The following is a 258,282-nucleotide window of genomic DNA, read 5'->3' on the forward strand; positions in this document are numbered from 1 at the left end:
ATTATTAGTTTGGAGTATGTTATTTCTTTATTAGCTAATTAACAGACATTATCCTGTATGGTATCAGCTTGCAGAATGTTATTTTTATAAATTATAATTCTCACAGTGAACTGGTGTTAAATAAGTTATTGGCAAAGAAAATCTCAGTCCCTGAGCATAATTTGCCTGGACAAAACAGCACTCTAAAGCAGGTGGTGGCAATCTACAGTCTACTGGCCAAATCCAACCAACATTCTGTTTTTGTAAATCAAGTTTTATTGGAACACAAACAGGCTACCATTTACATATTGTCTATAGGTGCTCTTAAGCTATAAGGAAGAGTTGGATAATTGTGACCACACAGTCCACATTTATTCACTACCTGGCTCTACAGAGAAAAAGTTTGCTGACCACTGTGCTAAAGCACTGCTACTCAAAGGTTTGGTTTGCATACCTGAATTGTTTGTTCCTGATCAGAAATGAGATAAGGAGATTATGTGAAAACAGAAACCCACTATGTTACCAAGTACAATGTTTACTTCAACTATTTTTTTTTTCATTGCTAGACTTTCTCAATGAAGGATTTATAGTCTGGTACAGGTTCCTTTTCTCACAGTGGATAGGTATAAACTATTCATTGATCAGGTACTTTAAATACCACTACTGTAAGTATACAGGGGCAGGAGAAGGAACTACTCAAAGCTCACAAGGGACTACAGTGTCACTTAGAGACTTATTTTGGTACAGTGCTCTAGGTTTTTGAAGCATTAGGTGACAGCCTTGGCAACTAATTGAATGAGATTCAGAAAATGGTCCTTACACAGACTTTTTCTTCCCCTTACTCCAAAAGTCTTCTCTGCTATAGATTCATGTTTCAACAAGGTGAAGGATGACAGTTAATAAGTCCCTCTATCCCATCTTTTCTTGGGAGCAGGAAAGATAAAAATATTTGCCCCCACCCTCAAAAATATTCAAGAAAATAAGTCAATAAAATATTTTGCCTATTTAGCCTCTTTAATTTACTGAGCAGATAGAAAACTATAATATTAAATTATAATTCTCTTGAAGTAGAAGAATTTGTAAAGCAAATCAATTCTCTGTAAATATTAGCACTTCTTCCCCCTGTACTTTAAGTCTCAATTTAAAATAAATCATGCATCAATTAAAGAATACGGAATAAAATCTACCACTAACTTTAACATGAAATTTCCTTGAGCAATATACAATTTCTAGAGGCGCCAAAGGTAATCCGACTCAAGCAGCTTTCTGAAAAATAAAATTATTCAGGGACAGATTTTTATTGCAAATATTTACTCAAAAACTACTATATACAGCAGAATTTTAATAGCCATTTTAAACATTTAACATTCAGTGAAACAAAATTTTAAGAATTCAAAGCACATTTTAAGAAATAAAAATGTAGCATTTTAAATAAAAGTTTGTTAGTACGTCAAAGCAAACTACTGTTACTCATATTATTCATTTCTATATCTATTATTTTCTATATGATAAAAAACTGAAAAAATCAATTTAGCAGCCATCTTATGGATAAATTAGGCTAAATATCCCAAACCAATTTTTTACATCCTGCTTTAGGTCCCATTTGAATTTTCTATTTTACAATTACAGAAAAAGTCACTGAAATATGGCTGAATTCATGCCAGGACATGTTTTCAGTTTACTGCTTTACAATATCTACATTAATCCATACTTTGGTTTGGTTTCCAGACCATTTTTATGGGTCTATTTCTAAAGAAGATCATTAAAACAATATTAAGAGCATAACAGCTACAGGAGTTTCAACAGTGGGTTTCTACTTTATACAACTAGTACATCAAGGGATTTCTGCACAGCTTACACACTGACAAAAAGCACAAATATAAATTTTTATTTTAATAATTTCACTTTCACTGAAAGTTTAATTAAGGTAAGCTTACAGCCTGGCAGGCTAACACTTGTATGGAGGTACACAGATTCAAATATTCTGTTTACATGCTTCTGGCAGTCTGGAATGTAATATTATATCCAAAATTAAGTTTATGTTCATCCAAATTCTCATTAGATCAACTAATTTAGCATTCTAAACATGCTCCATTTACCAGTATCATACTCAAAATGAAGCCTTCATTAACAAAGCCAATTGGCCATTATTTTAAATCAATTATTTCCAAAAGGTATGTGGTTTCCAAATCTCTTCCTTTAAGTTAATTGAAAAGGATGTACAGGTAATAAGGACTTTTAGTTTAGAACGGATGGAAATTTCAAAAGCTTTATTAATATAACTAATATTCAATTCATATTGACCACCAGGTTCCATAACCTTGAAAACTGCTAAATGAGACTTTTTCATTGCAAACTTAACTTTCATTAAAATCTTACTCATGTCTTAAAAACTTTTTGGAAATTCATACTAATCATGCTATTAATGATGAATTGATTTAATAACCAAGGTTGAATATACAGGTAAAGTGTATGAATGACCTCCCTCACATTTTTCTATCTCTGCACTCTGCAACAGCACCACTGAGCTCACCTGATAGCACTGTTCCAAATGCTCTTATCGTTGGTACACTAAAACTTAGAATGCCTAATTAATTTCAACTTCTTTCTTTTTCATCTGCCAGGTCTCCTGTTGTCTCTGTTGTGCTAAGGCTATTTTCTCCAGGAACGTCATCTGTTTGATCAGACACTACTTCATCAGTCTTGGCTGAAGGATCACCACTACCTTTCTGAAGAATCTCTGTGGCTTCAAACTCAAGCACTTCTGATGGAGTCAAAGGTTCCAAATGAATACTGCCTTGCTCACTAACATCAGAACTAACAGATTCAGGTTCATCTCTTTTTCTCAAAAACTGATCAATGCTAACATCACCAGATGTTAACTGCAAATCCTTAATATTCTTTGAAGAAAATCTAGCTTCACTGGCATTGCGATCTTCAATCTGATCACGTGCAATGAGGTTTTCTGAACTTTGGCACCTCTTCAACTCTGTTTCCTGACAAATGTGCTCTATTTGTTTTTCCTTCTCCACCTTATCTGCATCAATAATTGAATCATAACTGAAGATATTCTTTGAGCCAGTTTCCTGGTCTTCAAGACAGGTATCATTTTCTTTATCTGAACCTGATACACCTTCTTCACTTTTTGTTGTTGATGAGCCTTCGAATAAATGCACACCACATCCATTTTTTATTTCCTCTGAAGAAGCTTCATCTTGTTTACTGGAAAAATAAAGCTATTATCTATTTCTTCATAATACAATGTATTTGAACACTATCAAAATAAAGACATTCTCTAAAAAAAAAAAAAAGGCACACTTGCCCACCAAAAAAAAAAAAAATTGAGGTCCCCGGTCTTTGCTATGATGTTACAATTTAGGAGGTGGCCATGTTCTTGGGCAACAGAGTGAGAAACTCCGTAGTCGCAAATTAAAAGGAGTCCTGAGGAGGCTATTCACTGGTTTTAGTTCTGGTTATCATTATTTTTATCTGTTCATACCCTTGCTTATTTTTAGTTAAAATGTGAGTGTGCTTATTAATTCGTAAGAGTAATTTAGATAAGGAATGAATATATGTGGAAAAAACCCTATTTCTCTTTTATGATTTATATGTCCTCTTGGGCTTAGAGTGTTTTCCCTATGCAAAATCAACTAAGCATTCACAAACATTTCACTGATTTTTTAACAGCCTAATTTATAAAAACATAAACACATGCCTAAAAAATATGTAAATATAACACATGCATACATATATGCTTATGTGTATACCTGTCTCTGTGTTTACTCTTACCCCGGTGTGTTAACAGAAACTATTTAGTGAATATAGTTCCCTATGCTATATATTAGGACCTTGTTGTTTATCTATTTTATATATAGTAGTGTGTATATGTTAATCCCAAACTCCTAATTTATCCCTCCTCCACCTCCTTTCCCCTTTGGTAACCATAAGGTTTGTCTTCTATGTCTGTGAGTCTTAGAAACAGGAGGTTTCTAAGAGGCTCTCCAGTCCCTTATGTAGATGTAACAATGCTTATTTTAACAAAAAGAAATTTAATGATTACATTTATATTAGTTCTTACATTAATCCACCTGGAATTTAGACTTTTTCCTAATGAACTGCCCAAATATCAAAGCAATGTTATCAGATAGTCATTTATTATTTACTAAATTATACTTAAAAGGCTGTTTCTCTGCTATTTATTCTGTTCTGATGTGTCTTTTGACTATTACAGGCCAATACCACCCAGTTTTAACAATTAGAAATTAACATTGTACTTTATTATCTAATAGGTCAAATCACCTACATTCTACTACTCTTCTCCCTAAATTAAGTTTGAAAAAGTAAAAGATAATTGTACAAGGGTGCTCATTAAAACAATGTTTAAAATAGTGAATACAGAAACAACCTAATATCTAACACAGCTGTGATTTTTAAAATTATGGTATTAATAAGTAGAAAAATATGAATCTTACTTTAAACACCACTAGTTTCCAAATCAAATCCAATTTGGATTTTCAACTAAATGTTCATTAACCACAAACTAATTTGGGAAATGACCTATCATGTAAGTTCCTAATATATTATTTTCTATCTCAGTAAGTTTTTTCTTTGAAATCTTCTAAATAGATGCTGCACTTTACTCATCTTGTTATTACTGTGAATTTTATCCATTATATTTTGTAATCAAATGTTATTGGTATACCGGAAAGATTCTGAATTTTACACCAAGCTGCCTTAATTAATACCCTGATTAATTTCAATCATTCTTAGCTCATTTTCTTGGATCTTACAGGTCAATTACATCACCTGCAAAAAATTATATTTCCCTCACTTAAATTTTTAAAATTCTTATTTTTGTTCAGATCTTATTGAACTAACTATAATTTACAGAAAATGTTAAAAAATATGGATGTAACTAGTCTGCTTTTTCTAAATCCTTGTTTGAATTTTTGTTAACTTTTCCCAACCAGAATTCTAGGAAAAATGCTATGTGAAGAAAGGGCTAGATAATTTTTCTTTCCTTTTCTTTTTTTATGTGGACTATTTTTAAAGTCTTTATTGAGTTTGTTACAACACTGCTTCTGTTCTATGTTTTGTTTTTTTGGCAGTGAGGCATGTAGGACTCTAGCTCCCCAACCAGGGATCGAACCCACACACCCCCACCCTGTGTTGGAAGGCGAAGTCTCAACCACTGGGCCATCAAGGAAGTCCCAGGGCTAGAAAGTTTTTCTAGTGAAGTCTAAGAAACATCTTCAAAAGGTCTTATTCCATAATTTTCTTTTTAGAGGCAATATATTAATTAATCTCATCAGGTTAACAAGCAGCCTACTATAAAACACACAGCATAAAGATAGAAATGGGGAAAGTACTTAATCTAAAAGACAAAATCACCTTTAGCTGGAATAAAGTTCTAATTAGAATGTTGGATTTTCTTTTGCTAAAAAAAAATTGTGAAATCTCATGTTCTGCAATGTTCTACTCAAGCATTAAATTTTTAAAAACCAATAAGTGAATTTTGAACCTTTTATGTTGAGATCCCACCAAAGAAGTAGCTTTACAGCTTTTTGAAAATACTTTAAAAATAAGATATTAAAATTACCTGTTTGCAAGAATTGTCACCATCTTATAACCTGTAGCATCTTGTAACTATTTTCATTTAATAGAGACAATTAAAATCTGTTAACATTTTATTTACTTGTACGTACTTTTAAAAAATTTAACCACTTATAAAACGTATTCTACATGTTTAAGATTTCAAAACTAAGGATCTGCAGTATATTTTTGTTATATTAATATTTCAAAATTTTATTTTAATTAAAAGCCATTACTAAGGGCTTCCCTGGTGGTGCAGTGGTTGAGAGTCTGCCTGCCAATGCAGGGGATGTGGGTTCGTGTCCCGGTCTGGGAGGATCCCACATGCTGCAGAGCGGCTGGGCCCGTGAGCCATGGCTGCTGGGCCTGCACGTCCGGAGCCTGTGCTCCGCGACAGGAGAGGCCACAACAGTGAGAGGCCCGCGTACCGCAAAAAAAAAAAAAAAAAAAAAGCCATTACTAAAAGGAACACCATATACAAAATTTAAATAGCCTTTTGCCAATTAACTGAAATATAACACAGCTCAAGTACCATTTTATATACATGAATTTCATGAGATTCAGTTTTTCCTTATATTTACCTTTCAGAATTTGATGTTTCTGTTTTTCCTTCAGCCATATTAGGTCTTGCAATTTCCTGAAATGATTAATAATAATTTTCTTTTATATTCAAAACTAAGCTTAAAGTAAACTACTTTTATTATACTAAACTTTCTAGATAAAAAGAACTTAAGTGTGATACCTAGTATACTAAAGAAAGAGAAAATTAATTTCTTAATTTAAAGTATGTATTAAAATAATTCTCATAACTAAAAGCATGATTTCAAAAATTGCTTTTTAAAAAACTTGTAAGAATTTCAGTGTACCAAAAGCTTCTGAATCAAGGATATGAAACAGTTATACAGTTATAACAATACCTGCTTTCCTTAGATTCTTTCAAATATGGGCCATAATTACAATTACTTGAATAGAAAACTAGTAAAACACAGCTTGAATTTGAATGTGTCATCCACAGTATTTTATACACACATATTAAATACAGGTACTTAGATAAAACATTTATGAAATTATGATTTTATATTTGGAGCCATGGTAACCCTTCCATTGTCAACCCAAGTAATATTAAACAATAGACAAATGAAATATTTTTGCTTATTTCAAATGTTTTTTGGTGAGGAAAGAATACACTAAAACCTCAGTAAGCCAGAGGTCAGCCTAAAAGTTTATAACAAATTATTGAGCATATATGATGCATGAGGTAGTATGTTAAGAACTTTACATTCACTATCTCATTACTTAATCCTCATATTATATATCATAAACTCCATTTCTACAAATGAGAATAAAGACTGCGGGGGTTAGGTAGAAAACCGAAGGCAATACTACAGTAAGTGATGAAGTTTCAAATCTAGGTCCAGCTCAGCCACAATAGTGATTGATTCAAATCTGTGAAAGTGATATGGTGTATTAATCACATACATGTAATATTTCCTCACACTCCAAAAGCCCTGCTAAAATGAGGGCAAAGAAATAAAATATTTTCACTCATAAAGACCAAGAAAACATCAAAGCATACTAACTGTCAAAGAGATTTCAACAAATTTTTACATGGATAGTGGCTGGAGGAATGGAAATTGACTTCACAGTGTGGAGGAAGTTACAACTACATGTCTGAGCAGAGAGTGCAAGGAAAAGAGAATCAGTTTTCCCAGAGAACATAAGAGATCTGGTATTTGGAGAAATTCAGTACACTATCCAGTACACAAAAGGTAAAAATGAAGCATGAATACTGCTGAGAAATCTAAATGCTCTTTCCCCAACTCACACAACAGGTACCTATCCTTTCCTCTACCACTTAGGCCAAAGGTTAACTCTGTGAACTGGAGACAGTCTAGACTTGTGAACACCAGGAATGGCAAAGGACAGGCATGAGGTACTGAAAGAAAACAGAAAAATTTAGTAGAGGTCCATAAACTGAAAAATGGGACCCACATTTATCTCTCTGCCTGGCTCCCAGAATGCTAGCAACCAGAGGAACCACTCTTCACCCCACCACCTGCAGCTGGAATCTAGAAGATTCCTCTTTGGAGAAAATTATCAGCCTCAAAGACTTTGAGAGCATCCTCCCTACCGAAGAATCAATCAGTCAGCTCAGCAACTGATTTTCCTATGTTGAAGTCTAAACAATTGCCATGCAGACTGTGCAGGCTGTACAGCACACTAATCCATGAGGCAACCTTCACAATATAATCCATGTCAGCAGTTCTCCAAGTGTGGTTCACAGACACATGGGGCCTCCAAGACACTTTCAGGAGGCATGTGAGGTTAAAATTCTTGGTACTAAAGCAGTGGTGAGTAAAAATGCTGGCATCTTAACTCAAATCAAGGCACTGACATAGAACCAAAACTGTACTAGTAGTCACTGTATTCTCCACTGGCATACACCAGCAGTAAAATTAATTTTATTAAATATCAATCACTGAGTGCATGTCTTTTTAATATTCTGTGTAATGAAAGACCAAATATGCATAAAGCACTGCTATTGCACACTAAAAACACTTGGGTCTGTGGCTGAGTTGCAAGCTGAACTTGGCCACATTTTTTTCATGGAACATGATTTTTATTTTAAAGAATGACTGTCAAACTATGAATATTTAGACTTGAGTATTTAGAAGACATTTTCTTCAAAACTGACAAAGTGAGCATGTCACATCAAAGAAAACAACCGACAGTATTTATTGCCAGTAATAAAATTCAAGGAAAAATTAAATTTTAGGATAACTTTTATCCACTATTCATGAGATTAATGCTAATATTAATGTGATTACCTGATATTATATAATGAAACGTGTCAACACTTAGATCTATGTAACTTGTGAACCAATATATTCCAAATGACTAAATGCACATTGTTATAAAATCATGCATGGATAAAAGAACCAATCAAAGTGTAAGCCAGACCAATAGATTTTAATGTAATAGAGTACAAAAAGTTCAGTGATATGGAGTCAGATTCCACATTGCAACAAACCTTTTAAGAAAAAGTTCACTTGTCTACTTTTGCTGTCATAAAAAAGAATAATCAAGGGCTTCCCTGGTGGCGCAGTGGTTGGGAGTCCGCCTGCCGATGCAGGGGACATGGGTTCATCCCCCGGTCTGGGAGGATCCCACGTGCTGCGGAGCGGCTGGGCCCGTGAGCCATGGCCGCTGAGCCTGCGCGTCCGGAGCCTGGGCTCCACAACGGGAGAGGCCACAAAAGTGAGAAGCCCGCGTATCGCAAAAAAAAAAAAAAGAAAAAAGAAAAGAATAATCACAATTATCTGAAAAGATTAAAGTACTAGATGAGGCTGGGTATTTTTCTTATATTTCAACCAAAATAACATATCACAGCAGATTGAATGCAGAAACATGAGGATCCAGTTTCCTTCTATTTAACTAGACATTAAAGAGATATGCAAAAGCATAAAACAATTTCATTCTTGTACCTAATTTCTTTTGTTTTGACAAATAGTTATTTTTCAGAAAAATATTTGTCATTTTAAGTAACAGTATTTTTTAAATTTCATACATTTAATTTCTAGTACTGTAAACATCAATACATTTTGAGAGTACTAAGGGGTATATATAAATATAACAGGGTTGTACCCTGTGGAGTGCTGCAGTGCACAACCTGTATAGCTATGCAAGGCAGCCCTGTCCCTGTCCAAACACAGGGTTTTCGATAAACTTTTTAGCGCTTCACTTTTATGGACAGCCAAGGATCACCACACAACTGAAGACATCCTTTACATCAGACAGATCAAAATAAACAAGAGAGTAAAGAAAGAGGCTGGGAGACATCAGAGACTTTGCTGGGAACAAAATAAATATGTATAATATATATTTAATATCCCTGGAGAGGTACGAAATGTTATGTCCGTTAAACAAGAACAAAAAACTATGAAGACAAAACAACTGAAGAACAAATAAAAAGAACAATTCAAAACTAAATATATGGCAACTAAAATAAGCAATTAAATTTAGAAAATCTTTTTTGAAAGGTTGAATGAAAGGACAAAAAGATAGAAGGCAAGAAAGAAAATGCCATACAATCAAAAGAGTTGATGCAGGAAGTAGTGTCAGATCAATAGGAGTTTCAAAAAAAAAGAGAGAACAGAGAAAATAAAAGGGAAAATTTACCAAAGAAATAAAACAAGAAAATTTCCCCCAAACAGAAATACCCAAAATTACAAAGGCTTATCAAATTCCTACCATAATGAATGAAAAAAGGATGGGTGAACATATGAAATTTCAAAACACCTGAGATAGAGATAATCATTAACGTTGCCAGAAAGAATAAAACAACATAAACACAAAGAAAGTGGACCAAAAATGGCATCAGACTTAACAAAAACAATACTTTCAAATATGCATAGGAAAAATGCTTTCTATGTAACTCAGCCAAACTATCATTAGAGTAAATACAGTTTTAAATTTACACTAAGTGAAAAAAGAATCAACCTTTCTGTGGAAGTTGTTCGGGGACATGTTTCATCAAAATAAGGAGTAAAACAAGAAAAGAAGAACTCACAGTTCAGGAAACAGGACATCCAACACAAGAAAGTGGCAAAGTAAAATCCTGATACAACAAATTATGCATTAGGCTTAGACAGCAACTAGTTTAAACTAAAGCAGATCGGAGAGAAGATCTCCAAGCCCTCCAACAATTTTTTTTTTTGATGTGTGTGAACATTTGGAAAAAATACTTCCAAACATTAGACAACACATCACAACATTTTAAGAAACAGCATTAGGTACACAGAAGACTAAACAAATCAGTAAAAATATATTTTTACCCAGAAAAGTAAAATGAAGTATAGGAAAGAAAATCATAGTACACTTCCTGGCTCAGTATATATAATGGTCTCAAAAACTGTGATGTTAACTATGCTGACATCAGTGCTATGCCAAGCCATATAGAAACAAGAGATAAAATACACATAACATAAAATTTACCATCTTAACCGTTTTTAAATGTGTAGTTCACTGGTATTAAATACATTCACATTGTTATGCAATCATTACCACCATCCATCCCCATAACTTTTTCATCTTGTAAAACTGAAACTCTACACCCATTAAACAATAGCTCCTTATTCTCCCCTCCCCACAGCCTCTGGCAACCAACACTATACTCTCTCTTTTATTTTGTTTAAGTACCTCATACAAATGAAATCACATAATATGTCTTCTTGTGACTGGCTTATTTCACTAGCAAAATGTCCTCAAAGTTGATCCATATTACAGAACCCCCTTCCTTCTTATGGCTGAATATTCCATGGTATGCGTATACCACATTTTGCTTATTCTTTCATCTATTGATGGACACTTGGTTTAACTTCCATGTTTTAGCTATTGTGAATAATGCTGCTATGAAAATAGGAGTACAAATATCTCTTCAACTCTTTGCTTTCGAGTCTTTTGGGTACAGTATACCCAAAAGAGGAATTGCTGGATCATATAATTTTTTTGAGGAACTGCCATACTGCTTTCCACAATGGCTGTACCATTTTACATTACCAGCAACAGTGTACAAAGCTTCAATTTCTCCACGTCAGCATCAACACCTGTCTTCTGGTTTTGGAGTTTTTTGTGGTTTTGTGTGTGTGTGTGTGTGTGTGTGTGTGTTTATGTGTCTGTGGGTTTTTTGGGTTTTGTTTAACAGTAGCCATCCTAATGGGTGTGAGGTGGTATCTCACTGATTTGCATTTCTCTAATGATTAGTGACGTTGCACATCTATGTGTTTATTGGCCATTTGTATATCTTCTTTGGAGAAATGCCTGTTCAAGTCCTTTATGCATCTTTGAATTGGGTTGTTTATGTTGTTATTGAGTTTTATGAGTTCTCTATATATTCTGGATATTAATTCCTTATCAGATATATGATTTGCAAATATTTCCTCCCATTCTATGGGTTGCCTTTTTATTCACTGGATAGTATATTTGATGCACAAAATTATTAATTTGTACAATTTTTTCTTTCATTACCTGTGTCTTTGGTGTAATAACCAAAAAATCACTACCAATTTCAATGTCATGAAGTTTTTGTCCTTTGTTTTATTCTAAGAACTTTATTATTTTAGGTCTTACATTTAAGTCCCTTATCAATTTTGAGTCAATGTTTGTATATAGTGCTGGGTAAGAGTACAACTTAATTCTTTTGCATATGGATATCCAGTTTTCCCAGCATCATTTATTAAAAAGACTGTCCTTTCCCCATTGGTCTTGGCACCCCCATAAAAATCATTTGACCATATATACAAAGGTTTATTTCTGGGCTCTCTATTCATTCCTTTGGTCTATAGGTCTGTCTTTATCCCAATACCACACTGTTTTGTTTACTGCAGCTTTGTCATAAATTTTAAAAACAGGACATTTGAGTGCTGCACTTTTTTTCTTCTTTTTCAAAGTTGTTTTGGCTATTTGAAGTCCCTTGAACTTCCATATAAATTTTAGGATGAGTTTTTCTATTCCTGCAAAAAATATCTTTGGGATTTTTTCAGGGATTGCAATAAATCTGTAGACTGTTTTGGGTACTATTGGCATTTTAACAATATTAAGTCTTCCAATCCATGAACATGGGTTGTCTTTCCATTTTTTTTTTGTCTTCTCAAATCTCTTTCAGTAAAGTTTTATAGTTTCTTTGTAGAAGTCTTTTACCTCTTTGATTAAATTCCTAAGTATTTTATTCTTTTTTATGCTATTAAAGTTGTATTGTTTTGTAATTTCCTTTTCAGATTGTTCATTACTTGTGTATAGAAATACAACTGATTTTTGTGTGCTGACTTTGTGTCCTGCTATTTACTTTGCTGAGTTAATTTAAGTTCTAATAGGGTTTTGTATGAAATCTTTAGGGTTTTCTACATATAAAATGGTATCATCTGCTAACAGAGATAATTTTACTGCTTTTCCAATTTGGATGCCTTTTATTTCTTTTTCTTGACTAATTGCTCTGGCTAAAACTTCCAGTACTATGTTGAAAAGAAGTGGTGAAAGTGGACATCTTGCTTTGTTCTTAATCTTAGAGGAAAATCTTTTAGTCTTTTACCATTGAGTATGATATTTGCTGTGGGTTTTTCTTATATGGCTTTATTATGTTGAAGCAGTTTCCTTCTGTTTCTAGGTTGTTGAGCATTTTTAACATGCAAGGGTGCTGAATTTTGTCAAACACCATTTCTGCATCAATTGACGTGATATGTAGTTTTTCTTGCTTCCTTTCATTGAGGTGGCTTATTACATTGATCAATTTTCATATACTGAACCGTCCTTGCATTCCAGGAGTGAATCCAATTTGTTCATGGTATATAATCCTTTTAATATATTGCTTAATTCTGTTTGCTAGTATTTTGTTGAGGAAATTTGCATCAATGTTCATAAGGGATATTTATCTGTAGTTTTCTTTTCTTGTATTGTCTTTGTCTGGCTTTGGTATCAGGGTAATGCTGGCCTCACAGAATGAGTTTAGAAATATTTCTTCCTCTTCAACTTTGGAAAAGTTTGAAAGAAGTGGTATTAGTTATTATTTAAATGTTTGTTAGAATTCACTAGAGAAGTTGTCATGTCAAGGGGTTTTCTTTGTTAAGAGATTTTTGATTACTCATTCAATCTCCTTACTAGTTATGGATCGACTCAGATTTTCTATTTCTTCATGATTTAGTCTTGCTAGGTTTTGAGTTTCTAGCAATTTGTCCATTTCATGTAGATTATCCAATTTGTTGACACAGAGCTCATAGTACTCTCAAGATCATTTTTATTTCTATAGAAATGGTAGTAATGTACCCACTTTCATTTCTGATTTTAGTAATTTAAGTCTTCTCTCTTTTTAAGTATTTCTGGCTAAAGGTTTGTCAATTTTGTTGACCTTAGCAATGAACCAACTTTTCTCTATTGCTTTCTATTCTCTGTTTCATTTATTCCTGTGCTAATTTTACTTCTTTCCTTCTGCCAGCTTTGGATTTAGTTTCTCCTTCTTTTTCTAGTTCCTTAAGTTGTACAGTTAGGTTGTTGCTTTGAGATCTCTCATTTTTTAATATAAGGGTTTACAGCCATATATTTCCCTTTTAGCATCACTTTCACTGCATTTTAGAAGTTTTGGCATGTTGTATTTTTCTTTTCATTCTTATCTAAGTATTTTCTAATTTCCCTTGTGATTTCTTCTTTGATCCATTGGTTGTTTTAAAGTGTATTGTTTAATTTCTAAAATCTGGAGAATTTTTCATTTTTCCTTTTATTATTGATTTCTAATTTCATCCTGTGATCAGAGAAGATACTTTGTATGACATCTATCTTTTAAAATCCACTGAGATTTAATTTGTGGCTTACTATATTGTCTATCCTGGAAAATGTCCCATGTGTACTTGAGAAGAATGTGTATTCTGTTGTTGCTGGGTAGAGTGTTCTGTGTATGTCTGCAAATCTAGTAGGTTTATTAAGTCTTCTACTTCCTTACTTATGTCTAATTATTCTATCAATTATTGTGAGTAGAGTACTGAAGTCTCCAACTATTACTGTAGAATTGTCTATTTTTCCCTTCAACTCCGTGAGTTTTTGCTTCATATAAATTGGCAGTCTGTCAGTAGGTGTGTAAATATTCATAATTGTTATATCTTCTTGCTGTAGTAAACTTATTAATATATAATGTCCTTCTTTTTCTCTTGTAAGCTTTTTTGATTGAAAATCTATTTTGTCTGATATTAGTAAAGCCATCCATACTCTCTTTTGGTTACTATTTGCATGGACTATCTTTTTCATCCTTTCACCTTCAGCTGTGTCTTTGAATTTCAAGTGAGTCTCTTGTATACAGCATGTAGTTGGATCATGTATTTTTTATCCATTCTGCCAACCTCTGTCCTTTGATTGGAAAGTTTAATACATTAACATTTAGACTAATTACTGATAAGGAGGGACTTATTTTGTCATTGGGCTCTTTGTTTTCTATGTATCTTATTACTTTTTTGGCTCTCATTTTCTTCATTACTAACTTGTTTTCTGTTTAGTTGATTTTTTTGTAGTGAAATGTTTAAAATATTTTCTCATTTCCCCTTGTGTATATTCTATAGCTATTTTCTTTATGGTTACTTTGAGGATTACATGTAATATCCTAAAGTTATAAGCCTCTAATCTGAATTTATATCAGCTAATTTCAATAACATACCAAAACTCTGTTCCTTTATAGTTCCATCCCCATTCCTTTTGGTTGCTGATGTCAGAAAATTACATCTTTATTCATTGTATACCTAGATATAAACTAAATGCTTTAGTCACCTAAATTATGTAGGGAACAAAATTAGAAGTTACAAACCAAAGTTAGAGAAATACTAAATTTTACACTAAAAAATTGTTTTTTCTTTAAATGCATTCATCTCTTACCTCATGTAGAAAACAAAAAGTACAGCTACAAATCACTGTTACAAAATACTAGCTTTTGTAATTTCCCATGCACTTACCTTTATTGAGATCTTTATTTTGCCACAGAGCTTTGAGTTGTCATGTACTGTCCTTTCATTTCACCATGCAGGACTCCCTTGAGCACTTCTGGCAGGGCAGATCTAGTGGTCAAGAACTCTCTCAGTTTTGTTTACGTGAGAACGTCTTAATTTCTCTCTAACTTTTGAGTGACAGAATTGCTGGATAGAGGATTCTTGAGGTTTTCTTTTTAGCAATTTGAATATATCAACCCACTGCCTGTTGGCTTCCAAAGTTCCTGATGAGAAGTCTGTGGATAATTTTATTGAGAATCCCTTGTATGTGATGATTCAATTCTCTTTGCTGCTTTCAAGAGTCTCTTTATCTTTTGGAAGTTTAATTATAACGTGTCTTAGTGTGGGTCTCTTTGAGTTCATCTTACCTGGAATCCGTTGTGCTTTCTGAATGTTTACATTCATGTATTTCATCAAATTTTGGAAGTCTGCAGCCATTATTTCTTCAAATATTCTCTCTTTTCCCTCTGGGACTCTCATGATGCGAATGTTGGACTACTTAACGGTGTCCTAAAGCTCCCTTAGGTTCTGTTCACTTTTCTTCAATCTGTTTTCTTTCTGTTCCTCAAACTCAATAATTTCTATTGTCTTATCTTCAAGTTGGCCGATTCTTTCTTCTGTCTGCTCAAATCTGCCTTTGAATCCCTCTAGTGAATTTTTCATCTTCAGTTATTGCACTTTTTTTTTTTTTTTTTTTGCAGTACGCAGGCCTCTCACCATTGTGGCCTCTCCCGTTGCAGAGCACAGGCTCTGGACGTGCAGGCTCAGCGGCCATGGCTCACGGGCCTAGCCTCTCCGTGGCATGTGGGATCTTCCCGGACCGGGGCACGAACCCGTGTCCCCTGCATCGGCAGGCGGACTCTCAACCACTGTGCCACCAGGGAAGCCCCAGTTATTGCACTTTTCATCTCCAAAATTTCTTTTTGGTTTCTTTTAGGTTTTCTATCCCTTTATTTATATTTCCACTTTGTTCACATACTGTTTTCTTGACTTTCTCCACACATTCCTTTTGTTCTCTGGGCATCTTTAAGACAGTTGTTTTAAATTCTCTGTCTAGTATATCTGCCATTATGTCTTTTTCAGGAAAATTTCTGTTGATTTTTTTTTTGTTTTGAATGGGCCATACTTGCCTGTTTCTTTGTATGCCTTGTGATTTTTTGTTGAACACTGGACAGTTGAGTCTAATAATGTAGTAACTCTGGGAATCAGATTCTTCCCCTTGCCCAGCATTTGCCTGTTCTATTTTTATTATTATTTTTAATTTTTATTGTTGTAGGCTGTCTCTGTTCCCAAATCACCCTGAGGTGTAAACTTAAGGTCTTCTTATGTCTTTTCTGAGCCTTTCCCTGGGCATATGCAATCTCTTTCTAATTTTACCCACATACAGAGTTGTTTTTGAATGTCCTAGTCTTTAATGTCTGACTCCTGAAAGGGGGAGAAGTGAAAAATGAAGGGAGAAAAAGGGCTGTCCACTTAAATTCCTTGGAAGTCACTTCAGCTGGAGGGAAAGGGGCTTGCAACAATGGGGGGTGAGGTGCAACAATAATGTGCCCACTTCTTTGTCTGCAACTCTGATAAGAAGCAGCAACCAGATTCCCAATATCTGGAGGACAAGGTCTTTTTTGCCCACTCTGGCTCCCATAAGTTGTGTGCAAGCTGCTCCAGGAACATGTACACAGCTGCCTGCCATATGGCTGCTACAGTGCTAAGGGCTTAAACTGATGGAAATTAACTGCAATTCACTCTCTAAGTCTTCGCCTGGAGGTTGCAAGCCTTCAACAGACTTTAGAGCTTCAAAATAGTTATATCAGATAGATTCAATCTGTGCAATTGCTGTCTAGGTGGGGAGCCAGATTCCTGGTGCTTCCTACTGTGCCATCTTCCCACAATTCTCCTCTCTGTATACTTTTAAAAGTTTTTTCCCCCAGAACATTAAAGTAGTTGAAAAATACTGAAAAGTTGGTATATTAAACTCACAATGGTAGTTGAAGTTTAAACATTTTATGCCTACCAAAAGCAGAATTTATTATCATTTTACTTTTCTGGCTTTAGTGGAAGCAAGCACATCAATAACGTTTTCAAAGTCTAATTCTTTTCTTATCTTGTTTCAAATAAGTAAATTGCCATGCTTGGCAATTTCTCTTGACCAAGTGACAATTCTACATAATTTAAAATTAACTTCAGCTTACTGAAACTTCTTTTGCAGAATGCTACTGTGGCTGGTATTGTTTTAAAATTTTGAACACCACTTTGTTAATCAGTTTTAGAAGACCCAAATATAAGGCTTAGATTATATCACAATTTATTAATATTGTATGTTGCTTTAAACAATTCCACATGAAATTTCTATAGAATTTAAATTGTCAAAATATTTAAGAACTGGGTCAGTAGCTGCTTTTTGTAAATCAGATGTAATCTATAGAAAATAACTTTTCTCCAGTTTAAAAGTTCAAAATCTGAAGACATTTCATTTAATTTTTCATATACCTATTTCAAATATGAAGTTAGGTCATTTATAACCTAATGTCTACTTGATCAGCACTTTTCCCATAATTATCAATACTCTCATTTAGTGATTCATGCATTTCCAATTTCTTTTTCACTTATTTTCAAACTCAGGAAGAATATTCACATCTCTTACTCAAGTTTTACATTCCTTGAACACACTTTCAAAATTACTTTCATTTGTGGTAAGGAAAGGAATAGGATTTTTATTAAGCACAGAGCTTCATATATGGTCATGCTTTCTAACTGTAAAGCTTTATTAAACTTTTGCCACTTTGTTCAAAATACCATCCCATATGGATAATGTGTAAAAATCTGTAATATTTTTGTACCAAGATGGTTTTGATCTCAACATAATGTATTCTGACATTTGATATTATATCTTTTCATATCTGATACACATCTCTAATTTGTGTGCAAAGTATCAAGTATCTTGATTGTATTTAATCTTGATGCTCATCAGGTATCTGTGATTTTAATGTTGTTTTCAGAATGACAAGAATATTCTATCTGCTCACTCCTAAAATATGTATCCTTTGTACAATACTAAAAAAATATGATCACATTTGAATTCACAAATGCAGAATTTTTTGTATTAAATTATGATTATGAGCCGGGCAAGGCACAAATTTGGCATAATTATTTTGGGGGAGAAATACTGGCTTATACACACTTGTATACATGTGCCATATCTATTCCATTATCATATCCTGGCCAGGACAACTTTTTTACATAAGTATCAACTCTTCCTAACTTACTGACAATGTGATAAGCTAGACCATATCTAGATTTTTTTTAAATAACAGCTTTATTGAGATATAATTAATCCAGTTTTTAATTTTGTTGCAATTAAGTCAAAACTTTCTTCTCGGGCTTCCCTGGTGGCGCAGTGGTTGAGAGTCCGCCTGCTGATGCAGGGGACAAGGGTTCGAGCCCTGGTCTGGGAGGATTCCCACATGCCGCGGAGCGGCTGGCCCCGTGAGCCACAATTACTGAGCCTGCGCATCTGGAGCCTGTGCTCCGCAGCAGGAGAGGCCACGATAGTGAGAGGCCGGCGCACCGCGATGAGGAGTGGCCCCCGCTTGCCGCAACTGGAGAAAGCCCTCGCACAGGAACGAAGAGCCAACACAGCCATAAATAAATAAATAAATAAATAAATAATTTAAAACAAACAAACAAAAAAAAAACTTTCTTCTCTTGCAATGACATCATTCTTAATGTACATATACCTAGTAATCATAAACATTAATTCATGATGTACTATATCTGGTTTATAATCAAAAGGTAAGAAAAATTATTTTGCTTCTTTTATTCTTCCTAGTATTTCAGATTTAACATGATTTCCTAATAACATTATAAATTTGCTTTGAATTTTACTATACAAATGAAACACATAATATTTATAATGATTAGCTGTATGATTTTAATGTCTTAGTTCAACTGAATTTAGAACATTCCAGCATCTGAGCTTCCAATAATTTCTTGTGATACTTTGATTAATTATTTTTGCACAAAACATACAATATGTAAAAATCACTCACACATATTTTATCACATTCTGTAAAGCATCATTTTTAAACTATCAGTCTGAATATACATTAAAAAACACTTCCATTTAAAAAAAGCATCATGATGAAATATGATTTTTTCATTATCACAAATTCTGTTTAAATTTTTCCAATCTTTGAAACCACTTTTTGAGTTGCAAATATTTGATTCTGTTGTAATTTTTGCTAAAAACAATGCACAGGAAACAAACTAAAGACAAAGATTCTTTGGAATAAATGAGCCAGTCACAATGAATTAACTCACCACTAGACAATTTTTTAAAAGACCCATCTTCTGAAAATCTTTGCCCACCATGTGAAACACATACTGTACAATCTGCATCTTGTCCTTGGATGGTCCCATGCTCTATTAAAATCACTTTACTTTATTAGAAACAGGTGACCATGATGAAGAATTAAACATTTAATTCAAATAGCATCTTCTATTTTCTTGCACATGCTTATATTCACTAGCTTCTGAAATTTCTAATGGAGCGGCTGGGCCCGTGAGCCATGGCCGCTAAGCCTGTGCATCCGGAGCATGTGCTCCGCAACGGGAGAGGCCACAACAGTGAAAGGCCTGCGTACCACAAAAAAACAAAACAAAACAAAACAAAACAAAACCCAAGTCAACTCACTACTAGGTAGACCAAATCCCACACTAGTGGCCTAACATGAGAAAAATCATGCCCATTTTCAGATATAAATACTATTTATCTCAGTCCTACACATAATGTCTTGCTTTCAACCAAACATACACAGAAAAAGCAAAGGAAAAAAAAACAAAAGTACACTGTCAGAAGATAAAACAATTAGCAGAACCAGACTTAGATACAACCCAGCTGTTGGAACTATCAGACAGAAAATTTTAAATTACTATGATTAATATGTTAAATGCTTTGGCAGAAAAAGGAGGACAACATGCATGATCAGATAGGAATTTTATCAAAGGATCAGAAACTGTAAGAATCAATGCAAATGCTAGGAGAAAAACCCCAAACAAACCACAATGACAGAAATGGAAAATGTTTTTGATGGGTTCAACAGTAGACCTTACACAGCTGAAAAATGATTCTGTAAATAGGTCAATAGATAAAAATTACCCAAACTGAAACACTAAGAAAAAAAAGTGTGGCGGGAGGTGGGGAGGAGGGGATGGGGAGACTAGAACAGGGCATCTAAGAACTGGGATTAATATCAAATGGTATAACATATGTGAAATTGAAACCCCAGAAGTAGAAGATACAGGACAAGTCAGAGAATACCGATCAGGACGAATGCCAAAAATAAATACATAAATACATAAACATATAAATAAACAACTGAGCAAACCAGACTTAGACACATCATGTTCAAACTGATAAAAACTAAAGATAAAGACAAAACTTGAGGGCAGCCAAAGAAAATTGACACATTACATACATATATAGAAACAAATATAAAAATTACAGTAAGACATCACATCAGAAAATATGCATGCCAAGAGACAATAAAATGACTTCTTTAAGCTGCTGAAAGAAAACAGCTAACCCAGAATTCTATATTCACCAAAAAATTACTTTCAAAAATGAAAAATAAAGATTTTTTTTGAAGGAAAAAAGCATGGAAGAAGTAATCACCAGTAGATCTGCAGTATGAGATATTTCAAAGGAAGTTGTTTAGGCAAAAGGAATGTGATATTAGAAAGAAACCAAGAGCTACATAAAGAAATGAACACTAGAAATGGAAAAATTGAAGGTGAATATAAATTTTTTTAAGTATTTAATTGTTATAAAAGACGATTTAAAGTAAAAATGGTAACACTGTATTCTGTCTTTATAACCTAGTTAAAAGTAAAATATATGACAACTTTAGAAACAAAAAGAACACACAAACTGTCGATATTGGAAATAAAGGATTATCACTGCAGACCCCACAGGCATTAAAAGAATAAGGGAGGGGTGGGATGGGGAGGGTGGGAGGGAGGGAGATGCATGAGGGAAGGGATGTGGGAACAGATGTATATGTATGACTGATTCACTTTGTTATAAAGCAGAAACTAATTAAAAAAAAAAAAGCCACTTCAGGAAGAAAAAAAAAAGAAAAGGGAATACAACAAACAACTGTTTACATATAAATTCAACATTATAGATAAAATGTACCGATTCCTCAAAAACCACAAACACCAAAAGTCACTCAAGAAAAAACAGATAACCAAGAAATCCTATATCTGGTAAAGACATTTATTTGTAGTTAAAAACATTTCAAACAAATGAAAAGTTTCCATGAGATAAAAGAAAGCCACTTGAGAGAAGGCTGATACTGTCTAGGTTTCACTTATTCACTCTACAAAATAGAAATGCTGAACCTGCCTCACTTCATTACACTCAGAGACAAGTAACATTAAGCAATATTTCAAAAACTGACACCAAGAAAACACGTACATAAGCAAAATTATTTCTATACTCATACATTAGACTGCCCAGTAAGTAACATTTATATGACAACCCTGAGTGTTATATTCAGAGTGCCTGCTTAAGATAGCTAAAATATATTTAATATATATTCAAAATATTTCTATTTTAAAAATTATTTAAATCTTTTTGAGTCTTCTAAAAAGATTAATTTTCCAATGTGTCAAATGCTTGATATTTTAATAATTTCAGAATTTTTAAGTCATAAATTTATCTCCATTATTAGTTGAACTAAATAACAGGCAAGTGAAATATAATAATGCCTTTGTCAAAATAAAACACTTTACAATTTTACCGAGGGTTAAATATTTTTATATATAATGAAAACAAAAATCTCATGTTTTTTCTTTCTGATAACATACCAATAATTGTTAGTGACATACACACATTGAAGTGTTTTAAAAATCACACCCACAATACTTTCAAATGTGTAAATCTTTAAGAGATATCAAATGTAACATAATTTACCTCAGACACAGGTTCTTGTTCCTTAGTGGGAGCTTCGTTTTTTAATCTTGAAAACAAAATAAGTATTGAGTATTTAATTTTATGTTTACAATAAAAAATATGAAACAGTTGTTTTTTGCATGCTTAAAATAATTTAAATGTAAATCTAAATTAATGCACATTTATATTATAATAGTAAGTGATCTCTGTAAATATTTTCAGGGAAAAATAAAATGCATGAGAATAAACAGTAGATTCAATATATGCTCTAAATAAATGAATACAGACATGTATTTCCTCTTCTCTAAAAACAAGAGCACTTAACAAATGTTCTCTATGTTAAGTACAATTTTAAAAAAAGACATAACACATTAGTATAACTGTTTCAAAATAGAATTACCCTTTAAAAAATGAAAGCAGGTTATATGCTTAATATATATAATACACACCAGTATTTACTACTATAGGACTCAAAAAGTGTGAGAAAATAAATATTTTTATTGTAAAGTTCAAATGGTAATGTCATTTCAATATATATTACAATTAACTTACTTTAGAGGTGGTAAAATTACAGAAATAATTTAGAATTTTGAAGAATGTATTCTCTTAAAAACCTTCATAAGCATAGCTCAAATATTAACTATAAATTTTTAAACTTTGATTTCTAAAAAATACTAATTATAACTTATGACAACATTAACAAAGGCATATATATGTCATCTATAAAATCTTTTAAAATATAGGGTTGGCCAAAAGGTTCATTCGTTTGTTTCCTTAAGATGGCTCTATTAGCACTTAGTTGTCTTTAACTTCATCCGAAACAATTTTGTTAGATTGTATGTGACAGCTATCATATCAGTGTGCATTTAAAAACGGACTTATCAAAATTGGTGAATTTTTGTGTAGCCATTTTAATACTGAAGATGGAAGAAAAAAAGCAACATTTTCAGCTTATTATGCTTTATTATTTCAAGAAAGGTAAAAACACAACTGAAATGCAAAAAAAGAGATTTGTGCAGTGTATGGAGAAGGTGCTGTGACTGATTAAACATGTCAAAGTGGTTTGCCAAGTTTCATGCTGGAGATTTCTCGCTGGATGATGCTCCACGGTCGGGTAGACCAGTTGAAGTTGATAGCGATCAAATCAAGACATTAATTGAGAACAATCAACGTTTTACCACGTGGGAAATAGCCGATATACTCAAAATACCAAATCAAGCGCTGAAAATCATTTGTACCAGCTTGGTCATGTTCATCACTTTGATGTTTGCGTTCTACATAAGCAAAAAAAAACTTCTTGACCGTATTTCCGCGTGCGGTTCGCTACTTAAATGTAAGGAAAACGTTCCGTTTTTAAAACCAATTGTGATGGGCAATGAAAAGTGGATACTGTACAATAACGTGGAACAGAAGAAATCGTGGGGCAAGCGAAATAAACCACCACCAACCACACTAAAGGCCGGTCTCCATCCAAGGAAGGTGACGTTGATGTGGTGGGATTGGAAGAGAGTCCTCTGTCATGAGCTCCTTCCGGAAAAACAAACGATTAATTCCAACAAGTACTGCTCCCAATTAGACCAACTGAAAGCAGCACTCAATGAAAAGCGTCCAGAATTCGTCAACAGAAAACGCATAATCTTCCATCAGGATAACTCAAGACTGCATGTTTCTTTGATGACCAGGCAAAAACTGTTACAGCTTGGCTGGGAAGTTCTGATTCATCCACCGTATTCACCAGACATTGCACCTTCAGATTTCCATTTATTTAGGTCTTTAACAAAATTCTCCTAATCGAAAAAATTTCCATTCCCTGGAAGACTGTAAAAGGCACCTGGAACGGTTCTTTGCTCAAAAAGAAAGTTTTGGGCAGATGGAATTATGAAGTCGCCTGAAAAATGGCAGAAGGTAGTGGAACAAAAGGGTGAGTACATTGTTCAATAAAGTTCTTGGTGAAAATTAAAAATGTGTCTTTTATTTTTGCTTAAAAACCGAAGGCACTTTTTGGCCAACCCAATATGTCAATTTAACATAAAAACTACCTGTGCCAAAGGATCTTTCTTTTAAACTGCTGACGACTAAATATTTGGTGATATTATACATTAAACAATTTTAATCTGCATAAGTGACTACCTGATCAGAGATGCCATTAATAGTTAAGTGATTCATAACTTAATGAAGGCTTAATATCTATACTTAAGGATTAATATATTTAACATAAGCAACAACTGTACTAACTTAAATTTCATGGACAAAAATGAAGACATCTAGTAGGACAGAAATGTCAACCATCCTAAAAGCTAATCTCATGGTTACTCAATGAAATACTGAGTTGACAAACACCCCTCTTTATCCATTCTCTGAGGGCATATTTAAAAAATTATGTCTATAAATGTTATCTTCCTAGATATTAATAATAACTGTAAAATTATGTATGTCCATTTTAGTTATTACATGAAATTGTAAACAATTTAAAATAGGACATGTCCTTTTTTGTAGAAGTACTATATTGGTAGTGTTTACAATAACTTTCAACTAATTTTGCTAAATAAATCTAAATTAATAAAACTTGCACAAAAAAATTGACAAAATGCACAAATTATCATTTTTTGGGTTAAAGATTTTGTAAATCTCTCAGGTACTTAATTGTGAACAATATTCATAAAGATGAAATAATATCAAGTGTACAGTATAACTTCACTGCTTTAATAATTTATATGGGAAAATAATTGTTTTAAGAATAACATGTATAAAGTTGTAAGAAAACATGAAAAATTTCTGTTTCTCGTTGGAAGAAACAAAAAGTAGATATTAACTGATTTTTATTTCTAAGCATTTAATAATTTTAAACTCAGTCTGAAAAACTGTAAAACATTGGTTACAAACTAGTTTAAAAATATTTTATAAAAGAATTTTCCTTTTCCGCTTACTGTTGAAAATGTTATCAAAGGTCGAGCTTAAATTCTTACAAAAGAAACATTACCATGCTAATCATTTTCACATATAGCTATTCTAATAAACTGATTTTATGCAGCAATTAAAATGAAAGCTATTAAGCATGTGTTACTATTATTGCTGGCATTTCAATTGGGGAAACTGAATTTTCTTAATATCTCTGCAAGGGAGGTTGGTGACAGGTTTTTATTACTCTTCATTTTACTGACTAAGAAACTGGTAGATGAGAACAAAATAAATTATTGAAATAACTACCAATAAGAGGCTTATGTGCCCTATTTTGTTGTGTGGCTTTAACCATACTGGTATTCTGTTTAAGGAACAGAATTGTAATAACCAGTGAAAATATTTAGAAAAATAAATCTAAAAAAAATTAGAAAAGCACACTACATAAAATTTCATTGAGTTATAAATTCATCACTAAAATGTACACTATGTTTTTGCAACTACAAAAGCGTACTTTGACATTAACAAATTTTAATACAACTACTAATATATCATTAACACTTTTGAAAAGAAAAAAATGTTCTTACCTTTAATCTTATTCATTAAAGATGCCTGCTGAAATAGTCATCATTTGAGATACTCAATTGCTTGGTAGAAGACAGTGAAATTTGCTAAGCTCAAAGTTCTGAGCTAATGACCTGCCATTAGATAATTAGACTTTTCACCTGTGAATTCTTGCAATATTTTTTAATAGAAAAATTTTGTATAGTATTTAAAACAAACACTATTTAAGATTTCAATTTAAACAGAAGGATTGACGGTTATGGATTTCAACAACAACCATTAGAGATCAAGATTGCAAATAATTAAATTTTCTTCTGTATGTAAACCTGCTTTCCCTCTAAAGTTCAAAATAAAATAAATGTCCCTACTTGCATTTTTCAGCAAATCACATGACCAATCCAAAGCTACATGTAAAATGAGCATTTTGGTTAAATTACATCATTGCATTCTTTTGAGGTTTCATTCATACTATAAATAAATGGGGTAGAGGGAAAATGCTCATATTCATTTCAATCAGACCACATTCTTTCCTTCTAATAACATTTAAAAGCCAAAAATTTCAATGCTGATTTTCAAAATGTAATCTTTGCGAATACTTATAAGCAAACTAAAAAGCTGAAAAAAGGTTTACAACAAGCCAGTAGTAAAGTCAACCAGTTCTCAAGACCTTCCAGTTACCCATTCCAGATTAAATTTAGGATAGTAATCATTATACTAATAAGAGTATATTGAGTAAATAAAACATCTAGTGCACCATTTCTGACCGTTTGTTCTGAGAGGTGTTAACAGATGTGTGGAAAGGATGATTGATCTAAACATTTACCAGGCTGCACATACATTAGGTACTGTGCTAAAAGTTCCAGTCCAAAGACACAGTCCCTCCTGTGAAGGAGCTTAGTCAAGGAAATGTATTGAAGCAAATGTTTACAGAATTATGAAGTGCTAAAAAAGAGACATGTATATTGTGGCTATACAAAGGACTGAGCCACTATGAGGGGGAAAGGTGCAAGGAGGCAGTGAAGATACTACAGTGAACAAGGTTTTGCAGCAAGAGTAGGAGTTAGCAAAGCAGGGAAAGGAGAGCCAAGGTGGAGGAAAAGCAAAGAAATATAAAACACAGCAATGATATGATACTGAGTGGTCTCATATGACTAGCAGGTAGGGAACGAGGGAGAGTAGTCGAAGATGCAACTGAAGAGATAGCAAGGGCTACTTTAGGAAAGATCTTGATTGTCATGCTAAAGCGTTTGTGCTAAGAACTTTATTCTAAGGTTAATAAGAAAGTATGATAAGATTTGTGCATCAGAAAGAAAAAGGGCAGTATCAGAAAAGGATAAGCTCCAGACAAGGAGTCCAGATAAGAGACAGTTAATGACTGATAAAAGAACAACAAAGTGTTTTTTTTAATCAGAATTATGGATCCTAGTTTTCGACTCAGAAAAAAAAAAAGGTTAGACACATAAAGTGTCAACGAAAAGTCCACAGAAATTGGGAAGTCATATGGCATCTCAACTACAAAGAGTTCAAAGTTACTTGCAGTCCTAATGCTTGCTTACGCAGCTGTGATCCCTAGGCAGTACAGGAAGTTTCTGCTCAAAAATAGCAGGAAAAACTTTTGATCACTATTTTTCTTACTTCTAAGTCCCAGAAATTTCTGTGTCATTGTATTCACATAATTTTTCTATCATGAAATATTGATTGAACATATTAATAATAAATTTTTGTTATTAAAAAAAGAGACAGTTAATGACTGTCCCAGGTAAAGCAGTAGGAGTGTCAAAAAAGAGGAAGGTTTTAGGAGGGTGACAAAGTAAAACCAACAGAATACAGGTACCAATTGGATAAAGGTACATGAGGAGAGCAAACATGACCCCCTACATGTCTGCCATTCATATAAAAATATTTACCGCTTAGACCTACTTAGTCTTATATAGCTCATCCTTTGGCACAATTCCAACAATCACTTCTAAACCAATAACCCGCAAATCATCAACCAGAACATGACCCCTACATTTTACTATTTATTTTTCAATCAATCAATTCAAAAATATCATAGTATATTAGAATTAGATGAGTCCTAAGAGAGTATATTATCAAACTGCCCCTATCTTGTAAATGAGAAAAATCTACAGCCTAAAAAGTAATAAATCCATTAAGCAACAGAACTGGTTCTACTTCAAATTTCCACTGCATTTCTTCACAGCCAAATCCCGTTATAAATCAGGCTTCCTTAAATTCATGCCAGGAAAAGTGAAAAACTTAACTGATCTCTCTGCCTCTTGATGTTTTCCACTCTAAAACATGCTATCATTGCCAAATTAATCTTACTAATAGACCGATTTATGTCATTTTTGCTGAAATGTTCTACTGCTCATATATCATAGAACTACTACTCTAAGATTGGGAGGCTAGATTCTGGTACCCGTGCTACCACTATATCAGTTGTTGCCTGCTCTCCTGGGGAAACAAAGGGTCTTCACATTGAAGCTCAGGCTCATCCAGCTACTCATACTTTATATAGTAAAAGTAGGAAAGTACATTTGGAACCACAAGAACAACCAGGGAAGCAATAGACTATAGTACTTCTTAGTTTAGCCTCTGAAAACAGACTACCATAATTTAAATTGAGGCTCTTAACAGTTATGTGACCTTGGGCAAATGACTTATCTGTACCTCAGTTGTCTCATCCATAAAACTGGGATAAGAACAGTGCATATTGCATTAGTTTGTGAGAATTAAATGCGTGGATAAATGTAAAACATTTAGTGTATGTACTCAATAATTGTTAGCTCTTATTACTGCCATGGGTAGAATCAGGAATCTAATCTTACTGTCTAGAATTTATGTAAGTGTGCCACACAGGCTCTTAAAGCTTTTTACCTAAATATCTTTAATATTTTGAGATTTTTCTGCCATACCTCCCCCATTCTCAAACAAAATACACTAGGTATTAGTTTTGATTGCTGAGCAATTTACCCTAGAAATAATCTATCCACTTCTGAAGATGTGGGTATGATTTGATCATCAGGGAAAATAAGAGTAAAAAATCATTCTAAATGGACAGAGGAAAGAACTAGGTAAAGACAAAGAATCAAGAGAAACAAAATATTTATGTGTAAAAATATGAAGCAAAAAATAAGACCATCAGTAGAGGCAGAAGATTCTAATGCCAGACTCGGGCTATAATTATGGGATTTTTAAAATTTTGTTGGCAATATTGAATTAAGCCCTGAATACTTAATTTATAATGTATTCGCAAACTACCCTCAGAATCAGGAGACTGAAAAAATGGTAGTAACCTCAGAAACACTGGCAGAAGTTGGTAGCATTTGCCTTAAATGAAGGACTACACCAAGTTTCATTTATCTTTCTCTTTCAATGGGTTTCCCATTACTTCCTGCTTACCAGCTATCAAAGGCAGAAGTCCAAAATGCCAGAAACCACTGTATTTTGATGCACAGTTCCTACTTGCTAACTTGCAATTATATACCAGGGGCAAATGTATTGCATCCACTTTGAAAAGGAAAAGCTATCTTACAGTTACTAAAGATTTGGTTTGAGGCAGTAATGAGACAGTAATGTCCGTGGTAGGATAAGAGAATCTAAGGACATGATCCCCCATTACCTCCAATCCCAGTTACATTTCAAAAGGTTAGAGAAAGAAACAAACCCAAAATAAATTCTGTGTATCTCATAGATGAGATCAGTTTTTTTTTTCTGCTAAACCAAGTATATGAAATGAAGACACTCTGACCATTTTGAACATTTAAGACTCTAATAACTTGGATTATGACCAGAGTCAATAATTCCTCCAAATAAGTTCAGAACTTCACAGGAAAATAATGGAGTGATTCTTTACATATTCTTCAATGGAAACAGAGTTAGTAAACATTTTTAACAGAAATATTATTTTCAAATATAAAACATTTTTTAAAGGTTGCCATTCTGCTCTTAAAAGAGCTTACTTTCTGCTTGCATTTATGAAAGCTAATTAATGACTTACTGGTTTAGTTTAGAGTGGTATAATAAAGTGGTATTTCTCTTTGGACCAAGTCCAGATTCTCTTCTGGTGTAGCATTTCACAAAAATCACATAATCTTAATATATACATGGTATTAGGGGTTTAACTAATTATGAAATCAGTTTACTGTGTGGCCCTGTGAAGATATAGATTCAGTGTCTCCATTTCCGACTGCCTATTCTGTAATTACCCTGGTGACATGAACTATGTCTCATTCATGTTTCCATTTCCAGCACTTGACAAAGAGTCTTGCATACAGAAGGCAGGGAATCAATGTTTGTTGTCAATGAATATGTGGAAGGGTTATCTATATTATACTATGAAAGAGCCATGTAGTTAGCACTAGTGCTAAGTATAAAGTTCAGTAGCCAGAAATACAAGAGAGGAATTCACAGCTTCAAGGAGAGTCAGTTTTACATTTTAATTTTTTTCCTAGTACTCTTTAAATTAGGGGAATTTAATAAAATATAAAAGACATTTTTATAAAACACATTTTACATTTCTTTTAAATCTTCAAAACAATCATGTAAAGATTATTTACAGATGAATAAACTGAAGTAACTTGAACATAAAGTGAGAGAGCTGGGTTTTGAACTCTGATATTTTGACTCCAGTCAGTGCCCTTACATTATACTTTGCTTAGAACAAAACTGGAAGTCACTGAGAGAACTAAATCAACTTTTAAAATCACTTCAAACTGTGGTTTTTAGAACATTTGATTCAGTCAATAAATAGACATCTTTCAATAAGTAGCCAGGTTTTCCAAGCTTGAGTTATTATGGATTTACTATGGATTCTTATGCTCTGAAGACTGCTAGAGGGAAATACCTATTCTCAACTTTTTGTCAAGAAAACAAACCTTGCAAAATTTAAAACTTTACTTCCATTCTATGTAATAATTAATCTATCCAGGTAGATATACAGAAGAAAATGGAGAAAGGGGAAAAAAAGGGAGAAACAGATAGAAAAGAGCAATTCCATGATTGAGTTACAATCTAATATCTGAGAAAAGCAGATTTAAAAAAATCATTTCAAAGGTCTACAAAAGAAAGAGCCACTTTACTAGCACAATTACACATTTTCCATAAGTTTAGCAGTATTAGATAAGTAGCCAAGATGACTGGAAATGAATGCCTGGAAATAATTAATAGAAGGTTTTCTTTAAAAAAGAAATTCTGAAAGCTAAAAAAATAAAAGTTTTCCTCCTAAGCAGAGAGGATTATGTACCAGTTTTCAACAAGGATGTTTGTTGTTTCACAGTCTTTAGATAGGAAAAGTCAGAACTACAATCAAATTCTGACATTTGAGAATTATATGAGGTGCAATTGAACACTGTAATAAAATGCCATCTATCCAGCAGTTTGGAGGAATATACTCCAAGAACTATGAGCCAAAATTACAAATAACCGCAGTACAGTTAGTACAGTTAGTGGATTGCCACTAAAACTCTCAATGATGAGAAGATTCCACTGATATGTAGTTCCCAGGGTCTCCTGTAAGTAGCAGCAGTAATAACAGTACTAACAGCAATAACAGCTGGAGCAGCAGCAGGAACAGCAGTAATTAGTAGTAATATTAGCAGCAGCAGCAGCAGATAGAGCAACAATGGCACCAACAACATGCATTTATTGAATGATTATTTTTTGTCAGGCCAGTGGCAAATAATTTTAATTATTTAAATAATTTGAATTATTTAAATTAATAATTTAACATCCACAGATTATCTCTATTTCTTATAGCCACCCTGCAAAAAATTATTACATACCTTTCACTAATGAGGAAGATAAGGTGAAGTAATTTTCACAAGGCTACAGAGCTGGTTAGATATACAACCAGGATTTAAACCTGGACTGCCTTATTTTAAAGCTGTATTCCTTTCCCAACACTACACTTCACAGAAGTAAGGATAAAGATACTTTTCAGTGTGAAGGATTAAAAACAGTAGATTCCTACATTTCAGTAAATGATATAGAAAAAGAGATCACAGTAGCTTCTCCATGTTTGTAGAGGAAGGTACAGTCTTCCAGGTGGGCAAATACCAGTGACTAGAGTGAGGCCGTAGAAGGATCTCAACATCAGAGATGTGGGCTGAAAGACGAGATGAACCACAGTGTGGTCAGTATAAAGCAGTATAATTTAGGGGAAAAAATGATTTACACTATTTTTAAAGACAGAGATTACTAAAATGAACCTAGGATTCATAACTATTCCCTAAAACTACAAGTTTATTGCGCTTCAGACACCAAAAATCTAATTTTATGACTAATACATGCTTCAAACAATTAGCTCTTAAGAAAGATTTACTGGGTTAGGAAAAGAAAGTTAACATAAATGATTTGTGAAAATGATATGAGATGGTTAGAATGAAAAGCAGGCTGAAGATTAGGATAATTCTATCTGAATAAAATGCAGGCAGAAGTAAAATTATGAAAAGTAATAAGAGTAACAATGATAACTTTACATAGTGCTTCCTATGTGACAATCACTTTCTAAGTACTATATACGTATACTAACTCATTTAATTCCCTCTACACTTTATGAACAGGTACTGTTGTTTACATGCATTTTACAAATGAGGAATGAGGCAGAAGTCTGTAACCTACCCAGAGTCACACATGTTCTAGTAAACAGCAGGGAAGGAACTCCAAACTAGGCAATCAACTGCAGAGCCTACGCTCTTTAACCACTACACCACACTGTACCTTTAAGGGTCTGAGAGGGTTTAAAATGAAGCTGGCTATCAAATCACCTAATCTTAGTATCAAAGAAGTTCTCCTGAAGCTGTTTAAGTAGGAAGTAAAACTTTAGTATATAAGAAATTCCTTAACAGATAATAAAAGGCTGAAAATAGTCTCAAGAAAAGTAGGTAAGTGGGTAGATTGATAAGCTAAGCATAAGGAGTTACAGAGAAGCTAGAAACAGATAATGAGAGATTCTTAAGCTTCTTAGTGTGAAATCATGTAAAGTAACCATACTCCCCAACAAAAATATCTCTTGCTGCTATAATCAGAGGTAGAATAAACTAATAACTGGTCTGTCCCTGTTATGCACTTATTAGATTTTACAAACATAATAATGAGGATATCATTTTTCTGATATAATTTCTAAAAATATGAAAATGTACATTGCTAGCCTCTAGTTACAAACACTATCTTACAAATGATTCATAAACATAAATGAAATGTCTAGGAATCCATCTTAGGCAGCACTACACAACTACTTTTTATTTCCCAGTTCATAAAATTTGAAGGATTACTCCAGATCAGTATTCTACACACTATTCCATGGAGATTAAGAAGTGAATAAGTATTCAAAGAAAAAAATTCTAAGGTCAAATAAATATTCTCTTAGACATTCACAAGTCACATACAGCATGAAAAAGCCCATATCAAAGAATCCATTTAACTTTAACTTGCATTGCCTAAATTTATTTGACCATGGAAACTTTTCCCCCCAACTTATAAATTATGGACATTAGTTGTACAGTACAGAACCTGGGAAAAAATGACCTACTTACCTTCTTTAATAGAAGTATAAGAGAACTACTTTTACAAGAGCCTATGAAAGAGTTAAATGTGCTGAGAAATAATGTGAACATTTAATTTTCTCAAGGTCAAAGAGTCCCTGTTTCTGCTACTGGGAATAGGATATGTGGCATTCTAAATCTTGTCATAAGAACAAATTATGACAATGTAAGTATAACCAATATTGAATAATAGAATCTCAGAAGTCTAGAACAAGTCAGCACTCACATTTTACAAATAGGGTAACTGAGGCTCCAAGAACACTGCCACTCCCCTGGTTTTCTTTCTATACCATCGGCCACTCCTTCTCAGTTTCCTTTGCCAATTCCTTCTCATCTCCCTGACCTTTTATTGCCAGATTCCCCAGAGCTCAGCCTGTGGATCCTGCCCTTTCTCTCTCTCTACTGTATCCCTTGGTGATCTCATATAGTCCCATGACTTTTTTTCACTGAATTTTAAATTTTGGTATAATTGTATATTCACATGCAGTTATAAGAAATAACACAGAGAGATTCCATATTCCCTTTGTCCAGTTTCCCCAATGATAACATCTTATAATACAAAATAACAGTAAAAAATTATAGCACAAAAGCATAAGCAGGATGTTGACAGTGATACATATACCAACCTTACTCAGTTTTCCCCAGTTTTACTTGTATTTATTCCCATGACATTAAATGATATTTACAGCTTAGAACAGCCCCCTAAATTCATATAGGTGAATGCTTATGACATCTCAACTTGCATATCTAACAGATATCACAAACTAAAATATGTCCCAAATCACAGTCATCATCTTCCCTCTCAAATCTATTACTTCTAGTCTTCCCTATCTCAGTTAATATCAATGCCATCTTTGCGGTTGCTCACACTAATAACTGGAATCATCCTCAAAACTTTCTTTCTTCTACACTTCACATATAAACCATCAACGAATTCAAAACATGTCCCAAATCAAAACTCTTATCACCTAAACTGCTAGCAGCTTAGCCTAAATCCCCACCATCTCATACCTGGATTATTACAATAACCTCCTAATTAATCTCCCCGATTTTGTCCTTGGTCTTCTACAGTTTATTCCGAAGACAGCAGCTATGGTAATACAGACACTCTTCTGTATTTAAAGGTTTTCACTGATTGTGGTTTTTATTGAGGTATAAAACACTCCTCTATTCAAAATGCTCTAATAGCTACTTATCTCATAGTAAAAGGCAAATTCCTTACAATGGTCCATAACGTCCTATACACATGGCCCACATTACCTTGCAGGCCCCAACTCCTACTATTCTCCCTCTTAATCACTTATTTGCAGCCAGACCAGTTTCCATGCAGTTCTTCTTTCAGGTCTTTACTCAAATGTCATCTCTCTGTGAGATCTTCCCTGACTACCAAATTTTAAATGGCAGCCTCCAAACTCCCACCCAGTACTCCTTATCCCCCTTCCCTATGTTATTTTTCTCCATAGTATCGACCACTATCTAACATACTATGTACTTATTTACTTTATATTGTCTGTCTTTCACCACTAAAATGTTCATTCTGTGAGGGCAGAGATTTCAGTCCATTTTTCTGCCAGGCACAAAGCAGATGTTCAAGAAATATTTGCTGAATAAACAAATGAGGCCCAAAGAGGTGAGGAGTCATGCCAAAATATCATAAAAACAGGGCAAGAATCCAAGTCTCTGTAGTTTAGCAGTCATTTTTTCTCAAAATAGCGATGGACTTAAACTGAACCAATCTCATTTTTTATTCAGTGGTAACCAAAAGCACACATGCATGAAATAGCCATTTCTGATCAGGTGAATAAACTATTTAGAATAACCTGATGGCAAGGAGGGATTAGACTCAAGCTAAAACTCATTAGCACAAAATTAAAATATGACCAACTGCCTATAATCAACAAGTTTTGTACTAGCTGCCTTAGGTGTTTTATTTAAATTATTTTTTTAAAAAGGAAGTTATAGGTGATAGAACTTTAGGAGTTTAAACTTTAAGAAAATGAACTTGATAATACTATAAAACAGAGTCCTATAGAAGAACACAAAGCAGTACTCCTACACTGCTATATCAAGAATACAATTTCTCATATTTTTTAACTACAGCCAAGGTAGAGCAAATATCTATAAATGAAAATGGAACTTATGTTAAAGATGTAAAGAAGTTGTTTCTGGGCAAAATTTTTAGATTTTTTAAAAAAACTGGGTAGAAAGAGGTGAATGACAAAACTTCCTAGAGACAGATAAGGAAATAAAGACTAGCATAACACCAAAGACACCTACTGAGAGACAAGCCACTTCCAGAGCTTTTGAAAAATTATTCATTTACCGTAGAAATTAGTTTGGAAATTTAAAACTAATGGGTTCAAATTTTTTGATTATTAATTGCAAGAAGCACATTACATAATAAGTAGTCATCTATACTGGCTTTAAATCTGTTTCAAAGTAAAACTGAGCAAGTTCTGACTTCAGAGTAAAAAAACATGACTGAGTCATACTTCCAGAGCCTGCCTAACCGTTATGGCAACTAAGATCACAGAAGGTATTTTGCATGTCATTAAAATTCAATAAATTGGTAGAGTATAAACAGTGACCTTTCAATTGTGCCAGAGGAAAAAAAGCAAGATGCACTAAGTAGATACAGCTCTGTGTACAGGCCAAATAATAGGGCCTCCATGAAACAATAAAGGCAATGCTCCTATTTATATGATTAAATCTACAGCTTTCATATGAAATTCTTTATTAGTAAATAATTCCTGAGGCACTTAAACAACAGAATTTTTATTAAAACAAAATAATAGCATCAAAACTGTTTATTAGAGCTATAGTCAATGTAACTAAAATAAACAAATGTCAACTTTTAAAAATATATATATGTAGAAATATGTTTTATATATGATAGAAACAAGTACATTATTGGCCCTTATATTTTTTAATGTTACCACTACCCAAAGGAACTATTAATAGCTAAGTAGGTATTATGTATTAGATGTACAAATATGTAACTTTAAAACTTGTTTTACTGTATAAAAAAATACAACTAAATTTTTAAAAAACCTTGTTTTAAGGTCTCCAAGAATAGGTTTTGTCAATTCTTTACACCTTAGAACTCACAATTATTAAGATAATATTAATAATATTAATCCTGAAATAAGAATGGATATAATAATGTCTAATGGTCTGAACAACAACCAAATTAAAAAGCTATAAATAAGCAGCTATAGGAAATCTGTAGAGAATTCTAGGGAATATCTTGGAGTTCTTAACAAAACAAAGCAAACACTAAACAACAGTTTTAAAGAAAAGAATATAAAAATAGACATCAATACATTTGGAGAACATAAAACCAAGCTATCAAAATTAAACTAAATTTAAAAAAAATAAAAAATCTGACAATTGATGTTGTTAAACAACTATGAAGTTACTCCTGGGTGATACATTTTAAATAACAGTAAAAATAAGTGAAATTTTGGAACATAATTGTAGAGACCTGTTGTTCCAAGGATATGAAAAATAACCATTTCCTAATAACCGGAGCTTTTGTATTCCTTGGATGCATTCATGTTAGAGGAAGATTAAAGGGAAGCAGCCAGAATGATTAAACTTCAACTGGGACGCTGAAGCACAGATTTGATTTTCTTGGCCAGAAGTGACCCACAAGCTTAAGATCAAGAGCCAAAGCCCCAGTGGGAAGCTGTGCTCTATTTGGTGGGCCTTGATACCATCTCTGGCTATATCAACATCAGCCTCATGGAAGGCCAGCCATGAGAAAAGGGAGTCTCCCCAAGATCTGATTTCCTGAGACCACAACCTAGAGCAGGTCCCACAGTCAAATTAGTCACATTCCTTGGAAAGAGAGAACAGGCATCAGTTGTGTCCATCGAAGGGGGACACTGTCCAGGTGTACCCTGAACATTTTTTGAAATCTCTGGGCTGCTTCTCCATCTGAAAAATAAGAAAAATAGCACAATGACAGACAACGAATGAGGAAAAAGACAATCATCTGGCCTAAAAAACTTAAGACTTATAAGAAATTAAGAAAGCAGACAAAACAGACAAAAAGACAAACAGCCATATCATTTGGAACATATTATTCTGAAGTCAAGTACAGCAGAGAAAAACACAAATTATTTTAAGCAAAGTAAGAAATGACCATAGCAACAAAAGTTATTTTTGGAGAGAGCCAACTGGAGAAAAAAAAACGTATGTTAAGATATGTCAACCTGACACAAAGATAAGGTGGAATAAGAATCTAGTCCCATTTGAAGCTGAAAAGAGCTGAATAATGAGAGCTAGTGTCATGAACTTGGCTGCTTAACTGCCTTTGTGTAAGAAAACATCTCAGAACTTTGAACTTAGGAAATTCCAACTTGTCTTGCACCAGGTCACGAGCTCCATAGAGCAGGAACCTATTTCAACAAGCAGCTTTAAAAAAAACAAAAAAAAACAAAAAATATTTTAATATTTTTCATTTCTGTTAATGGTACATTTAAAAATGCAATAGTGCTAAAATCCATCGAAGTAAAATGCACTGAATAAAAATTAAACTTACTCAGAAAGATGTTCAGAAGTTGGGATACAAACAGAAACTGAAATTAGAAGAAAAGTATTATATTTAAAACAGCATATGAAATATGATGAGTGAGAAGAACGATTTCGTAAAGAGCACATACTGTGGCTGACCAATAATACCGGAATAAATATCAAAAATCCAAAGTAAAACAATTTTATATACGTACCTTTCTCTATTACAACTTGACAAGCATGAGTTTCATGTTGACTTAAGTGTGTAGCCATATTATCTAAGCCAGAAACATCAGTTAGGAAATCACAATTAAGGCACACTAGAGTAATGCCCCTATAAAAAACAAAGCAAATAGTATAAAAGAAAATGTTTTTATCTTTTATGAAAATCCACACACCAGTTCAATGAATACTTTTCCGTGATTTGCTTTTTGTGTCATAACTGTCATTCCAATTTTTGTTATATAAACTTGATATAACTGAAATGATTCTCTAGAAAATGTCATAGTCATATTCAAATTATACTACCATTTATTTACAGAAAGTATTTTTGCTTTATAAACTTTTCTCTCTCATATCAGTTACTGAAAGCTAAGAGTCAATAGACCTAGAGTCCAATCTTGGCTCCACTAACAACATGTGTCACTTTGACAAGTCAGAGTCTATCTGTGCCTATGCCCATCTGCAAGCAAGAGTTCAGTATATATAAATGTACAATATAGACATTAGTCAGTGTATATTTACTAAGGCTGTCGTTACACATACTGTACTAGTGTACTGTATTGTGAATACAATGATGACCAAAAAATACAGTCTGTGCTCTAATGGAATATTTATCTAGTGTTTATCTAGGTGAGGAAAAAATTAGAAATGTGAAGGCTTTAAAAATAGATCATTGTCGTAGCTGCTATCATTGTATATTATGTGTTAAAGATTTTCCTATATATTATTTAGTTTATTCTCACCACAAGCATCCAAGGTTGGTATTATTCTCATATAACACTGAATTAACTGAAGTAGCTAATTCACTATTTAAGTCCAAAGTCTGAGTTCCTCAGCATCCCAGTACTCTGAACTGGCCCACTTGCTTGGACCTAAATTACTTGTTCCCTTAACAAAACTTCACTGAGTACTGTAGTTCTTAAAATATGTAATGATTATAAGTTTTCAAAAAGGTTAGAAAGCAATTCCCGTAGTCATCAATACATAGTCATCAATACATTTTTTTGAATTCATGAATAGTTTTTATGCTTATTGGATCAAACTGTGCAGCATTTGCTATTTGAAGTATGTAAACATAATTGGCGTATTATAGTATGTAAAATTGGTCTTAAGACTCTAATTTAAAATGTGTTTAAACTTTTAGCTTTGAGTTTTATTTTAAAATATTAAGCCTGCAAAAATATGCGAATGTTTCAGAGAACTTAGAAAGCCACTATGTTTAATTTATTATGTTTATTAGAGTTAAGCACTTGGGAGCTTGTGGGTCAAGCATCTGAAGAGCTGTTTAAAAGAAAATCAAATATATTAAACGTATAAATGATGTTACATTGTTTAAAGGTAACTGAAGTGTAAATGAGACTTTAAAAAATTCTAGTCTGTTCAGTTTAAATGAACTTTATCAAACATTATTTAAAGGCCCGATTGAAAGTGATTTTTTAAATAAATCTATCTATCTATCTATTTATTTATTTATTTATGGCTGCGTCGGGTCTTCGTTGCTGCACGTGGGCTTTCTCTAGTTGTGGTGAGTGGGGGTTACTCTTCCTTGCAGTGCATGGGCTTCTCACTGAGGTGGCTTCTCCTGTGTGGAGCACTGGCTCTAGGTGTGAGGGCTCAATAGTTGTGGCTTGCAGGCTCTAGAGCTCAGGCTCAGTAGTTGTGGCACACAGGCTTAGTTGCTCTGCGGCATGTGGGATCTTCCTGGACCAGGGCTCAAACCTGTGTCCCCTGCCTTGGCAGTCGGATTCTTAACCATTGCACCGCCAGGGAAATCCCAAAAGTGATTATTAAATGTACTAGATTTCTAAATGGAATATTTTTAATCAAGGAAAGTTAAGATTTAAATACTTAAATTTAATAATTACAATCTTTTTCTATTAACAAACTGCCCTCAACAGACACTAAAAGTAGTCTCAATGGTAAGTAGCTAAATGCCTATTCCACTTGACATAGTTAATTGGACCAGGGATGGAATGTCTAACTCAAGCCTTCTCTGAACAGGAATTTGTAATTGGGATATATAATCACATTTCTTGATATGGGAAAATGTGGGAAGCTAGGAATACTATGTTTGGGTCATCAATAGAGAAAGCTGGTCTACACAGAGAAAGGAGAATAGAACCCAGGTCCAGAGAAAATAACAGAGACAAAATCATCCTGCTTCAGCAGGTCAGACTAGAAAGAAGCCGTGTTAGTAACTGATGGCTTTCTGTTTCCCTCGTATGTTCTGGCTGTATCTCTTCCTTCTAGGGGTCCATGAGGGTCTTTGGAATCCTGCTAATAAATTATTTTTGCTTAGGTGGAAAAAAAATAGATCATGTAATGTGATCATTGGTATTGTCAGTTTATTAACAAAGCATAAATACATTTCTGAAGTTCATCACATACATTAAAATTTTAAATGTTTTACCAATATACAAATACAAACAAATAACATACCTTAGATTGACTTCTCCCCTAAAGCTCTAGTCTAACAGTCTGCTGTATATTTTCCCCTAGATGTCATACTGGCACATAAAAAACTGACCTTCATGTACTTCCTTCCCAAATTAACTTGTCCTGACTGGCCTTTCTTATGATGCCATTTCCTCTGAAAATAAAGCTCAACCTATAGTTATCTCTGTCTCTTCTTCCTTAAACAGTCAGTATGTCAAGCATTTTATATCAACAATTTATTGAGTACTTATTCTGTGCTAGTCTAACAATTTTAGACATACCATCTCATCTAAATCTAAACAACCCATAAAAGGTAGATGCTATAATTTATCACCTTTTTAATAGAGGATGGAGTTAGCTTAGTAATTTACCAAGGACACAGAGCTGATAAAGATCAAGACCAGGTTTGAAATCAAGCACTTTCATTCCAGAGTCCAGTTTCTTAAAGATGATATAATACTATCTCACCGTTCTAACCCAAGTCCTTACTAGATTATTCATAACTACCACAAAAGTCCTAATCAATAGGATTCATGCATCTATAATTCACCCTATTGTTAAAGGTGAGAAGAAATTCAACCTTCCTTCAGTTTCACTCAATTCTATATAAAACATCAAAGGTTGTCCAGTGCCCTCCAAAATAAGTCCAAACTCCTTAGCCTTATTTTCAACACTTTTACAATCTGGCTCTAAGCTCAAAACTATTGCCCCCGATTTCAATATTATTACTATAACTTCAATGGTCCATTCATTTACTACTACCATTCCCCCTCTGTACACCTTCTACTTTTTCATTTCTGCACCTCTATTCATGCTATTCCAACTCAAATGCACCTGTACCTCTTCTATCAGTATAAACAATACTCATCCTTTAAAGCCAAGTAAACTAACACCTATGTAGATCATTCCAAGTAAAGTAATCTCGCTCCCCTTTGAAAAAAAACCAACCATCACTGCACTTATTAAAATCCCTCTTGCTTTATTGTGGTTATTTACATTCACCTCTTATCTCCCACCCAATAAAATGTACATTCTCTGAAGGGTGGTTCCAAGACTTCTTCATTATTACTATTATCTTTACAGGATCTGCTACATTATAGACCTAATAGATACATAGTAAATAGCTAAAGAACAAATATTCCATTCCAATAAAAGAATAATTACAAAAATTATTGTTCTATACAATTATAAGTTTCTATGTTCCATTCATACAAATAGGCAAATTTTCAATGTGAGACTTATTCAAGTTGAGAGAAAAACATCCCAGGGCTTTAAAATCATATGATTCATTTAAAAACCAAACACACAACTGAGCTTAACAACAGTGAGGTGAAAATCAAAAATCTCATCTTTTGAATGCAATAAAACTCTTCATTCTTATAAAAATTTTCTGTATAGGCAACCTCTAATATAGCTTAATCTATTTCCTTGAATTCAGTAAATGTTTTAAAATTAGTACTAATATATTTTTAAAACTGAACCAAATTTTTCTCTCCCTGTGAGCTACTGGTCCAACATCATAGATGGGACCAATTGTCCACATAAGTCATTTTCAATACATACATTAATTTATTCAACAAATATTTACTGGGTGCCTAATAACTATCAATGCCTGGCATAGACAAAAATCCAAACCACACACATTCTAGTGAGAGGACACAGAAAATAAACAAAGTATACAGTGAATGAGATGATAAAAGATGATCCAGAGAAAAATGAAGCATAAAAAGGAGATAAAGAGCACTGGGGTAAAGCACAGGAGAAAGGATAAAATTTTAAATCAACTGGTCAAGGAAAGGCTCACTCATCAGAATAAAGACCCAAAGGAGATAAAGGAGCTAATCATACAAAAATCTGGGAAAGAGCAAACTAGTCACAGAGACTAATAAGTACAAAGGTCCTGAGACATAATATCATCCCCTCTTCCATCTTTTCCACTAACCCAAAATATCAAAACAAGTATTGGTTAACCTTATCTGTATAGATTAGCTTGGTGCAGCAAAGATACTGATATTTCAGGTAGCAAAGGCGACATGAGCAAAAATAAAGAGGAGTGGGGTCTAAAGAATTCAGAAGAATATGAAAAACATGGTGCTCAGTGAACTCTGAGTTAAGTGTGTGGTAAAATCAAATTCTCAATGTCTTCAGAAATATTCATCAACAGTTCTTTCTGCACAGTAAGCAAGTTGTACACCTCTCTTAATTTGAAAAGGAAAAAGAATTATACAGACTACATACTAATTTCAAGAATTCCAGTGGTTTAAGAAATTTACTTCAAAACTGAAAAAGTGTTAGTCACTTTACTACATATTTTAGGTGTCTTTTTTTTAATCAAGTATTGTTGGTCAGCCCTATTTTTGTTCTCATTTTACAGTGTAAATACATGAAGACTTCATCTTGACACCATTGGTCACCCCTGAAACAAATTTAGCGAGAGAATATAGACTAATCAGGTACTTTGTAAAACACTCTGGCAGTTCCTCAAAGGTTTGATATAGGGTTACCATATAACCCAGCAATTCTAATCCTAGATATATACTAAAGAAAAATGAAAAGACATGTCCAAACAAAAATGAGTACACAAATGTTCACAACAGCAATATTCATAACAGATTCAAAGTTAAAATAACCTAAATGGATAAACAAACTATCATATATACATACAGTGGAATATTATTCAGCAATAAGAAAAAGGATTACTGATATATGCTACAATATGGATGAATCTTGAAAACATTATGCTAAATGGAAGACACAAATCACAAAGGATCACATATTTTATCATTCCATTTACATGAAATGTTCAGAATAGGCAAATCTAAATAGATAGAAAGTAGATTAGTGGTTGCTTAGGGATGAAAGGAATTGGAAGGAAATGGAGATAACCACTAACGGGTACAAAATGCCTTTTTAAAGTGATAAAAACGTACTAAAATTAACTGTGGTAACTGCACAATTCTGTGAATATACCAAAAACTATTAATTGTACAATTTAAATGTGTGAATTGCATGGTATATGAATAGTATCTCAATAAAAATGTTATATACAAAAGACTTAAGTCATATAATTTTTCAATAGAAAAAAATTTAAAAGATCAACTAGTTACCTGAGATCTTCTGAATACTTCTTAAAGATACAAAACCTTTTACTTGGATGATTACTATGAAAGCTGGGAGAGACAAAACAGATTTTATTAATTTTACTATACAGTAAGTCATATTAATTTATAGCTATATATCAAGTCTATACTTAAATCTCTAGTTTTGAATAAAACATTATGATATAAATAATAATATAATATTCATCATCCCTATTTCATTCAGCCTTTTAGCTTACATTCCAACTTATCTATTTTCTAGTGAAATGTATTTCACTAAGCATATTCTTATACAATCAGCACCTCACCCTCACATAAAAAAAATACTCAAGAGTTTAAAAAAGTAAATCACATCAAATTATTTTCTTCAACTGTTAAGAGTTGAAAACAATTTAAAAGTTTTGCTAATAACATTTTTGCTATAATATGAATGGTTACCAATAAGAATCATTTAAAAAATCCTTTTCCAACTTAACATGTTTGTGTTGAGGAAGGGGAGTAGATTCCAAATTATCCTGGAAGTAAACAGTAGTTGAGCTAAATGCCACTGTTTACCATTTGTAAAATCAAACATTTAGAATTCTTTGCAATTACTAGGAAGGTTTTTTTTAAAAAAACAAATTAAAACAGAACTCTTGAGCTAAAACAATGCTTCCCCTAAGCACAGAATAGAAAACCCCTAACCAAGCTTTGTAGCCGATGATGATAGCTTTTACACACCCTTTTAAATCTCATAAGGAAAGCTTTCCTATACTAGAAAACCAGGATCCGCTTAGCACAGTACTACTTAGCACAGATAAAAGTGGAGTCATAGACTAGTAACATCAGCATCATCTGGGAGCTTATTTAGAAATGCAAAGTCTTGTGCCCACCCCCCACCCCCCCACACACACACATAGCTACTGAATTAATCTCTGGCAGTGGGGCCCAGGGATCTGTTTTAACAAGCTTTTTCAGTAATTCTTATGCAAGCTAAAGTTTGAGGAGCAGTGGCCTGCAATGAGAGACTTAAAGTAGCCAACACACCAAATCAATTCTAAGTCTCAGATACAAGGCAACCATCACCAGTAGAGCATGTACGTATGGGAAAAGAAATACTCTGACCAGTTATAATCCCCAGAGAACATTCTCAGAAGATTTTTAATAGTTATTTCTTCAATCTGGGGATAACTACTACTAAAGAGTTTATAAATTCAGCATAACATGACAAAAATAATTGAATGTTTTTTTTAGGAAGAAACCATCAAGAGGCTGGGAACCACTGAAATTATATGCAAAAATTTGTGCACATAACTGTATTTCCTCAGAGTGTGTCCCAGATTTTATCTGATTCCCAAATAATGTGAACCAAGTAAATTATTTTTTTAATGAGATTTAAAAGTAACTTTTAAAAGCTCTTTCTTCCTTCTCAACAAACTGTTTCGGTTTCTTTATTTGGTAAGAGGAGAGGAAAAAATTATGTTTTAGGGTCTTTTGATGGCTTCCATTTCTGTCTATAACTTGTACCTTATTAAAATGTTGGTACTTTTAAAATTTTAGTTGTCTGAATCCAGTTTTACTTTAGAGTTCCCTACCTATAAAAAAAGACTTATACTGTCATTTTATTTATATTTATTACACAAATTCCATTCTTCTAGTTTTGTGTATTATAGGAATGGAAAAGTGGATCTGTAGCTCACCAATAAAGAGGGAAAAAAAAACTACCTTTCTTCTTCCTATTAGACCTGTGTAAAGTTAATAACAATAGGGAAATAATCTAAGAAAGGAAAAGAAAGGTTAAGATTTTTATTACGATACAGTAAAACATAACATTCAAATCTAGGTTTTGAAAATTCACCATCTACTTAGACTACATATAATTATCAAAACTCATTAAGCTATTCTCTAGAAATAGATGAATTTTATTGTATATAAATTATACCTCAATAAGTCTAGAGGCAAAAAAAACCTCCCTTTGACCATCTTGCTTTGATACAAGTAAAAAGTTTACCTCTGAAAAAATACAAAAGTATGCAACAATATTGACAGTATGCCTACTATTAAGACACCAGACTAGAGGTTGATGATACAATAAAGCAGGCTGTCTGCCTTAGAGTTCATGGTCCAGGGTTTGGGGGGGAAGGTTGTCAAAAAGCATCTGGCACAGAATAAATGCCTAAAAAACATTTGCTAAACAAGTGAATACATATTCATTATCACAGGATAAACATCAACAGTGACACACACACAGTTTTGTGGTTGCATGAGGGAAAGCTGCAGGTAAATGGAGAAGTCAGCTAACAATTAGTAGTACATTTCAGTTAGGAAGGTCCATATACTGACTTACTCCAGGCAAAGCAAAGAAAATAAGAGTTGAAGGCTCTTGGAAAAGTAGTTAGGAATTAGATATTAAAAGGTCTTACATTCTCCAGAAAATTTGAACTTCATCCTATTAATATTAGGAAGGTAAAGGATTTTAGGCCAAAAAATATCCTGACCAGGTATTAGTAACAAAAGAAAGGAAGAAATGGGAAAGGGCCGAAGGGGTGGGTTGTGGACAGAAGACCATTTATGATGCCATCACAATAATCTTAACTGTTCTTCTAATGACTATTATTTAGTGCCAAAAAATCTATATAAAAAATATAATGAACTAAAGCATATCCTATAAAAATTAATTCAGTAATCTGTCATTATTATACAGGAACAAATTGTTGTACCAGCTTTCTTTTTCCTTGTAAAATTTTTAAATCATCCTTCAAAGCCTAAATGAAATGTCATTTATACAATACCTTCTCATTTCTTGTATAAAGAATTCATCGTTACCTTCTCTGGGCTCTCACAGTCATTTGTTTATCACATTAAGCTAGGTAAATATATCTCTCCTACTAAATTGTGAAAATTAAAGGCAAGGACTTTACGATACCGAATAATGACAATTTAGAAATAATACCTATAATTACTTGAATATCTCCTAAGTGCAAATCATTTTATGAAGCACTTTAAGTACATTTCCTCTAATAATCACAGTAACTTTCTCTTCAAGAAAAGGAAAATGGGTATCAGTTAAGTAATTTGCCCAAAGTTACACATGTAATAAATACATGGTGAAGCTTGGTTTCAAATCCAGATTTGTCAGATTCTTCATCACCAGCTTACCACACTTCTTAGCAAACAGTAAGCTCTGCTAGAAAAAGAGATATTAGGTACTTATGGCTGTTACCTAATTTTATTACACGTAGAGAAAAAAGCCTTCTTTCTTATACATAATGTTGAAGAATAATAGCAATATTACACAGTAATGCATTTTCATTTTTTCAGGTGACTTCTACTGCTACCTAAAAGCTATAAGCAAACAGGGTAAAATAATTTAAACAACCAAACCCAAATAATGCTACTTCTTTAAAAAAATCACTTAAAAATTATATGTTTAATGATGCTCTTCTTTGTAAGAGTCTTATTCCAAAAATGCTCCAACTGCATAAGATTTTTTAATATCCTCTTTTGAGATTTTATTTAGAGGCTTTCTTTTATAATTACAATAATGACTCTCACTTGCTGTTTGTAATGTGCTAGGTGACATGGTAAATACAAAGAGCCCCTTCTTCTCAAGGAGATAATACAGATACAAACAAACATAACAAAAGGCAGAACGGATGAATGGCATACAACTCAAAGCGAGGAATGATCCCTGTGAGTGGTTGTGGTGATCAGACACTTCAAAGAAGGTAAAGTGAAAGGAAGGACAGGGGCATTCCAGGCACTAACACAGAATAAGGAAAAGCCACTGTCAAAAATGAGTATGGGAGAAAGTTTATTCTGGAGAAGAGCAGTCTGAGACTGGAGGGGAAAAGACCAATTGAGAGTACAGAGGTAGTATGGGATAGGGATTGAAGGGACTCATCCTCTGGAGAAAATGAAGTTTCTGTACATATAAAACTCAAGCCTGTAACAAGAATTCACACTGGGAAGAAGTAGTGGTTAGGCCATTCAATGGGAGATATCTAAGGCAGTGAGGGAGGGAGGGGTACATATGAAGTAGAGAAAAAGGAAAAGTGAGCTACCAAACCCTAAGAGTGGCAATGGAAGCTTTCAGTTCCACATGAGGCTAACCATGAGTAAGATTGTGTGTCCTGACAATGAAGTGCAGGGTTGGGGCTCACTGGGAATTGGGATAAAGGTAGAAGGGAGTTGGGCTAATTGGGAATGTTGTAGAATAGAATGGATTTGGAGGTTTTATAGGACAAATGAGAAGCCTATGATAAATGGGAGAGGGAAGAGTAGAATGACCCTTGGCTTAGGAAAACAAAATATTTTCCGATTTGATCCCCTATAAACTAAGGGCAGAATTAAGGCTGCATTTGGGGAGCCATACATTTGTCAAAGAACAAGAGGCATTCCACACAGAAGTACACTTGGGAAAGGATGGCTGGGGCCTGGTTTAGAGGAAATGGATTATAGATGTAGTCCACTGTAGTAGGTGGGAGGCAGAAAGGCAGAATGCAGAAGGTGTTGTCTCAGGAAGCCATGATGCACAGTGGCAGATCAAGAGAACTTCACAAGCTTAAGATACTTGCAACAGTGAATTTTTTTCCAGCTGGTATTCCACATTCACACAAATGATGCCCTGAAAGAGTATTTGGATGGTAGTAAAGTGAATTCTGGAAAGATGATAATGTTTGGTTTATTTAGGTTCTTTTTAGATGCCAATGAGTCAAAGGAAGGTAAAAACAAAACAAAACAAAACACGAAATAAATTAGAAATACAGAGTTAGATCTCAGGAAAACTAAGGAATGAAATTGGAAGATTCAAAGTTGAAAGGTAAAAGTGACAGTGGTTACATTACGAAGAAAGGAAATGTAAGGAGGAGAGAAGAGCTGAAGGAAGAAAAGGCAATGAATAGGAGTAGGCAAAAAGGAAGAAGAAAAATAGTGGTGGCGGTTAAACACAAGCTGAGGAGAACAGTTTCAAAAGTGAGTGACAACAATGACTCTAAAGAAGTCATAGAGTAGTAAGAGTGAAAAAAAAGTGAATAAATAGGGGGATCAGTACTTGACAGATAATCTTTAAAGGGGCAGTGTTAGTTGGTAGGTGAGGATGATACTCAAATTAAAAGGTAAAGAAATGAATCACAAATATGCTAGTTAACAAATACTTTTTACAAATGTTCATGGTAATAAGAAGACAAGAGATAAGGAAAGTAGGCAGTAAGGACAAGTCTCCCTCATCTTAAAAAAAATACCTGAAATCATCTGTAAGCAGAAGGAACCAGGTAGATAGAAGATGAAGTTGCAAATTAACTGAATGAACTTGTGGAAGAACTAGAGGAGATAAGGGGCAGGGTTAACTTTGGAGAAGTAAAACATGTTTGATTTCTGAGATTAATGCCTGGATAAATGTAACAGGAAAAAAATTTGAGGCTGAAAAGATTAATTAAAAGGATGACCTCCAACTATGTGTAGGCCATGTTAATAACTAAGAGAAGCCAAAATAAAATCTTTAGAGTACCAAAAAAATGTTTAATCAGATATTGTAGGTAAGAATAAAGAAGTATTTAAAAATAAAAAGATAGGACCCAATTCAAGTTAAAGACCATGAGTCAGAGTTGATTGAATCAAGCACTATTTGGGGGTCTAGAATTGAGCATAAAGTTCAGAAGAAGAAGATGGTCAAGTCTTTGGCCTTTATGCCAGGTAAGCATGACTAAATGTGTAAAGGATTCTAGAACAAAAACAAAGCAGCAATCAAAACAGATGACCCTGACGGTGAGGATGGCTATAGTTAGATAGGTGTTGCTGGACTGGAAAAAGAACTTAAAGCCCAGAAAGTTATTGGGAAATGGGAATTCAAAAGAAATGAACAGTATATATGACAAGATTAAAATAGTACTGTGGTAAGAAAGGGGGTACAACAAGTTTAAAGGTGATGTAAAGCACTGGCACTAAAGAAGTCAAGTTACCATAATGTCAGGCTAGTCATCAGGGGGTTAAAAAACCGTGAGAGAGGTGCTGGAGCCATCAAGAAATGTGGGAGAGTCCTTGAAAGGAGTATCTGATAATGACCAGAAAGTAACACAGAGGTCATGTTGTGATCTATAAGAAAATCACTTTTATTAATCATATTCTGACTTATGAAAAAATGGAAACTCACTTTGAATAATCAACCTAACTGGCTTATATCTGAACAACTTTTGACTATTTTTAAAATTTCTATTTATTTATTTTTTAAATGTTTTATTCTCATAATCTGTTGTTAGTATTTTCTTCTTCTTTTTTTTTTTTTGCCGTGCCATGTGGCATATGGGATCTTAGTTCCCTGACCAGGGATGGAACCCACACTCCCTGCACTGGAAGCGCAGAGTCTTAACCACTGGACTGCCAGGGAAGTCCCAATTTTTGACTATTTTTTAAAAAATAAAAATCCATCCTGAAGGATGCCCCAACTAATGAGATACAAATGAAGATAACATAGGCTATGAAGGCTCTCTCTGCATAGAATACTCTAATTATCTAAGTTGAAAGAATTAAAGAAAAATAATTCCAACAATGGCATCATGACTGAAATAGTCTCTCATTTCACTGAATGAATGCAAGGAGACATGGTTTGATGGATGGACAGACAGATGGATTACAGAGAAAAAGAGAGAGAGAGAAACAGACTCAATGAAGTTTCTAACATCACTGAAAACCCTGGAATCTCTCAAAGTGACTGCTTTGAAGAGAATAACACTCATGAGATTACATGTATTTGTTTCATAAATATACTTAAAACATTTACTTTTCTGTCTTTGGAATTAACCATGTTTGAAAGTTCTATAGGAAAAAAAATTCCCATAGAAAAACTATTTTCCCTAACAAACCTATCCTAATTTCATTAGTCTAACTGTTCTTAAAATTCGAGTTTCCAGGAACTTCATGAATTACTATGCAGAAAAATAGTACCAGGAATCATCTCAGAAGTTTTCTTAGAAGAGAGAAACTGACTTCTAATAGGATAACTGTTTTCAAAAACAAACTTGCTGAACTGTAATTTTAATTGGTAATTATAGATGTTTAACTCATCTTACCTCATCATATGATTCACATAGGCTTTGCTACAGCTAGTGTTGTATCTGCAAAAACTACAGTGGACATATGTAGGAAAATGGTTTGCAAAATCTTTTATTTCAGAACAACACTCAATGCACTTGTGAACTCCCCGACGACACCTTATAGAGATATAAAGAAAATGATAAAAATATATTTTAAAACAAAAATAATAAGGGACTGCCTTATTAATTTTCTGTTAATTAAAGCTAAGGTGTTTAAATTAACATCTTCAAATAGAGACTTATTATTTGAAAAGTCTGCTATGGAACAGCAGCTAGAATAAGTATAAAAAATCTAATATCAGCTAATGTTTCTTACTGGAAAAAAGGGATTAATCAATTGGTTAAATTAACCAATTCAAACATCACAAGATATAAGCACAACATAAAACACCAGTGTAATAAATGAATATTATAGAAAAACAGTAATTTAAGTACTGTTCAACTGTTGTAAAAAATATTTTTTATTATTTGCTTGGCCTTAAGTGACAGTGTATAAATGTACAAGAGAGTTGTGTAATAGGGTAAATTTATATTAAATAAAGTTTTTATACTTAAGATTAAATTAGTATTGTGTATCAAGAATAAAAGATTACCTTAAATTCCTCAATGCTGTATTGACTTTACTTTTTTTATTGCTACTAGCCAATGTGCTTTGTTTCTTTTGCATATTAGATATTTTTGATTTGTATTTAGATTTACTTCCATTAGGCTTACTTGCATTAGGTTTACTTGCAATGGATTTAGTTATATTAGGTTTACTTGTGTTAGATTTTGTGGGATTTTTAGCAGTTATATTTTTAGTCCTTGGAGGTGAGAGCTGAAGTGTAGAAGTGCTTGCACTAATGGTAGGTGTAGTTGAAGATCCTGATTGAAGAGGGCCAACTGAAGCTCGAATAGTAACCTACAAAAATGAAGATAATATTTGCTTTAGAAAATTAATCACTGCATTACTGTTAAAATATCACTGCATAACAAAAAGTTAAACATCAAGTTTTTGGAAAGGGCAAGTATAAACTGTAACTGGTAAGTCTTCCATTTATTCTAAATGTTCATATCAATTAAATGAAATTAAACTTGATATTTACTCACTTGTAATCTTACATTTTTGTACTGATATCAGTTATATGTTAAGAGTTATTAATGGATAATTAGGAGTTAAAGCAAATTATATGAATATTAAAAGAGCACATTCCATAGCTTTTTCTATGCTCTGATATAACTAAAAATTCACAAACACAGAGGTCAAAATTTAAATCTCAAAGCCTAGAAAGGACTGTGTTACGCTTCGACAACTATAAAACAAACAGATCTACAGTAAATGTGACTTCTTTCCAGGGGCTAATTGGGCAGGATTTATGTTTACAAAGGTTATGTGAGGGGTTATATCAATTCACTATATTGCATGGCAAGTTTAATAATACTTAGAATTTCCTTAAAGGAAACTAATACAAGACTGAACATTTGGTATTAAGAAATTATATTTGCCGGTTGACAATGAAGAACACAACTGCTCCAACTTTCTCATTAATCATTTGACTATACACCCCCCCATGTATTTGAGGAACAGCCTATGAGGAAGTACCATGAAAAACATGTGCTTTAGTATCATACAAAGGCATTGGACTAGGAATCAAAAGACCTGAGGTTAAAGCTAATACCACTCCTTTCTAGCCATGTGACCTTGAATCAGTAACATCCTCTCTAAGCTTCTTTATCTATAATAAGGGACAATACTTCCCTCGTCTACCTCACTGGCTTACTATATGGATTAAATAATAGAATATATGAATAAACATAACAAAAGTCTAATTCTAAGGTGCTATAAAAACATTTAGTATCATTATTATTATTATTATTATTATTATTATTATTATTATTATTATTATTATTATTAAGGGAAAATATGAGAGAGGACTGCACTGCTTACATTAGTGTTCTGCATGTCTAGTCCCAGCATGGAATGAATGGATTGCAGGGAAGGATGCTGGATAGCTTCTCTTGCTCTAGGTCTTCAGAGCATGGCTTTATATTGTTTTAGTTAATTCAAATAACAGACATACCCACATTCAAAGGTAAGAACCCAAAGCCAAATATAAATGTTTTGGGGATTATTTCACTTTGGATTATCCATGCCTCTGTTTCCCTCCACTGGAGCAAATATTCAAGAGCTGACTGTGTATAAAGAAGTCAGAAAAAACAGAGGTATATAAGGCAAAAAGGGAAAAGTAAATTACAATCATCAGTATGCAGTCAGACATGTGTTTGCTCACTTAAAACATAATGCTATCCAGCAGCAGAACTTGCTTCTCTGAGAGTAGACTCAGTAATAACAATTTCAATAAACATCTGAGAACCTACAGCATTCAAGGCACTATACCAGATGCTGAGGACACAAAGATAAATAAAACATGATCCCTGATCTCAAGCATCTTACAGTTTAACAGATAAAAATGACATATACACTGCCAACTGGAATAGCTCCAAAATAGCCTATGTAACATTGACATAACCCATTAACCCTGGAACAGTTAATCTAGCTATACTTTTTACAAAGGAATACCACTCTAGAGTTGCACGCACTACTGACCAAAAAGCAATGGTTAGAAGTTTTATTCCTAAACACAGGAATGGTAAAACCTAAAATTAAAGTCTTAATTAAATCAGAAATCATTTTTAAAGTATTATATTCATAAATAAAACCAGGCAGGAGTTAATGTCTATTATCATACAAAATGTTAGAATACAGCATATTTGAACTCACTTTTGTTCCTGGAGGCAATCCTTCTAGTTGTTTAGGTTTTATAAATGTCCGATGATGCTGAGTCTTGTGATCCATTTTCTCTTTGCATGTTAAAAACTGTAGTCTGCATTTTGTACAACGATGTATTCCTTTTTTCTATTTAGAAAACAGAAAAAGTGAAGAAAAATAATTTCTACAACCACAAATATTGTGTCCTGAAACTGCTCTGATTTAATTTTAATGATACTAATTTTAAAACTAGTATTTTACACCTCTTATCATATATAATAGCAAAATATTATTTTATTTTTTAAAACATTCTTTGCATTAGTATTTAGGTTTCAAAAATGTCTGTTACTATCCAGAAATTGAACATGAAAGTTGCATCAACAGATTCTAATGAAAGTTCTCTCAATAGTGCTATGAAAGCTCTTTTAATTATAATTTTAAAGTACTTAGACACATGATACTGTGAAAATGAGCTATACTACATTTTTATCCTATAAAATTCTTTTTAATTTTTGCTATTTCTAGTTGGTTGACAAGTTGGAAAAATAAATTCAAATAGCCAAACACAGATTTCAAAGAAAGTTGTTATAGCAATGGTTGTATAAAGCAGTGTTGTCTAATAAAACTGTCTTCAATGATGAAAATGTTCTAGAGCTGCACTGCCCAATACAGTATCAACTAGACATATGTGGTTAATGAGCACCTGAAATGTGCCAAGTGCAACTGAGCAAACAAATTTTAAATTTTATTTAATTTTAATTAATTTAAGTTTAAATAGCCACATACGGCTAGTGGCTACAACATTGGACAGTGTGGATACGGAAGCATAAATAAAAACAACTATTCCCAATCTACTTACTGGCTGAGACCCCTTGACTAAGTCTCTCGTCAAACTTAATTCTGTTATTATTCCACAGATGGGAAACAGGACCCAAGAAAAATCCAAATCACTTTCCCATAGCTATTCAGTGACAATTGCCAGACACCTAATCCGGTGTTCTTTCTACTACACAATATCAACTACAGTATTGATATTTATGCTCTCATTAATTTAAAAATTATATATGTATATGCAAACATATATATAAACTGAAACAACATATAAATACAAAAGAATGTTTTCTCTAAAGCTACAATCTGCCAGATACATCACTATTTCCATTTAAATACAATCAATCATTTATAAAATTCGAACAGATAATACACTGGGAAGTACCTAGCACAGTACTGGCACATAGCAGGCATTTCATAAATAAAAGTTCTTTACAAAGTTCAAAGCAATATATAAATATAGTATGTTTGTATTGTATTTTAGGTGCATCTTAAGACTATTTTAGAAGTGTGATGCATTCTTGGAGGTACAGGCAACTTAAATTCACTCATATTTGCTCAAAGAAGAGGAAGAAAAAGAGAAAACGTGGACAAGAAACAGATACCAAGTCAAGAGGACAGAAAAAAAGTTCTCCAGAATCCATTACCCAGAAATATTTTCTCTATCTATAATCCCTCCCGAGGTTACCTTTTCATTTCACGGCTTTAAGTATCATCTATCCAACTACCTACTTGATATCACTACTTGATGTCTAATATGCATCTCAAACCAACATGGACAAAACTGAATTCTGGATTTCTTCCCTACCTCCCTGCCCCCCAAAATATGTTCTTTCCTCAGTCTTCACCATATGACAGTATATGAAAATTCCACTCTTGCAGCTGCTTAGGACAAAAAACTTGGTCACTCTCTCTCACATCCCATATCCAACCCATTAATACAATGTGTCAGCTCTACCTTCAAAAACTGTCATAATATTTCCACTTATTACCTTCAACCACTGCTACAATACTTGTCCAAGACACTCAACTTGACTAATAATAACCTCCTATGTTCTCCCTTTCATGTTCTTTCTTCCCTATGATCTATTCTCCCCACAGCTGCCAATGATCTTAAAACATGGCAGATCTTTCACATGCTTAAAATGCTGATGGTTTTCCGAAGTCCTGATTCTGGTTTACAAGGCTCTATATGAATCGGCCTGCATTCTATTGCTACAACCTTATTTCTTACTACTTTTCCGCTTATTACTTTACTCTGCTCCAGCCACAACTGGCCTCTGTGATGTTCTTTGAGTGCCCCAGGTACACACTCACTTCACTCCCGATATAATGTTACTTCTCCCAGATTTCCTCACAGCTTACTCCTTTATTTCTTTCAGAGAGGCCCGTTTTTGGCCACTATATGTACAAGACAGCAACCACTCCACCCCTCCACTCCCAACATCTCCCCAATCCTAGGTACTCCTTATCCTCCACATTTTCCTTCTATAGTACTTATTTCCACCTAGTACACATATACCTTCAAATATAAGTACACATATATTTATTATTTTTCTCCACTATAATCCAAATTCCAGAGGACACAAACTTTGCTTTGTTCACTGCTATGTAATACCTAAGTCTCTGGCACCAGTAAGGCACTCAATAAATATTTGTTATATAAATGGACAGTAAGGCAGAAAGCAAGAGACTGACAGAAAGTGCATATGAGCAGCAGGTACAATTTAACTAGTTCAAAATGTCTGCCATTCCATTCAATGAAAATACATCCAGAATCCTGAGACAGAATACATTAATCTACTATTCCCTTAGTTGGACATGTCTTGTACATTTCTCTTGTGTATGTATGCATTTAAATGTGCAAAAGGTGATAAAGACACAGTACATTTTTTAATAACATGATGTTCTTCTTTACAATCAAAGAAGTAATGATCTATTCCAAGGGTAGAGAAATAATTGTCTGTGTTGAATTTTGGATAAGCATGCTACACTGTTTAGGGTAATACTGACTATATGTAATTTCTGACCTTAGACCTAATAATACCAAAATAAAATCTGACTCTGTGGTAGAACAATGAAAGGCTGGGCTCAGAAATCAAATTTTAACTCTGGTTTTTATTAGGTAATGTGACATGGAGCAACTTACTTTCTCCAAAACTTTGTTTCCTCATCTCTAAGGGTGATTGTGAGGATTCAACAAGATAATGTGCATGTAAAGCACCTGTTGCTGTCATAAGGTAAATGACTGCATATGTTAACTACTTACTGTTTTTATTAAAGATCTAATGGACATATCTAACACATCTAAAATCACTTTCATTATTTCTTAAAAGTCATAACAACTAGAATGTTAGCTCTAAAATCACCCAAGACCTAACAATACATTGTCTTAAACAAAAGTTACAACCAAAGTCTTCTAAAACAATAAAATGAGTCATAGAGTCAACAATTCTTATTATCTCATATTGCTCTAATAATGTTATCACGATTACAAGTTTTTGCTCAGCTATAATTTTCCAGTCTTTTGTAAATAATCATACAAATTGTAAATTTCTTGAAGGATGCATGATGATCCTTCTTTTGATAGATTTTCCCCTCTTAACTGCTGCCTACCTCCTAGGTGCTCCAAATAAACAAAAAAGAAAACTGGACAGGCATGGCAAGTGAAGACATAAAACTCAGGGTATAAAAACTGATTACAAATCACAAAGCTGGGGAGGAGCTTCAAGATGGCGGACGAGTAAGACGTGGAGATCACCTTCCTCCCCACAAATACATCAGAAATACATCTACATGTGGAACAACTGCAAAAGAACACCTACTGAACGCTGGCAGAAGACCTCAGAGCTCCCCAAAGGCAAGAAAGTCCCCACGTACCTGGGCAGGGCAAGAGAATAAAGAATAAACAGAGACAAAAGGATAGGGACGGGACCTGCACCAGTGGGAGGGAGCTGTGAAGGAGGAAAGGTTTCCACACACTAGGAAGCCCCTTTGCAGGCGGAGACTGCGGGTGGCAGAGGGGGGAAAGCTTCGGAGCCACGGAGGAGAGTGCAGAGACGGGGGTGCGGAGGGCAAAGCGGAGAGATTCCCGCACAGAGGACCGGTGCCGACCAGCACTCACCAGCCCGAGAGGCTTGTCTGCTCACCCGCCGGGACGGGCGGGGGCTGGGAGCTGAGGCTCCGGCTTCAGTTTGATCCCAGGGAGAGGACTGGGGTTGGCGGCGTGAACACAGCCTGAAGGGGCTAGTGTGCCACAGCTAGCCGGGAGGGAGTCCGGGAAAAAGTCTGGGCCTGCCTAAGAGGCAAGAGACTTTTTCTTGCCTCTTTGTTTCCTGGTGCACCAGGAGAGGGGATTAAGAGCGCCGCTTAAAGGAGCTCCAGAGACGGGCGCAAGCCGCGGCTATCAGCGCGGACCCCAGAGACGGGCATGAGACGCTAAGGCTGCTGCTGTCGCCACCAAGAAGCCTGTGTGCAATCACAGGTCACTCTCCACACCTCCCCTCCTGGGAGCCTGTGCAGCCCGCCACTGCCAGGGTCCCATGATCCAGAGACAACTTCCCCGGGAGAACGCACGGCGCGCCTCAGGCTGGTGCAACATCACACTGGCCTCTACAGCCGCAGGCCTGCCCCGAACTCCATACCCCTCCCTCGCCCCGGCCTGAGTGAGCCAGAGCCCCCCAATCAGCTGCTCCTTTAACCCCGTCCTGTCTGAGCGAAGAACACACGCCCACAGGCGACCTACACGCAGAGGTGGGGCCAAATCCAAAGCTGAAGCCCAGCAGCTGTGCAGACAAAGAAGAGAAAGGGAAATCTCTCCCAGCAGCCTCAGGAGCAGCGTATTAAATCTCCACAATCAACTTGATGTACCCTGCATCTGTGGAATACCTGAGTAGACAACCAATCATCCCAAATTGAGGAGGTGGACTTTGGGAGCAACGATATATTTTTTTCCCCTTTTTCTCTTTATGTGAGTGTGTATGCATATGCTTCTGTGTGTGATTTTGTCTATATAGCTTTGCTTTAACCATTTGTCCTAGGGTTCTGTCTGTCTGTTTTGTTTGCTTGTTTTCAGTATAGTTTTCAGTGTTTGTTATTGGTAGATTTGTTTTTTGGTTTGGTTGTTCTCTTCTTTCTTCCTTTATTTTTTAATTACTTGCAAAATTTTATTTAATAATTACCTTTTGCTTTTATTTTAATAACTGTTTTATTTTATCTTTTTCTTTCTTTCTTTCCTTTTTCTTCCCTTTTATTCTGAGTCGTGTGGATGACAAGCTCTTGGTGCTCCAGCCACGTGTCAGGGCTGTGCCTCTGACGGGGGTAGAGCCAAGTTCAGGACATTGGTCCAACAGAGACCTCCCAGCTCCACGTAATATCAAATGGCGAAAATCTCCCAGAGATCTCTATCTCAACGCCAAGACCCAGCTCCACTCAACGACCAGCAACCTACAGTGTTGGACACCATATGCCAAACACTAGCAAGACAGGAACACAACCCCACCCATTAGCAGAGAGGCTGCCTAAAATCATAATGAGGTCACAGACACCCCAAAACACACCACCAGACGTGGACCTGCCCACCAGAAAGAAAGATCCAGCCTCATCCAGCAGAACACAGGCACTAGTTCCCTCCACCAGGAAGCCTACACAACCCACTGAACCAACCTTAGCCACTGGGGACAGACAACAAAAACAACGGAAACTATGAACCTGCAGCCTGTGAAAAGGAAACACCAAACACAGTAAGGTAAGCAAAATGAGAAGACAAAGAAACACACAGCACATGAAAGAGCAAGGTAAAAACCCACCAGACCTAACAAATGAAGAGGAAATAGGCAGTCTACCTGAAAAAGAATTCAGAATAATGATAGTAAAGATGATCCAAAATCTTGGAAATAGAATGCAGAAAATACAAAAAACGTTTAACACAGACCTAGAAGAACTAAAGAGCAAACAAACAACCATGAACAACACAATAAATGAAATTAAGAATTCTCTAGAATGGATCAATAGCAGAATAACTGAGGCATAAGAAAGGATAAATGACCTGGAATATAAAATAGTGGAAAAAACTACTGCAGAGCAGAATAAAGAAAAAAGAATGAAAAGAATTGAGGACAGTTTCAGAGACCTTTGGGACAATATTAAAAGCACCAACATTCGAATTATAGGGGTCCCAGAAGAAGAAGAGAAAAAGAAAGGAACTGAGAAAATATTTGAAGAGATTATAGTTGAAAACTTCCCTAATATGGGTAAAGAAATAGTTAATCAAGTCCAGGAAGCACAGAGAGTCCCATACAGGATAAATCTAAGGAGAAACATGGCAAGACACATATTAATCAAACTATCAAAAATTAAATACAGAGAAAAAATATTAAAAGCAGCGAGGGAAAAACAACAAATAACATACAAGGGAATCCCAATAAGGTTAACAGCTGATCTTGCAGCAGAAACTCTGCAAGCCAGAAGGGAGTGGCAGGACATATTTAAACTGACGAAAGGGAAAAACCTACAACAAAGATTACTCTATCCAGCAAGGATCTCATTCAGATTTGACAGAGAAACTGAAACCTTTACAGACAAGTAAAAGCTAAGAGAATTCAGCACAACCAAACCAGCTTTACAACAAATGCTAAAGGAACTTCTCTAGGGAGGAAACACAAGAGAAGGAAAAGACCTACAATAACAAACCCAAAACAATTAAGAAAGTGGGAATAGGAACATATATATCAATAATTACCTTAAATGTAAATGGATTAAATGCTCCAAGCAAAAGACAGAGATGGGCTGAATGGATACAAAAACAAGACCCGTATATATGCTGTCTACAAGAGACCCACTTGAGACCTAGGAACACATACAGACTGAAAGTGAGAGGATGGAAAAAGATATTCCATGCAAATGGAAATCAAAAGAAAGCTGGAGTAGTAATTCTCATATCAGACAAAATAGACTTTAAAACAAAGACTATTACAAGAGACAAAGAAGGACACTACATAATGATCAAGGGATCAATTCAAGAAGAAGATATAACAATTATAAGTATTTATGCACCCAGCATAGAAGCATCTCAATACATAAGGCAAATGCTAACAGCCATAAGAGGGGAAATCAACAGTAACACAATCATAGTAGGGGACTTTAACACCCCACTTTCACCAATGGACAGATCACCCAAAATGAAAATAAACAAGGAAACACAGCTTTAAATGATACATTAAACAAGATGGACTTCATTGATATTTATAGGATATTCCATCCAAAAACAACAGAATACACTTTCTTCTCAAGTGCTCATGGAACATTCTCCAGGATAGATCATATCTTGGGTCACAAGTCAACCCTTGGTAAATTTAAGAAAATTGAAATCGTATCAAGTATCTTATCTGACCACAACGCTATGAGACTACATATCAATTACAGGAAAAGATCTCTAAAAAATAGAAACACATGGATGCTAAACAATACACTACTTAATAACCAAGAAATCACTGAAGAAACCAAAGAGGAAATCAAAAAATATCTAGAAACAAATGACAATGAAAACACGATGACCCAAAACCTATAGGATGCAGCAAAAGCCGTTCTAAGAGGGAAGTTGATAGCAGTACAATCTTACCTTAAGAAACAAGAAACATCTCAAATAAACAACCCAACCTTACACCTAAAGCAATTAGAGAAAGTAGAACAAAAAAATCCCAAAGTTACCAGAAGGAAAGAAATCATAAAGATCTGATAAGAAATAAATGAAAAAGAAATGAAGGAAACGATAGCAAAGATCAATAAAACTAAAAGCTGGTTCTTTGAAAAGATAAACAAAATTGATTAAGCATTAGCCAGACTCATCAAGAAAAAAAGGGAGAAGACTCCAATCAGTAGAACTAAAAATGATAGAGGGGAAGTAACAACTGACACTGCAGAAATACAAAGGATCATGAGAGATTACTACAAGCAACTCTTTGACAATAAAATGGACAACCTGGAAAAAATGGACAAATTCTTAGAAATGCACAACCTTCTGAGACTGAACCAGGAAGAAATAGAAAATATGAACAGACCAATCACAAGCACTGAAATTGAAACTGTGATTAAAAATCTTCCAACAAACAAAAGCTCAGGACCAGATGGCTTCACAGGCGAATTCTATCAAACATTTAGAGAAGAGCTAAAACCTATTCTTCTAAAACTCTTCCAAAATATAGCAGAGGGAGGAACTCTCTCAAACTCATTCTACGAGGCCACCATCACCCTGATACCAAAACCAGACAAAGATGTCACAAAGAAAGAAAACTACAGGCCAATATCACTGATGAACATAGATGCAAAAATCCTCAACAAAATACTAGCAAACAGAATCTAACAGCACATTAAAAGGATCATACACCATGATCAAGTGGGGTTTATCCCAGGAATGCAAGGATTCTTCAATATACACAAATCAATTAATGTGATATACCATATTAACAAATTAAAGGAGGAAAACCATATGATCATCTCAATAGATGCAGAGAAAGCTTTCAACACCCATTTATGATTAAAAACCCTGCAGAAAGTAGGCATAGAGGGAACTTACCTCAACATAATAAAGGCCATATATGACAAACCCACAGCCAACCTCGTCCTCAATGGTGAAAAACTGAAACCATTTCCACGAAGATCAGGAACAAGACAAGGTTGCCCACTCTCACCACTCTTATTCAATATAGTTTTGGAAGTCTTAGAAACAGCAATCAGAGAAGAAAAAGAAATAAAAGGAATCCAAATCGGAAAAGAAGAAGTAAAGCTGTCACTGTTTGCAGATGACATGATACTATATATAGAGAATCCTAAAGATGCCACCAGAAAACTACTAGAGCTAATCAATGAATTTGGTACAGTAGCAGGATACAAAATTAATGCACAGAAATCTCTTGCATTCCTATACACTAATGATGAAAAATCTGAAACTGAAATTAAGAAAAAACTTCCATTTACCACTGCAACAAAAAGCATAAAATACCTAGGAATAAACCTCCCTAAGGAGACAAAAGACCTGTATGCAGAAAATTATAAGACACTGATGAAAGAAATTAAAGATGATACAAATAGATGGAGCGATATACCATGTTCTTGGATTGGAAGAATCAACATTGTGAAAATGACTATATTACCCAAAGCAATCTACAGATTCAATGCAATCCTTATAAAACTACCACTGGCATTTTTCAAAGAACTAGAACAAAAAATTTCACAATTTGTATAGAAACACAAAAGACCCCGAATAGCCAAAGCAATCTTGAGAAAGAAAAACAGAGCTGGAGGAATCAGGCTCCCAGACTTCAGACTATACTACAAAGCTACAGTAATCAAGACAGTACGGTACTGGCACAAAAACAGAAATACAGATGAATGGAACAGGATAGAAAGCCCAGAGATAAACCCATGCACCTATGGTCACCTTATCTTTGATAAAGGAGGCAAGAATATACAATGGAGAAAAGACAGCCTCTTCAACTAGTGGTGCTGGGAAAACTGGACAGCTACATGTAAAAGAATGAAATTAGAACACTCCCTAACACCATATACAAAATTAAACTGAAAATGGATTAAAGACCTAAATGTAAGGCCAGACACTATCAAACTCTTAGAGGAAAAACATAGGCAGAACACTCCATGACATAAATCACAGCAAGATCCTTTTTGACCCATCTCCTAGAGAAATGGAAATAAAAACAAAAATAAACAAGTGGGACCTAATGAAACTTAAAAGCTTTGGAACTTTTTCCAAAGGCAAAGGAAACCATAAAGAAGACGAAAAGACAACCCTCAGAATGGGAGAAAATATTTGCAAAAGAAGCAACTGACAAAGGATTAATCTCCAAAATTTACAAGCATCTCATGCAGCTCAATATCAAAAAAAGAAACAACCCAATCCAAAAATGAGCAGAAGACCTAAATAGACATTTCTCTAAAGATGATATACAGATTGCCAACAAACACATGAAAGGATGCTCAACATCATTAATGATTAGAGAAATGCAAATCAAAACTACAATGTGATATCATCTCACACCGGTCAGAATGGCCATCATCAAAAAATCTAGAAACAATAAATGCTGGAGAGGGTGTGGAGAAAAGGGAACCCTCTTGCACTGTTGGTGGGAATTTAAATTGATACAGCCACTATGGAGAACAGTATGGAGGTTCCTTTAAAAACTAAACATAGAACTACCATACGACCCAGCAATCCCACTACTGGGCATATACCCTGAGAAAACCATAATTCAACAAGAGTCGTGTACCACAATGTTCACTGCAGCTCTATTTACAATAGCCAGGACATGGAATCAACCTAAGTGTCCATCAACAGATGAATGGATAAAGAAGATGTGGCACATATATACAATGGAATGTTAGTCAGCGATAAAAAGAAACAAAATTGAGTTATTTGTAGGGAGGTGGATGGACCTAGAGTCTGTCATACAGAGTGAAGTAAGTCAGAAAGAGAAAAACAAATACCGTACGGTAACACATATATATGGAATCTAAAAAAAAAAAAAAAAGGTCATGAAGAACCTAGGGGCAAGACGGGAATAACAACACAGACCTACTATAGAATGGATTTGAGGACACAGGGAAGGGGAAGGGTAAGCTGGGACAAAGTGAGAGAGTGGTAGTGTATATATGTCCATATATACACTACCAAATGTAAAATAGATAGCTAGTGGGAAGCAGTCGCATAGCACAGGGAGATCAGCTTGGTGCTTTGTGACCAGCTAGAAGGGTGGGATAGGGAGGGTGGGAGGGAGGGAGATGCAAGAGGGAAGAGATATGGGGATATATGTATATGTATAACTGATTCACTTTGTTATAAAGCAGAAACTGACACACCATTGTAAAGCAATTATACTCCAATAAAAACGTTAAAAAAAAATCACATAGCCCATACAGTTGGCCCACACATCTCTGTCATAATTATCATTCTTCCTACATCTATATCTCACTCTGGAGCTTAATATAGCATATGGGGAAAATGATGTTAAAAGCCCCATAATGAAATAAAACTACTGTTTTATACTTTATTCTCCCTTTGAAAATTAAAAACCAAGGAAGAAATACAGAGTACCAAGATTAGTGTTTCTCAAATTCTGTTCCTCAAGAAATGTTAATAGATACTGAGCAAATAAAGGGTTCAATAGCCAAATGAGTCTGGCGAATACATATAATATCCTTACTTAGAGATTTACAATGTTCATTAGCATATTAAAATTTCTGAGGAATCCTGTTTTAAAAAAGAAACAACGATTTAATTTTGTAAATCTAGGCCTTTAACAAATTCATTTACCAGTAGCAATTGGTGGGGCGGGGGGGACATGTATTAACAACTGATGGAACATTGCCAGGGAAACCCAGAATCGAAGGATCTTGCCAGAACTCCTCAAGGATAGGTAGCAACCCAGTCACAACGTAGGTGATCCCAAATTTATTTTGAAATTCTACTTTTATGATCTTTCCCAATGAAGAACCACAAGCTGATTTCATGATTATCTAATAACTAGAATGGAAAGCAAAGTGAGCACCAATGCTGAATAAACTGACATGCCAGTTTAATCAATAACAAGAAAATGTAGTGAGCTAATTAGTGAGGTGGCAAAACTTGATTACATGATCATATTGAATAAATCCACTGACTTCTGGTTTTGGCAAAGGCGCTGTTACTGTTCTTTCAAGCACTTAAGAACAGGGTCAGTGTTGCCTTAAACTTTTCAGCCCAAACAAAGGATGACTTAACTCCTTCAGGAAAAGAACCAGTAAGTATAACATCAGAGTTCAAGAGATGGGTATAAGCACTAATACTGGGTCCCAAAAATTATGTAGCAGGACTAAATACAGTTCTTTGCCAGAGTTCATATATCAAGCAGTAAGTGTCACTACTGTTTCCTCTATCCCTGGCAGCTATAAAAGACCACTCCTGGTCAATGATGCCAACATGTCTTATAATATGGGAGCTAAAAGTGGGAACAAAGTTTGAAGAGAAAGAGGAAAACACGATTATGAGTCATCAATCTTCTTCATCAGTTCAAACTCATCTTTTCCCCTGCTCCTGATAATTACCTTTCCCAGAAGGTAATTCTTAGCCTCGAAATATCCGATCTTTTGGATATTCTTCCACTCATCTTCTCTTTTTTCCTTCAATCCAAGGTTTCCTATTTCTAGCTATCTTTTAAAATTTTCATGTAGGAACCACATCATCACCAGAAAGGAAGCAAGGAAAAGAAGTGGAAGTTTCACAGGTAATTCAGCATAAATTGCAAATTAATCATGTCATTTGGAACAATGCTGCTTCCCTTGCAGAACAAATCTAACCAATGTTCTAAGTCATAATCTATCTTTTCTCTAAAACAACATTAAAGGAATAAAAACTGGCAAATCTCACCTGATGCTTCATGTAATGATGCATATAGGGTGTTGCAATTTTAATAACTTTGAGGCAAAACGGACATAGCAAGTTCTTAGTGTTTTCATGGGATGTTCTAAAATGAGTTTCTACATCAGAAAATGATGATGATCTATAATTGCAAACCTACAAAAAAAAGAGATTTAGTTTAACTTGAAAACTTATAATGATATTCAATTTCAAAGTAAGAATGATAGGTCACTTGTTCAGAAGAATATTTTGTACTATTAATTCAGCCCTGATGCCTACACAACCAAGAATTCCATTAATGCAAACATCGAAAGATAATCTTTGAGACAGAAGAGTCATTACCTTTCAAAGCTTAAGGATACTTCCCAAAATATAACTAGATTCCCTTATTTTTATCAGATATTTTTATCTGTCACCCCCAATCTTGACTTGAGTTTTCAAACTCTGACACCTCTGGTACTATAAAGTTCTTCTGCTATATAAAATAGCATCTTCCTTTAGATTATAAATGGCCTCCAGGCTATGGAAGTGACAATTTATTTTTATCTTACTTTCTCATTCCTCCAAATCTGGAAAAATACGAGTCCCAAAGCATTTGGTAGGGTTCTCTGAAGTAAAAGCATTTTATATTTCCCTTGTATGACTACATCTTCCCTACAGGGTAAGATAAGTTCATGTTTGTCTTTCTGCCACAGGGCTTTTCTTTGTCTATTACAGGAGTGAGCAAACAATGGCCTATGGGCCAATTCCAACTGTCTGCTGACCCTACAGAACAATGTATGATTTATGCCAAGGGACTTCCTACTCATAAATTATTTACAGAAGATACTTTAATTTTAGCAACCAATTTTATCGAAATGGTTAGAAAAATAAAATATATTTCATGACATGAAAATTATATGAAATTCAAATTTCAGTGTCCATAAATAAAGTTATATTGAAACACAGTCATACCCATTCATTCACTTATTGTCTATGGCTGCCTGTGTGCTACAATGGCAGAGCTGATTAGTTGCAACGGAGACCGATGATCCTCAAAGCCTGAATACTTACTATCTTGCCCTTTATATAAAAAATTTGCTGACGCCTGTCCTAATAGGTTTAAATCTTGTAACCAAAACAAGAGGTAACAAACAAACCAAACAAACATGATGTATACAATAAAATATGTGTATACCTGGCAAATATATGGCATTTCACCAGGTTTATGATTGTCCTTCATATGTTGTAAAAGAATATGCTCTGTTTCAAATGATAATTCACATATTTTGCAAATGGCTAAAAGTGGGGGAAAAAAGACATTACACCATTTTAAGATATATATACACACGTAAGTATTCAATCATTATGTTGTACACCTGAAACTAATACAATGTTATATGTCAATTACACCTCAATTTTTTAAAAACGTATCTTATCGAGGCAAATAAACAAAATCAGATATATACATATGTAATTCATTTTGTACATCTATATCAACAACAACAACAATAATAGTACTAGTATTGGTGGTAGTGGTAGTGGTGAACAGTTCCATAGTTGTTAACTGTGTGCCATGCACAGTTCTAAGGACTTTACTTACATTAACTCACTCAGTTCCCATCAAAACATTATGAAGCAGGTATTTTTATTATCCCCATTATTCAAATATTAAGTGACCTGTCTGAGATCACATTAAGATCACATATTAAGAGGCAGAGCTTGGATGTGAACCCAAGCTGTCTTGCTCCAAAATCTGTGATTTTAACTACCGTTGTATTTACTTTTCTTATTCAAGTTTAAAAGAAGGGCACTGATTTCATATTTGAAAACTATTATCTGAGGCTTCTAATTTAGTCCCCACATGTAACGCACAGGTTATTTACCATAGTGAATTATTTACAGAAGGACTTTAATTTCAGTAACTAATTTTATTTAAAAGTTTATATAAGTTAAAAATTAACTTTTTCAACTTTACTCTCAAATTTCAAAGTCATCTTCTTATTCTTATTTTTCTAACACACTTGTTCAGAGTTCAGTAACAAACTTTTCTCAGAGTTTACATTGTTAAAATCAACAATACTCAATACTTAAATGAAATTGTAACTTACTAGAAAATTCATGGGGTGTGTGTGTACTTTCAATGTGACACTGCAGTTGAAATGGTGTGGGAAACTGACGGTAGCAGTGCTGGCAGGTGGTGTGGTTTTCCCAGCTTTCACTGCTCTGCTTCTCAAGTTCCAAATGATGTTTCATGTGGTTCATAAACCTATAAATGATTGTCAACAGGTGCAAAAATTCAGATTTAAAAACAAAAATCTCACAAATAAGTACTTGAATCTAAATCTTAAAATTAGAGATATGATTACTGAAAACAAAATCTCAAAAGTCTTAAAGTCCTCTAGAAAAGTGTGCACTTTAAATAATCACTTTTATTAAGTAACTAAGTAAACATCTTTTCATCCTTGTTTTAAAATAAATAGTTATTATTAATTTGCAATATCACTAATATGCTCTCTTGATCATTTCAGATTATTAAAATTTTTTAAAAGATAAAACAGCAGGTTTCTCCTCCATACAAGAAATACTACTTACATTTTTAAATAAAATACTGAAAGGAAGGAAACTCTACCACCAAAAGCAGCTACAGAGTCATGAGAGAAATCTTTTAAGCTATGAAGATATACATTAAATTCTAGCTGCTTAAAAGACAAATTACTGGTATTTTTACTTGTATCTTGGTTTCTAAATGCATGTAATAGCAATTTTAATGCCTACAATTACAAGAACCTTTTGTCTTATTTAATGATACTGGTTTACTGTTAGCAAAGACTGTTCATTTTAACTTGCAGACTGTGCCCTTTGTAGGCAACGTCCATTTTTCAGTTTTACGTTCTGCTATTTCAGCTTCCCTAAAAAGGCTTCTTATGAGCAGGAATTATGACCTTCAACAACAGACAGTGCAATATAAATGGGAGTGCCTATTTAAAAGAGCTTACTGAAGCTTTTTGCTGAATTTGAAAATAAAGTTATTCAATCAAAATAACAATTTTTAGATGGGGTCAACTATTAACAATTACTCATTTTGAGTCACTACAGGAAATAATGTTGAAATTAAGTGATAATATCATCAATCTGGATAGCAATCATCATAAAGGTTATAACATTTATTTTTTTTCACACCTCGCACAACACTACTCGTTAGTACAGGTTATGGTACACTTTGAAATATCTTTTAGACCTCCTTTGGTTTTTACACCAGCTCTACAAACACCTATAGGAAATCCTAGTCTTGGCTAAATATTTACGTATAGAGAAAATGTCATGAGCCATTAAACGCTCAGCTTATGACTTTCAGCAAGTAAAATGTATCTAAATAAAATAATTTCTTAACTATCAAGTTTTCTCTCAATTATTATATGAGCCCTCATCAGGAGCTCATACTACTTAAACCAACAGATGGAAATGAGGGAAACAAAAAAAGCAAACATCTTGCAAGGATATTCACAGAATAAAATAAACCTGTTTTGGGTGACACTCAATGTAGGGAAAAAAAACACCACACATTGACAGGGCAGAGAACAGAAATCTACAGCTATCAGCTTCTTACCATTCTCTACAAGTATCAATTTACCCTCCCAATTTTTACTATCAAGGTAAAATATTACTTAACATATTCAATTTCTTTGGTTATAAATTGTTTTCTATTAAGGTTACATTTACTAAACAATCAATATTTCAAAAAACGCTCAATTCCTGGATGTTACCAGATGCTGCCTGCTTAAAATTTCTAGATTTTTTTTTTTTTTTTTTCTTTTTGCGGTATGCGGGCCTCTCACTGTTGTGGCCTCTCCCGTTGCGGAGCACAGGCTCCGGATGCGCAGGCCCAGCGGCCATGGCTCACGGGCCCAGCCGCTCCGCGGCATATGGGATCCTCCCAGACCGGGGCACGAACCCGTATCCCCTGCATCGGCAGGCGGACTCTCAACCACTGCGCCACCAGGGAGGCCCAAATTTCTAGATATTAGGACACTCTAGAAATATGTAACTAGTATTCTGAAACAATAACAAAAAAAAGAAAAATTTTACTTTCATATGTTTAATATTAATGTGTTAATCTCAAAGGAAAATTTAAAAAACTGCTGAAATAAATTCTAATATCATATATATATAACATTTAAGAATAACAAAGAACTAAGCAGGGGAGCCATATTTCTATGCATTTTACTATATTAACATGATTTTTCTGGTGTATTTTACTACTAAAATGGTAAAAATATGAAAATAGGGGAAAGAGTTCTATTGTAATATTGTTTCAGTGTTATATCACGAAGTACAATATTTCTTCTGTTAAACTACTGGGACCATTAGCTATTGATGGCTGTTAAAACTTAATAAAAGGGGATAAATGTGAAAACTTGTATGAAATAATATATGTAAAAGAATTTTTAAAACTATAAAGCACTACCATAAAAATAATTATTATAGGAGTTTATCACAGTGTATTTCAGGGGTTTTCTATATGCTTCTTCTTGGACCCAAGAACTCACAGGAAAATAAAATAAATGCTGGGTCTACAAGTAAACTATAGGTGCCTAAGAATACTAATTACAAATAATAGTCACCAAGGGTAAACATAAAAAGGTATGCATATATATGTACACACACACACATGCCTCAACTGACGGAAGTACACTGACATCTGCAACTTACTTTAAAATGCATAAAAAACCCCAAATAGTTTGAAGGAAGGATGAATAGCTATATGATGAAGCAAGTATAGTTAAATGTTAATGATAGAATCAAGATGATAAGTATACAAGTGTCCATTACAAAATATTTTTATATTTGTTGAATGTTGAAAATTTTTATAATAAAATGATGGTAAAAAACCTTACCAAATATAAATGTCAAGCTATGTAACCAATAAAAATATCAATCAGTACGTCTTCTCATTTTATCTTGTAACTAACTCTTTTGTGGGATTCAAGCATTAAACAAGATTAGTATATAAGAGGTCAAACTGGACAAAACATAAATAAGTGGTTCCTCTTGTGGTGTGAAAAAAAATAAAATTCAAAAGCAGCTAAATATGAAAATCATCTCATGAAAATTCCTAGATCACTGATAATATAGGTAAAAGAAGTTAATTTTGTTTTATTTGAAATAAAGTTTGTCCTTTCTTAAGTTATTTTAAAGAAATACAACTAACTGGATCCAAGAGTCAACTCTAAAATATAAGAAAGGACAAAAGCTTTTTAACAAGAGAATATGTCTTTGTTCTTAGTGCAAAGTGTTAAAATCTCTTATCTAGAATAATACTTAAAAATGCAAGATAAAGATACAACATTTATATCTGTAGCATTCCAATATTCAAATAGAAATAAAAATAAGTGCTAACATACCTAATATTATTTTTAAGAATTTTCAAGCAACTGAAGCATTTAAAGGTTGTGTAAGTCTTCTGTTCTTCCTGGACATCTCCTTCATGTTTTCCATAATAAAAGTCATTAACTAACATGATCAGTTTTCCTTTTTCTGAATCAACAGTCTTACTTTGATTTGCTGTACTTGAAAATTCTGTTTTAGCCAGTCCCAAAAAGTTATTTATCATGTCTGGACAACAGTACTGAAAGAGAAAAAACAGAAGTCTTATTTATCTCTTAAAACAATTAGAAACCAAAATAAGGTTCTTTGTTTACAACTAAGGTCAGACCATGTAAAACTATGCTTGGTGATATATCTGGAAAAATATTCACCACAAGCTTGTGGTGCATATACATACTCTCAAAATCTCAAACAATAAACATCTATTATCTTAGTAAAAAAAATTTTTTTAAAGAAAGAAAAGAAAAACCTTAAAACCAGGACTTGACTATTGATCTAATAGTCTTTTCCTTATAATCTGTCTTTTCAGATGTAAATATTTAACAACACTTAAATTAAAACTAAACACTGTTCATATCCATGCCATGACAGTATAGAAAGGAAATGAGTTTTACATGCCATAATGTATGTGTTTAACTATATATATATACTAAATTTCCTAATATTGGTTGGAACTGGACATTGAGCACAGCTAACCTGCCATTCCTTAGACTCAAGGTGCTAAAAAAATGCACAGGGAAAAAATAAAGAACCATCGGTTATGTCTTGAACGCTTCAACAGTTACATCTTGAAATCTAGAATGCTTACACATTTGACGGGGAAATTTAGTTCCTCATTTGGAAAATGAAGATGTCATATAAACTGGTTCCAATGTGAAATACTTTCATACATGAGCTTTTTTTTCCCAAAAAGATAATTAATTAATTTATTGTACATAATTTTCAGTTTTAGAATTTCTCTAAGGCAGTTTTACTCAGAGGGCTATCCAAGGAAGACCTGCATTAGAAAAACCAGAAGTGCTTGTCAAAATGCTAATTCCTGGGCCTACTTCAGACCAATAAGCCACAAAGTCTAGAGGTAGGGCCCAGAAATCTATATTTTTTAACAAGGCACCTACGTAATTCTTTTACAATATAAACCAACTGACTTAAACTCTTCCTAAACACATTATCTCATAAATTAGTAGCAACATAAGAAAGTCTGAAAATCTAAACACAACTCTATTCCATTTCTAAGAATAATAAAATCCACTTCCTCTCCTGCTATATTGAAATGTGACATTATTGGTGAAACTTTCTGTGTCACATGAGAAGCTGGACTTTTGATGCAAGACAGACCTATAATATTTCCTTCGATCGCACTTATTTTGTTCACTTCTCAATTCTGAAACCTACAGAGGAAAAAAACACACACACAAAATCTGAAATAGATCCAAAAGAGAGGAAAAAAAAAATACTAAATAAAATGAACTGACAAAAAAGTGACATAATTTATGCTTAGGAGTTAAGGTTGTACCCGTAGCTAAATTAGGATAAAGGTATTAATTCTCTAAGACAATATGACCCTCTGTAGTCTACCACTCTGAATAAACACAATTGAAATGAAACCACAATAAAAAGAGAGAAATGAGAAAGGTTTTGCTACCTATGTTTCTAGATTCTTAAGACACATAATATTTAAGAGCTCTGGGCTTCCCTGGTGGCGCAGTGGTTGAGAGTCCGCCTGCTGATGCAGGGGACACGGGTTCGTGCCCTGGTCTGGGAAGATCCCACATGCCGTGGAGCGGCTGGGCCCGTGAGCCATGGTCGCTGAGCCTGCGCGTCCGGAGCCTGTGCTCCGCAACGGGAGAGGCCACAACAGTGAGAAGCCCGCGTACCGCAAAAAAAAAAAAAAAAAAAAAAAAAAATATTTAAGAGCTCAAACTTAAGAAAGTCACACTGGGGTTTCCCTGGTGGCACAGTGGTTAAGAATCCGCCTGCCAATGCAGGGGACATGGGTTCGAGCCCTGGTCTGGGAAGATCCCACATGCCACGGAGCAACTAAGCCCATGCACCACAACTAGTGAGCCTGCACTCTAGAGCCTGCGAGCCACAACTACTGAAGCCCGTGCACCTAGAACCCGTGCTCTGCAACAGAAGAAGCCACTGCAATGAGAAGCCCACGCACTGCAACAAAGAGTAGCCCCTGCTTGCCGCAACTAGAGAAAGCCTGCTCGCAGCAATGAAGACCCAACACAGCCATAAATAAATAAATAAATAAATAAAATTTATTTAAAAAAAAAAGTTGCACTGTTACAAAGGACTTTAGAAAGCTAAAGTCAAAAAATGTTGTTTTTGACTTTAAGGACAAATGGAGAAAAGGATGAGTCAGAGTAAACTCACCAACACTATTAGAAAAATGATTTAATATATGTCTTACTACAAATGATGTATATCAGTAACATCATTTTGATAGACAAAATTCCTCATCTTATCTGCAGTTTTACTATAGGGATGATCTCAAACATCAATTGGAAAAAATTATAATGTACAAAATGACATAATACAGAATAGTCTCACTAATTAGAAATGTGGGAAATCTTATATACTCAAACGTTAAATCTGGCTTTCAGACTGTAGGAGTTACTCTGAGTCATATTTGAGAATTGATTCTCTTCTGAAATCTATAAAATAATCTATGTAATCTACAGTAGAGTGTGCTGCAAGGTTTATATTCTCCAGAAATGTCTAATTTAGTACATCTATAAACGTTTGTTACTCTAAATACTCATAAATGCATTATAGACGATAAATTGCTTGCTGTTCTTCCAGTTTCTTTTTTGTTCTACAGAAAAGCAAGATAGGACCAGATTTTAAAAATAAACATGCAAATCTCATTCACAATATCGTTTAAACAATGTTTCATATTCCTATAAAATAGCTGAATGATAAACCACTGATAAACAAGAATGGGTGAGGTGCACTGAAGAAGGTTGGGGGATTTAGTAATTGAGAGGACAGTATCTTACAGAAAATATCCAAAAGGCAAGAAAGGAAGTTAAGAAATGAGAACTAGGCTTAGATTTAAAGTTTTATGATAAGACAGAACAAGTGATGGATGGCACGGCTGAGCTACGGCCCAACACTAACTGGTCACCTTTTATTCAGCCCTAGTACCCTTTTGGTTCTAGCCCTTCACTGTAACCCCAGGTTCATCCCTTATTTCCTGGGTTAGTCATTCTGCAAATATTAAACACTTTAATACCATATACTATAATTTGACAAACAGTAGATAACATCTAAACACCATTCTAATCTTTACTCCTCCCAATAGATATACCATGTTCTGTTGCTTTGTTAGTACCTAAAAATTTAGATGGGATTTCCAGAGCAAAGAAGGGGTACCATTTTTAAATAGTAAAAAAAAAACTTCCCATATGGTCATCCTACATAAGTCAACATTTTTCCCTTCTCCTTGTGAGATACATCCAAAAAACCACAACAACCAAATTCCAAAAATTTAATTTTCATTAAAACTCAAAGTCAGATAGAATCCACAGACTCCACAACATATGAAAGCACTACCAAAAGCAGCCAGATCAGGCAGAAGACAGGCAGCTGGAAGCAGACCAGAGAAGTCAAAAGAACCCAATGTTAACAGACCTTAGAAAGTGTCAGGAAAACATATATTCTAAGGTGAAATACACATCATGAAGTGCAAATCTATGTTCTTTGTTTGCAAAACCAAGTGTAGGAGCTGGAGCAAGAAGGACGGCAGAAATTCCTCAAACCTCATTCAGTACAGAGAAACAGAAAAGGAATGCTACATATAAAATCAGACACACAAGTTACACTTACAGGAAGAAGTTGTATAAACCAGCTAATAGGCTGTGAGATTATCCTGGCAACCTATGCTTCCCAAAAGAAGCTTTGTACAAAACAACTAACCCAAGAAAATCTACCTTGTTCAATATGATAGGAACTTACATCTAAACAAAAATAATTTAAGATAAATTGAGGAAGTGTAAAATTCTCACAAAAACACCTTAGAGCAGATGCAGATAAAAATAGGGGCCAAAATTTTTGCCATAAATTTAAAAAAACTTAATGAAGCAACTGTGTCTATTTGGAAGACCAAAAAGCAAAAAGAGATGGCAAGACAAAAAGAAGACATAAAGACTGGCAAAATCAAGAGTAAAAGTAGAGAAAAAAAAAAAAAACCAGATAGCTAAACACAAATTAGAAAAGTACACTGGTGAACAGATGTTGGAAAATAAAATAAATGAGAAAAGCTTAGTAAATTAAAAGAAGGAGGGAAGGGGAGGGGAGAGGAGAGGAGAGGAGAAGAGGGAAGAGAGAAAGAATTAAAAGGATTAGGAAGAAAATCACAAATATGCCAGACAAAGGACATTGAACAAATGAACAAATGAGTACTGGACAACACCCAGCCTCCCAAATAACAAAACAATTGTATGGAATTTAAAGATACAAATCAAGAAAACTGCACTAAAATGAAGGAAGACACAAATTTACAAGCTGAAAGAACATGCTATATGTCAGAGAAGATTGATCCAAAATTCTCAACACGAAGTCACTGCAGAATTATCAGTCTTTCAAAATAAAGAATCCTCTGGACAGCCAGGCAAAAAGAGCAAATCATTTATAAAGGGAAAAATAATTCAAGCTTATCCCAAATTCTTAACAACATTAGATATTGTAAAACAAAAGCAACACCAACAAGATCCTCAAAGTGGGCTCCAACTTTATTATCTGGCCAAACTGTCTTTCATGAATGGACTATAGTCAAACTGTTTTAAACATGAAGGAACTCAAAGAATAGTGTTCTCAGGCCCTTCCTGAGGAAATTACTATGGGATGAACTTTAGTCAAACAAGAGATAACCAAAGGAACCATAACAAAAAGACTGGTGATGAGCACTGAATATATTTACTGTGGAAAAGAATTAAAACAAATACGGAAATAAGGTTAAGAAAACTGAATGAAAATGTCATATGCCCTGACAATGGAAAAATGATACAACCAACAAATAAAAACTGAAAGGAGGTAAAAGGACAATAAATATGAGGTCAAGAGAGTTCATAGATTGCTTCACATATGGTAGCAGTACATCAAGGAATATAATTTAGAGCTACCAAATAAAGAAGTGCAGGTATGAGCATTTTCAATATTACAAAGAAATAGTACACTCAGAAAGATAATATTGACTAAAATCAGTAGGAGAGGAGAAGGTAAGGATGGGGTTAAGAATAGGAAATTTAATGCTACTTTAATCAATTTTAATAGTAGAGAATAGCCAAAGGAATAGAAGACTATTGGAATTATATTAACATTAAAATTAGAAGGATAAAAAGGAAAACAAAAATACAACTTCCATAAAAACCCAAATTACATACATGGAAAGCAACAACATAGTGAAAGAAAGAAAGAGAGAGAGAGAGAAAGAGGAAGAAAAGAGCAAAAAATTGTGACAGAACCAAGATCAAATAAACCTATCACATCTATGAAAATAAGTAAATTTAACTCAACTACTGAAACAAAAAAGATTTTCATTATAGGATCACAACTTTCTGCTTAAAGCAAGAGGCATACTTAAAACAAAGCCACTCAGAAGGGTTGAAAATAAAAGGATAAACAAAGAATACACTAGGCAAATAGAAACCAGAAGAAAACAAGGGGTGAGCCTAAAAGGCATTAAACTTTAAGACAAAAAAGGACATTTTATAAAAATGCTAAAGGATGCATTCACAATACAGTTATAAAAGAGATTCATCTGTATCACAAACAATAGCAACAATCTTAAAACAGAATTGCAATATACCAAAAAAATATATTGGTGGTGAAAGATGTGGATTGAGATGTGGTATTTCTCAATCCATGACAGAGCAAGTAAACAAAAAAATAAGTTAAGTTATAGAAATCTAAATAATGTAATTAATAAGCTAGATCTGGTTGATAAATATCAAATTCCCTAAACAGAAATAACGTACCTATCTCCAAGTTAAATAGCCCATACACTTGTCAAAAGGGGAATAATAATAAGTGTTTGGGAGAACTTGAGCTTTTTACCATTAAAAGTTTGAATACCAGTTATGTCAATTAACTGGCTATAAAACAATGAGAAAAATGTCTATCTCAAAGAATTTTCTAAGGATTAAATGAAATAACGTATTTAAAGCTTAGTAGTCTCACATGGTCTCAGGTAAGTATATTGTTGTTATTATTGTAGCACATTTGAATTATGTTTTAGGTATTCTTCACTGAAAGAAAACATTATTTCTGTGGTACAGTCATCTACTTATCTATAATAAAAGCAAAATAATCATTTACAAATAATCTAAAAATCTTATTTTTTTTAAATAGAAATTATTATTGTAAATTATAATTTATATATAAAATGCATAATCTAGAACATAAAGTCTCCATAATTTTATACTTCCCTGTCCGAGATCTGGTGACTATTCTCTAAGATTTCTTTATGATATAAAGGAATATAATAAATTATTCATAATACATTCAGCTTAGTTCAATAATATGTCTTAGAGCTATCTTCCCATATCATCATTCTAGAGATTCCATCCTTTTTAAAAATGCTGCATAGTGTTTTATTATATGAATATTATATGAAGTTGTGATTGTTTCTAATATGAGTAATCACAAACAATGCTATAACATGTTTTGGAAGTAAAGCTACATTTTGGAAAATGATTGCCAGTCTCACCAGGTACAGTATATATAATGAACTACAGCTTGTACACAAAACAGAAAAGAAGTAAGAGCACTTGTGTTCACCCGTTTATGCAGAAAGAAGACAAGGGAGGATAGAAAACAAACTAATAAAAATTATTTTCTTTGAGAGTCATACTGGGAACCAGGTAAATAGAGACAGGGATAAGAGTTTTTACTTGTATGCCTTTGTAAACTTTTCAATTTTGAATCATATGACTATTACCTATTCAAATAACTAAAGATAACTAAAGAATTTAGCCCTTTCTTTTTTCCCTATGTCCAAAATGAAATCATGAAAAAACATCAGGTTATCTCATCAAAATATTACATAAATAGGAAAACTGAAAGCACTTGTACAGGTTAATTCTCATATAAGAACAAACCACAAAGTGCAATTATCAGGGAGTACATACTGCGAGCTAGAAGTAGTCACAGATCAAACAGAGTTTTGTATTTAAATAGACTATATTTGAAATTAAAAAGTTCCTTTATTTTTTTCTACTTTTTTGGTAAAATACTGAATTTCAAAAAAGATTTGTCAATCCCTGAAACAGTGAGCAATCCCTGAAACTTTTCCATAGATATTTCTTTACCACTGCATCCTTCTCCTTCCTTCTTTTCTCCATATGATCTACACTGCCTTTTTTCTTGTCTCTTTCCCCCTTCCTTGCATTTATACCGGGCACAGAAGAGGAATACAGGCTATCTTTCCATAGACACAGCAGGGTACTGTAATATCTACCAAAATATTTTAAGTGAAGTGTTACCTAAACCTCCTATTTCATTTGTACTTTGAAAATTTCTTAAAATCTAATTTCAGGAGCTTCTTATACCAATAAGAAGCTCAAATTAATTTATAACAATTACACAAACTATATTCTGGACTAAGTTAAAACAATTATTTCATATAAAATCCTCCATCATTTGGAGTTTATGTCTGAGTGCTGAAATTAAAGTAAAACTAAGATTTTCATTGCGTAACATGACACACACGTTAGTATGAACAAAAAAGATAACTAAAGAACTGTTAACTTATATGAAATATTAAACACATAATAAAATGCCTATTTTTAAGAAGTTTCAAGTATGCATAAGCTACTAAATAAGATATTCTGAACAGTGCATTATTTTCATTTAAAGTTAGAATACAATAAGGAGACATTATAATGTATATGAACTTTATTTTTTAAATTTGATGATTCAGAAGAAATTTTTAAATCTTATATGAATACAATCATTATGAATATAAACTTTTACCTAACATATGTAAATACCAATATGAGAATATTTATCTAAATATCTGAACAAATCATTATTTACTGCAAATCAATCAATATTTTTAGGGATTTGCAAACCTTTTTAAAATTAAATTTTGAAAAAGTTTTACCTTCATGTGATTTTTCAAAGGATCCAAAAGATTGAAATGAATATTGCATTTTGGACAAGCTCTTGGAAAAGGTGTTCCATTTTTAGATTGATTTGATGAGATATTTGTACCTAAAATAAATTCAAAATATATATGATTCAAAATTCATCACTTTTTAACCTTCAATAACCATTATTGATAGTCTGTACTACAATTTCTATAATTCATATATAAATACTATAATTTTTTTATATGCTACATTTCATATTTACCTTTTGATGGCATAGCCTGCGGAGATGTCACTGAAAGAGATTTAACTGAAGAAAATACAGCTGAGGAATTTGTTCCAGAAACACCTTCACTGGGTTTAGACTTTTTTGGGTTAACACTGTTTACTTCAGAAGTAGAAGGACGTTTTGATAAAAATGAACTTTCATTCATACCTATAATGATTTAAATAGTCAGAAAATATTTTTAAAGACTTTATTTAGAACATTGCTTACAACTAAGTAAAAATACTTTGGAGTGAAATTAAATGTAATATAATTGAATTATCACATCATACAAATAACAATAAATAATGACAAAAATTGATGTGATCAAAAGTTAGGGGATATAAAGAAACTGTATAAATATCTATTACATACTATATATATTCAAATTATTCATAAAATACCATTCTATGTAAGACAATACTAAATATAACGTCAAATAAAGAAATATATAAACAGCTATTATGAAAGAAGGCAGAGCAAGCAAAAAAAAAAAAAAGTTAAAGCACATAGAATATGCCAGGGTTCCCACAAAAGAATTAACTTTAGATGCTTAAGTGAGTGAGTTCGTTTAAAAAGAACAAAAATCCAAAAATTTAGAGAGACACTTTAGAAGCTTTTTATTTAATGACTTAATGAAAAGTTAGTTTTGTCCACCTAACTAAGAAGTGGTCTACTCATGGCTTTAGGTTATATTATCCATTTATTCCTACATACAAAGTGGAAACTACTAATCTTGAATGATAAAACCTCATTCATTCATGTGAAAGGGTTCATAATAGAAGGAGTTAGTATTATACTATGGTTTTCAAATTATCTTCCCCAGAGCTTAATGGGCTCCTCTCAGGGAATACACTGGGTGTGTTTGACAGAGGAACTCTGATTTTATATTTTATTGATTAGACTTTTGCATAAAATTTTGTTTTTACAGGGATTTCATTCCTAAATGAAGTCTTAGTTTGAAAACTATAACCTTTTTGCTGAAGGATTTTAGCCTTATTCAGAGCATTAGCAAGGGAAATGGGGATATTTAGGCTATAACCAGGCTGGGTAACAAGGATTTTAAAACTGCACATCATATTCTAATGCTCCCAACTGTACACTAAAAGTAGAAGCAGTAAATACACTAGAAATATTCCAGGCTTTTAAACCAGACAGGATAAGTTCAAATCCAGGCTCTGTCACTGATAGCTATGTATTCTTGGCTTATTTAATTAACTTCTCTGAGCCTCAGTTTGTTCTTTTATAAAGTAAGAGTTATAATACCTTATTTTATACAGCGCTTTTAAGATCAAATAAGATACTGTATTTAAAACACCGAACACAATATTTGGTACAAAGAAGGCATTCAATAATAAATGAAAGCTATTATCATTACTAAAAAAATTTCTGTCCTGTTCCATTGATCTAAGTTAACTAAGTAAGTTAACTTACTTTTAAAAGCAACCAACACAACATCTAGTACATAGAAAGCATTCAATAATAAAAAAACAGCTATTATCATTACTAATAAAATATTTTATATCTTAACTTACTTCAGAGGGGAAAAAATTATTGTAACAGATTCACCTGTCAGCTTTTTAATAAGGAGAAATATGCCCAAAAAATAAGAGTATTACAGTAGTTGGCTCCTCTGTTTCATCCTTTGAGATAAAATAAAAATGATTTTTTTTTCTATCTTCAAAGCATGTGATTACTGACGGCTATACTATGGGAACTTGGGAAACATTTTGTGTAATCACAGTAGCATTCTTGTGAGATGCTGAGGTTACCTGAAAAGCTAATGAGTGCTGGTATTTTGGATTAATATTCTGATTATATAATAGGCTAGACAGTACATCGGACTTTTATTATAAGTATTTTTTAACATAAGAAATAAAATTACTCTGAATTTAAGAGTTTTAAATTCTGACCCTTTAACTTATCTCTATTGTCTTTGGTTTGTATTGTTTCCCAGTCAACACCTCTATCTCGGCCAGTAAAAGTCCTGTTCTCATTCAAGATCAAACTCAAACCCAGTTCTCTCCAAATATCCATGATCACTTGACCTTGATCAGTTAATGCTACTGAACATATTGCACCTGTTACCATTCATAACAAATATTTGTTGTAGAGTCCTTTAAAGCTTATAATGCATTTCACGTTTTATTTATCTTATTTGGGCTTCAGAAAGCCCTAACTGAAATAGAGCAAGAATTAAAATTATATCTACAAATGGCTGATTGAAGGTCTGGAGAATGAATGCATTAAATAAGAAAAATAAAATCTCCATTTTAATAGTATGGGAAAACTGAAGTGTAAAGACATGCTAAAGGCTACAAAAATCTTAAGAATAGTAGTTCAAATCTACAGACTAAAGTCTCTCTGCAGAAAAAAACTTAGGAGAGCAGGAGTCACTGTCCTTAGTCCCAAGAAGTTTCAAGAACTCAGACTTTCTCTATAAATAAAGTTGATGTGTTTTGTAAAACCAGACTTAAGACAATTATTTTTTCTCCTTGTTTCTTTTGGTTCTTACCTATTTTACTAACTAGTTTTTTACAAATATGTAGGTGATACCCGAAGAAATGAATATCAACTAAATATTATCTAAATGGAAAAACATTTTAGGTACTGATATTACTATTAAAAAAGTCAGGAAGCATTTGGTAAATTTTCCACACTGATTTATTAGTGAATAATCTAAAAATTCCCCCAAATCTCTATTTAGTCAAATATCTGAAATATATCAAAATTGCTAGTATACAAAGCATAATTGCCTGTACAAGGAATTTTCAATTAGATAAAATTCTTTCATAACACACTAATTTATTTTAGGTTAATGAAGAACTTTGTTAATAGTATATAATAAAAGTAACTTCTTCAATAGGGAAATTTCACTGCTCCTTCAATAGGCATTTACTGAGTAATGATTATAGACAAATTTAGTGCAGCCACTTTATAACAGCACTCTGTAATCATATTTTATACCTAAATCGTTTATTGAATATAAACACACTAACCTAATTGAGAATTTAACTATAACCATACACTTTTCCATACTAGTGGCCATAGAACCTAATAAATATTCCTTTTAACAGAGTATTTAGGATATCAGAGGACTTCGCTAACTTATAGATATTATTTTAAGATATTTCTCAAAAACAGAAATATAGATCAATGGAACAGGACAGAAAGCCCAGAAATAAACCCACGCACCTATTGTCAATTAATCTATGACAAAGGAGGCAAGAATATACAATGGAGAAAAGACAGACTCTTCAATAAGTGGTGCTGGGAAAACTGGACAGCTACACGTAAAAGAATGAAATTAGAACATTCTCTAACATCATACACAAAAATAAACTCAAAATGGATCAAAGACCTAAATGGAAGGCCAGACACTATAAAACTCTTAGAGGAAAACAGGAAGAACACTCTTTGACATAAATTGTAGCAATATCTTTTTTGATCCACCTCCTAGAGTAATGAAAATAAAAACCAAAACAATGGGACCTAATTAAATTTAAAACCTTCTGCACAGCAAAGGAAACCATAAATAAAATGAAAAGACAACCCACAGAATGGGAGAAAATATTTGCAAACTAAGCAATGAACAAGGGATTAATCGCCAAAATATACAAACAACTCACACAGCTCTACGTCAAAAAAAACAAACAACCTAATCAAAAAATGGGCAGAAGATCTAAATAGACATTTCTCCAAAGAAGACATACAGATGGCTAAAAAGCACATGAAAAGATCCTCAACATCACTAATAATCAGAGAAATGCAAATCAAAACTACAATGAGGTATCACCCACACCGGTCAGAATGGCCATCATCAAAAAGTTTACAAACAATGAATGCTGGAGAGGGTGTGGAGAAAAGGGAAGACTCCTACACTATTGATGGGAATGTAAATTGGTATAACCATTACGGAGAACAGTATGGAGGTTCCTTAAAAAAATAAAAATAGAGTTACCATATGATCCAGCAATCCCACTCCTAGGCATATATCTGGAGGAAACCATACTTTGAAAAGATACATGCACCCCAATGTTCAGTGCAGCGCTATTTACAATAGCCAAGACATCAAAGCAACCTAAATGTCCATCAAAAGAGGAATGGATAAAAAAGATGTGGTACATATATATGATGGAATATTACTCAGCCATAAAAAGAACGAAATAATGCCATTTGCAGCAACATGGATGGACCTAGAGATTATCATACTAAGTGAAGTAAGTCAGACAAAAACAAATATCATATGATATCATTCATATGTGGAATCTAATTTTTAAAAATGATACAAATGAACTTATTTACAAAACAGAAACAGACTTACAGATATCGAAAACAAACTTATGGTTACCAAAAGGGAAACGTGGTGGGGAGGGATAAATCAGGATCTTGGGATGAACATACACACACTATTATATATCAGACAGATAACCAACAAGGACCTACTGTATAGCACAGGGAACTCTACTCAGTATTCTGTGATAAACTATATGAGAAAAGAATCTAAAAAAGAATGAATATATGTATATGTATAACATCACTTTGTTGTACACCTGAAACTAACACAACATTGTAAATCAACTCTGCTCCAATAAAATTAAAATAAAAAAATAAAAATAAAGATTTTTTCAGCCCATGTTTAATGCCAAGTGCGAACAAGGTCAAAGTTGGTTAGCCTACTTAATTAACAGGAAGAAATAAAATATTCTATTAGTAAATAAGATTTCATTTAAAACCATCAAAAAAGGCATTCGAGAACTATTAGCGCCATTACACCTTACAATATGTGAAAAACTTAACTTGAAGGCATGGACTTCAAAACAGAAAGTCAATTCCATATGCATATTCATCAAGTTTCTTTTTCTAATTTTTTGAAAAAGTGCTGAAACCAACCTGCTATAGAAAGTGTTGGTCCTCCTTGGTAAAGTGGTAATCCTGTATCCTGGGTCAAGTCAAACAGTAACTCTGAAGAATTATTAGAAACAACTCGTGATGACTTCGTTACATAACCCTGTTAAAATATTTCAAAGGAAGAACATTACATATATTCAACATAATTATAATTATTTTGTTTCATAAGCTTTTTTTTTTTTTTTGCGGTACGCGGGCCCCTCACTGCCGCGGCCTCTCCCGCTGCGGACCACAGGCTCCTGATACACAGGCCCAGCAGCCATGGCTCACGGGCCCAGCCGCTCCACGGCATGCGGGATCCTCCCGGACCGGGGCACGAACCCGTGTCCCCTGCATCGGCAGGCAGACTCTCAACCACTGCGCCACCAGGGAAGCCTTCATAAGCTTTTATAAAGGTAAATTGAACTGTATGCCAATATTATAAGGATAACCTTTGATGACTCCATTACTAGTAAGTTATAAAACACAAAGGCAATTATTACTATTATGCCAAAATTATCATCTACTACAACTGAAAGCAACCTATTACTTAGAGCTGGCTTGTTCCTGACTAGTCAATTAAAATGGGGGAAAAATTCTAGCCTGATTTTTTTTTCAAGGTAAAAGAAACATACAAACCCATTTTAAATCAGTAAGATTGATACACTTCAGTCAGTAAAAATGCAGGATTCCTATCAAAGAGCAAATAATAGAACTTACCAAAATCTTTGGGTAAAAGCAAGGAAAAATATATGTAAATATTCTGACATATGTACAATTTTAGAAGCTTCTATACCTCTATAAACCCCACAGATGGGGCTTTTCTGGTGGCGCAGTGGTTGGGAGTCCGCCTGCCGATGCAGGGGACGCAGGTTTGTGCCCCGGTCTGGGAGGATCCCACATGCCCCAGAACGGCTGGGCCTGTGGGCCATGGCCGCTGAGCCTGCACGTCCGGAGCCTGTGCTCCGCAGTGGGAGAGGCCACAACGGTGAGAGGCCCGCGTACCGCAAGACAAACAAACAAACAAACAAACAACAAAAAAAAACCCACAGATAAAAATATCAGGGCAAACATACTGGGAATTAATCTGCAGTATGGTGCATCAGGGTTAAGGATGAACATATCACATATGAGTTTTGGGATCGTCTTTACTGGCAAAATTTATAAGCCAAGTCTAAGAAAGAAAACTAATGGGTTCCCCCTCCTCCCAGCACCCTACGGAAAGCCATGCTGGGCCAGGCAATCTCCCACCTCTTAGGTCAAATACAAAACTGCCAGGTCAGCAGGGTGAACAAACAAGAAAGCTAGGCACACAGGGTTTAGAATGGAAGCTGTTTATAGGAATGATCTGGGACACCTGTTCCATTCCTGAAGGGCTTGGAGCTCAAGGAAAGTTTCAGCCCTTCCATCAGGAGAAAGTGTGGTCCCAGTTAACAGGAAGATATCAAGAGTGAAAAGTATGAAATGAATCATAATGTAGTCAAATATAAGATAGTATAAATTTATATGTTAGCACACACATATATTAATATAAATAATCATAAAATGTGGTGAATATAATTTAGGGATATATATGTATTCTAGAACTATTATATATTAAATATACTGATACACACACACAAAAATAGATCCCAATTCTATTTATAAAAGACCATCATTGTACAGAGTGAGCTCTCATTAGAGTGATTTTGGACCATTCTACGAGTCATAATATATAACAAGCAAAAGCTCTAAGATTTAACAAGACTTAAAGATCAAAAGGGAAAAAGTCACTTTAAGAGAAAAATGGGCAAAGGGCATAAACTGAGGCACTTCAAAAGCAAAAAACAAATGACCAGTACATACAAAAAACTTTTTTCCCAACTTACTAGTCAAAGAAATGCAAATAAAGACAATGGCAATTACATAACACAAAATAATTGCCACTTCTCTTGAAAGTATCAAGGTCATAATAGACAAAGAGTAAGTAACTGTAGAAAAATATGAGGAGAGTAAGAAGAAATAACAAACTGTTAAGGTGTGATCCTAAATAGGATGCTGGGAACGAAAAATGACATTAATGGACGAACTGGTAAAATTCAAATAAGGTAGTTTTGATAAGTAAAATGTTAGCATTAGGGATATTGTATTATACTTCCTATAAGTCTAAAATTAGTTTGAAATAAAATTAAAATTTATCAATTAAAAAATAATGATAACATATACTACTGGCAAAACAGAAGCTATATTTAGGTATAACTTTTCCACATGAAAATTTTGGCAGCAGCTATCACAGGCTTTATATTAGTTCACATCCTTTCACCCAACGGTTCCACTTTAAAAATTTATAGTAAGGAAGTGAAAATGTTTATTGGAGAATTATTTTAACAGCAAAAAATTAAAATCTTTATGTCCAACAATAGAAAAATGGTTAAATAAATTAAAAGATTACCATGCAACCACTAATATGTTTTTGAGAAATATCCAGTGACACATTCCTAGTAGAATGTTCAGTGAAAAAAGAGAAATATGCATCTGTGTATATAGTTTGGTTCTGACTGATATAATCTATATTGTTTGAAGGGGGAAAAAAATCAAAATACAGTATGTACACTTCTTTCTAAACTTTCCCAACAAAATACATATTATTTCAAAATACAAACAGGAAGGTTTTGCTTATTTTGTGCTTATAAATTAAGGGACAAATAAGTTTTAAGAATTTTGGTTTACTACTAACTTTTCTATTGACATGAGTTTGTCCATAGGAAGTTATAGAAACAAAATATGGGTGAAGGGAGTCAAAGTGTATAAGCTTCCAGTTATAAAATAAATAAATCATGGGGATGTGAAGTTCAGCATGGTGACTAAAGTTAATAATGCTGTACTGCATATGTGAAAGTTACTAAGAGAGATCTTAAAATTTCTCATCACAAGAAAAAAATTCTGTAATGACGTATGATGACTGACTTTAACTAGACTTACTGTGGTGATCATTTCACAATATATACAAATATTGAATCATTATGCTGTACATCTGAAACAAATATGCTGTATGTCAACTACACCTCAATAAAAAATTTTTTCTTAATTTAAAAAAGACATAAGCCTTCCTCACCACACGCTGCACACATTGCAGATCTGTGACTAAATAAATGATTGTTGCTGTTTAAAAAAAAAAGAAGTTGTTATGGAAACGGGTATCGAAGTAACCCAAGCCACTCAAAGAATTTGAAGCCTAACAGGCAGATATTTGCATTTGAGCCTTAACGTGCAACATTCAAAAAAAAAAAAAAATCTGTGATGCCATATAACTTAATTGTAACCAAGCACAATCTTGCTTCAAGATATTTTCTTCAAATATTTACACTTAAAAAATGGATAACATTCACCTACATTTTCTAAAACAGTTCTTTAATGGAAGGAAGTACAAAGTTAATACTGTTAAACACTTTCCTAGGAAATAACTCTGGCTAATGTAAGCACCACAGTTTCAGAGAGCAGGCACACATTATTCAACAATACCTGGTAGACTTCCTGAGTGGCGCAGTGGATGAGAATCCACCTGCCAATGCAGGGGACATGGGTTCGATCCCTGGTCTGGGAAGATCCCACATGTTGGCGAAGCAACTAAGCCCATGCGCCACAACTACTGAGCCTGCACTCTAGAGCCCATGAGCCACAACTACTGAGCCCGCATGCTGCAACCACTGAAGCCTGTGTGCCTAGAGCCCATGCTCCATAACCAGAGAAGCCACCACAAGAAGCCTGCGCACCGCAATGAAGAGTAGCCCCCACTCGCCACAACTAGAGAAAGTCTGCATGCAGCAGGGAGAACCCAATGCAGCCAAAAATAAATTTTAAAAACTTAAAAAAAAAAAAAACAGTAACTGGTTAAAATAATTATCCAACATGGAATTTTTAATGTCTCCTAAAACTGTTCAGAAAGATATCAAACACAACCATAAGGGTAGAATGGGTGCTAGACTGGGATCCAGAAAATCCACACATTTATTTAGCTACAAAACCTCGGGCAAGTCACTTCTGAACTTGAAGTTATTCACCCTTCACACCTAAAAAACAAGCCACAGTCATATTTTAAATATACTGGCACTTCAAGGTTCACTGCATGTATTAAATCAAGTAGTTGTCACAACAGTACTAATAAAGACCTTATACCCCATTTTATAAGTAGGTGAACTAAGGTTAGGTGTGGTTATGCAAGGTTCCCAATACAGCCCCACTTATTATTGATGGAGCTGTAATTAGAAGTTGGGTCTAATTACAAAGCCTATGCCCTTAAGCTATATCACACTGACTTTTTAAATGATAACAATATATCCCCACTACCTGAAACAGATTTGAAAGAGACACTGAAGTATAGAGATGTTACATGAAAAAGTAAATATACACGTACACACAAAACATGACATAAAATGAAAAACTATAATTTATTAAAAGCAGTGGCTTCCAAAATTCACAGTAAATAATTTCCTTACATAGCATCCTCAATTCATTCCAGAATGTCATTCTTATCTGTGCACATTAGAATCACCTGGAGAGCTTTTCAAACTATATTACTTCCAAGAACCATCCACCCAGACCAACTGACAAAATTTCGCCTTTTAAAAACTCCCCAAGATCTAGAACTATCAATTGAGGTGTTTTGATTTAAAAACTATGCCCACAAAAGTAAAACATTTTGAGTTAGAAAAAGCCCTAGTTTCTAACTTTTATAACACCAAAGATATCACCCCTCACTTTATTTTTTTTTCTCCCTGGGTCCAATGTTGGAAAGATTTTTATCTATCAAACTGAATTAAATAATAAAGTTTCGGGCTTCCCTGGTGGCGCAGTGGTTGGGAGTCCGCCTGCCGATGCAGGGGAGTCGGGTTCGTGCCCCGGTCCGGGGGGATCCCACGTGCCGCGGAGCGGATGGGCCCGTGGGCCATGGCCGCTGGGGCCATGGCCGCTGGGCCTGCGCGTCGGGAGCCTGTGCTCCGCGGCGGGAGGGGCCGCGGCGGGAGGGGCCGCGGTGGTGGGAGGCCCGCGTACCGCAAGAAAAAAAAAAAAAGTTTCTTTTTCCGGTTTTCTATCCTCCCAAATGCCAAACAGCTTACAATACTAATGAGAAACCTACCAAGTTAATTTGATTCCACTAATAACAAAGAATCTTTACATTTTGGGTAGCTTACCATCTTAGGATCCAAGATTGAGAGTCAGCAGTCTGGGTAAAATTATCTCTCATCTTAGAAATGAAGAAAATGAGGCTCAGAGAGGTTTTGCCAATGCTTTAGTTAAGAACAAGGCAGAATCAGCATTCAAGTCTCTTGCTTCAATCTTAAGTTATTTAAATTACTAGTCCAGGGCTCATATCAATATTATTATTTCAGAATGATAAAACTACAGAAAAGATTTGGGGTGGGGGTGGTATTTGCCCAAAGATACTCTTATTTTTTATGATAATGACCTCTTCAAAATATACGTGGGGGCAGAGTTTATTTAGCCAGAGATTTTTCTTTTCATGTAAATAAAATTAAATTTAGTAAGTCTTCTATGAAAGATATACCTCAAATATCAATTTTTAGTGGTAACAAATATGTAGATTACTTTGTAGTAATATGATATAAAGTGAAGGAAAAATGGATTAGTCATACCAAAAATATCTGGATTCAATTCTGGTTTTGAAATTGAATATTTGCAAGAAAATTTATAGGTGCTTTGGTAGTTGTTTCACTTATTGTAAAAAGAACAAATATTTTAGGGGAAATTTACTATTTCTGTAAGGCCAATGCCAAATAGTTTATGAAGCATGAAAAAAACCAATGAGTTAATTTAATTCCAGTAGCAAAGAATCTTCACATTTTGGGTAACTTTTTGTTTGAGTACTCTAACTCCTTGGTTTCAGAACCCCTTTATACATTGAAAAATTACTGAGGACCCAAAAGAATTTTTATTTAGGTAGGTTATATCTACTGATATTTACCATATTAGAGATTAAAACAGAGAAATTTTTAAAATATTTATTTATTAATTTCATTTTAAACAATAATAAATCCATTACAGATTAACATAAATAACATTTTGTAAAAAATGGCTTATCTAGCAAACACAAAAAAATCAGTGAAAATAGTGGCACTGTTTTACATTTCTGCAAATCTCTTTAATGTCTAGATTAATCAAAAACTGCTATACTCTTATACCTGCTTTGGCTTTCATTCTGTTAAAATATGTTGTTTCGGTTAAAGAATATAATCTGGCTTCATAAAAATTAATAGTTGAAAAAGGGAATATTTTAATAGCAAATTAGAATAAATGGGGTTATATTTCTTAGATACAATACCAAAACTCAACAGTTGGTATTTTCTTAGTTTGTTGCAACGTGGAATCTGACTCCTTATCACTGAGTTTTTTGAACTTTGTTACATTAAAATCTATTAGCCTTATCTTGCACTTTGAATGAATCTTACCCATGCATGATTTTATTATATCATATATTAGTTATTTAGAAAATATTGGTTTCTTTGAATTACGCACATCTTCCAAATGTTGAAAAATTACACAATATCAAAAAATCATATTTATTAATACCGCCACCCACCAGAAAAGACTTTACCTACTGGGAAGCTGTCAAGATCACGATAGCAGATACAAGTTGTTCAAAATTCTAACTTTGCTTGATAGCTCAAATTTCATCGGTGGCAAGAAATACCACCAGTTGTTTTCCTTGAAGTGACAGGTGCACTTTGTTCAATTTTGAGGAACTGTCTACCAAACAGCAAAGACTGAAGAACTCGTGTGTGGCAGACAGACTCTAAAGTAGCTTCCATGATCCCCACACCCTGGTATTCATGTCCTGTGTGATTCCCTCTCTTGGAGTGTGGGTAAGATATGTGACTTGTTTCTGACAGAATATGGCAAAAGTGACAGAATGTACATGATCTTTTGTATGTGATTACATTACATAAGGCTGTAATGCCATCCTGCTAAGGATTCTCTCTTCCTTGTGTGCTTTGAGGAAGTAAGAAGCCATGTTGGAAAGACCCACCTGGCAAGGAGCCAGCCAAAAGCCACTAACATTCTGAGACTCTCAATCTGACTACCCTTAAGGAACCAAATGGTACCAATAAGCATGAGAACTTGGAAGCAGATACTTCCTCAGTTGAGCTTCAGATGAGACTTTGCAAGCTCAGAGCCCACACCTTGAATGAAGCCTTGAGGGACTATGAAGATATGACCTGACTCCTGACCCACAAAATCTGTGAGATAATAAAAGTAGGTGTTTTTTTATTTGTTTGTTTTTTGCGGTACGCGGGCCACTCACTGTTGTGGCCTCTCCCGTTGCAGAGCACAGGCTCTGGATGCGCAGGCTCAGTGGCCATGGCTCACGGGCCCAGCCGCTCCGCAGCATGTGGGATCTTCCCGGACTGGGGCATGAGCCCGTGTCCCCTGCATCGGCAGGCGGACTTTCAACCACTGTGCCACCAGGGAAGCCCTAAAAGTAGGTGTTTTTAATCCACTAAGTTAATAGTAGTATAAACCATGGTTTGTCAGTCATCCTTTCAAGTAAATGGTCTTCTGGGTAGTTTAGCTCACAATTTAATCACACTAGTGCTTTTCCTCATGATAATCATCATACCTCAGACACAGTAATACTTTATGCACACCACCCATTTCATCACACAAAATATTTTAAAAGACACATGTATTCAAGGGTAGAGAGTTAATAAAGTTAGTAACATTTTAATTCTTCATCAAGGGAATGGAGTATGACTGGAATAATTTTTATTGTGAGTGCATGGTGGTGACTAATACAAAAACTACTATTCATACTAAGGAACCAGCAGTTTACCCACCACTGCTTTTGCATCATCAGTGCAAATGTCAACACAGTGAAAAAAGCAAATAGTGTCTTTGTGTTACTGTGACAATACTGTTGACTGAAAACCTATAAAAGAGTCTTACGGGAACCCCAGGGGACTGAAGACTACACTTTGAAAATTTTCACACTAAGGCAATGCTTCCATTTTTTTTAGAAGTATACATTTACGTACAATACACCTGCATGTATATACAAATACAAATAAACTATGGATTAGTCTGGATTGAAATCCTAGATCTATCATTTGCCAGCTGTGTGACCCTGAGTGAATTATTTAAATTATTAAATTTAATATTTAATTATTTAAATTCACTGCGAGCCTCAGTTTCCTCAACTATAAAACAGAGATAAATAATAGTGCCTACTTCATAGGAACATTTAAGAATTAAATGAGATTAATTCATGTACAGCATTTAGCACAAAGCCTTGCACATATTAACAACTCAATATATATTAACTATTAGTTTTTGTTAAGAGTTATTTAAACTAACTAAACTATGACAGTATGTTTTCAGAATAAAAAGCTCCAGTAGCCTCTTAGCAATTTTCCCAATTAAGAACTAAGAACATTTGGCCCAATTTACAATCTGAAATAGTTTGCCATTATGCAATATTCATTACTAATTATACTTTTATCCATGCTTTGATAGCACAGTTTTCAATACTATACCTATTTAATTTAAGCATATTACCTGATTTAAAAACAGGCTGAGTAGTTACTGCAATTATTATTTGGGTACCAGTTGAGCTATCATAGAGAAGGTGACATTTTCTGATGCTGATTATGATTCCATTAAATGATTACCCATGGTAGTACAGAATTTTAACTAGGCATTGTTGATACTGATAAATAATATCCAATGTATCCCTGAGCTGACTGTGTAGTTTCAGAAACACTTACAGGTTTAGACAAAGGCTGAACAATAACAGAACTATCTGAAGATCTAGATTCAGGATGAAAATTTACTGGCGAGGCAGGCACTGGATTTGATGTTGGGTTCGTGTAGTGTTGACTTGTAGGCTTGAATGCAGCAGTAATACCTGTATTTTAAAATTACACAACACATTGAATATATTTCTATATAATCAATGATGTCAAAATACTTCACTTTAAAACAAAAATAGTACAATAATACTGTACCTCGGCTGAGCGCACCATTCTTTATTCCCCTCGAATATGAGCTGGGGTTTACTCTATTCAAAATATCTATAAAAGATTACATTTATTTTAAAATTCATTGTTTGAATGATATATATATTAAGATAACAGAAATCATACACTGAAAACAAACAGATTCCTAGAAGAATACAAGTTAACACTGACTTATGAATACAGTTAATTTTAAACGTATATATCTTTATCTACTAAAGAAATAAGATTATGCATCTTAATTATCTTATAGAATAAGAACAATCTTTCTAACTGTAACTCAAAATCCAAAAGCCAGAAGTTAAAGATTGATAAATATGACTACATATAAGTCAAACCTTCTGCATGGCAAAGAAATAGTCATATAATTGGCAAAAAATTTCTAAAAATATATTCATATACAACTATAATTGAAGTATATATCTTCCTTTGAGTGATGGAAGGGCTATACATACACTCAAGTTCCTATTACTCAAAATCAAACCCTGTCTAACATCCATATCCAATTCACACCCTTATAAGCCCTGAAGTATCATTATAAGGGATCTCACCGGATTATCTACACCATTACTGAGTCCTGAAAGGGAAACTATCTCAGAGAATACAGACTGCAATGAACATACAGTTTACCAGAATATCTTACAACTTAAGGGGTTTCAAATTTATCACTATACCAGAAGTCCGAGTATAATATGACTTTCAGGATCAGTTTAAAGTTCCTTATTGCAGTTTAAAGTTCCTAATTACAGGTTTTTCAGTAATCAAACTAAAATTTAGAAGAGTAAGGATTGCCTGAAATTGTTGGTTAGAAAAAGGTAAAAGCACAGACACCAGACCTCACATAAATTTCCTTTTTTTCCTTCGTAGTAGAAAGGAACCAGCTCCCATAAAATAATTCTATAAAGTAAAGGGCCATATAAAAGTAGGACTGTTTTCTGAAAATGGCAATGCAGTGCTCTATACCTAAGTACTAGAGATGTCTTAAAGGAGAAAAATCTGCTCAAGCAACTTGACCCCATTTTCATTCAGAAATTCAAGATTAAGTACTTACTCAAACCATCAAAGAACTATTGCTAAAGTCCTTTTGGTGGTTGTATTCTACAAAAGTTTGTACCTTCCTTTCTGGCAACTGTATATAAACATTTAGCTCATACTCCATATGTTAAAATATTTTATGGCTTATACATAAACAGCAATAAAATCATTTAAATTGTGCATCTTAAGAGTACAGAAAAGAAATTCTTCCTGGTCAATCCCCTTCTGACAGAATTATTTTAAAACTAATATACGTTATTCCAGTTGAATACTGTTAACAGTCATCTACAATCAATATAAATTCAATTTAAATCTTAACTGTCATGTTTTCAATAAGAGAACTTGAGTACTAATTTTGCAATATGGTAATATTCCAGTATAAAATAATCACAGTGGCAAGAAACAGTAATTAAGAGAATATATAATTATGTTCCACTATCATCAACAAGCATGCCATCATGCCTAGTTCAATTTATAATCGAAGTGGCACTCCACTTAGAACCTCTAGGAGCTATTATCAATCTGCCACAAAAAAAATGCTACTGAGAATTCAATTGGTTAAGCTATTCTTCCTCTAATAAAACTGACTAAAAATGCCATTCCAAGTTTAGAGGCAACAGAAGAAAGAGCCAGGAGAAAATTTAAAAGTAGTCTCTTAATTACACTTCTACGCACTAACTTGGTAAGAAAACACTAGTATGCTGGTTATGTTCTTTGGTAAATTCTCCTGACTTAAGCAAGTAAACATGTAAATGCAATGGGAAGGGATCTATTTTCTTTTTCTCCCCTGAAATTTGTACATTATTTCTCTGTACTTCTATACATTTTTGAGTGGACGTTTTAACAAGTGTTGTTTGTCTTGAACATTGTAACAATGTCAAATCGAATTACTCTAACTGAAATCATTCACTGCCTATACATTCTGTAGCTAGGTATAGATGACACTGCAATGAGGCAGTTGCTTAGATGTGAGAACCCTTATCTGAGACTAACCCAAACTTATTTAGTGTATTCTGACATTTTAAGCAAAATATTCTAAACTCTTCTGTTTCTCAGTTTAAAAGAGGAAAAAAAAAAAGAAAATGAACAAAAACATAAATAGGTTTACCTGGCTCCACTAAAAATTATGATTTCTAATATGAAAAGACCTCCAGTTTCACCAGCTAATCTTAGTCCGTTTCTTTTTCTCACATCTGATATTTTAACCTCTTACCTCCTTAAGTCCCCAATCAAAACCCTGACTCTGAAATTCTTACTGACCTCCCACCCAATCTGTCATCCCTAACTCCCTACAGAGGAACAAGGACTTAATTAAATACCAATAAAACAGTTCACAAGTTTTTCTATTAGAAACAGTATCTTACAAAACTGGGCTTCACTAAAAGTAAATGCTCACTTGAAATTGCTGGCTTTGAACTTGATATCTCTCCAACAAAGATCGGCTCATCATCATCATCATCATCAACCTCTTTTACTTTCTTCTGCCATGGTTCCAACTCTTCTTCTTCACATTCCATAAAGAGTTCTGCCATTTTTGATTTATCTAATTTTCAAAAGGAGAGAAGCAAACCTTATTTTCAAAAAAGAAAAATAAATACATTTTTGTAATACATAGTATGATATTTAAGATCTACTTTAATAATCCTAATAGCAATTTCTGAATTGATATTTATAGTTAGTACATGGTAGCAACAATGAGAAACCCAGAGCTCACTCTCTAAGATATAAACTAGTAAGATTTAGATAAAGAGATGATAGATACATAGACAGATAGATAGACAGATGGATGATGGTTGATAGTAGTTCTTTACAGTGGACAGAAAATTTGGGAACAAAGTCAGTTTCAGTCATATGCCTAGAATATGATTATATCTACAAAAAAAGATTGCACCTAACCATTATCCAAAAAAAAAAAAGTACTAACAAAAGGCAGATAAACTAAGAATAAGAGGCAACAGGTGGGAGATATAACAGAAAAACTGAATCAAATTCAGGAATGCCAGGTACACAGCAAAGCAGGGATGAGGTGCTAGGCTAAAATAAAAGAACAAAGTGAGGCTTATTCCAATCAGGGAAAATTAGACATTTCCCGCCTGAAGAAACAGACCAAAGAACATACAGTAAATATCACCATCCTAGAAGTTCTGACCAAGCACAGACCTCCTAGGAAGCATTTTAGTGCCTCAGTAATAGACAACCAATTAGCACCAGAAATTTTAGGAAAACCTCTTGTCTATCAGACCAAAATCAATAAAACAGATAAAGAGTCCTAAGGAAAAGAGATAATGCAAAAAGCAAGACAAATACTAGAAAAAATATAATTAGCATTTTTAGAGATATGAGACAAAAAAGGATGTTATAAAAAGTAATGTTCAGGGCCTCCCTGGTGGCGCAGTGGTTGAGAGTCCGCCTGCCGATGCAGGGGATACGGGTTCGTGCCCCGGTCTGGGAGGATCCCATATGCCGCGGAGCGGCTGGGCCCGTGAGCCATGGCCGCTGGGCCTGCGCATCCGGAGCCTGTGCTCCGCAACGGGAGAGGCCACAACAGTGAGAGGCCCGCATACCGCAAAAAGAAAAAAAAAAAAAAAAAAAAAGTAATGTTCAGAAACAAAAATAGAACTAAAAATACAATAGCCAAATTTTTTTTTTTTTTTTTTTTTTTTTTTTTTTTTTTTTTTTTTTTTTTTTGCGTTACGGGGGCCTCTCACTCTTGTGGCCTCTCCCGTTGCGGAGCACAGGCTCCAGACGCGCAGGCTCAGCGGCCATGGCTCACGGGCCCAGCTGCTCCGCAGCATGTGGGATCTTCCCGGACCGGGGCACGAACCTGTGTCCCCTGCATCGGCAGGCGGACTCTCAACCACTGCGCCACCAGGGAAGCCCCAAATTTTTAAATTCAGTTAAAAAACCCAAAATGTCCTCAAAGGTGGAACTACGAGAGAAAAAAAAATATTTATATATACATACATACGTACACACACACAAGTATATATATAAACAAAACAGAGAACACAAGGTTGTTAGAAAATCAATTTCAAAGGTACAACACTCACCTAATAAAATTTATAGAAAGAGAATAGAGAAAAAGCAGGGGGTAGGTTATCAAAGAAATAATGTAAGAAAATTTCCTAGATCAGAAGACAACAATCTCTTGGTTGAAAGATCCCACTAATACTCAGTACAACAATCAAGAAAAAAGTTATACCAAGACATATAATTACCAAATTTCAGAACAAAAAAGATAAAGAAAATATCCTCAGATCTGTAGGGGTTGGGGGGCAGAAACAGATCATATAGAAAAGATCAAGAGTAATAAGAACAGAAACTAAAAGACAGTAAAGTAATACTTTTAAAATTCTTACCAGAATTATTTTTCAATTTAGAATTCAAACTTTTCATCAAGTGTGAGAGTAAGGACCAGCAACATCACACAAGATTTACTTCCCAGGCACCCTTTCTCAGGAAGCTACTATACAATCCACCAAAACATGAGACTCAATCAAGAAAGAGGAAGACACAGTGAAGAAAACATGGCATTCACCACAATACAAAGTCCCAGAACAACAGAAGTTCAGTAGGCCTAGAGAACAACCAGTCCAGACTAATTCAGGAGAACAGTACCTTCAGGAGGAATGTCTCTAGGAGGCCAAAGAAAAGATGATTAAAGTATAAACTTTTAGACTACCTGACAAGTTTTACAGTATAGAAAATTGAATTGAGAGGCTCTTGAGAGTGTGAGAAGATTTAGCTATAGACTTCAATACAAGTTAGCAAATTAAAAAACATGAAAAGTATTAATTGCTGGGTACACCAAAAGAAAGAAAAAAAAAAGAAATGTATCCTCTCATATGCTATTCCATATATAATGGCATATTAATAGCATATTACCATGCTTGTCAGTGAACAGTATTTATATGGTCATCATAATGAAAATATCAAATACGGATTTGATTTTTTATGTTGGGAGATACTTAGAGGGAAGGAAGGCATAGCTGTAAGAAAGCATAAATCCTCATGATAAACATCACTAGAAAATGGTTAAAACTGACTATGCAACAGACAGCACACATATATGTGCATAAGCACTCTTCAAGAAACTGAGGTTAAACCCCTTAAAGCCTTTTTAGGTTGTTTGATTTTTTAAAACTATGTATATATATTACTTTAAGCTGAGATAGAGGAGAAAAAGGAAGAGTAAGAGGAGGGGAGGAGGGAAAAAAGAGAAACAGTACTGAAGGTCTAAACTAAAGTAACATCAATGGAGATGGAGACAAGTGATGCTTAACTAGATATATAAAGAGGGTATACATAGCCATATACCATATATATATATATATATATATATATATATATATATATATATATATATGAATGGGACAGGGTGTGGGCGCTAATCCACTATGACCAGTTTCCTTAAAGGAAGAGCAGATCAGGGGACTTCCCTGGTGGTCCAGTGGGTAAGACTCTGTGCTCCCAATGCAGGGGGCCCAGGTTTGATCCCTGGTCAGGGAACTAGATCCCACATGTATGCCACAACTACGAAGTCCATATGCTGCAACTAAGATCCCGTGTGCCGCAACTAAGACCTGGCACAGCCAAATTTAATTAATTAATTAATTTTTTTTAAAAAAGAAAGAAGAATAGCAGATCAGGACACAGATACACGTATTGAGGAAAGACCCTCTGAAGACATAGGAAGCAGATGACCACCTATAAGCCAAGGAGAGAGGCCTGGACAGATCCTTCCCTCACGACCCTCAAAAGGAACTAACCCTACCAACACCTTGATCTTAGACTTCTAGGCTCCAGAATTGTGAGCAAATAAATTTCTGTCGTTTAAGCCATCTAGTCTATGATACTTTGTCATGGCAGCCCTACCAAACTCATGCAGAAGACAAAGATCTTCCTTACTCTTTTTAGCACGGTACTGCCATTGTCAATATATACAGGATATACTGTTGAGAAAAAAATTTTTGAAGATACGTAACAGCTTTACAATTTTTTTAGAAATAATTAATTTTTGTCTATGCATAAAAGAAACATACATGATTATGTATACCAAACTAACAATAGTAGCGATCACCAGGCACAGAGAGAAATCATTTCATTTCTACTTTACTCATATTTTAATTCACATTATTTGTTTTTATGTGAGCATTTGTTACCTTAACAATTTTAAGTGTTTTTGTTTTTAAGGAAATGTGCCTACCTCTCAGCCTTTCTCCTGATGCAAAGTTATTGGTACAAGAGCCACATATACTAGTATCAGTAGTGGCAGCAACACTTACTTTTTGGCTGAAAAGGGTTGTCGCCAATCAAGTTGAAGAGCTGACTTTCTGTAAATTGTCATTTAAGTACTAACATAAGGTATCAGTCAATTTTATGAGCCAAATATTGAAACGTGAAACTTGAGGTTTAGAAATTCTTGGATCTAATTTTGACCATCATGTGACTCCACACAAGGCAGCAAGTTATATCTATTTTCCTTCCTATAAAATAAAGATACCTAGTATTAAAGTGGATTTCATTAAATTAAATATACACATACTCAATCATTTTTCCTATAAAAAGCTCAATTTTTAAATTTGATAAGTTTAACATAAACATTTAACTCACTCTACATAATTGGTTCTTTCTTGAATGAACCCAAATTTAATAAGTAAAATGGTGATCCTATTAAGCTCTTACTATTTGAAGAAGTCTGAAATTATTAAATTACAAATAGTTTTTTAAAAGCATCCTTGTGTAAAAATGAATAATTGCCTCATAATGTACTATTTTAATAAATCTGAATTTTTCAGATGCTAAGTGACATTAATCTTTAACTGTTACCTATTCTTCACATTCCATAATAAAACATAATCTTAAATAAGTTTTAGTTTATATTTCTCTGGGTATTTTAATCAATGAAACTTAAAAGGAAAAAATTAGTTGGATATAGTACTTCATTATAGATTAATTCATTCAAAAAATAACTATTCAAACTAATCATACTCATTGCTTTCTGTATGTAAGGTAATGTACAAAGTTCTAGGGAAAAAACAAAGATAAATACTCATTGCTTTCTGTATGTAAGGTAATATACAAAGTTCTAGGGAAAAAACAAAGATAAATAAGTCACAGTATTTGCCTTCAAAAATTTATAATCTAATATGTTTATAATTCAAAACAAATGCTTTTAGAATAAACATAAAAAAATTTGAATTGGGGCTTCCCTGGTGGCGCAGGGGTTAAGAATCCGCCTGCCAATGCAGGGGACATGGGTTCGAGCCCTGGTCTGGGAAGATCCCACATACCGTGGAGCAACTAAGCTCGTGCACCACAACTAGTGAAGCCCGCGTGTCTAGAGCCCATGCTCCGCAACAAGAGAAGCCACCACGAGAAGCCCATACACAACAAAGAGTAGCCCCCGTTCAGTGCCACTAGAGAAAGCCCACGCGCAGCAACAAAGACCCAACTTGGCCATAAATAAATAAAATCTTTTTTTTTTAAATTGAATTGCCTTATTTAAAACAAGAATTTGCTTTCTGGATTCCCACACATACAATAGCATAAGTTTTTTACAATATACAAAATTTTTTAAAACTGCTTTACTTATAAAGGAAAACAAGTAAAAAATTAGATGACAGAAACCTAAAATATTAAGATACACACCTAATACAATCTTCACATTCCTCTTTATTCTCAGGCTGACAAAAGCTAGTTTTCCTGCTTTTTAATTTCCAAGTTATTTGGATTGAATTAGTCTACAGGGAAAAAAATTATTATTTTAACCTCAGAAGTTATTGCTACAAATGTTTAAATTACTATTACAAGAGACTCTAGTGAATATTGTGTTCAACTAAATTCACCAAGTTATGAGGTCTCTTTAACTCAATTATTTGAATAGTTGTAGCTTGCCCCTAAACTAACATCAGCGGTATCTAAGCAGATACATGACAATTCTTGCTCAACATTAAGGACCTCCTAGTACCAAGAATACAGAATATTCTCTAAGAGCCTTAATTACACAGCTTATGAGACTCATATATAACATTTTTGTTAACTGATCATATAAATATGATTTAGCAAAACTTTAAAATTAGTACTCAATTTACAAATATTCAATTAATAAATGACCTGTCCATATGAACAAGATATCCACTGCCTATGACTATAAAGATGACTTTAAGATAACCTACTTCAGAAGCCTGAGGATCATAGTAGCTACTTAGGAACCTCAACTGACACACTAGCAAACACACTAAAAAGCTGGCAATTAGATCTGTAATTCAACCAAAAGCTGCACTGTGTAATACAGTAGCCACTAGCCACAGGTGACTATTGAAGTTTAATTAAAACTAAATAAAATTTAAAACTCAGTTCCTCAGTTTCACTAACCACATTGCAAATGTTCAAAGTCACATGTGGGGCTTCGCTGGTGGCGCAGTGGTTGAGAGTTCATCTGCCGATGCAGGGAACACTGGTTCGTGCCCCGGTCTGGGAAGATCCCACATGCCGTGGAGCGGCTGGGCCCGTGAGCCATGGCCGTTGAGCCTGCGCGTCCGGAGCCTGTGCTCCGCAACGGGAAGAGGCCACAGCAGTGAGAGGCCCGCGTACCGCAAAAAAAAAAAAAAAAAAAAAAAAAAAGAACAAAGTCACATGTGGCTGGTGGCTACTGCATTTGACAGTGCAGCTACAGAACATTTCTACTGGACAACGCTGGTCTAAAGAGTCATTGCCTTATTTCATTCTGGTTAATAAACAAACACTTTAATGGATTCCTTTGGCATGTCAGCCACTGGAACATGCCAAAACTATCACGGTCAAAATCTCTCAAGTCACCACTTCAGAATTTTAGTGGTAAGGCATGGAATTCTATGAAGGTTAAATCAGCTGCCAGTGAAGTGAAATATCCAACAAAGGTATGCAGTGGGGATCTCAAAGCTCCAAAAGGTTCCAACAGCTTCTGCAGCTCAGAGGTGGCTCCAAAACAGCCAGAAAAAGAGAATACACTACACTGACTCAGGTAGAAGTTTTATGACCATGTTTAATATGCTTGTTTCTAAATGAATTCCAAGTAAATGACTTACAAGACTTTTTTATATTATAACATTGACTTTTGGAGACTGCTCACATAAATAATTATAATTTCTACTTTACTATTTTTTGTTTCAGATTTTATATATCTAAAATTAAACTATATCTTAAGGATTTTTTCCTACAAAAAATTTAAGTCAAAGGAAATGTGGGGTCTAAATTTTTAACTGTTTGAAAATCTTACTTTTAGCCATTGACAGATACCACCTGATGCAATATCACTGTGTTAAATAATAAAGGTAATGCATTTAGTCCTATATACTCTCTGGTAAGGGGAAAATTAAGCCATTCCACAATCCACAGCTGTAGCATCTACACATAAAAAGAGTACTAGGCTAGAAGCCAGAAGAACCAAGTCATAGCCCCAGCACTGCTACAACTTTCAGTCAAGTTACCTTACAATTCTAGGTCTCAGCTCTTAGTTCAGGTGAATTATCTCTAAGGTTTAATTCAGCTTTTTATACTTTACTGTATACTTTAAACATTTATTAACCATAAACTGTAAAATTTGGTGAATAATATAATAGGTTCAAACTCTGACTCTACTTATTAGCTGTATGACCTTGGCCAAGTTAGTTAATCTCTGTGCTTTGCCTACACACACACACACACACACACACACACACACACACACGTATATATGCATATATATGTGTGTATATATATAACTTAATTCACAGAGTTATAATGGAGATTAAATGATAATATACATAAAGCACATAGCTCAATGCCTGGCACACAGAAATCACAGAATAAATCTTAACCATTTTTAAATCTGGGCTAAATTCCATTTTAAAGAACTCTAAAAACAGATCACAATTTCATTATTATACTGAAATTTATAAGCTATCAGCTGAGCATTTAGAAATCATTTTGTCATACAGGATCTTCATTACAGTAGATCCCTCATAATAAAAGTTTAGCTTTATAAATAAACTTTCTGGAAGGTGGCTGTCAAATCTATCCTGCGATATTTTCATCTTTTAAAAAAGCATTTATAAACTAGTTAAAACACTCATTAACATAAAAAATGTTAAACCATTATATGCACATAACACACACCTATAATTTATCAACACTTAAATTATACACTCTACTAATCTTATAGAATAAAATAAGTATCTAGTTCAAAATTACCAACATATAAAAATTAACATTTGGATAAAGTGTCTTATACCATTTCCATTTTTAAAAAATCACTTTCATTATATATGCATCCCCATAATTTAATTCTAAAAAAATCATTTTTAAAAATGAGTAGGTGGTAAGAAGAATACAAAAGTGAATATGAAGAATAAGGTAAATGGTTAAGTTCTCCATCTAACCAGACCCCAAAAGTTAGAGTTATTAGAAAAAATAATCCAAGAAATCACATTACGAAGTTAATCTCTGTGTTTTTTTTCATCATAAAAAATTATGTTGGGGCTTCCCTGGTGGCGCAGTGGTTGAGAGTCCGCCTGCCGATGCGGGGGACACGGGTTCGTGCCCTGGTCCGGGAAGATCCCACATGACGCAGAGCAGCTGGGCCCGTGAGCCATGGCCGCTGAGCCTGCGCATCCGGAGCCTGTGCTCCGCAACGGGAGAGGCCACAACAGTGAGAGGCCCGGGTACGGCAAAAAAAAAAAAAAAAAAAGATATTTTAATTGGGGGTTGCATTACTAACCAAGAAGTTGGCAACACCAAAACCAGATATGATTAACTTAACATAAAAGGGAAAATGTGAGAGGATGTCCCTGGCAGTCCAGTCATTAAGACTTCGCCTTCCAATGCAGGGGGTGTGGGTTCAACCCCTGGTCGAGGAGCTAAGATCCCACATGCCTTGGGGCCCAAAAAACCAAAAACATAAAACAAAAGCAGTACTGCAACAAATTCAATAAAGACTTTAGAGCTTCCCTGGTGGTGCAGTGGTTGAGAGTCTGCCTGCTAATGCAGGGGACACAGGTTCGAGCCCTGCTCTGGGAGGATCCCGCGTGCCGCGGAGCGACTGGGCCCGTGAGCCACAACTACTGAGCCTGCGCGTCTGGAGCCTGTGCTCCGCAATGGGAGAGGCCGCGATAGTGAGAGGCCCGCGTACCGCGATGAAGAGTGGCCCCCGCTTGCCACAGCTAGAGAAAGCCCTCACACAGAAACGAAGACCCAACACAGCAAAAATAAATTAATTAATTAATAAACTCCTACCCCCAACATCTTCTTAAAAAAAAAAAAGACTTTAGAAAATGGTCCACATCAAAAAAAAAGGGAGGGCCTCCCTGGTGGCGCAGTGGTTGAGAGTCCGCCTTCCGATGCAGGGGATACGGGTTCGTGCCCCGGTCTGGGAGGATCCCATATGCCGCGGAGCGGCTGGGCCCGTGAGCCATGGCCGCTGGGCCTGCGCATCCGGAGCCTGTGCTCCGCAACGGGAGAGGCCACAACAGTGAGAGGCCCGCATACCGCAAAAAAAAAAAAAAAAAAAAAAAAAGGGAAAATGTGAAACAGAAGTTAATATAATCATTTCAAATGGTGAAAATTTATATTCAAAATAACACATAAAAATAAAGTTCAACTAACATAAATTTAGTCTAAGATTAACATGCTAGCTATAAGAAACATTAAACCTTTAACAATTTTGCTTATATACTTAGAAGAGTTCTTCAGAGGAATGATTTGGATGACACAGGGTCATGGAACATTGTTCAAAAAATTTTATCACTTTTCTCATCTCACAAATTTCACAAATCAGGCATTCAAATCATTCCACTGACTTAAAGCTTTGGTTTATGTTCTATTTCATTTTATAAATAATTCTTTAGTCTTTGTCATTAACGTCATACTGAAATGGAGGTCTATAATTTTAGAATTCTAATCCCAAATGATTAGAGCTCTAAGGATTCGAAGTGGGTTCTTAACTATGAGTAACAATCTAATATTTCCAACCCTGGTTTTATGATCTCTCAAGAATTTCCACTATCTCAAGGAGATACTAGAAAATTAATTTTAATTTGATGTTCATTATGTTAAAACCATACAGTCTTTTGAAGAAGAAGAGTCATGTTTAAAATTCCAGTTTTTTATCACTTAGTATCCATCACCTACTGATTCCATCATGGAAATTAATTTTAACAGGATTAGAAAAGCAGAGAATGATCATGTCTACTTTGACATTCTAAGACAAGTCATGCAAATAGAAACCTTAAATCATAAGATAAACCTGTATATATTTGAAAGAGAGACCCACAGAAATTTGATTTCATAAAATTCAGGTATTTAAATTTGAAATTTTATAAATAACTTATAATTTTTATTTTAAAACATTAAGCAGATGAAATTTTAAATCAGTATTTCCTCCTTTTATGGCTTTTGTTTTATTGTTAGAAAACTAAACATCTATCTTTTTCAGAATCAGTCTAGTTGTTACTGTTAAAAACCACAGACTTATTCTTGAAAATTGCACACTCTAACCACACAAAACATACAACTAAAAACATCTGATCGCTAGCAGCTAAAATACTGCAGACAAAATACTGGGGAATTACAGAAACTCTAGAAGATATTTCGTCAAATCTCACCCAATTTCTGAAAGACTCTAATTTTTATCTGAAGTAGAACATTGCCTTCTGGAAATGGTCACTTCAAGAAAGGGAGAAAACGACCTTAAAAAGGGAGACTATGGATATACATAGTTTTTTTTTTTTAAATAAAGCAAAAATTTCAAATGTCATTTTAAAAAAAGATGATTGGGCTTCCCTGGTGGCGCAGTGGTTGAGAGTCCGCCTGCCGATGCGGGGGACACGGGTTTGTGCCCCGGTCCGGGAAGATCCCACATGCCGCGGAGCGGCTGGGTCCGTGAGCCATGGCCGCTGAGCCTGTGTGTCCAGAGCCTGTGCTCCGCAACGGGAGAGGCCACACAACAGTAAGAGGCCCGCGTACCGCAAAAAAAAAAAAAAAAAAAAAAAGATGATTCATTCAGGAATCTTAAGAGAAAGACGCAAACAGAGAAGGGGAAGGACTGGGAGTCAGCCTTGAAAAGTGGCCTACAATGAGATCAGAACAAGGATAGGGAAAATCCAGGTCTTGAAAGAGGTTGCCCTAGCTACTTCCAAGAATAGACTTAAAAAGCAATTAGGCCAGCTTCTCCTGTCCACCTCCTGATTTACAGAAAAAACTTCATTCTCTGAAGGTAGGTAACCAAAGAATTAACACTTTAATTCTCTGAAATTAGAAGAAATCCAGAATTCCTTAAAGCCTATAGGAGATCAACATATGCCACTTCAGCAATTAAGCAGGAAACACAGAAAGAGCTCTCTGCCCTCCTCCTATCTGTCTAAAAGCAGGACATACATTTCCCATTGTGAAGGTCTTCCCCTTTCCCTCTCCCATTCCAGGAGGAGGAAAAACTACCATTATTACCGGAGACAGAAAGTCGGCATTGAGATGGGGCTGCACAAACCTTACTAAAATAGCCCTAATCTTCCATTAGTTTCCCCCATATATGTACATTCCCTCAATTTATCACTGCTAGAAGCCCAAACCTCTTTTCCTTTGACCTGCCACTTCTCCCGAAATTTACCGTCTTTTAAAAAAATGGTATATAAGCCCCCATGTCTAACCACCTGAGTCTTCATTTTTTTTTGGATGAACACCTCCACTAACGTAAAATATTAACATCAAATAAAATGTGTACACCTTTTCTCCTACTAATCTGTCTTTCATCAACTTAATTTGCAGATCCCAGGCACTTAACCTAAGAGGATAAAGGAAAAGGGTTCTTTTACCTCCACTACAAGTGAAAACCAATTCTCCAAGTTAGTGAGCTCAGATTTTCGAAAGACAATAAAAATACTTCATAATACAAATAATTAAAAGTTTAAAAAATAATACACTTAACCATTTTCTATCTAACGCAATGCACAATCCTCAATGAAAAAAGTCCCTACCTCAAGAAACTATCTGGTAGGGGGATTAGGATAAATATATAAATATCATATGAAACAGGGCACGGTAGTTGCAATAATAAAAATTGGAATGTCCAACGACAAATGAATGGATAAAGATGTGATACATATATACAGTGGAATATTACTCAGCCATAAAAAGGAATGAAACTAGGTCATTTGTAGAGATGTGGATGGACTTAGAGTCTGTCATACAGAGTGAAGTAAGTCAGAAAGAGAAAAACAAATATTGTACATTAATGCATATAGGTGGAATCTAGAAAAATGGTACAGACGAACCTATCTCCAGGGCAGGAACAGAGACACAGACATAGAGAATGGACATGTGGACACAGAGGGGGAAGGGGAGGGGGGGATGAATTGGGAGATTAGGATTGACGTATATACACTACCATGTGTAAAACAGATAGCTAGTGGGAACCTGCCATGTAGCAGAGGGAGCTCAGCTCGGTGCTCTGTGATGACCTGGATGGGTGGGATGGCGTGGGGAGGGAGGTCCAAGAGGGAGGGGATATATGTATACATATAGCTGATTCACTTCGTTGTACAGCAGAAACTAACAAAACATTGTAAAGCAATTATACTCCAAAAAAAAAAAAACCAAAAATAAAAATAAAAATTGGAAATGCTATAGCAGAGGTTCTTGACAAGGTGCTGAGGAAACCACAGAGCAAAATTCTGTGCACACATACATTTTTCTGGGGCATCAAACTGTTATAAGGTTTATGAACCAAAAAGGCTAAGAATCTCTAGGTCAGGGGTTGAAAAAAGTAATCACATCTAGCTGGAGGACTTGGAAATGCCCCACCATGGGAGAAACATACCCATTAATCTCTAAAGGAAAGATGTTTTCATTAGTGTTTTTTTAAAGTAAAAATGCTCATTAAAAGGGGACTCAAACATACAGAAGTGTGTAGAGTAAAAAGTATGAATCCTTATTCCTTCACCTGCCCTAACCCCAGTCCCACGTATCAGAGTTTGCTATGTGATGCAGTGGATAATAATACTGATTGAAGATACAGATACGGTTATGGTTCAGGGATAAGAAAGACATTCCAATGTCTTATATGTCTTAACAAAGGGCAATATTCATAGCAATAATTTGGATAAAGATCATACTGTGTACAGATTACATTTATAGATGAGTAAATAGTATAATGCACGTTAAATAACAAATGAGACTTTCAAAAGATCTCAACAAAGTAGGATGAATGGTAAAATCTAGCATAAAATGAGTTTTGTATTTGCTCAAAAACCAAAATTTACAAAAACTATAAATTGAAGATATACTACTTATCAGTTTTAGTTACCAGAGAGGCAGTAAGTCCAAAGTTCATTCATTTAAAAAGTACATTTAGGGCTTCCCTGGTGGCGCAGTGGTTGAGAGTCCGCCTGCCGATGCAGGGGATGCGGGTTCGTGCCCCGGTCCAGGAAGATCCCACATGCCGCGGAGCGGCTGGGCCGGTGAGCCATGGCCAACGAGCCTGCGCGTCCGGAGGCTGTGCTCCACAACGGGAGAGGCCACAACAGTGAGAGGCCCGTGTACCGCAAAAGAAAAAAAAAAAAAAGTACATTTAGGGACTTCCCTGGCGGTCCAGTGGTTAAGACTTAGCCTTGCAATGCAGGGGGTGAGGGTTCAATCCCTGGTCAGGGAGCTAGGATCTCACATGCCTCAGGGCCAAAAAACCAAAACATAAAACAGAAGCAATATCATAACAAATTCAATAAAGACTTTAAAAGTGGTTCACATCAAAAAAAGAAAGTACATTTATTAATAAACATGCACTATGTGCCAGACATCATGCCAGGCAGGAATACAATGACGGTCAAAAATTAAGACACAGGTCTTGCACTCATGAACCTTACAGTCTAGAGACAGCGACAAACACTCATACAAACAGATTAAACTGTCAATGTGTGCTATGAAGGCTATGGACAAGGAATTTTAAAACTCAGAGTAAGGAAATTAGGTCTAGTTAGCATAATCAAAACTGGCTCCCCTAAGGAAGCAATGATTAATTGTTATTTGAAGAATGAGTTAGAGTTAACTAGGCAAACAGGAGAGGGAAGAAAGCATTCCATGCAAAAGCAACAGCATGTGCAAAAGATCTATGGCACAGCAAATATAAGAAACTGAAAAGAAACCAGTGTGACTGGAAAAGAGAGCAAGATGGTACACAATGGGAGGTGAGACAGGAGTCAAACAACGCCGCGCTTTGAAGACCATGTTAAGGAATTCTGTCCTTACCTGAAGAGCAACTGGAAAGCCACTGAGGGGATTTTAAGCAGGAACTGATACAATCAGACTTGTGATACAGTGTCAAAATAAAAGAATTTGAGTCTAAAGTCAAAGAGATGATGGTTTCATTCTATTCTGTTGGATTCAATCCCCACTTGGAATACTGTGTATTGGTTATGACTCTTTCAACTTTTAAGTAACAGAAAGAAAACCCAACTTAAACTGGCTTATGCAAAAGAGAATTTATTGGCTCATTTACAGAATTCGCTGTAGGCATATTTTAAACAATGATACGTAAACCTGGTTTTTCTCTCTCCATCCCTAGGCTTCACTTCCTCTATTCTGATTCTATCCTCAGAAAGGGTCCTCCCATTGTGAATGACTACAGCAGCTCAACTTAACACCTTCCAACATTCAAGACCAGGACAATGATAAAAGGACCAGCTCTGATTGGAGTTGACTGGCTTGGCTAAAGTCAACCAATCACTATTGATCCTCCTGGTACCAGAGACCCAAAAGGGGCGGGTACAACACACCACCCACAAGATAAATACTGGAGGAGGGGATGGTTCCCCACAGGAAAATCAAGATCAAGACATATGTTACCAAGGTAAGGGAGGTAAGGGTGAATGGATGTTGGGTAGCAAAAACAACAGATGCCCACTACAAAGAATTAAAATTAAAGCTTTGTCTAGGTCAAAGGACTAATGTACCTAACCTAGGAAAAACATGAGACTGTGAGGCAGGGGTGGCAGAAGTGAAAGCTGTTTACAGATATTTTAAAGTTTGTCATAAGAAAAAAGGCAAGAGGGTGACTTGTTCCTTGTGGCTCAAGTGATAATAACGATAACAACACTGCTAATATTTACTTGCTTTGAGTAAACTAGAGAATTTCATTCCTAGTTTGAGCTTCAATACAACTACTTAATTCATTACATACTATTATAAGTTACAATAAGTTACTATTTATAATAACAATTATCCTTACCATTTGCTAATTAATTAAATACATGCATCCAATGCATTTCATCCAATCCCAAAAAAACTCTATGAGGCAGACACCATTAGTGTCCCTGCTTTAGAGCTGTGGAAATTGAATTATAGAGATTAAGCACCTTACCCAAAGTAACAAAACTAAGTGGTAGAACAAAGATTCAAACCCAGGCACTTGGAAGGCCAGAGATTTCAGCCACATATTATTTGCCTCCACCAGGAACAAGACCAAAATAACAGGGAGGCAGATTTCATATAAGAACAAAACAATCAGCAGTTAAAATATCAGGAAATGAGATGAACTTGAGATGTGACAGATCACCAAAGAAAAATATGAAAAATTCAAACATTATGCAATTGAAAATGGTCACTTTCAAGATCCCCAAGGATCCTTCCAACCCTAATATTGTAAACATATTCATCTAGTATTTGTAAATTTTTTGCCTAGACTGAAAGAAAAGGGGGATTTGTCATATTTCAGTAAAAAATACTGCCCTAATTGAGAATGCTGAATTATGAAAGTTCATTTTGGAATTAGAAATTAAGAATTTTAGTAATCTACCTACTATACCCAAAGATTTTCTAGAAACTCTCAAGTACAATGTGAAGAATGAAACAACACTCAGAATGAAATTCTTGATTTTATTCGAAGCAAGTAAATTCCTGAAAAAAAAAAATAACAGTTGATAATTTTTTTTTTTTTTTGGCCACCCACGTGGCATGCAGGATCCTAGTTCCCTGACCAGGGACTGAACCTAGGCTCCCCCGCAGTGGAAGCGTGGAGTCCTAACCACTGAATCGCCAGGGAAATCCCCAATAATTTTAAATAAACAATATAAATTGCATTTTAATAAGTAAGCCTGTTTGACGGCTTAACTCAGAACTCCCAATGATATCAAGATCTATTTAACAGATACTGATTCAGAGCAAACATCTCAAGTATCAAATCATCATGACAAACCAACTTTTTAGAATTTTAACATTTTTGTTAACACAAAAAATGTTAATGTAATATTAATAAGTAGAAAGCCTGTGCTTGAGCAGACTACTTAAATCTACAAAGCAATCCAAATCAGCACAATCATTAAAAGTTCCTATGTATTGATAAAAGCAACCCTTCTTTACAACAAGGTATGGGGAATCTCTCTTTGCACCATCTCCACTTGGTCCAAGTATTCTAAAACCTCCTGCTGATCCTGATCCAGGCTGCAGTCGATTTACTGTAGTTATCACCACCCACTCTGTCAGTCAAAACTGAGCTGAGCACAGCAGGCCAGCTACATTTTCTACCACACACTATTCTGCTGAAGGTATCCATCTTAAGATCCCAATAATCTTTCCAACAGCCAAATCAAATAACCCTTTCTTCCATTTTCATTTTCCTTATCTTGCATCAATTTTAACCCAATTTCTTTTTTTTTTAAACCTTTTATTTATTTATGAGGGTATTTATTTTTGGCCATGCCACACAGCATGCAGGATCTTAGTTCCCCGACCAGGAATCGAACCCACACCCCCTACAGTAGAAGCACAGTCTTAACCACTGGACCCCCAGGGAAGTCCTAACCCAATTTCTTGAGACATGCTCCTCAGTAATTTTCTGAATGCCAATAGACTGGTTCTCTATCCATCTCCTCCTTTTTAACTCTTTATAGATTCTCCATATTCTCCTCCTTCTTAAACAATGTAAAATCAGGTTCTATAAAGTTTAGATCTTAGCCCTACACAAATTGTTCCCTAAAAGACAGATCTAATAAACTTCATAGACTTAACTATCAGTTCTCAATAGCAGCCTATAAAATCATCAAATATTGACTTCCAACCCTAACTTCTTAACTATGTTTCAGTCCTTCATCTCTTAACTGCTGAAAACTGCTATATGGATACTTAAACTCACCTCAAATTCAATATTTCCAAAACTGAACATTAACTTTCCCTCAAAAATTAGTTCTACAGCATTATTCATAATAGCCAAAAAGTAGAAACAAGCTAAATGTTTATCAACTGACGAATGGATAGACAAAATGTGATACATCCATACAAGGGAATTAAAAAAAGATGAGGTACTGATATATGTGACAACATGATGAACCTTGAAAACATTATGCAAAGTGAAAGAAGTCAGTCATGTTATGCTTCCATTTATATAAAATGACCAGAATAAGCATATCCATAGAGCAGAAAGCAGATCAGTGGTTGCCAGGGGCTGGGGGAGAGGGAAGAAGTGGGGAGAGACTGCTTAATGGGTAAGGGTTTGAGAAACTGAGAATATTCTGGGATTAGATAGCACTGATGATTGCACAACATTGTGAATATACTAAATGCCACTGAATTGTACACTTTAGTCAAGAATGGTAAATTTTATGTTAGATTAATCTTACCCCGATTTTTAACAATTAGTTCTACTTTTGCCTTTCTCTTTTTCTACAAATGAAACTGTCACCCCTTTGCAGTTTTTTTCAATGTTTCCCTCTTTCATTCATCCTATCAATTCCCCAGTCCTATAGTCTTCCTTCAAAATATTTCCCACAACCAACCTTGCCTTTCCATTCATAAGTACTTGTTCAGGCCCTTAGAACCTCACACCTATAGCATCAGATTTACTTTATAAGATTCACTTTATACTGTCTCTCAGCATCCGGATCTACCTGCTTTCATCCATTCAATACAGAACCACCAAATTAACAATTTCCTAAAATAATGCTTTCATTGTGTCACTTATCAATTCCAAACTCTTCAATAACTCTCCACCAACACATCCAGAGCTGGGTTATACTAGTACCAGAAGCTTCCAGAATGCAGTGAGGCAGAGAATAGACCAAATGCTCTAGGAGCTGGCACTTCCACCAGAGGTTGTGCTACCAGGCCTGCACTGTCTAGCCCAAAGAGAAGAGAACACAATTCTGAGCTAGAAACGCTGAAGGTGAAGTGAGCAAAGACCACGGTATCACACCTTACAAAATGAATATGCAGTGTCTGGCACCCAGTAAGTATTACAATGAGTGAAATGAACTTTTTCTGAAACTCAATTTCCTCATCTATAAAGGATAATACCACCCATCTCCAAATACTATTTATTTTGAGGAGGAAATGTAACCATGAAATACTTTAGAGTCACTAAAACACTGCAATAAAAGAAATGAAAAATTAGAAAGATATCTTGTGTTATAACTTCTCAAAAAAACACAAATACTAACAATGTAGTGTCAAAAGTAGTGCCAATTTTCTTATTTACCTTTTTCTATTCAATACAGTTGGGAGATATATTATTTATTTTTCCTCATGGGATTTAACAAAGCCACTTCCATGGTGCATTTTGTTCCATGAGGACCTTTCTATCAGCAGTCAGCAATCCTGTATAGTTGAAAGTCAGATAATCTTAAACCCTGAATAGGAAAAGCAAAATGAGTGAGTGAGTAAACAAAGGAGATAGGGATTAGGATATACCTAAAATCCCCAGACCTCTCCCAAACCCTCCAAGTTTTGCTTCTCAAACTTGCCAAAGGTTAAGAACAAATACCCACAAAATAAGGAACACATGGGTAGAGCCTAGAAGCAAGGGGCAAATTATTTCACAGACTAATGGTCTTTGCTTTGGTTAATATCCCTCAACTGAAAGGCATTCAGGCAGTTATCATGCTGAAGAAATCAAACCTGGCCAAAAAAAAAAAAAAAAAAAGAGGGTAGTTGATTAACTTCTAAAGATGAAGCCTACAAACCCAACCTGAGAAATTTAAGAAATATATATTAATTTACTTAAAAGTGACTATAACAAACCCATTGCATATTAACACAAATACTTTTATAAAAAATAGCTGTATTTTCCAAAACAAAAATTTAGAGGAGTGGCATTGTTTTCCATTTTTACAATCTCATTAATTTTAATATCTGTGTTCATAAAAACAGCTGGATTCTCTTATCTGCTTCTGTATTCAATCTGTTACACCATCTTGTTCTGTTGAAGTGAGGATAATCCAGCTTCATAAGATACGTATGTGGTAAAGGGCGGGCCTTGTAGAACCCTTACTCCATTAGAGATGGAGTGCAAAAGGGTGAAAAAAACCTATCATAGTAGTAGGAGGAAAGCAGTATTGGAAAGCAGCGGAACTCTGCACCTTACCGTCCAAACTAACCATTAACCTTCAGCACACTATCAGAGTCCATAGGTTCAGTTTTTTTCTGTTTTTTTCTTTTTTTTTTTTTTTGCGGTACACGAGCCTCTCACTGTTGTGGCCTCTCCCGTTTCGGGGCACAGGCTCCGGACACGCAGGCTCAGTGGCCGTGGCTCACGGGCCCAGCCGCTCCGCGGCACGTGGGATCCTCCCGAACCGGGGCACGAACCCACGTCCCCTGCATCGGTAGGCGGACTCTCAACAACTGTGCCACCAAGGAAGCCCCCCATAGGTTCAGTTTTTAATTTTCTTTCCTTAGCAGTTCTAGTTTTAAAAATTGACATTTTATGACTTTCATTGTTTCCTAGAGATCTTCAAACAACAAAGGGAAAAGTAACTTATTACTTTAAAATAGAATAAAACTCATTCTATCTTACAATTACTAGGTGAGCCCATAGAATCTTTTTATAAATCTAAGATACATTATGGGATATTTGTGATTTTATTCTTCCTATACCTCAAAATATTTTGCTAATTCCATCATCCTAGGTGTTATTTCACCATTGAGCATCAATTTTTCCCAACTATGCTTTTAAAAAACTAAAATAATAAGAAAACAGAAGAATGATTTAATTGCCTAGAAGGATAATGCAAGAGTGAAATAAATCATCACTAATGCATTATCCTTCACCTTTTTTTCTTGAGTTTTCCTATTGTTTCCCACAAAATACTGCATCAGCTTCCCAAAAGGTATAAAAGACTCAAGGCATTATCTTTGTAGCCTGTGTCAGGAAGAAAAAACTTTACTTCTATCCTTTTAGGTTGCAGTATTTGGGGCCTGTGAATTAAATTAACAACAGACAAACCAACAGGAGAAAAAGCACATAATTTTTATTAATATTTACATACACTGAAGTTCACAGAAAAGAAGTAAAACTCAAAGAAGCAGTTAGACTCAGGGTGTATATACCATTTTAACAAAGGAAAGGGAATTGGGGCTTTGAGAGACAATAAATCCTGGGGAAGAAACTAGGAAATACGTGGCAGAACTAATGGAAGATAAAGGTTATTTTAGTTGGGTCTGTTTATGCAAACTCATCTATCAACTCTCCATCTTAGGTGATTAACAGTCACTCTTCCTTTCCTGGTACGGTAAGGTAAGAACCTTCACAAAAAGAAATGTATGCCCTGCTTTTAGGCAGTTAATTTTGAGCGGGGCGGGGTGGGGGGGGCAGTGAGGGGATGGGAAGAGGGCTCCTCCTGCATTTGTTGGTTCTCAATTGCCTTTTGCTCAAAATAATCCTTATGTCAAAGTGGCGTATTTTAGGGTGGCAGATCCTTTCATCTGCTTTTAGTTTTCACTGACTACTGTTATGAACTCAGAACTTTTTATTTTCTGTTCATAATGAACAGAAGAAAACTAACAGAGGAGACATTTCAGAATTATTAAGTGAAACTAAAGATAAATGCAAAGGTAGATAGCAAGCACTTCAGACTGTAATAATGACAGTGAAATTTGGGAAATCTCAGACTAAGTGTAATTAGACTAAGTCCCAAATAGATTTTCTCAAACTCAACAATCAATGAGTGAACAATATATTTCTAAAAACTAAAAGGAAATACAGTATTCTCATTCAGCAGGAAGAACTTCATCATGCCATGTTTTTACAAAAATGCAGGACCATGCTATTTTGCTAAAAGGACGTGTGACAGTATTCTTTCATCCTTCACGTTTGTGCGCTAAAATTTAACTTGATACAGTTCATAAGTGGAGAAGTGTTGAATGCAGATGTATACAATGGTGACTAGAAGGAAACAGATGATGCAGAAATTTTAATTCATTGGATTGATTATTCTAATTGGTGTCTAGAAATCTAAAACTGAAAATACCTTGCAGTTATGAAGCAAAGATGGCCATCTTCCCTTCAACAAAAATTTAAACCATACAAGTTTTCAAAAAATCCTTCAAGTGTTGCATCTGATGATGCACACTGCAAAAAGAAGATCCAGAAGGAATGATAAGCAAGAACCTACTGGGGAAGTATTTGAAATCTCAAATCACTATGTTCCAGGTTCACGTATGACAGTTGATGAGTTAGTCACATGCAGACAATGTTGCCCATTTCAGGCAAGCTTCAATCCTGAAAAATACAGACTAAAAATCTGGGCAACATGTGACAGTGTAACACTGTAAGCTTGAAAAATGCATATCTACACAGTGATTCAGAAAAGGGGTGAGAGCAGAACCAAGATTATTACAAGAATTGACAAAAGAATTTGAAAATTCTGTCAGAAATACAACTTGTGACAAATTTTTATAAGTTTAGAATTGGCTTAGTATTATCTAGTGAGAGATTTTCCTCAGTTGGCAATATCAGGAAGAACAAGGTTGAACTTCTGTGAATTTTCACAAAGGGAAAGGAAGAGAAGTCAACTGCACATAATCTGGTTTTCAAACATATTTGATTCTTACTGTCCTAAGAAAAACTAGTACTCTTCTCAGCTCAATGCATTCTCAAGCATCAGTTAGTTTTTAAAAATCCTGCATAAGTTAACCTGGAGAGAGTTGTATTGTATAAAAAGACTAAAGGAGGGATAGACACTGATTAAGAAAGAACCTATCCAGTTGATTGCTGAACAACACAGGGGTTAGGAGCACCAAGCCCCGTGCAGTTGAAAATCAGTGTGTAATAGTTGGCCCCTCTGTATGCATGGTTCGGCATCCATGGATTCAACCCAACTGCTGATCGTATAGTACTGTAGCACTTTTTTTTTTTTTTGCAGTACGCAGGCCTCTCACTGTTGTGGCCTCTCCCGTTGCAGAGCACAGGCTCCGGACGCGCAGGCTCAGCGGCCATGGCTCACGGGCCCAGCCGCTCCACGTCATGTGGGATCTTCCCAGACCGGGACACGAACCCGTGTCCCCCGCATCGGCAGGTGGACCCTCAACCACTGCGCCACCAGGGAAGCCCCTACTGTAGCATTTTTATTGAAAAAGAAAATCCACGTGGACCTACATAGTTCAAAATCATGTTGTTCAAGGGTCAACTGTACTTGCAAAATAATGACTTGAAGATGACAGCCTATTACTGATATGATGATCATTGTATGGGGAAAGTTTCAATTACAAAACTGTAAGTTACCAAGAAGAACATTCGTCATGCAACTAAGGAAAAGCACTTGCAGGAACTATAAGAGAATTCTGTCTTACCCTCTAGCTACAATATTCTTGTGCACAAGTGTAAGAGGGAAGAATAAAGGAAGATGCTCTTTGTGTGGGTAAAAAACTAAAACAAAAACCAAAAAAATTGTGGGCTACAATTATAGTATTTGCCAAGAGCATTCAAATGTGATGTATATTAATTGTAGGAGTAGTATTTAATTAGATGCATGAAATATATTTTTTTGTTTCTTATTTTTCTAAGTATATACCAAAATATTTGCTATGTTTGAATTCTTTTTTTTTTTTTTTTTTTTTTTTCTTTTTGTGGTATGCGGGCCTCTCACTGTTGTGGCCTCTCCCGTTGCGGAGCACAGGCTCCGGACGCGCAGGCCCAGCGGCCACGGCTCACAGGCCCAGCCGCTCCGCGGCATATGGGATCCTCCCAGACCGGGGCACGAACCCGTATCCCCTGCATCGGCAGGCGGACTCTCAACCACTGCGCCACCAGGGATGCCCTTGAATTCTTATTAAAAGCTCTAATAAGTTGTTTTACATTACCCCTTTATTCTTCTGTTAATTATATAAATTATATGATATAAAATTATATAAAATATATAAAAACATTTTTAAATAATTTAAAATGTTAAAAAAATAAAAGTTCCTTTTGATCTAGAAGATAAAGAGTGGTATCTATTTTTCCTGTTATATTGAGAATTAAAAGAATCCTTAAAACAAAACTGCTTTGCAAAAATTAATAAAAATCCCAAACACACATTTTTGAAAAAAGTTACCAAGTAAATCAAATCATTACATATCTTTAAAACAACTTGACTGAAAAATCAAATATTTTTGAGTCCTCTGAAACAGGAAAAAATAAACTATTCAGGACTATATATTTAATTAGCATGTCAAAAATATTTCTTATCATTCAAAAGTTACTTTTGAAATAACAAAATATATTGTCAATAATCTCCAATTTCCTGTCATCTAAAACTATCATTTACTTTCTATTTAAAATTGCTATTCCGCGTAGGTACATCCCCTGCCCAATTAGTAAAGAAAAAGAAATCTTGGTATGGTTCTAAATGTTCTCTTCAATAGAGAAAACAGTGTGGGAGAGAAGGGTACAAAATTATTTATTTCTTTCCTTTGACCTCCTCTCTCTTACTAAGAAAGCCAATGCTAGGTAGTAAAACACTGGACTGAAGAAGCAGGACTGGATGAGATAGCCTAACTGGAAAGAATGAGTTGAAGTGGGGATGCTGAGGTTTGTAGTCCTCCAAAACCAAACTACCCCAGAACTTTCTATTTCTCACAGCTCACTACTCCTACAAGGGTCTTGAGCAAACTTTCAAAGGAGGCAAAGTCTGATATCTACTTTCTGTCTCCTCTCCCCTAGCCACTGTAGGCTCTGATGTCAACTAGAGCAGCAATTCCAAGTTTCCTAAACTAGATAAGTTAGTTCTATCCTTCAAAACTGCTCCCCTCCTTCATCCCCAAACACCCATTTCTAGACAACTGCTCCCAACTATGTGTTATCAGATTACTGCAGTAAAACTCTTACCAAATACTAATGCCAAAATATCACCCCATAGACTATCTGCTAATTGCAAGGGGAAATGCTTACAATGGAAAGATAGTCTGTCACCATCTTATCCAAGAGATCAAATTTAGGATTACCAACAGGATAACCCCCGTTTACATGCCTTCTGATGTTGCATAATGAGCAGTACACTGCATGACTTGTGAAGTATTTTTGCCAAAAATATTTAGCCTGATCTACTCAAGCCTTTAGACCTAACTTCAAGTTTAAAGGAAGTATAGGGGATACAGGGTACAGTTAAACCCCATGAGGAAGAAACTGTCAGTAAAATACAGAATGTAGGTTATTCTACAAGCCTACTGGCTTGGTCTCTTCAAAAGGTCAATGTCATTTTTAAAAAAAGAGGAAACTACACTAAATTAAAAGGAACTAACACAAATGTAATGCATGATTGTTCCAAAATAAATGACTAAAAAGAACATTTTGGGGACAAGGAACATGTGAAGAACATGTGAATACATACTACATACATGCATTAGATTATCAGGGATTATGTAGGGATTATTCTTAACTTTAAGTGTGATTATCCTATTGCAGTTACATAGAAAATTGACCTTAATCTTATGATATACATACTGAGACACACACAGTACTTCGGTGTGAACTGTCGTGATGTATGAAATATGTTTTGAAAATGTTCACCAAAAACAACCGTGAGACAGGTGGATAAAGCAAATGTGGCAAAACAATAACAACCGTGAAAACTAGGTGGTGGGTATGAGGGCTCAACCCAGCTATTCAACTTTTCAATGTCTGGGGAAAAAAATAGCATGAAAACTTAAATAACAAAAAGTTAAAAAGCTAAGAAATGAACTCTTAAAAATAAAAATGCGAAGGAAGGGGCAACTGAATAGTGCTTCTTAAATTTTGTAGGTGAGCCTCCTTTGCTCTTTTCCTCACTCACTTCATTCTCACAAAAAATGAAACATAGTGAATGGAGCACTGAATGAGGAATCAGAAGACCTAAGGTTCTAGAAAAGGCTCTATCACTTTCTAGCCATGACTTCATTACAGACCTCTCACCCTGAGCTCTCTTTCCTAACCTTCAAAATCAGTTCTAGCAGCAAAGACCACTGTAAAAGGGGTTAGGAAATACGTATCAGCCGGTAACAATGACCCATACAAATGCAAGATACAGTTAGAATGGTATTTGTACGATGTTTTAAAAACATCGAGAGCACACAGCCCCAACTTAATTCTCTAAGCAAACCAGTGCCTTCGTCACAGGTACAGTAAGTTTCTGCTTAGAGACAGCCTGAGTTGGCACAGTAATCCCCCAAAGCAGGACACCTCACAATCGCAGAGGTGGCTTTTGTACTTTAAATCGCTCCTCTAATGCTTCAATTTTATGTTTAATGCCGCTAAAAAACGTCAAATTCTTAAAACACAGTTCAAACATGAAAACAATAAATAAATCAGGTTTAAGTGCACAGAATTTTTTTTAAACTAACAATTCTTGGCAAACAAAGAGAACCCCCTGGAACGAAGGTCTCCCGTGCTTGCCGAAGTGGGTTCACTTTGACGTTTCTCCTCTCTAGCCGATCGCTCCATAAAAGCGTTAACACTTGAGATAAGTTGGGAGGAACTCCGTCCATCTCTAGAGCAGGATAAAACCTCAGAGTGAGATCATTCTTTCCGTCTCACGAAGTGAAACCTGCAAGCTCAGTTAGGGAACTGTGTTATCAAGTCCACGTTTCTCCTCAGGGCCCCTCTCCTGCAGACAATAACGGGACGTGTAGGGCAGAGCGGGGAAGTCCTTTGACAAGAAGGAGGGTGTGAGCAGGTACTGACTGGTAACCCGGGCGGGGGAACCTGGGCCCTAGGGTCCCCGAGCCTCAAAGTTCGGCACCCCCTGTGGTCTCTGCCTACGACTCACGAGACTCGGGGGGAGACCTGGAGCGAGAAGAGCACGGGTCCCCGCCAAACAGCGGCACAAAATGTACGGAAGACCAAGGGAGAAGCCTCCGGAAAGAAAAGCCCAAACCAGGCCAGGGGCAAACAGGCCCTGGGGGGCGAGGCGGGGCGGGGAAACGGCGTCGTCCGCGGCCTGCGCGGCCCCGGCCCGCCGCACCGAGCTGGCTGCAGCGTCGCGCCGCGATCCCTCCCCCGCCAGGGCCGGCGCAAGATGGCGGTCCGGCCGCCGCCGCACAGCCGGTCCCCTCCCCCGCGCCCTGGGCGCTCTCGGCGACCCGCGCCGGCCTCGACACCCCCAGCCCGGCGCCCCCGGAGTGAGGCGGCGCAGGCCGCGCGGGAGGGCCTCTGCCTGCTGCAGCGCGGGGCGGGCGGGGGCGGGCGGGGGCGGGGGGCGCTTACCGTGAGCGGAGCGGATCGGCCTGACTGGGGCCCTGAGGAGGAGGAGAAAGAGGAGGAGGAAAAGGAGGAGCACGAAAAACTACACGGCGGCGACGGCGGCGGCTCCCATTGCGGAGCAGGCGGCCGAGCCGTGGGCGGGGTGGGGGGGCTCTCGAGGAGCCGGCGCGCTGCCTCATGGGTAGGCTCCGGGTCAGCCTCCGCGCGTCCGGGCTCCCTTTCTTCTCGCCGACGCGGAAGGCGGGCCCGGGCATGTGCGCCGCGTTGCGGATCCTCGAAGGCCCCGGCGCCCAGCTACGCGCAGGCAGCGGCCGAAGGTCAGGGTCTGGGTCGGGGCTGGTGCGGCCGTGGGTGCCGCCTGCTTCCCGGCCAGCAATCCTGAAATCTGGGCTCCATCGAATCTGAAGGCGTGGAAACACGAGTTCTGGGGCCTCCCTGTGTGTAACAGCTAGTTCTCTGCAGGCTTGGAAAGTAAGAAGGTCTAGGAAGAGAGGCGCCATTAAAAAGAAACACCTGGGGCTTCCCTGGTGACGCAGTGGTTAAGAATCCGCCTGCAGGACACACGGGTTCAATCCCTGGTCGGGGAAGATCCCACATGCCGCAGAGCAACTAAGCCCATGCGCCACAGCTACTGAGCCTGCGCTCTAGAGCCCGCGAGCCACAGCTACTGAAGCCCATGGGCCTAGAGCCCGTGCTGTGCAAGGAGAGAAGCCATCGCAATGAGAAGCCCACGCACTGCAATGAAGAGTAGACCCCGCTCACCGCAGCTACAGAAAGCCCGCAGGCAGCAACGAAGACCCAACGCAGCCAAAAATAAATTTAAAAAAAGAAAAAAAAGAGACACTGTGCCTGAGCAGCGAAGACCACACACCAGATGAGAAAAAGAAGTGTTGAAGGTTCTTTTAATAATTGGCTACCTTTGCCAAATTTGTTTCAAACTTGAGATTTTGCTTCCATCTCCTTCAATTCCTAACTGCCATATGGATGCCTGTAATAACTAAAAAAACGAAAACAAAAGATAAGTACAGTTACAAGAACACCTGTTAAGATACTACTCGCACAAATACTTGCAAAACATTGTACTCTGATCTGTAAGGAAAGTTTCCTCTCCCAGTTGTACTCACAAGATGGTTGTCAGTAGTGGTCCAGCTCTCAAGAGTGACCTGGATTTGAAATCTTGCCTTGTTAGATCCTTAATACACACCAATCACTGCGCTCACCATTCAATCACTGGATCGTACTAATTCGTCCCGTCTATTTGAAATCAGTTTCTTCTTTCTCAACCAATCTGTCCCCAGCTTTTCTCTGGCATTTATCATTACAGTTGTTTCCTTATTGATTACCACTCCCAGACCAGTCTTTCCCAAAGACCACTTGAATTAGCCCTAGAAACCTGGAATGGCTACAGATGACCATGACCTACTCTTCTCCCAGCTGGGCCAGGGATAGTCCACTCAGCTTTCCCTTTCTTGTAGGCACTGCAAATAAGTTTCATAGGAAAAGAGAATAGTCAAAACAGCAAACGTGGAAAGCTAAAAGTTCAAACATCTTGGAGCATTCTTAAGTCATTATATTTCAAATGTTTCAAATATAGTTCCTAATGGTTAGCAAAGGGTGTTACAGTATGAAAGTGAACTTAAAATTTCAGTCTGTATTCTACAGTCTGGTCCTCAGTTTGCAGAGACAGAAAGTTAATGTTGTTAGCCTCCAGAGCTAATTTTGGGGGGGGGGGGAATTTTTTTTTTATTCAAACAGAAAGTCACAAAAAATATAATCATCCTCATCAGTTCACTCAGTCCCATGTAACCAGAGCTAATTTAAATCCAGTGGGATGATTCATGCCAACCAGACTTACAAGAGACTGATATATAAACCAAATTCTTCATAACTGCCAAGAAGACCAGAAAACTGTACACATTTTTACTCAAAAGGAACATTTACATGAGAAGCCAAATTTTAAAGGATATCTGGTGAGTATGAAATCAACAAATTGAATGATCTATTTCACTACATCATTCTCAAAATTCCTCCCTTGGATCTATAACACAACTGTCTTGGTTCCCTTGACACTATCCATACCTTCCCATCATTTTTAAGTGCTTCCTCTGACTTGTTATATTTTCTGCCCCTTTACATTCTGTACGGGCTAAGTATCGTCACAGTACTCATTCTCCTTAAGTGAGATCATGTGCCACTCTTTCCTGACTGCAACGGATATAGATGATTTCCCAGTTCTATTCCACAACTCTATTGTGTTCACCCAAATTCTGGTGGAATAATCATCACCACAACCCCAACTCCAAGAATAGTACAACTAGCCTAAAACTATAGTACAGCTAGCCTCACCTCCCTTTGGACAAGTTTCATAAACCAATCAGAGTGAAGACTAGGATTTTTGTTTGATTGTGAGCAAAAGAGAAGTTCCTTCTTTCTCTGGATGGTACGGCATTAGAATGTGAATACCGGAAAAACTACAACCTTCCTTGTGTGTGTGCTACTGAGAGCCAACTGAGAGTAAAGCTAACGTGGAGGAGGAAGGGCTGAGCGAATCAATCACAGGAAAAGGAAGTCAATCCCTGAGAGCATCATAAACCTCCAAATCAAACCCAACCTGAACCCCATTCTGCTGCTAGACTTCTCTATTAGCCAATAAATTCCCTTTTCTGTTTAAGCCTAAGGGGTCCAAAATAAGCCACTGTGGCATAAAAATTATTTTTAGCCAAAGGCATTTTTAAAAAATATTTATTTATTTAGTTGGCTGCACCAGGTCTTAGCTGCGGTACACGGGATCTTCGTTGCAGCATGCAGGATCTTTTAGTTGCGACATGCAGGCTCTTAGTTGGGACATGCGGGACCTAGTTCCCTGACCAGGGATCAGACCTGGGCCCCCAGCACTGGGAGTGCAGAGTCTTAACCACTGGACCACCAGGGAAGTCCCTAGCCAAAGGTATTTGAGTTCCTGAAATTCCTTGTCTGCCTAAAAGCAGAGTCTTCCAAAAGAACTCAATTGTCATAAGTCTCCTCCCAGGGAGCAACTAGGGAAGATTGACTTATGGCTAGAGACTATGAGAATTGTCACCACACCTAAACAGACATTGTCACAAACTATCATATCTCCCACCTATTCTCTTAAGGGCCCATTTATCTTTCCTAAAAGTCATTGGTTTTCCCATAAATGCCCTCTCTCCCTCGCCCCCCTTCTAAGAAGTTATTTGTTTTCACATAAATGCCTTTCTCCCCTTCCCCTTCATCTATTAAAATAGTATATAAGCCCCAAATTCTAACTACCCCTTTGAGTCACATTTCTTTGTGAACTCCCATACATGGTACGTGATTAAAATCTCTCTTTTCTCTTGCTAACCTGTCTTTTGTCAGTTTAATTTGCAGGTACCCCAAAACTAAATATAAGAGGGTAGAGAGAAAGCTTTTCCTCCCTGGCAAAGCCAATATTAGTTTGGTTTTCTGTTATCTGCAACTGAAAGCATCCTAACTGGTAGAGACAATGATAAATATTCACCATCTTATCTTCCTCTGTATACCCAGGAAATCCACATTTCCTAGCTCCCTTACTTCTACATCAGGCTGTGTGACTATTTCTGGCCAGTGGAACATAGACAGAAGCAGTGATTGCCTAATCTAAACCTGACCCTTAAAACCTCCAGTGATTTATAGTTCCTTTTTGTTTTTTGCACATCAGTCAGCCAGATACAGAAAACTCTGAGGAGCTAAGGAATGGCAGAAGTATTAGATGGAAGGACCCTGGGTCTCTTAATAATTACACAGAGCACTTTCACCGCACTGATCCTCACTGTACTGATTAGAGCAAAACATAAATCTTTATTGGGTTAAGACACTAGGATTTTAGGGTTGTTTGTTACAATAGTAACAATCACCTACTTGGATTAATAATAGAAATGGTGGCCAACTATAACAAAAAATCTAAAATATGTGGCATTAGCTTAGCATAGCAGTCATGTAGGAATTAAGAAATGTAGCAGGCTGGATAACTGTAGATTCATATCAGGCAGTGGCTAAACTGTTGCCCATAATACATTAGAAAGCAGATCTGAACAAGTACATAATTTGTAGCTCTATGGGAAGAGTTCAGAAAGCAATATTAATAGTGGATGTTGGTGATTTTTTATGTGATTAACAGGATATTACCAGAAAGAGATTAGCATAGAATAGAATTAACCAATTTACAAACAGAACTGAAACGGAATAGAGTCCAGCATTTGGGGGCCTTGCAGGGTTTGAAAACACAATACTTCTACATAAAAGGCTTTGAGCTAGGAAGCCCCAGTAGGAGTTGAAGAAAATGACTCAGCCTTTAGGAAAGATCAGATTACACATGTTTATTTCAGATAGCGCCTATTGTTTTAGATAGCCTCAAAGTAGCAGCCGTTATTTTTTGTTTCCAGCTTCACCGAGGTGTAATTGACAAAATTATATATACTTAAAATGTACAATGAGATGATTTGATATACATATTCATTGTGAAATGATTACCACAATCAGGTTAATTAACACACCCATCACCTCACGTAGTTTGTGTGTGTGTGTGTGTGTGTAGTGAGAAAGCTTAAAATCTACTCTTAGAAAATTTCAAGTACGCAATACAGTATTATGTTGTACATTAGATCTCCAAAATTTACTCATCTTAAAATTGTACCCTTTAACCAGCATGTCTCCAAAGTAGCAGCAATTAAATCGAGAGAAAGAGAGATCTAATCAAGAAAGTAGAGAAATACGGCAGCTTTTAGGACTATGTCTCCAGAGGGAATATGTTGGTACTTCAACCATGACTCCTGGATACTTATCCACCTTTTTTTGAGTGCCCCTTTTGCCTGAAGTTTCAATGTACTTTTACTTCCAGCAGCCAAGACCTGCAGCTCTTTTTCAGAGGACTATGCCCAGGCTATTGGAGCCACTTTGCCTGCCTTCACAGAGACTGGAAGTACCTGGGAAATTAGCCCGGTAAATAGGGCGAGCTCTTAACCAAGGACTGATAAATGCAGGAGTGTGAAAGCCCTAACTCCCCTGTCTTGGGTGGGAGGCATCATTTACACTCCTGAATTCTCCTGTAGGATCAGGCTGAAGCTACCTCTGTAGCTTTTTATCTAAAGTTGTATCCTTGCTTATGTGCATGTTAAGCTATTACCCCAGATCCAAAGCCACCCTTCTTAACTCAGCTTTGTAATGCTGGGGGCTGGGAATCTGCAAACCAGTTTTGTGCTTTGCCAGCTGCTCCCTGTTATGTTCTGCCAACAGAGGACACTTGAAGGAGACTGAAAGGCTGGAAGAGGAAAAGGGCGTTGCTCCTTCCTGTTTACTTCTATTTGTTTTATGTTCCTGTCATGATGTATCCAGCAACTTTTCATTAGTCCCAGCAGCAACAGTTCATTCCAGTAGCAGAGGCTGAATCCAGTTTACAGTTTTCCTAATGCAGAACTAGTCTCATTGCACCCCCATAGAGATATCAATACCAGCCACCATCACCCCCTCCTCAAAGGCCTGGGTCCCAGTTCTATGGTAACTCTCCTCCAAGCTAAGAGATTCCAGCACCAGCTGAGCAGTGCCCCTTTCTCAGAGGTGTGAGTTTCAGCTCCATGGGGCCAATTCTTCAGGCTTCTAAGAGTTTGTTATGAACTGCATATATGTGTCTCCCCAAAATTCCTATGTCGAATCCCTAATCCCCAGTGTGATGGTATTTGGAGATAGGGACTTTGGAAGGTGCCTCTCTCCTCTTCTTCCTCCCCTTCCTCTCTCTTCTCTTTCTCTCTCTCCCTCTCCCTCTCGCTGTCTCTCAATACGGCAAGAAGGGAGCTGTCTACAAGCCAGGAGGCACGTCCTCACCAGACCAGATCTGCCACACTTTGGTCTCCGATTTCCCAGCCTCCAGATCTGTGAGAAATAAATGTTTGCTGTTTAAGCCACCCAGTCTGTGGTGCTTTTGTAATAGCAAGCAGAACTGACTAAAATGGTGTTAGTCATTCAACCATCTTCTCTTTTTTCCCTCAGCCCTAGAGGTGGTCACTGCTTCCTGTAGTTGCTACATCCACAATATTTAATGTTCTCTTTTTGCCTTTAACAATTCTTTATTTTAAATTCTCTTTGCTAAAATAACTAGTATGCTTCTGTCTCCTAACTGAATCCTGAGTGATACACTTGACTTCCTCTTCTCCCTAGTTCTGCTGTTCCTATTGCTATGCAATGTTCTTATTAAGTCATTGTTCACAAATCCTCTTCTCAGGATCTGTTTCTGAGGAACTCAGTCTAAAACAGACTAAGAAAGAATTTCAGGTGTTGTTAATGGCATATTGAACTGAGTGGAAACAAATGGATCACAACACTACTACATTTTTTGAGGAAACTGTATTGCCAAAGTAACCATGCCCCAAATCTGAAATTATTTTTAACTGATTAAGCTATAAAACCATCTTTGGTTGACCCCCAGGCTCTTCAAGTATGAAAACTATGCAGTCTCCAAGGAGAGCAAACTCTCATTCAGATATGGCCATGGAAGATTATGGACAAGGAAAACTTCCCAAGGATAGAGCCAGCGGAAATGGAAAAAGAGTCTGTGATGGTTAATTTTATGTGTCAACTTGACTGGGCTAAGGGATGCCCAGATAACTGGTAAAACATTATTTCTGGGTGTGTCTGTGAGGGTGTTTCCAGATGAGATTAGCATTTGAATCAGTAGCCTAAATAAAGAACATTGCCTTTACCAGTGTGGGTACCTGTCATCCAATCTCTTGAGGGTTGAATAGAGTAAGAAAGGCAGAGGAAGGGCGAATTTGCCCTGTCTGCTTGAACTGGGATGTCCACCTTTTCCTGCCCTCAGATATCAGCCATGGGCCTTTGGACTCAAACCAGTACTTACACCATTAGGTATCCTGGTTCTCAGCTTTTAGACTGGGACTGAATTATATCACCAGCTTTCCTGGTTCTCTAGCTGTATATACAGATCCATAGATATTATACATGGAAATTTATTAGATAGATAGATTGATAGATAAATAGATAATCTCCTATTGCTTCTGTTTGTCTGGAGACCCTGACTAATACAGAATCTCCCCAAAGGAAGAATTAGAGCTTAATCACCTAATCAAGGAAATTTCTTGACCCCTGGAATAGAGGGCCTTCAAAATGATTTGTAACCAGGATTTCAGAATTGCTATGGAGCAGTGACTGCTTTGTCTCTCATTCTTCTCGTTTCCTAACAAGGGTGTCTTTTGCAGTTATCCTTCATTTCAATATACCATTGTATATTGGGTGTAAGTCTGGTGAGAGAAGTATATTTTTTTTTCTTAGTTTATAGGTCACCAGACCATGAGAAGTCATATCTACATCTGATGGAGAGATCTGGGATTTTAAGCTACATGCAATAACTTGATGAGACTTTGGATTATATATTTTGGATTATATATTTTGGAGATGAGTCAGTATGACGGAGGAAGAAAAAAAATGGATATTTGGGACTGGAAGGGTGGATTGAATTAGAGACCATCACTTCATTTCTTCCTTTGAACATTTCCAATTTCCCTTACATTCACATGGCAGCATATGGCTAGTTCAGGCCAGTGGAATGTCATCAGAAGCAATTTACACCAATGCTACTGAGGGTGTCATTCAGAGACCAGTGTCGTTCTATGACTAGTTTGTTTCTGATCCATAACAAGGTAAGTACAGCAAATGAAAGTGTTTAGAAACCTTTATAGAAATTTTACATTCTTACAACATTTTTATTGTCTTTTACAAAAGTAATAGTATGCAGTAGATTGGAAAGTTTTTTAAGAAGTCGTCCTTTGCTATAGATAGTTTGAATAGCTGTATTCTAACATCACTTCTAGCCCGGTCTCCAAAATCACTTAACACCTTCTAAGATCTTTTTGTTCTTCAGTTGGTACAGAGGATCCACCAGAGTATTTTGAATCCCTGGAAGACTGCACTGGGTATAACTAACCTGGAATTTCTGAATGACTGTTGGAAGAGAAACACCTCCCCCACCAAACATATCAGTCTACACTAGACCATGAGACCATGAGGGGAGTAATAAATAGACCTTAATATGTTAAGTCACTGAGATTTGGGGGTTATTTGTTTGAGTAGCTAGTGTGACTTATCCAACTACATTGTTACTGAATTTTCCTAGGACAGTGACTTTTATTTCTATACTCATGATTCCTGAATTTATATCTTCAAAGTATCAGAGACATATATCTTATCATATACTTGACAATCCCATTTAGATGTCCGACAGGGACCAAAAACGTCAACATTTCTAAAACTTAATCCACTATGCTCCCTCTCTTTTTCCTTATCTATTCCATTGTGTTGAACCATATCACAATCCCTCCAATTTTCCAACCCTGAAACCTAGGAGTAACCCTCAGCTTCTCCTTCTCCTTCTCTAGTACCCACCATAACCAATAAACCCACTACCAAGATCTGAAGATTCTTTACCTTCTTTACCTTCCAACCCTTTCCCTATTCTTTTTTTTAATATCTATTTATTATTTTTTAAAAATTTATTTTTGGGGCTTCCCTGGTGGCGCAGTGGTTGAGAGTCTGCCTGCCGATGCAGGGGACACAGGTTCGTGCCCCAGTCCGGGAAGATCCCACATACCGCAGAGCGGCTGGGCCCGTGAGCCATAGCCGCTGAGCCTGCGCATCCGGAGCCTGTGCTCCACAACCAGAGAGGCCACAACACTGAGAGGCCCGTGTACCGCAAAAAAATTAAAAAAATAAAAAATAAATAAATAAAATAAATAAATAAAATAAAAATTTATTTTTGGCTGCATTGGTCTTCCTTGCTGCACACAGGCTTTCTCTAGGGGCGGTGAGCAGGGGCGACTCTTCGTTGTGGTGAGCAGGCTTCTATTGTTGCCGAGCATGGGCTCTAGGTGCGTGGGCTTCAGTAGTTGTGGTACACAGGCTCAGTAGTTGTGGCTTGCGGGCTCTAGAGCGCAGGTTCAGTACTTGTGGCGCATGGGCTTAGTTGCTCCGCGGCATGTGGGATCTTCCTGGACCAGGGATCGAACCTGTGTCCCCTGCACTGGCAGGCAGATTCTAAACCACTGTGCCACCAGGAAGTCCCCCTTTCCCTATTCTTGATTTCTAGTTCCTCTGCTCTATCTCATTTGAGTGAAAAAAATCTTCTATTTTATACTTTCAAATTAATTCCTTCCAGTATCATTAAGATACCTCTATAAAAAGCAAATCTAAGTATGTAACTTCCATGCTTTAAAAGTACATCGATTTTTTTACATAGTTCTTAAGAAAAAATTGTGCTCCTTAACATGATGGGCTAGATACTATGGATTGGCTACTTGGATCACCATCCTACTCTCCTTCTAATCGGAGATGATGGAAAGCTACAAACTACAATATATTCCCCATATAGCCTTGCTGCTAGAGTGCTAGGTATAGTAGGTTCTGCCAAATCTGGTTCTACCCCTGAAAATGAGGTAGAAGCTATCTTCTCTTATTGTAAGTTCTCCTGGCAAGTAAGGTTATGAAGAGGTGACTGTTAGAGGCAATTGCAGTAGGTAGGTTCTAGTATCTATTCACCAGCCCCACAGACATGAGAGGCAATTGAGGCAACATCAATGGCGGCAGCAGCAGCTTCCTGAACCCTGGATCTCAGCTTTGAAATCATAGCAGCCCCTTGACTTCTATGCCTCCAGCCCTTCTCTTAATATGGCATTTTCCTCTATTAAATACCTTTCTGTCTGAAATACCTAAAGTAGTTTCTATTTCCTGCACCACAACCTGATGAATCAACATGACGTACGGAGGCTTTTTATGATCTTTCCCCATTTTCTCTCATCAACCTGATCTCACTGCCACTTCATCCACATCCATCCCTATACATTATAGTTGAGCCATGCTAAACTACTTGCAGATTCTCAAATGTACCATGTCTTCCTTGTTCATGTTACCTTTCTTCAACTTTCTAGCTCCTATTTATTCTTTAAGATTTAACTTGAACCTTACCTATTCTGGGAAACCTTCCCTGATATCTCTGCCCTCATCTGCTAGCTTGTAATCAAAACTTCTCGTCCTGTTTTTGCTACATAGCATCTGAGTCCCCTACTTATGTTTGAGATACTCCCCATTCTTACGTGACAGCAGCTGCTACCTCCAAAGAAACTAAATATGCTAGCTACTTGCTTTCCCATCTCCCCTGTACACGTGATCTAGGATCTGCCAATCAAACACCTCTACCCCAGATTATGAATTAGAAGCTGATGGCACAAAAAAGCATGGAGTTGGGGTTTTTTGGGCAGAACTCTAACAATGTGTAGCAGTAGGGAAGGCACCTAAAACCAGTTCTAGAGGCAATAGTGCCAGTTAATTGTAGCAATAGTGGTATAGGCACTTTGAGCTGGAGTGTCTGTACTAGTTCCTTTCCAGTCTAGTTCTGTGTGATTTAGAAAGTTGTTCTGGATGCATAGTCTCTGAGACTGTTTTTTTGTTTGTTTGTTTGTTTTGGCTGTGTTGGGTCTTCGTTTCTGTGCGTGGGCTTTCTCTAGTTGTGGCGAGCGGAGGCCACTCTTCATCACCGTGCGCGGGCCTCTCACTATTGCGGCCTCTCTTGTTGTGGAGCACAGGCTCCAGACGCGCAGGCTCAGTAGTTGTGGCTCACGGGCCCAGTTGCTCCGTGGCATGTGGGATCTTCCCAGACCAGGGCTCGAACCCATGTCCCCTGCATTGGCAGGCAGATTCTCAACCTCTGTGCCACCAGGGAAGCCCTGAGACTGGTTTTTAAGCCTTCCAAGAGACTTTATGTATTAACCAATAGCTCTTTAATAAATTCCTTTTCTGTTTAAATAAGTCAGAGTCTTTCTATTGTTTACAGCCAAGAACTTTGATTGATATAATACCCTCTCTGCTCTCTCCCACTGCACTTTGTATTTGTGAGTTTGTTCAGCAAATATTTCCTCCTGTATACTCCAAGTAAACTGTCCTGCTCTACTGGTGTTGGGCTTGATCATATGTTTTCCTTTGGCCGATGGGATGTCAGCATTTGCAATTCAAACAGAGGCTTGAAATATGCTTCAGTGTTTGAGCTTGCTCTCCTGTGCTCCAATAATGAGAAGAGCATGTCCCAGGTTGCTGGTGATTATTTGGCCTGGGGCCCAGAGTGAGACACATGGAGCAGATCACATACCTTAAGCAGCCACTGGTCCAAAGATAAGGAACACATGGAGCTGCCCTGTACCCATTCTTCATTGGAGAGCTCAGACCCTGGAGCCATCCCACAGAACTATGAGCAAGGGAATAAGCTTGCTATTTTAACTCACTGGACTCTGTTTATTTTCTTTTTTCCTTTTAATTTTTTAATTGAGGTATAATTGACATACTACCATATATTAGCTCAAGTATACAATGTAATGTTTTGATAGTTGTATATATTGTAAAATGATCACCACAATAAATCCAGTTAACATCTGTCCATACATAGTTACAAATTTTTTTTCTTGTGATGAAATCCTTCAAGATTTACTCTCTTAGGAACTTTCAAATATGTAATACAGTATTAATAACTATAGTGGCCATGCTGTATATTACATCCCATGGCTTATTTATTTTATAACTGGAAGCTTCTATCTTTTGACTCCCTTCACGCATTTCTCCCACCCCCACCAGGTGGCAACCACCAGTCTGTTCTATCTATGAGCTTGATTTTTAGTTTTTGGTTTGTTTGCTTTTTTAGATTCCACAAATAAGTGAGATCATACAGTATTTGTCTTTCTCTGTCTGACTTATTTCACTTAGCATAATGCCCACAAGGACCATCCATATAGTTGCATATGGTGAGATCTCATCCTTTTTTATGGCTGAATAATATTCCTGTGTGTGTATGAATATATATATATATATATATATATGTATGTATGTATGTATGATATATATTCTTTATCCATTCATTCATCAGTGGACACTTAGGTTGTTTCCGTAGCTTGGTTATTATAAATAATGCTGCAATGAACATGGGGTGCAGCTCTCTCTTCAAGACAGTGATGTCGTTTCTTTCAAATATATATACCCAGAAGTGGAATTGCTGGATCACATGGTATAACAGGAATAAGGTGATATCTCATTGTTGTTTTGATTTGCATTTCCCTAGTGATTAGTGATGCTGAGCTTCTTTTCATGTACCTGTTGGGCTTCTGGATTTCTTCTTTGGAAAAATGTCTCTACAGATCCTCTGGCCATTTTTACATTGGATTGTTTAGTTTTTTGCTTTTGAGTTGTTTGAGTTCTTTATATATTTTGGGTAATAACCCCTTATCAGATATACGATTTGCAAATACTTCCTCCATTCTAAGTCACTGCATTCTTATGCAGCATTCCATCTATAGCTGACTAACATAGTATGTAATTATTAATAGCTATAGTAATAATCAGCCTATATCATAATTTTTAGTTTACTTGTCTGTTGCTCTCCACTGGACTGGAAGCTTATTGAGAGTGAAGACTGTGTATTATTGGCTTTTACATTTCCACTGATTATTACAAAACCTATACCAAGTGTCAATGAATGTTTGATGAATTAATAAACAAATAAATGAATGAATGGCAAGCATTCTAAAAAAACTGCAATTTGGAAGTCTTTTACCACTATAGAAGGCTTGTAGAACAACATTTCTTTATTAAAGGATTTTCTTCTTCAGTCAAAATATAGTAAAATTGATTTTATTAAAGCTGGATTGAATTATTGCATGGCAATACAACGATTCTTTCCCATGAGTACTCTCTTTTTATCTTACTTAGGATTTTGGATGCTCCTCAACACAGGACCAGCTCATAATAAATATGTTCAGTGAATTCCATTTCAATTCATTCTTTCTAAAACTCCTTAGTTATAGATTTATACACAAACTCTTCTACTGCTTCTATAGATAGCTGGTTACTTACATTATGTATGGGTTCTACTAGTTTTATTTTCAAATATTAAATTAATTTCCAGGTTTTCAAATTTCGGCTTATTTGGTAGTATCTCACCATCACCCCCATGCACCAAATACCTAAACCATAGTTGAAATATAATTTTAAAAACTGTTAAATTAATTTGACATTTATTTTATTAATAGTTCCCTGAGTAAAATTTTGATTCTATCATCTTGACTAGGGGGCATTTTGGTACAGACTAACATCGAAACCCATATACTTGTTTTATTTTGACAAAATACACAAAATGATTTTTCTCATATAATTACTGACGTCATCAGTTGGAATAAAGATCAGGAACAGGATGAGGTTCAGAGATGAAGTGAGTATAAGGAATGAGGTGTAAACAACAAAAGTGAGTTTATATTTTGTCACGACCATGACCATTTTGATTAGTCTGTAACAACTGCATCAAAGTGGTCATGTCAATAAACAGAGTTCAAAACTATGCATATGTCCTGTCTCACTGACTAAGTTTAAGCCCTAAAGCAGTGGTAGGGTACTGGATATAAATAGACAGATGTATTTCTCTAATTACTATAGGTGATAATATTTCTAAGTGATAGCAGGTGGATGTATGTAGTATAATCCATAAATCTGTTGACTGAGTACACATGAACAGCATTTTCTAATCAAATAAAGATATAACACATTTCATCCAAAACATTCAATAATATACATAATCATAGTTATGCATCATAATGAAAGATAAATGACAAAGAGCTCACAAAAATGATATCAGTGTTTTTCCAGTTTATTGAGATATAATTGACATGTGGTGTGGTATAAGTTTAAGGTGTAAAACATAATGATTTTAGGTTAAGTATATATTGTAAAATGATCACCACAATAAGTTTAGTTAACATCCATTACCTGACATAGTTACTTTTTTTTCTTGTAATAAGAATGTTTAAGATTTACTCCCTTAGCAGCTTTCAAATATACAATACATATTGTTAATTATAGGCACAATGTACATCACTGTACATTACATCCCCAGAACTTATAACTAGAAGTTTGTACCTTTTGAACACCTTCATCCATTCCCCCCACTTAAAGTGATTAGATAAATATCAGTGTTTGTCTTTCTATGACTTATTTAACTTGGTGTAATGTCCTCAAATTTCATCCATGTTGTCACAAATGGCAGGATTTCCTTCTATTTGTGGCTGAATTCTATTTCATTCCACATATATACCACATTTTCTTTATCCACAATTAGATTGCTTCTGTGTCTTGGCTATTGTAAATAGTGATACAATGAATGTGGAGGTGCAGATATGTCTTCAAAACAGTGATATCATTTCTTTCAAATATATATATCCAGAAATGGAATTGCTGGATAATATGGTAGTTCTATTTTTAACTTTTTTGAGGAAACGCCATACTCTTTTCCATAGTAACTGCACCAAATGACATTCTCATCAACAGTGGGCAAGGGTTTTCTTTTCTCCATATCCTCAGTAGCACTTCTTATCTGTCTTTTTGATAATAGTCACCCTTACAGGTGTGAGGTGATATCCCATTGTGGTTTTGATTTGCATTTCCTTGATTATTAGTGATGTTGAGCACCTTTTCATTTGTCCATTTGAATATCTTCTTTGGAAAAATATCTATTCAGATATTTCCTAATTGGATTATTTGTTGTGTTTTGTCTTTTTTTTGTGGGTTGTATTTTTTTTTAGCTATTGAGTCGTATAGGTTCCTTATGTATTTTAAATATTAACCCCTTATTAGATATGTGGTTTACAAATATTTTCTCCCACTCCATAGTTTGACTTTTCATTTTCCTCATTTCTTTTGCTGTGCAGAAGCTTTTTAGTTTGATGTAGTTCCACTTATTTTTTTGGCATTTATCACTTATGCTTTAGGTGTCATATCAAATAAATCATTGTGACAACCAATGTCCAGGAGATTTTACCCTATGTTTTCTTCTATGAGTTTTATGGTTTCCAATCTTACATTTAAGTCTTCAATCCATTTTGAGTTAATTTTTTTTTTTTTTTTTTTTTTTTTTTTGTGGTACACGGGCCTCTCACTGTTGTGGCCTCTCCTGTTGCGGAGCACAGGCTCCAGACGTGCAGGCTCAGTGGCCATGGCTCACGTGCCCAGCCGCTCTGCAGCATGTGGGATCCTCCTGGACCGGGGCATGAACCCGTGTCCCCTGCATCAGCAGGCAGACTCTCAACCACTGCGCCACCAGGGAAGCCCTTGAGTTAATTTTTATGAGTGCTGTTAATAGGAGTCTAATTTTAATTCAATTGTGAATATCCAGTTTACCCAGCACTATTTACTGAAGAAACTATCTTTGCTCCATTGAGTATTCTTGGCTCCCTTATCAAATATTAATTGTCCATATATACACGGGTTTATTTCTGGCTCTCAATTCTGTTCTATTAGTTTATATGTCTGTTTTATGCCAATACCAATCTGTTTAGATTGCTATAGCTTTGTAATGTAGTTTGAAATCAGAGAGGATGATGTCTCCAGCTTTGTTCTTCTTTCTCAAGATTGTTTTTGTTATTCAGGGTCTTTTGTGATTCCAAATGAATTTTAGGAGTTTTTCTATCTGTGAAAAATGCCACTGATCTTGATAGGGACTGCATTGAATCTGTAGATGACAGTTTAACAATATTAATTCTTTCAGTCCATGAACATAGGATATCTTTTCGTTTATTTGTATCTTCTTCAATCTCGTTCATCAGTGTCTTACAGTCTTCAGTGTGCAATCTTTCATTTCCTTGGTTAAATTTATTCCTGAGTTCTGGTGTGTGTTTTTTTTTAAGATTTATTTTATTATTTATTTATTTAATTTATTGTTGGCAGTGTTGGGTCTTAGTTGCAGCACACGGAACGCGGAATCTTCGTTGAGGCATGTGAGATCTTTCGTTGTAGAGTACAGGCTCGTCGTTCTCTCTAGTTGTGGCGCGCAGGCTCCAGGGCACGTGGGCTCTGTAGTTGTGGCATGCAGGTCCCAGAGCACATGGGTTCTGTAGTTTGTGGCATGCAGGTTCTCTAGTTTAGGCGTACAAGCTCAGTAGTTGTGGCATGCAGGCTTAGTTGCCTGGCAGCATGTGGGATCTTAGTTCCCTGACCAGGGACTGAACCCGCGTCCCCTGATTTGAAAGGTGGATTCTTTACCACTGGACTATCAGGGAAGTCCCTATTTTATTGTTTTTGATGCTATTGTATGTGTGATTATTTATTTCTTTTTTCAGATAATTCATTGTTAGTGTACAGAAATGCTAACTTTTATATGTTGATTTTGTATCCTTCAACTTTACTGAATTTGTTGATTAGATCTAATAGTTTTACATGGATTCTTTAGGATTTTCTATATATAAAACTAAGTCATGGGGCTTCCCTGGTGGCACAGTGGTTGAGAGTCCACCTGCCGATGCAGGGCACACGGGTTCGTGCCCCGGTCCGGGAAGATCCCACCTGCCGCGGAGCAGCTGGGCCCGTGAGCCATGGCCATTGAGCCTATGCGTCTGGAGCCTGTGCTCCGCAACGGGAGAGGCCACAACAGTGAGAGGCCCACATACTGCAAAAAAAAAAAAAACCTAAGTCATGTGCAAACAGAGATAATTTTACTTCTTTCTTTCCTATTCAGATGCCTTTTATCTCTTTTTACTGGATGACTGTTCTGGCTACAACTACTATTACTATGTTGAATAGATGTGGTGAGCATGGGCACACTTGTCTTGTTCCTGATCTTAGAGGAAAAGCTTTTAGTCTTTCACCTTTGAGTATAATGTGAGCTGTGGGCCTAATTTGTTTATAGTCTTTATCATGAATAGATGTTGAATTCTGTCAAATGCTTTTTCTGCCTCTGTTGAGATGATCATATGATTTTCATCTTCATTTTATGAATGTGGTATATCACATTTATTGATTTGTATATGTTGAACCATCCTAGCATCCCAGGAATTAATCTCACTTGATCATAGTGTATGATCATTTTAATGTGCTGTTGAATTCAGTTTGCTAGTATATTGTTCAGAATTTTTGCATCTGTATTCATCATTGTTATTGTCCTGTAGTTTTCTTTTCTTGTAGTTTTCTTATCTGGCTTTGGTGTCAGGGTAGTTCTAGCCTCGTGAAATGAGTCTGAGAGTATTCCTACCTCGTTACTTTTTTGGAAGAGTTTTAATATTGGCATTAATTCTTCTTTAAATGTTTGGTAAAATTCAACAGTGAAAGCATCTGGTCCTGGACTTTTTTTTGTTGGGAGATTTTTGATTACTGATTTAGTCCCTTTACTCTCTCAGTCTATTCAGATTTTCTGTTTCCTCATGGTTCAGGCTTGGTAGGTTGTATGTTTCTAGGAATTTATCCATTTCTTCTAGGTCGTCTAATTTGTTGGCATACAATTGTTCATAGTAGTCTCTTATGATCCTTTGTGTTGTGGTTTCAGTTTCAGTTTCACTCCTCTTTCATTTATAACTTTATTTTTGGGTCTTCCCTCTTTTTTTTTCGGTTAGTCTAACTAAAGATTTGCCAGTTTTGTTTATCTTTTTAAAGAACCAACTCTTAGTTTTGCTAAGCTTTTCTATTGTTTTCCTGTTCTTGCTTTCATTTATTTCTGCTCTAATCTTCCTTAGTTCCTTCCTCCTGCTAACTTTGGGCTTAGTTTGTTCTTTTTTTAGTTTCTTGAGGTGTAAAGTTAGGTTATTTGTTTGAGGTCTTTCTTTTTCTTTCACTTATCACTATAAACTTCTTTCCTCATAGAACCGCTTTTGATGCATCCCATAAGTTTTGGTATGTTGTGTTTCCATTATCATTTGTCTCAAGGTATTTTTTTATTTCCCTTTTTATTTCTTCTTTGATCCATTGGTTGTTCAGGAGTGTGCTATTAATTTTTATGTATTTGTGAATGCTCCCGCTTTCCTCTTATTATTCATTTCTAGTTTCATACCATTGTGGTATAATTTCAATCTTCTTAAAATTGCTAAATCTTGCTTTGTGGCCTAACATGATATATCCTGTAGAATGATCTGTGTGCATTTGAGAAGAATGTATTCTGCTGCTGCTGGATGGAATGTTTATTTGTCTGTTAGGTCCATTTAGTCTATAGTGTTGTTCAAATCCACTGTTTCCTTATCTATTCTCTGTCTGATCTATCCAGTATTAAAGTCCTCAATTATTATTATATTGTTGTTTATTTCTCCTTTTAATTCTGTTAGTACTGCCTTTATATATTTAGCTGCCCTGATGTTGGGTGCAAAAATATTTAGATAGTTAATGTAATTTAATGTTTTAGACATTAATTAATGTTAATTAATTAATGTTTTGAATTGTATGTAAGCAATACTTTGTTTCAAAAAAGAAAGTATATAAAGATACAAGCAATATGGCAAAATCAAATAAGTTAAAAATTAAAAAATGTGTTAAACAGGAGGAAGGTTAGACAAGTTTCATATTATCCTAATGCAAAAAGCAAACAACTTTCTTGGGAAAGCAAAACTATGCTTGAATTCAAACCAGAAAATAATTTTTTTTCTATATATGGTATGCCTTAATCCGGGAGTAGATTTCAGGGTATCTGAAGAAATGGATGAATTACACATTCTTAAGGTAGTCCTTCTAAGCATTTCTTTAATCTGAGCTTTTGAAAAATAGTGAACAGCTCTGAATTTAAGACTAACTCCCTGAGAATAGAATACAGCTATTCATTGTCACTAATTAGGTAGAGAGCCTTATGTTTTAATAATCAGCAGAGCTGGGGGTAGCATTGATGTTTTCTGTCTATATAGGAAGTGACTCCACCTAGTACTTGGAGTTGAACCAAAGAAATAAAGTACTACAAATGAGAATGAGATTGTCTTTAGAAACCCATTTGTGTCCCCACTAAACTACAGACAAATGGATAACTGATGTTCTAGAGTTACACACCATAAAGCATGGCAGCAATAATTTTGGTCTGGAAAATGGTAAATACTACCACCACACATTGCCATTAAAATATTTTTATACTGAAACATCCATAGAGCATCAAGATGTAAGTACTGTTACTTTCTTATTATGGAATAGCCCTGTGACACTTGCCTGCGTTTTGAATGTAATATTGGTCCAAGATGGCTAGAGCTGCAATTTATCAAGTATGAAAGTGGCATTTTAAATGACATATCTGGTAAGCAACACATAAGGGAAGCTTCTAATTTTCATAGCACAAAGGAAGCAGTATTTTAAAAATGGAATAGCCCATGTTGCAAACATTTGAGAGCTATAGTGAGATGGCCAAGTCATTTGAAGTGAGGTTCTTCATCAGTTCTGGAACAAATTTGGTCATTATTTCTTCAAGTATTGCCTCTGTTCCATTATATTCTTCTCCTTTTGGAACTCTGAGTAAATGAATCGTAAATCTCCTGGTCATGTTTCCTAACTTTTCTTCTGTATTTCCCATATTTTTTGTCTATCTATGCTGCATTCTGCATAATTTCTAAAATATCTTCTAATTTGATGTTATATTTATCCACTTATTTTGAAATTTCACATATTGTATTCATTTCTGTATAATATTATTGTTTATTTTTCAAATCTGATCAGTCACTTTTTAGAATATTCAGATATTTTCAATTTGATTTTTATTTCTTTAAATACAATAAGCCAGGTTTTAAAAAGAACCTCTGTCTGATAATTCCAATATCTGCTGTAGTTTATTTCTGTAGTTTTTCTCATGGGATCTTTTCCGTGTGTGTGTGTGTGTGTGTGTGTGTGTGTGTGTGTGTTTTACTGTGCACTGCTATTGTCCCTCAAGTATTATTTGCAAGGATTCTTCGAGGTCTAGGATGAATGTACCTTCTTTCAGAGAGGATTTTCTTCTACCATTTCAGGGCCAAATTATCCAAGTTCATGGCTCCACGTTCCCTGGACCATCCAAATCCAGGTCTAAATTTCTTGGGGAGTGTGAGCCCACAGCCACAATCTCTCACGGAGGAGTTTTTCCCCTGTTCTATTTACATGTGTTCTTCTTGGTGCCAGAGCAATATTCCCTCCAGTCCCTTGGGTATATGAGAGGGTAGATATATTTCACGTTTTCTTTTACGCTGGGGTTGACACTGCTTCAATGGGGAAGAGGTCTTCTGTGGGGCTCCCCACCTTGGCCAGGCCCTGGGTGTTGACTTCTGATTCCTCCATGAATGAAACTGCTAAAAGCAAAACCTAAATCTGCCCAGAGCAATAAGTTCCTTCAGAATAGAAGCAGCTTTGGTGCATCAGTGCTCTGCTTACCTCTCTAGATTCTCTTGTTTTCTTAGATTTTGGCTCGTAATTTCCTCACTACCTTGACAGCTTTGCATTGATTTTAAGGAAAAAAAATTAATATTTTCCCCAATGTTTTTAGGTTCTTTGGGGAAGGATTGAGAATAGAAAGAAAATATATAGCTTTAAAAGGAAGAAAGGTTTTCTTTTCTTCTAATGCCTGTGTCTGGTTTTGGTAACAGGTACCGCTGGCCCCACAGAGCTGAGAAGTATTCTGACCTCTTCACTTTTTTGGAAGAGCTTATGTTGAATTGGTATTACTTTCTTCCTTAAATGTTTGGTAGAATTCACCAGGGAAGCTATGTGTGCCTGCATTTTTCTTTGTGGGAAAGTTTTTAATTACAAATTCAATTTCTTTAATAGATATACATGTATTTAGGTTATCTATTTCTTCTTGGATGAGCTTTGGCAGTCTGACTTTCAAGGAATCCATCCATTTCACCTAAGTTGTCAGATTTATTGGCATAAAGTTGCTCATAATATTCTTTTCATCCTCTTAACATCTGAAGACTGTATTGATGTTTCTTCTCTCATCTCAGATATTGTTAATTTGTGTCTTCTCTCTTTTTCTTTTTCTAATCAGTCTGGCTAGAGCCTTGTTACTTCTTTTTTTAATTTTCCCAAAGAGCCAAGTTTTCATGGATTTCTTCTATTGTTTGTGTCTTCTATTTCTTCGATTTCCACTCTGGCCTGTATTATTTCCTTTCTTCTGCTTATTTTGAGTTTGACTTTGCCTTTTCCCAGTTTCTTATATTGAAAGCTGAGGTCACTGTATTGAGTGAGACCTTTCTTATTTTTTAACATAAGCATTTAGTGCTATAAATTTCTAAGTATAGAATTAGTTGCATCTAACAAATTTGATTTGTGTTTTCATTTTCATTCAGTTCAAAATGCTTTCCTTCAGTTCAAATCCCTCTTGATTTCTCCTTTGACACATACGTTGTTTAGGAGTGTGATATTTAGTTTCCAAATATTTGAGGGTTTCCCAAACAGCTTCTTGTTATTGAGTTCTAATTTTTTGGTTTGTTTTATAAATTAACAGGAAAAACTTTATTTTTTAGAACAGCTTTAGGTTTTGAGGAAAATTGGGCAGGAAGTACAGTTCCCATATATCCCTCCTCCCCCCCCACCCCATTTTCACCTATTATTAACACCTTGCATTAATGTGGCACATTTGTTGCAGTCATCTCCAGTTTATATTAGGATTCATTCTGTGTTGTACAGTTCTGAGTTTTGGACAAATGCATAATGTTATGCATCTACCATTGTAGTATCATACAGTAATTTCACTGCCTTAAAAATCCCCTGTGCCCCACCTATTCATCCCTCCCTTCCCCAAACCCTTGGCAACCAATGATCTTTTTATTGCCTCTATAGCTTTCCCTTTCCCAGAATGTCATATAGCTGGAATTGTAGAGTATGTAGGCTTTTCAGGCTGGATTGTTTCTCTTAATAATATGCATTTGAGGTTCCCCCATGTCTTTTCGTGGCTTAATAGCTCATTTCTTTTTATCACTGAATAATTTGTCTGGATGTACCACAGTTTGTTTACTCATTCACAGACTGAAGGACATTTGGTTGCTTCTAGTTTTCGGCAACCATGATTAAAGGTGCTACAAATGTTCATGTTCAGGCTTTTGTGTGGAGAAGTTTATAAATCATTCAGGTAAATACCTAGGACACTAATGGTTTGATTCACTTGTCCAAGGTCATATAGTTAGGGGGTAACAAAGCTAGAATTTAAACTCAAACAATATGATCCAGAGTCTATATCCTTAACCATTATACTAAACTGCCTTTCAACATGTGATACGAGTCAGGTAAACACAGTAAGGGAAGATTTCACAGCTGATGCAATGTGAGTCCAAGTCAGAAGAGGACTAAGGGTTGGATAAATAGAATTGAGAAGAAATTTTCAATGTGGGGTATGGCAAAATGCTGCTTGGAAAAGTACAGTGTGGAATAGTGGTGATGGTGTACAACAATGTGAATTGCTTAATGCCACTGAATTGTCAACTTAAAAATAGTTAAAATGGTAAATTTTGTGTTATGTGTATTTTACTGAAATTTTTAAAAAGTATAGTGTACATGTTGATTCATGAGTGTGGGGATAAATTAATCTGACTGAAGTTAAAGTTTTATTGGGGGAATAAAGGCAACAAAGTTGTATATGTTAATTTAGAACAAAATAAGTATGAACTTTTAATTGTAGTAGAAGGTCCTGGGCAATCAATGAAAATTTTGGAAGATGGAATAGACATGAAATCTGCAACTTCAAAGTGCTAAGCTGTGCTATATGAGACATTTACTGAAATGGGGCAAGGCTGGAGGCAAGAGAACCAACTCAACTCAGTCCAGGCGTGTTCATATGTGCATTATCTCATTTACTGCAATAAAAGTTTTATAAGGTGGGTATTATTGTTCCTGTGCTATAGTCAAGGAAGCTAAGATTTATTCATGCTCGTAGTACTAGTATATGCTGAAAGTACAGTAATTTGAAACCAGATCTCTTAACTTCAAATCTGGTGGGATGCATAGATAGCAGAACTAACACGGACTTGGGAATCACACAGACCTTCGTTGGAATCCTGGCTCTGTCTTATTAGCTATGTGGCTTTAGGAAGATTAGCTTGTCTGAGCCTCAATTTTATCATCTGTGAAAATGTGATAAAAATATTTATCTCCTAAGGATTAACTTCTATGTATATACATAAACCCAGTACATAGCACCCAAGAAGTGATCAATAATTCCTCATTCACTTGCTTCCTCCTCAGTTTCTGATGTGTATCTGATATTTATTTGCAGCATATATGTGAATCATTAAATTATTTATTGATTGTCTAATGGTATTTAAAACTTTTTATTTGTAAATTTAGGTTTTCTCACATTGAAACATGGTATATTTTCATACATTAATCTCTTTCCAAATAGTAGAAAAGCACATTTTACTAATTAAAGGCACAAAATTCTAAAGAAAAATTATGAAAATGGTTTGGAAACTCATGTACATATTTATTTAATGCCATTTCATATCTTTAAGAAGGCTTTTGGAAACTTATTTAGAAAGTTGAAAAGTCCTTGAATACCAAGTGATTTAACAGGAATTTTTTAATGAGTTAAGTGTAAATGAATCAAAAACACATGAATTCTATTTCCTGTAAATAACACATGGTTTTGAAAACTGAAAATGTACTTGAAAAGGTATCCTGTGCACAATTAAATGAAAACTCTTATAAGATAATGTTCCCCCGAATGAGGCAAGCCCCATTAAGATACTACAGTATTATCACTTAAAGTTCTCTCTGTCCAGAAAGAAAGTATTGACCATAGCATATCTTACATGTTTGATTTTGTTGAAATAAAATTACTTTAGGTTGGTGTCCAAGGCTACATCTGATGAGACTACTTTCCAATTTCATAATGGGTGGAATTAATCCTTTTCTTCTGGTACAAGAGAGAGAGCAGTTGTTTTCATCTGCATGATTTGTTTGTATGGGAGCAACTCTAGGATCTTGGCCATGAGAAGAGTGGGGGTGGGAGTGAGTGAAGGAGTGTTGGCAGAATGTGGCACCACAATTTCCCAAGTACAATAAGTTATGTTGTCAGAAAGGCAGGAAGACTAAATAGCTAAAGTTTCATCAGAATATTAAAACCTTTCACTAACAATACCAAGTAATAAAAGCGTCTCCAAATATTTCAGTTACATTGTGCCTATAACTTCTTGTCTCTATCTCCTTTTCTAAGAAGGAGATAGCTACCACATTTGAGATCCAGATGAGGCAATCATAACTTTTACATTACTGTTCTTCTGGTTGAAATCATCCAATTCCTTCTTTTGGTTTTCAGAAAAGTTTCCACTCATTTGAAGTAGTGGACATTGTCTTTATTATAAGTTTGTCTTCCTCTCCACTAAGATGGTGAAGCTGACTACATTTGGTTGGTTACACAATGAAAAAAAAAAAGCAGATAACATTCCTTTAGAATAAAGCATATGTTTGTAAATGCAGTTAAATGGACACTAATATATGACCAAATGGACACTGATTAAAAGGACCAGAAGCACTGGCAGAGAATAGACAATGGAATAGAATTCAGAGTTCAGAGATAAACCCTCACATTTACAGTCAATTGATTTTCAACAAGTGTGCCAAGACAATTCAATGAGGAAGACTTTTCAAAAAATGATGCTGGGACAACTAGATATCTACATGCAAAAAAACAGAGTTGGACCCCTACCTTATACCATGTACAAAATTTAACTCAAAACAGATCAAAGAAATAAACAGATCAAAGATCAGCTTGAATGAATCAAAGCTCAACTGCACCTGGTCACCCAAGAGCTCTGATGGAGATGTACAATAAGATTCATGTTGTTTTCATGCCTGCTAACACAATATCCATTCTTCAGCCCATGGATAAGGGAGTAATTTCAATTTTTGAGCCTTATTCTTTAAGAAATACATTTTGTAAGGCTATTGCTTCCACAGATAGTGATTCCTCTGGTGCATCTGGGCAAAGTAAATTGAAAACCTTCTGGAAAGGATTCACCATTCTAGATGCCTGCCATTAAGAACATCCATGATTCATGGGAAAAGGTTTAAATATCAAAATACACAGGAGTTTGGAAGAAGTTGATTCCAACCCTTGTGGACGACTTTGAGGGATTCAAGACTTCAGTGGAGGAAGTAACTACAGATGTGGTAGAAACAGCAAGAGAACTAGAATTAGAAGTGGAGCCTGAAGATGTGACTGAATTGCTGCGATCTTATGAGAAAACTTGAATGGATGAGGAGTTGCTTCTTATGGATGAGCAAAGCAAGTGGTTTCTTAAGATGGAAACTACTCCTGGTGAAGAAGCTGTGAAGATTGTTGAAATGACAAGATAAGATTTAGAATTTACATAAACTAAGTTAATAAAGCAATGGCAGGGTTTGAAAGAGCTGACCCCAATTTTGAAAGAAGTTCTACTGCGGGTAAATGCTATCAAATAGCACTACATGCAAGAGAGGAACTGTTCATGAGAAGATGAGTCAACTGACGCAACAAACTTCACTGTTGTCTTATTCTAAGAAATTGCCACTGTCACCCCAGCCTTCAGCAACACCACCAGCCTGATCAGTGAGCAGCCATCAACGCTGACATAAGACCGTCCGCCAGCAAAGAGATTACAACTTGCTAAATGTTCAGATGTTTGTTAGCATTTTTTAGCAATGAAGTATTTTTTAATTAAGCTTTGTACATTGTTTTTTTAGACATAATACTATTGCACACTTATAGTATACTGTAAAGATAATTTTTTTATTGAAGTATAGTTGATTTACAATCTTGTGTTAGTTTCTGGTGTAAAGCAAAGTGATTCAGTTATACATATATATATACATGTTCTTTTTCATATTGCTTTCCATTATGGTTTATTACAAGGTATTGAATATAGTTCCCTGTGCTATAGAGTAGATCCTTGTGGTTTATCTATCTTATATATAGTAGTTTGTATCTGCTAATCCCAAATTCCTAATTTATCCCTCCTTTATATGCACTAGGAAACCAAAAAATTTCATGTGACTTGCCTTATTGCAATATTTGCTTTATTGCAGTGGTCTGGAACCAAACCCACAATATCTCCAAGGTATGCCTGTATATTCATACAATGCAATATTATTTGGCAATAAAAAGAAATGAAGTATTGATACATGCTACAACATGGACGAACCTTGAAAAGAAACAGAAATGATTAGCGATATTTACCCTTAAAATATTTCTAGATACACCTAAACTGCTATTGTGTGTGTTGCTTCAGGTTAAAGGGATGAAAGGAGATGTGTAGGTGGTCTGTAAAGTTCTGACTATAACTGTCTTTTCTCTTTCTTGTATTTCTTTTTGTATTTATCAGTGCACTGTTTAGAATACAAAACTAATTTTAACATTAATTATGTATTACGTTAATTCATCTGACATATACTTTGCCTAGCATATGCCACGCACTGTTTTTGGTGCTGGAGATACAGAATTGAACAGGACAAATCCACTGTTGCCAGCTTACATACTAGTGAGGGGAACAGAGTAGGGTTGGCAGGAAGGAAGTCCTCTTCAAAGAAGTGATATCTGAACAGAGACCTAAACATCATAAAAGTCTGGAGGAAGAGAACATAAGGTAGAGGGTGGAGATATAAAGGCCCTGAGTTGGGAGGAAGTTTAGTATATTAGAGCAACTTGAGAATGCAAGTTGTTAAAACAGATTGCTGGCTCCACACAGAGTGTCTGATTCAGTAAGCCAGGGATGGGGCCCAAGAATTGGCATTTCTAGCAAGTTCCCAAGTGATGTTCGTCTTCTCATTGCAGTGGCTTCTCTTGTGGTGGAGCACAGGCTCAAGGCGTGTGGGCTTCAGTAGTTGTGGCATGCGGGCTTAAGAGTGCAGGCTCAGTAGCTGTGGCACATGGGCTTATTTGCTCCACGGCATGTGGGATCTTCCCCGACCAGGGATCGAACCTGTGTCCCCTGCACTGGCAGGCAGATTCTTAACCACTGTGCCACCAAGGAGGTCCCAGGAAATATTTTTCTTTAAGCAATAAGCCATGGTATTGTTCAGTCTCTTTGTTACAGTAGCCTAGTCTTACCCTAACAGCAAGAGAAGGTAGAGTGGAAGCAAGGGGAAGACTTAAGAGACTATTGTAATAGCCCAGTCAAGAGATGATGGTGGCTTGAATTAGGGTATAAGTCAGCTGGGGCTGTTTGCTGTCACACCCATTCCTCTCCCTTCCTTTCCTCTGCTGGCTGGTCTCTGCTTTCTGCACTTTCCAGACTCCCTGTCAACTGGCTTCTGGCTGGCTTTAGGCACTGTTTGGAGATGGGAGGGGAGAAACAGGGGAAGCCAGGTCATTTCTTTCTTTCCCTCTCTCTTTCCCTCGATCTCTCAATCTCTGCCACAGGCAGCATTTCTAGTAAGGATGGAATGGCTCCAGCTCCTGCCATATGGTATCACCATGGATCCAGCTTCTTCTGGGTGACCATGACCTCTTCTCCTTTTGTCCTGCCAGCCTAGAAACGGCAGCAGCTTCCTACAGTAGTTAATCTCTGGGTTGCCCCACCATCCTCTTTGGCTTATCACTTCTTGCATCACTTGTGTAACCAGTTCCCTGCATTAAATCCCCTCTCTTTTAAATGATTTTCCACATGGGTGACCCTGGTCTGACACAGGGGGAGGTGGTGGATTAGTGAGAAATGTTGGAATCAGGGCATATTTTGAGGTAGAAATGACAGGATTGATGAGGGATTGGATTTGGGGTATGAGAGAAGAGTTTAGAAATCAAAACAGAACATTTCCGTGCAACCTCCTTGCTAAATTGCTTCTCAGTCTCAGAAAAAGTACACCATCATATATCCAATCTCAAAACAAAAATCTAGGCCTCAGATTCATTGGATTCTTCCCCTGACTCATCATAAAGTTTTATTCCAGCTTTTGTGACATGTGGGGACTCGTCTGGAATTATAGGGTATATACCTCATCATACCTAACAAAAAAAAACTTAGACTGGAAATGGAGCCAAATTCAGGCATCACGGCTAATTTCAGAAATTCCAATGAAATTTGCTAATACTGTGCTTTGAGAAAGAAACCAGATTCTGTATCTACATTAGACAGCCTGTCCCCTGGACCATTGCCAAGACAGTTTCAGGGAGTGTAGGGAAGTACAACAACCCAGGTTTTGCTACATCTGTTGGGAAGCCATAGCATTTTTAGATAGGCTGAAACATGGGAGCTAAAGCATACTTGAGAGATCCTAGGAAAGTGGAAAGTGATCACCAGTTACAAGGGCTGAGACTCAGAAAGCTTCTATTTCCTTTTATTTGAGACTACTGAGAATAAAGACAATCTCTGGGAAGGACAAAGACTTGTCTATTAGCTGTGTGACCGAGGATAATGTTAACCTCTCTGAGCTCCAGTTTGCTAATCTATCAAAAACAGGGAAACCATTACCTACCTTGAAAGACTGTTGTATTAAATCATATGATAGGCCTTAGAACATGGCACAGAGCATGTGTTCATATTCCTTCTCTTCTCTTCCCTTCTACCTCTCCCATGTGGGTAGCACTGTAGTGTAGATTAACTATAATTATCTGTAACTTAGCTTACTCTCAGTTAATAACTGTTGATCTTCAATAAGTGGTACTGCAAAAAACTGGACAGCCACATGCAAAAGAAGGAATCTGGACCATTATCTTACACCATACACAAAAATTAACTCAAGCAGATTAAAGACTTGAATATAAGACCTGAAAACATAAGACTTCTAGAAAAGAGCAGAAAGCTCCTTGACATTGCTCTTGGCAGGATTTTTGGGTTTGACAGAAAAGTAAAGGCAAAAAAACCCCCAAAAAACACAAAAATCAGCAAGTGGGACTACATCAAACTAAAAAGCTTCTGCACAGCAAAGGAAACCACCAACAAAATGAAAAGGCAACCAACGAAGTAGGAGAAAATATTTGCAAAGTGTATGTCTGACACGGGGTTAATATCTAAAATATATAAGAACTCATACAATTCTATAGCAGAAAAACAAACAATCTGATTAAAAAATGGGCAGAAGATCTGAATAGACGTTTTCCCAAAGAAGATATATGGATGGCACAGGTACATGAAATGATGCTCAACATCACTAACTGTCAGGGAAATGCAAGTGAGATAACATGGTGATATCATCTCACACCTGTTAGAATGGCTGTGATCAAAAAGGTGAGAAATAACAAGTGTTGGAGAGGGTATAGAGAAAAGGGAACCCTTGTGCACTGTTGGTGGGAATGTAAACTGGTGCAGCCACTATGAAAAATAGTATGGAGGTTCCTCAAAAATTAAAAATAGAACTACCATATGATCCAGCAATTCCACTTCTGGGTATTTATCTGAAGAAAATTAAAATACTGATTTGAAAAGATCTAAGCACCCCCATGTTCACTGCAGCATTATTTACAATAGCAAGACGTGTAAACAACCTAAGTATACATCAACAGGTGAACGGATTAAATAAATGTGGTATGTATACACATTTGGAATACTTGTCAGCCATAAAAAAAGAAAGAAATCCTGCCATTTGCAACAATATGGATGGACCTTGAGGGCCTTATGCTAAGTGAAGTTAAGTCAGACAGAGAACAACAAATACTAAATGATCTCACTTATATGTGGAATCTAAAATGAAAACCAAAAACAAAAAAAAACAAAAAAATGAGCTCATGGATACAGAGAACAGATTGGTGGTTGCCTGAGGTGGGGGGGGGTGGGAGGTGGGAGAAATGGGTGAAGGGGGAAGGTACAAATTTCCAGTTATAAAATGAATAAGTTATGGGAATGTAATATACTGCATTATGATTACAGTTAATAGTACCGTATTGCATATTTGAAGGTAGTGAGGAGAGTGGATCTTGAAAGTTCTCATCACAAGAAAATAATTTCATAACTATGTTATGATGACAGATATTAACTGGACTTATTGTGGTGATCATTTTGCATTATATACAAGTATCAAATCATTATGTTATACATCTGAAATTGACACAATATTTTATCAGTTATAAAAAATTTAAGTAAACAATTCAATGATCTTTAGTGTATTCAACAGAGCAGTGCAGCCATCACCACAATAAACTGTAGAACATTTTCATTGCCCCAAAAAGAAACCTTGTATCCTTTAGCAGTCACTCCCATCCTGCTCCTCACTGTTCAGCCTTAGGTAAACATTAATCTACCTTCTATCTCTATGAATTTGCAAATTCTGAAATTCTATATAAATGGAAGCATACAATATGTAGTCACTTGTGACTGGCTTATTTCACTTAGCATAAGACTTTCAAGGTTCTTCCAAGTTGTAGTATGTATCAGTACTTCAATTCTTTTTATTGCCAAATGACATTCCATTGGTGGCTATTCTACATTTTATTTATCCATTCCATCAGCTGAGGGACATTTGGGTTTTTTCCATTTTTTGGCTATTATCATTTCTCTTTTTCTTGAAATTAGTACTACAATGGAATGACTAAAGGACAGGCAAGAAGAAAAAAAGTACTGAATCCTGGAAAATTTCTCAATTAGGTGAATGATGATTGAATAAAAGAGTTCTCAGAACACAACATTCAGTATGGACATGATTCCTATTAACTGATCATTTCCAAAACCATCACTATTAATTAAATGCCTTTCAAAATATCTTCTTATGGCAAGTATTTGTGTCTAAGTGCTTCTGTTTATGGGACAAGAAATTGAAATGGCTGTCTTGGCAGTATAACCACAGTTGTATAAGCCAAGGGATTAAGAGTACTTTTGAGAAGAAGTAACAATGTGTTCTCCATGGCTATGGAAATGATGGTAAATTTATACATACTGTATGGATGATCATATTATACCCTTATGAGAATGTCAATCAAAACAGCACTTCTGTCAGGAGATAGTTTCCAATTCACAAAATGTATATTTTTTACATTAGAATCCTTGCTGTCCCCATTCCCCTGTCAACATATTTTTAAAAGTCCATTTCTAAAAATGAAAGGATTGATAATTCTGACATTGAGCAACAACGCTATATGCCAGCCAGCCTGGTACAGGAAAGTTTAAATCTAATCCTAACATCACTCTGTATATAACATAAGTGCAGTTGATATTGCAAAATCCTAAGGTGGTACTCTTTTTAATTACACTTAAACTAGCTGGTATGGCCAGTACTGCTTCAGAGGATATAAAAAGAATAGCAGCTAAGCTTGCATAGAGCAGAGGTATGCTCTAGAAAGAACAAAAAAGTCAACGGACTTAGTGTGGAATGCAAGGCTTAAAAATTCCATAAAATCAGGAAGGAAAGCAAGAGTTTACTTATAGGCATTTAGAAAGATTTTGCCTTCTCACCAGGAAGTGCTCACATACTAAACTTTAGGTTTGTTTGCCTACAGGTATGTTTATATAATTTTAACTATTAATAAAATGTGAGTAACAACTTGCATTCTTTTTACACAAGGCCAGCTAGATCAAATTGTTAAGTGGGCAATGTTTATCTTGGTGTTCAATGTTTATCTTGGGTGTTCCTTAATTTCCATTTCCTCTGTTTCCTTTCCCAGTGTTCCTTCCTTGAGAAACAATATTTTTAAAAATGTGATTTACACAAAGATGTTAATGACAACTTACTTATTTCCAAAGAAATAAAAAGGCATTTAAAAGGAGGCCACAGTAACACAAAGGAATAAATTATTACTGATGAAATTTCCCTGTGCATATAGATCAGAGGTATATTTCAGGGCCTTCCTGAATCCACATTTTTTTCCCACAGTAAAGCAGGCCCTGCAATAGACACATAGACATAAAAAATTGACTTGCAGAACTGCATAATGAGTATGTTTAGCTGAAGGAAGGGGAGTTCTTAGATCACAATCTCAATATCAGTCAAAAACAACTGTTTTCTTTTAAATCTGAAGCTTATGACAATGATTAGGTGATAGAAAAGACATTAATGGTTCTGATCATAGAATCAGAAGACATAAAGATGTTGCATGCAACATACACAGGTAGAAATTAACAACTTCAGACCTCCTTCTGTGAGTGGCGCTTCTGGTTCTGCCTTTTCATCATAATGCTCTCAATTGCAACTGTCAGCTGGGTTTCCTTGGTTCAGATATCCATAATAATACCTGAAAGGGTTCTCTAACTTGGAGGTTCACAAAAATAATAAAGCATTTATTTGAGAATGACTTATCCTAAACTATGGAAGAAGAATTAGATACAGATTTTCAGTTTGAACATAGTGGAATAAAATTGGCATTTCCTCCTTCCCCTCTAGGAAATCACACTAAAGAAGAATGAGAAAGAGAAATACAAGCTAGGATGCATGTGAAATCCTAAGCCACAAATAGATAGAAGGGCTGCCAAAAGCAGTGAAGATCAAACAGGATGTGGGAGGAAGCAGAAGGGGATGCCTGTGAATGCAAATCCCTGAGAGAGCGGGCGCTGCCCCAAGATGAGGAGCATGCCCAAGATAAAGAACTAAAATCCTCATGCATCCTAACTGGGACAAGCTGTGTGGAATAGTGACAGGAGTTTGATTCTGAGAAGCAGGGCTAACAGGACTGAACAGGACTCATATGATGAGCCATATTTTAAAAAACAGCCTGTTGGTGAGGCAGAGGATTAGAAAAAGATTCTGAATGCTATGAGTCTTACAAACTGCCTATTCTGTTGGCCAGGGAGAGGTTAACAGTTAAATGGACTCTCACACTTAACTGAGGGCTCTAGGGAGAATGCTGCTAGCCTTGGACATAGCTTTAGCATCCCTAACATATGAATCATTTGGAAATAGCTGGTCAAGGAGAAGCCCACTTAACCAACATGAGAAATCAAAAATAAACCATCCAGGATCTATATAAAAGTATTACAAGAAAAGAGGAGAAAAAGAATAAGAAGAAATGCAGATGAACACTGATCAAAGCAGTATATTCATGAAACAGATGGAAAATTTGACCAAGTGTTTGCCACGGATTTAAACAGCTAATGGAGCAATTTATCTATAAAACAAGAACCCAAATATACACACAATATATTTAAGAGCCTTTAAAAGGAAGGGAAAGAAAATCAATTATGCCAAAAGCTGGTTCTTTGAAAACATCAATAAAATTGATAATCCCCTAGCCAGGCTAAGAAAAAGGGAGAGGACACAAATTACTAATTTCAGAAATAAAAGAGGGGACATCACTACAGATCCTATGGACATTAAGGGATAATAAAGGAAGAATTTGAATAACTCTATGCCCACAAATTTCATAACCCAAATGAAATGGACGAATTTCTTGAAAGACACAATCTGCCAACATTCATACAAGAAGAAATAGATGATCTGAATTGGCCTATATTTATTAAAGAAATTGAATGAATAATTAATAACCTTCCAAATCAGAAAGCACCAGGCCCAGACAGGGTAACTCGTGAAATATATCAAACATTTAAGCAAGATATTATGCCAATTCTCTACAATCTCTTTCAGAAGATAGAAGCAGAGGGAATACTTCCTCATTCTATGAGGCCAGCATTACCCTAATCAAAACCAGTCACAGACGTTACAAGAAAAGAAAACTATAAACCAATATCTCTTATGAATACAGAGCAAAAATCTTCAACAAAATATTAGCAAATAAATCCAAATATCTATAAAAAGTATTATACACCATGACCAAGTGGGATTTATCCCAGGTATGCAAGGCAGGTACAGCTTTTGAAAGTTAATTAATATAACATCACATGAACAGGCTAAAAAAGAAAAAGCACAGGATCATATCAATAGATACAGAAAAAGCATTTGACAAAATCAAAGAAAAACTCAGGAAGAGGAGAATAGAGCGGAAGGGAATGGCCTCAATATGATAAAAAATAACTACCAAAAAACTACAGCTAACATACTTAATGGTAAGAAACTAGAAGTTTTCCAGCTAAGATCAGGAACAAGGATGTCCCCTCTTACCACCTATTTTCAACACCATACTGGAAGTCCTAGTTAAGGCAGTAAGACAAGAAAAAAAAAGTATACAGATTGGAAAGGAAGAAATAAAATTGTCTTTGTTTGCAGGTTATGTGATTGTCTATGTAGAAAATTCAAAAGAATCAATAAAAAACTTCTGGAACTAAGGAACAATTACAACAAGGTTGTAGGATACAAGATTAATATACAAAAGTCAGTTGCTTTCCTATATACTAGCAATGAATAAGTGGAATTTGAAATTAAAAACACAATAACATTTACATTAGCACTCCAAAAAAACAAAATACTTAAGTACAAATCTAATAAAATAGGTACAAGATCTATCTGAGGCAAACTGTGAAAAACTAAATAAATAGAGAAATAGTCCATGTTCAATACTGAGGAAGACTCAATACTGTCAAGATATCAGTTCTTCCCAACTTCATCTATGATCCAATGAAATCCCAATCAAAATCCCAGAAAGTTATTTCTTGGATACAGAAAAACTGATTCTAATGTTTATACGGAGAGACAAAAGACTCAGAATAGTCAACACAATATTGAAGGAGAAGAACAAAGTTGGAACGCTGAAACTACCAGATTTCAAGTATTACTATAAGGCTACAGTAATCAAGACAGTGTGGTAATGGCGAAAGAATCAACAAATAGATGAATGGAACAGAAAGAGAGCCCAGAAGTAAACACACATAAATATAGTCAACTGGGGGAGTTCCCTGGTGGCCTAGTGGTTAGGATTCTGGGCTTTCACTGCTCTGGCCCAGGTTCAATCCCTGGTCAGGGAACCGAGATTCCACAAGCTGTGTGGCCATAAAACAAAAACACAACAAAATATAGTCAACTGATCTTTGACAAAAGGAACAAAGACAATACAATGGAGAAAAATAGTCTTTTCAACAAACAGTGTTGGGATAACTGGACATCCACATGCAAAACCATGAATCTAGACAAAGAGATTACCAAACATTAATTCAAAATGAATCATATACCTAGATGTAAAATGCAAAACTATGAAATGTATGTAAAAGTAGAAGATAATACAGGAGCAAACCTAGTTGACTTTGGGCAGGATGATAGCTTTTTAGATACAACACCAAAGGCACAATCTATGAAAGAAAAAATTGATAAGCTGAATTTCATTAAAATTTAAAACTGTTCTGTGAAAGACAACATCAAGAGAGTGAGAAGACAAGCCACAGACTGAGAGAAAAATATTTGCAAAAGACATATATGATAAAGGACTGTTATACAAAATATACAAAGGACTCTTAAAACTCAACAATAAGAAGATAACCTGATTTTAAAATGTGCCAAAGACCTTAACAGACACATCACCAAAGAAGATATACAGATGGCAAATAAGCATATGAAAAGATTCTCCACATCATATGTCATCAGGGAATGGAAATTAAAACAACAATGAGATACCACTACAAACCTATTAGAATGGTCAAAATCCAGAATACTGACAATACCAAGTGTTAGCAAGGATGTGGAGCAACATTTATTGCTGCTGGGAAAACAAAATGGTACAACTACTTTGGAAGACAGTTTGGCAGTTTCTTATAAAGCTAAATATACTCTTACCATACAATCCAGCAATTATGTTCTTTGGCATTTACCCAAATGCAGTGAAAACTTATGTCCATACAAAATCCTGCATAAGGATGTTTATAACAGCTTTATTAATAATTGCTAGAACTTGGAAGCAACCAAGATGTATCTCAGTAGGTGAATGTTGAAATAAACTATAGTACAACCAGACAATGGAATATTATTCAGCGCTAAAAAGAAATGAGCTATTAAGCCATAAAAGGACACAGACTTCCCTGGTGGCACAGTGGTTAAAAATCTGCCTGCCAATGCAGGGGACAGGGGTTCGAGCCCTGGTCTGGGAAGAGCCCACATGCCGCAGAACAACTAAGCCGGTGTGCCACAACTACTGAGCCTTCGCTCTAGAGCCTGCGAGCCACAACTACTGAGCCTATGTGCCACAACTACTGAAGCCCACACGCCTAGAGCCTGTGCTCCACAACAAGAGAAGCCATTGCAATGAGAAGCCTGCGCTCTGCAACGAAGAACAGACCCCGCTCGCCGCAACTACAGAAAGCCCACGTGCAGCAACGAAGACCCAACATAGCCAATAAATAAATAAATAAGGACATGGGGGAAACTTAAATGCATATTATTAAGTGAAAGAAGCCAACTGAGAGACTACATATTGTATAATTCCAAGTATATGACGTTCTGGAAAATGGAGACCATAAAAAATCTGTGATTGTCAGGGGTTGGGGCAGGGAGAGGATGAATAAGCAGAGCACAGAAGTTTTTAGGGCAGTAAAAATACTCTGTATGATACCATAATAATGGATACATGTTATTTTACAGTTGTCCAAACCCATAGAATGTACAAACCAAGAATGAACCCAAATGTAAACAAGTGACCGATGTGTCAGTGTAGGTTCATCAGTTGTAACAAATGCACCACTGGTGGGGGATGTTGATAATGGGGGAGGCTATGCACGTGTGGAGGCAGGAAGTGTATGGGAAATCTCTGTACCTCCTTTTTAACTTTGCAATGAACTGAAAAGTGCTCTGAAAAAGAAAAAGTCTTAAAAAAAGAAAGGAAGAGATTCTGACATATGCTACAACATGGATGAACCTTGAAGATAGTATGCTAAGCAAAATAAGGCAGTCACAGAAAGACAAATATTGCATAATTCCACTTATGTGAGGTACCTAGAGTAGTCAAATTCATAGAGATGGAAAGTAGAATGGTGGTTGTCAGGGGCTGGGGGAGGGGGTTAGGAATGAGGAGTTAGTATTTAATGAGTACAGAGTTTCCGTTGTGGAAGACAAAAAAGTTCTGGAGATGGATGGTGTAGATGGTGCACAACAATATGAATGTACATAATGCCACAGAACCATTCACTTAAAAGTAGTTAAAATGGTAAATATTATGTATATTTTACCACATTATTATTATTTTTTTAATTAACAAAGAGCAAAAGGCAGAGATACAAGATTCAGGAGGACAGAGACAACAAAATGAATGAAACACGAGTTGGAAGATCTCTAGGGGGAATAGTGGCTTTAAAAATATCAGAAATGGAGGAAAAATTGGAAGTAGACCAGGAGAGACCAGATACTGATGAGAATGCAAAACGGAACATAGAGGTTAGATAGAAAGAGCAAGCAAAATGAATGAAAATAAATACAATTTAAAATGATTAGAGATACAATGATATCTAGAGAAGACAGGCAAGTGAGACACAACATACACTTACCTAATATCTCTATATAATGGATCAGAACAGATATTTGAAATATTATTGAAGAAATGTTCATTTTGAAGGGGTATGTCAGGTCTCAGAAAAAAACCTGACACATTATCGTCAACACAGGCATATCCTGATACAATTGCTGAACTGTGAAGATAAAGAAATAATCCTTTGGACAACCAGGCAGAAATAATGAGTCAACTACAAAGGGTAAAAACAAAACAGGCTGACATCAGACTTCTCCACAACAATATCCAATTCCAGAAGACTGGAGAAATGCCTCTAAAATTATCAAGGAAAGAAATCGTGACCCAAGAAATTTATATCATCCAAGTTGTTATTCAAATATAAAGGCAACAAATAATATTTAATATTCATTAATCCTGTGGAAATGTTGGGGAAATATTTGCAATTCATATCACAAATTGCTGTTTTTTAATCTATAAAGAATCTTACTTTTTAAACAACTATAAACACAAGAACTATATGCTAACAATTTTAAAGACTTAGACCACATGGAAAGTTTCTTGAAAAATATATGTGTACCATATGAGATGTGACTGAAGAAGAAATTAAAGTTTGAATAGTCCTGCAAATATTAAATATATTGAAGCAGTTGTTTAACATCTTCCCACAAAGATGAGATTAGATAATATGAGTATTTAGAAAGATATATTTTTCTGGCAATCAGGAGAAAGGTCAGGGCTAACACATGTCAGTATGTTACTAGAGAACATGTAAAATAGAAAAATAACTATGAAAATAATTGTAAAAGCATTAAAACAAATCATGAGGTATATATTAACAAAAGCTATTGCTGTTCTGAAAGGCTCAGTTGGCAATTTGCCCAGCCTGGGCTGCTTGCATGCTGATGTGTTAAAGAGCTGTCCTTTGGGGCAGAGGTTGCTCCATCAGACCAATCATAAACCACTCCTTCACACTTCTTCCAGGAAGGAGGACCCCTTAGTAAGTAGCACTATGGAAATGAATGAATTATGATATAGAAAATAAGGAAATGGAGTGGAAAGGAGATGTTTGCAAAGTTTTGGGGGTGTGAAAGTACTATTGCCAAAGATTTCTAGATATTTTTGGTTTATGAGAAAGGTAAAGGTATCCCATTTTTCTATTTCGAGTATGTATTACATTTATTTTCAAAGCTCATCCCCATCTTTATTTTCAATAGGGCTCAATCATTTATTAGGCATCATTTTTAGGATACAGGATGAAGTTTAGTGGCTGAACTAGGTACACAAACAAAGGGGGCTCAAGCCTCTTCCTACATGTAAATATCTCTTCGCCCAGTAGCACCTTTGCAAAAAGTAACCTCATTGAACCACTTGAACAAATTTCAAAAGGAACTTCAACCACTCACCTGGACACAAGCTGGAGGCTCATTTGTCCAAACTGAATGTTCCACAACTAAATATATTCTCTCATTATGGACAGCAACTCCAGATTCATTTTGCCCTAAAGTAAAGAGAATTGAATAAAAAGAGAAAAAAAAAAACCCTATAGATAAATCAACAGATAAATGGGCAAAGAATTTGAACAGTTTACATAAAAGGAAATATAAATGGCTCTAAAACTTATAAGAAAAGATGTTTAATCTCATAATAAGAAAGGCAAAATAAAATTAAACTGAAACATCATGGTTAACCCCACAAATTGGAAAAGATCACAAAGCTTGGTAACACTATTAATGAGAGTGTGTTAAAGAGGCATTTTCATATACTGCTGATAGGAACATAAATTAGTACAACCTCTATGTAGGGTAATTTAGCAATATTTATCAAAATTACAAACACATATACTCTTAGAATCAATAATTCTACCTCTAGGAATTTATCCTATAGATTACTTACATATGTACAAAAAACTTACAACTCATTACATCAATGTAGAGTTGATTAAATAAATTATGAGGCATCCATTCAATGGAATACTATGTTGCTGAAGAAAGATGGGTAAAATTATTATTGATACAGAATTAATTCCAAGATATAGTTTAGTGAAAAAAATAAGCTTCAGAGTATATGGAAAATTATCATTTGCATAAAAACTGTGTGTACATTTGCACATATATGCATTGAAGCATATATAAGATATTGGTAATATTAGTTACCTCTGAGGAGGGGAACTAAGTTACTGGATAAGAGTTAAATAGAACTTATTATTGTCTACTCTTGTACTTTTGGAATTTTAAAATGTGAATTCACTAACTAGAAAGAAAAAGAGAGGGTATAAGCAATGTGTGTTTCTGTTGTTTACAACTATTATCTTTTCTGGGGAATTTGTGAATACTCTTAGTCAGGAGTGGCTAAGGGAAGTGTCCTGGGCCACTCTCTCCTTTTACTAACCCAGTTTTGGGTTATTTACCACCTTCTTCTGAGTCTCTCCCTATCTAAATTCCCATGATAGCCTGAGTCAGAGAGTTTCTGTGTAGCAAGGCTTTTAAGATTTCAAAAAATTCTTTTGCTTAGTCACATGCAAACACTCAAAAATTCATACTTTATACAGAAGTCTTCATAAAGTTCTAACTATATCTGCTTTTTAATTGCGTTGAACTTAAGGAGGTTTCTTTATATTTGTTTCAGTCTTCCAAATTAGGAATACTTCCCTTCTCTGGGATAATCCATATTTTAATTTTTTATAGCAATGAGACAAAAATTCAGGACTCTAAAAAAACAGAAACTGGTTATTAATATTAATATTTTTATTTTCTATCAAATCTAGTGTCCAAACAATAATTATATTTAGACATACACTTTTCAGCTTTTTGCTGAAAGGTGGAAAACTTCAATTGTCCAAGCACTCTAGGCTCTGAGTTTCTGTGGCTTGCTCATGACTGAAAGTAGACTGTAGAGGGGGTATCAAAAACCTACAGGTAATCCCTGTAGGATATTTCTAGGCTATTGCTCTAGCAAATTGGAGGGATATCCTGACCCCTTACATTTTAAAAAATGTAATCTTTCATGAGGTAGAGATTGTAGCCTTCTAATGAAATTTACTTAAAATCTCCTGATGCCCTGTTAAGCCTCCACCAATGGCAAAGTCTCATTAGACCTGCCCATGCTAAAGCCCATTTGATATTAAAACAAAAGAAAAGGTCTCTGCCTAAGTAGATTATGGAGGCAAAATCAAGCAGTCCAGACTTCTAAACAAGGGGACTTTAAACATGGAATTTGCATATATTATTCATTCTCTCTCCATTCAAACAAGCAGATATTGCTCAGTGAACTCTGACCTATGCTTAAAAACAATGGTTTTTAATATCCCTCTTTCCATGGATGCCACCAGAAAAATTCCTGGCTCCACCAGGGATTTTCAGAGTAACACCCTCTCAACACTCTCCTTTCTCTAAAATGCCACTTGGAACTTTGTAAGTGGAATGGTTTCTTTGCCTCTATATGGCAAGTTTCCACTCAGTACAATCCATATCTTCTTCTCTGTTTGGCATTTTCCCTCTCATCTTAGCTTCTGGTTAAAAGAGTAACTTCCAGGTCAAATTTAATTTAATAAAGTATTAAACACTGTAAAGAAGTCATGGAATCACTTGTTGCCAATGGGGAGGGGGTTGGGGGGAGGAAAGGACTGGGAGTGTGGGATTAGCAGATGTAAACTATTATATATAGGATGGATAAAAACAAGGTCCTATTGTATAGCACAGGGAATGATATGCAATATCCCGTGATGAAACCATAATGGAAAAGAATATTAAACAATAAAAAAGAATAGGGGCTTCCCTGGTGGCGCAGTGGTTAAGAATCCACCTGCCAATGCAGGGGACACAGGTTCGAGCCCTGGTCCTGGAAGGTCCCACATGCCGCGGAGCAACTAAGCCCATGCACCACAACTACTGAGCCTGTGCTCTAGAGCCCGTGCGCCACAACTACTGAGCCCACACGCCTAGAGCCCGTGCTCCACAACAAGAGAAGCCACCAGAATGAGAAGCCCGCACACCGCAACAAAGAGTAGCCCCTGCTCGCCGCAACTAGAGAAAGCCCGCGCACAGCAACGAAGACCAAACACAGCCAAAAAAATAAAATCAAATAAAATAAATTAAAATTGAAAAAAAGAATGCCTAGATGTGTATAACTGAGTCACTTTTCTGTACAGCAGAGATTGGCACAACATTGTAAATCAACTCTACTTCAATTTAAAAATATAAAATTTTTTTAAAAAGTAAAGAAGTCATGGGATCTATGTTGTACCCTGTGTAACACTATTAAGAACCCTCTATTCCACTTGGCTATAGCTACCTTGAGTTTTGTGATTAAAATGTTCTAAGTGTCCTCATGTTCTATAATGTGGTCATCTGCTCTTTGAGTCATATCATTTTCCACCTTGATTTAGTGCCTTTGTCCCTCCATGTCCATGTCTGCATTTTGTTTATGAGTGGGTGATGTTCCTCTCATCCCTGGATGAACAGTTAGGAGGGTCTCATTACCATTCTGACCACTCTAAGGTACTACAATGAATAGTGTCATTTTAAACATAAATGTGGTCTTGATTCAGAAATTAGAATATCCTTATTCAGAAATAATCACAACTCTTAACTTCACTTAATGTCCATACCTGCTTTTCTTAAGCTGGAAAAAGAAGTATTTTAATAGCCTTTTCAGATAATTGTGGATATTCTTTGATACTATGCCAAAACTTGATAATTAATAGTTTCTTTTTCTTTTAACATCTTTATTGGAGTATAATTGCTTTACAATGGTGTGTTAGTTTCTTCTGTATAACAAAGTGAGTCAGTTATACATATACATATAGCTCCATATACCCTCCCTCTTGCATCTCAATCCCACCCTCCCTATCCCACCCCTCTAGGTGGTCACAAAGACCCGAGCTGATCTCCCTGTGCTATGCTGCTGCTTCCCACTAGCTATCTGTTTTACATTTGGTAGTGTATATATGTCCATGCCACTCTCTCACTTCGTCCCAGCTTACCCTTCCCCCTCCCCATATCCTAAAGTCCATTCTCAATGTCTGCATCTTTATTCCTGTCCTGCCCCTAGGTTTTTCAGAATCTTTTTTATTCTTAGATTCCATATATATGTGTTAGCACACAGTATTTGTTTTTCTCTTTCTGACTTACGTCACTCTGGATGACAAACTCTAGGTCCATCCACCTCCCTACAAATAGCTCAATTTCATTTCTTTTTATGGCTGAGTAATATTCCATTGTATATATGTGCCACATCTTCTTTATCCATTCATCTGTTGATGGACACTTAGGTTGCTTCCATGTCCTGGCTATTGTAAATACTGCTGCAATGAATATTGTGGTACATGACTCTTTCTGAATTATGGTTTTCTCAGGGTATATGCCCAGCAGTGGGATTGCTGGGTCATACGGTAGTTCTGTTTTTAGTTTTTTAAGGAACATCCATACTGTTCTCCATAGTGGCTGTATCAATTTACATTCCCACCAACGGTGCAAGAGTGTTCCCTTTTCTTCACACCCTCTCCAGCATTTATTGCTTGTAGATTTTTTGATGATGGCCATTCTGACTGGTGTGAGGTGATACCTCATTGTAGTTTTGTTTGTTTGTTTTTTGGGTTTTTTTTTTTTTTTGCAGTACGTGGGCTTCTCACTGTTGTGGCCTCTCCCGTTGTGGAGCATAGCCTCCGGACGCGCAGGCTCAGCAGCCATGGCTCACGGGCCCAGCCGCTCCACGGCATGTGGGATCTTCCCAGACTGGGGCACGAACACGTGTCCCCTGCATCGGCAGGCGGACTCTCAACCACTGCGCCACCAGGGAAGCCCCTCATTGTAATTTTGATTTGCATTTCTCTGATGATTAGTCATGTTGAGATCCTTTCGTGTGTTTCTTGACAATCTGTATATCTTCTTCAAAGAAATGTCTATTTAGGTCGTCTGCCCATTTTTGGATTGGGTTGTTTCTTTTTTTGATATTGAACTGCATGAGCTGCGTGTATATTTTGGAGATTAATCCTTTGTCAGTTGCTTCATTCATAAATATTTTCTCCCATTCTGAGCATTGTCTTTTTGTCTTGTTTATGGTTTCCTTTGCTGACAAAAGCTTTTAAGTTTCATTAGGTCCCATTGGTTTATTTTTGTTTTTATTTCCATTTCTCTAGGAGGTGGGTCAAAAAGGATCTTGCTGTGATTTATGTCATAGAGTGTTCTGCCTGTGTTTTCCTCTAAGAGTTTTATAGTGTCTGGTCTTACATTTAGGTCTTTAATCCATTTTGAGTTTATTTTTGTGTATGGTGTTAAGGAGTGTTCTAATTTCATTCTTTTACATGTAGCTGTCCAGTTTTCCCAGCACCACTTATTGAAGAGGCTGTCTTTTCTCCATTGTATATTCTCGCCTCCTTTATCAAAGATAAAGTGACCATATGTGTGGGGAGTTATCCCCGGACTTCCTGTCCTGTTCCATTGATCTATATTTCTGTTTTGGTGCCAGTACCATACCGTCTTGATTACTGCAGCTTGAAGTATAGCCTGAAGTCTGGGAGCCTGATTCCTCCAGCTCCATTTTTCTTTCTCAAGATTGCTTTGGCTATTCAGGGTCCTTTGTGTTTCCATACACATTGGGAAATTTTTTGTTCTAATTCTGTGAAGAATGCCATTGGTAGTTTGATAGGGATTGCATTGAATCTGTAGTTTCCTTTGGAGAGTATAGTCATTTTCAAAATATTGATTCTTCCAATCCAAGAACATGGTATATTTTTCCATCTGTTCATGTCATCTTTGATTTCTTTCATCAGTGTTTTATAGTTTTCTGAGTACAAGTCTTGCCTCCTTAGGTAGGTTTATTCATAGGCATTTTATTCTTTTTGTTGCAATGGTAAATGGGAGTGTTTCCTTAATTTCTCTTTCTGTTTTTTCACTGTTAGTGCGTAGAAATGCCAGAGATTTATGTGCATTAATTTTGTATCCTGCAAATTTACCAAATTCATTGATTAGTTTTGGTAGTTTTCTGGTAGCATCTTAATGATTGTCCATGTATAGTATCATGTCATCTGAAAACAGTGACAGTTTTACTTCTTTTCCTGTTTGGATTCCTTTTATTTTTTTTCCTCTCTGACTGCTGTGGCTAAAACTTGCAAAACTATGTTGAATAATAGTGGTGAGAGTGGCAACCTTGTCTTGTTCCTGATCTTAGTGGAAATGGTTTCAGTTTTTCACCATTGAGAATGATGTTGGCTGTGGGTTTGTCATATATGGCCTTTATTATGTTGAGGTTAGTTCCCTCTATGCTCACTTTCTGGAGAGTTTTTATCATAAATGGGTGTTGAATTTTGTCGAAAGCTTTTTCTGCATCTATTGAGATGATCATATGGTTTTTATTCTTCAATTTGTTAATATGGTTTATACATTGATTGATCTGCATATATTGAAGAATGCTTGCATCCCTGGGATAAACCCCATCTGATCATGGTGTATGATCCTTTTAATGTGCTGTTGGATTCTGTTTGCTAGTATTTTGTTGAGGATTTTTGCATCTATGTTCATCAGTGTTATTGGCCTGTAGTTTTCTTTCTTTTTGACATCTTTGTCTGCTCTGGTATCAGGGTGATGGTGGTCTCATAGAATGAGTTTGGGAGTGTTCCTCCCTCTGCTATATTTTGGAAGAGTTTGAGAAGGATAGGTCTTAGCTCTTCTCTAAATGTTTGAGAGAATTCACCTGTGAATCCATCTGGTCCTGGGCTCCTGTTTGTTGGTAGATTTAAAATCACAGTTTCAATATCAGTGCTTGTTATTGGTCTGTTTCTATCTTCTATTTCTTCCTGGTTCAGCCACAGAAGATTGTGCTTTTCTAAGAATTTGTCCATTTCTTCCAGGTTGTCCATTTTATTGGCATATAGTTGCTGTAGTAATCTCTCATGATCCTTTGTATTTCTGCAGTGTTAGTTGTTACTTCTCCTTTTTCATTTCTAATTCTATTGATTTGAGTCTTTTCCCTTTTTTTTCTTGATGTGCCTGGATAATGGTTTATCAATTTTGTTTATCTTCTCAAAGAACCAGCTTTTAGTTTTATTGATCTTTGCTATCGTTTCCTTCATTTGTTTTCATTTATTTCTGATCTGATCTTTATGACTTCTTTCCTTCTGCTAACTTGGGTTTTTTTTTGTTCTTCTTTCTCTAATTGCTTTAGGTGTAAGGTTAGGTTGTTTATTTGAGATTTTTCTTGTTTCTTGAGGTAGGATTGTATTGCTATAAACTTCCCTCTTAGAACTGCTTTTGCTGCATCCTATAGGTTTTGGGTCATCATGTTTTCATTGTCATTTGTTTCCAGGTATTTTTTGCTTTCCTCTTTGACTTCTTCAGTGATCTCTTGGTTATTTAGTAGTGCATTGTTTGGCCTCCATGTGTTTGTATTTTTTATAGTTTTTTTCCTGTAATTGATATCTAGTCTTATAGCATTATGGTCAGAAAATATACATGATATGATTTCAATTTTTTAAATCTAGTAAGGTTGATTTGTGATACAAGATATGATCTATCCTGGAGAATGTTCCATGAGCACTTGAGAAGAAAGTGTATTCTGTTGTTTTTGGATGGAATGTCCTCTAAATATCAATTAAGTCCATCTTCTCTAATGTGTCACTTAAAGTGTGTTTAAACACACACTTAATGTGTTTCCTTACTTATTTTCAATTTGGATGATCTGTCCATTGGTGAAAGTGCGGTGTTAAAGTCCCCTACTACTATTGTGTTACTGTCGATTTCCCCTCTATGGCTGTTAGCATTTGTCTTATATATTGAGGTGCTCCTGTGTTGGATGCATAAATATTTACAATTGTTATATCTTCTTCTAGGATTGATCTCTTGATCATTATGTAGTGTCTTTCTTTGTCTCTTGTAATAGTCTTTATTTTAAAGTTTATTTTGTCTGATATGAGAACTGCTACTCCAGCTTTCTTTTGATTTCCATTTGCATGGAATATCTTTTTCCATCCCCTCACTTTCAGTCTGTACGTGTCCCTAAGTATGAAGTGGGTCTCTTGCAGACAGCATATATACGGTCTTGTTTTTGTACCTATTGAGCCAGTCTATGTCTTTTGGTTGGAGCATTTAATCCATTTACATTCAAGGTAATTACCAATATGTATGTTCCTATTACCATTTTCTTAATTGTTTGGGGTTTGTTATTATAGGTCTTTTCCTTCTCTTGTGTCTCCTGCCTAGAGAAGTTCCATTAGCATTTGTTATAAAGCTGGTTTGGTGGTGCTGACTTCTCTTAGCTTTTGCTTGTCTGTAAAGGTTTTAATTTCCCCGTCGAATCTGAACGAGATCCTTGCTGGGTAGAGTAATTGTAGGTTTTTCCCTTTCATCACTTCAAATATGTCCTGCCACACCCTTTTGGCTTGCAGAGTTTCTGCTGAAAGATCAGCTGTTAACCTTATGGGGATTCCCTTGTATGTTAGTTGTTGCTTTTCCCTTGCTGCCTTTATTTTTTATATATAAATTTATTTATTTATTCATTTATTTAATTTTTGGCTTCATTGGGTCTTCGCTGCTGCACGCGGGTTCTCTCTAGTTGCTGAGAGTGGGGGCTACTCTTTGTTGTGGTGAGCAGGCTTCTCGTTGCAGTGGCTTCTCTTGTTGGGAGCACAGGCTCTAGGCATGCAGGCTTCGGTAGTTGTGGTTGGCGGGCTCTAGAGCACAGGCTCAGTAGTTGTGGTGCCCGGACTTAGTTGCTCCGAGGCACGTGGGATCTTTCCGGATCTGGGCTTGAACCCGTTTCCCCTGCATTGGCAGGCGGATTCTTAACCACTGCACTATCAGGGAAGCCCCTAATATTTTCCTTTGTATTTAATTTTTGATAGTTTGATTAATATGTGTCTTGGCGTGTTTCTCCTTCGATTTATCCTGTATGGGACTTTCTGCTCTTCCTGGACTTGACTGACTATTCCCTTTCTCATATTAGGGAAGTTTTGAACTATAATCTCTTCAAATATTTTCTCAGTCCCTTTCATTTTCTCTTCTTCTGGGACCCCTATAATTCAAATGTTGGTGCGTTTAATATTGTTTCAGAGGTCTCTGAGACTGTCCTCAATTCTTTTCATTCCTTTTTCTTTATTCTACTCTGCAGTATTTATTTCCATTATTTCATCTTCCAAGTCACTTATCCATTCTTCTGCATCAGTTATTCTGCTATTCATTCCTTCTAGAGAATTCTTTATTTCATTTATTGTGTTGTTCATCATTGTTTGTTTGCTCTTTTCTTCTTCTAGGTCCTTGTTAAATGTTTCTTGTATTTTCTCCAATCTTTTTGTCTAGGGGGGGCACACAGGCTTAGTTGCTCTGTGGCATGTGGGATCTTCCTGGGAACCTGTGTCCCCTGCATTGGCAGGCATATTCTTTTTTTTTTTTTTTGAACTTTTGAATTTTATTTTATTTATTTTTTTATACAGTAGGTTCTTATTAGTTATTCATTTTTTACACATTAGTGTATGTCAATCCCAGTCTCCCAATTCATCACACCACCACCCTCCCTGCCACTTTCCCCCATTAGTGTCCATACGTTTGTTCTCTACATCTGTGTTTCTATTTCTGCCCTGCAAACCGGTTCATCTGTACCATTCTTCTAGGTTCCATATATATACGTTTATATACAATATTTGTTTTTCTCTTTCTTACTTCACTCTGTATGACAGGCTCCAGATCCATCCACATCTGTACAAATGACTCAATTTCATTCCTTTTTATGGTGGAGAAATATTCCATTGTATATATGTACCACATCTTCTTTTTATTTTTTATTTTTTTGCGGTATGTGGGCCTCTCACTGTTGTGGCCTCTCCCATTGCGGGGCACAGGCTCCGGACGTGCAGGCTCAGCAGCCACGGCTCATGGGCCCAGCCTCTCTGCAGCATGTGGGATCTTCCCAGACTAGGGCATGAACCCATGTCCCCTGCATCGGCAGGTGGACTCTCAACCACTGCGCCACCAGGGAAGCCCTGTACCACATCTTCTTTATCTATTTGTCTGTCGATGGACATTTAGGATGTTTCCATGTCCTGGCTTTTGTAAATAGTGCTGCAATGAACATTGGGGTGCATATGTCTTTTTGAATTATGGTTTTCTCTGGGTATAGGCCAGGCAGTGGGATTGCTGGGTCATATGGAAATACTATTTTTATTTTTTTAAGGAACCTCCATACTCTTGTTCTCCATAGTGGCTGTATCAATTTACATTCCCACCAACAGTGCAAGAGGGTTCCCTTCTCTCTACACCCTCTCTAGCATTTGTTGTGTGTAGATTTTCTGATGATGCCCATTGTACTGGTGTGAGGTGATACTTCATTGTAGTTTTCATGTGCATTTCTCTAATAATTAGTGAAGTTGAGCAGTCTTTCCTGTGCTTCTTGGCCATCTGTATGTCTTCTTTGGAGAAAAGTCTATTTAGGTCTTCTGCCCATTTTTGGATTGGGTTGTTTGTTTTTTAAATATTGAGCTGCATGAGCTGTTTATAAATTTTGGAGATTAATCCTTTGTCCATAGATTCATTTGCAAATATTTTCTCCCATTCTAAGGGTTGTCTTTTTGTCTCGTTTGTAGTTTCCTTTCCTTTGCAAAAGATTTTAAGTTTCATTTGTTTATTTTTGTGTTTTTTTTCCATTACTCTACGAGGTGGATCAGAAAAGATCTTGCTGTGATTGATGTCAAAGAGTGTTCTTCCTATGTTTTCCTCTAAGAGTTTTATAGTGTCTGGTCTTACATTTAGGTCTTTAATCCATTTTGAGTTTATTTTTTGTACAGTGTTAAGAAGTGTTCTAATTTCATTCTTTTACATGTAGCTGTCCAGTGTCCCCAGCACCACATATTGAATAGGCTGTCTTTTCTCCATTGTATATCCTTGCCACCTTTGTCATAGATTAGTTGACCATAGGTGAGTGGGTTTATCTCTGGGCTTTCTATCCTGTTCCATTGATCTATATTGTTGTTTTTGTGCCAGTACCATATTGTCTTGATTACTGTAGCTTTGTAGTATAGTCTGAAGTCAGGCAGTCTGATTCCTCCAGCTCCGTTTTTTTCCCTCAAGATTGCTTTGGCTATTTGGGGTCTTTTTTGTCTCCATACAAATTTTAAGATTTTTTGTTCTAGTTCTGTAAAAAATGCCATTGGTAATTTGATAGGGATTGCATTGAATCTGTAGATTGCTTTGGGTAGTATAGTCATTTTCACAATATTGATTCTTCCAGTCCAAGAACATGGTATATCTCTCCATATGTTCGTATCATCTTTAATTTCTTTCATCATGTCTTATGGTTTTATGCATACAGGTCTTTTGTCTCCCTAGGTAGGTTTGTTCCAAGGTATTTTGTTCTTTTTGTTGCAATGGTAAATGGGAGTGTTTCCTTAATTTCTCTTTCAGATTTTTCATCATTAGTGTATAGGAATGCAAGAGATTTCTGTGCATTAATTTTGTATCCTGAAACTTTACCAAATTCATTGATTAACTCTAGTAGTTTACTGGTGGCATGTTTAGGATTCTCTATGTATAGTATCATGTCATCTGCAAACAGTGACAGTTTTATTTTCTCTTTTCCAATTTGTATTCATTTTATTTCTTTTTCTTCTCTGATTGCCGTGACTAGGACTTCAAAACTGTGTTGAATAATAGTGTTGAGAGTGGACATCCTTGTCTTGTTCCTGATCTTAGAGGAAAGGCTTTCAGTTTTTCACCATTGAGAATGATGTTTGCTTTGGGTTTGTCATATTTGGCCTTTATTATGTTGAGGTAGGTTCCCTCTATGCCCACTTTCTGGAGAGTTTTTATCATATATCAGTGTTGAAGGCCTCATAGAATGAGTTTCAGAGTGTTCCTTTCTCTGCAATTTTTTGGAAGAGTTTGAGAAGGATGGGCATTAGCTCTTCTCTAAATGTTTGATAGAATTTACCTGTGAAGCCATCTGGTCCTGGACTTTTGTTTGGTGGAAGATTTTCAATCACAGTTTCAATTTCATTACTTGTGATTTGTCTGTTCATATTTTCTATTTCTTCCTGGTTCAGTCTTGGAAGGTGATACCTTTCTAAGAATTTGTCCATTTCTTTCAGGTTGTCCATTTTATTGGCATAGAGTTGCTTGTAGTAGTCTCTTAGGATGCTTTACATTTCTGCGGTGTCTGTTGTAACTTCTCCTTTTTCATTTTAAATTTTATTGATTTGAGTCCTCTCCCTCTTTTTCTTGATGAGTCTGGCTAATGGTTTATCAATATTGTTTATCTTCTCAAAGAACCAGCTTTTAGTTTTATTGATCTTTGCTATTGTCTTCTTTGTTTCTATTTCATTTACTTCTGCTCTGATCTTTATGATTTCTTTCCTTCTTCTAACTTTGGGTTTTGTTTGTTCTTCTTTCTCTAGTTCCTTTAGGTGTAAAGTTAGATTGTTTATTTGAGATGTTTGTTGTTTCTTGAGGTAGGCTTGTATTGCTATAAACTTCCCTCTTAGAACTGCTTTTGCTGCATCTCATAGGTTTTGGATCGTCATGTGTTCGTTGTAAGTTGTCTCTAGGTTTTTTTTAATTTCCTCTTTGATTTCTTCAGTGATCTCTTGGTTATTTAGTAACATATTGTTTAGCCTCCATGTGTTTGTGTTTTTTATGTTTTTTCCACTGTAATTGATTTCTAATCTCATAGCGTTATGGTCAGAAAATACGCTTGATATGATTTCAATTTTCTTAAATCTACTGAGGCTTGACTTGTGATCCAAGATGTGATCTATCCTAGAGAATGTTCCGTGTACACGTGAAAAGAAAGAGTAATCTGCTGTTTTTGGATGGAATGTTCTATAAATATCAATTAAATCTATCTGGTCTATTGTGTCATTTAAAGCTTGTGTTTCCTTTTTAATTTTCTGTTTGGATGATCTGTCCATTGGTGTAAGTGAAGTGTTAAAGTCCCCCTCTGTTACTGTGTTACTGTCAATTTCCTCTTTCATAGCTGTAAGCACTTGCCTTATGTATTGAGGTGCTCCTATTCCCAAGATTTTGGATCATCTTTACTATCATTACTCTGAATTCTGTTTTAGGTAGACTGCCTATTTCCTCTTCATTTTTTTGGTCCCATGCGTTTTTACCTTGCTCCTTCATCTGCTGTGTATTTCTCTGTCTTCTCATTTTGCTTATCTTACTGTGTTTGGGGTCTCTTTTTCACAGGTTGCAGGTTCATAGTGCCTATTGTTTTTGGTGTCTGCCTCCAGTGGGTAAGGTTGGTTCAGTGGGTTGTGTAGGCTTCCTGGTGGAGGGGATTCGTGCATGTGTTCTGGTGGATGAGGCTGGATCTTTTCTTTCTGGTGAGCAGGACCACGTCCAGTGGTGTGTTTTGGGGGTATCTGTGAACTTATTATGATTTTACTCAGCCTCTCTGCTAATGGGTGATGTTGTGTTCCTGTCTTGCTAGTTGTTTGGCTTGGGGTGTCCAACACTGAAGCTTGCTGTACATTGAGTGGAGCTGGGTCTTAGCATTGAGACGGAGATCTCTGGGAGAGCTCTCGTCGATTGATATTATGAGGGACCAGGAGGTCTCTGGTGGACCAATGTCCTAAACTCGGCTCTCCCACCTCAGAGGCTCAGGACTCACAACTGGCTGGAGCACCAAGATCCTGTCAGCCACACAGCCAGGTTCATGGGGAGTTTCTTGCCTTTTGGGAAGTCTGAGGTCTTCTGTCAGTGTTCAGTGGGTGTTCTGTAGGAGTTGTTCCACATGTAGATGTATTTTTGATGTATTTGTGGGGAGGAAGGTGATCTCCATGTCTTACTCCTCCGCCGTCTTGAAGGTCCTCCTGACAATTGATAGCTTCTTAAATGTTAGTTACAGTATGGAATCTGAAACCATACAAGTGAACATTCATACTGTTACATTAGAGTCCATTCATTTATCTTAAGCTCTGCATGAATCTTTAAACAAATGCCTGTTTTTATTTTTATTTTAGTTTATTTTATTTTATCCATTTATTTTTGGCCATGCCCCATGGACTGCAAGATCTTTGTTCCCCAACTAGGTATTGAACCTGGGCCTCGGCAGTGAAAGCACCGAGTCCTAACCACTGGACTGCCAGGGAATTTCCCCAATGGATATTTTTAAAAATCATGCATTAATCATTTGGAGAATATTAGTTCACTGAATGATATAGATTTTCCAAATATTGACATATTATACAATATCAAAAATCACATCAGTTACCATCATCACAAATCTCATCAGGAAAACCTTTAAATATGTTGAAGCTATCAAGTTTATGGTGGTAAATACAAATCTTCTAAACTTCTACTTTTTGGTTGAAAGCTCAAATTTTATTATTGGCAACAAATATTTTCAGTTGTTTTCCTTGAAATGACAATCTTGCTTCATTCATTTGAGAAAACGTTCACCAAAAATGCAAGTCTGACTAATCATAGTTGTCCATTTATCAGTTGTTGTTTCAAGTAAAAATGTTTCATGGGAAAAAAACCCTGCTAGTTCAGCCCCCAACTCAAATAATTGCCTAAGTGCTTTCCCTCAAAACAGAACAGCATCTAGAAGTGGACAGCTCTCCCCATGAAATCTTTATTCTTTTTGCCTTTTCACTACTTGCTTTTTTTCTCCATTAATGCACAGGAAGACAATGCTCCTTATCTCTGGCAACTTAATCTACTGCTAAGGCCATAGATACACAACAAAAGTCCCTAGATTGTCTTGCTAAGGTGGCTTTTAGATAATGGAATTGCTTTAGATTACTAATTGGCTGAACAAGGAGGAGTGTGTCCCATAGCAAATTCCCTCTGTTGTACCTGGATCAACACCTCCGGTATTGTAGCAAATACAAGAAATTAACAAGATACTTGGCTAAAACCGACTGGTGCCCCTTCAGGTACTTTCTTTGATTTATTTGATTCCGACCAGTTTGTTTCATGGGGGCCCTAGCTAAGGAGTATACTTCAGTCTCTTTGTATTATTCTCCAAATAGTTATCATTGTAGTCTCCCTGGTGCACTATATTCTCTCAAAGGTCTTAAATGCATGTTCACAGCCATTAGCAGTACATCAGATGGTCTCACTGTACTTGGAGAAAGAAACAAGATGAACAAAGAGATGCACACCTAAGATAATTCTTCCACATATCTGATATCATAACATGAGTTTCACAATGAGACAACAGCTGCTTAACTCTGATGGTGCTTGAGAGTGGTGCTAATACTAAATTTATGGTCCATCTCTCATGTATAAAAGGATGACCAAAAGGGGGAAATTGTTTAATTAGTTAAACATGGAGGCCATTGGACTGAAGTGGCTCTAATGCCATGGCAGCCTATGTAAGCAAACCAAAATCTAAGCCTGTAAATGCCTCAGGGCTACAAAATCAAAACACTAAGGGCAGCCAATCACAAACAGCCAACTAGGTTTTAAGCTAAGCCAATCAATAATTTCCCTTACTTTGCTTCTGCTTTTTCTCTATAAAAAGTCATTTCCTGAGCTCCTGACAGTGAAGCATTCCTAACCACTTCCAGTTTGGTGCTGCCCAATTTCATTTGATTTTCCCTCAAATAAACTTTTAAAATTAAAAAAAAAAAGGAAGCCCAGAGGGGAGGAGGAGCCCCATACTGAGGGGGGTGCACTGAGGGGAATGAGGCACTTATGCATATCCATATTCAGAAATAATCACAATTCTTAATTTCATTTAATGTCCATACCTGCTTTTAATACAAGGACCAATATACACATGCTGAATCAATTTCCTGTTGCTGCTATAAAAAAGTATCACAACTTAGTGGTTTAAAACAATACAGATTTCTTATCTTACAGTTCAGTAGGTCAGAAGTCTGACATAGGTCTCAACGTGCTAAAATAAAAGTATTGGCAGGGCTATGTTCCTTTCTGGAGGCCCAGAAAATAATCTAGTTCCTTGCATTCTTCATTTTCTAGAGGATAACTTCATTCCTTAACCCATAACCCCTTCCCTCATCCTCAAAACCAGTAATATCAATTTCCCTGACCATTCTACCATCATCACATGCTTTCTCTCTGACCACAGCTGAGAAATGTTTTCCAATTTTAAGGACTCATGATTAGATTGGGCCCACCTTAATAATCCAGGGTAGTTCCCCATCTCAAGGTTTGTAGCCTAGTCACATCTGCAAAGTCCCCACATCACGTGTTCAAGCCAGCATCATCTCTTACCTGTATCTCACCTGAATTATTATTATATAAATATATTATATTATAACTGGTCTCCATTTCCCACTATAGATAATTATCCTCACAGCAAGCTAAAAAGTTTTGTTTTGCACATTTTAAGTTTGATATTCTTGTTATACAATCAAGAGGATTTCAAATAGCTTTCTGGTATATATATGAATCTTCAATTCTGGAGTTCAGGGAGAGTTTTTGATTGGAGATATGAATTTAGAACACATCTCTGTATACATGGCATTTAAAATCGCAGGGCTGGAAGAGGTCACCAAAGGAGCAGAGCTACAAAAGAGGCTGAGAACTGAGTCCTAGGGTATTTTAACAAGGAAAAAAAATCATCAAAGACTACTAGTCTATCAATGAAAGTAAGAGGAAAACTAGGAGCTTGTGGCTTTCTGGAAGAAAGTATTTTAGGAAGAATCAAGTAATCCGCTATGTCAAATGCTGTTGAGAAGTTGAACAGTATGAAAACGGAATATGAGGATTGTCAATGGATTTGGCAAGGTGGAAGTAGTGATTTCAACAAGAGCAGTTTGAGAAGTAGGTACAAAAGTCTGATTGCAGTGTGTGGCAGCTTTGGAAACGTGTCACTTAGATCTCTGGCTGCAGGGAGCATAGTTGACTGACAGCCCCAGCTGCAGTCCCTGTAAATCCATCACTGGATTTGTGCTCAAACCAAGCTTTCTGCTGGCAACCCCTAGCCAGTGATTGAACCTGGAGAGGTGTTAGTGCAGGTCCATTCCTGTGAGAGACAGGATTCTTCTAATAGGTAACTTTAGTTTAAGGACTTCCCATTAGCCTCACCAAAACTTTCTTAGAATTGAGCTACAGTCTGAGGTTCTTCCTAATCCTCCTTCCATCCCCTCTCCTTTCAGACCTATATAATTGTCTAACGGCTCTTCCCAACTACTTCTGCTCTCTCCCTTTATCATTCACAGACATTTCTCCCAATAAATCTCTTACCCTTTTGATCCCATTTGGGTATCTACTTCTCAGAGTACTTTAACACAGAGTAGGTTAAATAAAGAATAGGAGGAAACAAACACTATAACGAGGAGCAGAAAAATTACACCTGGTGAGGGAACATGAGGTCTAGGTTTGCTGTTGTTGTGATGTTGTGTAGATACGAGCTATTACATGTTTGCATGTTGACCAGAATTATCCCATAGAGAAGGAAAAACTAATGATGTAGGAGATAGAAGATAATTCTAGGAACAAAGTGCTTAAGTAGACAAACAGGTACGGGATCCAGTACACAAAGAGAGAGGTCACCAGCTCCAGCATCTTTTCCTCTGTATCTCCCTGTTGGGTTATACCCCACAGGCCTACAAGACTTGTGGCTGTCCAGCCTCAAGACCAAATAAAGGGCCTGGAGACAATGACAGAGACATCAATGGTTTTTTGGATAGGGGGATCTTACACATCCAAGAAAAAGGTCCTGGAGTGATACCCCACTGTGTACAACAGACAGCACCCAGGACGTGGCAACAGTCTTCACAAGTTGGGGGAGAAGGAGGCAACAATTTATAGGGGGAGTCGATATTAGGTTGGCTCATCAGTTACCAGGGAAACCAGCAGCTGGGCCGGGGGCAAGCATGTAGGCAGTTACTGATTAAGCCCTATGATTAAGAGGATTGGATAATCATGTGAGTGAAGCAGGGACTAGTCAAGCAGGGGATGTACAGAGAGCAAGAGAATAGCCATTTTAAATGGCCTGACCAGGCACTCCCCCGTAGTTCATCCAGCTCTTCAAAGCCAGAAATACACCTTCCAGGGTAGAAGTAGTTTGTAATGTTCTTTAACACACATTATCTCATTTGATCCTCACAACTATACATGAATTGGCAGGCATTAGCATCATATGTGTAAAAGGTAAGAAAGCTAAAATTCAAAGAGCTTAAGTGAACTTCCAGGGTTTCTATGATTGGGAAAGAATAGACCTGAGAGTTAAAACTTTGTCTTCTGATTCCAAGTCCAGTATTCATTTTATTACTACACCCTGCTGCCTCTAAGAAAACACAAGAGGTTGGATGGAGGCTATAAAGAACAGGGTGGGCAGGGGATAATTATACCAGAGTTGAAAGTCAGTGTAGGGGAGAATTGGAGCTCATATTCAGGAGCCCAGACCTACTGAATAAACACATCCATCAGCAAATGTGAAATAGAATAGGAATCCTTCTGACTGACAGATCATTCTGAAGATACGAGCCAGCCAATACAAAATCCAAGTGTAAGCAACAAGACAGATGCTGGGATACTGCAGACCAGAACAAGAAGGCTCAAAGCTGAGAGCAGGAAGGAATAGTTGGGAGAATTTGTGACCCCCTAGAGCAATGCTTCAGGCATTTTTATAGGGTGCCACACTTAGGCCGTAGATTGGAAGGGAATCATTAAGGATTCTGAGTTAGCAGGGATGTAGGCGTGTTAGAATGCAAAGATAACTGAATTCAAAGTTTCCTGTCATGGGAGACCATATGGATGCGCTCAAGAATACTAAGAGAGAAGCTGGGGGATTGAGGGAAGGTTGTGTTAGAGGCAGATGACTAATTCCTCCTGATATACTGATGATGTTTGGGATGGGGGAAGATTCCTCTCTGGATCTGAGGGGAAATATTTGATTAGTTTAATGAAGAGGTAAAACTGGTATCATGTCTTTAAGTCCTTAGTCACGGGAAGGATGGAAAAGAGGAGGCTCAAGTAGGCCCTGGGTATCAGGAAGGAAGGAACAGGTCTTTTATTTTTTCCTGAATTCCTTGATCACAATGGTGAATAATACATCTTTCCTGACTTGTTAAAATTTTAGAATGCTTAATTTTCATGTTCTTGTCCAAAACATCATCTTTTTTTTTGCAAAAATTATGTCTGCTTTTTCCATTCTAGGGACAGAAATAACAATAGTTCCCACTTCACATTACACAGCCTTCTTGTACATAAAACCCCGTCAATTCTACCAACCCATCTCTCCCTATCTTTCTCCCTCTCTCCTCTTTTCCTCTCCTCCTCTCATTCCCTTCCTCTGCCTCTGTCTCTGTCTCTCTCTTATAAGCATGCTCTAGAATGTAAGTTTTGACCTTATAGTTTTTTTCATAAACTCTATCTTCCTTATGAAGGGAGGATCAGTCATTAAGGACGTATAGTGGAGAAAGAGAGTAAAGAAATCTCAAGATCCACCATAAAAGGCCAAAACCACAATGAGAGTTATAGACAGGAAACAACTGAGAGGAAGCTGAGTAATGCAACTTAGAAGTCCATACCTTTGGCTGGAGTTCCATTGGCACTCCATCTTTCAGAACCCTGGGATGCATGATGGATGACTAACAGAGAAGTAAATGGAATATATGTGAAAATAAGTATCCTTTAGTTCAGATTGTTCACTGACCATTTAAATATTTTCTCTCTTCCAGATCTGGTCTCTGACCCTCAATATAATTGAAGTCCTCCTACTCTTAAGATGGAAATAAATCTTCTCATCATATAGGCAATCTCTACATTTTACACTCTATATTTTGCTACTGCATTCATCTTAGGCTTCTTATACTATAGATTTTTATGCAGTTTACACCCATTTTCTTAATTTGTTCAATACTGAATTAATCATTTTCCATTCAGCCCTCCTGTGCTCTGGACTAAGTGCCTTCATAGATTATGAACTACACAAGGGAAGAGTATTACTTCTCTCTGTGATCTGTCACAGGGGAGGATCCCCCCAAAATGTTGCATAGATACATGGATGAATGGATGGATTACTCTCCCCTTATCCTCCATTCTCCACCTATTAATGCCTTACCTCAAATGCTCCCTCTTTCACGAAACCACTCTTGAGTTTATCCTCCAGATATTTGCCCTCATTTATTTGAATCCTTAAAGACTTTGTCTCACTTATCTTTATATCTCCTGTTGTACCTAATACAGAATTTAGATGAGCAATAAATATTTTTGAATGTAATTTAATCTAGAGTAATTTGATTCTCATAATACCCTTGCAAGATAGGTAGAACTGGTATTATTGAACTCATTTTATCAACTAAGAAACTGAGGTTTAGAGAAATTAATGATGATCACCTCACTGGCCCAAGAGCTGGCCATAAGGAGAGCACAGAGTTGGAGAGGAGAACCAGCGTCTAACAGCATCATTTCCTGGCTCAGTATGCCTTAAGCAGATCTGTTTTTAAACAGCCTTTAAAAGGAACGTGCTGGGTCATAAAAACAAAACACTTCTGCATGTAGGAAGAGGATAAGATCTTTAACGATATTTTCCTGCTTTGATCTTTCCTTTAGTAGGGCATATGTCATATTTTCCTTTTAACCAGCATACATCCATCACCATACACCATCTTACCCAGATGTCTTATGTGTCTAGAATCTGTTCTTATGCTTTAATGTCACCATTCCCACCTAGTCAAGGCCCCCTCTGTAGTGGGGAGTATAAAATTGCTGTAGTTCTTTAATTGCCCCTTTCACCATATGGATCCCTCCACCTTCCAGTTAATTTTCCACATCAATGCTAATAAACTTTTCAAAAATGTCATCGTTTACATACCTGCCAACACCACCCCACAATATTTTTTAATGGCTGCCCTCTGATTTCAGAATAGGATCAAATTCTTCAGCCTGAAATTCTATCTGCTCACAGCCTCATCACCAACCTCATTAGCAACCTTTCCTTGTACTATTCCTCAAAGGAATCTTGCGTTCTTTAAGCTCAGTGTTCTCTCCCCTCTTAGTCAATTCTGCTATTTAAAAATGTCTTCTCCTTTCTTCACCTTTTATCTAAATGCTACACTATCTTCAAAGCACAGCTCAAAGGCTACCTTTGCTCTGAAGTTTTACCATATACATCATCCTTTGGTAATCACTCTTCCCTTGAATTCCCTTTAGCACTATTCATATGCTACCTGACTATCTTTTAAGGTACATATACTCACTGATCCCAAATAAATCTTTAATCATCCCAAACTGAAGCTATATAGCCATTAAACAGTAACTCCCCACTCCCCCCAGCCACTGTTTTAAAAAATCTCCTCTTGTGATTATACTGTGCACTATGATTGAGAAACTCTGATTTACAGGTTAGTCCATCCATCCTCAGCTCTAGCCCTATGTTACCACTGAGGCTTAGAAATCATTGTTGACTGCACTGTGCCACAGGCGGTGGCATTCTGTGGTATCTTGTTAGCAAGCTTTCCTAAATTTTTCATTGGGGCAGTTGACTGTGTACATGGCTCCTTTCTGTTCAAGTTTCTGGTGTTACCCAGATCTGTGTGACTCTTAGAGTTCACAGCACTAACGGACTCAAGTTCTGTTTTCCAGCTCACTCTCTGAGTCTTCTCCCCTATTTCTCAGGGTTTGGTCCCCAACCTGTTTAGGTTTGCTTTTTTCAAAAAAAATTCTGGAATGTCCTGGATTTGCATCTTCATAATCATCCTCTCCAGTACATTCCTGCCTGAAGAGGAGGATGAGGCTTTTTCTTTGTGGTTGTCATTCTACATCATTCATTGCCCACGAGGTGTCAAGTGACCATTATGTTAAAGAAACGTGTATGAGCCTGGGCATTTTAGAAGGCACTAATTATTGATAGCGGGAAAAGGTGATGAACAAATCTTAAGCTTTCTATTTCAGGATAATGAACTGATTCTTAACTTTTTTAGCTGCTAAAATATCTAGAATGCATGGTTTATTCATTGCTCTTCTATCATAACATAGAACTTGACGAGAATGAGGAGAAATAGAGAGGGGTTAAATAGACTTATTTAAAATTTTGAAGTTACAATGTTGAAGTTGTAAGCCTACTTTCACTCATGTTTGAAATTAAGGCAACAACATATGTCAAGGAAGAGTAAAGAACAAAAAGTATGGTGCAATTATTTAGACTTTTTATCATTCACTTACCTACTGAGCACCTGCTACCACACTAGATACAGAGAGAAGTTCAAAAATGAAAATGCATGGTCCTGAGGACCTTCAAAATGGCAAAGGAGTAAGACGTGGAGATCACCTTCCTCCCCACAAATACATCAGAAATACATCTACATGTGGAACAACTCCAAAAGAACACCTACTGAACGCTGGCAGAAGAACTCAGACAACCCAAAAGGCAAGAAACTCCCCACGTACCTGGGTAGGGCAAAAGAAGAAAGGAAAAACAGAGACAAAAGAATAGGGACAGGACCTGAACATCAGGAAGGGAGCTGTGAAGGAGGAAAAGTTTCCACACATTAGGAAGCCCCTTCACTGGTGGAGATGGGGATGGGGGGGCGGGGGGGAGGAGGCGGAGCTTCAGAGCCACCGAGGAAAGCGCAGCAACAGGCGTGCAGAGGGCAAAGCGAAGAGATTCCCGCACAGAGGATCGGTGCCGACCAGCACTCACCAGCCTGACAGGATTGTCTGCTCACCCGCCAGGGCGGGTGGGGGCTGGGAGCTGAGGCTCGAGCTTTGGAGGTCAGAAGCCAGGGAGAAGACTGGGGTTGGCTGCATAAACACAGCCTGAAGGGGGCTAGTGAGCCACAGCTAGCCAGGAGGGAGTCCCGGGAAAAGTTTGGACCTGCCTAAGAGGCAAGAGACCATCGTTTCGGGGTGACGAGGAGAGGGGGCTCAGAGCACTGCCTACACGAGCTCCAGAGACAGGCGTGAGCACAGCTATCAGCGCGGACATCAGAGACAGGCACGAAACACTAACACTGCTGCTGCAGCCACCAAGAAGCCTGTGTGCAAGCACAAGTCACTTTCCACACCTCCCCTCCTGGGAGACTGTGCAGCCCGCCACTGCCAGGGTCCTGTGATCCAGGGACAACTTCCACGGGAGAACACACAGCACACCTCAGGCTGTTGCAACGGCATGCTAGCCTCTGCCACCGCAGGCACACCCCACATTCCATATCCCTGCCTCCCCCAAGCCTCAGTGACTCAGCGCCCCCGAATCAGCTGCTCCTTTAACCCCCTCCTGTCTGGGTGAAGAACAGACACCAGAGGGCGACCTACATACAAAGGCGGAGGCCAAATCCAAAGCTGAACCCCAGGAGCTGTGCGAACAAAGAAGAGAAAGAGAAATCTCTCCCAGCAGCCTCAGGAGCAGCGGATTAAATCTCCACAATCAACCTGACGTACCCTACATCTGTGGAATGCAGTGAATAGACAATGAATCATCCCAAAACTGAGGCGGTGGACTTTGAGAGCAACTGTAGACTTGGGGTTTGCTGCCTGCATCTAATTTGTTTCTAGTTTTATGTTTATCTTAGTTTAGTATTTAGAGCTTATTATCATTGGTAGACTTGTTTATTGATTTGGTTGCTCTCTTCCTTTTTTTAAATATATATATATATTTTTTCCTTTTACTCTTTTTGTGAGTGTGTATGTGTATGCTTTTTTGTGTGATTTAGTCTGTATAGGTTTGCTTTTACCATTTGCCCTAGTGTTCTATCTGTTTTTTTTACTAAAGATTTTAGAGCTTGTTATCATTGGTGGATTTGTTTATTGGTTTGGTTGCTCACTTCTTTTATTTTTTAAATTACTTTTCAATTTTTTTACTTTAATATTTTAAAATTTTTTTAATTTTAATAACTTTATTTTTTTCTTTCTTTATTTATTTTTTTCTTTTCTCCCTTTTCTTCTCAGCCGTGCGGCTGACAGGGTCTTGGAGCTCTGGCCGGGTGTCAGGCGTGAGCCTCTGAGGTGGCAGAGCCAAGTTCAGGACATTGGTCCACCAGAGACCTCCCGGCCCCTCATAATATCAATCAGTGAGACCTCTCCCAGAGATGTCCATCTCAACGCTAAGACACAGCTCCACTCAACAACCAGCAAGATGCAGTGCTGGACACCCCATGCCAAACAACTAGCAAGACAGGAACACAACCCCACCCATTAACAGAGAGGCTGAATAAAATCATAATGAGTTCACAGACACCCTAAAGCACACCACCAGACACGGCCCTGCCCACTAGAAAGACAAGATCCAGCTTCATCCACCAGAACACATGCACCACTCCCCTCCACCAGGAAGCCTACACAACCCATTGAACCAACCTTACCCACTGGAGGCACACACCAAAAACAACGGGAACTATGAACCTGCAGCCTGTGAAAAAGAGACCCCAAACACAGTAAGCTAAGCAAAATGAGAAGACAGAGAAATACACAGCAGATGAAGGAGCAAAGCAAAAACCCATCAGACCAAACAAATGAAGAGGAAATAGGCACTCTACCTGAAAAAGAATTCAGAGTAATGATAGTAAAGATATCCAAAATCTTGGAAATAGAATGGAGAAAATACAAGAAACGTTTCACAAGGACCTAGAAGAAGAAAAGAGCAAACAATGATGAACAACATAATAAATAAAATTAAGAATTCTCTAGAAGGACTCAATAGCAGAATAACTGAGGCAGAAGAATGGATAAGCGACATGGAAGATAAAATAGTGGAAATAACTTCCACAGAGCAGAATAAAGAAAAAAGAATGAAAAGAATTGAGGACAGTCTCAGAGACCTCTGGGACAACATTAAATGACCAAAATTCGAATTATAGGTGTCCCAGAAGAAGAGGAGAAAGAGAAAGGGACTGAGAAAATATTTGAAGATATTATAGTTGAAACTTCCTTAATATGGGAAAGGAAATAGTCAATCAATTCCAGGAAGCACAGAGCGTCCCATACAGGATAAATCCAAGGAGAAACATGCCAAGACACATATTAATCAAACTATCAAAAATTAAATACAAACACAAAATATTGAAAGCAGCAAGGGAAAAGCAACAACTAACATACAAGGGAATCCCCATAAGGTTAACAGCTGATCTTTCAGCAGAAACTCTGCAAGCCAAAAGAGTGTGGCAGGACATACTTAAAGCAATGAAAGGGAAAAACCTACAACCAAGATTACTCTACCCAGCAAAGATCTCATTCAGATTTTTTTTTCATTCAGATATGATGGAGAAATTTAAACCTTTACAGAGAAGCAAAAGCTAAGAGAATTCAGCACCACCAAACCAGCTTTACAAAAAATGCTAAAGGAACTTCTCCAAGCAGGAAACTCAAGAGAAGGAAAAGACCTACAATAACAAACCCAAAACAATTAAGAAAATGGTCATAGGAACATATATACTGATAATTACCTTAAATGTAAATAGATTTACAATCTATTTACAATCAAAAGACATAGACTGGCTGAATGGATACAAAAACAAGACCCATATATATGCTGTCTATAAGAAACCCACTTCAGACCTAGGGACACATAAAGACTGAAAGTGAGGGGATGGAAAAAGATATTCCATGCAAATGGAAATCAAAAGACAGCTGGAGTAGCAATACTCATACCAGATGAAATAGATCTTAAAATAAAGACTATTACGAGACAAGGAAGGACACTACATAATGATCAAGGGATCAATCCAAGAAGAAGATATAACAATTGTAAATATTTATGCACCCAACATATGAGCACCTCAATACATAAGGCAAATGTTAACAGCCATAAAAGGAGAAATCAACAGTAACATACTCATAGTAGGGGACTTTAACACCCCACTTTCATCAATGGGCAGATGATCCAAAATGAAAATAAATAAGGAGGAAAAAGAATGAAATAATGCCATTTGCAGCAACATGGATGAACCTGGAGATTTTCATAGGAAGTGTAATAACCGACTCCCTCTTGACAGAGCACCAGAATCACAACTAACTGCTGAACAATCATTGACAGGAAGACACTGGAACTCACCAAAAAAGATACCCAAATCCAAAGACAAAGGAGAAGCAACAATGAGATGGCAGGAGGGGCGCAATCACAATAAAATCAAATCCCATAACTGCTGGGTGGGTGACTCACAAACTGGAGAACACTTATACCACAGAAGTCCACCCACTGGAGTGAGGGTTCTGAGCCCCACGTCAGGCTTCCCAACCTGGGGGTCTGGCAATGGGAGGAGAAATTCCTAGAGAATCAGACTTTGAAGGCTAGTGGGATTTGATTGCAGGACTTTGAAAGGACTGGGGGAAACAGACACTCCATACTTGGAGGGCACTCACAAACTAGTGTGCGCATTGGGACCCAGGGGAAGGAGCAGTGACCCCATAGGAGACTGAACCAGACCTACCTGCTAGTGTTGGAGAGGTGGGGTGTGGCTGTGTCTCACCGTGAGGACAAGCACACTGGCAGCAGAAGTTCTGGGAAGTACTCCTTGGCATGAGCCCTCCCAGAGTCCACCATTAGCCCCACCAAAGAAACCGGGTAGGCTCCAGTGTTGTGTCCCCTCAGGCCAAACAACCAACAGGGAGGGAAGCCAGCGCCACCCATCAGCAGACAAGCAGATTAAAGTTTTACTGAACTCTACCCAACAGAGGAACAGCCAGCTCTACCCACCACCAGTCCCTCCCATTAGGAAACTTGCACAAGCCTCTTAGATAGCCTCATCCACCAAAGGGCAGACAGCAGAAGAAAGAAGAAGTACAATCCTGCAGCCTGTGGAACACAAACCACATTCACAGAAAGATAGACAAAATGAAAAGGCAGAGGGCTATGAAACAGATGAAGGAACAAGATAAAACCCCAGAAAAACACCTAAATGAAGTGGAGATAGGCAACCTCCCAGAAAAAGAATTCAGAATAATGATAGTGAAGATGATCCAGGACCTTGGAAAAAGAATGAAGGAAAATATCAAGAAGATGCAATAAATGTTTAACAAAGACCTAGAAGAATTAAAGAACAAAAAAAACAGAGATGAACAATACAATAACTGAAAGGAAAAATACACTAGAAGGAATCAATAGCAGAATAACTGAGGCAGAAGAACGGATGAGTGACCTGGAAGACAGAATGATGGAATTCACTGCTGCAGAACAGAGTAAAGAAAAAAGAATGAAAAGAAATGAAGACAGCCTAAGAGACCTCTGGGACAACATTAAACACAACAACATTCGCATTACAGGGGTCCCAGAAGGAGAAGAGAGAGAGAAAGGACCCGAGAAAATATTTGAAGAGATTATAGTTGAAAACTTCCCTAACATGGGAAAGGAAATAGCCACCTAACTGCAGGAAGCGCAGAGAGTCCCATACAGGATAAACCCAAGAAGAAACATACCGAGACACATAGTAATCAAATCAGCAAAAATTAAAGACAAAGAAAAATTATTGAAAGCAGCAAGGGAAAAACGACAAATAAAACACAAGGGAACTTCCATAAGGTTAACAGATGATTTCTCAGCAGAAACTCTACAAGCCAGAAGGCAGTGGCATGACATATTTAAAGTGATGAAAGGGAAGGACCTACAACCAAGATTACTCTACCCAGCGAGGATCTCGTTCAGATTTGACAGAGAAATCAAAAGCTTTACAGACAAGCAAAAGGTAAGAGAATTCAGGACCACAAAACCAGCTCTACAAAAAATGCTAAAGGAACTTCTCCAAGCAGGAAACTCAAGAGAAGGAAAAGACCTACAATAACAAACCCAAAACAATTAAGAAAATGGTCATAGGAACATATATACTGATAATTACCTTAAATGTAAATAGATTTACAATCTATTTACAATCAAAAGACATAGACTGGCTGAATGGATACAAAAACAAGACCCATATATATGCTGTCTATAAGAGACCCACTTCAGACCTAGGGACGCATAGAGACTGAAAGTGAGGGGATGCAAAAAGATATTCCATGCAAATGGAAATCAAAAGATAGCTGGAGTAGCAATACTCATATCAGATGAAATAGACTTTAAAATAAAGACTATTACAAGAGACAAGGAAGGACACTACATAATGATCAAGGGATAAATCGAAGAAGATATAACAATTATAAATATATATGCACACAACATAGGAGCACCTCAATACATAAGGCAACTGTTAACACCTGTAAAAGAGGAAATCGACAGTAACACAATAACAGTGTGGGACTTTAACACCTCACTTACACCAATGGACACATTATCCAAACAGAAAATTAATAACAAAACACAAGCTTTCAATGACACAATAGACCAGATAGATTTAATTGATATTTATAGGACATTCCATCCAAAAACAGCAGATTGCACTTTTTTCTCAAGTGCACACGGAACATTCTCCAGGATAGATCACATCTTCGGTTACAAATCAAGCCTCTGTAAATTTAGGAAGATTGAAATCATATCAAGCATATTTTCTGCCCTTAACGCTATGAGATTAGAAATCAATTACAGGGGAAAAAAACGTAAAAAACACAAACACATGGATACTAAACAATACATTACTAACTAACCAAGAGATCACTGAAGAAATCAAAGAGGAAATCACAAAATACCTAGAGACAAATGACAATGAAAACACGACGATCCAAAACCTGTGGGATGCTGCAAAAGCAGTTCTAAGAGGGAAGTTTATAGCAATACAATCCTACCTCAAGAAGCAACAGGGCCTCCCTGGTGGCGCAGTGGTTGAGAGTCCGCCTGCCGATGCAGGGGATACGGGTTCGTGCCCCGGTCTGGGAGGATCCCATATGCCGCGGAGTGGCTGGGCCCGTGAGCCATGGCCGCTGGGCCTGCGCATCCGGAGCCTGTGCTCCGCAACGGGAGAGGCCACAAGAGTGAGAGGCCCACATACCGCAAAAAGAAAAAAAAAAAAAAAAAAAAGCAACAAACATCTCAAATAAACAATCTAACCTTACACCTAAAGGAACTAGAGAAAGAAGGACAAACAAAACCTAAAGCTAGTAGAAGGAAAGAAATCATAAAGATCAGAGCAGAAATAAATGAAATAGAAACCAAGAAGACAATAGCAAAGATCAATAAAACTAAAAGCTGGTTCTTTGAGAAGATAAACACTATTGATAAACCATTAGCCAGACTCATCAAGAAAAAGAGGGAGAGGACTCAAATCAATAAAATTTAAAATGAAAAAGGAGAAGCTACAACAGACACCGCAGAAATACAAAGCATCCTAAGAGACTACTACAAGCAACTCTATGCCAATAAATGGAAAACCTGGAAGAAATGGACAAATTCTTAGAAAGGTATCACCTTCCAAACTGAACCAGGAAGAAATAGAAAATATGAACAGACCAATCACAAGTAATGAAATTGAAACTGTGATTAAAAATCTTCCAACAAACAAAAGTCCAGGACCAGATGGCTTCACAGGTGAATTCTATTAAACATTTAGAGAAGAGCTAACACCCATCCTTCTCAAACTCTTCCAAAAAATTGCAGAGGAAGGAACACTCCCAAACTCATTCTATGAGGCCACCATCACCCTGATACCAAAACCAGACAAAGATACTACACAAAAGGAAAATTATGGACCAATATCACTGATTAATATAGATGCAAAAATTCTCAACAAAACACTAGCAAACAGAATCCAACAACACATTAGAAGGATCATACACCATGATCAAGTGGGATTTATCCCAGGGATGCACGGATTCTTCAATATAAGTAAATCAATCAATGTGATACACCATATTAACAAATTGAAGAAGAAAAACCATATGATCATCTCAATAGATGCAGAAAAAGCTTTTGACAAAATTCAACACCCATCTATGATAAACACTCTCCAGAAAGTGTGCATAGTGGGAAGCTACCTCAACATAATAAAGGCCATATATGACATACTCACAGCAAACATCATTCTCAATGGTGAAAAACTGAAAGCATTTCCTCTAAGATCAGGAACAAGACAAGGATGTCCACTCTCACCGCTATTATTCAACATAGTTTTGGAGGTCCTAGCCATGGCAATCATAGAAGAAAAAGAAATAAAAGGAATACAATTTGGAAAGGAAGAAGTAAAACTGTCAGTGTCTGCAGATGACATGATACTATACATAGAGAATCCTAAACATGCCACCAGTAAACTACTAGAGTTAATCAATGAATTTGGTAAAGTTTCAGGATACAAAATTAATGCACTGAAATCTCTTGCATTCCTCTACACTAATGATGAAAAATCTGCAGGAGAAATTAAGGAAACACTCCCATTTACCACTGCAACAAAAAGAGTAAAATACCTAGGAATAAACCCACCTAAGGAGACAAAAGAACTGTATGCAGAAAAATATAAGACACTGGTGAAAGAAATTAAAAATGATACAAACAGATGAAGAGATATACCATGTTCTTGGATTGGAAGAATCAATATCATGAAAATGACTATACTACTCAAAGGAATTTACAGATTCAATGCAATCCCTATCAAACTACCAATGGCATTTTTCACAGAACTAGAACAAAAAATCTTAAAATTTGTATGGAGACACAAAAACCCCGAATGGCCAAAGCGGTCTTGAGGGAAAAAACGGAGCTGGAGGAATCAGGCTCCCTGACTTCAGATTATACTACAAAGCTACCGCATTCAAGACAGTATGGTACTGGCACAAAAACAGAAATACAGATCAATGGAACAGGATAGAAAGCCCAGAGATAAACCCCCACACATATGGTCACCTAATCTTTAATGAAGGAGGCAAGGATACACAATGGAGAAAAGACAGCCTCTTCAATAAGTGGTGCTGGGAAAACTGGACAGTTACATGTAAATGAATGAAATTAGCACACTCCCTAACACCATACACAAAAATAAACTGAAAATGGATTAAAGACCTAAATGTATGACCAGACACTATAAAACTCTTAGAGGAAAACAGGCAGAACACTCTATGACATAAATCACAGCAAGATCCTTTTTGACCCATCTCTTAGAGAAAGGGAAATAAAAATAAAAATAAACAAATGGGACCTAATGAAACTTAAAAGCTTTTGCACAGCAAAGGAAACCATAAACAAGATGAAAAGACAACCCTCAGAATGGGAGAAAATATTTGAAAAGGAAGCAACTGACAAAGGATTAATCTCCAAAATAGACAAACAGCTCATGCAGCTCAATATCAAAAAAAACAAACAACCCAATCCAAAAATGGGCAGAAGACCTAAATAGACATTTCTCCAAAGAAAATATACAGATCGCCAACAAACACATGAAAGGATGATCAACATCACTAATCATTAGAGAAATGCAAATCAAAACTACAATGAAGTATCACCTCACACCAGTCAGAATGGCCATCATCAAAAAGTCTACAAACAATAAATGCTGGAGAGGGTGTGGAGAAAGGGGAACCTTTTTGCACTGTTGGTGGGAATGTAAATTGATACAGCTACTATGGAGAACAGTACGGAGATTCCTTTAAAAACTAAAAATAGAACCACCATATGGCCCAGCACTCCCACTACTGGGCATATACCCTAAGAAAACCATAATTCAAAAAGAGTCATGTACCACAATGTTCATTGCAGCACTATTTACAATAGCCAGGACATAGAAGCAACCTAAATGTCCATCAACTGAGGAATGGATAAAGAAGATGTGGGGCTTCCCTGGTGGTGTAGTGGTTGAGAGTCCGCCTACCAATGCAGGGGACACGGGTTCGTGCCCTGGTCCGGGAAGATCCCACATGCCGTGGAGCAGCTGGGACCATGAGCCATGGCCGCTGAGCCTGCGTGTCCAGAGCCTGTGCTCCGCAGTGGGAGAGGCCACAACAGTGAGAGGCCTGCGTACCACAAAAAAAGAAAAAAAAGAAAAAAAAATGATGTGGCACATATATACAATGATATATTACTCAGCCATAAAAAGAAACAAAATTGAGTTATTTGTAGTGAGGTGGATGTACCTAGAGACTGTCATACAGAGTGAAGTAAGTCAGAAAGAGAAAAACAAATACTGTGTGCTAACACAGATATATGGAATCTAAAAAAAAAAAAAATTTCTGAAGAAACTAGGGGCAGGATAGGAATAAAGATGCAGATGTAGAGAATGGACTTGAAGTCACAGGGAGGGGGAAGTGTAAGCTGCGATGAAGTGAGAGAGTGGCATGGACTTATATACACTACCAAATGTAAAACAGATAGCTAGTGGGAAGCAGCAGCATAGCACAGGGAGATCAGCTCAGTGCTTTGTGACCGCCTAGAGGGGTGGGATAGGGAGGGTATGAGAGAGACACAAGAGGGAGGGGATATGGGGATGTATGTATACGTATAGCTGATTCACTCTGTGATACAGCAGAAACTAACACACCATTGTAAAGCAATTATACTCCCATAAAGATGTTAAAAAAAAAGAAAAATAAGAAAATGCATGGCCCTACCCTCTAGGAGCTTACAATATAGTACTGGAAAGACAAAATAAACAGTTTACAAAGTAAAATTATTAGCAAAAATAAAGAGTGATATGCATAAGGTATAGTGAGAGTAAAGAGAAAAAGGAAGATCCACTCCAATTGTGTAAAATCAGGAAAGACTTGATGGCAGAAATAAAATTTGAGCAACGTTTCTGATGGCGGGTACAATTTTAGTATGTCAATGTTGTAGAAATATTTGTCCAGTTTTCTGGAATAGTATTAACAAAAGGATAGAGTCTGGCTGGAACACAGTTTCCTCAGTGGAATAGCTAGAGAGAAGCACAGATTAGGGGCTTTTCTTACTAGACTATGGGGAACGATTAATCTTTCTATCCAGATGAGTGTCATAATTAGAGTTGTGTTTCAGGTACATGAATTTGACCACAATGTGTTGGCTGAATTGGAATAGGGAAGATTATAGGCAGGCATAAAGCAATACTAGATTGCCTTCTAAAGTTTACATTCTCACTCTTACATAAGTGGCAGCTTGATAGAGTGGAAAAAACACTGGATTTTAAGTCAGAAGGCATTCTCTGACTATGTCTCTTACTAGCTGTGACTTTGGCATGTTAGTTAATATCTGTGTCCTCAGTTTCTTTCCCTGATAAGTGGAATTAATGCCTGTCTTTTAGAATTGCTTTGGTAAATGAGATACGCCTCAGAACACAATGCCTTGTACAAAGTAAGTGCTCAATGAATGGTTGGTTTCCCTCCTTTTCTACCGAATTCATATGAAAGGTGTTTATTTCTATGGCTGTCTTTTAATACAGCTTGAGTTCGTGAACATCCACATAGTTTATTTCAGTATTTTAGATGATGCCAAAGTTTGTGACACAGAAGGCAAGATTACATGACATTTACACTTGGGAGAATACGTTTAAAATCAGGAAATGAACAGGTCTTTGGGTTCTCCAGACAGTCTGAGTTTGTTCAACATTCATTTAACAAATATTTATTGAGCCCCTACATGGGTCTGTGACTGTGCAAAAAGATAACAAAAGTAGATACAACTCAGTCCTGCTCTGGAGAAGTTACAAGTCAAATATCAGAGATATATCAATACACAGAAAATTTACGAGTTTATGGTAAGTGCTAGGAGAAGTTTATACAAAGTGTTACTGGAGCACAAAAGAATGTGTAACTAGCTGAGTTTGCCGTGGTCATGGAAAGCTTCACAAGGAAGTAATCCTTTTAGATAAGTCGGAGTGTTCATCTGCTACACAGGTGAAGAAAGAACATAACTGGCAGGGGAAATAGTGTGTAAAAATATGAAGAAGGGAGGGATTGCATTTGACTGCCTTTAACTGAAAACAAAAATAACAGAGGTTTAAACAAAGTTGGGCTTTATTTTTTGTATATACGAGGAAACCTAGAGGTTCAAGGATGTCAGGTTCTAGGTCTTTGAGATTCTTTTGGTCTACATTCCAAAAGAAGCTGAGAAATAAATGTTTTCCTTTATTTATTTATTTTACCTTTTTTTAAGTTGGGCACAAAATTACCCCCAACAAAATCAAAATTCTGTTAAAAAGCAACAAAGTGGAGATGATATTTGGTGTAGGCAACTAACAGCACTGCTGTAGCATTTTTAGGGGATTGCAAATAGTGTGGCAGGATGATGGAATTTCAGAGAGTGATAGATGAGGCTGGAGAGGCAAGCAGATGAGGCAAGGAAAGATCTAAAAGTTTATTTGGGCAATTTTTTTTTTTTTTTTTTTTGGGCAATTTTTTCATGAGAGGTCCAAGGTTCCATTGACGGGATATCAGGAAGATTTGCTTAGTTACAGCCACAGCAATAGGAATGAAAAGTTCTTCATTCCCATAACATTTTGGCCAATTGATCAGAAACCTCCCAAGTCCTTGAAATGTAGCCAAGGGCAGGGTTCCCGCAGGAAATACTGGTTGTTTTGTATAGACTGCAATGACCTGTTTTTAATCTCATGCCTTGTTAAATGATAAAAGTCACCACAGACAACAATATTTCTTTTTTCTTTTGTCCCTCTATTCCTTTCTTCTTTTTGCCTTGAATTTACACCAGTGTGTGGCCTAGTGACTTCATTTCTTCTTCTTAATGAGTTTTCAGCAAGATTCCAAACCCGTGACTGAAAGCCAGGCATGCTATTTCTAGGTTCCAAAGTTTCTGAGACTTAATTTTTTTAAAAATATTTTTCAAGTTTCCATTGTTCTCTCACATAGTTGCAACTCCTCTTCCTCTTCCCCTGCAGCTTTCCACAGTTCCCTGTAAGAAACGCCTTCAGCACACTCCCCTTCTCCCTCCTGACTTCTTCCCTCCCTGCACACTCTTATCCTCTCTTGCAGGAGGAAAGGTCAGGGAAGCATTTAGTTACCTGTAGAGTTAAGTGCTTTCTAGTTCCTGACTAAACCCCTCCTACCACCAAATTAAACCTATATCCAACATTGTTGATATACACAATGTTTTGAAGATTCTTTTTTTCATCTCAAAAGCAATACCTTTTTCTTATAAAAAACTTGAAAACTACAGACCAACCAGAAAAGAAATGGGACTCATCCATAATCCCACCATCCAAAAATACCTGCTATTAACACTTTGGTATATGCGGTTTCCTTTTAATCTTTCTGTTATGCAAATAGATTGTGTACAATTTTTGATCATATCATTCTGTATATATTGCCTTGTAACGTGCTTTTAGTTAAAAATGCACCATAATGGCTTTCTTTTTCAGTGATTCTTAAAATTTTGAATTTAGTATGATTTAAATTACATATATATGCATGCATATGTATAGTTATGTATACATATATATTATAGTTTGAAAATCAAATACTATGACATAATGAAAAATAGCAGCAGGTCCCTGCCCCACTCTGCCCCATCCTACATGTTCATCCCTCAGGGTCAGACACTTGCAACTGTCTTAATTGCTTCTCTTTGAATAGATCTCTGTATTTCTAAATAGTAATAATCATAACCTTTATGATTATTTCTGGGTTTTAAATTTCAGACACTGAAAATGTCTACTATAATGGAAGACAAGGACTTAGGACTCATAAACACCCCCCTGAATGAACATAGGTATTTCCTCTCCTCTTGGAATTGTATAACAATTTTTACTAAATCATCATTTAGTGTTTACATTAAAATGACATCAACACTGTGAATGTACTTAATGCCACTAACTGTACACTTCACATGGTTAAAATTGTACATTTTATGTTACGTATATTTTATCACAAGTTTAAAAAAAATAGCTGCACAAAATAAATAATATCAACATTGTTCAGTTAGTCATTTAATACACTCTGCTACATTTCTAGTACAACTTTTATTTTTCCTAGAGTCGGTAATTGTCTTATGGATTTTTTCCCCTTATTTCCTTAGTTTTTATGGAACTGATCCCAAACTTTCCAACAGAACTATAAAGCCTAAATCAGTACAGCTAAATACATCAGTTCCTTTTGTATGTGTGTGATAACACCCCTTTTGGAATCCTCCATAATTCTGCTCCTATCTGAACTGGAAACAACCTTTGGGACTTCCCTGGTGATGCAGTGGATAGGACTCCACACTCCCAGTGCAGGGGTTCTGGGTTCGATCCCCAGTCAGGGAACTAGATCCCACATGCATGCTGCAACTAAGAGTTCACATGCCACAACTAAGGAGCCCTGGAGCCGCAACTAAGGAGCCTACATGCTGCAGCTAAGAAGCCAGCGAGCTGCAGATAAGGAGCTCGCCTGCCGCGACTAAGACCCGGTGCAACCAAATAAATAAATATATAAACATCAAAAAAAAAAAAAAAGAAACAACCTTTGTTTCCATCTCTTGTTTCCTGAACCCCAACACTTTTTTATTGCTTTATTGCCTTATTGATGAAGCATATACTTGGGTAACTAACTTCTGGGAAAACTCTATATGGAAGGTAAATTTTCTGTGCTCATGAATGGCTAAAAATGTCTATTATAAACTACCCTCACTTGATTGGTAGTTTGGCCAAGTATAGAACTTTATGTTGCAAATAATTTTCACTCAGAATTTTGCAGGCCTTACTCCACTGTTTTTCAGTTTCCAGGACTGCTGTTGATATATCTGCCATTCTGATTAACTGAAAAATTTCCATGTTATCTGGTTTGTTTGTGTGGTTTTTTTTCTCTTTAAGATTCTCTCTTCATGCCTTGGGATTTGAAATTCCACAGTGGAATGCCTTGGTATGGATCATTTTTCATTCAGTGTCTGGGTCACTTATGTTCTTTATGCTCTTTCAGTTTAGAAATTTGTTTCCTTTTGTTCTGGGAAATTTTGTTTTTCTGTGATCACTTCTGTCCTCCACTTCACTTTTGTTTTTGTTTTTTTCTTTTTGGAGCTTAAATTGCTCAGATATTGGCTCTTTTGGATTGATAATTTTATCTTGTCTTTTCTTTCCTCTTTTCCATGTCTTATTGTTTTCTGGAAGATTTCCTCAACTTTATCTTCTAACTCTTCTATTGAATTTTTCCATGACTATTATCCATGAAAGTTTCATTTTATTTCATTCCTTCCCTTCCTTCCTTCCTTCCTTCTTCCTTCCTTTTTTTATAAAAGAAAATTCTTTTGTGTATCATGGAAGCTAAAGCTATTAGTGATTAAAAAAAATTTTTTTTCTTCTCCAGTTACTGTTTCTGTTTTTTGGGGTTTTTTTCTAGTTCCTTTGTTTGTTTTGGTCTCTTTGTTGGAGGCATTCCTCAATTGTCTAGTAATCTTTTCTGTTCATATTGAAAGAATCACTAAAAAACTGATTTAATTAGAAGCTCTGTGTGCCTAAGTGAAGCTTGCTGACTGATGAGTTCTCTGCTGTAGAAGGAATAGGACTCCAAATCTAATTGCAAGTACTTTCTCTTAGACTGATCAATTTTGCTAGAGGAGAGTCCTCCATTCTCTTATTTAGGGATGTAGGCCTGACCACCAGTCTAGAATGTAGCCTTACACATACTTACATACAGACATTATTTTTCACAAATGAGATCATACTACACATGTTTTCTGAAAGTTGTTTTTCTTCTAACATTATTATCTAAGACATCTTCCCATGACTGTGTGCATAGGAATACATAGGAATATAAAATGGATGCTTAGAATTTTATAGTATATACGACCCTTAATTTACTTAAACAGTTTCTAATTGATAAACATTTGAGTATTTTTTTCCCAATAACAACCTGCAATTGTAGCTGTATCTTTCTGTACTTGTGCAAGAATATTTGTATAATAAATTTCTAGAAGTTGAATGGTTGGGTCAAAGAGTGTGCATATTTAAAATTTTTACCAATGCTGTCAAAATTACTCTCCAAGAAAGTTGTACCAATTCACACTACCACCAGTGGTGTGTAAGAGTGCCTGCTTATGGGCTTCCCTGGTGGCGCAGTGGTTGAGAATCTGCCTGTTAACGCAGGGGACACGGGTTCGAGCCCTGGTCTGGGAGGATCCCACATGCCGCGGAACAACTGGGCCCGTGAGCCACAACTACTGAGCCTGCGCGTCTGGAGCCTGTGCTCCGCAACAGGGGAGGCCGCGATAGTGAGGGGCCTGTGCACTGCGATGAAGAGTGGACCCCGCTCGCCGCAACTAGAGAAAGCCCTCGCACAGAAACGAAGACCCAACACAGCAAAAATTAATTAATTAATTAATTAATTAATTAATTAACTCCTACACCCAACATCTAAAAAAAAGAGTGCCTGCTTAATTATATTCTTGAAAATTCTGGGTATTAAACTTTCTCAACTTCGCTATTTTGACAGGATATTTTGAAGTGCAGCTAGTTCTCGCTATAAAATACATTTCTTTAGGGCTTCCCTAGTGGCGGCGCAGTGGTTGAGAGTCCACCTGCCGATGCAGGGGACACGGGTTCGTGCCCCGGTCCGGGAGGATCCCACATGCCGTGGAGCGGCTGGGCCCGTGAGCCATGGCTGCTGAGCCTGCGCGTCCGGAGCCTGTGCTCCGCAACGGGAGAGGCCACAACAGTGAGAGGCCCGCATACCGCAAAAAAAAACAAAACAAAAAACAAAAAAAACACATTTCTTTAATTATTAGTGAGGTTAAACAACTTTCTACTATTTTTATTAGCCATTTGCATCTTAGTATAAACATTTTCTTTGAATTCACTGCACATTTTTCTATTGGGTGATTAATCTTTCTCTTATTGTTCAATTTTTCTGTACGTTAAAGAAATTAGGCTTGGGCTTCCCTGGTGGCGCATTGGTTGAGAATCTGCCTGCTAATGCAGGGTACAAGGGTTCAAGCCCTGGTCTGGGAGGATCCCACATGCCGCGGAGCAGCTAGGCCTGTGAGCCACAACTACTGAGCCTGCGCATCTGGAGCCTGTGCTCTGCAACAAGAGAGGCCACGATAGTGAGAGGCCCACGCACCGCGATGAATAGTAGCCCCCACTTGCCACAACTAGAGAAAGCCCTCGCACAGAAACAAAGACCCAACACAGCAAAAATAAATAAATTATGTCATAAAAGAAGCTCTGCCCCTTCCTAGCTGTGTCCTCAGGTAAAATTGCTAAAAAAAAAAAAAAAAAGAAAAGAAAAAGAAATTAGGCTTGTGACCATTATTTACTCTATTTGACTTTTTTTTCACTTCCTTCCTAGGTTTATTTTTTCCTAATGGAAAATTTATATATATATATTTAATATATTTATATTATATATTTTTATATATGTTTCATCAAGTGTTTCATGATAGTTTTCATTATATGGAGGCACTATAATTTATTTAAACAGTCCTCTATTATTAGAATTTTATGTTGTTTCCCATTTCCTGAAGGCCACATCCTCTTGTTTTGTCCTGGGCTCCCTGAGAACTGAAGAATAGGTGAGTTTCTTCTCCACAGAGCCTCTTCATAAATATGTAAAAATTTTTCTTCTCTAGTTTAAATAATCATAATGACTTTAACCACATTTCATTTCATTTTTTGGATTCATTTTTGTTACTCTACTCTCAAATCCTCCCTCCCATTTCATATGTGCATTAAAATGCCAGTGCCCAAACTTGGCATGATACTTTAAGGTTGTGACCAATTCTAAGTTTAGCAGAGGGATACTTTCCTAACTCTTAGATGTCACAGACCTATTAATATATTTCACTATCATAGTTAGCTTTATAAAAACAGCCACACTATACTGCTGACTCATTCGCAGCTGGTGGTCCCAGTCTATCGAATTCATAAAACTAGAAAAAATGTCTCATGCGTTAGATGAAAGAAAAAAAGATTCAAAAAGAGCCTGGAATGTTGGAACACTGAGCCAAAAGATGAAACTTATCAGGAAGAAATGAAAAGCTTTGCATTGAAGTTAAAACTGAAAAAACCCACCTGAGTACAGGATAAGAATAATTTCACTTAACACCTAAACACTGAAACATTTTCATTTACTGTAAACTTAATATGTATCAGCAAAAATGTAAAACAGCTGCCAACAAATTTAATGCATTTTTTTTAATTTAATGCATTTTTGACAGGAAAAAAAAAATTAATGTCTCTCCCCTCCCTCCTTCAGCCAAGGAAAGTTCTTGTTTGGCAAGGTCAGTTCCTGAGCCTTTTCAAGAGATTGGGGGCTTGGGTAAGAGGAAAAGATTTGATTGTTCTATTGGAAAATTTGGAAAGTTGCAGAAGAAAAAAGTCAGTTGCTGAAGACAAGGGGAGGCACTAGAAAGGCAAAAGGCAGTTAAGTGCTGGATAGGAGAGAGGGTTTGGGAGTTTATAAAAGAGAAAAGAAAAATAAATTGGATTAGCTTCAGTTCTGTGGCAAGGGAGTCTTTTTAGATGAAGAAAGAGATTTTAAAGGAAGTGTTGCCATGTGTTATGAATATTGTGTCATTTTGTGTGTGTTCTAAGAGACTTTAATAAAATTTAAACATTTTTTCCCAACTATTTTTGGATGTCTGACGTGTATCTTTGGATGGAACTCTGAGCTGAGAAGCTGCCAGGAATATCTGAACTGTATACAGGTTACAAAATCTTACATGACATCAACAGAACTACAGTGTTCACCATGATAAAGATGTCAATTATGTCATTTGGTCACACCTGTATTATCTTCAGCCCTGGGTACCACATTTTTACAAGGTATACTGGTTTGCTAGGGCTGCCATAATAAAGTACCACAGGCTGAGCGGCGTAAACAACAGAAATTTATTTTCTCACAATTCTGTAGGCTAGAAGTTAGAGATCAAGGTGTTGACAAGTTTCTTTTCTCTGAGGCACCTCTCCCTAGTTTATACACTGCCACCTTCTCCCAATGTCTTCGCAAGGCCCTCCTGTTATGTGTAACTGTGTCCTAATCTCCTCTTTTTATATGGATGTCAGTTTTACTGGATTAGGGCCCACCACAATCACCTCACTTAAATTTAATTACCATTGTAAAGACCTTGTCTCCAAGTAGTCATATTCTGAGGTACTGGGGGTTAGGATTTTAACATACAAATTTTAAGGGTATACGATTTAGACCATAACACAAGGCTACTGACAAATTCAGTCTTTACTCTCATTTTTAGATCCCTTTGAATTTTTTCTTTTTTTTTTAAGTTAATTAATTAATTAATTAATTAGATCCCTTTGAATTTTATCTCTGGTCTTTTGGGACTCTGACCCAAATTCTTATAATCTGTAGACAACCAGAATAGTTTCAATTTTTCCACTAAATTATTAATGCACATAATTTCTATTCCACTCAAAAGTATTTACATTCTGTACTTTGTTAGGTATGTGCAAAATGGTATTATATAAATTGGTCCTTTGGAGATGAAATACATATACACATGAAGAGAAACAATTTCCTTTTCTGCAAAATGAGCAAGTGGACTAGATAATCTGTATGGTCTCTTCCAGTCCTAAAAATCATACAATTCTAGTTCAAGGACAATGAAAGTATGCTGTTAAATATAATTTTTAAATATTGGATATGTGTTATGAAGAAAAGGCAGAGATCAAGTTAGGAACTGTGGAAATTTTTCTCAAAATTTCAGTGGACAACCTAAAATATCTTGAAGGAAAGTCCTTTAGGTCCGATTGCCAACCTAGCGTTAAGCCTTCAGAATCATAATAACTCATACTGACAGCAATTCAGGCACCTAGTTTCATATTGTTTCTCTAACCAGCATTTTCTTTCAGAGTTGTATATGTTTCAAAACTGACCCAGGAGCGTTGACCATGTACATTCTTGACCTGTTGTACATTTCATGTCTCTTCACAGCTATTGGAAAAATGCAGCATATTTCCCATTTCCTTTACTATTATATCTTATAGTTTGTAGAAATATTAACATTTAATTAGCATTAAATGATTGTCCATATATTTAGGCAGAGAAGAATAGATAGTAAACTTCTGCAGTACACAGTTAAATATCTGCGTTTGACAGTATTTTACACATATTTATTCATATTTCCCAAGCTCATGTGGAAATCTATTCATACTTTCCAACAAACTGGGATTACACAGAAGATCTGCCAAACCTTAAAATTAGTTTTTTAAATACCTTGTACAAGTCAGAAAATATGTCTCATCTCTTTGAAGGTTGAAGACAGGCTAATATTTTACTTTTCCTTTAAAAAAAAAAAGATAAGGACCAACTATCAGGCAAAAGTTGTGAAAATGTAGCAGTAATTCTAGGAGGTTGCTTTCTACAGTGAATTATTACACTTTGAAAGACTTTCATATAGTACCGAGGCTCACTTCTGACATCAAGTTAAAATCACTTTAGCATTAATAATTTTTATTTTTTATAAATTTATTTATTTGTTTGTTTGTTTGTTTTTGGCTGCATTGGGTCTTTGTTGTTGAACACAGGCTTTTTTTGTAGTTGCAGCAAGAGGCGGCTACTCTTCATTGCGGTGCACAGGCCTATCATTAAAGTGGCTTCTCTTGTTGCAGAGCACGGACTCTAGATGTGCGGGCTTCAGTAGTTGTGGCTCATGGGCTCTAGAGTGCAGGCTCAGTAGTTGTGGCACACGGGCTTCGTTGCTCTGCGGCATGTGGGATCTTCCCAGACCAGGGCTCGAACCCGTGTCCCCTGCATTGGCAGGCGGATTCTTAACCACTGCACCACCAGGGAAGCCTGCATTAATAATTTTTAAATGAAACATTTTCTGAGGGTGGAAAAGAGCCATATTGGATTTTATCTTGTTATGAAATTTTAAAAGTGCCTTGTATCAAGAAAGTAGATATTGTGCTTAGCATTATTAACATATTCTATTTAGAAAAATGACATTGTTATTCATATGAAAACAGATTTTGGTCTAGGTAAAGTTAAATGACTTCACAGGTTTCAAACATGTATACATGAAATTATAAAAATTAAATACAGTTCAAGCAAGGACTTGACTGCTCTTCTGCTATAAAGAGAATATTTGATTTATCTATTATTGTAAAGCAAACTGTCCCAGAACTTAATGGCTTAAAATAAAGACTTGGCAAACTTTTTCTGTAAAGGGCCAAATTGTAGATATCTTTAGACTTTGTGGGCCATATAATCTCTGTCACAACTATTCAAGTCAGCTGTTGTAGCACAAAAGCAGACATAAACAATATGTAAACAAAGGGGTGTGGATATATTCCAACATAACTTTATTTATAAAAAGAGACAGTGAGCCAAATTTGGCCCACAGGCTATAATTTATCTCTTGGTTTATTAAAGGCTCAAAATTCTATGGGTTGACATTTTGGGCAGGGCTCTTTGACGATGACTTGTCTCTGATCTCCATGGTTGGCTGGGTTGATGCATATGTTTCTAATCAGTTGGCAAGTTGACTCTGGGGCAGAATGGTCTCACTCACATGCCTGGCAGTTGACTGAGGGCCTCATTTGCCTCCATATGACCTCTGTAGTAGGCTAGCTTGGGGTTTCTCACATGGCAGCTAGATTCCAGAGGGGCAAAAGCAGAAGCTTCAAGTCCTCTTTGAGGCCTCAGCTAGGAAGTCACACACTGTCATGTCACCATATTCTACTAGTCAAATTCTCAAGACTGGCCCAGATTTAAGGTGTGTGGAAATAGACTCTACCTCTTGATGGGAAAAGCTGCAAAGAATTTGTGGCCATTTAAAATTCACCACAGGGAGTAAATTCTGTTAAGTAGAACTGTAATATTGTACACATGAACTATATAAGGTTATAAACCAACGTTACCTCAAAAAAAATAAATTAAAAAAAAAAGGAGTGAGAGGGCAGACAGCAGAAGCAAGAAGAACTACAATCCTACAGCCTGTGGAACAAAAACCACATTCACAGAAAGACAGACAAAATGAAAAGGCAGAGGGCTATGTACCAGATGAAGGAACAAGATAAAACTCCAAAAAAACAACTAAATGAGGTGGAGATAGGTAACCTTCCAGAAAAAGAATTAAGAATAATGATAGTGAAGATGATCCAAGACCTCGGAAAAAGAATGGAGGCAAAGATCGAGTAGATGCAAGAAATGTTTAACAGGGCTTCCCTGATGGCGCAGTGGTTGAGAGTCCGCCTGTCGATGCAGGGGAGACGGGTTCGTGCCCCAGTCCGGGAGGATCCCGTGTGCCGCAGAGCGGCTGGGCCCGTGAGCCATGGCCGCTGAGCCTGCGCGTCCGGAGCCTGTGCTCCGCGATGGGAGAGGCCACAGCGGTGAGAGGCCCGCGTACCGCAAAAAAAAAAAAGAGATGTTTAACAAAGACCTAGAAGAATTAAAGGACAAACAAACAGAGATGAACAATACAATAACTGAAATGAAAAATACACTAGAAGGAATCAATAGCAGAATAACGGAGGCTGAAGAACGGATAAGTGACCTGGAAGACAGAATGGTGGAATTCACTGCTGCAGATCAGAATAAAGAAAAGAGAATTAAAAGAAATGAAGACAGCCTAAGAGACCTCTAGGACAACATTAAATGCAACAACGTTCACATTATAGGGGTCCCAGAAGGTGAACAGAGAGAGAAAGGATCCAAGAAAATATTTGAAGAGAATATAGTCGAAAACTACCCTAACATGGGAAATGAAATAGCCACCCTACTGCAGGAAGCAGAGAGTCCAATACAGGATAAACCCAAGGAGAAACATGCTGAGACACATAGTAAGCAAATTGGCAAAAATTAAAGACAAATTATTAAAAGCAGCAAGGGAAAAATGACAAATAACACACAAGGGAACTCCCATAAGGTTAACAGCTGATTTCTCAGCAGAAACTCTACAAGCCAGAAGGGAGTGACATGACATACTTAAAGTGATGAAAGGGAAGAACCTACAACCAAGATTACTCTACCCGGCAAGGATCTCATTCAGATTCGATGGAGAAATCAAAAGCTTTACAGACAAGCAAAAGGTAAGAGAATTCAGGACCACAAAACCAGCTCTACAAAAAATGCTAAAGGAACTTCTCTAAGGGGAAAACACAAAAGAAGAAAAGGACCTAAAAAAACAAACCCAAAACAATTAAGAAAATCGTCATAGGAACATACATATCGATAATTACCCTAAACGTGAATGGATTAAATGCTCCAACCAAAAGATACAGGCTTACTGAATGGATACAAAAACAAGAGCCATATATATGCTGTCTACAAGAGGCCCACTTCAGACCTAGGGACACGTTCAGACTGAGAGTGATGGGATGGAAAAAGATATTCCATGCAAATGGAAATCAAAAGACAGCTGGAGTAGCAATACTCATATCAGATAAACTAGACTTTAAAATAAAGAATGGGGCTTCCCTGGTGGCGCAGTGGTCGAGAGTCCGCCTGCCGATGCAGGGGACACGGGTTCGTGCCCCGGTCTGGGAAGATCCCACATGCCACGGAGCGGCTGGGCCCGTGAGCCATGGCCGCTGAGCCTGCACGTCTGGAACCTGTGCTCCGCAACAGGAGAGGCCAAAGCAGTGAGAGGCCCGCGTATTGCAAAAATTAAAAAAAAATAATAATAAAAAATAAAGAATGGGGCTTCCCTGGTGGCGCAGTGGTTGAGAGTCCGCCTGCCGATGCAGGGGACACGGGTTCGTGCCCCTATCCCGGAAGATCCCACATGCCGCGGAGCGGCTGGGCCCGCGAGCCATGGCCGCGGAGCCTGTGTGTCCGGAGCCTGTGCTCCGCGACGGGAGAGGCCACAGCAGTGAGAGGCCCGCATACAGCAAAAAAAATAAATAAATAAATAAATAAATAAATAAATAAAGAATGTTACAAGAGACAAGGAAGGACACTACATAATGATCAGGGGATCAGTCAAGAAGAAGATATAACAATTATAAATATATATGCACCCAACATAGGAGGACCTCAATACATAAGGCAACTGTTAACAGCTAAAAAAGAGGAAATTGACAGTAACGCAATAATAGTGGGGGACTGTAACACCTCACTTACACCAATGGACAGATCATCCAAAATGAAAATAAATAAGGAAACAGAAGCTTTAAATGACATAATGGACTAGATAGATTTAATTGATATTTATAGGACATCCCATCCAAAAACAGCAGATTACACTTTCTTCTCAAGTGCACACTGAACATTCCTCAGGATAGATCACATCTTCGGTCACAAAGCAAGCCTCAGTAAATTTAAGAAAACTGAAATCATATAAAGCATATTTTCTGACCACAATGCTATGAGATTAGAAATGACTTACAGGGAACAAAACATAAAAAACACAAACACATGGAGGCTAAACAATACATTACTAAATAACCAAGAGATCACTGAAGAAATCAAAGAGGAAATCAAAAAATACCTAGAGACAAACGACAATGAAAACACAACAATCCAAAACCTATGAGATGCAGCAAAAGCAGTTCTAAGAGGGAAGTTTATATCTACACAAGCCTACCTCACGAAACAAGAAAAATATCAAATAACAATCTAATCCTACACGTAAAGGAACTAGAGAAAGAAGAACAAACAAAACCCAAAGTTAGAAGAAGGAAAGAAATCATAAAGATCAGAGCAGAAATAAATGAAATAGAAACAAAGAAAACAATAGCAAAGATCAATAAAACTAAAAGCTGGTTCTTTGAGAAGATAAACAAATTTGATAAACTATTAGCCAGACTCATCAAGAAAAAGAGGGAGAGGACTCAAAACAATAAAATAAGAAATGAAAAAGGAGAAGTTACAACAGACACCGCAGAAATACAAAGCATGCTAAGAGACTACTACAAGCAACTCTATGCCAATAAAATGGACAACCTGGAAGAAATGGACAAATTCTTAGAAAGGTATCACCTTCTAAGACTGAACCAGGAAGAAATAGAAAATATGAACAGACCAATCACAAGTAATGAAATTGAAACTGTGATTAAAAATCTTCCACCAAACAAAAGTCCAGGACCAGATGGCTTCACAGGTGAATTCTATCAAACACTTAGAGAAGAGTTAACACCCATCCTTCTCAAACTCTTCCAAAAAATTGCAGAGGAAGGTACAGTCCCAAACTCATTCTATGAGGCCACCATCACCCTGATACCAAAGCCAGACAAAGATGTCACAAAAAAAGAAAATTATGGACCAATATCACTGATGACTATAGATGCAAGAATCCTCAACAAAATACTAGCAAACAGAATCTAACAACACACTAAAAGGATCATACACTATGATCATGTGGGATGTATCCCAGGGATGCAAGGATTCTTCAATATATGCAAATCAATCAGTGTGATACACCATATTAACAAATTGAAAAATAAAAACCATATGATCATCTCAATAGATGCAGAAAAAGCTTTTGACAAAATTCAACACCGATTTATGATAAAAACTCTTCAGAAAGTGGGCATAGCGGGAACCTACCTCAACATAATAAAGGCCATATACGACAAACCCACAGCAAACATTCTCAATGGTGAAAAACTGAAAGCATTTCCTCTAAGATAAGGAACAAGACAAGGATGTCCACTCTCGCCACTATCATTCAACATAGTTTTGGAAGTCCTAGTCCTAGTCCTGGCAATCAGAGGAGAAAAAGAAATAAATGGAATGCTAATTGGAAAAGAAAAAGTAAAACTCTCACTGTTTGCAGATGACATGATACTATATACATAGAGAATCCTAAAGATGCCACCAGAAAACTACTAGAGCTAATCAATGAATTTGGTAAAGTTGCAGGATACAAAATTAATGCACTGAAATCTCTTGCATTCCTCTACACTAATGATGAAAAATCTGAAAGAGAAATTAAGGAAACACTTCTATTTACCACTGCAACAAAATGAATAAAATACCTAGGAATAAACCTACCTAGGGAGACAAAAGCACTGTATGCAGAAAACCATATGACACTGATGAAAGAAATTAAAGATGATACCAACAGATGGAGAGATATACCATGTTCTTGGATTAGAAGAATCAATATTGTGAAAATGACTATATTACCCAAAGCAATCTACAGATTCAATGCAATCCCTATCAAATTACCAATGGCATTTTTTATGGAACTAGAACAAATCTTAAAATTTGTATGGAGAGAGCGGGGCCAACTGCAGAGTGTAGTGCGAGTTGGGCAGGACGCGCGCAGCCGGCCCGCCCGCCCGGAGACCCGCAAGGGCGGAGATCACCTTCCTCCCCACGGATACACCAGAAATACAGCTACACGTGGAACAACTCCTACAGAACACCTACTGAATGCTGGCAGAAGACCCCAGACCTCCCAAAAGGCAAGAAACTCCCCACATACCTGGGTACGGCAAAGCGGAGAGATTCCCGCACAGAGGATCGGTGCCGAGCGGCACTCACCCGCCCGAGAGGCTTGTCTGCTCGCCCGCCAGGGCGGGCGGCGCTGGAAGCTGAGGCTCGGGCTTCGGTCAGAGCGCAGGGAAAGGACTGGGGCTGGCGGCGAGAACTCAGCCTGAAGGGGGCTAATGTGCCACAGCTAGCCGGCAGGGAGTCCGGGAAAACTCTGGAGCTGCCGAAGAGGCAAGAGACTTTTTCTTCCCTCTTGGTTTCCTGGTGCGTGAGGAGAGGGGATTAAGAGCGCTGCTTAAAGGGGCTCCACAGACGGGCGCGAGTCACGACTGAAAGCGCGGAGCCCAGTGACGGGCGTGGGACGCTGGGGCTGCTGCTGCCGCCGCCAAGAAGCCTGGGTGCGAGCGCAAGTCACTGTCCACACCGCCCTTCCGGGAGCCTGTGCAGCCCGCCACTGCCGGGGTCCCGGGATCCAGGGGCGGCTTCCCTGGGACAACGCACGGCGCGCCTCGGGCTGGTGCAACGTCACGCCGAACTCTGCCGCTGCAGGCTCGCCCCGCACTCCGTGCCCCTCCCTCCCGCCCGGCCTGAGTGAGCCAGAGTCCCCAAAGAGGCTGCTCCTTTAACCCTGTCCTGTCTGAGCGAAGAACAGACGCCCTCCGGCGACCTACACGCAGAGGCGGGGCCAAATCCAAAGCTGAGACCCAGGAGCTGTGAGAACAAAGAAGAGAAAGGGAAACCTCTCCCAGCAGCCTCAGAAGCAGCGGATTAAAGCTCCACAATCAACTTGATGTACCCTGCATCTGTGGAATACATGAATAGACAACAAATCATCCCAAATTGAGGAGCCAGGAGTCAGTGCTGTGCCTCTGAGGTGGGAGAGCCAACTTCAGGACACTGGTCCACAAGAGACCTCCCAGCTCCACATAATATCAAACGGCGAAAATCTTCCAGACATCTCCATCTCAACACCAGCACCCAGCTTCACTCAACGACCAGCAAGCTACAGTGCTGGACACCCTATGCCAAACAACTAGCAAGACAGGAACACAACGCCACCCATTAGCAGAGAGGTGGCCTAAAATCATAAAAAGTCCGCAGACACCCCAAAACACACCACCAGACGTGGACCTGCCCACCAGAAAGACAAGATCCAGCCTCATTCATCAGAACACAGGCACTAGTACCTTCCACCAGGAAGCCTACACAACCCACTAAACCAACCTTAGCCACTGGGGACAGACACCAAAAACAACGGGAACTACGAACCTGCAGCCTGCAAAAAGGAGACCCCAAACACAGTAACATAAGCAAAATGAGAAGACAGAAAAACACACAGCAGGAGAAGGAACAAGATAAAAACCCACCAGACCTAACAAATGAAGACGTAATAGGCAGTCTACCTGAAAAAGAATTCAGAATAATGATGGTAAAGATGATCCAAGATTCTATTTCCCAGATCCAAAATCTTGGAAATAGAATAGACAAAATGCAAGAAACAGTTAACAAGGACCTAGAAGAACTAAAGATGAATCAAGCATCGATTAAAAACACAATACATGAAATAAAAAATACTCTAGATGGGATCAATAGCAGAATAACTGAGGCAGAAGAACGGATAAGTGAGGTGGAAGATAAAATAGTGGAAATAACTGCTGCAGAGCAAAATAAAGAAAAAAGAATGAAAAGAACAGAGGACAGTCTCAGAGACCTCTGGGACAACATTAAACGCACCAACATTCGAATTATAGGGGTTCCAGAAGAAGAAGAGAAAGAAAGGGACTGAGGAAATATTTGAAGAGATTATAGTTGAAAACTTCCCTAATATGGGAAAGGAAATAGTTAATCAAGTCCAGGAAGCACAGAGAGTCCCATACAGAATAAATCCAAAGAGAAATACGCCAAGACACATATTAATCAAACTGTCAAAAATTAAACACAAAGAAATCATATTAAAAGCAGCAAGGCAAAAACAACAAATCAACAAATAACACACAAGGGAATCCCCATCAGGATAACAGCTGATCTATCAGCAGAAACTCTACAAGCCAGAAGGGAGTGGCAGGACATAATTAAAGTGATGAAGGAGAAAAACCTGCAACCAAGATTACTCTACCCAGCAAGGATCTCATTCAGATTTGATGGAGAAATTAAAACGTTTACAGACAAGCAAAAGCTGAGAGAGTTCAGCACCACCAAACCAGCTTTACAACAAATGCTAAAGGAACTTCTCTAGGCAAGAAACACAACAGAAGGAAAAGACCTACAATAACGAACCCAAAACAATTAAGAAAATGGGAATAGGAACATACATATCGATAATTACCTTAAATGTAAATGGACTAAATGCTCCCACCAAAAGACACAGATTGGCTGAATGGATACAAAAACAAGACCCATATATATGCTGTCTACAAGAGACCCACTTCAGACCTAGAGACACATACAGACTGAAAGTAAGGGGATGGAAAAAGATATTCCATGCAAATGGAAACCAAAAGAAAGCTGGAGTAGCAATTCTCATATCAGACAAAATAGACTTTAAAATAAAGACTACTAGAAGAGACAAAGAAGGACACTACATAATGATCAAGGGATCGATCCAAAAAGAAGATATAACAATTGTAAATATTTATGCACCAAACATAGGAGCACCTCAATACATAAGGCAAATGCTAACAGCCATAAAAGGAGAAATCGACAGTAACACAATCATAGTAGGGGACTTTAACACCCCACTTTCACCAATGGACAGATCTTCCAAAATGAAAATGAATAAGGAAACACAAGCTTTAAATGATACATTAAACAAGATGGACTTAATTGATATTTATAGGACATTCCATCCAAAAACAACAGAATACACATTTTTCTCAAGTGCTCATGGAACATTCTCCAGGATAGATCATATCTTGGGTCACAAATCAAGCCTTGGTAAATTTAAGAAAATTGAAATTGTATCAAGTGTCTTTTCTGACCACAATGCTATGAGACTAGATATCAATTACAGGAAAAGAGCTGTAAAACATACAAACACATGGAGGCTAAACAATACACTACTCAATAACGAAGTGATCACTGAAGAAATCAAAGAGGAAATTAAAAAATACCTAGAAACAAATGACAATGGAGACACGACGACCCAAAACCTATGGGATGCAGCAAAAGCAGTTCTAAGAGGGAAGTTTATAGCAATACAATCCCACCTTAAGAAACAGGAAACATCTCGAATAAACAACCTAACCTTGCACCTAAAGCAATTAGAGAAAGAAGAACAGAAACACCCCAAAGTTAGCAGAAGGAAAGAAATCATAAAAATCAGATCAGAAATAAATGAAAAAGAAATGAAGGAAACGATAGCAAAGATCAATAAAACTAAAAGCTGGTTCTTTGAGAAGATAAACAAAATTGATAAACCATTAGCCAGACTCATCAAGAAAAGAAGGGAGAAGACTCAAATCAATAGAATTAGAAATGAAAAAGGAGAAGTAACAACTGACACTGCAGAAATACAAAAGATCATGAGAGATTACTACAAGCAACTCTATGCCCATAAAATGGACAACCTGGAAGAGATGGACAAATTCTTAGAAATGCACAACCTGCCAAGACTGACTCAGGAAGAAATAGAAAATATGAATAGACCAATCACAAGCACTGAAATTGAAACTGTGATTAAAAATCTTCCATCAAACAAAAGCCCAGGACCAGATGGCTTCACAGGAGAATTCTATCAAACATTTAGAGAAGAGCTAACACCCATCCTTCTCAAACTCTTCCAAACAATATCAGAGGAAGGAACACTCCCAAAGTCATTCTACGAGGCCACCATCACCTTGATACCAAAACCAGGCAAGGATGTCACAAAGAAAGAAAACTACAGGCCAATATCACTGATGAACATAGATGCAAAAATCCTCAACAAAATACTAGCAAACAGAATCCAACAGCACATTAAAAGGATCATACACCATGATCAAGTGGGGTTTATTCCAGGAATGCAAGGATTCTTCAATATACGCAAATCAATCAATGTGATACACCATATTAACAAGTTGAAGGAGAAAAACCATATGATCATCTCAATAGATGCAGAGAAAGCTTTCGACAAAATTCAACACCCATTTATGATAAAAACCCTGCAGAAAGTAGGCATAGAGGGAACTTTCCTCAACATCATAAAGGCCATATATGACAAACCCACAGCCAACATTGTCCTCAATGGTGAAAAACTGAAACCATTTCCACTAAGATCAGGAACAAGACAAGGCTGCCCACTCTCACCACTCTTATTCAACATAGTTTTGGAAGTTTTAGCCACAGCAATCAGAGAAGAAAAGGAAATAAAAGGAATCCAAATTGGAAAAGAAGAAGTAAAGCTGTCACTGTTTGCAGATGACATGATACTATACATAGAGGATCCTAAAGATGCTACCGAAAAACTACTAGAACTAATCAATGAATTTGGTAAAGTAGCAGGATACAAAATTAATGTACAGAAATCTCTGGCATTCCTGTACACTAATGATGAAAAATCTGAAAATGAAATCAAGAAAACACTCCCATTTACCATTGCAACAAAAAGAATAAAATATCTAGGAATAAACCTACCTAAGGAGACAAAAGACCTGTATGCAGAAAATTATAAGACACTGATGAAAGAAATTAAAGATGATACAAATAGATGGAGAGATATACCATGCTCCTGGATTGGAAGAATCAATATTGTGAAAATGACTCTACTACCCAAAGCAATCTACAGATTCAATGCAATCCCTATCAAACTACCACTGGCATTTTTCACAGAACTAGAACAAAAAATTTCAAAATTTGTTTGGAAAAACAAAAGACCCCGAATAGCCAAAGCAATCTTGAGAACGAAAAACGGAGCTGGGGGAATCAGGCTCCCTGACTTCAGACTATACTACAAAGCTACAGTAATCAAGACAGTGTGGTACTGGCATAAAAACAGAAAGATAGATCAGTGGATCAGGATAGAAAGCCCAGAGATAAACCCACGCACATATGGCCAACTTATCTTTGATAAAGGAGGCAGGAATGTACAGTGGAGAAAGGACAGCCTCTTCAATAAGTGGTGCTGGGAAAACTGGACAGGGACATGTAAAAGTTTGAGATTAGATCATTCCCTAACACCATACACAAAAATAAGCTCAAAATGGATTAAAGACTTAAATGTAAGGCCAGAAACTATCAAACTCTTAGAGGAAAACATAGGTAGAACACTCTATGACATAAATCACAGCAAGATCCTTTTGGACCCACCTCCTAGAGAAATGGAAATAAAAACAAAGATAAACAAATGGGACCTAATGAAACTTCAAAGCTTTTGCACAGCAAAGGAAACCATAAACAAGACCAAAAGACAACCCTCAGAATGGGAGAAAATATTTGCAAATGAAGCAACTGACAAAGGATTAATCTCCAAAATTTATAAACAGCTCATGCAGCTCAATAGCAAAAAAACAAACACCCCAATCCAAAAATGGGCAGAAGACTTAAATAGGCATTTCTCCAAAGAAGATATACAGACTGCCAACAAACACATGAAAGAATGCTCAACATCATTAATCATTAGAGAAATGCAAATCAAAACTACAATGAGATATCATCTCACACCAGTCAGAATGGCCATCATCAAGAAATCTAGAAACAATAAATGCTGGAGAGGGTGTGGAAAAAAGGGAACACTCTTGCACTGCTGGTGGGAATGTGAATTGGTACAGCCACTATGGAGAACAGTATGGAGGTTCCTTAAAAAACTAAAAATAGAACTACCATATGACCCAGCAATCCCACTACTAGGCATATACCCTGAGAAAACCATAATTCCAAAAGAGACATGTACCAAAATGTTCATGGCAGCTCTATTCACAATAGCCCAGAGCTGGAAACAACCTAAGTGTCCATCATCGGATGAATGGATAAAGAAGATGTGGCACATATATACAATGGAATATTACTCAGCCATAAAAAGAAACGAAACTGAGTTATTTGTAGTGAGGTGGATAGACCTAGAGTCTGTCATACAGAGTGAAGTAAGTCAGAAAGAGAAAGACAAATACCGTATGCTAACACATATATACGGAATTAAAAAAAAAAAAGTCATGAAGGACCTAGGGGCAAAACGGGAATAAAGACACAGACCTACTTGAGAATGGACTTGAGGATATGGGGAGGGGGAAGGGTAAGCTGTGACAAAGCGAAAGAGAGGCATGGACATATATACACTACCAAACGTAAGGTAGATAGATAGTGGGAAGCAGCCACAGAGCACAGGGAGATCAGCTCGGTGCTTTGTGACTGCCTGGAGGGGTGGGATGGGGAGGGTGGGAGGGAGGGAGATGCATGAGGGAAGGGATGTGGGAACAGATGTATATGTATGACTGATTCACTTTGTTATAAAGCAGAAACTAATTAAAAAAAAAAAATTTGTATGGAGACAAAAAAGACCCCAAATACCCAAAGCAGTCTTGAGGGAAAAAAACAGAGCTGGAGGAATCAGACTCCCTGACTTCAGACTATACTACAAAGCTATAGTAATCAAGACAATATGGTACTGGCACAAAAACAGAAACATTGATCAATGGAACAAGATAGAAAGCCCAAAGATAAACCCACGCACCTATGGTCAACTAATCTATGACAAAGGAGGCAAGGATATACAATGGAGAAAAGACAGTCTCTTCAATAAGTGGTGCTGGGAAAACTGGACAGCTACATGTAAAAGAAGGAAATTAGAACACTCCCTAACACCATACACAAAAATAAACTCAAAATGGGTTTTAGAGACCTAAATGTAAGACCAGACAGTATAAAACTCTTAGAGGAAAACATAGGAAGAACACTCTTTGACATAAATCACAGCAAGATCTTTTCTGATCCACCTCCTAGAGTAATGGAAATAAAAACAAAAATAAACAAATGGGACCTAATGAAACTTAAAAGCTTTTGCAAGGCAAAGGAAACCATAAATAAGACGAAAAGACAACCCTCAGAATGGGAGAAAATATTTGCAAAGGAATCAACGGACAAAGGATTAATCTCCAAAATATATAAACAGCTCATGCAGCTCAGTATTAAAAAAACAAACAACCCAATCCAAAAATGGGCAGAAGACCTAAATAGACATTTCTCCTAAGAAGACATACGGATGGCCAAGAAGCACATGAAAAGCTGCTCAACATCACTAATTATTAGAGAAATGCAAATCAAAACTACAATGAGGTATCACCTCACACCAGTTAGAATGGGCATCATCAGAAAATCTACAAACAACAAATGCTGGAGAGGGTGTGGAGAAAAGGGAACCCTTTTGCACTGTTCATGGGAATGTAAATTGATACAGCTACTATGGAGAACAGTATGGAGGTTCCTTAAAAAAATAAAAATAAAATTACCATATGATCCAGCAATCTCACTACTGGGCATATACCCTGAGAAAACCATAATTCAAAAAGACACATGCACCCCGATGTTCATTTCAGCACTATTTACAATAGCCAGGTCATGGAAGCAACCTAAATGCCCATCGACAGACGAATGGATAAAGAAGATGTGGTACATAAATACAATGGAATATTACTCAGCCATAAAAAGGAACAAAATTGGATCATTTGTTCAGACATGGATGGATCTAGAGACTGTCATACAGAGTGAAGTAAGTCAGAAAGAGGAAAACAAATATCATATATTAATGCATATATGTGGAACCTAGAAAAATGGTACCAATGAACTGGTTTGCAGGGCAGAAACAGAGACACAGATGTAGAGAACAAATGTGTGGACACCAAGGGGGGAAAGAAACGGGGGCTGGTAGTTGGGGGGTGATGAATTGGGCAATTGGGATTGACATGTATACACTGATGTGTATAAAATTGATGACTAATAAGAACCTGCTGTATAAAAAAATAAATAAAATTAAATTTAAAAATTAAATTTAAAAGAGTGCTATCAATTATTACAAAACTTTATCAGCTGCTTTTTTACCTTGAAATATCTGTCAGAATCTCATGTATTGTGGTCACAATTCTCCCTGTAAATCATATAGCCACAACTTAAGCAAGAAATAGGAATTCAGGGACTTCCCTGGTGGTGCAGTGCTTAAGAATCCACCTGCCAATGCAGGGGGCACGGGTTCGAGTCCTGGTCCAGGTAGATCCCACGTGCCATGGAGCAACTAAGCCCGTGTTCCACAACTACTGAGCCTGCGTTCTAGAGCCCACGAGCCACAACTACTGAGCCTACGTTCCACAACTACTGAAGCCTGCGCACCTAGAGCCCATGTTCCGCAACAAGAGAAGCCACCACAATGAGAAGCCCATTCACCGCAACAAAGAGTAGCCCCCGCTCACCAAAACTAGAGAAAGCCTGGGCACAGCAACGAAGACCCAACACATCAAAAATTAAATTAATTAATTTTTAAAAAAGACTTCATCAAAATTCCCATTCAAAATATTTTAAAATTTTTGTGAAAAAGAAGCAGCCATGAAAGTAAAAGAGATCTATTAAAGTCTCAGAATCAAATTATCTCATTTTTATTTCTAATAGGGTATTTGGTCAAGATGGTCATTTGAGGAGGAGATGGTGAGGGAGAATGTGGAAGGCAGTGAACAGGGATGGCTGGAATTTTGATCCTTGGAGGTGAAAAGATTTGGTTTTGAAGTGACTCGTTTTGTTTTAGGACACTCTTCTCAATGGGAGAATTACATTTGATTAGTTACATTTGATTAAGGTGGTGTCTATCAAGCTTCTCCTCTGTAACATACTTTTTTACTTTCTAATTAATAAGTATTTTGTTAAGGGATTCTTTATCCCATTTTTCATCAAATTTCACCAACTAGTTTTAGCATTCATTGATTTTCTTTGCTGAATTAATTATGATGATGATGCTTGTCAAATAGTGATTTTCTAAAATTCCATCATTCCTTCTACATTTACTAGTTATAAGAAAAAAATTTCTCCTTCCTACATTTATTTATATCAACATGAATTCATGAATTCTTATTTTATTCGATTTTATAATCCATACTGTCACTTATTTGGACAACCAAATGATGCCAGATTTGGCCAGTGGGAGCCTTTGGAAGCTGGCTTTTCTGTTCTTTTAACATCATCATCATTCTTTGAGCACTTCCTTATTTTCTGACACAAGATGTTCCAGGGTCATCTCATACCTTCCCTGCCTCAACTCTGCCTTGTTTCTTTTAGTGGAGAATGGAATTTAGAAAACAAGATGTGGATGCTTAATGTCCTCATTGCTATTGGGATATTGCTGTTTCCAGGCCCTCACGGTGGACAGAGCTAGGGATGTCTATATATACATATGTATGTATACGTACATTTACAACTATATCTATCCATCTATATATCTATATATCTACCCCCACTCCCCACCTACTGACATCCATGAGTTCACTGATACTGCCAATCCAAAACACAGGGTTCATTCTAGTTTTCTCCTTTGTACTTACCTGCTCCAACAATGAGAGTCTGGGCAACCATTATCCTCAATATATGGACATACTTATCCAGTAACCCAGTACGTCACCACTTTCCCATTGTTGCTGCCTCCCCTCCACATGAACACCCTCCTCACTCCATTCACACTCTGACACCTGTTCCAGGCTGCCACTGCCACATGGATACCCTTCTCATGCTGCTCAGTCTCCAACAGTGTATGCTAGCCCACCACACACCACTGCTCAGGGCACTGCCCCTCACTGCCCACACAGAGTTTTGGGCTAAATCCTGAAGGAAGGAAATTAGTGCTGTTTCTTGATTTTTTTTTTCTCTCTATAACATGGATTAGGGCCTACATAAAACGTATTTGCATAAATGCAATGCAAAGCTTCAAAAACAGTTTGTGTGTGCCTAAAACGTATTTGCCTAAATGCAATGCAAAGCTTCCAAAACAGTTTGTGTGTGCCTAAACCTAAAATAACTAAGTATTATCGCAGCATATGCATTTCCAGTGACATAGTTGTTACACTCTTGCTGTCACTGGTTAAACCATCATTCTTTTTAATAGTTTCGTTGTTTGGATGCTACAATTTTAGACTTCCAGATAAATGATCTGCCACTGTAAGTATGTTCATATTTTTTATCTCTTTAAACTAGATATGTTAATCGACAGTTCCTGCCATGCCCACAGCCCTCCTGAAAAAGCAGCCTATTAAATTCCGTTCAGTATTACATAACTACAATCCTTATAGGAACCAAAGCTGATTACACACTGACCCAAAGTCCATCAACCTATGATTTGACCAGAATAGGGTTGTAACAGATGCTGCTGATTCCCTACCTGTATCCCCTCCACACTCCCTGATGCACGTTATGCTAACAGCATCCTTCTATAAACACCTCCCACTTTCTACCTAAGGGAAATGGGGCAGACTGGATGCCCATGGACATTAATGCCCCGAACCAGCCCTGAGCCAATGACAGATGGGAGTTGGAGGACAGATATCCAACTTCTTTGCCTCTCAACTGGGATAACTCTGAGAAATATTCTACACTGTCTCTCAGAGTTCCCCCTTGGAACTGAAATCCAGTTACCCATAGCAGTAATCTGCTCAATAGTGAATCCTTTATCAGCTTCTTTTCCTTCCTTGTCTGAATTCCCTGCTCCACTAAGAGTGATGCCAGGAACCACCTCCAAAGTTAACTACCAGCTCTCAAATCCTTGTTTCCTAGTCAGCTTCTGTGGGAGCCCAACCTAAGAAACTACTCAAATGTCATGATAGTTATTAAGAAAGATGTCCTTTCTCAGGAATTTACATTGGAAGTATATACCTTGAAGAAAACAAACTGTTTTTAGTTGGACAGAGGGAAAGAGATGTGTAAACACTATTTGAACCACATAAATGGTGGAGCATAGAGAGAAAATATAAAAAGTCACTGCCCAGAGGCATCGCCCTTTGGATCTGGAACCACCCTCCAGTTCTAATCTGGATTAGACTGTGCCCTATTACAACTCCTCTTGGATTTCCCTGAGATTCTTTCCCTCTATAACTTTAGATATGCCCTAAGTATAATGAAACTAGCACTCCCACTCCTGCTTACCTGAGTTTATATTAAGAATCTGTTCCTTGGGCTTCCCTGGTGGCGCAGTGGTTGGGAGTTTGCCTGCCGATTCAGGGGACGCGGGTTCGTGCCCCGGTCCGGGAGGATCCCACATGCCGCGGAGCGGCTGGGCCTGTGAGCCATGGCCGCTGAGCCTGCGCGTCCGGAGATTGTGCTCCGCGGCGGGAGAGGCCACAGCAGTGAGAGGCCCGCGTACCGCAAAAAAAATAAAAAATAAAAAAATAATCTGTTCCTTGACACTAAACTACAACATGGGAGGCATCGACTTTGATTTCTATTTTGCTTCCTGAATTGCAACGAAAATAAAGCCTTGCATAAAGTAGGCACTCAGTTAACATTTGTCTAATGAACAAATGAGAGGAGTATTTAAGAGGTATACATGGAGGTACCTAGGTTCAGAACTACTCTCTAAGTCTTGGCTATGAATAGCAACAAAAATTCTTCCTCTTTTTTTTTTCCCATGGAGCGAACACTTGAACAAGTTTTCATACCTTGTAACTGGAGGGACCAATTATTGTTTGTGTATGCTCATCATTCCTTTCTGCCCTCTTCTGGTAAATGCCTCCCCTTCACCACACTCCCCTTCCTCATACACCCTGTCACCACATACACTTCTTTTAGTCAGCAACCTGTTCCTGGATTCATGAGGCTCTGTCCCTGCCTCCAAGAAGATATATACTCAACAACTAGTCAATCATAATCTTCTGTATTCTGGAGGGTTTGTATATGACCTAGACCATATCAAACTTCTACCCCTGGATTTTATAAATGGACTGTGGAGAGAGAAACTCTTTTCATCTCCTGAGTTAGCCAAGCTGTGGTCATATAAGTTTGAATTTGTTTATGCCTACTCTGATACCCACCCCCACCAATCCACAAGAAGGAAATTCCATCTTCAGGAGAAGCGGTTGAGAGAAACACACAGTGAAATGCAACAGAGACAGAAAGATAGAGGGAGGGAGGGAGGGAGGGAGGGAGAGAGAGAGGAGAGGCAGGTGGGAAGAAAAAGAGGGAGAAGAATATCTAGCAAGGGTTTTCTGAGTCTCCAGAGTCCTATAAACCAGCTTCACCTTGTATTTCTCTTTTATAAGAGCCAGTAAGTTCCCTTTTACCTTTTTTTTTTTTTTTTTTTTTTTTGTGGTACGCGGGCCTCTCACTGTTGTGGCCTCTCCCGACTGCGCAGGCTCAGCGGCCATGGCTCACGGGCCCAGCCGCTCAGCGCCATGTGGGATCTTCCCAGACCGGGGCACCAACCCATGCCCCCTGCATCGGCAGGCGGACTCTCAACCACTGCACCACCAGGGAAGCCCTACCTTATTTTGAGGTGGGTTTTTATCACTTGAAACCAAGTAAAATTATATATATAATATAAATTATATATATATATATATAATGAAGTCTGAAGCTCTGACAGTAATACATTTTAAAGTTTAAATTGCTCCCCCACAAACATTCCACCAACACCTCAGTTCTTAGGGCATGACAGATCGTCAAAAGAAGGCTGTGATTCTGTGTCTCCCATTGCACTGTGTGCTGGATGTCTGGGAGCCTGCAGCAGAGGCCATTATGCACCACGGGATTCTTTAATACAAGTTAGTGTGTATCCAATGGAAGGGGATTTCAGAAGGAAAAGAGAAGACCCTTAAGTAATGCATAAAGGGAAGATTATGAAGGAATATTAATACATCTTTGTAGGGGTTAGATGGAGTGGAAAGCTATTTTCTTTTCCTGATAAAAAGGGATTTAGGGAAATTTAGCCAAGTGTGAAAGATGATTTGTCCCAAAGCCTTTAATAAATATATCTGAGTAACTCAAAACAATGTAAGTGTCTTTTGGCCAGTTCCACTTAGATGTCTCAAAAAGAACTAAGATTAATCTGAAATTGAGACTGTATCTCCCAAAGCTGGTCTTCTTTTAATAACCCTTATCAGTACAATGTCACTACCATTTATCCAATTTATGTGTAAGCCAGAAACCCGGGGGTTAACTTTAATAATGTATTTGCCTTCACTTCTTCCATATCCAACTAACCACCAAATTGTATTTATTTTATCTTCTAAATGACTCTTGAATCTCTCTGCTTATTCCCAGCTCTGCTACCACTTCCTCTGTCCAAGTTATCATCATAATGGACTACTAATCGAACCTACTAATTGGTCTTCCCTGCGTGTACTCTTGCTCCCCTCAAATCCATTCCAAACCATTTCCACTCTGAAGGCCATCTTTGTGTGTGTGTGTGTGTGTGTGTATGAATGCAGATCTGTTTACGTTACTTCCTCTATTCTTATCTTTCTTAAAACTCTTCAAAATTCTGTTGGACATCTGATTTCTGTCTAGAAAATTTCCACCTTCCTTAAGGTAATACCCCTCTAAATTTCTTTTGGAAAACCACCCCTCCCCTAAGTAGTTTGGGATTACTTCTACCTCCAACTCCCAAGTTATGGATGCCCTAACTGGCATACTCTCCCCTCACCACAGAGATTGTTTTAACAAAGGGCACTTAACCCATACCTAAACTAATCAAAGTACTTCAGTCCCCTAGCCAAAGGAATTGGCTCAAGGTGGGCATGTGATTTAAGCAGACCCAGTCAGGGACATTGACTGGTTCATGTGACCATGATGGGAACCAAACTGAAGATTAAGCTAGCACAAGGATGACAGCAAAGTCAAGGGACCCCAGAGAGCAAGAGCTGGGGAATGAAGACATCACCCTCCTATGGGTAAAACTGTGCTTGGGTGGGGTCTGAACTCTGAACTTCACTATTACATAAGCCAATGACTCTTTTTTTTTCTTTTTTGACTTAAGGCAGGTTGGACTGGGTTTCTTATTGCATGTAGCTGAAAGATTCTTAGCTAATATCCATCCAAGCTAATGTATCATTGCACATGAAACAAAAGGCAAAAGTCCTTCATACAACTTGAAGCACATTTGCATTTGCTCCCTGGGTTCAAGCCACAGAGGCCAAACTTTCACCTCTGTTCATGTCGTTCTCTCTTCCTGAAACCCTCTTGGCCTCCCACACACCCAATATTATGCTTCTTATCCCACTTATCCTTTAATTCTCAGCTCAAATCCCTTCCATGAGTCATCAAACAGACTGGATCCTTGTTATTCACTCACAAAGCACAATAACGATTCAGTTTTATAGCTTATAAGTATAGAAATTGTACATTTATTTGTGAGGTTCTATCATGAAAGTCTGTCTCTCTCACTTAACTATAAGCTACATCTGAGAAACTGTCTCTTTCCACACACTGATTGAAGTTCCTGACACATAGTGAGTGCTTTATTATCTTTGTTGTTGTTGAATGAACTAATGAATTAAAGAAGTCAATGAGAGGAAGACATTCTCTTAGCATAATAAGTTTCATTTAACATGACACTTTATCAAATAACTAGAATTGCATTTGAAAAGAAGCAGAAAGTCACAGTGAATATCACTTGTTCACTTACAAAATGAAAATAAGTTAATAAAATTTATTATAAAGCCATGGTGGGAGGAACTTTACTGGTTATATCCAAGCAATTTACAAAAACAAAAATAATTTTAAAACATATATATCAGAACACATACTATTTTATCTAAAGAATAAGTTAAATAGCTGAGTTAATATCCTGGTAGGGTAAAAGGTTGAAGGATAAATTTGTTTTTAATGTAACTCAACCAAAGGGGGCAGAATACGACCAATGTATTGATTTAGAAGTAGATGCAATGATTTGGGATAAAGCAGGATTTCTGGCAAAGTTCCTCCGCTAGTTTAAGTTCGCAACAAAGAAACTGATAAATGTTTGCAATTCCATTTCAATGTTGGATCAAATCTCAACACACAGATTTTCTCTCAGCTATTGGAAAAAGAATTTGGAGTGATTTAGTTATACTACAAATTGTACAGTCCTTCATCATGGTCAAAAGACAATTTCAGATGAATTTCAGTTTTAAGAGGTCTTATTTCTGCATCAGTTTTTCTTTCCTAGTGTTCCATCTTCACACCAGAGAAACAATTCGGTGTGTATGGGGAAGTTAAGCTGAAAACATTGTCGCTCTAATGAGAGTTTCACAAATATAACAAAATTTACTATATACTTAATGGAAAAATACTTTGTTGTTGCTATTTTCAATAATGATTGAATGAAAATATATTACCATGACTCAATTTGGACTATTAATGAGCTATGATTCCATAATTAAGGACACCTAGAAAAGTAAAGTCATAATGCTTATATCTCTAAATTTATTTTTTCTTCAACCTAAAATGTCTTTCCTTCTCAAACAACATGCTGAACTCACATCTTAGAACCTTATTATTCTGGGTGGTTCTGGTACTTCTAGACTAGTATACTTATTGTGTGGGATCAGTGGCTTCCAACTGTCAATCCAAGGACTACACTGTCTATATTTGAAATCACCCAAAAACATTTTAAAATACATCTTCCAAACGGCTCCTCACTCCTCTTCTCCCACTTCTAAGATTTTGACTCAGTAAGTCAGAAAATCTAAGAAATCTGAAAATTTAAAAACTTTCTCTGTATATTTGTGTTCATAGCAGCATTACTCACATAATAGCAGCCAAAAGGTGGAAGCCACCCAAGCATCCATGGACAATGAAAGGATAAACAAAATGTGGTATATACACACAAGGGAATATCATTCATCCCTAAAAAGGAATGCAATTCTAACATATGATACAACATGGATGAAACTTGAGGTCATTATGCTAATAATGAAATAAGCCAGTCAAAAAAGGACAAATAGGGTTTCCCTGGTGGCGCAGTGGTTGAGAGTCCACCTGCCCATGCAGGGGACATGGGTTCGTGCCCCGGTTCGGGAAGATCCCACATGCCTCGGAGCGGCTGGGCCCGTGAACCATGGCCGCTAAGCCTGCGCGTCCGGAGCCTGTGCTCCGCAACGGGAGAAGCCACAACAGTGAGAGGCCCGCGTACCACAAAAAAAAAAAAAAAAAAAGGACAAATATTGTATGATTCCACTTATGTGAAGTACACAGAATAGTCAAATCCATAGAGAGAGAAAGTTGAATAATGGTTGCCAGGGGCTGAGGGGAGGGGAGAATGGGGTGTTATTATTTAATGGGTACAGAGTTTTAGCTATTAAGGTATGAAAAGTTTTTTTGTTTTTTGGGGTTTTTTTTGGTACGCGGGTCTCTCACTGCTGCGGCCTCTCCCGCTGCGGAGCACAGGCTCCGGACGCGCAGGCTCACGGGCCCAGCCACTCCACGGCACTAACTCGCGTGTCCTGCATCGGCAGGCGGACTCCCAACCACTGCGCCACCAGGGAAGCCCAGAAAAGTTTTATAGATTGTTGTGCAATGTGAATGTAGTTAGTACCAAGGAACTGTACACTTAAAAATAGTTAAGATGGAAATTCTTATGTTATGTGTATTTTACCATAATTTTTTAAATGGCTAAGATGGTAAATTTTATGTTATGTATATTTAACCACAATTTAAAACTAATTCTCTAGATGTGGGAAGTGCTGTTCTCAGTAATTTGTATTGGTTCTTCATTCTCCTTCATTATAATATTTTACTCATATGTTCCTTTCAATAAATATTTATTGAGTATCTGCTATGCACCAAGCATCATTTCAAATGATGGAGATGTAGCCATGACTCAAACAGACAAGCTCTCTGCCCTCAGAGAGTCATAATTCTACTGTCTATGATATGTATCTGTAAGAATTAGGTGGTGTAGCATGAGACAGAAAACCCAGTTTCACTGGGCATTTAACATTCAAGATGTTATTCTCTCACATAAAATGTCTAACTGGTGGGGACCAGGTTCCTTCTAGCTTTCTTCTTTATCAACACGAGAATATGACTGCACAGGCATGGTTCAAGGTGGCTGCTGGATACATGGTCATTGCATCTACATTCCTACCAGCAAGATGTAGAAAATACAACCCAAGGGGGATAACTTTTACTTTAGGGATAGTCTCTGGAAGTGACATCTCATTGACAATAACTTAGTCATATGACCATGCCTGGCTGCAAAGGAAGCTGAGAACTGCAATCTTTATTTTTGGCAGCCATATGCCTAGATAAACTTCAACTGTTCTCTTAGTGAAAAAGAGGAGAATGTTTACTTGAGAACTATCAGACTCTGCCACAATTATTTTCCCAGCAGATCTTGAATGCTTTGAAAGCTGAGAGGTCTCTCAAAGTATGGAATTAATAAGAAGAGGCCAAGAGGCAAGGTAAAGGGAGCATTTGGAATGATATTCTTCTGAGCATTTCACTAACATACCACTTCCTATTGACAAGGATTGCCTTAGAGCAGGGGTCATCAAATTTTTTTCTGGAAAGGACCACATAGTAAATATTTTAGACTTTGCAGGCAATAGGGTCTCTCTGTCAACCACTCAACTCTACTGTGATTGCATGAAAATAGCCATAGAAAGTACATAAATGAATGAGTGCGGCTGTTTCCAATAAAACTTTATTTACAAAAACATGTGGTAGGCTGAGTTTGGCCCATAGGCCATAGATTGCTGACCCTTGCCTTATCTCACAATATAAGCCCTTCAAAGCTCCTTTTATATTACCCATATGTTTTACATTGTGTCACCTTCATGAACTAGTAATCAAAGCCCAATGTGTGACTCAGATCCCTCAGGAATGTGGGTTTTATTCATACCATCAGGTTAGCCACTGAAACAAGTAGAGGTAATAGTTAAGCATTAGGGGAATTTAGAATCGACAGTAGAAGAGGTTTGTGGAGGAGGGCAAATATTTTCTCCGATTCTTGGAGTTGTCTTTTCACTTTCTTGATAGTGTCCTATGAAGCATAAAAATATTTAAGTTTGATGAAGTCCAATTTTTCTTTGTTTCTTTGGTTGCTCGTGCTTTTGGTGTCATATCTAAGACACCTTTGTCTGCTCTAAGGTCACAAAGACTTATACCTATCTTTCCTTCCAGAAGTTTTACAGTTTTAACTCTTACATTTAGGTCTTTGGTTCATTTTGAGTTAACGTTTGTATATGGTATGAGATAGGGGTACAACTTCATTCTTTTGTAAATGGATATCCAGTTCTCTCAGAACCATTTCTTGAAGACACTGTTCTTATTACCCCTGTTGACTTGTCTTGGCACCCTTCTCAAAAGTCAATTGTCCATGAATGTATGGGCTTATTTCTGAACTCTCAATTCTATACATCTATCATTATGCCAGTTAATAATTATTTTTCCTAATCATGATGTCTATTTTTCCAGTAGGATGAATAACATATTCTTTTATTCATGCAATCATTTACCAAATATTTTCTAAGCATTTTCTATATGTCAGGCACTATGCGGGTGCCTGGGGGAAAGGAAAAATACTGTCATTTAGATTAGGTGTAGGTAAAGTTAAGTCTTGGATATGTGTCCTCCAATACAGCACCCTAGGAATAGTTCCTTTTGATCGTAGACCTGTGAACTAAAGAGACAAAATAGCTCTTCTGCACATTCCCAACACACAGTGATGGGATAGGCTGCAAAATAACTGCAATGGACACTGCCATTCAAAAAGGGGGAAAATGAAGCACACAGGAGTTATTGGTCTAGAGCAATGCTAAAATCCAGCTGGATATATGTTGCCAGTTCCTTGATTAAAGGATCAGTCCTACTGTCCAGGAATGATTCACCATGGCTCTTGGCTCTATTTTCCATATTCTTGACCTCTTCATTTTCCATAGAAAATAGCCCACAGTAGCAGCTGAGTAATTTTCCCAGCCTGCTTCTGCCCACAGAAATTTGGGGATCCAAAGAACTCTTTCAGTTTTGTATCATCACTATCTCTTTCAATCCAAGTTGACATAATTCTTTTAAAACCTTTGTGGATTTTTTCATGAATCAATTTATAATCCACTCCATTAAACAAAATCTATACCCAAAAGTCTCGAGATAAGCCCTTCTCTAACTTTGGTCCTCCTATTAGGCTCCCGAGGGACAGCACCTATAAGATTCCTAGAAGTCCTTTTTAAATAGAGGCACCCTTGAGATCCTCATCAGATTTGCCCAGAAATAATGTTTTAACAGCGATCTGGGAACACCTCAGCCTAGTCAAATCAACACATGAAATTAAACATCAAATGCACACTGCTGAGAAACCCTAGAGCTGGATTCAGTAACTGGCATAGAGCCTGTGGAGGAAGGGAGTTTTGAGGCGTACGTGGAAGAGCTGCACTATTGTGGGTGGGGACACATGACACTGTATGCATTAGAGGAAGAGTGTGTGTGTGGATATTGAACTGTCAGGAAGATTATAGTGGAAAGCAATTGTTTTTGCCTGCCCTGCATCCCAATTTTCCCTTATAAAACACTTCTTACCCAGTGCTTGAGCCAAACAGTTCTAGAAGGGCTGAACCTATACTTCTCCAGTTCACTTGACATGTAACACAAACCTAGTGTGTTAATTTATTCCATCTCCCTCGCTCAATGAATGATTTAGGAAAGCTCGTGCAATCCAGGTTAAAACAATAAATTCAACCACAGATTTCTGATGGAATCATTGGGAAAGAGACACAGCCTTTACACAGGAACTGCGTGGATGATATGTAAATTTGTAGCTCTCAGGAACCAGCATGCCACCATTTTGGGGAGAACGGTGCTTGGGCAGAGAAAAGCAGAGTGAGAATGAGAGCCAATAAATGTCCCTTTTGCTTAGCCATTTGGAGGAAGTAAGTGGGCATTTGTCTGGGGCTCAGCAGTTTGGGAACACTCTCCCTTTGGATAGAGAGTTTCCTTCCTTCCCAAGTTAAAAGTCAGAAATCATGCTTCCCTCGTCTCCCTTGAAGTTGAGCACAAGCATGTGACCCAGGCAACATCTGTCACCCTTGTAAAACTTCCTTTGAGAAGAGACCAATCTGAGGGAGAAATGCCACAAGGAATCCATTTTTGCCAGTGAGAGGAGCACCACTGCCACTTGGCCTTCGGAGGTGGCACTGTTAAGTTTCTGGTAACAGAGCTGGCAGCAGCATCTGCAACAGTAAAGTCAAGTTCCTGCTGGCAGTATAAAGTGTAGCACTGAATTCCAGGAGGGGGGGTGTGGAGGCAGTAGCGGTGTCCTGGAAGTTCAGCCTTGAACCTGGTTCTCAAGCCCATCTGGCAATTCTGTGACCTACCAAATATCCTTTAATACATTTCTTTTCTGCTTAACCAATGAATTAGATTTGTCACCACCAACTAAAACTTCTGGTGCTAATATAACTATCAGTAAAAATCTTTTACATGGATAAATGAATGACAATTCTGTGAGGTAGGCATTATTGTTCTCATTATACAGATGAAAAATAGGTCCAGTAATAAGTGCATCCTGCCCAAGGTCACACAGCTAGTAAATCCTAGAACAGAGATTCGAGTTCTAGTCTCTCTTTTTTTTTTTAATCTCCAAAGTTCATGTTTTTTCATATGCCACTTGAAACATGCTTTCAGAAATAATCTTGTGACAGATAGATTGACTTGCTCAGAATTCATCCCAATCTCCTTCTAGCGTGCCTGCCCATACTACAGAGGCTGAAAAGCTAAAAATGACATTTCCCAGACTCATTTGCAACTAGGAATATGATTTAGGCTCCACAAATTAGACACATGTGTGAAAAGCAAATTTAGAACTGAGTCAAGTAGGAAGGAAGGAAGGTTTTCATTCTGATGGTACAAATCAGGTACATATGGTTTGGGGCCAACAATTGGGGTTACAACTTTCTGATTCCTTAATTATGGCAAAGGTAGTGTGATCTTGGAGCTGGCAGGTGGCACACAGGCTTCTTGATTCCCCAGCTTCCAGACTGTTGCAGAGATAGTTCTCTAAACAAACAGGTCAGCTCTGGGTGGTATTCGGGAAGTCATCCCTGGAGGCCCAGCCTACAGCCCACTCCTCCATCCCTTCTAACTGTGAGCATCTGATTCCCCGCATTCAATCCTTGCCTGCTTAAACCACTAGGCTGGTTTCTATTTGCTTCTGACTCCTGTCTAATACAAGCATGTACAGAGATCAAGTACTATATTACCAAGCAGCACTGCACAGAGATTCTTATATTTTATGAGTCACAATTAAGGGGGAAAAGTATATATTCAAGGAAAATTGATACACAGAAATAATAAGTACCATGGCCTTTCCAATCTTGCCACATTTGTATCTCAAGAAACTGAGTGTATCAATCAGGGTACAGACAAGCAATAGATGGCTCATTCAAACTGCATCATTTGGGGAGACTTGAATAAAGACCAATTTTTAAAGATATGCACAGAGCATAGAGAACCAGAGGGGTTATGCAGTACCCCTAGACCTGAAGTAGCAAGAAGGAGCCTGTTATGAACTGTTTATGGCTCCCAAAAATTCATATGTTGAAATTCCAACCCCCAGCGTGATGGTATTAGCAGGTGGGCCCTTTGGGAGGTAATTAGATCATGAGGGTGGAGCCCCCATGAATGGGATTGGCACCCTAATAAAAGAGACCACAGAGAGCTCTCTAGCCCTTTTTCCATCACATGAGGATACAGCAAAAAGTCGGCAGTCTATAATCAGAAAGTGGGCTCTCATCAGACACGGAATCAACCTGCACCCTGATCTAACTTCCAGCCCTTAAAATGTGAGAAATAAATTTATATTGTTTAGGGCTTCCCTGGTGGCGCAGTGGTTGAGAGTCCGCCTGCCGATGCAGGGGACACGGGTTCGTGCCCCGGTCCGGGAAGATCCCACATGCCGCGGAGCGGCTAGGCTGCTGAGCCATGGCCGCTAAGCCTGCATGTCCGGAGCCTGTGCTCTGCAACGGGAGAGGTCGCAACAGTGAGAGGCCCACGTACCGCAAAAAAAAAAAAAAATTATATTGTTTATAAGCCACCCACTCTATGGCACTTTGTTGTCGCAGCCCGAACTGACTATGAGCCATTATGGAAAACTGGAGACAGTGATGTAGAGAGGATGCCTTCCAGGAGCTGTGACCTTTGGTGAGGGATGCAGCTGGTTCACAGCAACCTCTCACAGGCAGGGAGAATGGAGGGGGCAAAACCTCACACTCTGCCCTCCTTTCAGTCACCTGCCCAGTGGCTGAACCCACCTAGAAGTCAGAGGACAAGACCCTGTTGTAATCTTCGCAGGACAACCTCCCAGGGTGGAGAACAATGGACAGTTGATCTGAGGAGCAAATGGGAGATATCCCGCACAGCAAGTGAAAAATCAACAACCCCAGTGCAGTAAGAGATCATAAAGTTTGAAGGGTTTCAGTGCTACTGAGTATTTTAATGTTCACAGGTTGACTTCATTCATTCTTTTTAAAGACACTCAATATAATATGAGATTTGAGGGCATTTCCCCCAGTTTAGCAAAGAGTGTGAGAAGTAGAAGCACCTGAGAGGTCTCGCTGAACATTTCTCATTTCATAGGTGATGAAACGAAGACTTACAGAAATGAAATAAATTCCTTCAAAGTCACATATCCAAAAAGTTGCAGATCCAGAAGGCACACCCAAGTCTAATGATGCCTGGTAAAGAACTTCTTCCACCATCTGCAACTAAAATCCATGCTGGACACATGCTCATTGCAAAGTGCCAGACTATGATGTGGCCTCAGTCTCAGCCTTGAGCATCCTTATGCCTTGGTTTCATTTTTCTCTTCATTGGAAACATTTACCTGAGAAGCTGAATTGCAAAGACGCTTTTCCTAAAAATAACGAGAAGATATGCAGGAGAAATTAACATAATGTATTTTATCTATAATTTACAGTGTGTAATCCAAAAATGTGTGACAATGCTAGTAATGCAGAGAAAATTCCCCTGGGATATTTGGTTCCACTTAAAAACACCTCAGTATGGGGGGATGTGGGAGCAGCAGCCTGTGACACACTTCCATCAGGGCAAAATGTTATTCCAGGGATTCACAGCAAGAGGCCTGACAAACACTTTGAATCGACATAAAGGTTCTTGCCATCAGAATGAAATGACAATTGTAGTGGGTAGTCCCATTCTAGCCTCATGTCTCCTTCTCTTCTGCCCTGGCTTAGGTGGTTGCCCTGGAAACCATGGGGTGGCAAACAAAACCATGTGGAACAACTTTTAGGAAGCGTTATGCACGAAGGCCTATTGCTGCTGCCTTTTTTCTCTTCATTTTTTTAAAATAAATGTTTTTATTTATTTTTGGCTGCATTGGGTCTTCGTTGCTACACGCTGGCTTTCTCTAGTTGAAGCAAGCAGGGTCTACTCTTCGTTGCGGTGCGCGGGCTTCTCATTGCAGTGGCTTCTCTTGTTGCGGAGCACGGGCTCTAGGCGCGCAGGCTTCAGTGGTTGTGGCACGGGGGCTCAGTAGTTGTGGCTTGCGGGCTCTAGAGCGCAGGCTCAGTAGTTGTGGTGCACGGGCTTAACTGCTCCGCGGCATGTGGGATCTTCCCCGACCAGGGCTCGAACCCGTGCTGCCTGCATTGGCAGGCAGATTCTTAACAACTGCGCCACCGGGGAAGCCCCTTTTTTCTCTTCTTAAAGATGACTTTTCCGGGCCTCCCTGGTGGCGCAGTGGTTGAGAGTCCGCCTGCCGATGCAGGGGATACGGGTTCGTGCCCCGGTCTGGGAGGATCCCATATGCCGCGGAGCGGCTGGGCCCGTGAGCCATGGCCGCTGGGCCTGCGCGTCCGGAGCCTGTGCTCCGCAACGGGAGAGGCCACAACAGTGAGAGGCCCGCATACCGCAAAAAGAAAAAAAAAAAAAAAGATGACTTTTCCAAGGATCATTCCCTGAGACGGTGTGCTCTTCAGACTACCTTGAAAGCTGATTCATTCTAAAGTCTTTGGCAAGGTCCAGTTGGAGCGCTGGGCAGTTTGGTAGATAGCAGGGGAAAGGGGCTTTATTTCTCATTATTCCACTTTGGATCCCGACACAGATGGTCCTGATCTCCTCCCCCACCTAAGAATTTTTCTAAAATGACACCCAAGTTTTTCTTGGCAGAAGTTATAATCCTGGCAAACAGTTCACTGCAGCTCTAATTATGATGACAGCTTTAATGGAGAAGATAATCATATTAAATGGTTCTTATTCAGTTCCATGTGATGAACTAGTGATTACCATGAAATGTGTTAAGCAGCCAAAAGTAAGGGGAAGGGATAATATGCTGAGCTACAAGTTGAGGTTTGAGGGATTGCAAAACTGGGTGGGAGATAGGACAAAATGACCTGTAAAGAGGAGATGCTGATTCTAATGTTTCTCGTGGCTTATTTACTGATTTAAGAAACCCCTTTTGCCTGATGTGTCTGTTAAAGAAAAAAATTATTTTGACACATGTTAAAACAGTAAAGAAGACTTTATTCAAGACTATTGTACCAGGAGCTGAGTCTATTGCAACAGGAGAGAGAGACAGGGCTCAACTCCCAATACAACAGGACAGGTGGCGATTTACAGTCAATGAGCAAAGTGAGGGGGTCAGTGGATTGAAAATTACTAAGAGGAGACATCAAGAACAAAGGGGTGATTTTTTAACGGGTTTCCTGCAAAAGGCAGGTGAAGGACGTATACATCAAACATGAGGGGTGAGGGACCTGACCATGTATTGAGAGGGATCAGATAGTAAGAGTGGGGGGGACCTTGACTAAACTTATTCAGCAGCATTCTTGTTAAAACTGGACTACACATGGCAAAGACAAGACAAGGCTGTGATGATGGCCTGAGAGTTTGTCAGCCCCTCTTCTTGTTCAGGGAAAGAAGAAACATTTTTCTTTCCTCTGAACAATATAAGTCCATTTCTCGTTCAGTCTCCTTTTGTTCATTAAGAACAAACTGAACCATCTGTTGGGACTTGGTAGTAGAGTATATTTGCTGGATAGTGTAAATCATCAGGCATTTAATAAGGGGAAAATAAAAAGAAAAGCAAAGATTAAAGGTTGGAACAAACTATGAAACCAGTTTCTGAGTCCAGAGGGAAGCCAGTTGAGAAGATTTTTAAATGTTGGGCTTGAAGTGTCTTTAGATGGTATAGTGAGAACAACAGTGGCAATCTGACAAATTTCCTGGTTTCCAGTTTGAATATCCTTGGTGATGGCATAGAAATCAGTGTCACAGTCATGGTTATTTCCCAGAGCAGAGCATGGAAGATGAGAAATTTCAGTAAACTTCCTGAGTGGCCTACACAGCAGCAGCTCCAGGCATGAAGGTTGCCTGTCATCCAATTTCAGCTTGCAAGACAATCTAGAGTTCCAGTAAGGAACTGGGCAAACATGTTTTTGGTTCTCAGTGACACCAAGCTGGGAAAGTGGGAAAACAGTTGGAAACGTTAATTTGAAGAGTTGTAGCCAGATACTGGAGGAAACTATAAGAATCTAGAATTTGGTAAGGGCTGACAAAATGTGCAAGATGGCAGGATTCAGTCCAATTTACAAGTAGATAACAAAACCTGAAAGATAATGAACAGGACTAGAGTCATAACCCACAAGGGTATGCTATAGTTTTCCACTGACATAAAATTTCTCTTTACACCCATGTTTTTTTTCATTATTCTTAAGTCTGGTCTCATTAGATTTGGTGTATTATTTACATAAGTGCAGCAAGAACAGTAATCGACCACAAAGACCTTTGAAAGTTTGCTTTGCTGGAACTCTTCAAAAGTAATCTCAAATTAGATTTTTAAAAGCCTTTCAAGGGTAGGAAGCCAAGCCAAGAACTTGCCACCAGGCATTACCTGTAGAACCTATAGATTTGGGTAAATTTCTCTTTTCTCTAGGTCCCCAAAATAGCCTAAGCTTCCTGGATTTGCCAGGAAGCAACTTTCCTTATTCATCGTAAGGCTTGGAACCCTGTAAACTAGCTACCAGCCCAGTTTTCTCAAAAGGGCTTTGTAAGCATTGGCTCCATAAAGTCAGCCTGAGTTCCTTAAAAGTATCTGTTTGTATATGATTCTATGTACAATATTCTCAAATATGACATTCCAGTAAAAGCCTTTGTTATATAACCAATGTTTCCAAGTAAATTCTGTTCAAGGAGGACAGACTCTTACTGAACTTATGCAAATAATTATATTGCCATTAAAATGAGAATTCTCAATAAGAGTTTCTGAAGTCTGGAGGGATCAGGCAGGGAAAAAGATAAATGTTTCACTTCTGTTTATAAAAGTATTATCTTCTAAATTGTTGTGAGTGATAACTTAAGAGAAAAGGGAAAGAGGTTCCTTAAATCCAGTAGCAATATTCCAAACAAAGGCTATAATCCTCCTCCATCAGTTCATTCAAACTCATGCAATCAATTCTCATTCTGCTTGGTCTTGGGTTAGCAGTTTTATGCACTCATCAGATTCTTTACTTGAGTTCTGGAAATCCTTTCTCAGTTGAATGGTATGGTCTCAAAGTTATTTAAACAATGCCATCAGAAGCCTGTATCCCAGAGACCTGTCATAGCCAGTCCTTTCCATGGGTCTCAGAGACAATCCCTTTTTGCTGAAGATGAAGCACTCTGGCCTATAGCTGATTGCCAATGCTTTCAGAGAAGAATCAGAGTAAAACAAAAACTATCTGTTGCTGACAAAAACTTAAAATGGCAGTGGTTAAAGCTCTGATGACAGTTCACTATAAAAATGATGCAATTGACAAGGGAATTTGGTATTTCTATGGCATAAAACATAATAACTGGAATTATGACTGATAACATTATACCAGAACATATCATAGACAGTGAGGGTATTGACAAATTTCATGCAATATCTTAAATACTTACATTAACAACATTTTATCCATGCAAATATAACCTAGAGAAGGTTAAAGCATCTCTTATTTGACAATGCTTTTCATGCAACAGAACAAATCAAATAAAACAAATTGCTTTTTGGCATCTCTCTTTTTATAAGACAAAAGAAAAAATCCTTTGAGATTTTCCAAAAGCCATCTGAGAAATCTCAGGGTCAGTTCAAAATCAAACTTTCACTTAGGATTTGATTCTGAGAAGGCAAAATTGTCCAAAATGTCAAAAGGTTTGAATATTTGGCTAAATACAATCCCAGGTTATGGTTACTTAGCTACCTATTTAACCAAAATGATGATAAAAGAACTCAAAAGTAAATAGAGGAGATAACAGGACTATTTTTAAAAAAAAGAGTCAGCTCTTTTAAAAGTGAGAAGATTTGGTTCTCTTAAATAATTAAGGACACGATAAAGGTTAACATAAAGCATAGTTAATTATTCTGATAAGACACCATATCTTTCTTTCCTAGGGGGATTACTTAAAAGGTAAAGAAAAACCTTTTACAATCTCTTCTTAAGAGCAGACCAAAAATAAAAATAAAAAAACAAAAATAACTTTGTTATTTCGGGCTTCCCTGGTGGCGCAGTGGTTGGGAGTCCGCCTGCCGATGCAGGGGACGCGGGTTCGTGCCCCGGTCCAGTAAGATCCCACATGCCGTGGAGCGGCTGGGCCCGTGAGCCATAGCCGCTGAGCCTGCGCGTCCGGAGCCTGTGCTCCGCAACAGGAGAGGCCACAGCAGTGAGAGGCCCGCGTACCGCAAAAAGAAAAAAAAAAAAAAAAAAAAAAAAACTTTGTTATTTCAACAGAGAGAAAACCAAATTCTAGCTGTGCATCAGTGTACTTTTGATATTAAAGTTCATTTTGTTTTTTTTAAAAAAAACCCTATAAATAAATCTATCCAGTCTTAACCAACTTTGACCACATGAGATAAGATTCCTTTTCCAAAATTCCTTTCCTGCAAACCTTCTACAACTTTTTAATATCCATTCAGTTTTTGTCCTTTATTTTCCTCTTTCACTTTAGGGCATAATTACTATCTTGTTCCAGTAACAAAAACCTATCCTACATACCTTGAATACTTTTCCTTATCAAAAATACAATCTACTTTCCTTGCATACTTTTCATACAAAGTTGTTTCCCTTGACCCTTATTGTTTCTAGTAGTTTCATTTACATACACTGATTATAATTTTTAACAATTAGTAGCCTTTTTTAAACAGAGAAAAATACAAAGTAAACAATTGTGAATTGTGTCTTATACCAGCATTCTGCAGCAGACTAGCAAATTTTATGAATATACCATCTCAATTTTTATGGGTATATGTTTCCTGATAGTACAATTTTTCAACATGTCAAAAAGATGTTTATTAACAGACTTAAATATATTTAGCCTCTCTGTACCATACAAAAATAAGAAGCCAAAAGCAGATAAACTTGTGCTTAGTAATTTAAGGTTTAGTAGTTTCTCCTCACTTAGAAAGTGATATAGATATTCAATGAATATCTATTACTTAACTTAGTACAACTCTAAGGTTGCAAGTTACCACAAAGATTTTGGAAACTATTTTTAGGGACATACATTATAACATTAAACAAAGCAGGACATCATCTCAAGCTATTTCCCTGTTAACTATTTTCACAGTACATACATGTTAGACAAGTATCAAAAAAATCACAAAAGCAAAGATACCTAAAAAGAGTTAAATGTAAAATATATGCTGCTGTTATACTTAATGCTGATAAGTCAGAAGACATAGCTGTTCTTATTAAACCAATGATATTAAACTAGTCTTATTTATCTAAGATTTTTCCAAATTGCATAAACTTGAAAAGCATTTGGGTTAGTTTCTATATTTCTGGGAATTTTAGAAATATTTAATTTATATAATCACTTACTTATCTCTAAGCCAATCAGAATAGAGCTCTTTTATGTGATTTTATAAATTACTTTGGTGATACCATCTAGAAGTAGAAAAATATCACATATATATAAAACATACATATACAAACAGGCATACATAAACATACAGACAGATGCAAATATAGACCTTAGAGCTTTCCTTCTAAAATTTTAGCCATGAGTCAGGTAAACATAGTAATATAAAACTCAGTGGTTTATATAAAATAGTTGGCTCTTGTCTTTGCTCCACTTTATACTTTTACCCAAATTGTATTTCTTACAGATGGAACAAGTTAAGCCTACCTGCTCAGTATGAGGGCTAATGCTTTTTACCAATATTTGTGGAGGAGACTTATGAGATATTCTTTTACCCTGATATGTAGTTTCTTTTGGAGGGTCCCTGAGTCTCTTGAGAGTCCCCAGTGGGGGACAGGTGACCTAAATTTCAAGTGACCGTAAGAAAATGAGGGGCTGAGGTGGGAAGGCAGTCTTGCAGGAGTGGACGGAGAGATGGAGGAGGGAGGGAAGGCAGTCATATCAAAGGATTCAAGGTAGCTGAAGGGAAGATTGAAGGTAGTAAAGAAGGAAGGAGGAACAGAAGCAATTGTAAGGGAGAGGTCTTAAAGGAACCAGTTTGGGGAGGTCACTGAAGTTCCAAATTATCCTTAGTAAAATCATTCCAACAAGAAAGGAAATGGACAGAGTTAGTGCCATAGTGGTGGAGCTTACAGTCAGCAAGGGTATGAGAAGGGGGTTTCAGTCTACTGAGAAGTTCCTGTATTCTTAACTAATGGTAACGTGTAAACAAAGAAACCTGGGACTTTAACCCAGTTTTTAGGCTAGAGGCCTCCAAAAGAGCCAGGAATTTCCCATTCAAGGGTCAGGGACTATATCCCTAGTCAACAGGATGCAAGAAGACTTCCACTCAGGAAGATGCTTGCTCAAACAGATACCTTTCAACCAAAGAATCCTGGGACTCTAACCCAGCCTCAGAGAGTATACTCAGAATCTTAAGAATCAGTCCTGGACAAACTGAGATGTTTGGTCACCCTACTTGTAAAAAACTCTGAAGGTACTTCCAAACAAGAAGTTCCCAAATCATTCTGAGCCATTGCACAAGACGAACTAGATATCTGGCTTTAAATTTAAGAGTTGTTTAAAAAAAAAAAAGCAGCCTCATTTATTTAGTCACATATCATGTAGGAAAATAAATATTCATCCTGACTCCTATTTAGTTAGAAGTACGTTTACTTAGATATTTTAATTCAACTACAAGGCCCAAACACCTCTCCACAAATGTTTGGCTGAAGGAAGTTTGATTACAAAATTAAGATATTTGTGTACAATTGTGCATGTTTTCTTTTTTATATTAATAGGCCTCTTTATTTTGCTACAAAAGTCTTACTGGCAAAAAAGACATTTAAGTTTGCTATTCATTCATCTGTAAGCTGCAATAAATGTAGTTGCTAAGTTGCTATGTGTAGTAGTGACCAAAGCGTGTGTGTGTGTGTGTGTCTGTGTGTGTGTGTGTCTGTGTGTGTGTGTGTGTGTGTGTGTGTGTGTGTGTGGTCTTCCATGGGGAAGCAACCTTCCTTAGCCTCATCTTCTCTAAATCCTAATTCATCTGTACTTTCACTCATTTTCACAGGGGAGGATGTGTTGTTCTTTTAGACGGCTTCTTTTTTTTTTTTCTCCTTCAGAGCCAAAGATGGATGAAAAAGATTAAATGGCAAAATCTTGCTCAGAAAGCTCTGCTATTGCTGCTGCTGCTTTGATTAATCAGTGACAGCTTATGGTGACATTAGTTAATCCTTTTAAAATCTATTTTACATGTTCTCACATTTGTGTAAGGACCTTCCTCCCTAAGAAGCAGGGACCAGGCAGGGAGGAGATATGGTAGCTGGGAGCCTGGGACATGGTTGAGGCTCACTGGAGACAAAGAGGTGGAGATTCAGGAGGAAGCAACTTAGGGAGAGGCTGAATTAAAAAACACTTAATTCCAAAGTATCCAAATATGAGGACAAACTGGGAAAACCACTGAAAACAAGCAAGTTAGGTGCTTAAAACATTTAAAGTTGTTTTCTTGATTTTTTATAGGGTGCCAGCAACCTCAGCCTGTCAATGGTGAACGTTTTAACCATGACTTATTCTTCCTCCACCTCACACTCCACTAGGTTGTATTGTCCAGTTTGGGTAGCTGAAAAGCCTTAACGTGTTCAGGTAGATTCTGAGTTCAAATGGAGTAATTTCATGTATTTGCTTCTCTAACTGGTATCCTTTCTAATGGACCAAGTACCAGAGCTGGCTGTGACACTGATGGGGATCCAGAATCTTTCATAAGATAAATGGGTTCTTCTTTTTTTTTTTTTTTTTTTTTTTTTTTTTTGCTGTACGCGGGCCTCTCACTGCTGTGGCCTCTCCCGTTGCGGAGCACAGGCTCCGGACACACAGGCTCCGCGGCCATGGCTCGTGGGCCCAGCCGCTCCGCGGCATGTGGGATCTTCCGGGATAGGGGCACGAACCCGTGTCCCCTGCATCGGCAGGCGGACTCTCAACCACTGCGCCACCAGGGAAGCCCGGGTTCTTCTTTTTTTTTAAATTTTTTATTGAAGTATAGTTGATTTACAATATCACATATCAGGTGTACAGCACAGTGATTCAGTTTATATATATATGTATATATATGTATAAAATGTTCTTTTCAGATTCTTTTCTCTTATAGGTTATTACATAAAATGGGGTATAGTTTCCTATGCTAAAAAGTAAGTCCTTGTTGGTTATCTATTTTATATATAGTAGTGTGTATATGTTAATCCCAGTTTCCTAATTTATCGCTCCCCCCAACCCCCTTTCCTCTTAGGTAACCATAAGTTTGTTTTCTGTGTCTGTGAGTGATAAGTGGATTCTTCCAACTCAGTTGTCATGGTAAAATGATGGGGATCTGTGTTGAGAGCAGGGTCTGAGTAAGCTGGGCTAGTGGGAACTGGTGGAAACAGACATCATCTCTACTTTTACCAACAAAGTAGGAGCAACCAGAAGACAGCTGTGACAGTTTCCCATCAGCACATTTACTAATTTTTGCCTTTTCTCCTCTTATGACAGAAGAACTGTCCTGTAGTGTAGGTCCTCTTAGACTTCACAACTTAAGCCCTGGATCCCCTCTTACCTATTCAAAGGCTTTCCATCATCCACTCTCTCCAGCATTTCCACATTTCCCCTTTCTATTAGAACATTCCCATCAGCATATAAACATGCTATAATATCTCCTATCTTAAAATAAATCTGTCCTCCCTAAAATCTATGCCCTCCTCCAACTCTCACACATGCTTCTCAGGTCCCCTTGCATCACCTTTTCTAAAATGAGCTGTCAATACTCAACGTGTCCACTTCCTCACTTCATAGTCTCTTTTCAGTCTTCTCCAGTCATGATTTCTTTGCTACAACTCTAGTGCAGATGATATTCTTCTCAGGATCACCAATGAGCTCCATCTCTCCAAATCCTCTGAACAATTCCCAGTCCTCCTCTCACTTGACCTCTCAGCAGCATTTGACTCAGTCAACCACTTGGTTTCTCAGTCAACATACCATCTCGGTCTTCCTCCTACATCCCTGACTGGCTTCTTCCTCTTATTCCCAATTTTTAAATTTGTTTAAGCCACTTCTGTTCTTAAATATATTCACTCATTTTAGAGGAGACTTTATCCAGTCCATGGCTTTCATTTCTATTTCCTTGTCAGTAACTCCCAGATCTACATATTCTTCAGCCCTGGCATTTCCCCTGAACTCCAGACTTAAACATCCTGTTACCTACCTGACATTTCCATTAGTTGTCTAGTAAGCATTTCAAGTTGAACACTTTAAAGTAGAACTTGATCTTATGTGTCAAATTCTAAACCCCAAAGGGGATGGTATTAGCAGGTGTGGCCTGTTAAGAGGTATTCAGGTCTTAAGGACAGAGCACTCATGAATGGGTTTAGTGCCTTTATAAAAGAGGTCCAGAGAGATCCCTAACCTCTTCTACCACATGAGGATACAGTGAGAAGGCACTGGCTATGAACCAGAAAGAGGCCCTCACCAGAAGGTGACCGTGCTGGCACCATGATCTCATACTTCCAGGGTCTAGAACTGTGAGCAATAAATTTCTGTTGTATAAGATACCAGTCTGTGGTATTTTTTTTAGAGTAGCCAGAATGGACCAGTAGCTCAGGATATAAACTTAAACCATTTTATTCCTCTTACACTTAGAGACAATAAAAATTCAATTGTGTGGGCCCTGTCTGTGCCTGATTATCTATTAGCTAGGACTGGATGTCCTTAGAATTCCCATCCAGATGATATCCAGGACTGGTGATGAGTCTTCCCTCATGGTTCTATGGCTTCCAGGACAGGGTGTGAAATGGTAAACCCAAAGTGCTTGAAAAAGGTGACCTTAGTGCAAAAAGGTGACCCTAGTGCAAACTGAGTTTCTGAATCTATCTTAGCCCCTCTAGCCTCTTTGACAAATGAGTTTTGTTCCCAAGGAGGATAAGCAATTGAATTTTCCCAAAAGCCAATTTTCCAAAGAAGGAAAACCCAAGATGTGGAGGAAGAGAGCTGAATTTGAGTCCTCCTGGGGTCTAATGTCTCCCATCTGTATGGTTGGAGATATTCATGTGGGTTGGGCTAGGTCAGGTAGGTTAGGGGAAAGTTGGAAAAATTAAACAAGGCTTATTGGAAGGTGGCATCTGCCTCTGAGCACCAAAAATAAAACAAAACAAACAAACAAAAACCCTCCTCTCCTTTGGAGAATGTCAGTTATTACAACAGGCAAGAAGAAGAAAGGTGTACTGAATTTTGTAGTAAATTCCAGGAATTGTTAAATATATTTGCTGAGCCACGGGGATTCTAACTCTAGGACCATAAACACTTGAAGCATAATGCAGATATCTTGGCTTTACAGAATACAGTCCAAGAATTCTTCCATTTTTCTGGCCATGTACTTTTCAGAGTTGGCCTGCAGGTGGTGTTGTAGCCCACAGAGGACTGTATGGACAAGGGATTGATGGGATGTTAGACCCAGATAAGTTCATTAGGATTTTGTCCAAGTAGATCTGGCCTCCTCCATCCCAGATGTGATTCATTCAGCACAAGAAGATGGGTAGGGCACTGCACAGGCAAAATGACACTATGATTTGCCAGACTGGCCCTCTCCCATTGATCTCAAAGCTGTTGGACCAGTAGGCTAGAGTATCTACAACCTCCTCCATGTCCAGGCAGGTAATAAGAGAAAAACTGCCTTCCAGATAAGCCGCAAATGACCTTCCCATGTGAGGTGGCTAGTGCCTTTGAAGAAAGAGTATGTATGAGTTAAGTGGCCAATTCTGTCATGATGCTGGCTCCTAGGCTCAATACAACAGGTTAGCAACCTCACCCCAATGCCTATCACATATTCTACCTCTGCTAAAGCTTATGAATAGGACTGCTGTTCAAACTGGCTTAGCAGGAAGCCAAACATATTTGTAGTGGGGTCACAAGTTCATTCACTGTGCGCTTAGATGTGCAAAGAAAATGCAGCCTCTTTATTTTTCCATAGCTCATCTGCTCATCCATAGAAAACTAGGAAAAGTAACCCTACATTTATCCCATTCAGTTAAACTTAGGTCAGTTCAATAGTTCAGACAACCCCTTTATGTTAACTCTCTTTAGTTTCTTTAGGGAAAATGTTGACTTTCTAATTTTCTCTCCATCTCTTTGTTCTCCTTCAAGATAGTGTCTGTATATTTTGGGGTCTATAAGAGTTTAGATGACCAATGGCAGCAGAGGTGGGATTATCTGGATCTTCATTGGTGGATAGTGAGTGGCTGGATTTTCTGTTCTCTAGACTGGTGACCACTGAAGTACAGTTTTTCTGGTGTAGTTTTTTAGATGAAGTACTATCTAGCTCTGAAATCTGTAGTTCTGGCCTTCTCAAATGTCCTACGCAGCTGTGTCTTTGTTTTAACTAGAGCCCTCTGACATACCTCTGTGCTCTCAAGACCTTTGTGTCTCATCAAAACACATGGGACTTGCTGGGTCACTCGTACACCCAGGTCATGCAGGCCCAGGAGGACTGGCTCAAGCTCATCTATCAACTCACCTCCCACTACACCTCCTCACCATCACTCCTTGCCAAGACTCTGCCCCCTAACCTTGCCTCTTCTTTGTCTTCCATATTTCTTCCATAGTCTCTTAGAACTGGAAGGGGCAGTCTCTAGGCAATTCATTTGTACATGTAATAACTCCCTTGTAGGCTACAGCAATGAGCCTCATGGCTAGCTTTCATAGGTGGAAAGGATATCTTCTCCATACTTATGAAAAACACTGATTTCAGTTTCCCCATCTAGTTCTAGATATGCCTTAAATCTGAATTTAGAAAATCCTTTCTGGACAAAGCCTAACTTTAATTCTTGATATAGAATCAATGCAAAATATAATCAAAGCACCAAAGGTCAGAAGTTACTTTGCTGTTCTAGATCTGCACTGTCCAATATGGTAGCCAGTAGTCCCATATGGCTATTTAACTTTAAATTTAAAATAATTAAAATTTAGAAATTCAGGTCTTCAGTCATATTAGCCACATTTCAAGTTCTCAGTAGCCACATGTGGCTACTGGCCACTAGACTGGACAGCAAAGATACAGAACATTAACATCACTGAAGAAAGTTCTATCAGACAGCTATTCTAGAACTGTACCCTCTCACTTTCCTGAAGCCCTAAAATGCTTTATTTAGAGGGACGCTTCCCATAAGAATAAGTTTTGCAGGATATAGCACTACATCTAAAAAAATATTTTAAAACCATGACTCCTAATGGTTGTTGCCCTGGATGCCTAAGAAGCTGGGTTAGTCAATAAGCCCCACCCACTTCTCCAAGGATCAGTAATGTTCTCTGTTTCTACCAAGGAGAGGCTACATAGTTTGCAGAGCCTAGTGCAAAATCAAAATTTTGAAATTTTATTCCAAGTTTACTTAAAATTTCATAGCAACAGCAGAGTATTAATCCAAGTACTGACCTTTCCGAGTGTGGGGTCCAGGGTAACTGCATAGGCTCACACCTAGGAAGCAGGCTTTGTTCCAAGATAATCACACCTGAAAGAGAAATCAAGGCAGGCCTGTGGGCTCTCTGGGGAATTTCCTCATGAGTGGCAATGCCAGGACCCACAGCTGCGCCTGTGCTGGCCAAATTCAGATGTTAACTCAGACAACTGCTCAGGGAGTGCCTGTGGCCGGAGGGAGCCACCTAGTCAAAAAGAAGGGACAGGGAATAAGGGTCTCCACATGTTGCACTGGAAAGCCCATTGCTGGAAGGCCTGGGCATGCCAGCTGCTTCCAGCTGGGTATGTTTCCATCAAAGCCAGGAGCGTGCCCAGCCAGGAAGGCCGAGATCTGCAGGGCCATCACTTCAGAAACTGCTGGAGGACAGAGGAAAGGCAGTGCACTCAGGAACTCCAGCACAGTGAAGTATGTCTAGTTGTCCTACCTGGACTGTGGACATAAACAGAGCATGGTACCCAGGAGCTTGTGTACGGGGGAAGGCTTACCTCCTCAGTCTGAGAGACAGGTGATATGAGGGAAGGCCAGAACAATAGCCACTCAGAACTTCAAAATGAATCATCAATGCCAAGGAGCAAGACAGAGAAAAAGAATCTACTTGTAGGTTGGCTAAACAGGAACTGAGGAAAACAAAGTAAAAACAGCAAGATCTGAGGTGGCAGATGAGACTTGAAACCTGTAAACATTCTGTAAGATAAGTAAATGAACTCCTGCAGCTTTTTAGAGTGTAGCAGATTGGTACCTACACATGGAAACGCTGCTTAATATGCAATGAAAATAATTTTTTAATAAATAGCTAGGCTCAAAAGGAAAAAAGAGGCTACAGAATAAAGAGAGATAACAAAGCCACAGTGGGTTCAGTCTGAGTTGACCCTCTGATTCATTTGATGGTCCAAAGAGTTCTTGTTCAGGGTTTTCTTCAGGCGCTCTTGTCTCTCATATCTACCCCCAGCTTTGGGCAGAGAAGGCCTGGTCCTGTGCCCAGCCCAGGCTCTTGGTCATCTTCTTCAAGGTTCAAGTTCAGAAGCTGCATAAAGGATCACCCTGAGCTTCCTGAGACAGACTCTGGGGACCCAAGAGATATCCTTGGATTAAGACCCTTGAAGAGCTACCCCTGCCATGAAAAGAGAAGTAGAGAAGTCCAACCCCCTAGCTTGGGAAAGTAGTATGAAAGTCTGGGGTTTTAATTTCTCACAGGGAACTTTTTAATTTTAAATCTAACCTTAGACAGATAGCGAACTTTCAGGAGAGAGGAAAGGGGAGAATAAAATTTTAAAACTAGATCAACCTAATATAAACTAGAGAAGAAACAAAAGAATCAAAGTTAGATAATGGTAAATAGAAAACACAATTTGAATGGTAGAAATAAGTCCAAATAGGTCAATAACAAAAGTACATATAAATATTGATATTTTGAACTTGTCTACTAAAAGACAGAGATTCTCAGAAGGATTTTTAAAAATTCAACCTGGTACTGCATATAAGAGACATGCCTAAAACATGATGACAGAGAGGTCATTATGTAAACAGATGGATAAAATGTACTAGAAAAATATTAATAAAAATTAAATTAGTATAACAATATTGATATCAAATTTTTTTAACTTTAAGGCAAACAGAATACAAGGATAAGTAGAATAATTCACATCAAAGAAATAGTAATTTTGAACCTCAAATATATATTTATGTATGCATGTATAAATCTATAATCATATTTGTAGAAGACATAAAAAATGTAAGTAATCCCATACTCCAAATTACAAGAAACATATTCATTCTAGCACACATGAAATATTTTTTAAAAACTGACTATGTCATTACCAAAGGGGAAAGGATGGGGGAGGGATAAATTAGGAGTTTGGAATTAAAATATACACACTAATATATATAAAATAGATAACCAACAGGACCTACCGTACAACACAGGGAACTATACTAAATATCTTGTAATAACCTATAATGGAAAAGAATCTAAAAAAGAATATATATATATTCTTTATATATATATATTTGTATATATGTATAACTGAATCACTTTACTGTACACCTGAAACTAATACAACATTGTAAATCAACTATATTTCAACAAAAATATATAAAAAAAGAAAAGACTACCCACTGAATTGCCTTTGGAAAAAAACTTTGTCAAAAAGAAAATTTCAAACAAATATCAGTGACTCACAATCACATAAAACATGTTCTCTAACAATAATGCAATAAAATTAGAAATCAATAGAATAGTTATACTGCCCTATTCATTTTAGAAATTTCTGAATAATTATAAAGGGAGAAAAACTAATAGAAATCAACAAATGTTTAGTACTGCTCAGACAGTGAAAACACTAGTACTAAAATGTGTGGTATGCAGTTTAAATGGTATTTAGAAGAAAATTTAGAGCTTCAAATCCATATAATAAAAGAGAAGGAAACATATAGAGGAAGGTCAATCAGAACGGAGAAAGTAGAAGGAAAGAAATAATAACGAAAAAAGAGAAATAGATGGAAAGGGGGGAAATCAATGAGGAATCAATAGATCCTAGTTCTTTCAGAAGACTAATAAAATAGACAAACTTAGTAATATTGATTGAGAGAAAAAGAGAAAAAAGTAGGAAAATGACATAACTATAAATTGTCAAGATTTTTAAAAGCACTAGAGAATACAATGAATATCATTAGACTAAAAATTTTGAAAATTTAATGAAACAGTCAGTTCTCTAGAAATAAATAAATCACTAAAACTGACTTGAAAAACAAAGGTCTATCTATATATTTACGTATAACCATTAAGTGAATTGAATCTGTAATTTTAAAAAAAATTATACCCATTACTGGGCTTCCCTGGTGGCGCAGTGGTTAAGAATCCGCCTGCCAATGCAGGCAACATGGGTTCGATCCCTGGTCCCAGAAGATCCCACATGCTGCGGAGCAACTAAGCCCGTGCACCACAACTGCTGAGCCTGCGCTCTACAGCCCGCGAGCCACAACTACTGAAGCCGTGCTCTGCAACAAGAGAAGCCACCGCAATGAGAAGCCGGCGCACCACAGTGGAGTAGCCCCTGCTCGCCACAAATAGAGAAAGCCTGCACGCAGCAACAAAGACCCAACACAGCCAAAAATTTTTTAAAATATACATATATATACCCATAAAAAAAGCACCATGCCAACCAAGTACTTACCCAAAGAGGTGAGTCTTGCCAAATCTTCAAAGATTATTTCCTGTATTGGTCAGACTTTTTCAATGAAGACAAAAATAGAAGAGCTCCTTATTTCATTTTATGAGATAAGTATATTCTTTTTTTTTTTTTTTTTTGGTACGCAGGCCTCTCACTGTTGTGGCCTCTCCCATTGCGGAGCACAGGCTCCAGACACACAGGCTCAGTGGCCATGGCTCATGGGCCTAGCCGCTCCGCGGCATGTGGGATCTTCCTGGACCGGGGCACGAACCCGCATCCTCTGCATTGGCAGGCAGACTCTCAACCACTGCGCCACCAGGGAAGCCCGATAAGTTTATTCTTGATACCCAAACTGGACAAAGACAGCATAAGAAAGGAAAATACTGGTTATCCTCACCACTGAACACATGTAAACAAATACTTGAAAATATTAGCTAAATGAACTAAGCAAAGTCTTTAAAACATATCATAATAGATAAGACACAAAGCAAATATAGCATAATAAAATGTAAATTGTAGAATCTGGGTAGTGGATATATGGGTGTTCACTGTACAGATCAACTTTTCTGTATGTTTAAAATTTTTTCATATTAAAACCTTGGGAAAAGTAAGAAATAAAATGTTTGGGGGCTTCCCTGGTGGCGCAGTGGTTGAGAGTCTGCCTGCCAGTGCAGGGGACACGGGTTCGGGCCCTGGTCTGGGAGGATCCCACATGCCGCGGAGCGGCTGGGCCCGTGAGCCACAACTACTGGGCCTGCATGTCTGGAACCTGTGCTCTGCAACAAGAGAGGCCGCGACAGTGAGAGGCCCGCGCACCGCGATGAAGAGTGGCCCCCGCTTGCCACAACTAGAGAAAGCCCTCGCACAGAAACGAAGACCCAACACAGCAAAAATAAATTAATTAATTAATAAACTCCTACCCCCAACATCTTAAAAAAAAAAAATAATAATAATAATAATAATTAAAAAAAAAAAATGTTTGGACCTCTGCAAACTCTAAGAATGTATCATGACAGAATCCCAAGGATGGTTGAACATTAAAAATCTATCAATATAATTCATCTCTTTAACACAGATCAGCAATTTATAAAAACACAATTTATGAAAAAAAAAACTACTGGCAAACTGGGAATTTATCACTCATTATACTGATAGTGTTGTAAGATTGGACTGGGTTTGACTGGCAGAAAACTCTGAACTATCTAAAAAATTTTTATTTCCCTTACATGTAAAAGACTGGTTGGGTAGCCCAGAGCCAAGTTCTTACTATCATTTTGTTATGTTTTGTGTGATCTTTATTCCTTAAGATCGCTTCAAGTCCAATATGATTGCTCCAGTTCTAGTCATCACATCTGCATTCCAGGTGGCAGGAAGGAGAGAAGGGGAAAGTGGTTATGTTTCCCCTTTAGGGATATGACTGGAATTTGTGTATATGACTTCTATTTACACCCCAGTGGCAGAAACTAATTGTCCTTATTTGCAGACTATAGGATTATTTACATAAAAAACTGCCAGAGAATTTGTGGGCAAATAATTCAAACAAATAAGAGAATTCAGCATTCTGGATCCATGTTCAGGGTGTAAGAGAAAAAAAAATTATACACACACACACACACACACACACACACACACACATATAATTGCTAATTTATAGTAGATACCTAGGCAAAAATCTAATAAAATACATGCAAGACCTATTTGGGAAACATTACAAAACATTACATAAAAGATGCACTGGATAAATTATGAGACACATAGGGATTGAAAGATATAACAGTGTAGCTCCAATAGTTCCCCCCGTGAGTTTATAATGGATCTATGAATCACTACAGCTCCAATCAGAATCCCAACAAGACTTTTCAAGGAATTTAATAATCCTACCCTAAAGTTCATGTGGAAGATTAAAGAGACAAAACTAACAAAGACAGTTTTTAAAAAGAAAACTAAGGACTGGAGTCTTGCCCTACGAGGCTAATTAGAAGGCTATAACTATTTAAGCAGTGTGGTATTGGAACAAGGATATAAAAATAAGTCAAAGGAACAAAATAAGTTGATACTGACCTACACATATATGGAAACTTGGTATGGGACAGAGATAGCTGTACATGTCAGCAGGGAGCCGTGACCATTAGATAAATGGTGCTAAGACAACTGGCCATAGCCAGTACATATAAAGGTGAAAAAATATAAATCTCCACTTCATGTCAGAACAAAAATATATCCCACATGGATTAAAAACTTAAATGTATGGGGGAAATCATAAAAGTTAAAAAGAAAGTATAGGAGAATGTCTTCATTACATTTCTTTGTGTTTCTTTGTTTTTTTTTTTTTTTGCAGTATGTGGGCCTCTCACTGTTGTGGCCTCTCCCATTGTGGAGCACAGGCTCCGGATGCGCAGGCTCAACGGCTATGGCTCACTGGCCCAGCTGCTCCGCAGCATGTGGGATCTTCCCGGAATGGGGCACGAACCTGTGTCCCCTGCATCGGCAGGCGGACTCTCAACCACTGCGCCACCAGGGAAGCCCCTTCGTGTTTCTTAAAACACCAAAAGCACAAACGATAACAATGAGAATTTGAATACATTAAAATATAAAAATTCCATTAGACAAAAGATAGCATAAACAGTAAAAAATGCAAGCCACAGACTGGAAGAAGTTATTTATAATTCATATTACTGGGTATTAGTATCCAGAATATAAAAAGATCCCTATCAATCAACAAGGAAAAACAAGTACTGTGGTAGAAAAATTGTCAAAGGTTTCAGTAGTTAATTATTAGAGGGAGCTAAATAGCCAAAAAAATAAGACAAGATACTCTCAGTAACAAATACAAATTGAAACCATAATGAGGTACTATTTCACACTTAGACTGGCAATATTTTAGAAGTCTGAGAAGCCCAAGTGTTGGTAAGAATATGGAAAAAAAGAGGGGAGTACCTTTAAACATGGCTGGTGTGAATGCTGTATTGTTAAAAACTGTGTTGGAGAGCAATGTTGCAATATCAAATGAAGTTGGTAAGCACATACCCTATGAACTAGCAATTTGACTTGTGGGAATATCCAAAAAAATTTGCATACATATGCCCGAGGAGACATGAAATAGAATGTTAACCTGTAGCATTGTTTTTAACAGTAAAAAAATGGAAACAAACTAAACTTTCAAAAACAGAATTGAGGATAAATAAATGGTGCCATAGTCACACAATGAAATACTAAATACATATGCACTAAATATATAAAAATCAGGCGGAAAGGATACATGCTAATTTCAGTATAGTGATTACCTTTGGGCAGGGAACAACGGGACCTGGGCAGCGAGGGTATGGTTAAAGTATATCTGTAATGTTGAAACAAAACCAAAACCCCTAAAACCATTATGGCAAGATGTCAACATCAGTTAAATCTGTTAGAAACAATGAGCCTGGCCCATATATGCAGTCTGATAAGAAATGATTTCCAGGGTATATTGTTAAGGAAAAAAGTAAGCTGCAGAAGAATATGGAGAGTGGATTGCCACATGTATAAAAGCTAAAGGGGAGGTTCAGCTTGAATGTGTCCCAATGATACAAATAAACTGACAACAATGATGGCCTATGCGGGGAGGAGACTGAGGACTGGGGTTCGCAGTGGGAAAGAGACCTACTTTATGTACCTTTTTCTATTATTGGACTGCTTTTATCACTTGCATATATTTTCTCAAAAGTAAAAAATTAAAGCAAAAAAAATTTTTAATTACAATGATTCCTACCCCAATAACGCACTTAAAGTCAAAATTACTGTTTTGAGGACTATTTTGCATAAAAATGTAAGTGTATCCTTATGTTTGCCATCTTCCCAAATGACTGATTTTTCCAAAGAGTTCTTGATAATAAGTTCCTTATGATCAGTCACACAGAAATATGCACCCTGCCTTCTGCATCTGCTTTAACTGTGCATCTATTTATATGGGATGATGGATACTTTCCCTAATAAATCTTACCATTTCCCCTGCTAAGGAACTGAGCGCCGACTAAATAGTTGACGATACATGGGAGTTATTCCTACATTTTCCACACACGGTAAGACAAATCAACACAATGCTGACTTCGTCTATTATAAACACTAACAGCTTTGGGGCATTTGGAAAAGTGGGGAGTGGGGCTGATGTACAATGAATCCACAGTTCTAGACTTTCCTACCAGAGACAGCCTGAGGCAATATGAGAGCAAAATCAGGATTTGGAGTTCCTAACCTCAGATGTTTTATTTCCATGAGCTAATTTACAATCAAGAGAGCCCTGACACTGCCAGACCTAGAATTCAACTACTTCAAACAGTGATCTTTCCTCTTATATTCTGCACTGAGTTTTAAAAGCATTGGGTTGTTGGAAGGCTAATCACCTAAGTAGTGATTTTCAAACCTTTTCGTGTAGGACAACTTAAGGAAACAAAACAACCTAAAACAACTGATTTACACTGCCTTCCGTTGCCCCAAGCTAGACCCCTAGGGTGCCACATCCCAGTTGGTGTAAAGTCCAAGGATCTGGTTTATACCACTTTACAGGTGTCAGGGAAGCAGGAGAGACTCAGGGTAATAGGGGAAAAGAGGAAAGAGGATCACAGTCAGTCATCTCTTTTTCATGTCTTTCATTTCACAACTTCTTCCTTCCCATGCCTGCTGGTACGCTCCCTCGCCTTGTTTCAGAGCCAAAAGACAGGTCAACTTCACTGCTTCTTATCCAAGTTGGCAGAGGCTGTGGCAGCAGGGTGGTAACTCTGCCTGATGTTCTCAAGCTACAGTTGGGACATGTCCAACAGCAAAGTCACTCAGTAAACAGTTCTCTGTTTTCTCTTTTCCTTGAGTTGGCTGGAATATCTCTAGGCCCTAGTATCACCCACTCTTTAATTCAAGACAAGCCTACAGACAAGAAATTCACAGTTCACCCTGTCTTAAAACAGTCTTTTGCTGGGTACAAAATACCATCTACAAAATCATTGATATGCTACATTACTTCAATTCCAAGCCCTATAGATGTCTTTTTGATGGCCTGGTTTTTCTATTTTTAGTAATATTCCTGTACGTCACTCAGTTCAATATTCAAGAACATTATTAAATGACTATTTTGTGCCTAGCTTTGTCCTGAGGTGGAGCTGGGTAGGGGAGATTAACAAATGTTGCATGTAATAGTTCTTTATTTTAAGAAGTTTACAAACTAATTGGACAGAGAAAAGTCAATATAAAACAAATAAAGAATAACTCAAGACAAAATATGTTTAAACACCAAAAGCAAGGGTGTTGTAAATATCAGAGACCTGGAGAAGTTAGGAAAAGCTTTAAGAAAGATATTGGACTGGAGCTGGGTTTTTAAGGAGGGGTGGGGGGTTAGGAAGGGCTTTCTAGGTGTGACAAGATGGTCAAGACCTCAGAGACTGGTCTCAGCAGAGCAGATTGTGAGATTGTCAGAGACCAGTCTAATGAAGCAATTCTGATACCCAGAAGACAGGTAAATAAACAAAAACCAAGAGGCAGAGATAGATTAATAAATTAGCTACGAATTACTTATCTTGCTACATATAGACTTCTAGAGATCAAAGGGACCTCATGAATCATGTCACCTGCCTTCTTCCTTCATTTTACAGATAAGAACACTAGGGATTAGAGCAGCAAAGTGATTTCACCATATCAGGTAACAAATTAGTGCCAGAGCAGAAATTCAACCCCAGGGCTTCTGACTCCCAACGCATCATTCTCTGCTTCAAACCACCACTCTATTATGTTCAGATGACTCAAGGCCAGTTGGGATCAGTGACATACCAAAAGTAACAATATGATAAGTACCAAAACAGAGACATGCAGAAGTGATAAGCTCATTTTGTACACAGATACTTGGGATATTTCTAAATTTTTCTTTTCTTGAATTGCAGCATTTATTGCATCATGTTTCACCTCCTCTGATTGACATTCAAAGTCTTCCATAACATGGCCCCGCCTGGCCTTTCTGACCTTATTTCCCAACACTCCCCACTCTACAGCCTCCATTCCAGCAAGATATGACCATTTACAGTCCCCATCTTTTGCCAGGCTCATTCTCACCTCTGGAGTATTGCTCCTATCATTTCCCCCTTCTCTAAGGCTCTTTCCCCTTTTTCAACACTGACATAAAACCCAGGTTTTATAAACCCTAAGATCTTCAGCTACCCCAAGTCTTCTCTACACTCCCCCTTAGTTCAATGCAATCCAATTCATTTCAGTACAATTTTATGGACAACATGCTGAATGCCAGGCACTCTTACTAGGCACTCAGAATTCCAAAATAAGTAAGGCACTGGCTGCCCTCAAAGTGCTAAGAGTCTAGAAGGGGAATGTAGACATTACAGCAAATCACTACTACCAAGAATCTTAACAATAGGTACAAAAGACAGCACAACCTAGAGGATGGAAAAGGAAGAGATCTCATTAAGAGGCTAATATCTGAGGTTAGGTTAATGGATGAGAGGGAGTTTGTCTGACCTAAATCTGGGGAAAAGGGGGGAAAGTGCTATTCTAGGCAGAGAAGATAGGATATGGAAATTCATAGTAGTTGGTAACTTTGGTTTTGTTTTGTTTACTAAACCAGGTTTGGGTTTGGTATCAGGATTTGGTTTGCTTTCAAAGCAGCATACAAACAGAAGACAAAGGGGAGATATGGCAAGAGAGGTAGTCAGGGGCTCTTCACCAGGCTCTGGAGGCTGGACTGCATCCTGTAGATCAGGGGTCCCCAACCCCCGGGCCGAGGACCAGTACTGGCCTGTTAGGAACCTGGACACACAGTAGGAGGTGAGTGGCAGGCAAGCGAGCAAAGCTTCATCTGCTGCTCCCCATCACCCACATTACTGCCTGAACCATTCCCCTGTCCGTGGAAAAACTGTCTTCCATGAAACTGGTCCCTGGTGCCAAAAACGTTGGAGACCACTGCTGTAGATGATGAAGTGCTGAAGACATTTTAAGTGTCAAGAGTTAGGGTGGGTGGTTCAATGAAATATGAGCCCCACCTTGAAGCAATTGAAGCAATCAAGTAAAGCTAAATGAAGGAAAGTTCTAGAGACAGACCTTGAAGAATGGGTAAAATTTCAACAGACTGAAATGGAAGTCATTACATCATTAGTGGAAAGAGCAAAGTGACCATTTAAGTGTTACCTGGTTGCTCTGGGCATGTTAATTTTTTCTCCTGAGACATGTTACCTAAATTCTTCAAGGACAGGGATTATTTTTCAAAATTCCTTTTAATAGCTCCGAGGAGCTAACACAGCTCTGGATACACAGTGGCCATTTGGTCAATTATCAATGACCTTTTGGGATATGGCAAAAAAAGGGAAGAAAGAGAAAAGAAAACCCCTCATATCTGTTCATGGCAGGAGCTTGTTTTTATTCCTAATCTGTTGCTAAGAATGAAAATTCATAAGGTTTTATAAATCCATATTTGAAATGAAGATGGTGTGTATAATTGGAAGCTTATGGTTGTCTAATAAAGGACAGAAGATTCCAGTTAAACACAGAATTCCATCTCTAAGCATCCTTCCTCACTGTGTGGGCATCCCAACTGCTAAGTTTGTTTAATAGATCAAATTAAATGGATGACTGCTTTTGAAGGGCATCTTAGGGACTTGGGACTTAGCTTTGCTTTGGTGCACGTTTCCCTAAGCTCACTACTGACAGAAGTATTCAATCTTACTATCAGAAAGTCAAACCACTTTTAGATATTGGGGAGAGTGATAATATGACATAAATACTTCATGAAGTACTATATATACAGGTTATTTATATTTTTCTTAAGAAGAAACAAAGAGCATTCACTTGGTTTCACCAATTCTCTTTCCCTGCTCCAAAGCTGATCAAGCTCTGAAAATTACCCTGCCAAAAAAAATTTTAAGTGCAAAGTAATTTTTGTTCCATAAAGATAAATCACTTTATGTGTTCAACAGTGCTCATATTGCATTACATATGTTATTTTTAACTCATAAGTGGTGGAATGCTGTCATGCAGGGATGATATTCAAAATAGTTAACAATGGTACAGCATGTACACCAGCCATTTAGAATAGACCCCTGAGCTATCTGGATGGATGCCAGCTGGTTCATCTGACCTGCACATACAAGCTACATCTCAGCCCTGGTGTAGTGGACTGTTCAGCTACTTTTGTCCATACATTTTCCATCTGGTAATAGCCACACATTTTCCTTTGGAGAACTGCCCTACCCCGTTCCAAGTGATCTTGAAGGAAAAGGACCATCATGGGACTCCACCTTCCCTTGGCCACAAGGTTAGGACATGTGATCCAGATTTAGCCAGTCAAAGTAGTCCATTCTTTCACCACAGTAATTGATTGAGAAATGGGTGCATGACTCAGTTCAGTCCAAGCAGAGTCCTCCCCATAACTTTTCCTCTGGAGTTGATTGAGATTTCCCCTACTTTGGAGATTGCTAAACTTGAAGAATGGGAACCCGAGGCAGCCGGAGGCCATGTTGCCCTCATAAAGGAGAAATCCTATTGAAGAATGAAGCCAAAAAAGAAATAAGTGAAACTGAGAGACAGAGAGAGTCCTGACAAAATTGTTTGAGCCTCTGGAAACAGCCATGCCTATAGCTAGATGCAATCTCCTGGACTTCCCATTTACTCAAAGAAATATCATCTTCCTTCCTTCCTTCCTTTTTTTCTCTTAAACTAATTTGAGTTGAATTTCTGTCCCTTGCAGTCAAATAAGTACTGATTAATAATTATGCCCACATAACATAATTCTATATAATTTCTGTTACACAATGCTGAAGAAATCTTGGACTTAATTGAAAACTCTGCTTTTCATTAGATTGTCCTAAGGCTTCAAATCAATACATTATGCAACTACAAGCCATCATGGGTCTTAATAAGGGGAATAACAAAATAAAGATGGTGTTTTAGAAAAGTTTGCTTGGCAAGAGATGTGTGGAAATAATCAAAACAACATATGCTCATACATGTACTCAGGAATATCTATATATATGTTTATATGTTTACATATTCTCCTTAATTTTCAAAGATGCCAGATACCATTTGTTTTTGTGTTAAAACAACTGAAAAGAACTACTATTGCCCATACCTTAAGAATGTTTGGAAATTATTTTATATACTTTGCCTTTAATTACTTAAAACGCTGAATCATAGATTTACATCATCCATTTATCCGATAAGCATACAGTAAAAAATTGCTATGTACAAGTGACTGTTATAGGCTCTAGGGATAAAAAGATGAATTAGACAATTTCTCTGCCCTCCAAGAATTCACATTCTGGTGAGAGAAGCAGAAGTGTAAAAAGATAAACAGTGTAAGAGTTGGCAGGACTGGAACCCTTTCTTTTGCTGGAGGCCTCCTCCTCGGAGGTGCTGTTAGGCGAGAGCTGGACGCAATGAATAGGGTAGGTGCACACAGCTCCATAAAAGCAGCTCCTGAGTATTCCTGGCTAAGCTTCTCAGTAAACCATGTAGTCCTGGATTTTCTGGCATTTCAGGCACAACTCAGAGTGCTTTGGTCTTTTTTATGTAAAGAACTTTTTCATGGGAAAAATAAAGAATTAGGTATCCCATGGTTGATGAATGTGGTCTTAATTCTCTTTACAAGGCCAGATATAATCTTCAGCAAGTTTGTTTGATTCATATTTCAAGTTGTAAATTAAATTTAATTTTTTAAGTTTAATTGTGAACAAAATTCTTGAGAACACAGGGGGGAACGCTCTAAATTTACATTTTCAATCATTGTGAAGCCCCTGTTTATTTGGAGCCACTCCTTCCTTAAAGATGCACAGCAGCTACATCTTCAGAGTGGATTCTGTTAAAAGAAATTCCTCCAGGTTGTCTCATTTTCCTCAGTTCCTCACTGGAATTTCACAATAACTTAACCGTAGCTGGAATTCATTTACAAATTCCCAAGAGCTAGAGGCTAAAAAGATACTGACAACAATTTCTTTCACCTTTTTTTCTTATCCTAGTTCCTGCATCTTTCCGTGAGTGTTGTTTGGCTGCGGTGGATTACTGGAGTGTTTGAAAAGGAGAAAAAAATAAGTCTTTCACTCCTTTTCCCTTCCTTTCCTAACTGTCTTTTTAATTTTTCATGTGGACTTTCAAATTACATGTTGTCTAAAACAGCCTATGTTTTTTTGCTCCCAAAGTAACTGTTAAAAGGGGAAAAAAATATTTTGTGTGTCAGATTATTTATTATAAAGGATTTAGTGCTCGACTTCTAAATTCAATCATCTGAGGACTAGAAAACTCTTTAAAATTTATCTAGTCCAATGTCTCATTCTACAAATATTCAGACAGGTTAAATTACTTGTCCAATTCACAGAGCTAGTAAGGGACGAAGCCAAAAATAGAATCCAGATCTCAGAAAAGTTCTCAGTATTGCTGATGAGGTACCTGCCCATTTCTCATAATAGCTATTACAAATCTTCACCAGCGTCTTCATAAACCTTATACTACGACCCCCACCCCATCACTCTGGCTCTTACTTCATAGAAAATTAAAAGCCAACAAGCATGACTCCAGTCCCACTTTTAAACTTCTTCATATCTCATTTCAAAGTAACACTATCATTACTGTTTCAAGGGTAAACCTGCCATTTGCTATCTGTATCACATTGAGTCCCATCTCCTTTGAGACCTTTTTCTGTTAATTATTTTTTCTTATGTATATGAGAACCCTATCTCCATTAGCCCCTTCTTTTTAGTACATAAACATGCTCAGGGACTTGCATTTACAGTGACTTTATGTCCCATTCCAGAAACATTCTTTTCCTTTTATCATAACCAAGCTTATTTTAAGAAAGGTCTCCTCTCACTGTTCCTACATCCTTGCCTCCTATTCACTCCTTTACTTTCAAAAATATTACTTCTGATACTATCATTCAACTGAAAATATTTGAGCAAAGACCATCAGTGCCTTTTAAGGACATTTCAATTCCCTCCTTTTAAGTACTCTCTTCTCTTTGGGTTTCCTTATTCTCCTCTTAACATTGGGTTTCTAAGTTTTTCTCTTTCCCTTCATTCAATCCTTAATTACTGTTGCTTCTCAGGGTTCTGTTCTCAGCACACTTTCTTTCTCATTCTGTACTTCCTCTGGAGAAGTCCCACTTAAATCCATGGCTCAGCTCTCATGCACAAATTTGTATAATGTACAGAAGCCTTTTAAAGGAAAATTTTCTCTTAATTTTTGCAATGTTGACTGAAATTATTTTTATTATAATATTTACTTACTTACATATAAAACTAAATATAAATTTCTTATGCTTATAGTTCTTACACAAGTATGCAAACAAGAAATTTATAAAATGAATTCAAATTAAACTAAAAAGCTAAAACAAACTCAAAAAATGAAATAAACATTAATATGTGGATGGTTGTGTTGTTTTCTGGAAACTTACTGCCAACTCAAAATGTGAATATGGGGCTGGTTGCTAAAACATAGCGTTCTTTTTAATTTAAATAGAACTATGTATCATGTGATGTTTCAGTTCTCCCACCACTTTTCTCTATTCAAACTACTATGAAACATTCATTCATATGGACAAGCACATGATGACAACAATTAATTTTCACCTGACCTGATTGCATAATTTACATAGTAAGCCTGGCTCTGTGATACTTGACACCAGCAAGATTATAAATATAAATACAAATGCAGACACTGAAGTAAGTTAGTAACTCATAAGGTGGTCATCCAGATTTGTTGAAATGAAAGCATGAATATAGAAAGCAATTTAGTGAACATATAGATCCCTGAAAATATATTTGATGGATACTAGGAATCCCAGAACCCTAATTTTGTGAATCCCAAATTTGTATCTATAGCCCCAAACAATCTCCTGAGCATCTGCCCTATATTTCCAACTGCCTAATAAAAATTTCTCTCCCTACATGC

At 37.0% G+C, this 258,282-nt stretch overlaps 1 protein-coding gene across 9 annotated transcripts; it reads right to left on the bottom strand.

Moving 5' to 3' along the window:
• Positions 1 to 278: 278 nt before the first annotated feature.
• On the bottom strand, positions 279 to 122,404 carry ZNF280D (zinc finger protein 280D). 9 transcript variants are annotated; one of them, XM_081227375.1, is made up of 23 exons: positions 121,476 to 121,611; positions 113,520 to 113,670; positions 100,697 to 100,788; positions 99,331 to 99,531; positions 95,442 to 95,588; positions 93,002 to 93,067; positions 92,762 to 92,901; positions 84,006 to 84,123; positions 79,113 to 79,283; positions 78,862 to 78,971; positions 70,766 to 70,989; positions 67,472 to 67,629; positions 66,559 to 66,659; positions 65,391 to 65,537; positions 53,156 to 53,290; positions 50,988 to 51,295; positions 50,371 to 50,511; positions 43,334 to 43,396; positions 37,784 to 37,902; positions 37,597 to 37,633; positions 22,063 to 22,108; positions 6,153 to 6,208; positions 279 to 3,201 (listed from the first exon to the last, which is right to left on the bottom strand). In XM_081227375.1, exons 5-23 carry the CDS (start codon positions 95,575 to 95,577, stop codon positions 2,577 to 2,579), a joined length of 2,901 nt encoding a protein of 966 aa, XP_081083501.1. In that variant the 5' UTR covers positions 95,578 to 95,588; positions 99,331 to 99,531; positions 100,697 to 100,788; positions 113,520 to 113,670; positions 121,476 to 121,611; the 3' UTR covers positions 279 to 2,576. The 9 variants fall into 9 exon arrangements, with proteins under 9 accessions (XP_081083501.1, XP_081083502.1, XP_081083500.1 ...); XM_081227376.1 differs by lacking the exons at positions 100,697 to 100,788; positions 121,476 to 121,611 and adding an exon at positions 122,390 to 122,404; XM_081227374.1 differs by lacking the exon at positions 100,697 to 100,788.
• Between the last annotated feature and the right edge of the window lie 135,878 nt (positions 122,405 to 258,282).

Source organism: Mesoplodon bidens (genome assembly GCF_964165515.1).
Source record: "Mesoplodon bidens genome assembly, chromosome: 3".
Classification (NCBI taxonomy): Eukaryota; Metazoa; Chordata; class Mammalia; order Artiodactyla; family Ziphiidae; genus Mesoplodon; species Mesoplodon bidens.

Bases quoted from the DNA above. Each gene is read 5' to 3' on its own strand.
- ZNF280D (XM_081227376.1), bottom strand. From the start codon at position 95,577: ATGGCAGAACTCTTTATGGAATGTGAAGAAGAAGAGTTGGAACCATGG. The intron at 84,124-92,761 runs GTAAGTGTTTCT...ATATTTTAACAG, and splicing joins TTCAGCCTTTGTCTAAACCT to GGTTATGTAACGAAGTCATC. The intron at 70,990-78,861 runs GTAAAACTTTTT...TTTCTCTTTCAG, and splicing joins CTTTGAAAAATCACATGAAG to TACTGTTGTCCAGACATGAT.